Source organism: Muntiacus reevesi, chromosome X (genome assembly GCF_963930625.1).
Source record: "Muntiacus reevesi chromosome X, mMunRee1.1, whole genome shotgun sequence".
Classification (NCBI taxonomy): domain Eukaryota; kingdom Metazoa; phylum Chordata; class Mammalia; order Artiodactyla; family Cervidae; genus Muntiacus; species Muntiacus reevesi.
The window spans coordinates 37,337,425-37,625,782 of NC_089271.1; the positions used below are offsets into that span (position 1 = coordinate 37,337,425).

Sequence of the window (288,358 nt, forward strand, 5' to 3'; positions counted from 1 at the left end):
TCTTATACTGTTGGTGGAAATGTAGATTGGTGCAGCACTCTGAAAAACAGTATGGAGATTCCTCAAAAAACTAAAACTAGAGTTGCCATATGATCCAGCAACCCCACTCCTGGGCATATACCCAGAAAAAACCCTAATTCAAAAAGATAAATGCACCCCTATGTTCACTGCAGCACTATTTACAATAGCCAAGACATGGAAACAATCTAAATGTCCATTGACAGATGAATAGATAAAGAAGATGTGGTATAAGCACAATGGAATATTACTCAGTCATCAAAAGAATGAAATAATGCCATTTGCAGTAATATAGATGGACCTAGAGATTATTATACTAAGTGAAGTGAGTCAGAAAGAGAAAGACAAATACCATATGATTTCACTTATATGTGGAATCTGAAATGTATACAAATCAATATGTCTATGAAACAAAAAACAGACTCATAGATTTAGAGGGCAGACTTGTGGTTGCCAAGGGGAAGGAGGGATGAGGGAGGGAAGGACTGGGAGTTTGGGATTAGCAGAGGCAAACTATTATATACAGGATGTATAAACAACAAGGTCATACTGTATAGCACAGGGAACTATATTCAATATTCTGTGACAAAACATAATGGAAAAGAATATGAAAAAGAACATAAACATGTATAACAACATTGTAAATCAACTATACTTCAATAAAAATTTTTTTTAATATTATTTTATTAGTTGGAGGCCAATCACTTCACAACATTTCAGTGGGTTTTGTCATACATTGACATGAATCAGCCATATAGTTACATGTATTCCCCATCCCGATCCCCCCTCCCACCTCCCTCTCCACCCGACTCCTCAGGGTCCTCCCAGTGCACCAGGCCTGAGCACTTGACTCATGCATCCCACCTGGGCTGGTGGTCTGTTTCACCATAGATAAAAAAATTAAAAAAATAAAATTACTTCCAAACACTCAGGAATTAAAGACATGTTTCTGTTTTCAAAGGAAAAAAGAAAATTTGTTCCCCCTCTTTCAAGTAGGTTATGTGCTCTTGGTCCACAAAGCAATGAACAGGACTCACTGTTTGTCTCCTGAAGCCAGAGCTGGCTTGATGAATGGCACCCTCCAGCCTTGTAAGTATCAAGCTATTGTACTTTGCATTTGAGAAATTAAAATTCAAGAAAAATGAAAAATGAAGGGTGTCTCTTTTCATGTCACCTCTCCTTCTCCCTTGGGACTTCACTGGTAGTCCTTTTACCCCTTATTAGCCACCAGTAACCTGTGGTTCAGTCTAGGGACTGAGAAGAAAAGAGAATCCCCTCTGGGACTGAGGTGACTTGTAGGGCAGGGTTGCTGCCTTATGCTTCTTCCTTATTTCCTGTTGGGCCTGGCACTGTGATGGACACAAAGAGTCACAAATTCTCAAGGGTGATGAAGACTCAAAGGTCACTTGATCCCAGTCTTTATCCCCATTGTCAATGCTTAGCCATTACCTCATGAACAGATTAAATGTGACTACTGGTCATGTTGGCTGCTCAAGAAGTTTGAGCCACAGTCAGATGTCCCAGTTCATCTAGACACCATCCCCGGCCAGTCCCTTTAGCCAATGTCCAGGTATTCAAAGACATGATTCAGCATTTTATGTCTCTATAACTGGGGGGCAGAAGAAGAGGCCACCAACCCACAGTGGGACCAGCACCAACAACAGGTCCCATTTACAGCTTCGGGGGCTGAGCATGATTACCTGTCTGGCATCGGTACAAAGCTCTCCTCCCACGTTCCCCCTGCCTCCCTCCTCGGGGTGCCTGGACATGGCTTCAGGCCAAGACACAGCACTATTCCCCAGTTCAAGATAAGGAAATATCTATCTGGGCTTGATACTCTATATAAGCACCAGATGGCAATGATTAAAATTAAATTAAATTAATGTTTGACAGTCCGTGAAGGGCATAAATTGCATGGTGTGCTGCTTGTCCAATCTGTCATCTTGTTTCCCTTGGCTCAGGTCAACAAACAACAGCCGAAAGCTCCCTGTCTGGGTCAAACAGTAGCTTATTTCTCTGCTATGGAAATGGCTGCTCAGTTTACCAGGTTGAAGGCTCCTATGCTGCCCAAATCATTATTAAGATGCCTTAAAAGGGAGAGAATTGAATTCTATCTTCTTGCCACAATCTCCAGCAGCCATCACCCCAACACAGTATAACAGCAATTACTGGTTAGAATTCAGAAACTGGGAAATCGGAACCTGGCCTAGGAGCAAACCACTGCTAAAACTCACAAAGCAATTTCCAGCTCTAATGACAGCCTTCTTCGTTCACATGGTTTCTAGAGCATGTGGGCAGTGCTGATCAAGTTGCAAAAGGATCCATGGTACCGCATTTTTAAATCATCCATCTGCCAAGTACTCCCTTCCAGAGAACTGGCAGATTTAGGCTTTTGCTCTTTCCCTCTGTGTTATTCGGGAATCAGCATTTCAATATTTACATTGTCTTTGGAGCTACTTATGTCTGAAGTAACATTTCAACCTTGGTGCTTTTGCATAGCAACTTCGATGAAATGTGCAAAATGTTTAGCATATATTCTTTGGTGATATCCATTTTTTCCAGGAGTTAAGCCAAATGGTAGAACAAGGAACTGAAGCACAAACAGGGTGATGGAAGCTGAGATGTGCCACCCAGATGGCCATTATGTGTGTGTGTGTGTGTGTGTGCTAGACATGTCCGACTCTTTGCAATCCCATGGCCTGGGATCTGTAGCCCTGCCAGGTTCCTCCATCCATGGGATTCTCCAGGCAAGAATATTGGAGTGGGTTGCCATTTCCTGACCCAGGAATTGAACCCACGTCTCCTGCATCTCCTGCATTGCAGATGGATTCTCTACCACTGCGCCATCTGGGAAGCCCTTAAGGAATGAAACACTTATTCCCTGGGCTGCTAGGAACATAGCCGGGGGGCAGCCTTCAGCTGTCAGCCCACTTTGGGGATTGCCTCTGCTGAAGACCACTGCCCTGCCCCAGATCTCCTCTCCTTCTGAAGATAGCCCACATCTCCCAACTCAGCACAGCTCCAAGGGGCGGGCTTTCCTCACGATTTTCTCTGACTGGGTTTGTCTTTCAGATTATTACCTGACTCCTTCCCTGACGCATCCATACCTCTGCTCAAATGTCACCTCATCAGAAAGGCTTTTCCTGAGTTCTTTTTCTAAAGTAGCACACACTTGCCCTTTCCCCACAGCCTACCTCCACAGTGCCCTGATCCTGCCTTCATTATTTTCATAATATTTACCACTACCTGACATGATTTAGATATTTGTCTATCACTTAGTTGATTGAGTATTTCCCCACAGGAATATGAGCTCTGGGATAGCTGGAACATTAGCTATCTTGTTCATAGGTTTATCTCCACTACCTAGAAAAATGCCTGGCACACATATATAGAGGTACTCAGTAAATATCTGTGAATAAGTGAATGAATGAATGATTAGTTGCCTAATATCTTAGCTACTTCCTAGTACTTAGGCTGGTTAGGTCTCTCTCTCCATGTCCTGAGAAGCCACATCCTGCCAGGGTAGCATAATAGTCAAGAACATGGGCTTTGGAATTAGGCTGACTTATTCATTTAGTTCTCACACAACCACATAGCTCTTAAGCAATGCAATTGCTTGGTATTTTATTGATATTAATGCATTTAATGCTTACAACAGCTGTAAGAGATAAGTATTATTATTATTATTGTTCCCCTTTTCAAAGATGATACTAAGCAACAGAAGGGTTAAGCAACTTGCCCCAGGTCACATGTCTAGTAGGAGCCAGAATTCGAACCCAGGCAGTCTGTCTCCAGAATTTCTCCCACTTACCAGCCATGTGATTTTCATTAAGTTCCTCTCTGAATTTGTTTCTTTGCCTATAAAAATGGAAATGGAGATAATAATGCCTGCCATACAGAGTTGCAAGCAGGAAATGAGATGATGTGTATGTATTAAGGTCTTAGCAGGGTCCTTGATCCACACAGTTCAGCTCAATTCAGTTACTCAGTTGTGTCCGACTCTTTGCGACTCCATGGACTGCAGCACACCAGGTCTCCCTGTCTATCATCAACTCCCAGAGTTTACTCAAACTCATGTGCACTGAGTCGGTGATGCCATCCAGCCATCTCATCCTCTGCCGTCCCCTTCTCCTCCTGCCTTCAATTTTCCCCAGCATCAGGGTCTTTTCAAGTGAGTCAGTTCTTCACATCAGGTGACCAAAGTATGGGAGTTTCAGCTTCAGCATCAGTCCTTCCAATGAATATTCAGGACTGATTTCCTTTAGGATGGATTGATTGGATCTCCTTGCAGTCCAAGGGACTCGCAAGAGTCTTCTCAGTTCAAAAGCATCAATTCTTCGGCTTTATAAAGCCATTGTTAACTTTTTTGTCCCAGTGCATGACCTTCCAAGTGTTACCCCCATCCAATTTTTGTTTCTTTTCTTCTTTCCTTCTTTTTTATTTAAAAAAATCTTTTGGCTGCACCACGTGGCACGTGGGATCTTAGTTCCCTGACCAGGGATTGAACCCAAGTCCCCTGCATTGGAAGTACAGAGTTTTAACCACTGGACCACCGGGGAAGTCCCTGTTTCATTTTGGATGTCCTATATTGATGGCTTGACTCCATTCTAAGCTGTGACAGAACTTGGGCCGGATCCACAACTAATCACTTCTGCTCTTCCCAGTAAAATCTCAAAAGAAAACCATTCTTACAGGCAGAAGGAACCAAATTCAGGCCGCATGACTTGTCTTTGACAACTAGCCTTGCAGTCCTTCTGGGTTGCCATTAACTCGGTAAATCACTCAGATAAGTCACAAGCCCAAATATGACCAACCAGGTGTGGTGGCCACTTTCATGCACTGCTCAGTTCTTCCCTCAATGAAGTCCTTGTTGTCCCAGCTGCTAGGAGTCCTGGGGGTGACAACCCTGAGCGCTCCGCCTCTTTGGGGACTGCCTCAGATGCAGAGAGCCACAAGACCCAAAGGCAGTGTCCCTGATGACTTTCTGAGGTGGTTCATATCCAGTGCTCGGTGCAGAAATATCCTATTCCAGCCATTTGAGCCTATCTGAGGACAACTCTGAAGGGCCATTCTAGCTCTCAAGTTGCTTGTGGGTCAGCTGAAGCTGTTGCTGGGCCCACGTCACAGCTCGGCTGCTTCTTCTGCCCGTTCTTTCCTCCTTCCCCTCCCTTCCCCAGGAGTTGATCTCAAGAGCACAGCGCAAGAAGTATCCTGCCTCCATGCTCTCAGAGTCAGCTTTCCCGAAAGCCCAGCCTACAGTACACCAGGTCTAGCCAGATTCACTCACACTCTGTGTCATGATCTCCGGAGTCCTCCAGAAACTATTAAACTCAAGACACAGAATGGCCTCCCAGAATTACAGCTCCCTGGATAGCTTCCCAACTCATCCCCCATCATGTTTTACTTTTGCTCAGAGGCATGGCTAGAGAAGCTTGCCTGCTTACACAAGCATATAAATGAAGTCAGAAAAATGATCTTTCTTCCTGATGCCTACTAATCAATGTTCTGTACATTGCCTCAGCTCAGAGCTTTTCGTTCCTCAAGGAAGTGAGATAGATGATCACAGGATGCATACAACACTGGTCCTTTCCTTTGACCTATTGAGTCCTAGGAGGATTTGTCAGCACACAACAAGCTTGTGTGACTGTACATCAGAAGCAGAGAGTCAGTCATTAGGGGAATATAAACAACGAGGCGCTTCATCCATTTTGTAAAGCTGATATATTTATAAGCATGCCCTAGGGCAAGGGTCAGCCTCATTGATACCTCCTTTGGGAATAACAGATCCCAAAATACATATTTGTCATGACCATAAATGACATTTTGATCTGAGTTATCATTAAAATAGTTATACCTTTAATGGTCCGTAAAATCATAACATGCTTCCTTACATGTCAGATTTCCTAAACTACAATTGGATAAACCTTCCATCTGGTCTTGAAGAAGAGAAAAAAATAACTTCCCTATTTAAGTGTGCAGTACTGTGTGTCTGATAAGATAATGAAATCATAAAGGGTGAAAATGCAGTAGAGTATAACCGCTTATTTTCTTAAGATTTTCTGTGGAAAGATACTTTATCTTATTAAGCAGATCTTCCTAATAAATCCTTTCCTCTCCCAGCATGCAGCCTAGTTCTTACAAAGAAATTAAAGGAACACTTGATAGTCTATTGGTTTCTCATATTCGTTTTTGTTGCATTATGGCCCTTTGGAAATATCATTTCATTTTTGATTTAAGAGTCTGTCAAGATATCCAAAATGAAGCTGGTACTGTTAGGCAGGATTAGGTACTGATCAGTATTCTGTCCTTTCTGTGAAAAATGCTGTAATTGATGCTGACCTGAATCTGTATGGACAATTACAACTGTAAAAACAGATGCTTCTCTCCCAGGCCCACCCCAGCCATATGTTTTGATTCCTGGTGCTGGGCACTTGGCAGAGATGGGCATTTTGTATCAGTCAGCCTCCGAGACTCCTGGACTGCCTGAAGATTATTTTTAAAACTATGATTCACTGCCGATGACGTCAGCCGCCTCTATTGCCTTCTAGGATTCTGTGACTCCTATGGTTCATGCTCTGAGATTGTTTTTGCACCCTAGATAGATATAACCACTTCATTTCAGGCTCTCATAAAGCAGTTACTGGGATCACTGGAACAGTGAATTGAAAGGGCTTTTAAAAAACATCTAAAAATATACATATATAGTTGTGAACATCGCTATAGGAAAAACTACTGAAGTTTAACATCTGCCCTTAGAAGCTTCAGATGTATTGAGGGAGACAAAATTAAGACAGAGTGATGTTTGCCATCACTGAAACAGGTTGGGTTGTATGACCACTCAGAATCTCAGAGTGCATCACGGAGTTCCTTGTTAAGATGCAGTTCTCGCAGATCTACTGAATACAAATATAGGCACTGGTGCTGGAATCTGCATCTTTAACAAGCTCTCTAAGTGATTCTCATGCACACTAAATGTTGATAACCATGGCCCTAGAGGCTGATTATTTTAGCCTGGGCATGGTTCCTGCAACGCCACTGCTAGTTAGTGGTCCTCCATGTTTTGGAAAGAAATCGGGCATTCAGCGATGATCACCACTGAAATGTATTAATCATTATAATAATGATGCTGATGCCCCACCCAGAGCTCCTTTACCACTGTATCCTATCCCCCAGCTCCTGACTCCATCTTCCCCAGAACCAAGATCAGCTCTATTTATTTTATATTTAGCATCTGTGAGTGTTGGCTGCTAATGGCTTACAGCTGCATTCTTCTCTAGAGACGTGTTCTCTGCTGACAGAACCCACCACACTCAGAGGTGCCTTGTTGTTGTTTAGTCATTCAGTCACGTCTGACTCTTTGTGACCCTGTGGACCGTAGCTTGCCAGGCTCTCTGTCCATGGTATTCTCCAAGCAAGAATACTGGAGTGGCTTGCCATGCCCTCCTCCAGGGGATCTTTCCAACCCAGGGATCAAACCAGAATCTCTTGAGTCTCCTGCATTGGGAGGTGGATTCTTTACCACTGAGTCATCAGTGAGGCCTGAGAGATGCCTAAGAGGTCATATACCCACCAACACAGCCAATGAGTGACTGGTATTAAGGAGCACAAGGCCAGCCCCTTTGCCTCAAGGGAGACAACTCTGGTGCCATCTTTGCTCTAGAGCTCTCTATGGAATCAAGGCTGATGCTAGACCTCTGCTGAAACCACTTCTTTGCTTAGCTTCTTCTCCAGCTTTTCCTGCTTCTTCCCCTTCCTTCCTTAAAGGTTTCTCCTCAGAACACTCCTTCAGTAAGAATCCTAGTTTCCTTACCTGCTTCTCCATTACCTAAGGCAATATTGCTATTCAGGAATTGAGAGGATTTTCCAAAAAGAAAAAATTGTTAAAATTACAAGAGAGATTCTATGAATAAATAGAGAGACATATTTGTGGCAAGATATGAAAGAAATAGGAGGTTCTGGTTTCAAGTAAAATGGGGTAACTTTGTCCCATCTATCTCACTCGATGCAGCTGTAAAACCTGGACAGAATGCATAGGGCAGCTATTTAAGGACTCTGAAAAGTAAACTACTTGAAGATCGGGAAAGAAGACATATCCGAATCTAAAGCACTACCAAACTGGTCCTGAGTTTATCATTTCTTTTTTCTCTGCTATCCCTGGCCTAAAATCAAGGCAAGCCCAAAGCTAGGAATGGATACTAGGCAGGGACAGAGAAAAGCCCTCTAGTTCTTTCTGGAAGGCCAGGAAAGAGATCTCCTGAGGCTCAGAGAGAAACAGAGGAAATCTCCTGGAGGAAACTGTAATTCAAAAAGATACATGCACCTCAATGTTCATTGCAGCACTATTTACAATAGCCAGGACTTGGAAACAATCTAGATGTCCACTGACAGAGGAATGGATAATGAATGTGGTACATGTATACAATGGAATATTACTCAGTCATAAGAAAAAGAACAAAACAATGCCATTTGCAGCAACATGGATGGACTTATAGTTGATTAAACTAAGTCAGAGAAAGACAAATATCATATGATATCACTTATATGTGGAATCTAAAATATGGCAGAGATGAACTTATTTACAAAACAGAAACAGACTCACATTTTGAAAACAAACTATGCTTACCAAATGTGAAAGGGAGGGATAAATTAGGAGTTTGGGACTAACATGTACACACTACTATATATAAAATAGATAATCAATAAGGACCTACTGTATAGCACCGGGAACTCTAAATACTCTGTAATAACCTATATGAAAAAAGAAGCTGAGAAAGAATAGATGTATGTATATGTATAACTGACTCACTTTGCTGTTACACCTGAAACTAACATAACACTGGAGTCAACTATACTCCAGTATAGAATAAAAAGTAAGAACAGTTCTTTAGAAGAAGAATTTTCTACCTTTTATCTATCACAGCACACATAGAAAGTGATAATATTTGTAAGACATTTTGGGACAAGAACAGGAGAGTGCTCCTTGGCCAGAGGGGTTTTAGTTCTTCTATGTTGCACTGAGCTAACCTGAAGGCTTGCGGAACCAATATATTTCCACACCTGTAACTCACTTGGGGAAAGCTGCAATCAGAAGGATGGGAACGATTTTACACAAAATGTAAGTTCTTGTTATAGCAGTCACTGTGAGTTTTCCTTTGAGTTTCTATAATTCTCTGCTTAATTGTACTTAATCCCTTTCACTTTTTAAAACTTCAAAAATGTAAAATAAAAGCAAATATTATATATAGGGATTTACTCACAAATAAATATCAGTATAGAGCTATGTATTTTAACTTCTCATAGGAATGATAGACAGAGAAATGATATGGATTTGGGACCCAGTTTCCAAAATTTTGGAAAGTTACAGACCCTGTATGACTTCAGTTTTCCCTTATATAATGGAGATAATATCACCCATGTGATATGGTTGTTGTGAATATTAAGATACTTTATGAAATGCAAACTTGTACATATAGGATGGATAAACAACAAGGTCCTACTGTATAGCAGAGGGAACTATATTCAATATCCAGTGATAAACTATAATGGAAAAGAATATGAAAAAGAATATATATGTGTACAACTGAGTCACTTTGCTGTACAATAGAAATTAACACAGCATTGTAAAACAACTATACTTCAATTAAATTTTTTTAAAAAGATACCTTATGAGATGTGCTTAGCCTATGCCTGGCCCATAGTGAGTACTCAATGAACATAGGTTGCTTCCTCTTCATTTTCATTCCCTAGAGTTATTTTTGCTAAAGAAATTGAGAGTAAGGAGATACCATGTCAGCTTTGAAGTTCCAGGGAAGGCTTTATGGTGGGTATGTAATGATCTTGGCTTTGAGGGGAAGCTGAGATTTGACAGACAGTAAAAAAGAAGAAAGGCCTCCCAGGGCCTGGTAATAAGATGGGATGAAGATAATCTTTGAAGTCTCAGGCAACCAAAGGTAGGATTAATGAATAAAGAACACTGGATAAGGAGGAGAGATACTGATTTGAAACCTAGCCTTAAGGAAACACAATGAAAACATCTTACTTGTGTTGGTGTGAGAGCTGACTTCAGGTTAGCCACAATTACGTGGTGAAGCAGGCAGAATTTTCCTTTGGTGCTTTTCCAACATGGCATTTCTGCCTCTCCTTCCCTTTCAGCATCACACCTTCCAAAGACTCCATTATACTACTTATGCTCACCTATTTGGGAAGGAAGTGGGTTACAAAAGACCCAATTCATACTCAAGGGTTTTTGACCTAATGGGTTAATCCTCCTAGGTCATCATTAATAGAGAGTCTTGGATTGCCTTAGGATTAATCAAGAGAAAAGCTCTCCAGTGATTGAATTTCCAGCACTTTTACTGAGTAGGGAAGGTAGCTTTGATTACTGAGGCTACTCACTCAAATCATACCACAAATATAACGTCCCACTCCATCTATAAGTGATAAGGACCCTAATTAATAGACCTGGGCATGCACAGTCTAGACATAATCATGCTTTAATGTCAACATTCTAAATGAAGCTCTGGAAGAATTTCTCTGAATCACCCCCTATTTGAGTATCAGGGCTGAATAACAGGGAGAAGCACTGTAGGGATTCTGGGCCAAAGTAGCCCTTGGGTACAAAGAATTGAAGGCACAAGTAAGGGAAAAAAAGGCCAAGACTCAATGTAACAGTATTAAATCCAAGCTATGGCTCAAACGGTAAAGCGTCTGTCTGCAGTGTGGTAGACCGGGGTTCAATCCCTGGGTTGGAAAGATCCCCTGGAGAAGGAAATGGCAGGTTACTCCAGTACTCTTGCCTGGAAAATCCCATGGATGGAGGAGCCTGATAGTCTACAGTCCACAGGGTTGCAAAGAGTTGGACACAACTGAGTGACATCATTTCTATAAGGATGTGAGAGTCAGACCATCAAGAAAGCTGAGTGCCAAAGAATTGATGCTTTCGAACTGTGGTGCTGGAGAAGACTCTTGAGAGTCCCTTGGACTGCAGGGAGATCAAATCAGTCAATCCTAAAGGAAATCAACCCTGAATATTCATTAGAAGGACTGATGCTGAAGCTGAAGCTCCAATACTTTGGCCACCTAATGTGAAGAACTGACTCATTGGAAAAGACTCTGATGCTGGGAAAGATTGAGGGCAGGAGGAGAAGGGGGTGGCAGAGGATGAGATGGTTAGATAGCATCACCGACTCAGTGGACATGAGTTTGAGCAAGCTTCAGGAAATAGTGGAGGACAGAGGAGCCTGGCGTGCTGCAGTCCATGGGGTTGCAATAAGTCAAACTCGACTTAGCGACTGAGCAACAACAATTGAATCCAAAGGGCTGGATGCATGATTGCCAATTATCCTCCAAGTTTTGGGAGTTAGGGGAGGTGGGTTGCAAAAATGGGAACTGGTCAGGAACAAATGTTAAGTCCAAGGGGATTGTGGTGACCAGTCCGTCCATAACATCCATGGCTCATGTTTCTTATTCAGTAGCTGCTAGCTGTGATTGGCTACTGGATGAGCTTAAAAGGTTAAAAACATAATGAGTATAGAGGATGCAGCAATGGACTTGTGATGCTATGGGACAATTTTTAAATAAATATTAGAGAAGAATTAGTAGCTATTAAAATACAGAAGCTAGGAAGCTATTAGAATACAGAAGTTATGGCACATGCATCCAGAGAAGGTAGTAAAATCACTACTTAAAGACTCATTAGACGCCCATTTATTTTTAAGACAGGATTTAAGAAAAATAATGAGATCTATCTTCTGGTTGTGCTGAGATATGAGCTAAATGACCCACGAGAGGTTTCTTCAAACCCAAGAGATTCTGTTTAAACGTTAGAATCCATCTGCTGGAATGGAAATTAAATCCGATAAGCATTCTCCTCGGAAAAACATTGCTTTATATGAGCAGTGCTCTATTTGCTCTTCTCTTTCTTTCTTTTCATCCCTTCCAAATTAAAAACTGGCTCAAACCTATCTCAAAAGTAATTTTCTTGACATTAACCCCAAAGAACAGGATTCATAGCTTAATATACCAAGAATGGCAAATAGACTTCATCTTGATAGAGGTTTCCTGAACTTCATGTTGGGAAATATTCTGAAGCTGTATTCAGAGGGCTACATCTGATTAGCAATGCCTGCCCTGTGCAGGAAGCAGGGATTAGAGCATGCTTTCCAAGTGTTTGCTACTCCTGCTTTATAACGACCCAAGCAATCTTTATAATTAAAAGCAATAAAAAGGCAATCTAATATTTTAATATTCAAGGCATATACAATCTCACAGGTATCAGTGAGATTTAGTGCATGATATTAATATAATGGACCCCTTCCAAGAATATGGAAATAAGGGGCTAGTTATTGTTCAAAAAAAAAAAAGACCTGGCAGAAGAGGGAAAGACCTAATACTGGTACATTAAGAATAGGTAGTTTGTTTGCCTTTTTCAAATCCACTGGCCTAAGGTTAGAACCCTCAGGAAAATATTTAGGGTGATTTAAAGGAGAGAGGAAACAATTGATATTGTTATGACCATAATGAACACGTAGGTAATATTCTTCTAATGCTGATTACAAAGCCGATTTTATAAGCAAAGAGATGAACTGCAAGTATCATTCACTTCCAGAGCCATCTTGTTAACCAGAACTATACTGCCTAAATCGTTGCTGCAACTCTGATCCCTTCGCCATGCTTAATAACTTTTACTTCTTTTGATAGCCAAACCTACTCAGCTGCCTAATAGCCTTTAGGGTCCAGAAGGTAACTCTTTCTGGTGAAATCACTTTGGTTTCCTGGAAGAGTTCTTTCAAGGGATTCAACCCAGAATTTCACAACCCTGGAGTCCATCCCTACTGTACCATCTTAAGTTGTAGCAATCTGTCATGTGGTCTGGTAGCTGGGGTAACATGGAAGATCCCAGCACAGTACATACATTCCTCCAGCCTTCTATCAGCTTTACCTGAGGTGAGTCAAACGGATACGTGTGTGATAGTTGGGGGGACAGGGGGACTTGAGGGGATATTGCCTGATATATTGTTGGAACTCAAAGATTTATCAAATGAATAAACACATGAATGAATGAGTGGAATTTGGGGGGAAAGTGTCTTCTGGCTTTGGAAAAATAAATACAGCAAACCAGAAAAATAGATGCAGGCCACTGTATTTAAGACCAGTGTTTTCTTATCCTGCTATCATGAAACATTCTCTTCCTAATAAAGGAAAACTAGGATAGCTTTGCACTGAAGGCTTGTCTGTCAGTGGGAGAATCCCAAGACAGGAGGTTAACCTTCCAATGAGCAGGGGGAGGTTTATGCAGGCATGATGAAATCTGGCAGCACTTCATCTTCGAGTTCTCTAGAAATATAAGGGTCATGCACAGGATCATTAAAGTGTACAGTTTGTTCTAATTTCAAATCTGGGAATGGATAAATAGGCTTTTCCCTCTTTAACAATACACTGGTATGCTGGGAGATAAACATCTAAAATTCTGCACCCTTTAACTACTCTATTGAAGGAAACAATTGTGCTTAGTTTTAGTAAGCAGAGATGAACTTGAAATAGTTTCTCAATAAAAACTTGATTTTTGTTTTCAATTTCAATCTTTTCTGAATGGTTTGTTTTGGATTTTAAGCCATGCTGCTATTGTCACTTTTAAAGAGAGAGAGTTTGGTGATGTTTGACCATCTAAGAAAATTAGTGCATAAGGCTATATGGGATTGGCTATGAAAAGTTAGTGTATAAAGTCGTATGAAATTGGTATGTTTAGGCTTCATTTTATATATATACATATTTATATATTTATTAAGTAAGTAAGTGAAAGTTGCTCAGTCATGTCTGACTCTTTGTGATCCTATGAACTATACAGTCCATGGAAATCTCTAGGCTAGAATACTGGAGTGGGTAGCCTTTCCTTTCTCCAGGGGATATTTCCAACCCAGGAATCGAACCCAGGTCTCCCACATTGCAGGTGGATTCTTTACCAGCTGAGCCACAAGGGAAGCCCATAATATTTATTACATTATATATATCTATAGCACCTTTGCAGAGAATATACAGGACAGTCTTGGTAAAATTGGTGCCTAGAATCCAAGTTTTACCTTGACAAGAGCAAGTTTTGCTTTACGACTACTTGGACAATGCTTCTACCTTTTACGTTTCATCAGTTTCAGTTATTTATAAGCAAAATATTAATTATGGAGTTTTAAATATATAACTTAATCTCCATTTAGGTTTTCATACCATTCTAACTGAAATAACTAGCTACTTGGTGGGGGTGTATAGAAGAAAAATGCATTCTCAGCTCCAACTTACCTATTAGCATGAGTTGTTGTCAATTGAGAAAACCACTTCATGCCCCCAGCTCTGTTCCACAAAGACAATGTATTTTGAGCCTAATACTCTCCTATATAACTTAGATTATGTAGACTGCTAAATTCAATCCATTGGAACAGAGGTAGAAGCATTTCATTTATTCTGCGCTCTTGGGCTCAAAATGGAACTGAGTTTTCTCATGAATATAGAAAACTAGAATTGGTAAAATCAGGAAACTATGTACTTATGTCATTTGGAGTTGAGAATGAACTAGCACAGAATTCTGAACACTTGAATGTTCTGCAGGGCAGGCTATAGGTGCTGGGAAATGAAAGCCCTGCAGGATCAGCCCTCATGCATTGACAGTGGGACTTGGTGGATAAGGATGCCAGCTCTCAAGCCTCTGAGATACCTCAGAGGTGCTTTCTACATCATGGGTAGCAAACCACTTCTGTAAAGAGCCAGAGAGTAAACATTTTAGACTTTGCCACCACATGGTTTCTACTGCAACTATTTTTATTTTTAGACATTTTTGTTTATGTATTTATGTTTCTTTTTGGCTGTGCTGTGTCTTCATTACTGCGTGGGCTTTCCTCTAGTTGCAGAGAGTAGGGGGCTACTCTCTAGTGGCGGCGCGCAGGCTTCTTGATGCAGCAGCTTCTCTTGCTGTGGACCACGGGCTCCAGGGTGTGCGGGCTTCAGCAGTTGTGGCTCCTGGGCTCTAGAGCATGGTTGTGGTGCATGGGCTTAGTTGCTCCATGGCATGTGGGACCTTCCGGATCAGGGACCGAACCCGTGTCTCCTGCTTTGGCAGGCAGGTTCTTTACCCCTGAGCCAGCAGGGAGGCCCCCTCTATGGCAGCTTTTCAACTCTGCTCTTGTAGAGTGAAAGCAGTCATAAACAATTCGTAAATGAATGAACATGGCTGTGTTCCACTAAAACTTTATTTATGGACACAGAAATTTGAATTTCACAATATTTTATGTGTCTTCTTTTGATGCTTGTGACCATTAAAACATGTAAAAAACCATTTGGAGCTCATGGGCTGTATAAAATCAGGCTGGATTTGGCTCATGGGTTATAGAGTGCTAATCCCTGGTGCTATAGTTGTTGCAGTTTCCCTTGGGGATTCCATAGTGACATCTTGCTGGGAAATTCACCCTATATTGCTTTCCTTATCTTCCCTGTCTCACTCCCGCATTCACTTAACCGTCTTCCCAGGAATCGTCTCCAAATGAGCTATTTGCATTTGGATACTTGTCTTCAGGTTTGCTTCTGGGGGAAGCAAAACTGAGACAACCAGCTTGGCTGATTAATCACTGACTTGAACACTCGTTGCTTTGACATCATGAAGATCCTGCAGAAAGACTCCTGGGATCCTAAGAGTAGAGTCAATAAAAGGCTCATTTCATTATATTCTCAGACTGACAGTGCAGTGGGTTCAATGTGTAAACTTTACCATTCCAGTCTTCTGACTTGCACCCGAGGTAAAACCAAGAGTGGTAACACCTGCAGTGAGCCCAAGGCAGCCATTCTGTCTCAGATCCATCACTCTCAAACCCTCATGTATCTACAACGAGGACATCAAGATGCTTTACGGCAGTGTGTGCTGGGGAATCAGAGTCAACTGAACCATATAACAGTGCACAGGGCTGATTCATGTCAATGTATGACAAAAACCACTACAATATTGTAAAGTAATTAGCCTCCAACTAATTAAAAAAAACAACAACAGTGCACAGGAACCCAGAGGCATGGGGAGGGGGTGGTGGGTGGTGATGATAACCACTGAGCAATCTCTGTAGCCATGTGGATTTGTGAAATGGGTTTTCTTCCCAATGCTCCTTGACAATAACCAAGGGACTGCGTGATTTCTAGATCAAGAACAGTAGGTGGGTAGATGGGGCGTTCGTTTTTGGTCCCATCTTGCTCATTTTATGTAGTCATTTCTTTCTTGGCAAATTGAAAAAGCTTTCCTCACTCTGTTCCAAGCTGTCCCGGGTGGCTGTACCCTCTCAACCTGGCAGGTGCCTATACATTGGCAGTGAGGCTGTGAACTAAGTTCAGCAATTTCTGATCTTCAGACACAAATGATGCAAAGTAGATTCTTTATTAATGACAAGCTTTTCTAATAGAAGGCTAGGCCCTGACATGTGGGCTACAAAGAAATTGTGTTTCCCTGTCTGGCTCTGATGTGCTAGAGTCTTATGCACTGTCTCAAAATTGATTAATAGACAGAGGGTTCTCCTAGCCCTACTTGGTATGCAACATGCAATAAAAACATAATTGTAAACTTAAAAGGGAAAAAAAAAGCTGACATTCTAGAACTTGCTCTGGGATGTTTATAAGTTCTAACAAAATCCTTCAAAAATGTGTTTTAATTGGGTTCCTATTAGCAAGTCTGATCCATTGGGACTCCCTAATTACTAAGGTAAGTCTTAACTTGTTTTTATCATTATTTTCTCTCTTTCAGTCCAAAACAGAAAGGAAGACGTTTTCTTTTTTAACATGTGAATTTTAAATTGAACTTGAGTCCAGCAAAGTAAGCTATCACTGTTTTTTTCTGACCTAACCCTCTGGAGGGCTTCATTTTAAATTTCAAATACAGGGAGATTATTTATCACTGTGGTTTTTGCACTAACATAATTGCCCCTTGAAGAACACAAATTGGCAGACTTGCAAAAGAGGAAGTGATTTTTATTTATTTATTTATTTTGTACAGGAATTAAGTTCTGCAAACAAATACCTCTGGCTACTGGGGCTTAAAACATGCTGTATGGTGTTCAAATAAAAAAGCAACATGAAGCCAGTAAATGCCTATGGTCACAGGGTGTGGGAGGTGTTACCATACTAATAATAACCAGGTGTCAGGGAGCAGCAAACCAATGCCTGATCTATAAGCCAGCTGAAATTTCTACCCCAGGTGCCACATTCCTGCTTGAAAAAAATCTTCATTTAAAAAAAAATTGTATCTCATATTTTATTTGTATATTGAGAAATACTAAAATTAAATTAAAAGGACTAAAGTAATTATTCAGATATTTGAATATATCCAGACTTAGAACTATCCAAAGAGAATTAGCAGCATTTTTATGATATTCCTTACCTTGTAAACATGTCCCTAGAGGCTGCCTTTACATTAAATTAATGAAACAAATTAAAGCAGCACAGATATTCAAGGCATTATAATTTTAAATGGTTGTAGTGGCTGGATTTTAATAATTAAAGATTTCCCATCAGAAACCTTTCCTAAAAGATTTCAACAAAAATGAATCAACATTGAGCATCACACGTTCCTGAAGGGACACAGGAAGGCCCGTGTTTCTGTGATGTAAGATGCAGCTAGGGTAGAAGAGAGAGAGAACTGGCTTCTTTCTGTCCATCATAGCCTCTCCATCCATATGCTGCAGGCTAAGCGGGAGGAGAGAGAGGAGCTATTTCTTACCATCCACCAGCTTCCCAGCTCTGGCCTTTTTTCATCAATTTGCATAACTGGAAACAGCAGGTATATTTCAGAAGCATATGAACCACTGCCCCACTTCCCCATTGCACACATACCTTTACCTAGGTCTCCCTCCAGGCACATTCTATCATGTACAATCTTATCTGCTTTTTAATGCTGAAAAGTTCACAACTAGGGATCTATTCCTTGGATGTAAGGCCGTGTTTCTTAGCAATATGCATATAATCCTGGGATGTATCACACATTAACCCCTTAGTTTTGGAATTTAAACAAACCCATGATGTTCCTTGAAATTACTTTAAAATAATCACAAAATTAAAATGAGTAAGGTCTATTAATTGCTTACATGTTACTGAATACACACACGGGGAGGATTAGGCAAAGAAAGATACAGAAAGGGGAGATTGTGTGACCTCCATCATGATCAGGTAAATGGAAATGAAAATTGCCGTTATTCCATTCAATGCAACCTCTCACTGACATAAGGAAAGAAGATTCTACATAGGTGTTCACTTTTTATATTTTCTAAGGTGTACTCTCCTCTGTGGATGAAATACATAGTAAATATACATTAAAAATAAAATTCTGCTCAAATCCCCTGTTTGGAAGCTAGAAATGAAATTCATTGGAAAAACTCTTCATGATTTGATTTTATCCATTTGACCAACAGAGATATTGTTATATGGCATTTCTCCAACTCCCCAAGCTTATTTATATCACTGTGCTATCCTCATAACATCTGTGCTCTTAGGAGAGTAGGCATATACTTCCCTGAATATGTTTCTGTGTAGCTGGGAGAAGCAGCAGTAAAAATGTGGAAACCTCATAAACAGTTGGTGAGAGCATAAGTTGGAGGAGAAATCTGACCATTTCATAACCATCATGTGATATAATTTAATGTAGTGGTATTTTTTTTCCAGAAAGTTATTGTATAGAAACACCCTAACAAACAAGTGAACCAAGGTATAAAATATATGTGAGAATAAGAAATATTCATTGTAACATTGTAAATGGGGCAAAGACTGGAAACATCCTAACTGTTTGCTAGTAGGTTAAATAAACTATGGTTTATTCACACAATGGAATATTATGCAGCCAATAAAAAGTTAAGTTTATATGTACTAATATAGAAAGATATTTTAAAAGTAAACTGTATACACACACACAGTTTGGCTACATGATGTGAAGAGCTGACTCATTGGAAAAGACCCTGATCCTGGGAAAACTTGAAGGCAAAGGAAGAAGGGAGTGGCAAAGGATAAGATGGTTAGATAGCATCACTGACTCAATGGACATGAATTTGAGCAAACTCTGGGAGATAGTGGAGGACAGAGTAGCCTGGTGTGCTGCAGTCCATGGGGTCACAAAAAGTCAGACAGGACTCAGCAACTGAACAACATATACACACACACACACACACACTATCACTATATATATATGTATATGTACATATATATTTTTTAACAAGGGGAAATGGACTGACAGCTATTCATGTGATTACTTGTAAGGAGAAGGATGTTGGCAGGAGAATTCTTACTTTACTTTTCATAGTCTTCTGAACTGTTTGAATTTCCTTTTTGAAAGTGCTCATTCATTACTTCTCTAAAACAATTACAACAAAATAGTGAAAATTAAAAAAGGGAAAAAAGATGAAGTGAATTGTCCTTCTGGAAACCTATCGGTGTCATTTGAGCCTACATTCTCTGTGTGACAGTGGCCATACTGGGTTAGAAGAGGTCAGACTTTACTTGCTGTATGTAGCCTGAGTATCAGTGTTCTACATAGGTTATAGATTTGTTACCATGAAAGAATACCTATCCTGTTTGAATCAATATAAATTGCTCATAGCACTGCTTGGGAGTGACACGTTTCATAAACTCATCACTCCCACTTTACATTCCTATCATGGGTACAGAGGGGAGAGGCCTCTAAATTTAGTCCTTTGAATCTTCAAGAGCAGCTTAGAATAGGTTTGATGAATAAGCTGGTGTTCATCACTCCATGTCTCAGAAATGTATAGTTTTTGACTCTATCTCCCACTCCAGGTTGTCTTTCCAGGCAGAAGAGTAAGAAATCTTTTCATTTGCCTTCAAATAGACCTTCTGTTTTGCTGGTCATTTTAGCTGCTGTTTTCCGGGCACTTTCTAGCTCCAGTATGAATTTTTTTGAGAAGTTTCAGAATGAGAATTGCAAATGGTTTACTCAGCAGGGTTGTTCAGGGATCTTTTCCAGTGTTCACTGTGTCATTCCCACTGCTAGGCCAGCCTCCTGGAACAAGCTATCCAACTCCTTTTAGCCATTCTTCTCCCCCTGCAAGACCCCAGACCTCTAAGATGAAAATCGAAAACATTCAGATGTTTCTAAATCATAGAATCCCAGAATAGAACTCAAAGGGTCATTAGCTATAGTCTTGGCCACACCGCCCATTTCATAAATGGGGGAAACCGAGGCTCAGAGAAGTTAAGCAAGGACCCTGCCTGAAATCTCCCAATGTCAATGTCAGCCCCCCTCTCCATTCCATCTGTGTGCATGAGAGATATTAGAGAGATTTCACAGCTGAACATACTTCAGGCACTAGACTGAAAGTCCACCCAAGTGTTTGCGTTGAGTCCTGAAGATACCCGACTGTGGTGAGTGATAATCCTTTATTTGCTGCATCAATGAATGGTGTTTGGGGTTCTGGAGGGTTCTGGACCTCCAGAGTGGGGTGGCAGGTAGGGGGAGCTTGTGGAGCTCAGAACAGCATCTCTTCACTGACCAATATGGAAGTTTTTAAATATGTTAACAACTGGGACAGTCATTCAAGTATGTCCCACTTGTGTAGCGCTTGCATTTATACAGTTCTTTGGTCTAATTTAGATAAAAAGAAGGTATAGTTCTTTTCTTTATTGGAATCCTCTGATGTGTGAAGACTCATGAGTCTCTGGCAAAGTGATGTGCTTTAAATCTTGTAAAATTGAGGCATCACGAAATTACTTCCAGGTATACTCATAATTAACCAAATTCTAGGGGTCTCACACCTCCAGTGGCATTACAGTACTTTTAATATCAGTCATACAAATGAAATATTTAAATTGCAAAATAGAAATATCATCATAGAAATGTGAGCTCTCTAAAAATGCACGTATCGACACAGAAATGTGAGCTCTGTAAAAATGCATGAGCTGATGCTTATCCGTCTTCAAGGAAAAATGAGTCACTGTAATGTTTCCCTCTGTGCAACAGATTTTAAATTGTGATTTATGCAGTTGAAAAGCAGCTAAGTATACCTTGTCAGGAAGACTCTCACGAGGTTGTTTGATGGAGACCACTTTGTACAAATTACCTAATCAACTCAATTCCCCTTCCTCAGAGCAGAAGAGTAAAGAATATCCAACCCCAGGAATGGGTGAGGGGGTCTGTGTGTATGAAGAGGCTCTTTGTTCTCTTACTCTGATTTTCTCCCTCAAGCTCCTCAGGAGGTAGTGCCTGAGACACAGCATACGTGAAAGCTAAACAATACAATGTACAGAAGTGTTCCTCCCCTGATCCCTAAGACCAAAACATCTCTCCTACAGCTTGAAATCCCAGCATTCCTTTTTGTCTGTAAGAGTCTCCAAATAAACGACATTATTGCTGATGAGCCATAAATACTTCTTTCTCTGGTAACTTTTCCTCTACAAAAAAAAAAAGGAGATCTGGGTTCTCACAAGAATTTATTTTCTCATCTGTTTATTTAACAGGTCTTTCCAGAACGTCAAAAGTTTAATTATACTTAGTCATACTTTTAAAGAAATAGTTTTTGTTGAAAATAAAAAGATTAGATGAATAGAGGTATAGAAGAGGCTCAACAGAATATCTGTTGAATGCTGGATGAGTGAAAAACTAATATGTTTGTCAATTACACCTCAATATACCATTTAAAGCTTCCCTGGTGACCCAGACGGTAAAGAATCCACCTGCAATGCAGGAGACCTGGGTTTAATCCCTGGGTTGGGAAAATCCCCTGCAGGAAGGCATGGCAAGCCATTCCAGTATTCTTGTCTGGAGAATTCCATGGAGGAGCCTGGTGGGCTACAGTCCATGGGGTCGCAGAGAGTCAGACATGACCGAGTGACTAAGCACACACATATTGTTTAAAAGATCAATTCATAGGAACTTGCATGTTTGAACTGGAAACTTCTGATTTCAAATTCTGTATCATATAGGGTTCAATCAGAGAAGCAAAACCACTACACACACAAAAGGGATTTGTTAGAGGGACCTGACCGTACACAATTGTGGAAGCTAGTTAAGCAGTCTCTGTAAGGATGTTGTCTTTGCTTCTGATGCTGGAACTTAAAGCCCACAGAGCAGGCAGTGGGGGTAGGGAAAGGGAAGATGGATATGAACTGAGGAAAAGCAAGAATGAGCTGGAACCCACAAGCACCAGCTGAAGACCACAAGGATGGGTTGAAACCCGTTGCCTCTGACCTTGTAGAGTGGTTGTCTTGTAGAAGCTTGAGACCCTTCATCACAGAGCTAAACCCCACACACCTAGCCAAGGAGTGGAAGCAGCTGGAGGAGGAGCTGGAGGAAGGTAGAGCAGAAAAACCCAGCTGCTTTCTAACTCCCAGGAGGTAAGAGAACAAATGAGTGACAATATGTGTGAGCTACAAAATGACTGCTATTTTCTTCTCCCTCCAAGTCTCATATCAAAATCTCTCTTGTGTTCCACCATAATCAGAGACATAAAGGAAAGGAATATGGAGCTCAGCCTAGGCAGGTCGACACATTGCAAAGCCATCATTGTTGTTTAGTTGCTCAGTCATGTCCAACTCTTTGTGACTCTATGGACTGTAGCCTGCCAGATTCCTCTGTCCATGAAGTTCTCCAGTCAAGAATACCGGAGTGGATAGTTTGCTAAGAAGCTACAGGAAACTAATGACCTCAGTATGTTCAACACTTGCAATCTCCATTCCTTCCATCGTTTTTATCCTAGTGATTAGAAAAATAGACTAACTTCAGCTTTATCGCCATTAGTTTTACTTACCTATTTTTTTGGCAAGCAGCTAACGAAAGTGTTTTTTTTTAATAAGTCAGCAAATTGCTTCAATCCCCAAAGGAGCCTCTCAAACCCAGGAAAGAGAATTAAGTGTACTCTTCATAGCAAAAACAGGTTAGAAAATATTTGAGAACCTAAGAATTTGTATTTACTTGCTTATAAAGCTAATTATTATTATTAGCATTACTTTAAAGATGCCAGAATACAATTTAATAAAATAGTTGTCTTTGGCAAATTCTGTTTTTATTTGACTATTGTTCCTGAGTCTGTTGTTTTTGTTTAGTCACTAATTCATATCCAACTCTTTGCAACTCCATGGAGTGTAGCCCTCCAGGCTCCCCTGTCCATGGCATTTCCCAGGCAAGAATACTGGAACAGGTTGCTATTTCCTACTCCAGAGAGCAAACCTACATCTCCTGCATTGCAGGTGGATTCTTTTTTTTTTTTTTTTTACTGTTTATTATTTTTATTTTTTAAAATTTTATTTTATTTTTTTCATTTATTTTTATTAGTTGGAGGCTAATTACTTTACAATATTGTAGTGGGAGAAGGCGAGGGCGGGATGTTTTGAGAGAACAGCATCGAAACATGTATATTATCTAGGGTGAAACAGATCACCAGCCCAGGCTGGATGCATGAGACAAGTGCTCGGGCCTGGTGCACTGGGAAGACCCAGAGGGATCGGGTAGAGAGGGAGGTGGGAGGGGGGATCAGGATGGGGGATACATGTAACTCCATGGCTGATTCATGTCAATGTATGCAGGTGGATTCTTTACCATTGAGCCACCTGGGAAGCCCTTAGTCTTCAAGTATCATCCCCCAAATTGATGCCAAAATGGAGCAGAGTGATGAATCTCACTCAAATTGCAGATTTGAGGCAAAATAAATGTCATTATTTCAAGCCACCCATGATTGGGGGTAATTTGTTATACAGCCTTAGTAAACGAAACAGGCTCTGTGCCAGACCGATAGGGGATAATGATTACATTATTATATCCTAAATCCTTTTGCTATAATATCAGATCCATCAGCTTGAAGCTAAGTTTTGAATCAGTGAAAAGTGAAAGTGTTAGTAGCTCAGTCGTGTCCGACTGTTTGCAACGCCATGGACTGTAGCCCACCAGGCTTCTCTGTCAATGGAATTCTCCAGGCAAGAATACTGGAGTGGGTAGCCATTCCCTTTCTCCAGGGGATCTTCGTGACCCAGGGATCAAACCCAGGTTTCCTGCATTGCAGGCAGACTCTTTACCATCTGAGCCACCAGAAAAGCCCCTTTTAATCAGTTCAGTTCAGTCCAGTCCAGTCACTCAGAGTGTCCGACTCTTTGCGACCCCATGAATCGCAGCACGCCAGGCCTCCCTGTCCATCACAAACTCCCAGAGTTTACTCAAACTTATGTCCATCGAGTCGGTGAATAAATAAAGGTATGTTTTGAACTTTTTATCCTGAAGTAATTGTATATTTGCCTGCAATTTTAAGAAATAATACAGAGGGATCACAGATACTCTTCATCTAGTTTACCCCAATGGTGGTAACATTTTCCCTAACTAGAGTACAATATCACAACCAGGAAATTGAGATTGATGCAACTCACTGATTTTCTTCAGGTTTCACCAGTTTTATACCAGTTTTCTTCAGGTTTCACCAGTTTCACAGTGTGTGTGTGTATTTAGTTCCATGCAATTTTATCACACGTTTAGTTCCATGTGACACTCATTAGAGTCAAGATACAGAACAATTCCATCACAGGAATCTCTTCTCCACCCTTCATAGCAACAACCTCTCTCCTACCCTAGCACCCCACTCAATCCCTGGCAACCATTAATCTGTTCTCCATTTCTACGATTTTTGTCATTTCAAGAATGTTATATAAATGAAATCATATAGTATGTAAACTTTTGAGATTATCTTTTTTTCACTCAGCATAATTCCCTAGAAATCCATCCAGCTTGTTATGCATATCATTAGCTTATTCCTTTTTGTAGTCAAGTTGTGTTTCATGGTATGGATGTCATTTTAAGTTCTTTAAACATTCACTCATTAAAGAACAATTGGGGAGATTATGTTTGGGGAGATTATAGTTCTTGAACATCCACGTACACTTTTTTTTATGTGAACATACATTTTCATTGCTCTGGGATGAACGTACAAGAATGAAACTGGTGGGTTGTATGGTAAGCATATGTTTAGTTTTGTAATTGTAAGAGACTGTCAGACTCTTTTCTAGAGTGGCTCTATCATACATTTCCATCAGCAGTCTGAGTGATCCAGTTCCTTTGCATCCTCACTAGAATTGGGTGTTATCACTATTTTGAATTTTAGTTATTCGATAGGTGTGATATAGTGATATAATAACATATTTTATAATATGATTTGGCCAGATGTACATGAACTCTTGTCCCCTCCTATTTACACCCATGTTAAATGGTGGGAGAAGACTCTTTTTTTTCACTACCACTTCTTCCCTCTTGATCATCCTCTCTGAAATGGACAGAACAATGAGTTACTTGGGGTCTGTAATTAATGGCTGGTTTTATTTTCTTAGAAGTCATCCCTAATACCAATGCAGAGGCAGAATTAATCACTTAAAAAAAAGATTTAAATAAACTTCCTACAACAAGATATTTTAAGTTGCTGAGGAAAGTGAAAGTGAAGTCACTAAGTCGTGTCCAACTCTTTGTGACCCCATGGACTGTAGCCTACCAGGCTCCTCTGTTCAGGGATTATCCAGGCAAAAATACTGGAGTGGGTTGCTGTTTCCTTCTCCAGGAGATCTTCCCGATCCAGGGATTGAACCCGGGTCTCCCACATTGTAGGCAGACGCTTTCCCATCTGAACCACCAGGGAAGTTAAAGAAAGATAAGCTTGGGAAAAGATTAAATCTGGAATAAGGTTAAATATACAAAGTGCATAAGGTCTCTTGAAACTGAGTCACAGGTTCGCCTGTGCATTTACAGAGGGAGATGCATTTAGAGGGAGATGCAGGAAGTGATCTAGTTTACAACAATCCCAAGGAATTAATAAACTGGTAGCTCAGAAGAGGCAAGCCTGGTTCTGAGGCCAGGATGAAAATTCACCCATGCTTACAGAGGCCACATAGGTGCTATAAGTGAGTGAAACAACTTGGGACTAAGATAACAAGGGAGGCTGTGCTAAACTGGAAAGCATGTGCTTCGTCTAAGAGGGTAGCTACATCAGTTTTAGCTGATGTTTGCCAAAAGGGTAAAATACCAATGTACTCAGATTTTCCAATTTCTTAAGAGAGGCAATAAAGTCAGATTTTCTGGAGTTATCGCCTCATAAAAAATTAGCAACCGTGTCAGTTAAAATACTGGCTTAGCAAGCAGTTCTGCTTGTTAAAATTGGCCTACCACTGTCAGTTGAAAACCTGTGGCCTTGATACATAGGCAGGAACATGTAATGCAAGATAATCTTTAAAAATATGACTTTTCCCTATATCAAAGCTCAGCTTTGTCACTTTTGGGTAAACAGTGAATGTCACTGAGTTGGTGGTTATGTTCTCTGACATGGGTATAGAATCACAGATTTTCTGTGTAGTCAGTCAAGTATGGTGTCACAGATTTTCATAGTCAGCCAACAACAATAAAGTGAACAAAAGACTTGAATAGGCACTCACAAAAGGTATCCAAATTGCCAACAAGCATTTGAAAAGGTTCTCAACATTATTAATCATTGGGGAAAGAGATAAAACTATATACCCACTAGAATGGAAAAGATCAAAAATACCAAGTGTTGGTGAATATGTGGAACTGAAACTCTCAAACATTACTGATAGAATGTAAAATTGTACATCCTAGTTTCTAATAAAATTTAGTATATTCCTTCCTCATGACCCAGCCATTCCACTTCTAAATATACATTTACTGTAAGAAAGGAATGCATACATCTATAGAAAGACCTGTACAAGAATGTTCAGAACACCTTTATTCAGACTAGCCATTAACAAAATATCTTGACAGGAAAATGAATCAGTAAAAAACTTCGTGGTATATTCATATAGGTAACGAGCAATAAAAGAATGAATTAGGATGGATCCAATAAAATGGATTAATCTCAAAAGCATTAGGCTGAGTAAAAGGAGACTTAAACAAATAGCATAGATTCAAATTCTGGCTCCTCCAAATATTACCTGGTGGTGGTGGTTTAGTCGCTAAGCCATGTCCGACTCTCGCGACCTCATGAACTGTAGCCCTCCAGGCCCCTCTGTCCTTGGGATTTTCTAGGCAAGAATACTGGAGTGAGTTGCCATTTCCTTCTCCAGGGGATCTTCCTGACCCAAGGATTGAACCCAGGTCTCCTGCACTGCAGGCAGATTCTTTACTGACCGAGCTACCAGGGAAGTGCAAATATTACCTGGTGACCTTAGATGCATTTACTGTTCTAAGCCTTTCATTTCACATCTATAAAATAGGCATAATAATACCTTCTTGGAGGTGTTGTCATGGGGATTCTTTATAAGGTGCTTACCTAGCACAATGATACGTACATGGCAAAGTATTCAATAAACAGTAGCATTTCATTCTATACTGCTACTGCTGCTAAGTCACTTCAGTCATGTCCGACTCTGTGCGACCCCATCCCTGGGATTCTCCAGGCTAGAACACTGGAGTGGGTTGCCATTTCCTTCTCCAATGCATGAGAGTGAAAAGTGAAAGTGAAGTCGCTCAGTCACGTCTGACTCTTCGCGACCCCATGGACTGCAGCCTACCAGGCTCCTCTGTCCATGGGATTTTCCAGGCAAGTGTACTGGAGTGGGGTGCCATTGCCTTCTGCAACAGGCTTACGGAAATCAAATGTCAGAACATCTATCCTTCAAGGCTTGTCTACTGCCTTCTCCATAAAGATCCTTTCACCATTCTGAGACTCTTAGGAAGAGTAACACACTAAGTCCTTAACACCTTCATGCAAATTACCTTTAGGAAGAAATGTCTTCCTTACAGACAAGCAGGGTGGGCAGGTTATAGAGTAATTCACTTGCAGTGGATATAAGAAAAAGCATTGCTAAAGAAGGATGTGTCAGTTAGAGTTCTCTGCTGACCAGTAACACACAAACTCTGCTTAACTGAAGATAGAGGTTGGAAAGTCAGGTCTGGGAGTCTGTAGAAACCAGGGTCACTATAGACATAGGCCTTGCATTGTATAGCCACTGACACAAAACAGGAAGTGGCTAATTAGTGGATGATCTCAAATTGTTTTTGTGCATCATTTGTTCAAGATTCAAGTTTAGGAGACAACATCATGTTAGCCAAGCTCAGATCAACTTCTCCATCCTGGTTGTTAAAGTAGGCAAGACAAGGAAGGATCAAATGCCTTTGGTTTCCAAATAGTGAGGCAGAAACCTGGAATTATATTACACCAAGACCACCTTGGGCTTCTATGGTGGCTCAGTGCTAAATAATCCACCTGCCAATGCAGGAGATAAGGATTCAATCCCTGGCTTGGGCAGATCCCCTGGAGAAGGAAATGGCAACCTATTCTGGTATTCTTGCCTGGGAATCTCATGGACAGAGGAGCCTGGTGGACTAGAATCCATGGAGTCACCAAGAGTCAGGCAGTTTAGCGACTAAACAACAACAAAGACCAAACAAAACAAAAAAACAAAGGGAGAGATATTCCCCAAAAGAAAACTGGGGAACTCTTGGGAATTGGCAGTGGATATTGGGCATTGAGAACAACAAATGTCTACCAGAGAGAACACAGGACAGAGTAGTGAAGGGCCATGAGAGGGCGCATTTCCCTTCTTGACAGGTTCTTAATTGACTGTATTTGGAGCTTAATGACCTTTTCAGTGATCCCATTGTTAAATTCATCTCAACAACAGCTCTGAGCAGTAGAGAGAGACCACTAATTTCTCTTATTACTGACCTGTTCAGTATCTCACTGTATTTCTTAAGAGTCTAAGTGCTTTCTGTGGAGATTAGCAAGACACCTAGAACAATGTTGAAGAGTGTTATATTGTGGTACATATTTTACATATACAAATGTTAAAAAATAGGGCAACTTCTTGCCCAAATTACAGGAAAGCAACTGTACTAGTAAGATACACATTTTATTCATCAGTAGAAAGAAATACAGAGAAATTTAATTTTCAGTTCACGTACATGTCATGAATAAATGTTTTACTTCCATAGAAATATTACTTTGGTGTTGCCCACTACTTGAATGGTCTAGTGGTTTTCCATACTTTCTTCAATTTAAGTCTGAATTTGGCAATAAGGAGTTCATGATCTGAGCCACAGTCAGCTCCCAGTCTTGTTTTTGCTGACTGTATAGAACTTCTCCATCTTTGGCTGCAAAGAATATAATCAACCTGATTTCGGTGTTGGCCATCTGATGATGTCCATGTGTAGAGTATTCTCTCGTGTTGTTGGAAGAGGGTGTTTGCTATGACCAGTGCATTCTCTTGGCAGAACTCTGTTAGCCTTTGCCCTGTTTCATTCTGTTCTCCAAGGCCAAATTTGCCTTTTACTCCAGGTGTCTCTTGACTTCCTACTTTTCCATTCCAGATCCCTATAATGAAAAGGACATCTTTTTGGGGTGTTAGTTCTAGAAGGTCTTGTAGGTCTTCATAGAACCATTCAACTTCAGCTTCTTCAGCATTAGTGGTCGGGGCATGGACTTGGATTACCGTGATATTGAATGGTTTACCTTGGAAATGAAAAGAGATCATTCTGTCGTTTTTGAGATTGCATCCAAGTACTCCATTTCAGACACTTTTGTTGACTATGTTGGTTATTCCATTTCTTCTAAGGGATTCTTGCCCTCAGTAGTAGATATAATGGTCATCTGAGTTAAATTCACCCATTCCAGTCCATTTTAGTTCACTGATTTCTAAAATGTCAATGTTCACTCTTGCCATCACCTGTTTGACCACCTCCAGTTTGCCTTGATTCATGAACCTAACATTCCAGGTTCCTATGCAATATTGCTCTTCACAGTATCGGACTTTACCTCCATCACCAGTCACATCCACAAATGGGTGTTGTCGTTGCTTTGGCTCAATCTCTTCATTCTTTTGGAGTTATTTCTCCACTGATCTCCTGTAGCATATTGGGCACCTACCGACCTGAGGAGTTCATCTTTCTGTGTCCCATCTTTTTGCCTTTTCATACTGTTCATGGGATTCTCAAGGCAAGAATACTGAAGTGGTCTGCCATTCCCTTCTCTGGTGGACCAGGTTTTGTCAACTTGCCACCATGATCCATCCATCTTGGGTGGCCCTACACGGCATGGCTCATAGTTTCAGTGAGTTAGACAAGGCTGTGGTCCATGTGATCAGATTGTTCAGTTTTCTGTGACTGTGGTTTTCTGTCTGTCTGCCCTCTGATGGAGAAGGATAGGAGGCTTATGGAAGCTTCCTGATTGGAGAGAATGACTGAGGGGGAAACTGGGTCTTGTTCTGATGGGCAGGGCCATGCTCAGTAAATCTTTAATCCAATTTTCTGTTGATGGGCGGGGCTGTGTTCCCTCCCTGTTATTTACCTGCAGTCAAATTATGGTGGAAGTAATGAACATAATGGTGACCTCCTTCAAAAGGTCCCATGCACACACTGCTACACACTCAATGCCCCCAACCCTGCAGCAGGCTACCACCAACCCACGCCTCCACTGGAGCAATGGAAACAGTGACAGACTTTATTTTTTTGGGCTCCAAAATCACTGCAGATGGTGACTGCAGCCATGAAATTAAAAGACGCTTGCTCCTTGGAAGGGAAGTTAAGACCAACCTAGACAGCATATTAAAAAGCAGAGACATTACTTTTTCAACAGAGTTCCACCTAGTCAAGGCTATGGTTTTTCCAGTAGTCATGTATGGACGTGAGTTCAGTTAAGTTCACTCGCTCAGTCGTGTCTGACCCTTTGCAACCCCATGAACAGCAGCACGCCAGGCCTCCCTGTCCATCACCAATTCCCAGAGTCCACCCAAACCCATGTCCATTGAATCGGTGATGCCATCCAACCATCTCATCCCCTGTCATCCCCTTCTCCTCCCACCTTCAATCTTTCCCAGCATCAGGTTTTTTTTCAAATGAGTCAGCTCTTTGCATCAGGTGGCCAAAATATTGGAGTTTCAGCTTCAGCATCAGTCCTTCCAATGAACACCCAGGACTGATCTCCTAGCAGTCTAAGGGATGCTCAAGAGTCTTCTCCAACACCACAGTTCAAAAGCATCAATTCTTCTGCGCTCAGCTTTCTTTATAGTCCAACTCTGACATCCATACACGACCACTGGAAAAACCATAGCCTTGACTAGATGGACCTTTGTTGGCAAAGTAATGTCTCTGCTTTTTAATATGCTGTCTAGGTTGGTCATAACTTTCCTTCCAAGGAGCAAGCGTCTTTTAATTTCATGGCTGCAATAATCATATGCAGTAATTTTGGAGCCCAGAAAAATAAAAGTCAGCCACTGTTTCCACTGTTTCCTTATCTATTTGCCATGGATGTGAGAGTTGGACTATAAAGAAAGCTGAGCGCAGAAGAATTGATGCTTTTGAACTGTGGCGTTAGAGAAGACTCTTGAGAGTCCCTTGGACTGCAAGGAGATCCAACCAGTCCATCCTAAAGGAAATCAGTCCTGAATATTCATTGGAAGGACTGATGCTGAAGCTGAAACTCCAATACTTTGGCCACCTCATGTGAAGAACTGACTCATTTGAAAAGACCCTGATGCTGGGAAAGATTGAAGGTGGGAGGAGAAGGGGATGACAGAGGATGAGATGGTTGGATGGCATCACCGACTCAATGGACATGAGTTTGAGCAATCTCCGGGAGTTGGTGATGGATAGGGAGGCCTGGTGTGCTGTAGTCCATGGGGTCGCAAAGAGTCAGACACGACTGAGCGACTGAACTGAACTGAACTGTTGCCCACTACAGCCTTCTAAGGAAAGAGACCAAAATATCAGTTTGAAAATTGCAATATATCCAAAGTTTATTTTAATTTAAAAAAATTTACCAGTCTTTCCTATATGAATTTTCCTCAGCTTGAGAAAAATCATGTACAGCCATGCTAAAATATTTTTATATTCAGTATGAACTTAATTGCAATAGTTTTTTTAGTTCAGTTAATGTGTGCATGTATAAAGTCTTTGTGAATTTTGACAACTGCCTTTTAAATTTTGAAGATTATAATATCATAGCTTTTTAGACTCAGTTTTGTGTCATTTGTGCATGTCAACCAATTCCAAGTACACTTCTGCTCCATCTTCACTTTGTAAAAATCTTTTTGCCATGACACTGAGCTTCACAAAGTGTTGTTTTCATTCTGTATCATAAAAGAGAACCGTGTAGTCAATGCTGAACTTTTAAACTGAATTTTCAATTAAATTAATAATAATGCCATATTTGCCCCTTTGACAGAATGAATTTCTAAAAACTTCACTTTTATTCCATGAACTGAGTAAAAATAAAATTAAACCATCATTGAGATTACCAGATTTTCCATTTGAAATTTCCAATATTACTGATATAAAACTGACCTCATTTAATTCTTTTTTGCAGTTCTTCTTTCTGCTAATGGTGTTAACACAGTAGCATCTATCATTTCACTTTTAATATGTGCACATGAAAACTTGGAGTAGAAATGAATGGCATTAATTTAGTAAATGACTGATCAAAATTAAAAGTCATGCTTCACAGTGTGTATAGAAATACACCTTCTGACATGATGTACATGTTAAACTGCTGACCTCAGGCTCAGGCTTCTTAAATAAATTGCTAAGTTTCAAAACAGATATGCATTCCTCACAGATTCATGTCTCAGGATTTTACATAATTGATTATATTATTTTGGCTCCCAGGGTGGATGGTAAATGTCTCCAAAAATTTCGTGCAGTTTATATGTCCATGATCAACTTTCTTGAGAAGTGGAAATTCAATAGTTCATCTGCCATTAATAATCACACTTTATTTTTTAAAGCTTATTATAACTGAAAGGATTTATTACAAAATAAAAAGCATCACTAGACAAAAGAGCTGTTGATCAGCATCATAAAATAAAGGACAAAACAACTGTAGCTGTAATGTTTAGGCTATTCCTCTGTATCTGTGGATCAAATCCAACTTACAACCTGTTTGTGCAATAAAGCTGTATTGGAACATAGACTTTCCCTTTCATTTCTGAGTATTGTCTACGGTTGAAACAGAGACTATGTGATCCACAAAGCCTAAAATATTTACTACCTGGCCCGCTAAAGAAAATGTTTACCAATCTCTATATGCAACACAGCAGAGTTGGTCAGTTTCTATTTCCTGTACATATTTTAAGTATTTGTTGTTGTTCAGTCACTCAGTGGTGTCCAACTCTTTGTGACCCCCATGGACTGCAGCATGCCAGGCTTCCTTGCCCTTTACCATCTCCTGGAGCTTGCTCAAACTCATGTCAGTGACGCCATCCAACCATCTTGTCCTCTGTCCCCTTCTCCTCCTGCCTTCAATCTTTCCCAGCATCAGGGTCTTTTCCAATGAATCAGCTCTCGCATCAGGTGGCCAAAGTATTGATGCTTCAGCTTCAGCATCAATCCTTCCAACGAATATTTAGGATTGATTTCCTTTAGGACTGATTGGTTTGATCTCTTTGCAGTCCAAGGGACTCTCAAGAGTCTTCTCCAACACCATAGTTTGAAAGCATTGGCGCTTTGGCACACAGCCTTCTTTATGGTTCAACTCTCACATCCATACATGACTACTGGAAAAACCAAAGCTTTGACTTTATGGACTTTTTGTTGGCAAAGTAATGTCTCTGCTTTATATATATTCTAAGTGTACCTAACCCCAAGTTTCTCAACCTTGAGACTATTGCTATTTGTGGCTGGATAATACTTTGTTGAGGAAGTGGGGATTGTCTTGTATGCTATGGGATGTTTAGCTGCATCCTTGGTCTCCCTGGATGCCAGTAGCACCCTCCCATTTGCAGCAACCCAAAATATCTATAGACATTGCCAAATACCCTCTAGTGGGCAAAAATCACCGACCTAACCTATAATTTCCCACCGATTAGGACCTGCCAGCTTCCTGCACCTTGCAAGGTATGGCTTAACACATACCTCAACTGACTGGTACTCCTAGTGGCCACCAGGGGCAAAGCAGTGTCAAATACTTTTCCCACCACCACCCAAGACCAATGGGCATTAACTGTCTACTCACTGATGAAGCACACTTCTTCAGTGTGTGAATTCTGTTCTTGGAAAAGATGTGTTAGTTACTTTGGGTATGAAAAGGGTCAGAAAAATGAGTCCTGGGTTATTGCTAATCATTTTTCAAATTTAACATTGAATGTTAAACCGAGAATATGGTGCACTTCCTATGTTTGTATGGTTCAGTTCACTTCGCACACTACTGGAAGAAAATATGGCAGAAGTTCTAAGTGTAAAGTACCAAGAATGAGTGAATAGGTAATGTATAACCAATCCACTACAAAATTTCTACCTTCCTATCTTTGGATTCCTTCATCTGTATCAAACTAAGAAACTTTTAGCATCTCAGCTTCCTTTACTTGTGCGTGTGTGCTAAGTCACTTCAGTCATGTCTAACTCTTTGCGACCCTATGGACTACAGCCTGCTTGACTCCTCTGTTCATGGGATTCTCCAGGCAAGTACTCCAGGCACCTTAATTGAGTCCAGCTGAACAAACCATTGAATTCCCTTCCAGCATCCTAAGCTGGCACAATGAAATCAGAATCTCCTCATAAATGCTTCTTAAGTAATGAATTCAGCCTGATCTAGTGTTTTGTTCTGCTTTCCTTAGTATAGCACTCAGTGAACCTATTCCGATTTTTGCCAATATACATTAGTAAATTCGCAGTTTGCCAACTGGAGCCTGTCATGACTTGATTATAGTTTAGGTGTGGCAATAGTCAGAAGGAGTGGGCTAAGAGTCAGAAGAATTTTCTCTCCTTTTCAAACACTCTCCCAAGGCTGTTACATTCTCTTCAAGGGATGAACAGCCTCATCAACCAGGAGAGGAAAGAAAACTCTATGGGGTTTCAAGTACTGAGTTATCTGAGTCCCACCTGTTTCCATTCCAATTATTTTTTAGAGTTTTTTTTAATGTGGACCATTTTTAAAGTCTTTGTTAAGTTTGTTACAATATTACTTCTGTTTTATATTCTGGTTTTTTGGCTGTGAGGCATATAGGATCTTAGCTCCCCGACCAGGTATTGAACCCTCACCCTGTCCATTGGAAGGCAAAGTCCTAACCACTGGACTGCCAGGGAAGTCCTTCCATTCTCATTCTTGGGATCCCAATCTCTCTCAATGAAATCTACCTTTTATGTAAGATATCTGGTAAATCAATGTTTTTATACAACAGCCTGAGAATCAAAATTTGAGTTTTGTTTTAGCTATGTCAGCCCAGTGGCTACAAGTGATAGGAGATTCTTTGAGTAAAATCATAGAAATTCCACAGAGCTCTCATCTTGTTTTAAACTGTGACATTCAGGTAGAAGCAACTACCTTCCACCACAAATTTTGCATTTCTTAAGCTTTGCATATTATTCTATGACAACTGCCTCTGCATACCTTAGAACCTTACCCCAAATGAGCATGTTATCCCTAGTGAGAACAGGTAATAATTTAATTAGCTATTTGATTGACGCATGCCTTGGACTGACTCAGTACCAGTCAGGTTTTCAGAGACATCAGCAACAACAAAAAGAGATAATCAACCTGAGGATCCTCTACTTTCCTGAGGATCCTTTGCTGGGACCATTTCTTGTACCATTTTCTTGATCAAGTTGATTATTAAGCAGAAAAGTCACACATTCACAGTTCTCCCAGTTGTTTGGAGGGCTGCAGAATTGTCCAGGAAAAGAACTTGCAACTATACCTCAAAGCAGACTTGGTAAACTACTGCCACTGATCCCTAGAGGAAGCTCTCATTGCTGCTACCCTGATGCCAGTTCTGTGGCAGGAACTCGATTTTGCAACCACCAAGAAACTACTGTCGTTGCCACCGCTAGAGGCTAGACATGTCTCCAGAAGAAATGGAAGCATCAGATTGTTCACTTCTAAACAGATGGCTCACATGGGTGCCTCTGATTGAAGGGGTCTAGGTCCCATCTCTATATCCTAGATGCAAATAGGGCTGTAAATTTGAGTATTTACTCCTATGTTGGAAAAGTTGGACTCAGATATGGTAATTTCCTCATTCTGGTTATGCTTGGGTACGTGTAAACCATCCAAAAATTTAGTGGTTTAAAGCAACAACATTTATTTTGCTCACAAATCTGCAATGTGGGTAAGGTCTGTTTGACTCAGTGTAACTGCAGGCTAGGATCATCTGATGGCTCACTCACAAGTCTCTTGACTGATGATGGCTTTCAGGCTGTGACTTTACCTGGGGCACTGGCCAGACAGCTACACATCTCCTCTCCATAAAGAACCAAACTATTTACCCCTACACAGCTTACTTTCTACATTCAACTGATCTTGCTATTCCATTGTAATTGTTAGCCTAACTTCCTGTTACCAAGGAAGATAAAAGTTGCAGATAAAATCACTCTTCTTTATAGGAACTTCCTGAAAGACTTACCACTCTCTTCAGTGGAAGAGTTTACATGCCAAGAGTCTTTGAGCCTCTAACCTCAAAATACTCAGCTTGTGGCCACCAATCCTAAGATCCTTACCCAAACAGAATCAAGCCCCTATATGGAAAGATCCAGTTTAACGCCAACCTGCCAACTCTCAAGATAGCACCAGATGTATTGTGTTCATTCTCTGAGACTCTCTCAGACTCCATGAGGTAGTGTTTTAAGCAAATACTCAGCTTTCTCTTATCAATGTGATACCTAGAAAGCTAGTATTTGATATGATGGAGCTTGGGCTTGGTTATAACATGATGATTAGGTTTCAGGTGTGAGCATCCCCAAAGAGAGAGTTATGTAGAAGTGATATAGCCTTTTATAATATAGGTCCAAAATCACACAGCATCATTTCTGCCACAGTCTAGTCATTGAGATAACTACAAATGCTCACCCAGGTTCAAGAATCAGGGGGAGAGACTCCATCTTTTGATGGGAGAGAGGAATCAAAACTTTCCGGTAGGTTTTAAAATCATCATATTCTCCAACTATAGAAAGACTATCCAGCCTGCATCCCTGTGTTCATAGCAGCACTATTTGCAGTAGCCAAGACATGGCAACAACCTAAATGTCCATCGACAGATGAGTGAATAAAGAAGCTGTGGTACATACAATATATACAATAGAATACTACTCGGCCATGAAAAAGAATGAAATAATGCCATTTGCAGCAACATGGTTGGATCTAGAGATGATCATACTCAGTGAAATAAGTTGACCAAGAAAGACAAATATCATTTGGGAGTTGTACTTTGGTATAGCTCGTTTTCTAAGGTTTGAAATTGAAAAGGCAGTTGTTCAATGGCTGGCAATAATTTAGTTACTTTAGAAACCTTGTAAATTACATCCTGACCACCAACTTGGATCAGGAGAAAAAGAAACAACATACAAGGGGACTAAATATATGCTGGGAAAAAAAACAAATCAATACATTTAATACATGTCTTTACCACTGGTTTAAATTCCAGTAGCATTGAATACTGTTTTGCCTCAATTACCTAGGGATTGGGAATCAAAGTACAAGAGCATATTCTCCAAAATGATAGACAAAGGGTTTTTATGAGATAAGCAATTTGTATTTCAAAAGGAAGGTCATGGTTTTGGATTTTAATTTCACAACCAAAATGCAAGTCATTTTAACATTTTCCCTGCATGTGGGTGATTTTATCAATGTAAAATAAAACAGGTGGCTTAATTCAGCAAACATTTACTGAGCATCTGTTAAATGAGGCCCTGTGCTAGGTGAGGCAGGGAATATCAGGACAAGAATAATTGTTCAATTGTGGTTTATTAAATAAGGTAACAGATAGCACAAGTGTTGAGACATGCAGGAAAATTTTAGGAGTTACTACTGATAAGCTCAATTCTGTATTCTGCTAGTGAAGAGTAAAATTGTATAAGAAGATATAAAAATGAAACTCTTTCTGCCTCAGTTTCGGCTGAGTCCCCAGAGGAGGAGAAAAACAATATTCCAAATACATTCCTGTGCCCGAGGACTTGCAAAGAGGATGGAACAAAAACAACATTTTTCGATCCTTAGCACATCATCTGTTTTGAAGACATATAAATGCTTTGAGGGGCCCACTTGGCTTCACACTTGCCTCTGGGTTTCGGAGACTGATGTCTGACCCTCTCAGAGACAAGTTCAAATGCTGAGAAACCATTTTTTCAATTATTGGTACATTTCCTTATGCAAAGGGGAGGACTGAACATATTCATTTTCTCTCTACTTTTGAGAAAGTGGGTATTCTGTTTGCTTGTTTATCCTACCAGTGTTTGAACATAAATATTAATATTTCTCCCATTTTTACATAAAAGTTAGCATATGTACTGCATTGCATCTTGACATTTTTACTTAATGATATATTTTAGAATTTGTACTACATCAGTACATAAAAAGCAACCTCAGTCTTTTCATAATGGCATAGCATTTTACCATGTGGGTGTATCATAATTTCTTAAACCAATCCTAAATTGACAGACATTGGATGGCTTCCAAACTTTCATCTATTACCAAAGTTAAAAAAATAAACACTATAATGAACAACATCGCATATAAATTTTCTTATATATGTGTGTGCACACAAACGGTAAGTAAATGTTCATTTTGATGCCTGTAAGAAATTTCTAAGTCTCCCTATGTCTGCTTAGAGATCCTGTATTATCTATATAATCTATTCAACTACAAAAGAAACACTTGACAGAATAAGTGACACATATGTGCACACATGTACATGCCCAGAAGAATTTCCGGGTCCAAACTGCATATGGAATTTTGATGAATACTGCCAAATTGCCTTTCATAAAACATATACTATTTTCCACAAGAAAGTACACGAGTGCTTATTTCTTTACAGAGAAGGCCACAGTTTTCAATGAACTCAGTTGTTTTTTCTTTAACTAAAAAAATTTAAAATAAAAACTAGGTTTACAGTCCCTTGGCCAGAATCAGGCTTTATTTTTTCCCTATGTAGGCAAATTCATTCTTCTAATCTACAGAGAGGCTAACCCAAGTGAAAATAGGTTATTTTCTAAATATAGGCTTCAAGTTATTATATTTTAAAACACCCTTTCTTCTGGTTTCTGCTAAAATTTCTGTTTACATGATCCATTTAACTGTTTCTCCTTAAAATTTTGAAATATTTGATTCATCAAGACAGAGTGGTAGCAGCTCCAAATGGAGATACAGACTCATATTAATACAGACTATAAAGTCACTACACTTCTCTCCTCAAAGAAGAAATGTCCCTGGAGGCTAAACATCATCAAATTCTCCCTTACTGTCAGAAATATTACCAGATTGTGACATACAAAGAACTAAAACTCCTCACTTATTTATAATTTATCTTTTAATGTTTTTCCATATACCTAAAAATTACTTGAAATATTAAATCACTCATTTAGAAAAAGATCTTTCGACAATTTTCCCACAAGGAAAAATTGATTTTTTTCAGAGGGAAAAAAAATAAAAACAAGCTTGGTGATACTATTAATTTTAAAATAATGACATGAGGTTGATCAAAAACTCCTAATGCTTTGATATATAACCCTATATGAATAAGCAGGTCCTAATAATAATAAGGTCCTATTAATGTGTACTGCTAAAACAATAATCACAATGGCTCACATTTTTATGGTTTACAAAGCACTTCCATGTACATGACAGTGATTCCAGCTGCTGTTGATTATATGTGCGCTCAGTTGCTCAGTCATGTCCGACCCTTTGTGACCCCATGGACTATAGCCCGCCAGGCTCCTCTGTCCATGGGATTCTCCAGGCAAGAATACTGGAGTGGGTTACCATAGCCTCCCCTCCAGGGGATCTTCCCAACCCAGGGATTGAAACCAGGTCTCCCAAATTGCAAGTGGATTCTTTCCCATCTGAGCCACCAGGGAAGCCCACTGCTGATTATATAAACCAGGTATTTTGATAAACTGTACCCTAGAATGGGACCTCCCAGGTGGTGCTAGGGGTAAAGAACCTGCCTGTCAATGCAGGATATGTAAGAGATGTGAGTTCGATGCCTGGGTTGGGCAGATTCCCTGGAGGAGGGCATGGCAACCTATTCTAGTATTCTTGCCTGGAGAATCCCATGGACAGAGGAGCCTGGCTGGCTACAGTCCATAGGATCACAAAGAATCAGACATGACTAAAGCGACTTAACACACATATACACTAGAAAGTATTAGTTTCTTTTCATTCAAGATGAGGGAAATGAAAATGCATTGTTTGCTCAAGGTCAAAAAGCCAATGAGTGGTAAATCTTAGAGATGGGAAGTTGAATGGTGATTCTGAGGGACTAGGTAGGGAGGGAGATGGGGAACTATTGTTTAATGGGCACAGACTTTTGTTTTTGCAAAGCTGTAGAGTTCTTTAGATGGATGGTGGTGATGGTTGCACAACGTTATGAATGTGCCTAATACCACGGAGGGCTTCCCATGTGGCTCAGCAGTAAAGAATCCACCTGCCAATGCAAGAGATGTGAGTTCGATCCCTGGGTTTGGAAGATCTCCTGGGAAAGGAAACAGCAACCCACTCTAGTATTCTTGCCTGGAAAATCCCATAGGGAGAGGAGCCTGGTGGCCTACAGTCCACGGGGTTGTAAAGAGTTGAGCATGCCCACATGCTCATGAACTATACTTAAAATGGTTAAGGTGGTACATTGTTATTTGTATGTCATCACACGCACACACACACAAAAAAAAAACTGCAGGGAAAAAGCCAGTGAATTGTGAAGCCTGAATTTGATTTCATTTTGATCCAACCTTTTTTTACGACTCAGAGTCATTATTACTCTCATGTTGCAGATCAGGGGACTAAAGCCCAGAAGGACTAAACTGTCTTATGTCACACAATTATCAAGTAGCAGAGTTGAAGTTCAATCCAATAGAAGTGATTTTATAGCCAGAGGGCTAAGCATAGGAATAAATAAAACTAAGGGCTCATCTAACTGCTAAGGGTTGGGTAATACTGAGTTAATGACTTTACCTGCTTGGGCTACAGTTTACTCAGTTGTAAAATGAAGGAATGGATATAGATCAAACTTAAAAAATTTCAACATTTTTGACCATGACTTACAGTAAGAAATGCTTTATATTGACCCATTCTGCAAGCACACATACACACACACATACACCATGATTTCCCAGAATCACACCTTGAGATAAGGATTTGAGTGTGAGTGATTAATCAAAGATGCTTTCGAGAGAAAGTGATATGGGAATAGAAGAGGCAGAGCAAGAAAGGTGCAGAAATCAACCAAGGGTCAGATTTCAGGTGAAGTCTCAGCCCCAGTCTAATCTCATGGGGAGTTCTGAAGCATAAAATACACCTAAGACTGACTCGCCCTGAGGCAAGAGAGCTGGTTACAGGCCACCCCAGCAGGTGTAACCTCCCAGGAACTGAAGCTCATGGTACCTACGGTAGCCAGTCCTCAAAGATGGCCTCCAATGATCCCTGCTTTGTACAATTCACACCTTTGTGTAGTTTCCACCTATGCTGTTCCATGGCTGGTCACTGCAACCAATGAAATACAGCAGAAGTAATGGTATGTCACTTCTCAGATTAAAATATGAAAGACTGTGGCCTCCATCTCGGACTCTCTCTTCTCTGTCTCTGGAGGAAGCAAGGTCTCATTTTATGAGCAATCCTATAAAGAGGCCCATGACATGGACTCTTTTTTTTAATTTTTAAGTTACTTAATTAATTAATTTTTTTGACATGGACTCTTAATAACAAGGACCTGAGGCCTTCAGCTGACAGCCAGCAAGGACCTGAGGCCTGCCAACAAGCACGGGAGAGAATCTGAAGGCAGATCCCACAGCCCTAGCTATCAACTTTACTTAAATCTTACAAAACTCCGTAAGCCAGAATCACTCAGATAAGTTACTTCTGGATTCCTGACCCTCAGAAATCGTGTAACATAACAAGTGCTGTCATTTTAAGTCACTAGGTTTTTGAAAAATTTGCTATGCGGCAACAGATAGACAATACAAATACATTAGGCTACGGTGTTTCCAGTAGCTGAAGGGAAGTTTGATGAAAAACTACAGGGAAGATTCTTTAGGAGAGAAGTACAAAAACACTGGAGGATGGGCAGAACCAGCAAGAGACCTGAGGTGATGTGGGCAGGGGATCAATCATGTCTGCTCTCTCTCCAAAACAAATGTTTCATGAAACAATACTTACTCTTACTACAGGCAATGCACTTTGATAATTTCTATTTGATTACACTCTTATTTGGTTTATGAAGTGCTGGAAGTGAGCCCTTAAATTGATTTCACAATTCACTAACAAGTTGTGACCTGCCGTTGAAAAATAGTGAACTTAATCATCTTTGAGGTCCCTTTGATCTAGATCAAACTTTGTAACTAGGAGACTGCACAGTGTTATTACAATGATAACTAACATTTACTGAACACCCACTATGCCATAACTATTCCAAATAAATTAGTAACTATTGACAGTCCCATTTTACAGATGTGAAGACTGGTAAGTAGCAGAGCCCAGGAGGAAACCCAGGCAGACTGACTTCAAAACTAGTTGTCAAGAGTGCAGGCTCCTAAGTGAGACTGGCTTCAAATCCTGATGCCAGTGGTTGATCAATAAATACTTGTAATGATTATCATGATATACTACAATCATTGGCAGCCATCAGCTCACTGATGGGGACAGTTCTAACAAAAGGAAGTTTAGGATCAAGGTCATGTATATTGACTGAATTTAGAAGTTAGTCATTGATAATCAGCTCAATATTCTGCTCTGTTTCAGCCACGCTGGCCTAGTCTTTATCTTAAATTTAGCCACTTATACCAGATGGGGCTCTGGCCTGGGTTATATAACATCTGCATGCTTGAATGTCTAGAGTTTATCTCCCTGTAACTAGATAGAAGGAATTTCAACATGCTCATTTTTATGTATTATTAAAGTACTCCTCTAATAAATGAATCTAACTAAAACACATTAGTCACCATTATGTATAGGATATTCCTACTGAAGTCAGTGAACAGTAATCAATCTCTGGATTTTAAAAATAGGGTCAATAAACATTATGATATAAATGATTAAAACGGTAAAAAAACAAAAAAGAAAGAAAAAATACTGCACAGAATCTGGATACCTGGAACTATTATCTTTTTGGCTGAATTCCTCTGAGCCATTTTACATGGCTCTCCATCAATCATATCTTTCATGTCACAGGATAAATACAGCATTTATCACAGGTAGCAAAGTCAGTATAGAAGCATAGCATCCTTTTAATAAAAGATTATCAGTGATCAAAGATTTATACACCTGCTGAGTGAATTATCTAGAACTGGACACATGTAGAGGATACATGTCAGGAAGATATTTCAGCAGCTGCTTTGTTGTCAGGTGACTTAAAGGATTTAAAAAGAAAGAAGCAAGAAAAATTGGTTTATGCTCCAATTCATACGCTACTGTGTGATGAGAAATTACAGGGCAATATCAGTGACTGCAACCTAGCTTGGGATACTGTTAGCAGATATTAAACACTGTTCTCCTGCCACCTATTTTTTAAAAGTCATTTTGTATATATTGCTAAAGAGAGAGTTACATAAAACACCATGACTCCCCCAAACCAAATATCAATCTGGATGTCCTTAAAAATTAACAATTTAAGATTATTTCTGGTCAGAAGGCTTAGGTAGATGTTTCTTCAAAGAAAACATACAGATAGCCAACAGGCACATGAAAGGATGCTCAACATTGCTAATTATTAAAGAAATGCAAATCAAGGGCCATGAGGTACGACCTCACACCAGTTAGAATGGTCATCATTTAAAAATCTACAAATAACAAATGATGGAGAGGGTGTGGAGAAAAAAGAACCCTCCTACATTGTTGGTGGGGTTGTAAATTGGTACAGCCACTGTGGAAAACAGTATGGAGGTATCTCAAAAAACTAAAAATACAGTTGCCATATGACCCAGCAATCCCAATCATGGGAATCTACCCAGACAAAACTACCATTTGAAAAGGTAAATGCACCCCTATGTTCATAGCATCACTATTTACAATAATAGCCAAGACAAGGGAACAACCTAAGTGTCGACTAACAGAGGAATGGATAAAGAAGATATAGTACATATATATATAATGAAATACTACTGAACCATCAAAAGAATGAAATAATGCCATTTGCAGCAACGTGGATGCAACTAGAGATTATCATACTAAGTGAAGTAAGTCAGAAAGAGGAAGATGAATATCATATGATATTATTTCTATGTGGAATCTAAAATATGGCACAAATGAACCTGTCTACAAAAACAGAAGGCGACCCACAGACATAGAGCAGACACTTGTGGTTGCTGGTGCAGGGGGAGTGGGAGAGGGATAGACTGAGAGTTTGGGATTGGTAGATGCAAACTATTACATTTAGAATGGATAAACAACAAGGTCCTAATCCATAGCATAGGGAACTATATGGAGTATCCTGTGATAAATCATAATGGAAAAGATATTAAAAAGAATGTATATATGTGTATAACTGAGTTACTTTGCTATACAGCAAATTAAGACAACACTGTATATCAAGTATACTTCAATTAAAATTTTTTAAAAAGGTCTACAAATAACCAACACTGGAGAGACTATGGAGAAAAGGAAACCCTCACACTCTTGGTAGGAATGTAAATTGGTGCAGCCACTGTGAAAAACAGTATGGAGGTTCCTCAGAAAACTAAAAATAGAGTTGCTTTTTATACTAAGCAAAGAAAGTCAGAAAGAGAAAGACAAATACCATATGATGTCACTTATATGTGGACTCTAAAATAGGACACAAGTGAATCTATTTATGAAACAGAAACAGTCTCACACACATAGAGAACAGACTTGTGGTTGTCAAGGGGTGGGGGATGCAGTGGAAGTTTGGGATTAGCAGATGCAAACTAGTAGATTTAGATGGATAAACAGCAAGGTCCTATTGTATAGCACAGGGAACTATATTCAATATCCTGTGATAAACCATAATGGAAAAGAATAGGAAAAAGAATATATCTATATACATATATATATGTGTATATATATATATATAACTGAATCACTTTGCTATACAGCAGAAATTAACACTGTAAATCAACTATATTTCAATAATGGAAATTAAAATGAAAAATTTTTCTAATTATAAAGGAAACAGATGCTTTTATAAAACATGTAGTAAATGCAGAAAATGTAAGAGTAAAGGGAAAGAAATCACAAAGTGATCAGATATCAGATCACATGAGGTAATAATGATCACTATTAATATGTGATACATTATCTTTAAATTAGCATCATACTATATGTACTTTTTATAATTTCATATTTTTACTTAAAAATATACTACAGGAATTTTCCTGTGTCAACATATTCTACTTGAACATTACTCTGATGACTGCACAGAATTCCAGTCTATGGACATAGCATTTTAACAGTCACTATCCAGCAGGCAAACAGAAACCACTCTATACATTTAATACAGAAACAGACTTAATGCTAGTATTTTGCTATAAAGTTATAAAAAGTGCTGAAGAAGAAAAAAGGAGAAAGGTGTGTCTTAGTGAGCTATCACTGTGTGACAAACCACTTCAAACTTACTTATGTAAAACCAGAATTTAAGAAAAATTCTGTGGCTAACAATTTAGGCTGGGTTCATCTCAGCACTTCTGTAGTCTCAGTTGAGGGCTCTCATGCATCTATGGTTGGCTGTGGGCTGGCTTTGCTGATCTTGGCTGGGCTCCTTTTACATGTTTGGGGATTTCAGCTGGCATAAAGTGACTGGCTAGACTCAGACCCACATGGTTTGTCATTCTCTGGCAGGCCAGCGTGGGCTTATTCCATGGCAGTCAAGGGGTTCCAAGAGAAAGAGCAGAAGCCAGAGGGTCCTTCTGGGGCCTAGGCTTGGGACTACCACAGTGCCTTTTTCTCTGCCTTCTACTATTCCAAGTAAGGAACAAGGCCAACCCAGATTCGAAGAGTAGAGAAATAGATTCTGTTTTTATGTGGAAAGTTGCAAAGTCGCATTGCACAAGGGCATGAAAACAGGGAGAGAAAGAGTTCTGGCCAGTTTTGCAAATGACTAATGACAGTGTGTCTTACCTAGGAAACCTGAAAGCTGCCACCATCCCTGGGGCTGGAGCCCAAAAGTGGGTGATGGCACTTGTGGCACTTAATATGATCTGTGAGAGGTACTGCTGCTGCCTCATTTGGAGGTACTGCTATCACTGAGTACAAAGTTAAAAGTGCCACAGATGTTTTGGGGACAAATAGTTGCCTGTAGTCATTGTTGCTGCCTCTAGAGGACTCCTTCAGACAGACTAAAAGGCTATTCTCTTTTCCACCTTACAGTCTCCCCACCAGTGCCTCCCAGTAGCAAGCCTAATGGGATGCAAGCTGAAAGGGACCCAGCAAAATGGAGTTTACTGGTTTCTAACCACCTGTGATACAGAGAAGAACATCAAAAGTATAGCTGAGACTCAAGTGAAAAGTGGCTGTACAATAATATCATTCATTTAATGAATCCCCCATTGCTGGATATTTAGATTATTTCTTTGGAAATACAACATAAATGTGGAGAGCAAAGCCATCAATGGGATAGTTTCTGAACCCAATGGACAATGATATTTAATTTCTAAGAAAGGCATTCAAGAAGGGATGTATCCTCCTTGAGATCAGCAATAAACAAATGATACATAAAAAGAATGGCTCAGAGTAGCTCTGCTCTGTCCTTCCAAGGGTAGATTTATGTCTTCCAGACAGGATGAACACCAGAGTTCTGTCCATGTGGAGCTATCATCACACAGTTTACCTCCAAAATTATTTCCTTCACATTGCATTCCCATTTGGTTGATGTGTAAAGGAAATATTCTGAAGTTATGATTATAATTTTTGTATCCAAAAAACACCATTGTATGCAAAAGCTTTAGCTGCATTTCCCTATGTCCAATAGTCACAGGATAAACATAAAATCCCAATGACAATGTTGCAAACAGCATTTCTAAGGTTTAGCCTCTGTACATAGTGTTTCATTTTACTAACTTTTTAAATTATAAATGTAATACTGCTTGTAAAAAATCAAAGTGTTTTCAGGGGTGAAGTTCCATCCTAATAGCATTCAAAGATTTATCATGTACATTTCATCTTGAGTTTTTCCTATCAACACTCTAATACATTTCATTATTATAGTCACAGGTTACAATTCTCTTCTATAAATTGCCTTTGCAAGTAAAAGATTATATATTATGTATTATATTTTGATGAACCTTTTGTTTTAATACAGTTAAATATACATAATATATAAAAACCATATCACAGCATTCTATAGGATGGATATGCTAAAATTCATGTTATTGTTCATTTTCCTCAGTAGACTACAAGCTCCCCGAGGACAGGAACCTGGTTTGGTTTGGTCGCCGAATCTCTAATGCTTAGACAAGCACCTGGCAAATAGCAGATGTTTCAAAATTGTGTAGAACCAATGACTAAATGGCAAAACACTACAGATGAATATTTGTATTGTTCTCCATCTTTCACTATTCCAATAATGAATTTGGCAATTAGCAATCTTATAAATATATGTTGAATGCATTGCCAAGACCAAAACAAACAAACAAAAAAACTGAAGCACTTCAACCCCTCTCAAATTCATCCCAATATTTTCAGGAAGTCCCCAGTGAGAAGGGAGATGGCACTTGTATTTACAAGTCTGGTCTTCCTAGCTATTACTTAGACCTGCCTTTCACAAATGTTAGTCCTGTTACAAAGTAGCATGGGCCTTTTCCTTCTTTTTAGCTTGTGTTGCTTGGGGAAGTCATCTGAGTCTCATATTTCTACCCCATGTTCTGAGACATCCAGCTGTCATTCTGTGGAAATAAGAACAGTACCCTTTGTCCCTGCAATTTTTTGTTAAGCAGGCTATACTGGCTGTAAAACTTTGTGCTCTTGATATCTCTATGAAATTTTTTTCTTATCTAGTTTTTATTTTTTTATTGTTGGAACATCTGCTTTCCCCCAAGGCTCAGGGGTAAATTCCCGATGAAGACATACAAGGGCCTGCCTCATTCATTCTGTGTATAATATATATTGAGCTGTCTTCAGAACAACCCTCTGATGCTCACATTAAAGCTCCTTAGACTAAATTTGCGAACCTTAGTTCTCTTCTCTCTTTGGTTGAGTGCTTTCCTGAGTGACTTTCACAGACATACCTTCAGCAGGTCCAGTCTCTGTCCTGTAGACGTTTCTGAATCCCAGGGTAAAAGTTATTTGTGGTGTTCAGGTGGGAACTCCTTGGAAACACACAGATATATTAATAAATACAGAAATTTAGATGAATGGACAAATGCTCAAAATTCACTTGAGCAAATTCTCAAAATAGTTAAGGTTTCCCCCCCTCTAAGCCCTAAAAATTTTAATACTTTAACATTTCATGTAGAGGGCTTCCTTTATAAAAAATATCCTTTTTATGATAATTGTTATATATGATCATTTAGAAATTTGGGGAAAGGAAGTAAATACAAAACATAAGAAATAAAATCACCTATAACCCCCACTCCCAGAGTTACCGGTGTGAAAATTTTATACATATTTTCTTCCAATTTCTTTTCTATATGTTCTTACCTGGTTCAGATCATAGTACATATATATTTTTCTACTTTTATATTTTTCCTTAATATTATAACAAAAATGTCCCTTTTCGACTAAAAAAGTTCTTCATCTACATACCTGCTAACAACCGTAAACAAGTCCCTTGTTTGGATGTACCATTTACTGAGATCATATGGTATTTTAAAAGCCGTCCTCCAAGTTTACTCACACCAGAAGTCAGTCATATTCAATTCCTCCTTTTCCTTCATTACCCAAAGCCACTTAGTTTTGAGGGCTGTCTATTCTATTTCTGAACAATTTCTTTTACCTGTCCAAGTGGTTTCAATCCCAGCTAGAACATATAGGGAGCTTTAAAAAATAATGATTGCTGGGGCCCCACCAAAGACTGAGCTAATCAGAATCTCTGGGGGATGGAGACCAGGTATCCACAAGTCTAAAAGCTTCCCAGTGAATTTTTAGAGGAGGACAACACATTTAGTTTTATTTCAATCAAATCACACTTTCTTTTCCAACTATTGCAAAGTGTATCTACAATTTTCTATTACAGATCCACTTTTAAAAGGTTTTCTGTGACATTACAGCAAGCTTGTAACAGAGGAATATTCCCAAATTTTTCCTCAAGTAAAAATAAAAACTCCATTCTAGTAAATGGCAATACATGAAATTACAGTAAACCAGACACTTGAAAGGATAGCCAAGAAGTCTTCCAACAGTTTATTAGAAAGAATGTAGACATTTTTAAAAAATTCCCCACTGCCAGAACATATATTGAGGTTTTCAGCCCAGGTATAAGCTAAATCGAAAATAAAAAAAAAAAAAAAAGAAAGAAAGCAATGAAAAAAATTCACTAGTGCATTAACATTTTTTCCCACTCATTTGTCATAATGGCAGTGCAAATACAAATTTGGTATAAATGTACAGACTGTCAAGCAACAATGTACAGCCTTTCTTCATCCTCTGTGCTAAGAAATGTAGAAGTTTAAGGATCAAGCAATACCAAACATATAGGCTTCAAAACCATCTAAGTTACAGCATTAGCTAGTTTTAGTCAAGATACATTTGTAACACTGACAAATGGTCACTTATGTACAATAATGTGAAGGAAAATTTTTGAAAAATAAAACTTTAGTGAAATAATTCTGAAAGATATACCAGAGGAACAACATATTACTAGTTTAAAGTATCAACCAATTCTTTCAGCCACTTTGAGTCCATGTTCTAAAATCTAAAATTTAGTTCCTTTCCCTAAGCTAAGTGCTTCCTATCATGTCAATATCTAGGTTGTGAAGTAAAGGAGACTTTGGTGAAATATTTTTATCACAACTGCTTTATCAATTGCCTAGGACTGCAACAGCATCATAGAAAAAATGGTGGTGGCGGTTTAGTTACTCAGTTGTCTCCGACTCTTGCGACCTCACGGACTGCTGCCAGGATCATCTGTCAATGGGATTCTCCAGGCAAGAATACTGGAGTGGGTTCCCACGCCCTCCTCCAGGGGATCTTCCTGATCCAGGGATCGAACCCAAGTCTCCTGCATTGCAGGCAGATGCTTTACCAACTGAGTCACCAGGAATGCCCCCAAATTGCCCAGTATAATGTTACGTATCAACCCTTAGTGAAGCCTTTAAAAAAGCAAACAGGTTGAAAAATGGGTTATAGGAGGCAAATATAGTACCTGCCTTTAGAGCTGTCAACTCAGGAATTCTCTCAATTACAGAATCTTGCAGAGAAGTGATTTTTTCTTTCTCAAAATCCAGTGATGACAACATTCCTTACTCCAGATCTGGTATTTTTTCTTCATCACTGTCTGTGAATCAACACCTGCTCCATCTACTTCTGGTAAATCTACATTCTCATCACCACCCATATTGTTCATCATCTCAGAGAAACGATCAAAATTAGACATGTCTGCAACTGAATCATCTTCACAGTCTTTCCAATTATTGAAGTTCACACTAAGCCAATTAAGCTCTGCCCTCTCTTTTGTTAACCTTGGCCATGACTGGCCAGATTCTCCTTTTCATAAAAATATAAAATTGATCTGTTCGTTCTTTTATGCTTGGAATCATTTGGATCAATACAGTGAAGATCAATGTCATTTAAATGTTTAAAATGATCAATTCCTCCAAGACAACTGAATGTAATTTTGGAGTTCTCAAAATTTACATTAACATCTTGACTATCTTCAACACAAAATTCAGTGAAGACATAGTCCCTTTGATCGTACCGCTTTGCAGAAGCAGGCTGTATCGTGAACAGGGCAGGGGGACTGGCTAAAGGATGGGCGGGCCTCTCCAGTGGCCTGGATGTGGAGGTTTTCCCCTCAGTGAATTTTAATACAGCCAGAGTTAAGATATACTGCCCCAGCCGCTCCTCCAGCCCCATGCCACTTCCCAAGGCCCAGCCCTGATCAACTCCCAATCAGGTTATTGCAGTTACCTCCTAACTCTTTTCTTGTTTCTATTTTGTACATTATTTTCTTTATTTATCTAGGCTGTGCTGGGTCTTCATCGCTGTGCAGGCTTTTTTTTTTTTGCTAATGGCAAAATGGTATATTCTTAGCCTCCTCTAGTTGTAGTGAGTGAGCCTCTCATTGCAGTGGCTTCTCGTGTTGAGGATCACAGGCCCTAGGGTGTGTGAACTCAGTAGCTGCAGCACATGGGGTCGATAGTTGAGGTTCCTGGGCTCTATAGCATGGGCTCAGTAGTTGTGGCGCATGGGCCTAGTTGTTCCATGGCATGTGAGAGATTCTTCCTGGACCAGGGATCGAACCCTTATCTCCTACATTGGCAGACAGATTCTTTACCATCGAGCCACCTGGCAAGCCCCTCTCTTCCTGTTTCTAGTCTCTCTCTTCTGCAGCCTCCACTCCTGCATACTGCTTCCCAAATTTCTTTGGGAAGTAACTGCTAAAACATGAGTCAGATCACGTCCCTCCCCAACTCCCTAAACAAGAGAGTCAAACTTGGCCTGAGCAAGATCCTCCTCCGACCAACATTTCTGCATCCTTTCCTTCTCTGGGTCTTCCACTGCCCAAAGACCACAACTATCCTCTTCTTACTTCAACGTTTATTTCACATACCACATCCTTCTTCTATCAGTCAACAATTGTCTATTGAGTGGCTACTATATACCTGTCTACTCAGTATGTTTTTTGAATTGCTGCTATATCTAGGTATTGGGGATATGGCAATGAATAAGACAGACAAAATTACCTGCTTGGTGGAGCTTAGTGGGAGAGGCGGACAACAAAACAAGTGCACAAATAAGAAAATGTTAGGTAAGTGTGTTGCAGAGAATTGGAACATATAGCGACTAGGTGGCTATTTTTGACTGGGTGGCTATTTCCATCTGAAATGGCCTTTCCGAGGAGGTGACATCTATACTGAGATCTAAATGACAGGAAGGGAGGGACCAGCTATTCAGAGTTTAAGGGGCAAAGCATTCTAAAGATAGGACCAGCCACTGTGAAGGCTTTCAGGCGAAATGAAGTCTGATTGAAGGGCCAGAAGGCAGAGCAGCTAAACCACAGGGGTGAAGGGGGAGCCGTGGGAGATGAAGTTGGAGTCAGCTCACATATGCTTTCTAAGTCAGGGTGTAGAGTTGGAGTTTGATTCTTTGGGTGATGGATGGGAAGCCACTGGAGGGCTTTAAGTGAGAGAGTGACATGATGTACTTTGTGTTTGAACAAGATCACTCTGGTTGCTGTGGGAACAACACATTGGGGGTGACAGTTGGAGCAGGGACCAGGTAGGTGCTTTGGTGGAAGTCTGGTTTTCCTTGAAGTACTTGCTCCATTTAAGACAAATAACAAATCAAAAGCTCCCCTTGTTTTCAAGCAAAATATTAAAATTCTTATTATCATCTAACAGGACCTGGATGGGCTGACCTCTCTCCAGCCTCCTGTACACCATCTTTGCCCCTGCTATCGAGCCTTGCTGACCTTCTGTCAGTTCTTCAAATGTAGCAGGCCACAGGACCTTTGGACTTGCTGTGGTTATATGTTATTTGCATGTGTGACAAAATATATATACCATAAAATTTACCATGTTAACCATTTAAAAGTATACAACTCAGTGGCAGTAAGGATATTCACAATGTTGTCATCATCGCTCTCTAGCTCCAGAACTTTTTCATCATCTCAGGAGGAAACACTGGACTATTAAGGAGTCACTTCCCATTCCCTCCTGCCTCAGCCCCTGGGAGACCATAAATCTGCTGTCTCTATGGATTTTCCTGTTCTGAACAGCTCACAAAAATGAGTACAATATGTGGTATTTGTGTGGCTTCTTTCACTCATTATAAAGTTTCCAAGATTCATTCATATGGTAGCATGTGTCAGTACCTCATTCCTTTTCATGACTGAATAATATTCCATTGCATGGATTTATCACATTTTGTTTATCCATTCCTTAGTTGATGGACATTTGTTTAGGTTGTCTCCACCCTTCAATTAATGTGACTAGTGCTGCTATGAACACTCATGTACACGTTTTTGTTAGAATCCCTGCTTTCAATTCTTGGGGGTGTATACCTAGCAGTGAACTGCTATGTGATATGGTAGCTGTGGTCATATTTTGAGGAACGAGATCAGTAAATCTTCGACATGGATTAGTTTCCTGTGGCTGTGGTAACAAAGTACATTTAAAATAATTGCAGAAAATTTCTTTTCTCCCAGTTCTGAAGGCCAGAAGTCTGAAATCAAAGTGTCAGGAGGGCCAGGCTTCCTCTGAGGCCAGGTAGAATCCTTGTTTGCCTCTTCCTAGCTTCTAGTGGTGACAATCAATCCTTGGCACTTTTGGTTTGCAGCTACATCATTTCAATCAGTCTTATGGCCTTTCCCCTGTGTGTGTCTGTGTCTTCACGTGGCCCTCTTTCTGGGTCTTATCTTCTTTTAAGGACACCAGTCATATTGGACTAAGGGCCACCTTACTCCAGTATGACTTCCTCTTAAATAATTACATCTGCAACAACACTATTTCCAAATAAAGTCACATTCTGAGGTAAAGGGGGTGAGGACTTCAACATATCGTTTTGGGGGACACAATTCAATCCATGACAAACTGACAGGCATTTCTGGGCTTCTGAATCCCCTGGGGATCTTGTAAACACGGGCTTGGTGTGAGACCTGAGATTATGCATTTTCAATCAGCTCTCCCAGTTGCTAGCAGTGCTCCTGGTTCACTGATATGGTGGCCAACTAGTCTGGGTTTTACCAATAAAAATCCAGAGTTAAAGGAAACCCTTCAGTCCTGGGAAAACTGGAAAGTTTGTCACCCTATTATATCACAGACCATATTTTAAGTAGCTCTAGTTATGAACTATGGTGATTTACCCATTAATTACATTACTGAATACTCTTATCTTTACATTTAAATAAATTATTTTTTGCTAGAATAGCCCAAGATTTCAAGAATCTTGACCCCAGAAAGCTTCAGACAAACTGTGAAATGGTGACTTAGTTGAGTTCATGGGCGCCATATGTGAAATGGTGACTTAGTTGAGTTCATATTAACTCATGAAATTATCTATGATTCTCAGCCTTGGCCCAGCTGGGTTGAAAACTGAGATTTTTGACCCCTTTACATAGTAATTATGCACGGGAAAGATCTTTTTGGATAAGAATACTCACTGGGTTTGAAGTCTTCAGTATCCTTTTCTTGTGGCGCCCAGGGACTGTGAAAGCGGAGGTGAAGGCGCCTTTCTGAGGGTGGGTTTGAGCATGTTGTGGTTTGAGCTCTTGATTCCCATTAGGACCACCTGAAAAACTTTGAAAACTGCCACACCCTCACTCCAAATTAAATGATTCAGGCTACCTGGGATTGGGCACAGGCAGTCAAGGCTTTGTTGTTAGTGATTAAGCTCTCCAGGTGATGCAAATAAGCAACCAGAGTAGAAAATCACTCTGCAAGATCTTCCTTTATAAGAGAAACATTGCCAAGCTGTCCCTAATCTTTTTTTCCACCTGTACCCATATTCCTCTCCACTCCCCTCTATGCCCGCTTACCTTTCTGTCATGGTTGGTCATTACCTTAAGCAAGTTCTCTTCCTCATGTTTGTGTCCTTTTTATACAATGACCTCACTCACCTGGGACCAAGTAGAACCCACTGGCGGTAATAATTACTCTTGTAACTGACCTTGGCAGGCTTTCTTCAAGCTTTATTGACTTTGTTTTTCATTCTTTCACAAAAGGCATCCTTAGCATCATCCACAATTAAGTTAGCCTGTGATAGTGTCGCTGTTTTGACTGCAGAGTCTCTTAGGAATCCAGTGAAATCTCCCACAGAATCTGTACTGTGTGTTCCTCTGTAAACTAGCCACAGGAAATCTGGGTGGGGTGTACATTGCTTTTTTATTGGGATATAATTCATGTGCTATAAAATTCACCCTTTTAAAGTGTCAGTGGTTTTTAGTATATTCACAAAATTATGCAGCCATCACCACAATCTAATTCCAGAGCATTTTTGTCACTCCCCAAAGAAACCCCCTACTCATCAACAGTCCCTCCTCATTCCTGTTGCCCCCCTGCAACTACTAATCTATTTCTGTCTCTATGGATCTGTCTATTCTGGACATTGCCTATAAATGGAACATTCAGAATGTGGTCTTTTGTGTCTGGCTTCTTTCACTTAGCATATTTTCAAGGCTCAAACATATTACAGCAAATATCAGTGTGTGTGTGACCAAATAATTTTCCATCGTGTGGATGTGCTACATTATGTTCATCTATTCACAAGTGATGGACATTGGGGTGCTGTGAACATTCATGGGCAGGCTTTTGTGTAGACATGTTTTCATTTCTCTTGGGAGCAGAACCACTGGGTCATATGGTAACTCTGTGTTTAACGTTTTGAGGAACTTCTGAATTGTTTTCCAACCTTGTTTTTTGACCTTAAAACAGTTCTTTCCTGAGTGTAAGCTGGTCTATACTTGTTAGGGTGGGGAATATGAGTCTCAGGGGCTTTAAACATTTTTTTTTCCTGCTATACATTTTATGTGAAGAATGAATGGTACTTTCATATAGAACCGTGTCATTCGGCTTCATCATTTGAAAATGTCAAGAAAGCATGGACTGCCTGTGGTGGCAAGGATTGGGGGTGTCTGTCTGAGCTCCCGTGTTCCTAACCATCCCTCCAGCTGTATCTCCGGCCACCTGTCACAGTCTGTTACTGGCAGAGACAAGGCCAGCTTGTTCCAAGGACACGACTACTGGGCCACTTCCATCTCAGATGGCCTGGTGGGCCGTCCAAATGTAGGAATCCGATTGCTTTCCGGGGATGGCAATAAACCAGGTGCAGACGATCCTGCCAATGGAAAGCCCTACTGCGTACAAAGCAGAAACTCTCCTACTCACTCCCGGAGGCCCTGCCCCACTCCTCGGCTGGCTGGCTGAGCCTGTGCGGACTCGCGCGGGCGAACGGCCTCCTCCGCATGCGCAGTTTCCGCCGCTCGGTTCCTTAAGTGGGCGCTCTGCCGGGTGCGCGCTCAAGCACGCGCGCAGTCTCGCGTGCACGCGCGCACGGGGCCTCTAGCCGCACGCGCCCCTGCCCCGCCCCGCCCCGCCCCCGCCCCCTCCCCCCTCCCGCGCGCCCGCCCGCCTCCAGCCGCCGCCGCCGCCGCCGCCGCCGGAGCTCCGTAGTATGGCATCGAGGAGAATGGAGACCAAACCTGTGATAACCTGTCTCAAAACCCTCCTCATCATCTACTCCTTCGTCTTCTGGGTGAGTGGCCACGCCGGACCGGCGGCTGCGCTGCCGTCCATCGGTCAGTGTAGTGATGCTCCGGGAAGAGAAGGGGGAGGAAAAAAGCCAAAGCAAAAATCACATCTTGTGAACCCTCCTTACGGAGACAGGCGCAGGGCTGGGGCTGCGATGGCAGGGTGCAGCCTTGGGGCTGCTCGGACCCTGCACCCCGCCCGGTGTGGGTTGCAAGGGGCTGCGTGGTGGCGAAGACTGCGGGTTGTCGACCTTTCCAAAATATTTTAATGTATTGACTTGTTCTTTTAAGCTCGCGGGTTAGGGTCAGCCTCTGGGGAAAGTTGCGGTTTTATTCGGCTGTTTTCCTCTTTGGATCCCCCTCCCCATCCTCCCTTAAAAGCCGGTTCGCGGCGCCTCTTGGCGCTAACCTGTGGCCGGCTGGGAGCAGGCGCGAGAGCGCAGGGTTTGATCCCAGATTCCCGGTTATTCCCGACCCCGCGGGGCTGCGAGAGGCAGGCGCCGGGAGCCGTGAGCTGCTTGGCTGGGCAAGGGAGATCAAAGGCCCCCTCAAGCGCACTGGTAGTGGGTGGGCGCCGCCGCCGCGCCGAAACGCATGAAGGGAAGAGGGTCTTACATAAACCAGGGGGCATCTTTGCGTTTTCTCGGAGACCCAGGTCTTAGGACCTTTTGCCCACTCGCCTGCACCCTTACACTCATCTTTCTGTCGTTGCGTGAACCCATTCCGCAGAGCCCCAGGGAAGGACCCCCACCACTTGGCGACAGCAATAGCGCCCCAACTCTACTCCCCATCTAACTGGTGCTGCTATCGGTCCTTGAACCTCAATGCAGAAGGGTGACGTCAGCCCCTCAGCAGAAGCCTCTGCGCGCTGGAGGAGTGGGGGGGCGGACTCCAGGCTTGTGCCTTACCTCATCCTGTTTGGCAATTCGTGGAATCAGTGCCGGGCTGACACTGCAGTGATTCATTTGAAGTAGGTGGTACCTAAAGACCATTCCCCGTTATTTCTCTATCCGTGTAGATGACTCCCTTCTCCCCAAGTTTTCCTTTCCTGAACCAAGCCACAGCCACCCTACAGGAGAGTGAATGTCACTACCCCCCCCCCCCCCAATATCTGGGTCACTTCAGCTTTCAAGGCAGTCGTTTTGAAACCTGAGGCTTTGCAGAAAAAGCCAATCCCCGTCTTTGGTGGTTTTTCTCTTTGCCTTTCCCCTTGCCCCCCCATTAGCCCTAATTTTGGTTTGAAAGTGGGGCACAGTGCTTTATGAGGTACTCAGACTCGGCCTGATGGTGAAACAGGCTGTTTGTAATGACCAAGGCAGGAACTGAGATTTATTAAGGTTAAAAAAAATTCCTATGCGCCCCCGCCCCCCAAGGACATTCCTTGTCATTGGCGATTCTTCAGGTCGGGAAACTGGACTCTGGGGATCAGGCATACCAAGAACTCTGCAATGAGATAAGATAGATTAACTGGTATATCACACAGGCAGCCACAGAAATGGACTTTACTTGGGCTGAAATTTCAGTAGTGGAATTGTGAGCTCTGCCCAGATCCTATATTATGTTCTTCTTGGAAAAAGCAAGAATGCATGCTGGTTGCTGAAACTTCCCAGTAAGCTTTCCTGGGAACTGGTTTAGCTTTTTTGTTTGTTTGTTTCATTATATCTCTTTGGTGTTTGGCTCTTCCTATTTACTTGACTTCCTATTTGTTCATGGAGTAAATCATATGGGTAATTATTTTTAGCTTCCTGAAAAATCTTCCAGCATCTCTGCTTGCTGGTAAAGAAGGGAGCCTTCTAGAGGAAGACTTTTCATGGGAGCTTTTTGACTCTTGTTTACTCCCTCCCCTCCCCAGCCTCCTGAATCCAATTCCTTAATGCACCCTAATACATCTTAAGCACAACATTTTATGCCCTCTGAAGTTCCTTGATGCCTGCATTTTCATTTTTTTCCTACTTTCAAGATTTCTGTAGTCTCTTAAATGTTTACCTGATGAATTTAATAGTTTAAATAGCATTCAATAATCACTTCATACTTCACAACCAACGAATGAGATCTCTCCAGATGCAAGGGTATTTTTAAATGAGACATTTTCGTGAGTAAACCATGGTACAAATGCTGTGTTTTCCATTATACCTTAAATGGCAAGGGAAAAAAACAGCTTTATTGAGATTTCATTCACATACTTCACCCCTTTTAAAGTGTACACATTAGTGGTTTTTAGTGTATTCACATACGTGTAACCATAATCCCAGTCAATTTTAGAACATTTTCATTACCTGAAAAAGAAACCCCATACCTTTTAGCTATCATTCTCTTTTCTGCTCTCAATAACCCTCACCACCCTAAGCAGTCACTAATCTACTTTTTGTATAGATTTCCCTTTTCTGGACATTTCATCTAAATGAAACCATATAGTATGTGGTCTTTGTGAATGGCTTCTTTTGCTTAGCATAATGTTCTTATTCATGTTTATTCCTTTTAATGGCCAAATAATACTCCACTGCATGCTTATACACTATCGCATTTTGTTCATTCAATTGTCCACTGATAGACATTTGGGTTATTTCTATCTTGTGGCTATTATGAATCAGTGCTATAAACATTTATGTGCAAGTTTTTGTGTGAACGTATGTCTTCGTTTCTCTTGGGTATATACCTAGGAGTGGATTTGCTGGGTCATATGGTAACTCTGATTAATCATTTGAAGACCTGCCAGACTGTTTACCAAAGTGACTGCACCATTTTACATTCCTTCCAGCAGTGTATGAGTACTGTGATTTAACGTATTTCTCCACGTTCTTGCCAACATTTGCTATTATCTGACTTTTAAAATTCTAGCCATGCTAGTAGATATCTCATTGTGATTTTGATTTGAATTTCCTTGATGAGCAGTGATACTCAGCATCTTTTTATGTACTTATTGGTCATTTGTATATCTTCCTTTAAGAAATGTCTGTTTATGTCTTTTACCCAATTTTTATTTCAGTTATTTTTTAAACATTGTTGTATGTGTTGTATGTTGTATGTGTCCTTTATATATTCTTGATTCAAGTCTCTTATCAGATACATCATTTGCAAATATTTTCTCCTGTTGTTCAGTTGCCCAGTCACGTCCGATTCTTTGTGACCCCATGGACTGTAGCACGCCAGGTCTCCCTGATTCTATGGATTGTTTATTCACTTTTCTTGGTGGTGTCCCTTGACGTACAAAGGGTTTTTTTATTTTGATAAAGTCCAATCTACCTATTTTTTGTTGCTTGTGCTTTTAGTATCATATTTAAGAATTTTTCACCAAATGAAGAGTTTATGAAGAAAATACTGTCTGTAAGAGTGATTTGCCTGTTCAGTAAACGCAGTTGGTAAATGTATCTTTCTCTGGCATGTAGTAGGTACTCAAATATTTGTCAAAACTTCTGGGATTATGTTAAGTAATTTACAAGCAGGATGATCTTGGTGGTCTTTTAAGTGGAAGATGGACAAAAGATTAGGCAGAATTTTTTCCTTCCTGTTTTCTTTGAATCATTTTAATGCGACTACTTCTCTTCCCATACCTCGGATTTAGGACTAGAAGACATTTGAGCTTAAAACGGTGATAGACCAGTAGCATCAAGAGATGGATGTACCTACAGATATGAGAGATCTCATATATGCATTGAGATACTGTACTGGTATTTTTCTTTCTGACTTACTTTAGAAAGGTGGTAATGATGAGCCTATATGCGAGACAGTAAAAGAGACACAGATAAAGAATAGACTTTTGGACTCTGTGGGAGAAGACAAGGGTGGGATGATTTGAGAGAGTAGCATTGAAACATGTATATTATCATATATGAAACAGATCGCATATTATCATATATGAAACAGATCGCCAGTCCAGGTTGGATGCATGAGACAGGGTGCTCAGGGCTGGTGCACTGGGATGATCCAGAGGGATGGGATGGGGAGGGAGATGGAAGGGGGGTTCAGGATGGGGAACACATGTACACCCATGGCTGATTCATGTGAATGTATGGCAAAACCCACCACAATATTGTAAAGTAATTGGCCTTCAATTAAAATAAATAAAGACAAGATCTTGTTTTATCTGGCCTCCTCTTCTATCTATAGTTACTCTCCTTCTCTGAGATGTTCCTCTAAAGCAGTGGTTCTCAGCAGCAAACAGTTTTGCCTCTCCCCCGCCCAGTATCGGGCCATGTCTGCAGACATATTTTGGTCACAGCTGGGAGTGGGGTGCTACTGGTATCTCGTTGGTAGAGGCCACAGGTGCTGCTAAGCATAGTATAAGGCACAGGACAACCCTTCACAAGAAAGAATTATCTGGCTCACAATGTCAACAGTACCCACAACCTCTGCACTAGTGGACTTTACATAGTAATAAGTTAATATGTAGAAAAAGAGAATCTTATGCAGAACTCCCTATATTTACTATTGTTTGGAACCACTATACCCAAGCACTCACAACATAATCGCAAGTAAGAAGAGAAGCATTCTCCTTTTTATTTGGAGATAAAGGTAGGTGGTCCTTTATGTAATAGTATTGAAATAGATGGGATGATCCTCCAGTTAAATAGTATCACCTGAATATTAGGTAAGTGGCTCCATTATGGTCCTTGAATTGTATGTTTCATTTTCAGAGGAGGAAAACACACACCTAGTAGTAAGTTATCCTGAGCTTTATTTAAGACTAGCAAACAGTGCCTGACACATAGAAGGTTTACTCTGGAAGTATTTAACAAATGAATGAATAAATGAAATTTTATTAACTACTCTTGGGCTCATGTATTTATTTCAACTCACCTCAATTGGGAGGGTTTTTAAAAGCGATATTTTCTGTCTACCTGTGGTGGTTTAAACGTGTTCCTGACAGTGATGTGTGAAAAGGTGGAACAGAGAACGTTACAAGATTTGATCTTCTAATGATAGTTCGGTTATTATATTTTTATGATCAGCTAGTTTGCCAGCCACTGTACTTACCTAAAATTTTAATTGTAATTTGTTAAGCTTGAATAAAAAAGATATCTATCTTACTCATATACAAAAAAAAAACACTCCATGACAAATACAGTTTTTTCAACAACAAACAGGAAAACTATAAATGTGATGCTTACAAGGTAAATTATTTTGATTTAGAAAATTTTTTAATGTATTTTAAACACTCTTCTGAGTTCTAAGCTAAGATTGAAATACACTATAGTTACATCCACTAAATAATATGATAAAGAGAAACATCCTTGCTTCATTCCAGTGTATATTGGATTTGGTTTCTTCTTTGATGATCCAAAGAGGAAATTAGCTTGATCAATTCTGATACCAAATTCTCCTATGGTGAAATATCAGTGTTTTTTTTTTTTTTAATTTTGGAAGCTTCTCTAATCTTTTTAGGGAGAAGATTAAAAGAAATAATGGTCAGAATATTTCTTTTCTTTTGTCATCCAGAAAGTTTAGGTACTTGGATTAAATAGAGGGGGAAAAGTCTTAAAGAACAGCCCCTAACGTTTTACAAAAGTGTTTGAATTTGGGTGCACACTTACGGCTACACTATCCTTTTGCGTATCTTTGGAATTCAACAAACATTCATTGAATGTCTTGTATGCTAGGTATTTCAATAGAATGTTTACCAATGTTTACTAGCTGCTGCTTTTACCGTGTTACCTTCGTTTCTAAACAAAGCAGTTAATCTATTACTTTTCAGTATTAGGTGTTATATATTGTCTTCCTACTATGGAAGATCATGATCTAGTTCTCTTACCCCTTTCTCCCTCCCTCACATCTTTCCTAAATTGGGTAGACCCCAATATATCTTTTATCAGTATCATATCAACTTGGTTAGAGCAGTAGTCAGCGATCATATTAATTAGGTAAGCTGATTCACAGCTGAACCTTGTAGTGTCTATTATGATTGCTTGCACAGCTTTTCCTCTTCAGTTAAAAGTTGCCTTGTTTTATCCTTTACTTGTTAATTTTCTTCTTTCACCACTAAATTATCCCCGTATTCTTCCCGAAGAACTGCAAATCTTCACTTAGTGTATTGAAACACGTCGTGTATCCTGTCAGTTTCCTATTCCTAAAAAACAATCATTAATATTGTTAGAGATGTTTCTCCCAGAGTAGGCTAGTGTTTGCTGGGCCTTTGAAACAGCTGACATCATTATAATCTCCCTTTACCATTATCCTGGGGAATCTCGTCTCCTTTTATATTGTGTCTTCAGTTTCCTAGATGTCCTGTCTTCCTCTTTTTTGTTCATCCATTTTGGTGGAGCAAACCTTCTAGTAACTTTCTGGAAAAGAGTTCATGAGAGGTTAATTTGTTGAGGCTTTGCAGGTATGAACATTTTATTATGCTCTTGCACATAATTTGATAGTTTGGCTGAGTATAGAATTCTAGTTCATACATCATTTACCCTCAGAATTTTTCTGTCACTTTCTCTTCTCCCCCAGGTCTCTTGCTCTTGTTGCTGTTGAGAAATCCAAATGAGTTTTTTTTTTTAATATTCTTCTTCTTAAATTCTGCTTTTCTTTGAAAGTATCTGGAATCTTTCTAGTTCCTAGTGCTCTGAACTTTCACAATACTACCTCTTGCCATATGTTTATTTCTATCTTTCCTCTGTACCCTTTCAATGTGCAAACTCAGGTCCTTCCATTTGGGGAAGTTTTCTTGTTTTGTTTTGCTTTAAGTTTCCTTTCATTTTCTCTGTTGTGTCTATTTCAGTGTTGGACCTCTTAGATCCTCTAATTTTCCTCTGTTTTCTAATTCTTTGTCGTTTTAATTCTTTGTCTTTTTGTTCTGCCTTCTGGAAGATCTCTCCCAGTTTACCTTGCCTGCTATTGCATTTTTCATGTGTTTCATATGTTGATTTTTAGGAGCTCCCTGTTGAGGTCTGAGCATTTCTTTTTCTAGCATCCCACTCTTGTTTCATAAATGTAATATTTTAAGATCCTTCTGACAATATTAATGATGGTTTTTTAAAAAAAAGTTTGCTTCTTTCTGCAGTTTCCTCCCAGCTTCTGTGTTATCTGGCATACTACAGACTGACCTCAAATTTCTGGTAACCATTTGCTCTCTGTTCTATATATGTTTAAGAGTGGAGCTCTAGAAATGCTGACTGGAGCCTCTTAGCATTAAATGAGAATTTGTAAGTTGGGTGATTTAGCTGGGCCGTTGAGTTTTGGAACTGAGTCTTTTCCTTTGGTCTAATCAGATTTCCTATAGAAGAATCTTCCTATCTTCTCTTCGGATGAACAAGGTTAGGTTTATAGATGTTTCCACATGAGTATAAATACACCTTTGTTTAAGCTCCTGTCTCAAGTGTAGAATCCAGTGTCCACTGTGCTTGTTCTCTAGTTCATTCTTCCTAGATAGTAAATCTCTGAACCCATGATAGAATGGGGGAGAAGGCAGAGACTGGAAGTTGGAGGGGATCTAATTGCTCTTCCAAAAGCTTTTCCCAGATTCTCCATATTTTAGCTCCCTTTTGTGCCTGGTCCCAAGAGTGCATGGAGTTGCCTTCTGGGAGTGCTTGTGTGCAAATATTTTATTCTTGGATTTGCTCACAGCTGCCATAAGATTTGGCTTTTTCTCAGCTTCCAAAATGTCATTGTGGTTGTCTCCTCTTCCATTCTCTTTGTTATTGTGGGTTTAAAAAAAAATCCAGTCATTTCAGTGGACTTTTGGGAGCTAGCCAAGGTAAATGAATGTGTTCAATCCATCATCTTTAACTGGACGTCCTTTATATCTGTATCTCTACCTTGCATGTAACTAATTAAATACGGAGTTGATTGTGAGTGATTGAATAGAGCATCTGAGATGGCAACAGTTGGGATCTTCTAATAGATATTGGTACCTACTTTTCAACTTTTAAAGAGCTTTTGTGTTAAGGGGGGTGTTCTAGGTTGGAATAGGCTTACTAAACCACATCCTCTTCAAGGTTATCTGGTCATCAGGGAATGGAGTTGGATAAATGGGAACGAAGTTCTGAAGGTTGCTGCTGTTTTTTTTCTGCTCATCGAATTTCTTCCCATCAAGTGGAGGCCCATGTGTCTTCTGATCTAATTCAGACCTTGCTGGATTAATTTAATGTGGAAGCAACAGAGTTTCAAAGTATGGTGGGGAACTTGATGTTACATGGGTCAGGGCTCTTCTATTTTTCTGTTACCACAATGATAACCCTCCATGTTTGTTATACAACTTGTGCATTATAATCTGAAGGTTTTTTTTTTTCTTATTTAATTCACTTTACTTCCTATATGGAGGTGCAGTTAGGCCACTTGCACTACCTTTTATAGTATTTGTGGAACATTAAGTTTTTCCCACTATGTAGTTGCTTAGAAACAAGCTGACTTTTTATCCAGATAGATTGAAACACTCTGCTTAATTTTAATTACAGCTGGAGTTCTTGATTTGACCCTACCGTGGACTCCATTCCTGATGATTCATTGACTGTTCAGCATTATGTACTGTTTTAAGGAAGCACTTAAAAAGGTGCTTTGAATGGAAAGTCATCTGTGACTGTGTTTCTCTGTTTAAACATGTTAAACCTTTGACATAGGTGACTAATGCACCACTAAAGCAATTTGAAGTGCACTGTAAAAAATATATTCTTATGTCTTTTTCCCCTTTGAACCCATTACAGCAGCTTCCAATTTGGCTTATCTCCACATGACAGGCAGATCGTTGGATTACTGCTCTTAAATTTCCTTTTTTGGCTGTTATCCTACTTGCCTTGACAGAATGCTTTTCATTCTTGGCTGAACATTTTTGTACCTTTTGATGTGCTGAACATTTTTGTACCTTTTGATGTAGAGTCTCAATATTCATCAAGAAAATGACATAAAGAGGGGAAGATAGGAAAGAGCTTTTCTTTGTCTTGATTTCCCTTTGGTTATTTGATCACTTGAACTTGTAAGCCTGTGAAAGAGTTTGGTGATAGAATTAAGGATCCCAGTTCTACTGTGGAACATTTTCTTTATGCTTTTTGTAAGGTGTGATAGGCTTTTTCATCATCATTTGTTGTAGGGGAAATTGCAGTTGCCTTGTACTGAAATAAAAGATGGGCTGGGTCAGATGAGCAATCTGCATTTATGGTGGTCAATCCTATTTGCCCATCAGGGTTGCTTAAGGAGCCCTAAAATACTATATGCTTAGACTTCACGGTAAGAGGTTCTGATTCAGTTGGCCTGGAGGAGGGTGCCAGCTTTCATAGTTTTAAAATAATCTTCCAGGTGATTCAGCTGTGCAAATAGGATTGAGAGCCACTGATTCAGGGAGAACTGTGTAATAGCAGACCTGGTTCATCTTGGATCTGGAGATAACTAGGGAATATCTAGCCATTGAGTAGCTTGTTATTGTTTAGTTGCTAAGCTGTGTCCAACTCTTTTGCAACCCCATGGACTGTAGTCTGCCAGGCTCCTTCTGCCCATGGGATTTCCCAGGCAAGAATACTGGAGTGAGTTGCCATTTCCTTCTCCAGGGGATCTTCCCGACTCAGGAATTGAACTGTCTCCTGCTTGGCAAGCAGATTCTTTACCATTGAACCACCAGGGAAACCCTATTGAGTATCTAGTATGGGCCTGTTGATTTGGCCTGCTTTGCTCAAAAGTCTGAGGCTAGGTGTCCAGTATCTCTTAGTAAACCAAAATGGCCTTGTCACTCTTAGGAGACCTTGCTAATCATTCCTAACTAGAGGAGTGCTCATCAGAATCACTAAGGGGCTTTGAAAACAGTTGTTTGGTCCTATCTCATAAAGTTTCTGTTTTAATTGATCTGAAGAGGGACCTGGGTATGTATTTTTTTAAACCATTCCTAAAGTGATTCTGATTTCTGGGATATGACTCTGGCCTGTGATAGTTTGTTATAAATAAATTCTTAACATATGCTTTCGTGTGATCTGTAGTACCATGAGGCTAGTTTGAGGAGAAGGTTCCATAAGCAAGATGCAGCCAATCTAGTATTTTTCTCACCCACTGAATTGATGTCTTCCATGTGTCTGCAATTGGATGCTTGGAGTTTGGAATAGTTTCCATTCCTTAGGGGGGATGTATTTGTTTATAGTTGCACTTAGAAGTTAGGAAGTCTTAGTTTTCCCTCTATCAAGATTAGACTATTATTCATTTTGTAAAGAGAAGGCAATGGCAACCCACTCCAGTATTCTTGCCTGGAAAATCCCATGGATGGAGGAGCCTGGTAGGCTGCAGTTCATGGGGTCTTGAAGAGTGACTTCACTTCACGACTGAGTGACTTCACTTTCACTTTTCACTTTCATGCATTGGAGGAGGGAATGGCAACCCACTCCAGTGTTCTTGCCTGGAGAATCCCAGGGACAGTTGGAGCCTGGTGGGCTGCCATCTATGGGGTCGCACAGACTTGGACACAACTGTAGCAACTTAGCAGCAGCAGCAGCAATATGTAAAACAAAACCCTGAATTTATTACTTAACAAAGTAAGAGAGCAGTACTAGTCAAGCAGAGTTTATGAGTGAAACAGATTGCTGATCTTTTGGAGAAGCGTGGTGGTGTTTGATGGTTGCTTTGGTTACAGAAGAAGGAGTGGTTGCCCTTGGCCTTAGAATCGTGGCTATTTGGGTGAGACTGTTGTTGATTGCCTCTGGGAAGCATAGTCACTGCTGTGCTGTTGATTGGTTGACCTTGAGTTGTGTGAGGCTGTCGCTGTAATTAGCTTCTAGAGGTATGTTCCCTGAAACAAGGTGAGTTGTCATTGATGATTAGACTAAGCTGAGTTGCCACTGATCGAATCAGTTTAGAAGTGGGTGCTGGTAGTTACCATGCCTACTGAATAATCAATCTTCTTCCCTCCAGGAGTATAGAGACTTTTATTCTTGCCTCAGATTACCAATGCTTATTTCTCAGTGAGATGGGTTTATCTCTTCACAGATGCAATTGTTGTATCAGAAGAAACCTAATAGAGTCTAAAGATAAACTAATATGAGAATTTGGTAAAGTGTTGCATCTTTGCATCTTTGCATCTTGTTAGATGCAAGATAAAAATACAAAAATTAATTGCTTTTCATTATTTTGCATAAGCCTTAGTTAGAAAAGGGAGAAAAAATTTCAGTCTCAGTAGCAATAGAAATCATGACTTCTTCAGAATAGTTTAAAAAAAAGTAAGGCTCTTATATGAAGAAAACTAAAATCTTATTGAAGATTATAAGATCTGAACAGATTAAAGAACATTGTGTTCTTCAGTGGGGAGATTTAGTACTATAAAATTATCAGTTTAAAATGTGTTTACTGTAATTCCAAATAGAGTCCCCGATGGAATTTTTTTTGGGTGAGGGAGTGGCACTTGTTAAAAGCAATGTTTATGTGGAAGAATAAATGCCGGAGAAGGCAAGAGACATATGGGCGAGGGGGAAGGAAGTCTATGCCTTACCAGTGTTACCAGAATATACTATTGTATATAAGATGGCCACTGTCATCATCCTCGTTTCTGGTATTTATGTTCTTGTGTAATCTCCTTCATTTGGGTTTGGGCAGGACCTGTGAATAGTTTCTAACTAAGAGAATACAACAAAGGTGGTTCTTTTTTTTTTTTTTAAACAAAGGTGTTTCAATGTGTGTGAATACATGTACATGATTATATTAGATAAGATTGTAATGTCTTCCTGAGAGACTTTGTCCCTGGCTGGCTTTGAAGAAACAAGTTTCTTTTGTTGTGATCTACCCTATGGAGAAGACCACGTGGCAAGAACTGAAGGCAGTCTTCTGCTGACAGAAAGAAACGAGGCCCTCAGTTTGACAGTGCACAAGCAACAAAATGATTCCATCAGTCAAGTGATCTTGGAAGCACATCCTTCCCCATTTTGGCTTCAAATGAGACTGTAACCACCCAACAACTTGATTGAAGCTTAATGAGATCTTGAAACAGAAGACAGTGTAAAGTTGTGCCCAGACTCCTGACCCCACCGAAATTCTGACGTAGTAACTGTGTGCTGTTTTAAGTCTCTATGTTTATTGTAATATTGTTACATAGCAATGCATAGTTAATAAAACTATAAGTGAAGTCTCTCAGTCGTATCCGACTCTTTGCGACCCCATGAACTGCAGCCTCCCAGGCTCCTCCGTCCATGGGATTTTCCAGGCAAGAGTACTGGAGTGGGTTGCCATTAATAAAACTATAAAGTCCCTGGTTAATTCAGTATGATGTTGACTTATAAAGAGACAAATGGGTCCGTGGAATAATAGAGAATCCAGTTATAAATTCTAGTGTATATAATTTATTTATTTATTTATTTTAGTGTATATAATTTAATATATGAAAAGGGACATTCATTTTAGAGAAGGCTAGGTTTAAATGATTCTAATACTACTGTATATTTGGAAAAAATAAAATTGGAGCCCTTGAATTTTATTAAAAAGTCTAGTTGACTTAAAAGCTTAGATATGAACACAAAACAAAATTCTGTAAGAAAGTATAGAGATCATATATAAATACAGGAATCAGAGAAACTTCTTTATCCAAGTTAGAGCCTCAGAAGCAATGAAGTTAAAAAATTGGTCTTCCCCGGTAGTCCAGTGACTAAGAATCTGCCTGCCACTGCAGGCGACACAGGTTCGATCCCTAGTCTGGGAAGATCCCACATGCCATGGAGCAACTAAGCTTGTGTGCCACAACTACCTTGCCAGTGCTCTGGATCCCGTGAGCTGCAACTACTGATGTCTTTGCACCCTAGAGCCTGTGCACCACAACTAGAGGGTTATTCCCTGCTCACTGCAACTAGAGAAAAACCCAGGCACAGCAATGAAGACCCAGTGCAGCCATAAATAAATAAATGTATTATTTACCAAAAAAATCATTGTATTTGCCTATCCAGTTTTTTAAATTATATGACATAAGTACAATCAAATCAATTAAACAATTATGGTGAGATGCAGACCGAGTGCCAGACTATTAGCTAATGTACTGCTTTCTTCATTAAGAAGATCTTCTTATAGAAAAAAAAAAACTACATTCTGATGGAACCTCCTTCTCATTTGAGACTGATAATGGCTTGCTGACCAGCTCTGGCCTACTGACCACACTTGTGAATTACTGCTCTGTGGAAGGAATCAGCAAACTGTTTCTGTAAAGGGCCAGATAGTGAATATTTTAGGCTTTGTGGATGGTCTCTGTTGCATCTACTCAACTCTGTCATTGTCCTGTGAAAGCAGCATAGACTAACATAAATGAATAAGCAAAGATATTAAAGCTTTTATTTACAATAAGAGGTAGCCAGCTAGATTTGACTCTTAGGCCTTAGTTTGCTGACTTCTGCTCTAGAGGATACCAATATAAGGAAGGTATAATAGCCTGAAAAACTAAAGTTTAGAAGACATCCAGATGGCCAACAGGCACATGAAAAGATGCTCAACATTGCTAATTATTAGAGAAATGCAAATCAAAACTACATTGAGGTAGCACCTCACACCAGTCAGAATGGTCATCATCCGAAACTCTACAAATGACAAATACTGGAGAGGGTGTAGAGAAAAGGGAACCCTCCTGCACTGTTGATGGGAATGTGAATTGGTGTAGCCACTATGGAGAACAGCATGGGGGTTCCTTAAAAGACTACAAATAGAGCTACCATATGATCCAACAATCCCACTCCTGGGCATATACCCAGAAAAGATGAAAACTTTAATTTGAAAAGGTCCATGTGCCCCAGCATTCATAACCACACTGCTTACAGTAGCAAAGATATGGAAGCAACCTAAATATCTATCAACAGATGAATAGGTAAAGATGTGGTGTGTGTATATTGATATACACACATATATATACACACACACATATATATACACACACATACACACTCAATGTGATATTACTCAGCCATAAAAAGAATGAAATAATGCCATTTGCAGCAACACAGATGAACCTAGAGAGTATCATACTAAGTGAAGTAAGTTAAAGACAAATATCATATGATACCACATATGTGGAATCTAAAAAAAAATGATACAAATGAACTTATTTACAAAACAGAAACAGACTCACAGACCTAGACAACAAATTTATGGTTACCAAAGGGGAAAAAGGAGGAGTGATAAATTAGAAGCTTGGGACTAAAAAAGAGTTTAAAGTCTTAACATGGGCTTATGGAGTGAGAATCAAGGAAGCAGCAGCATCTTTAACTTGCAAGAGCTGGTCATGCCTTATCCAAAAAGACAGCCACTTGAGCACTTCCAATATGGCTAGTTCACAATGGAGATAGGCTCTAAGTGTAAAATACATATCAAATTTTGAAGATGTAATATGGAAACATATAAAGTATCTCACTTTTTATATTGATTACATGTTGACATGGTAGTATTTTTGACATTGTGTTCAATATTATTAAATTTCATCTTTTCAATTTGAATCTAGCTACTAGAACATTCAGACACATATCTACTGGATAGCACTGGACTAGAAGTAATAGAAGTTTCAATTAAGTGCTATAAGACCAAGGGAGAGAGCTCATTTTGCTGGGGAGTTTGGAAAGGCCATGTGTTCAGAATTGACCTTGGAGACTGACAGGATTTTGGCAAGTGGTGCCCTAGGAGGGTAATAAATGCTATCAGATGGAGGAAGTGTTATCCAGAGAGGTCTGGAGACCACAGAATGGTTTGTGTGTTGGGACAGAAGTGAGTTTAGCTGTAAAAAGGGACAAAGCATGTGATGAGTCTGGGAAGTAGGCATAAGCCTTATTGTGGGTCGTCTGCACGGGTTAGCGTTTGGACCTATTTCGGCTGCCAGTAGGGGAGGGAACGGGGATGAGATGACTAGACCATAGCTTTGAGCAGGGAGTGGTAACTTTGAAAGTTGTTTATAGATCTAATCTAGGAAAAAATAAACAGATTGGGTTGGAATAAGAAAGGCAATAAACAGTGAAACCAGGTTAACTAAGAAAGACCAAAGGTCTAATACAGGGTGAAATGGGAATGGAGAATAGAGGATAATGAAAAGCCAGTTTATATTGTGACAAGGATATCTGTGAATGAATGAGAACCCCAGTTATCGTGCTTGACAAAACTGGATATTGGTAATGCCTTCATGGAAATGCAGGCCTTAGAAGAAGTTGGTTTGAGACTAATATATGTTCAGCATGAGATACCAGTAGCTTTAAAAGACCAACCAGCTCTCAGAAGCTTGCTCACTTTAGTCTTCTGCTGGCAAAAATGGCCCAGGCAGTTCTTTAGATTTGGCTGTCTCTGTACTTCTGACCCTTCCCACCATCCACCACGGTTGCAGTTAATTGATCGAGGAAAAGGATCTGAACTTGGCTATTTGCTTGTTGGCTGGTCAGTGGAACTTGAGATGGTTAGACTTGTAAGATCCAAATGGTGCAGTTCTTTTTTAGGCATTTGAACTTGAGATACAAGAGAGACAGCTGGTGTAGGGACAAGAGAAAGAAACAGGGAGAAGTCACAGGGAAAAAGTTTAGAGTACGTCAGTGGGAGTGATGGAGGGATGAGTGGGATCAGTGAACTCCTGGCCACTCGACTACATAGATTCCTGGGCATATCTGCTGCATCTCATACTTTTCCTTTCCAGCCTGTAAGAGTGCCTTTTCTAGGTTCTGGTGAGGCATGGCCAAGTGGGTATGATTCCTTTCCTCTTTATTCCCCCCCCCCCCTTTTTCTTTTTCCTAACAGTAATGTTCCATGGCCAAGCAAGAAGGGTGATTAGGTGGATGTTTGGATTGGAGTTGTTAGAAAGGCAGGTTTGGGATGAAAAGAGGAGGTTTTTGTCAAGATGCAAAGTTGAGAAAAGCTCAATTTGTTCATGTAAGAGGCATGAGATTATAAACAATATTCTTTCCAGTTTCCCAGGAGGCTCCAGTGCAGTTGATGCTAAATTACTTGCTGATAAGAAGTGTAGTAGATATAGCACAGCATTCAGCCAGCAGCCATTAACTCTGGCTTAATGGAACCCTGAGTTTCCAGTAAATCTTGTTCAAGGGATGAAGGTTCTACTATAGGGTAGGAGCAAGTTATTCGAGCAAGTTACTTATTAATCTCCTAACAGCAGCTGCTCTTGTTTGCAAAGTCAGGTTGGCAGTTGTTTTCGTTTTTATCCTTCAGAGATGTTTTCACAATCAACAAGCAATAGTTTTGTAGGTTGTTTTTTTCATTAGATAGTCCTGGTCTACAGCAGTGGTAGCTAACCTGACATTTTTTATAAACAGCTTAGAATAAGCAGCTCTGAGTGGTGACTCAGTGAGGGCTTTGAGGAAGCTTCCATTTGGTCTAGATGGCAAATGGAGGTGAAATGCACTTCTCCACTTGGCTGACAAGTCCGATCAAAGTCTTTTAAGCTGTCAGGACTGAAGTCTGTGTATATAGCATGTGTACTATTTTGAGATAAAAATCCAGGAAAAGAGAGGTGCATCCATGAATATTCTAATAAAAAAACTGTTCAAATAAACTGTCTACAAAACAGAATGTATATACGGTATACCATTTTTGTAAGTAAAACAATGCACATAACAAATCCTAGACAGCTACTCCCATCAGAATGTTAATAGTTATGGTTGGGTGATAGGGTAATTCATGGGTGACATTTTTCTTTGTTTTTTTTTTCCCCAGAGTTTTTCTTCTCCTCTTACACATAGCACGAATTCTTTTATAATTAAGAAAACAGTGAATGCTGTTTTAAAAACAACTTTTTTCTAGGTGTTTTATAGTACATAGTTTTCTTTCTCAGAGTGCTTGTTTTTACACCTGGTCTCCTTTATAATGTAGCAGTTCTTTACTCCTCTGTTTAGTGATTGGATTAGATTAATGCAGAGCAAAAACACATTTAACTTGATTCTTAAGCCTTGTCTCCTCAAAATAAAGGGAAATGCCTGTTCTTTTTTTTTTTTTTAACATTTAAATTCTTTTTTTTTTCCATTTTTTTTAAAATTTTTTATTTTTCAGTGGGTTTTGTCATACATTGATATGAATCAGCCATAGAGTTACACGAATTCCCCATCCCGGTCTCCCATCCCACCTCCCTCTCCACCCGATTCCTCTGGATCTAAATGCCTGTTCTTACTAAACATTTAAAAATAAATTTTTGATATGTATTTCAAGTATAATCCTAAAACAGAGACTAATGTGATAATTAGCTATGTCTCCCACCCAGCTTTATCAGGTCTTGGCATTATGCCTTATTTGCTTTGGAGTTGGATATGTGGATTTTAAAGAAATATAAAAAAAAAATTGCAGTTGATTCTCCTACATCTCTGTGTCATGAACTCAAGAGTTTATCAGTTGAGCCTGTTTTTATACATTTACTAATATGCACATACACACAAATATTAGGAAGTAGTGCCTTCAGATATTTAAACTTTGTGTTAATGAATCACGCCATGCATATTGTCTTGAAACTTGCATATTTGGCTCTACATTGCTTGACGTGTGTCTGTTTTGATGGATGTGGTTCAAGTTCAGGGGTTAACAAACTGTGGCCTCTGGGCCAAACCTCTTTTTGTAAATAAACTTCATGTATTATTTACAACTGTTTTCACACCAAGCAGCAGAGTTTGTGACAGAGGCTGTACTGCCTGGAAAGTCTAAAATATTTACTATCTGGCCCTTTGCAGAAAAAGTTTGCTGACCCATTATCTAATCCATTCTTTGTATGGATATATCATTATTTATCCATTTTCCTGCCTGTGGACACTTATTTCCTGTTTACTTATAAGAAATGGTGTTTTGGTGAACAGTAGTATATATAGTTATCTTCTTACCATGTGACTTGAGAGGGTTTCTAGTGTGGCATATGGATCATGGAACAACTTAGCTTTTACTATATTTTGGTGTGTTTTTCATACTTAGCAAAACAAACAAGCAATAATCCAAGGCAGATTGGATTACCAGCCCTGTAGCTGATAAGTATGTTATGTAGTGGTTTAAGATGGAAAAGATATTTTAATTCTTGATTTAAATGGTTTTTCTAAAAGTGAATTTTTACTGCTGGAAGAGAGAAAAGTGCTGAGTGGTCCAGATGGAGCAAAGCAAGATTTACAAAATGGTCCTGGTAGCAACACGAGACTACCAACTGTATGCACTTAAGTGTATTCAGGTTGTGGTGATGTTGTTATCATTGTTGGTACTAGTTAATATTTGCTACATGATTATTGAGCATTTCTTAAAGGATAAGGATAAACACTTCACGTGCATTATTTTATTTAATCCTCTTAACAGCCTGTTGAGGTAGTAATTGCCATGCCTCATTTTGAGAAGAGGCAGCTGAGATTCAGAGTTTAGCACAAGGTCATGTTCACATGAGGCTTTGGTTTGGACCTCACCACCTGCCCTGGCCTGATGCTCAGTGTCCAGGGGCACAGTTCTCCGAGGTTGACCTTGGTAGATGGGTTAGAGGGTATTTTTTGAGAACCCACACTGCTGTGAAGTAAACGCCTCATTGGTTTCAGCCTTGGCTCCCACAGGCTGGTCAAGGCTTCATACACAAAGGAGGAGTCTAGGTTTTCCAGAAAGGTCAACGTTTACAACTTCAGTGGGAGTAGTTATCCCACATGATTCCTTTGTAGAAAATGGAAGCCAGGGCCATCTTGTCACATTTTTTCCTGTCCTACCACCTCAAAACTTCAGTTTTCCAAGTAGACTTATACTGTTTTACAGATAGTGGATGCTCAAGACTGTCTAAGGGATCCTAATGTCAGGCTCAGGGTTCCTCCTAGACATCTGGGCAACTGCCCATTCACTTCCAAAGGTTTGAACCTGTAAATGTCTTTCCCCTTTATAGTTGGTGGCTTGTGTGGTCAAGACATAAGAAATCCTGAGAGTCCACTCTCATTTGAAAAAAAAATCATATACCTGAAAGGCTCCAAATTACTGGCCCAAACTGCAGGGATATAATTTCTCCTGCTGCTGATAAGAATGGCAAGGGTGTGAACTTGTCTTTTATGCTCCCAACCACTTTGAACAAGATGGAAGCCAAGGCGTTAAAAACTGATTGAGATGCAGTTTCTCTTTGCTTTAAGGAAACAAAGCTGAAAGTAGTGGGCAATATCAGGCATTTTCCTGTGGCACTGACACCAGCTTAAATACAGTTATCTAATCCACAAATAGACACACAGATAAAGCTCACAGGCACCTACCAAGTAAAAGTTTGTTAGCTACAGTGATCTTGCTTCCTCCCTTGAACTTGCTTTCAGGCAGCAATCTGACCGGTCATTTTTACTCCCTATGGGTGGCAAAAGGAATTCTTGTCTATATGAGGGTAATTAGCTATCTACTCCAGTGAAAAGAATTTAAGACATTGGAGTGCACTGCAGAAGATCTAGTTTTTAAAAGGAAGTCCCTTCCAGGCTGCTAAAACCACATCCAGTAGATGGGCCTAGTTTTCTGCTTGTAAGATCAACCATGCACAGACACCAGTGATAATAACCTGTCATACATTACAAAGATAATGAACAGAAATTAGCCTTTGAACTCTGTTAGTTAATGTGCATGTGTTCTACTACCATCATCAAAACTGGGATACTGTTCTCCCATCCCAGATCACCGTCCCAGATCAATCAGGTGGCAGAAGAAGAGATTTGAACCTTGGGGCCTGGGGCCTGTTGACTTGGGGCCCAGCTTCAAAGGACCCGTCTTCAGTCTAGTGTTCCTGTGTAACCATGGAAACATTTTCTGACCCTGCTCTGGGGCCCTCTCACTTCCCTCTGCATCAGGTCCCTACAGTTGTAAAGTTTAATGAAGATTCTGGAGGACTTTTTTTTTTTTAATTTCTTATTTTTTAATTTTTTTTATTTTTATTAGTTGGAGGCTAATTACTTCACAACATTTCAGTGGGTTTTGTCATACATTGATATGAATCAGCCATAGAGTTACACATATTCCCCATCCCGATCCCCCTCCCACCTCCCTCTCCACCCGACTCCTCTGGGTCCTCCCAGTGCACCAGGCCCGAGCACTTGACTCATGCATCCCACCTGGGCTGGTGATCTGTTTCACCATAGATAATATACATGCTGTTCTTTCGAAACATCCCACCCTCACTTTCTCCCACAGAGTTCAAAAGTCTGTTCTGTACTTCTGGAGGACTTTTTAAAAAAAATCTGTTTGTAGATGGGGCCATTGATCAGAGAGACAGAAAAAGCTGCATTCAGGTTAAGTCCAGGTTGAGCAGCTTATTCCAAGTTATGTTGTCTTTTGTATATGAGCCTCCCAACAACCCCCTCCAGCAATTAGTGAATGGAGTTAGTCTTGTTTTTCCCCCTTTCATTCCTACCTCTCCCAAATCTTCTTTGCTTATATATGTATTTGTTATTTCCAGTTGGCTAAGTTATAAATGCTGGATTTTTGCTTGGCCTCACCTTCACTCTTATCCTGTGGATCACTATGCTCCGATTCTCCAATAGCTCGCGTGTCACTTTCCTTTTCTCCATCTTACTACCGCTGTCTTTTCTCTTCTGTCACCTCTACAGCATTTTCCTGTTTTCCCTATTTCCTCGTTACATCCCATCTCTTCTGTTGAGGCAGTTGTTCTGAAACAAAACAATCTGCTGAAAACTCGTAGTTCTTTCATGTTACCTGCCTAAGTTAGATTTATCTGTCTGTCTGTGTGTGTTTGCTGATAGTACTGATATGATAATCATTTACCTGCTTACCTGCCAGCCTTCCCTATTTATTCATTGCATTTGCTCAAGGAATTTTCTAGGAATATTGGGTGCCTGTTCTATGTCAGTTTCTGGGATTTAACAGAATGAACAAGATACTCTGTTAGGAAGGGAGGAAAATGGACAATAAAAAGAAAGCAGAGATGACATTTTCAGTGATATGTTCTCTGAAGGACAGAATTCACGGGACAGTGGCGTGGGGGCTTACTTGATACAGTGATCGCAGAAAGCCTCCCTAAGCAGGTGACGTTTGAACTGAGTCCCAAAGAAAAAGGAGGACCCAGAATTTTGCATTTGGGTGATGCAAAATTCAGTGTGTTATTTGCTGTTTGCTGACCATTGTTAATCTGATCAGTCCAGTTATCTGCGCTGAAGTAGATAACTTAGCAAATTTCTTCTTTTGAGTGACTGACACTGCCCTCCAGCAGTACCAGATTTGTATTCCTAATTATTCTTTTAGCATGGAAAAACACAAACCTGATTTTTAACTTTATTTTTAAGAGAGGTATATAAACCATGGAGTAGAAATGGAAAAGGACTGTCTTGGTTAATTTACACCTGGGAATTTAAGAGATGGTAATCCCATGGACAGAGGAGCCTGGAGCCTACCGTCCATGGGGTCACAAAAGAGTCAGACACCACTTAGCAACTAAACAACAACAAGCAACATGATATAAAGCACTCTGGTGTTAAATATAATTGTGATTGAAATGAGCGAATAAAATTAGGGTGAGCCTGCCTGCCATTTCCTGAAACTTCCTGTTTGGTTTTCATTCAATGTGTAGTGTGAAGAAAAATAAACAAATACACCAAACCAAACAAAATAAACTCTTTTAAAAAGTGGTTGTAAGTTGGTGGGACTTCTAATTATTTTGCATCTTCTCCAGCACTTAATCTTGTTAAACTCTTCAACATTTTTCCAATCTGCTGGATGTTTAATAGCATCACTGTGCTTTTAATTTGTGTTCCCCTGGTTAATAATGAGCAAGTCTATATTCTCATGTTTCTTGCTGATTCTTATATCGATTCTGGGGCCATATTTCATTTCCCTATAAAAAGGCATCTCATTTTTTCCCTAACTCTGTAATCTGAAAGATTTTTTTTGACTAACAAATTGTACTTTGTTTTTATAGATCTAATTGTTCATGTTTATATACAGTATATTATATAGTATTTGCATACAAGTAATAATTTGTATGCAGTACAAAAATATGTCATGGCTAACCAGGTCGTTTATCCATCTGACTGTGCTTGTTTCTTTGTTTTTCTGAATCTTGCAGCTTAGCACCACTACCTGGATGGTACTGGTGGTACTACTTTAAAAAAAAAAAGTTCTGGAAATGGCCAGTAAGCCCTCTTTTGTGCCTTCAGGTCTCCTCAGTGGTTTGGAGACCAGGCATTGGACTAGAAACTCAGGTTTCTTTCAACCGTCATCTGTGTGTCTGATGAAGTATTATGTCTGTTGCTTTGCCTTAGTTTGCAGCACTGGGAGTTGTGCAATAATTGCTATCAGCAATGCTTTGAATGTTTGTGACCTAACTTCTTTTGGGGATTATTTCCTTGGAACATATTTCCAAACATGGAATTATGAAGCAGTTTCTTTCTTTTAACCTTGTTCTCTCTTGTGTTAGGAGGTGAACAGTTCAAACTAGTTATTTACTTAGTGTGTCTCACACATGGCCTTATTTAATAGGGATTTTGTTAGTTTCCTTTGTGGGCAGAGGTGGTGTCAATTTTTTTTTTCTTTTTTAAAATGTATTTATTTTTAATTGGAGGATAGTTGCTTTACAATAGTGTGTTGGTTTCTGCCATAGAGCAACATGAATCAGCCATAGGTATGCATGTGTCCCCTCTCTCTTGAACCTCCCTCCCACCCCATCCCACCCCTCTAGGCTGTCACAGATCACTGGTTTGAGCTTCCTGCATCATACAACAAATTTCTACTGGCTATCTAATTTTACATATGGTAATGTATATGCTTAAATGCTACTCTCTTAGTTTGTTCCACCTTCTCTTTCCCCCACTGTGTCCACAAGTCTGTTCTCTATATATGCATTTCCTTTGCTGCCCTATAGATAGGTTCATCAGTACCATCTTTCTAGATTGAATATATATGCGTTAATATACCTTGTCTTTCTTTTTCTGACTTACTTCACTTTATACAACAAGCTCTGGGTTCATCCACTTCATTAGAACTGAGTCAAGTGTGTTCAATGTTTCTGGCTGAGTAATATTCCATTGTGTGTATGCACAACTTCTTTGTCCGTTCATCTGTCGATGGACATCTCGGGCTTTGAATGTCACCAAATGTTGAACTTAAGGACTTGAGTTTTAAAATGTCATTTTCTTTTTCTTTTTTTTTTTTCATTTATTTTTGTTAGTTGGAGGCTAATTACTTCACAGCATTGCAGTGGATTTTGTCATACATTGACATGAATCAGCCATGGAGTTACATGTGTTCCCCATCCCGATCCCCCCTCCCACCTCCCTCTCCACCCGATTCCTCTGGGTCTTCCCAGTGCACCAGGCCCGAGCACTTGTCTCATGCATCCCACCTGGGCTGGTGATCTGTTTCATTATAGATAATATACATGCTGTTCTCTCGAAACATCCCACCCTCGCCTTCTCCCACAGAGTCCAAAAGTCTGTTCTATACATCTGTGTCTCTTTTTCTGTTTTGCATATAGGGTTATCGTTACCATCTTTCTAAATTCCATATATATGTGTTAGTATGCTGTAATGTTCTTTATCTTTCTGGCTTACTTCACTCTGTATAATGGGCTCCAGTTTCATCCATCTCATTAGAACTGATTCAAATGAATTCTTTTTAATGGCTGAGTAATATTCCATGGTGTGTATGTACCACAGCTTCCTTATCCATTCGTCTGCTGACGGGCATCTAGGTTGCTTCCATGTCCTAGCTATTTTCATTGGAAGTCTGCGGCTTATTTGCATTCTGTCCTCAGAGTGTGTAATCAGTTCTTCAATTCCTTTATGTTCCATTAGAACAAATGACCACTTTACAAAGTTATTGAGAGAGTTGGTCCATGGTGATGATGTATAGCTATGAAACCTTAACGACAACTCCTGGAAAAATGGACTTGAAGTGTTTTCAGATTTACCTGTCTTCTTTAGCTATGGAGGAGGGCATTGGTTGTATTCATTTCCTATATTTGAAAGTGTCCTGTATAACTCCTAAGTCGTCATCATTCACCATTTTTTTTTTCTTTTTCTGTGATTGTTACCTTTCACCTCTAGCTTTAGCTGAATTTACATAATAGATCTTGTAAAAAGGAGCTATGCAGAGTTCTCAAACAGGCGGTGGTTTTCCTCCCAGGAGACATTTGGCCATGTCTGGAAACATTTTCAGTTGTCACAATCAAAGGGGGAAAGATGCAACTGGTATCCAGTGGGTGGAGGCCCCTGATGCTGTTAAACATCCTACAAGATTACTCCCCCACAACAAAGGAGCATCTGGCCCCAAATGTCAGTAATACTGGGGCTGAGAAGTCCTGCTGTAGTGTAAATTAGTTTTTCTCTTTCCCTCTCAGTCACTGTTATATCCATATTTTATGAGTGAGTTATCAGTTCACATTCACGTTCCATGGAACTCTAACATGATTCATATTGTTGGAGAGATTTTATACACACACACACACACACACACACACACACTTATACAATAAAATTTGCCAATTGAAGTGTAAGATTTGAGGAATTTTGACAAATGTATACAGTTGTGCAACCACCACTGCAATCATGGTTAATGTGTTTAAATTTTAATTCTGTAGCTTCAAATATACATTTATTAAATGATACTATATTCCAGGGCAGAAGGAAACTTAAAGTAATTCAAGTACTAATGAGTAGCTCATGGCTAATGGGTGGAATGTACACGGTAGTTTGTGAAGGATAATGCCCTTGAGCTGAGTTCTGAATTTCACTCTATTTTAATATGAATCTAGTAGGTGCTTTATTTTTACTGGGGGAGGAGTCACTTTCAGACCTCTGAAAGACTGGCTTAGATAATAGTTGCTTCAGTGTAAAACAGAAAACCTATATTCGCTTCTATCTTTAGTACTGAGTTTTATGGTCTACAACTTTCTGGATTCCCTTTGCACTTTGTAGTGTTTTTTTGGTTATGCAGGTTAAAAATAAAACTGGTGTTTGAAAGCAAACACAGAATATGCATTTTTCTCCTAGAGGCTAATTTCCAGGATGTTGGTTCTTTTGGTGGTTTACTTTAACCTTGGTAAGTAGTAGCAGTTGTCTGCGGTAAAGCGAATGGAAACCCTTGCTTATTTTGCTGAACCACATTCTTAGAGGGGGAGTTTTGCCTTGACCACTAATTGCTGTAATTGGAGTTTGGGAGATGGTTTGAGATGCGACTTGGAGTGATAAGTGAGTCTGAGTGCTTGGTTAGTGTTTTCACTTTTCCCATTTAGTTCGCTTTCTAGTAAAGGTGGTATTCATATTTCAGGTTTCATGGGGAGTTTTCCCACGTGTCTCAAAGAGAAAAACGGAAAAGTTAGGTGGAAAGGTGGTGTAAGCAGTTACTCTTGATTTATGGTCATATTGTGCTCTAATGAGAATATAACAATTGTTGTATAATAAAAAATGAGGTAAGGATTGGAGCATTGCAACATTTAGTAGGTATTTAACTTTATTTTAACGCTATAGGCTGTGGCTTGGAACGACCATAGGAATCTTGCTGGTTTTATTTGTGGGTTTGTTTTAGGCAAACTATCAACAGCACTGAAATGATACTCTGTGAAAAGGAAAGAAATGTACACCCAAGTTGAAAATGCTGTGTTTGCTAATTTCCCTTTCTCTTATGTGGCCATCAAGAATTGTTGGATAAAAAAAAAAAAAACAATTGTTGGATAAAGTCATATTGAATAATTCTGCCAATTCCACCATGTAATCTTGGGATCATTTCTGTCATCCCTTATGGTAATCTTAATATTTCAGAATACTCAGGATGAAAAGGCTTCTGACTTGAGAAAATCAGGACTCTTTGAAGCAACATTTATAATGCTAAGAAAAGATTTTTCTGTGGGAATGTTTGTCCTCAGTCCTTTATTCCTTAGCCTCTCAGCCCAAGGTGGTGCCATCTTGGCAACTGAGTTCCAAGAGTGAGTTTTTTATCACTCTTGGAAATGTGTGATATTCACTTGGAAGAAGTGATATTATATTTTAGAATGACCTTACCTTTGTTTGAAATAGGGTATTAATATTACGGAATGATCCCAGATTATTCTTGATAATGAACTAGAGTCTGGGCAAAAATCTCAGGCATTTGAATTTCCCATTTGCCCCTATTTTTCTTCACTGCTTATTTCCTGTCCCTCTTGACACGGAGGGTGTTTTGTTAATGGATCTGTGGTTGTTTAACCCCTAGACTGACGCCAGGTTAGCATTAGAAGGATGGATTGGATTTTCTGAGTTCAGAAATTTTGTTTGATGATGCTCAGGCCTTTAGTTGGTTAGTCATATGGTTGGCAGTAAGCCACTAAAAGATCATAATTTGATGAAAGTACTTAAAGAACAGGGCAAAACTTTCAAAATCTGGAGGAGTGAGAGATTTGGAATCATGCTGTTCTAAACAGATTTGTGTCCAGATATTTCTCATTCAATCAGAATTTTCCCATGTTTTAAAAAAAAATTCGTTAAAAATAGCTTTAAATGGTCATGTATTTTTCCATCCTGAAGTTCATTTATTTAGAAGTTTCCCTGCTGTTGCATTTATAGGTTGTTTCTAGTTTTTTGCTAATAGAAGATGATGATTAGTAACTTTCCATTTAAATCTTTTGGTTTACATTTCATTACTTGCTTAAGCTAATTTATTTATGGTAGAAGTAAATATAAATGCTTTTAAATATTAAAAACTTAGTCTTGAAGAGCTTTCAGGAAAGATGTTTGCCAATATCCCTCTGCTAAATGTGTAAGAAAATGTCAATTATAAGTACTCTTTTGCCATTGATAAATATTTCTAAAAATTTAGAAAAATCCATTTTGTTATTGTTGTTGCAGATTACCTAATTTGTCATTCCTTTCAAATTTATGAGGTAGTAGCCATATAAGTTATGAATTTGATAAAATAAAAAGTAAACTCACATATAGCTATAATGCTGTATTGTATATTGGCATAAATGTCCTAAGTCGTTATAGCTGAGCACTTCTGGTCTGGTCTGGATTCTCCTTTTCTCAAGCAACTTTATGCCCCTCTCACCCATTTTTTCCTAATTGTCTCATACCTCATGAGCTGGATTAAAATTTTATTCTATTGTATTAAAGTCATTACTTTTAATTGCATAAAGTTATTAATCTTTGCTACTTGAGTCATTGATTGAAGTTACCTAATAAATGCTGTCTTTTAATTTCAAGGAAAATTTCCCTTTAGTTTTTACAGTGTCATGGGCTTTGGAAATGGTTCATGTCTTTTAGCCTGGACATGAATGTCTAACATACTCATTGCTCTTAAAGGAGTTTCTATTCCAGTGGTGGGTGGCATGAAATAAACATGGAAATAAAACATAGGATTTTGTTTGTTTGTCAATTATATCATTAAAAACATACAGTTAGCTAAACATATTTAAAGAGTACAATTTAAATTTTGGTGTATATGTGTGTGTGTGTGTCAGACACACATACATACATACATACATACATACATACATACATACATACCTGGGAATCACCACAGTTAAGAAAGTGAGCATATTTATCGTGCCACTCCCCATTCCCAGGCAACTACTGATCTGTTTTCCATTACTATAATATACGTTTTTCCAGAATTTTATATACTTGGAACATGCAGTATGTAGTTTTTAATCTGGCTATTTTCACTCAGCAAAATTATATTGAGATTCATCTTGAGGCAATGTGTATTTATTTCATTTCTTTTTAAATTTCAAGTTTATTCATTTTTATTCCTGAGTAGTTTTTCATTAAAAGGTTGTATCTCAGTTTGTTTACTCGTTCATTTGTTGATGGACAGACATTTGTGTCTTTTCCAATTTTTGGCAGTCAGCAATAAAGCTGCTATGTATATTTATGTACAAGTGTTTCTCTGGACATATGCTTTCGTTTCTCTTGTGTAAATACCAGGAGTGGAATCACTGGATCATATGGTAGGTATCTGTTTAACTTTTCTAAAAACTGCCAAACTGATCTCCAAAATGATTATAATGTTTTATATTCACACCTAAAGTTCCAGTTTCTCCATGTCCTCACCAACGCTTGGCATGGTAAGTTTTAAAATTTTTATATATTTTAAAGATGTGTAGTGATATCTCATTGTAGTTTTCCTTTGTATTTCCCTAATGGTTAATGATATTGAGCATTTTTCCGTGTGCTTATTTGCATCTACATATATTCTTTGGTGAGATGTCTATTCAAATATTTTTCCCATTAGTTTTTGAAGGGTTATTTTCTTTAAGTTGAGTGTTGAGAGTTCTTTATATTTTTTCCATACAAGACCTTTATTAGATATGTGAATAACAAATATTTTCCCCCAGTCTGTGGCTTATTTTTCATTCTCTTAACAGTGTCTTTGAAAGAGGTTATGTTTTTGATCTTTATCAGTTTCTACCTCTAAGGATCATGTATTTGGTTTCATATGTAAGAAATCTTTGCCTAACCCAGGGTCACTAAAGTTTTCTCCTGTGTTCTCTTCTAGCTGTTCCATACTTTTATGGTCTGTATTCAGTCAGGTCTATAATCAACCTTTGGTTTGATTTTTTTGTATAGTACAAAAGTGTGGATCCAAGTACATTTATATAGTTTTTGCATATGTGTATCTAGCTGTTTGAACATCGTTTGTTGAAAAGACTGTTTTTTTCTACTAAACGGACTATGTACCCTTGTTGATAATCAGTTCTCTATTTGTATAGGTCCATATCTATACTCTCTATTGTGCACTTTTCTATACTTAGTCTACCCCTATACTGCCTTGATTACGGAAGCTTTATAATAATGCTTAATATCAAGCGGTGTTATAATCAACCTCCTGATTGCTCTTCCTTTTTATTCCATTTTCTGAAAGTGATCATACAAAATTGGTATTAATTCCTCCTTAAATATTTGATAGAATTCACCAGCGAAGCCATCTGGGCCTAGAGTTTTCTTTACAGGAAGGTATTAAACTATAAATTCAATTTCTTTAAAAGACATAAATCTATTTGGTTTATCTAATTTTTTTTTTGAGTGAGCTGTGATGGTGTGTATCTTTCAAGGAATTAGTCCATTTCATGTAGGTTGTCAAATTTATCAGCATAAAGCTTTTTAATACTCTTCCATGATTATGCTTTCAATATTTGTAGAATCTATAGTGATGTTTCCTTTTCTTATCTTCATGTTGTGATTTGTATCTTCTCTTTTTCTAGATCAGTCTGCTAGAGGTTTATCAACTTTATTGCTCTTCTGAAAGAGCAAGTTTTTGTTTTATTGATTTTTCTCTATTGTTTTTTAACTTTTTCAAATTCTATTGATTTGACTCTGATCTTATTTCTTGCCTTCTACTGACTTTGGGTTCAATGTTTTTTTCCCAAGTTTCTTAAGGTAGAAGATGAAATCATGGATTTGAGATCTGAGATCTTTTCCTTTCTAATATAGTCATTGAATGCTGTAGCTTTCCCCCTAAATACTGTTTTAGCTGCATTCCCAAATTTGTAATATCTTGTATTTTCATTTAGTTCAAAATTTCTTCTAAAACATCTCTGATTTTCTTCTTTAACTCATGGATGATTTAGAATTGTGTTACTTTGTTTCCAAATAGCTGGAATGTGTTTTATTGATTTCTAAATTAATTTCTTTGTGGGAAAAGACATACTTGATATGACTTGAAACCATTTAAAATTTATTGAAAGTCATTAAAATGCCCAGAATAAGGTCTTGGCAAATGTTTCATGTGTGCTAGAAAATAATATGTATTTTTCTCTTGTGTGGAATGTTCTATGTATGTCAACATTGATAATTGTCAAATTTATCCTTAACTAGTTTTCTTAGTACTTGTTTTATCAATTGAAATATTCTTTTGAAATCTCCAACTATCATTCTGGACTTGTCTAATTCTCCTTGAAGTTCTATCAGTTTTGCTTCATGTATTTTGAAGCTCTGTTCTTAAGTGTCCTTGTGATAAATCGAGCACTTTTTCCGTTATGAAATGAACATTTTTTATCCCTAGTAATATTCTTTACCTTGAAATGTACTTTGTCTGATAATAATATAGCTATTCCAGTTCTCTTTTGACTGTGTTTGTATGATATATATTTTCTATTCTTTTACTTTTAACCTATTTGTGACTTTATTCGTAAAGTATGTATCTTGTATTCAGCATATAGTTGAATACAAGATACACACTTTGCTTTTTTATCCAAATTGACAATCTCTCCCTTTTTATTGGGGGTGTTTAAACTACTTACATTTAATATGATTATTCATACGATTAGGTTGAAATCTATATATTACATTGCAGTGTTTCCTGTTTGTCCCACCTTTTCTTTATTCCTTGATTCTGCCTTACTTTTGATTATTTCTTAATGATTCTGTTTTATCTCATCTGTTGGCTTATTAGCCAATATTTCTAGAAATCTTTTTTCTGTCCCCACCCTTTCTTTTTTTTTTTTTTTGTCCCCACCCTTTCTTAATGATTCTGTTTTATCTCATCTGTTGGCTTATTAGCCAATATTTCTAGAAATCTTTTTTCTGTCCCCACCCTTTCTTGTTTCCTTTTATTGCAAAATGGTATTTAGAAGTTAGGGCCAGGGTCCTAGTGTCCATGTGTGGTACTGGAATGTTACTGCTTCTAGGCCCTCCCAAGGGTTAAGACATAACTAACCATGCAAACACATGTGTCTATATCCATCTTCTTTCATTCTTTTGTGTGTCTGTTCTGTCTATCTATTATCCAGTCACGAGCTCATTGTGATACCTCTGATTCTAATCCATGGCTTATTCTAGCCTTCTTTCTCTGATGTGAGAACTAACACTCTTCATTATCTATAATATATGTAAATATATTTGCTAACTTCCTTAATCCTAGTGTACAAACATAGTTTGAGAATATCTAACCCAAACTCTTGTGGGAAACACATTTACTAGTTAGAGTACAATTCTAGGCACAGTTTCTTTTTTGGTCTTAACGGTTTCAAGTTAAGATACTATTTCCAGTTACTAAGACTAATTCTTTTTTTTCCCTTATCCTCTTCAGTGTGGTTACATTATTCACTTGTGATACAGTTGAATTCTTAGTGCTTGCATTCCATTTTGCTCTCTCCCCCCTAAAGCACACACATGCTGGTTGATTTTAATTATCTATATTTTTGGTATGTCAACATCACCATGGTTCTCAAAGTCAGAGCTACACATAAGGGTGAACTCACAAGTGTCAGTCCCTCCTCATCCCTACTGTTTCTTCCCATTGCTCCCCTTTCCATCCCTTCCTGTCCATCTCATTAGATAACCAATTTCTTTAGTTTCTGGGTTAGCCTTACTGTATTTTTTTGCACAAATGAGCAGCTACATGAGTGTTTTCTTATAGCCTCTTTTTTCTTATATGAAGTGTAGTGTAACCACAGATACATTTTTTTTTTGCATTTTGCCTTTTCAGTTAATAGTCTTATCCTGCAAACCATTCCATGTCAATTTATGGAGATCTTCCTTATTCTTTTTTATGGCAGCAAAACACTCTGCTGTGTGGCTGTTTCATAGTTTATTTAACCACTTAACTGTGTATTGATGTTTAGGTTGCTTCTGATATTTTGTAACTACAATGATTTTACAATGAGTAATCTTTGCCTAAGTATTTTTGTATTGGAGATGTCTCCTTAGTATAGATTCCTAGAAGTGGGATTCATGGAACACAATATCCCTTTTTGTCCTTCTGTCTGCTTGAAGAATTTCTCATTAATATCAGAAAATAGTAGCCTGACTTTGCATTTCCTTCCTCTCATGGTTTTGAGTGAACCAAAAATAAATTTGTATAGGAGTGTAGATGAGGACTTTCTCTAATATGTCTGGTATTTCAAATAGGGCTTCCCTGGTGGCTCAGTAAATAGTCTGCCTGCAATGCGGGAGAGCCAGGTTGGATCCCTGGGTCAGGAAGATCCCCTGGAGAAGGAAATGGCAACCCACTTCAGTATTCTTGCCTGGAGAATCCCAGGGGCGGAGGAGCCTGGTGGGCTACACAGAGTCAATGGAGTCACAAAGAGTCGGTATTTCAGATACACCCCTTGTAATATCTAATCTTCATCCCTTGAGCATTAGATTCCTGTAGTCATTCCTCCCTCTTTGTTTAAATATCTGTTTTCCTAGAACTCTCTTATGTATGTTCTGAAATGTCCTTAATTCGTAGCCAAAGCTGGGATTGACTCCTAGAAGTATAATTATCTGCATTTTGTCAAGTTTAAAAATACAACAAAACTGGGGTTACCATCATGATAGTCAATTGAAGATAGTAATTTTTTCTTCTTAGTTGCATATGATGCCATGTGTGCTGAAAGAAACTTGGTTTAAAGGGAAAAGACTGCTATGGATAGTTTTCAAGTGGCATGGAAAATCAGACTTGCTTACCTGATGGAGAACCCTAAGCTTGGTCTCAAATGGAACTTGGAATTTTTAAGTTTTTAAACACGAAGTATCAAGTTACAATCAGTAGTCTGGAAGGATCAGTCTTGAATAGCCCCAAAGGCAGTTCTTACTCTCTGCCTTCCATTAATGTCTGCCCATCTGAAGCAGGCTTCCCTGATAGCTCAGTTGTTAAAGAATCTGCCTGCAATGCAGGAGACCCTGGTTCGATTCCTGGGTTGGGAAGATCCCCTGAAGGAGGGAAAGGCTACCCACTCCAGCATTCTAGCCTGGAAAATTCCATGGACTCTCTAGTCCTTGGGATCACAGAGTCGGACATGATGGAGCAATTTTCACTCATTGAAGCACCAGTGAACCCACTCTTCTTTTTATCTGCTGTGCTGTTATTTTTGCAGCTTTGCAAATCTTTGTGGGAGACTAATGTTCCTCTGAACTCTATCTTGGGAGCCAAATTTCCACTGGGGCTTTTGCATCACACTGTTCTCCTTACAGGCTCCTTGGTGCCAGATTTCCTTCCACAATGACAGGTCACCAGATATACACTCTGCTGTCCTTTATTTCACAGTCATCTTTGATTGGTAGTGTGTATCTGGGGGTAAGAGCTCAAAGGCAAGGAGAAGCAAATGCCTTTATCTGCAGATAACAGCTTCCTAATAATCCTAGCCCTTAGCTGCATGTTAAAATGGTCAAGTGGTATTTTGTCCACTTAAGTCAGCTGCTAGGAGATGAAGCATTCTGTATCTTTCAGATGACTGTTCCTTTACTTCCTTAATGCTGCTAATGGTCCGTTGGAAGAAGAGAAAAATACCCCCAAATCCGAGGTCTTATTTGGAAAGCAATACTGAGATTCTAATATGTGTGCTCAGTTGCTCAGTTGTGTCTGACTCTGCGACGCTGTGGACTGTAGCCTGCCAGGCTCCTCTCTCCATGGGATTCTCCAGGCAAGAATACTGGAGTGGGTTGCCATTTCCTTCTCCAGGAGAGTTTCCTGAGCCAGGGATCAAACCCGTGTCTGTTAGGTTTCCCAAATTAGCAGGTGGGTTCTTTACCACTAGCGCCACCTGAGAAGCCCTTCAGAGATTCTAATACTCTTTTAATTTCCCTACAACACTGATAGACTTGGGTAGGAAATTGAATGCCATTGTTTCGACCATTTAACATATAGCATTGTTGATATACTGAAAGCTTAGTTACGTTTTACTATGTAATCATAATCTTAAACTGAAGTGCTTTTTTTTTAATTTTTAATTTTTCAGTGGGTTTTGTCATACATTGATATGAATCAGCCATAGAGCTACACGTATTCCCCATTCCGGTCCCCCATCCCACCTCCCTCTCCACCCGATTCCTCTGGGTCTTCCCAGCCCACCAGGCCTGAGCACTCAACTCATGCATCCCACCTGGGCTGGTGGTCTGTTTCACCACAGATAATATACATGACGTGCACCCCAATGTTCATCGCAGCACTGTTTATAATAGCCAGGACATGGAAGCAACCTAGATGCCCATCAGCAGATGAATGGACAAGTAAGCTGTGGTACATATACACCATGGAATATTACTCAGCCGTTAAAAAGAATTCATTTGAATCAGTTCTAATGAGATGGATGAAACTGGAGCCCATTATACAGAGTGAAGTAAGCCAGAAAGATAAAGAATATTACAGTATACTAACACATATATACGGAATTTAGAAAGATGAAGTGCTTTTTTTAAAAAAATCTAAATTATGATTGTTGAATGTAGGTCCGTGGTGGGGCTGATGAATTTCTTGAGTAGAAAGAAATTTTGCTGCTCAAAGTATGTGCAACCTTGGCATCATCTGGGAGTTGTTAGAAATAAAGAATTCAGACCTCCTGAATCAAAATTTACATTATTTACAAGATTCCCAGGGAATTCATGAGTGCAGAAAAGTTCAAGAAGCACTAACTTAGAAGATGAACAATTTGTTGCGGCATCAGGGCATCAAGAATTTCTTCTTAGTTCTTTTCATTTTTCTTTTTCTGAAACAAGAACATCTTTCTTAATTCTCCAAAGTTTTGCTTTTTCTGACATTTAAAAAGTGATTTATAGGGACTTCCCTGGTGGTCCAGTGGTTATAACTCTTCACTTCCAATGCCAAGGGCATGGATTCTATCCCGGGTTGGGGAAATAAGATCCCACATGCCATGCAATGTGGCCAAAAATATTAAAAAAAACTGATTTACAACTGGGTTTTTCCTGGCTCACAGGAGATGAACAAAAAGATCATTTTTGATATAATGTCTAAAGAGACACATTTGAACTCATTGGGGGAAAGTACACAGCTAAAGATTTGGCATTGTGAAGGAAATCCAAAAAAAAACAAAAACAAAAAATCTAAAAAACAAGGGATTATATATATATATATATATATATATAGTTGACTCACTTTGCTGTACATCAGAAACAAACACAACATTGTAAAGCAACTATATATACTTCAATAAAAATTAAAAGAAATAAAATAAAATTACTTGGGAAATGGTGAAAAAAATAAAGATTTCACATTGTTCCTGAGTCCCTGTTGATACCTTAAGGTTGAGAATGATCCCTTGGAGATGTAGTCAGCCCTCATTTTTCATGGATTCTGTATTTTCGAATTTTTCCTAAAATCCATTTGTAATCCCCAAATCAATACTCACGGCACTTCTACAGTCATTCATGGACACGCAGAGTTGCAAAAAGTTTGAGTCACTTGACACACATACTCCCATTGGAGGCTGAAGGATGCAGTGCTTGGCCTTGTTTCAGCTCTCATATTTTAAGTAAGTGTCCTCTTTGCAGCCTACTAAGTACCACTTTGTTCCCATTTTTGTGCTTTTTGTTGGCGATTTTACTTCTTAAACATGGCCCCCAAGTATAGTGCTGAAGTGCTGACTAGTGTTCCCTCAGCATAAGAAGGCTGTGATGTGCCTTCCAGAGAAAATGTGTGTGTTAGATAAGCTTCCTTCAGGCATGGGGCCTAGTGATTTTGGCAATGAGTTAATGTTAGTGAACCAACAGTATATTTTAAAATACGTGTCTTTAAGCAGAAACACGAGTTTGGGATGGACATGTACACAGTGCTATATTTAAAATGGATAACCAACAAGCTCTTACAGTATAGCACAGGGAACTCTGCTCAATGTTATGTGGCAGCCTGGATGGGAGGGGAGTTTGGGGGAGGATGATTACATGTATGTGTATGGCTGAGTCCCTTTTCTGTTCACCTAAAACTGTCATAACATTGTTAATTGGCTATACTCCAATACAAAATAAGACGTTAAAAACCAGGAACACACATAAATCAAGATTATATGTTGATTGGTTTTTCAAATTGTTGTGACCCAAAGTTCTTAGGAAGCAAACTCTGTATTTCCATTAGAAGTGACAGGTCAGTATTTGTTAAATTCAGTGTTTATGGTGACTTAATAGAACATAACTGCTGCAAATAATGGACATCGAGTGTATGTTGAAAAATCAATTAGGCTAGGCTTCCAGCTGAGCATCATTTTCTCTTTTATGGATGGTGTCAAGACTAACTTGTTATAATAAGAAATTTTTAATTGTGTTCTGGGAGTGTAATTTCAAGTAAAGACACCTGGTAGTTTACAGAAACCCACTTCATCAGTATTTGGAGGGTTTCTTGGGACAGAGGCAATGTGATAAGGAGGCTTCTCTTCCTGTGAGTATGGGTGCCTTCTTTGAGGCGTGGCATGTGAAGTCAATTGTACTACAGCTACTTTCAGACCACCAATTTGTGTGTTAAGCTCATTTTGTTTTGGGTCTGTGTTGTCTTTTTCAAAATCCGTATCTTCCTTCCTGCATCCATGATCTATGTGGCTGCCTCAGTCCAGATCCACATCTTTTATTGCCTGGACCCTAGGCTAATTTCCAAATGTGCTTACTTACAGTCCAGTTTCCAGTGCAGCCCACTTGCTACTACAATCGAATCCTTTCCCTTCTCCCTGTGAAATCTCTCAGTGACTCCCAGTTACCTTGGGATAATGCTCAAGATTCTCTGAGAGATGACCTCTGTCTCTCTGCTTCCCTTTCTTCTTCATCTACCAGGAAGTCACCTTTGAGTCTAAGATGCTGAAAAGTACCTCTCATGTTGGGATTGTAGAAATTAAAAAAAAATTTACTTCTCTGTTAGAGCCTTGATGGAAAGGAATGTTCAGCTGGGTGTCACTTTCCCTTTCATAAGAGTATCTGGTCATAAGGTCTCTCTCAGTATTGAGTAAATGAGAATTTGGGAGTCTGATCTGATTAGTATCATAACAAACTAGTTTTGTATCAGCAGCCCATTTCTCCTATCACTTATCTTCAAGGAAACCCAGCACAGAATAAATCCACAATGAGCATTCACTCCTGGAAAATAAAGAAAAAAGAGGGTGGAGAGATTAGCTATAAAGTAAAATTAAAACAATAGCAACTTGTTTTATGTGGTCAGTTGTTTTAAAACATGTGATGGATGTTTAGTGTAGCAGCTGTTCAAGAAGAACATAGAGTGAGTTAATGTAACAGAGCATTGATACACTCTAGATTTTCATTCCTCCTTTCCCTGATTCATGCAATGAGTAATATATGGCAGTCAAAATGAACAAACTATTGCTATATAGAACACCATGGATGAATCTTATTGATGTAATAAATGAAAATAAGTCCCTCAAGATTACATGATATGTGTGTGTGTGTGTAGCAGTGTTCAATATAAGATTGCAGATAGTGGTTACCTTGGGAGGAGGGAGGCGTGGGGGGGAGAGGAATGACTGTAGAAAGAGATAAGTTAATGTCTATGTTCTAGTTTCTGTGTTTAGTGGATTTGTGTATGTGGGTGTGTGTGGGTGTGTGTGAATATAATAAACACTAATAAACAAGGAGGCCATGGTGAGTGGTCAGGAAGTAAAGACTTTGATTAATATGACTTATCCAGTTCTCTTTACCTGAGTTCTACAGTGAAAAAAATCCCTGTTTGGAAATGTTAGGGAAGCTTCCACCTTTTTACCCTATCTAGAAGGTGAATCAAGCACATACGTAAGAATTTTAAGTATTGCATATGGGGAAGAAGGTGAATAAAATGATGATTGTAAAATGCAATATTAACAAGACAATAAGCATTATGAAAATGAGTAAATAAAGGGAACAGGGCACAAAGACCCTGTCTTATTTGAGTCAATCAAGTCCTGCAGATGTGGAGATGAATTGCAATCAGCTTTAATGCCGTCCCTCATTTTGTGGCGTTCGTATTAGCTTGTCCTACATTTTCTTGGCAGCAGGAAGCAGGCAAAGGGCACTATTCAAAGAAAAGCAACTGTGTGAGGCTTGTAACAAAAACACGCATCCTATCTTTTGCCCATTGCAGACCACAGAAAAAGAGCCTTGTCTTCCAGTTTTCTGAGAAATGTCCTTCCTTTGAAAATGATTTGGTTTTACATTTCTCCCACCAGTACTTGCTCTCGTGTGCAATTTCTCGTCACTCTTACATTCCCTTTTCTGCTACAATCCTTGAAATCTCTTTCTAGTAGCAGTTGGTACAAGACAATGCACATTTATTTTGGTGGCAGCCTTTTCGAGTTTTCCTGCCAGAATGTCTGCCTTCACAATGAGCTCATTTTAAGGCCCTTTAGATTTCAGCTGATTCCCAGGATCTGATGCGAACAGACAAAACTCTATCTGAATTCTCTCTCTCTCTTTCAGCAGGAGCTTTCGTTAGTGCTCTTGGCGGAATCCAGAGGGAGGAACTGAGTGTTGCTTGGATTCCAAAGTCATTTGTAAAACTATATCATGAGGGTCTTCCTGTCTCCTTGGTGACTTGTGACCATTTTCCTCCTGGAATAGCTTGTCCATGTATTTTTAGTAACAGCAGGAGAGGATAGATATTTGGGTGAGTTGTGTACCCAGCTGGGAAGCCTAAGCAGACAAAGGGTCTTAAGTTTCCCTTGATCTTGTTTTTCTCCCCAACCCCCTACCTTCTTCTTCTTTTTTTTGTAAAGCACAGAAATGGAAGGCCCTCTTGTGAAAAGCACCTCAGCTTACTGGCTGCCGATCTCTTCTTTCGTCCTTTGTTCTGTTTCTTCCCTCTTGTAAGGGAAGCTCTTAAGCTCTGCCAGCTGTTTGTCACCTCCAGAGATATTATGCTGTTTCTGTCGTGTCTGTCCAGCCCAGCTAAAAGGGGAATCTTAACTGTTTGCCTCTCTATAAATAGGAGGCCCGAGAGAGCATAATTTAGCAATGGTTTTGTGTTTTCCAAGCCTCATTACTCTTGTCTGGGCAGCCAGCAAGTGTCATAGACTTGTTGCCTGATTGAATTTGGGTAATTTCTAACTTAAAGGGATTTCCGCCTCCCCCCTAATTAGCAGGAAAGCTGCTCTATGTTCTTTCTAATAACAATAGGCATTATCTCCTCATTCTCTCCTGTCCTCCAGGGGACCAGCTTGAGCTTTTTCACATCTTAGCAGGAGAGTTTCTGGCAGTAACACACCAGCACTCTTCACGCCTGGATCTACCTTATGTTTCCCAGAGTCCCACTCACCCTAGCAAATCCCATCACCACACTCAGAGGCCTTGTGGGAGGGTACCTTATGCAGGGGCTTGGATAGGGGAGGTGTGACTTGTTGGGGGTGTGAATGTCATTCTCTCCCACAGTGGACTTTGGGAAGGATTTTGAGCCAAAAGCTTTCGGTGAAATGGAAGCAGATCTTCTCATTGCTGTGATGAAGGATATGAGAGCTGAGGAGAGAGGAAGATGAAGTTTCTTGGGTGATGTGACACTCTGGCAAATGGATTTATTTGGAAAGTCTCTGAAATATAAAACCAAATCCTTTGGCTTATTCTTGAAAATAAGGCCCCCAAAGCAATGAATAAATGTAAAGACGCATAGATTCTCTACATAAAAATGAAGAACTCTTATGTGGCAAGCGCTGTGAATGAATAAGGAAAATACAGCTGGGAAAATTATAGACAATAGACAAAGGGATAATAATTCTAAAAATTAACAAGAAAGACAAATCTGTCCATAGAAAAAATCAGCAAAAGTCATGAAGAGGATGTTTACAAAAGAAGAAATATAAATATACACATGGCTGGCAGTATACAGATAAGAAAACATTCATGTCAACCAGTGATCAAAGAAAGGCAAACAAATTTAAGGTTCTGACAAACAAATATCAATTCCTGAAGTCTTTTCAGAGCACTTGTATAAAGGAGGGGTTCAATGCCTCGGTCGAGTAGATCCCCTGGAGAAGGAATTGGCAACCCATTCCAGTATTCTTGCCTGGGAAATCCCATGGACAGAGGAACCTGGCAGACTACGGTCTATAGGGTCACAAAAAATCAGACATGACTGAGCAGCTAACAACAACATGTAAGGGAGGTGAAGGGAATGGAGAGGTTGGGGTGGGGAGTTGCAATTCTAGGGCAGGCCTCTCTGAGCTGGTGCCATTGGAGCAGAGGCCTGAATGAGCTGAGGGCACAGCCCATGTGTTCAGAAGCATGTCAAGCTGAGGTCAGAGCCCGATAAGGTCCTGAGCTAACACCAAGCAATGGGAAAGCCGGCTGTATGACTTGAGCTGGAAAGCAGTAGAAAATATTTTGATATTGGCTTGGCCATAAAGTTCATTCAGTTTTAAATAAAAAGACATTTTCACCAAGAACTTTATTGATTTAAATAATAGCAGCTTTATTGTAAATCTATTGTGATTAGATAGCTAAGTCCATGCATAACATTGCATGAGGAAACGTGTCCAGGTTTCAAATAACTGGTTTAGAAACGATCTTTTGGGAACCCGACTTTTTTGTGAGACAGAACCTCCTACCGCACCAGCTCCTCTCTGAGGCTTGGTATGGATCCAGAGGAGGCCAGCCTGAGAAAATAAGATAAGGAGCTGCCGTTCTTTTGGTAGATTCGTGCATCATCAAATTCCTGTTCTAGTGTTTGCTGGTTCGATGTTCTGGGAGCTAATGTAGAAGTCGGCTCTTTAGCTTGTTAAATGTGATTTCCTTGCAGTCACCATCCACCAGCGATTTGTAAAAAGAGTTTGAATTAAATGCTTCTTCATGCCCCAGAGACGGCATTGGGCTGCTCTGTCATGGTTACCTCAGTTTCTCTTAAGTGTAGTGATGGAAAAGGGAAAAGATCGCTAGGATGCAAAGATAATCTAGAGACCTGTAGGTACAATATTTGTGGATCTTGAAATGGGATTATAGCTTTATTTGGATGTCTCACTTAGAACAACTGCTTTTTCTCTCTTAGTTTTGGGAAGACAAACAATTATACCCTCACTGTGCTTCTGTTTCTTACTCTGTAATGGTACTTTTCCCTTGTGCATGCTCAGTCATATCTGATTCTTTGTGACTCCATGGAATGTAGCCCACCAGGCTCCTCTGTCCATGGGATTTCCCAGGCAAGAATATTGGAGTGGGTTGCCATGGCCTCCTCCAGGGGATCTTCCTGACCCAAAGGTTGAACCTGCATCTCCTGTACTGCAGATTCTTTACCTACTGAGCCAAGTAGAAAGCCCCTTGCCCTTCATTTCCCCCTAGATGATCCTTAAGCACATGGAGAGCTCATAAACTTGCAGACACCTGGACCCCCCACCCCAAAGTTTTGGGTTCAAAAGGCCCGTAGTGAAGCCCGTGAATTAATACCCAAGCAATGCTGCTGAACTCCCACGCTTTCGGTCACATTCACCTGTAAAATTGAGAAGGCCCAGTTCAACTCTACAGTTCTATAAGTTAATGTTTCAACACAGGAGGCGTGAGAACTGCCTGATCATTGAATTGCTCAACCATCTTTAGGACTCACTTGCTGACCCTGCGGAAACCAAGTCTTGGCCATCCTTAGGGTCTACAGACAGACTGGTTTCCGGTCTTATTTTAGTCTTGAGAGAAAAAGAGGGGACAAGCCAATCTGACTTGGAATGAAGATTACCATGTGAGTCTTGAATGGCTTCCGTGTTCTATCTTTTTGCCTCCCAGTCATCCCCAAATTCTGGCATTACCTGAATCTTCCCTGACTTAAGTTCCTGGTCCTTGGTAAGAAAGGATCCCGCCTATGGGAAAATATGGGAGAATTGGAGAAATAAAAGGGAAGATGAAGAGGGCAAAGAGTTTAATAAGTCAAAGTAAGTTGAGGACACTAAGCTTTTAGTTTCTTTAAATATTTGTTTCTTATAGACAGTTCACACCCCCGGGAGAGTTCTTGAGATGCCATTTAAAGAAAAGAAAGCAAGGGTAGCTGAACTGTTAGCATTTGTCATAGCTAGGGTCTTGAGAACTTGACATTCCAGAAAAACTTGGCTGCTAACCACCCCAGCAGCAAAATCCAGTGTGGAAAGCCCTCACTTTAGAAGATGGTATTTGGTTTGAAATGTTCATTCCAACTGTCTGTCTTTTCTGGCCTTCTCTTGTGAATAAGAGTCATGTGATATTTTCCTTTCCTAGGTGTTATTCCTGAGGCTTATCATATAAGAGCACTTGTGAAATGGGAGAAAAGTTAAAAAGTGGTCTACTCTCTTCTTTATTTTATTTTATTTATTTTATTCACTGTCTATTGTTTAAAATGTTTCATATTCTATTCATTTATTTAATTGAAAAGCCATACATAATAAAATAGTCAGAAATTACTCCTCAAAAGAAAAATTCCCACAATCCTATTTATCAGAGAGAACTTACTGTAACATTTTGGTGTAAAGCCTTTCATACTTTTTTGAAATTTCTTTTTTTTAAGGTTTTATTCAAATATGGTTGATTTACAGTGTTGTGTTAATTTCTGCTGTAAAGCAAAGTGACTTTTCACATTCTTTTCCATTATGGTTTATCACAGGATATTGAATATAGTTCTTTGTGCTATACTGTAGGACCTTGTTATTCATTCATTCTATATACAGTAGTTTGTATCTGCTAACCCCAAACTCCCAATCCTTCTCTCCCTTATTTCCCTTCCCCTTGGCGACCACAAGTCGGTTCCCTGTTTCATATACAGGTTCATTGGTGTTCTATTTTATATTCCACATTTAAGTGATATATGATATTTGTTTTCCTCTTTCTGACTCTCTTCACTTAGTATGATAATATCTATGTCCACCATGTTTTTTTCTATGACTTGTTGCCATATTTTCTAGAAAATGAAGTTGCCATATTTTCTACGGAAATGGAGTTTGACTACTCAAATACTTTAACCACCTCTTTTTGCTAAGTTTATTGCAGATATTTTTTTGTCTCGCTCAATACATGTCTATGCCTCATGACTCCATTGTGAATATATCATTCTCTAGGTAACCAGTGCTCTATGATACTTTTGCACCCTTTTTGCTATTAAGCAATGTGATAACCTTCCTGGCATGTACATTTTTACATGTGTGTCCAGTTAGTTCCCAAGGATAAATCCTTAGAAGCTGAATCCTGGATCACAGGATGTACAGTCTTTCCATGTTTTTGATTCCCAGTGCCTAATTGCACAGTAGAGATGTTGGCTCCCTTTACACATACTCTCAGCAGTGTCTGGTTAGTAATCTGCATGTTTCAAAATGAGTTTTTAAATTATTTTTAAGAAGCTACTTCATGGCATTAGAGAATTTAAGTGATGGTTCTTGAATGAAAGCTTTAGCAAGCTGAACGCGTTTGAAGTATTGCTGGTGAATAACATTTGGAGCTTTCTGTTCACACAGTCTTTCTGCAGCATTTTTGCACTGCCTTGATGAAGCAGTCTTGATTAATTAGTAGGAGCCAGTGGGCAAGACTCTGAGATGTTTACTCATCAGGCTTCCTCTGTATTTAGGAGCTGCATGTATGAAAATATCTTTCCTCAAATACTATTTTATATTTATTTGTGAAGTTAAAAAGCTTGTGCAGCCCAATATCTGTTCACACATACATTTTAAGACTATATTCAGTCTTGATCTCCTGTTTTAAATATATTTTTAGAATGAATGGTTTCCTGTGCATGGTGCTTGGCATACAGCTTAAAAAAATTGAAGATAGAAAAAATTCAGGAACCTGTTTTCCTACAGCAGTGCAGAGAACCCTTTGGAAAAAATACTGCTTTATCTTTTGAGTGAGGCAGGGATGTATTCCTTTTGAAAAAACAAACTTGGAATTCTAAAGCCCCTCTTGCCAAGTCCTGCAAATACAGAGCTCAGATTTCACACCAGCTTATTAACAAAGACATGGATGTCTGAAACGATGAAGAGAAGGGTGGACATGGCAAGAGAGAATCTTGCCGTGTTATGTTAAAGTTCCTGCTTGACCTCAGAAATGCCTCTTTCACCAGAGCTGAATAAAGTTCTTTATAAAAGTAAGAGGAGACAACTTTAGGAATTTTTGTCCCCTGAATGTGCAGTTGGCATCCCAAAGAAAATTTTATCTGATTCTGAATTATTTCAGTTAACACAATTGCCAGTTTCTTTTTTAGTTTCTCTTGAGGAGGCCTTGACAGAAACCTGGCTTGATATTTTATTAAACAAACATTTCTTTGGTATAGAAGGATCACTTTACTTTTTTATTAGAGTATAATTGGCTTGCAATGCTGTGTTAGTTTCTGCTGTTACAGCAAAGTGAATCAGATATATGTATACATACATACCCTCCCCTCTTGAGTCTCCCTCACACACCTCATCCCACCCTTCTAGGCCACCGAACTGAGCTCTCTGTGCTCTACCCCAGCCTTTTCTGTGTCATAACTAGCATTGTAAATATTCTGTAAAAAAAAAAAAAAAATCAACTAATTTATTGGGCTGGCCAAAAAGTTCAGTCGGATTCGTCCGTAAGATGGTATGGAAGATACAAACGAACTTTTTTGGCCAAACCAATACTACACATCCTCCTATGAGATCTGGGTACTAACATTAGTTCATTTCACAAGTGAGGAAACTGAAGCACAGAGCAGCCTAATAGATTGCCCAAGAATACTGAGTGATACAGCCAGGAGGCAAAGCCAGGCAGCCTGACTCCTGGTCCCTTAGCTTTGCTGCCTGACAGGTAAACAACAGTGATGGGTTTTAGGAAATGTTAGCCTCTATTATTGACGGGAAGAAACTGGTCACCATTATTCTCTAATAGACTAGCAGTTCTCACCTTTGGCTGCACACTTCAGTCACCTGGGGAGCTTTTCAAATTCAAGGAGCACCCGGCCACACCTCTGACCCAGGAAATCAGTGGGACCCAGGCATGGGAGTTTTTAAAGCTCTTCAGGTGATTCCAATGTGCAGCCAAAGTTGAGAAGCCCGGGTCTAGCAGAAGATACATTACTGATGGCCATGACTTTCGCGAAACATCTCATGAAAGAAGCACTGCGGCCACGTCTTGATTTGCTCCAGAGGTGAGCTTATTCACAAAAGAGCAGTCTTGTTTCAAGCAGAGGCAGTTTGAGCATGGGAAAGAATGATTCCTTCTGAAGATTCTGGTTCTGACACTATTTGAGACAAGTCTGGGGAGGGGGCTGTGAATCCATCTGTGGTCGTATAATTCAGCCAGCTGTTTCACTTTATTACCTGGGTGAGAGGGATCGATGCCCTTACTTGAATCCGAGCCCAGTTGGTTTTGATCTCCTCCAGCTGAATCTCACAAGAAGGAACAAAATCAGTGGCAGTCGGGAAGGAAGGCCAGGTCTCAGGCAGATGGCAGAACAGCAAGAGGCTCAGGCTGTGGCTTCTTCTACTCTCTGTGAAAAGCTGGAGTACTCTTTCTTTAACTGGCCAGAAAAGGGAAGGTGAGAAATCGGAAAGAGGTTTTCTGTTGGAGTGACATTGTGAAATTGAATAGCCTTTCAAGAATAATGCCTTTCAGCCATGGCGGAGTGAGCAGAGCATCCATAGCATTTAAGGAAATCTACCAATGCTAGGTCAATAGTTAATGGTCAGCATGGCTGCCATTCCATCTGAATCATGCTGGGAAAGTGAACCTGTGGGTCAGGGCATTTATTTTAGAATTGGCAGCCTGTTCAAACAAGACTGAAATCTGTCGAGGAAATGGTGAGCACAGTCATTTCGCCTGGACATTCGAGTTTGTCTCAGAAGTCCATCAGGCACGCTGGGAATCCCACTGGTAGAGGCGAGCTAGGGCATTTCTCGTCATGGCTGTACACAAAAACTAATTACACGGGGGCCTTTTTCTCTTTGTTCCTTTTGTCCAAGTGTCTTCGAGAATTGCATTTGGGTGACAGCTGTCTCAGGGCATATAAAAAGGATGCTGGTGATGGGAATAGACGCTGTCTACCACTGTTTAGCAGAGACAAACAATATACAGATTCTCTGGGATTTGTCATATAATCTGTGACCTGAATCATTTCCCAAATGGCAAAGATTGGTGCATGTGAGCTCAGTTGTGTCTGACTCGTTGCGACCCCATGAACTGTAGCCCACCAGGCTCCTCTGTCCATGGGATTTCCCAGACAAGAATACTGGAGTGGGTTGCCATTTCCTCCTGCAGGGGATCTTCCCAACCTAGGGGTCAAACCCGCATCTCCTGCATTAAAGGCAGATTCTTTACCCCTGAGTCATTGGGGAGTTCCCTAAATGGCAAGATATATGCTAAATACAGAAGACGATTTCATAGCTGGACCTGGAGTATATTCTGCCACGTGCCCACCCCCCAGTTTAAGAAATGGGACCCTAGCAGTTACCTAGAGACCTCTCCCCTCTGCCCTGCTGCAGCTGCATGGTACTCGCTTCCTTCCAGAGATAACCATTGTCCTGCCTTTTCTTATTTTTTAGTATCTGTGTGGGTACCCCCTTCCTTCCACAGATAACCAGGGGGTACCAGCTGCATGGTACCCGCTTCCTTCCAGAGATAACCATTGTCCTGCCATTTTCTTATTTTTTAGTATCTGCGTGTGTGTGTGTCTCCCTATACACTGTATTGCTTTGAAAACCAAGTAGTGTGCACACACCTAGCTGTGGAAGGAAAGGGAGACCACCCTTCTCGTCACTGAAGGTCCCAAGGCAGGGGTGAGGGTGGGGGTCAGTTGATCTAGGCCTCCGTGAGAAGTTGGACTTTAGGTTCCATGAAGTTATACTGGGGAAGTTGATGGGCAAGGCCACGAATGAATCTGAGGAATAATGGGGGCCTCTCCACATCAGGACCGCTGACGGTGCTGTTGTATAGGGCCAGGTACTAGGTGCTCAGTAGGAAGTTGGGGGGAGATGGGCACCTCAGCATTTTCTTCTTTTTAGCTCACTGGGGCCTGATCCCAATGCACAGTAATAGGTCAAAGCAGAACACTACTGGGGAGTGCCCGATGGGTAGAGTGGGGCTGACATCAGCCAGTGGTCAGGAAGAGCAACACAGGATCTGAGGATTTGAGCCCTGCTGGGTCACTCCGTCCTCAGGTTTAACGGCAGCAAGGGTCTAGTGAGGACAGCCCTCAGTGTGCCAATCTCTGGGGTCTCCTTGCTCCTGTCTGGACTTCTTTCGATGCCTGGTTATCATCCTGGGTGCCTCCTTCTCTCTCATCTTGGGTTCCCTTGACCTTTCCTGGGTTAGAGTTGCTTTCTTAAAAAAATCTGTTTATTTTTGTATTTTGGTCATGCTGCACAGCATGCGGGATGATTCAGTCCTATGAGGGATTGAACCCGGGCCTCCATACTAAAAGCGCCAAATCCTAACCACGAGGTCACTGGGAAGTCCCCTAGAGTTGCTTTTCCTTCGATCTTGTCTTCCTCTTATTCTGGTAATGCACATCCTCCAGTAACTTTGTGAGGAAAGGTTCATGGGAAGTAAATGTTTTGAAGCCCAGCTGGCCTAAAAATGTCTGTCCTACCATCACACTTGATTGGCAGTTTGGAAATAGAATTGCAAGTTTGAAATCCAAGTCCTGAAGGGAAATCAACACATTGCTGTTTGTTCTCTGGTTCCATTGTTTCTGTTGCAAAGTATGAAGTTCTTCTGATTTCTGATAGGCTACTTGTGACCTGATTTTTTTTTTCTCTCTGGAAGCTTGTAATGTCTTTTTTGTCCCCAAGGATCTGAAATGTCACACTCATGGGCCAAGACATGGGTTTCTTTTCATTCACTATGCTAGATGGTCTCTGACATACTATGTGCCATTTCCCTCTGACACCTCAATTCCTTCCGTTTTGTGAATCTTTCTTGAATCCAAAAGTCTACAAGCAATAAATGCTGGAAAGGGTGTGGAGAAAAGGGAACCCTCTTACACTGTTGGTGGGAATGTTCTTTTTGTTCTCCATGTTCTCTTTTCATCCTGCAGGTAGCATTCAGGAGCTGGACTCTCCATAACAGTTATTTGATTTTTCATTTTCTCCTCTTTTCAATCTCTTTATACTTGAATTTTTAGAAGATACCTTCTAACACTTCTTTTTTAAATTTCTCATAATCTATAAATTCTGAAAATTTTTTGGTTTTTAATTTTCTGGATTTTGTTATTTTTCACTTTTTTATTTTCTCTTTTATCTTCTCTAAGAATAGCATTAATACACATTTGCTGACATTTGCTTGAAACTCAGGCTTTCTCCACCTTGCTCCCTTCTTTTTTGCTTGTTTTGATCTTTACCATCTTTGTAGAGGGTTTTGCCTGCAATGCGGGAGACCTGGGTTTGATCCCTGGGTTGGGAAGATCCCCTGGAGAAGGGAAAGGCTACCCACTCCAGTATTCTAGCCTGGAGAATTCCATGGACTGTGTAGTCCATGGAGTTGCAAAGAGTCTGACACGACTGACTGACTTTCACTTTCAGAAGGTTTTCACAAGTGTTTGATAATCCTTGGTTGCTTGGGGACTAGAACGCTGTTGTGAAGTTCTGAGCAGGTGGGTGGACCTTGTCAAATTTATTTCCCCATAGAATGATCCAGGTTGGGTATTTGGTGGAAAACCCCATTGTTGGTCTCTTTAGGCCTTCCCCCTTGGTCTACTTTGATGTCCTAGAGAACCTTCCAGTCTCCTCCCGGGAGTGGTGGATCTGGAGTTCAGCCTGGCAGCTTCTGGGGGGAAGAGATCTGGGGTGAGTGCTATCTTTGTTCAGGGTTCAGTGTGCATGTCTGCTCATGTGACACCCCTATTTTCACCAGACTACGCATGGCCTCATGATGCCTCCCAGGCCAGATGGCCCTATATTTTACCCTCTTCAGGAAATAAATCTCTCTGAATGTTTGCCTTGGTGGGGAAGGGGCAGTCGCTCCGTGGAATGGGATGAGAAGCTAGAAGTTAACAGCTTCTAAAACAGCTTTCTTTCCGGCCTTTTGCACTTTTGCTGTCCTCTGTTTCCCCAGCTCTGGAGGAGCGGGGTGCCCATTTTCAGCTTTCCTCCCTAATGGCTTGAGATCATTTTCTTTTCCTCGCCTCCTCAATCGCTTAGCCCTCCTCTCTCTGCTTTGTAGATTCTGAAACTTTGTTGCTCCTTCCTCCTCTTTTCTCCTAAACTTATATTTTTAAAACAGCAGCTCCTTTATGTGGTCTTGATGGGGTTATAGGAGAGTGAAATGAGATGCATGTGTTTACCAATTTATCAACTTAAGCTGGAGCTTCTTGTCATTTTTTTTTTACATCATTGGATCCAGTACACATCTTGCCTAAGGCCAAGTCCACTAACAAGGTTTCTGACCATTCAGCTGACACCTTTGTACCAGGTGCCATCCAGCTCTTGGCATGTGTAGACATCCAAGTAGGAATGGATGTCATCCTTAGTTTACAAAAGACGAAACTGACCTCAGCTTCAGCCCGTGCACCCAAGGTCCCTGCTAAAAGAGTGGCAGTGCTGGGATCTGAATGCAGTCCAAGATTTGCTTTTTGAAACCCTGTGAAAGTTTTTAACAAGCCCAGTAATTTCCTTCTCCTAGGAGCTGATAAGAAGGAATGCCTGTGAATTCTATGAGGAGCTCTGAGTTCATTGGACTTTGAAGGAGCAAAAGATTTTGACATGTATGGGGCTGAGTAACCTAGCCTGGGCTTTTGAAAAGTGAAGGGTGGCACCCACAAAGCCTGAGAAGCATCTGCTTTCCCCAGCTGTAGCACCTCATGCCTCCTGGATAGCTGGGTGTGCGGCTGAAGGTCTTTCATGGGCACTGTTGTACCATCTGTCTGTAGAACAAAGTATACATGATTTTCTGGCCCACCCAGGAGAAGGTGTGTCCTCTGGTGAGACTCTGTGGTGACCAAGGGCTTCTTTTCTGTCTAACCCCAAGTCTGGGTAACTCTATTGTCCATTCAGCATCCTGAGCACCAGCATCTCATTTTCCTATTGACAGTTTTGCTACTGCTCTGCAGCATTATGAAGGCATTGATTTGGAAAAGACATGCAGCCAGAAATAGAAGCTTTAAAGTCTGTACAGATTTAATTATTTATTGTGTTTTTTTGCAACCCCTATTCCAACCAGAATTTTCAGACCAAATTATGTGTCCCAAAGAAGTGTACTTCAGAGCTGAAGTGTTGCCTAAAGCTTTCAGGTGGGACTTGATAGGTTTGCATATTAGAGTATTAGAAATATTGGTAAGCAATGAGACTTTTTTCCCAAATGTGGAGAGTGTTGTCATTCTTGTAGCTGGTTTCAGCTTCAGTGAGCTTTCTAAACATGGCTGCTTGCTTGTTAAGAATACGATTCTGTTTGTATTCTTTCCATAACTAAAGGTAGTCCTTTGTCTGGAAGAATGTAATATAAAACACAAATGGTCGGAAATAGGTTTTTTAAAAAATACAAAGCACTATTAACCTGCCTCTGCCTATGAACCCTTGAAATTAGCTGGGGTTACATTTTAATACAGCATTTTGAGCCAAATTATTTTTAGTCTCTGTGGAGAGAACCCTTTTCATTTAAAGGGATTAAAAGAATGCTGGACCAATTTCAGTTGCTTTAAAATGCACATTTGGGGCCTTTTTTGTGTTCTCTCAAGTTCTAAAGAAAAGAACATTTTAAGGGCACTCTGTAAACTGCTTTACAGTATTGGCTTTCAAATGTAAGTACAACTTTACCTAGGAGAGAAAATGATGGATAACATACGCCTTGAATATTTTCTTTGGGAGTAATAAAGTTTTACCTTTATATTTTAATTTCTTCTTTTAAACATTTTTCATCATGGGAGTATCATCTCCTCTGTTCTTATTACCCAAAGGAAAATATTTAGATGTCTCATATCAGAAACATCTGCTATACCATAGCCAAACTTTGAATCAGAAGAGAAATTTAGAACATCTTGTCAGCATAGACCTGCAATCCTGAGGTCACCATCTCTTTAGACCTTGCAGGAGGGAGCTTCTACTGAAAAAAGCCTAGACTTCGGAATTGTAGGGTTCAATTCTGCCCATACCTTGCATTCTGGGAAATGTCATTTGACCTCTCTGGGCTTGTTTCTGCAGCAGTAAAATGGAAATAAATCTCAACTTGCATGGTTACTGTACAGTTTAGAGAGAATGCACATGGGGAGTCTCCTGTAACAACTGGTGTATAACTGGGAGCCCTAGTCTTAATATAGCGTTTGTAATTAGTAATTACAGCGTTTACTGTCTACTAGCCTCTGTTCTAAGGGTTTTATGTGTAACTCATTAAAGCCTCATGAAAACCTCCTAAGATAGATATTATGTTAATATCCCCATTTTATGAGAAAACTGAGGCACACACATTAACATCCGCCTTTTACAGATGAGAAAACTGAGGCCCGGAGAGTTTTGTGTGCTCTGAGTTATAGAGCTAGTAAATGCGTGTTGTATGCAACAACAGTAGGTGCCCCATAAGTGCTTGTTGAATGAGTGTATGAAGGAATTTCCATAACTTACTAAGATGGGAACTTTTTCTGGAGGTCCACGCTTCCTCCACAAAATGTGTTTTCTTCAGAGCCTCGCACTCAATTTTCCTGTGTACCTCCTTTCACCTTAGAGAGCTGGTGCCAAACCCTGCATCAGCATTTCTACTGAGTTTTCTGCAGCACAGATGGTCCCCATAGCCAACCTGAATCTAATCGCTTTGAAGGGACTATGAAAGATTCACTTGGTAAATACAGATCTTTGAAAGCAGCACCCCTCGAGCAAGAGCTGGCCCCGTGTTTCTATAAAGGACCAGACAGTAAAGATTTTCAATTCTGCAGACCATAGCGTCTCTGTCACAACTTCCCTGTTGTAGGTTGAAAGCAGCCACAGACAATAAATAAATGGATGGGCGCAGCCGTGTTCCAAGAAGGCTTTATTTACAGAAAGAAGCTGGCTGGCCACATTTGACAGGAGAGCTGTCTTTTGTCAACCCTGCTACATAGCAGCGCTTTCCCCTGCTTTGCAGTGCCTAGGCATACCTTTTTAGATAGAGCTGCCTGGGTGCTACCCCAATAAAAGGCTGATATTCAGAAAAAGTAAAATGATTTCTCTCACGCAGTTGTGAAAAGGAACACAGGTTAATGATTCTGTTTTACTTGGGTTAAGGAATTCGGCAGACACTGTAAGCAATTCAAAGGAAATAAATCAAAAAGCATACGCGTATATTGAGTGAAGGGATTGAATTGCATAATGGCGGTAAATCTGATTTTTTCCTGCAGGGTGGGGAGGGAAGTCAGTCAAAACTGGACAATGACCATTGTAATGTCTACCAGTCACCTATCATTTAAAGAGTTGCATGTGTGGCTTAGTGATAAACAATGTGCGTGCAATGCAGGAGACGCAGGAGATTTGAGTTTGATTCCTGGGTCAGAAAGATCCACTGCAGGAGGAAATGGCAACCCACTCCAGTATTTTTGCCTGGGAAATCCCATGGACAGAGGAGCCTGGTGGGCTACAGTCCATGGGGTTGCAAAAGAGTCAGACACAACTGAGTGACAGAGTGACTGAGCACCCACACACCCCTAAAAGCTCAAGGGCAGTGAGAGCTTGGAACATGATGATCTGAAGGGGTGTGCCATGTGTAGACAATGCAGAGCTCTCCTTTGAAACACGTATTTCATATACCTCTAGGAGACTGGTCCTGTAGGTTCTGTGTTATGCTTAGAAATCTGCATACTCAAAGTGATGGTCCAGCAGGAAGACTTCCTACCACACTTTGAGTAACATCCTATGAAGGTTCGTTGTTCACCTGCTCTTTTTCCTTTATTCTGCTCCATGCTCCTCTCCTCTGATTTAGGGAAACCAACCCCATCTTGTGAGGTTCTCCCATACAGTTGACCAGACAGGTGACAAATAGTTTTTTTGTTGTTGTTGTCGGATGCAGTGGGGACAGGGGAAGTTTGGATATTGAGCAACATTCATTCTCATCTTCTATGTTTACTGTTTGCTCATGTCAGGGAGAGGGACTGAAAGGATGGAGGGGGAGACTTAACCTGAATTGATAATAAAAATAGTTTAGAGGAACTAAGGAAAGGATGCTTGCCACAGAGGATGAGTGAACCTTGAATGTGTTGGAGGAAGGTAGAGAGAGACTGGGAGAATTAGGCCAGTGCTGGAAGGGGCTGTAGGGTGGACACAGACTGGGAAAGCAGGAAGCATGAGTTTTAAACAATCAGGAGTACAGAGACTTCAATAACACATTAGGGAACTCAGAACTCATTAAGTTGGCCTTCGTTTATACATTTGCTTTCCCGCACATCTTTAACCGCCAGCCCTGTCTTGGTCCATCAGATGCTGTTCCTCTTTGGCCAGACCAGCGAACCTGTCTTGTGAGTTTCCGGAGGATGGGGAAGTCCAGAAAAATCTGACTGTCAGCAAGCTGACTTCCTTTTGGCTGTTTTCTCCCTGTCTGAAAAAGCAAAGGGGCGGATGGGTGGGTGTCCTTGATACAGAGTATCTGGAAATTATCGGCAAGTCAGGGTGGTTGAGATGGAATTTCCCTCTGACTTGCTTTCCAGTATATCAGAGTGAAGGTGGGAGAGAGAAGAGTTCAGTGCCCCCTGCCCCTTCAGTCTTTCATTCAAACAGTTCAAGCTTCTTAGACTGGAGCCCTAGTCCCAGAGCCACCTTGGAAATGATATCATTTCATGCTAGTGGGAGAACCTTCATGTGAATTCCTTAGCTTGGTGAGTTCAGCATTTAAAGGGCAGACATTTTCCCATCCCCTCTTTCTCCGAAAGATGGTGTGCAGGGGCTTTCAGGGAAAAGGGCTACAGGGACACCAGGGAACACAAGGGAAAAATGGCTGTGTGGAGTTGGGAGTTGGTGGTGGCAGGTGGGAGGCATTCCTGGTGGCAGACACTGTGGACAAGGGGTTGGTGATACTGCAAGCTGAATGGCTTTACTTCCTGGTGTCTAAATGCTGGCTTTGAACACAGTATGCTCCTTCAACACCTGCATCTTACTGAGAGTTTCATCCCTGTCTTGTCTTCTCGAGAGTAAATCTCAGAACTTGCCTCTGTTGCTGGCAATGTCGAATTATTATTCACTCTGAAGTCTAAGCCAAAGATATGAGTGTCAAGAGCTTAAGTGATAAGAATGCCCTGGCCATAGGCACTGCTGCCCCTGGGCTATCCCAGGTTTTCTGCTTGAGCAGGAGGCAGAGGTGGCAGCAGCCATGGCAGCTGTCTGGGCCCTACTTCCACCAGGAATGTCGCACTAGGGCCTGCCCTGCCTGGATCAGGGATGCCCGTGTGTGCCCCATAGGCTGCCACCCAGCATCTGCTATGTTCGCTCTGCTCACAGTATTTGGTGCCTCCTGAAAGAACCTGGCAAGTGTGCTGTTCCCTTTTTGCAGGGGTTATTCTGCCTGCCCTCACTTTGTTTCCACTCCAGGGCACCTGGGATGGGAAGGGTGATCAGTGTTATTCACCTCAGTAAGGCATGCCCTCTGCCTTGAGTCCCTCTCAGCAAGTGACTCAAAAGGTCTTTGAGTTGTTTCTGAAATGATCCTTGGCCACTTAATTTTAGAGTTAACCACAGAAGTTGAGAAGGAGCTGATAGCTGTGGGAAAGGCAGGAGCCTGTTTCCAAGCAGGACAGATTGTCCTTTGAGATTCGGAACCCTTACTTCCTAGTTTGGACTGGAAATCCAAGCAGCTCTGTGACTTCCACCTTCTGTGTTCTTATTCTCTGTTCTGTATTCATGGACTGCAGGCTCAGCATACTGACACTCAACTGCAAAATTGTATACAGTTGAAGAATGGAATTTTAGGATTGTTTGGGGCTGTCCTGCATTGTATACATCATCTTTTTATTGGGGGGTTGTAGATACCAATGGGCTTCCCTAGTGGCTCAGATGGTAAAGAATCTGCCTGCAGTGCAATACCTGGGTTCAATACCGGGGTTCAATCCCTGGGTCAGGAAGATCCCCTGGAGAAGGGAATGCCAACCCACTCCAGTACTCTTAGCTGGAGAGTCCCATGGATAGAGGAACCCGGTGGGCTACAGTCCATGGGGTTGCAAAAATTCAGACATGCTCAACTTAGTGACTAAACAACAAACAGATGTAGTACTCTGCTTCTAGATCTTTGAAGCAAGTCCTAAAATTTTCAGGCTGCAGGCCTTGGCCAGTATATCGGTTATCAGTCTTGAAATTAGTTTTTTAAAAGAATTTGAAGTTTTTCCTGCTTACTTCTAGGATCTAAACTTTCTTTAATTTGCCTGGGACTGAAAGGCTACAAATAACTGAATTTCCTTGATACTAAATAAAAAGCTGTAACTTTGGTTAAGACTCTGCTAGTACATGATACCTTGCTTTAGATCAGGATTGAGTCCTACTTGGAAAGGTCGAAGTGAAGTGTTTAGTTGCTCAGTCATGTCTGACTCTTTGCGACCCTATGAACTGAGGCTCACCAGGCTCCTCTGTCCATGGAATTCTCCAGGCCAGAATACTAGAGTGGGTAGCCATTCCCTTCTCCAGGAGATCTTTCTGACCCAGGGATCGACCCCACGTCTCCTGTATTGCAGGCAGAGTCTTAACCATGTGATCTACCAGGGAAGCTCTGGAAAAGTAGAGATGATAATCATGTTGGCAATTCACCTTCAGTAGAGTGTAATGTAAGATGATGGCGAGGCAAAGAAAAACAGCCATAATTCTTGCATCTGTTTAATTTTGCTTTCAACAACTCATTCAGTTGAGGCTTGGTTCTTTTCTTTCTTTCTTTGGTAATGAGCACTTGATAGCATGATCCATTAAGCAGTGTGCAAATATTAGTTGTGTACTTCTCTGTTTCCGGGAGAAACTTGCCTATTGAGGTTTAGAAGAAGTTGGTTTTTTCCTCATTTACACAGCAAGCAATATGATTTGGGGGGTGGAATCCAGAGATCTGAGGTCAGAGGAGTCAAATTCTCATCAAGATTTTCTAGTCTTAAATGGCTGACTTTGAACAAATTGCAATGGAATTAGTTTTTTTTTTTTTTTTAAATTTCAATCTGCACATTTGGGTTCAACCCCTTCTTATGTCACAGGAAGGTTGTAGGGTTCTATGGGGGGCCTGTGTGAGAGCACTTTGTAAACATTGAAGTGTGATCCTGGTCATTAAAATATTTTTTTAAATTTTATTTAATTCATTCATTTTTCAATTGAAGTATACTTGATGAAAGTGAAAGAGGAGAATGAAAAAGCTGGCTTAAAACTCAGCATTCAAAAAACTAAGATCATGGCATCTGGTCCCACCACTTCATGGCAAATAGATGGGGAGACAGTGGAAACAGTGGCAGATTTTATTTTCTCAGGCTCCAAAATCACTGCAGATGGTGACTGTAGCCATGAAATTAAAAGATGCTTTCTCATTGGAAGAAACGCAATGACAAACCTAGACAGCATATTAAAAAGCAGAGACATTACTGACAAAGGTCCATCTATTCAAAGCTATGGTTTTTCCAGTAGTCATGTATGGATGTGGGAGTTGGACCATAAAGAAAGCTGAGCAGTGAAGAATTGATGCTTTTGAACTGTGGTGTTGGAGAAGACTCTTGAGAGTCCCTTGGACAGCAAGGAGATCAAATCAATTAATCCTAAAGGAAATCATTCCTGAATATTCATTGGAAGGACAGATGCTGAAGCTGCAATACTTTGGCACCTGATGCAAAGAGCCAACTTGTTGGGAAAGACCCTGATGCTGGGAAAGACTGAAGGCAGTAGGAGAAGGGGATGACAGAGGATGAGATGGTTGGATGGCATCACTGACTCGATGGACATGAGTTTGAGTGAGCTCTGGGAGTTGTTGATGGACAGGGAGGCCTGGAGTGCTGCAGTCCATGGGGTTGCAAAGAGTCGGACACGACTGAGTGACTGAACTGAACTGATAGTTGATGTACAATACTCTATAAGTTTCAGATGTACAACATAGCAATTCACAGTTTTTAAAGGTTATATTCCACTTATGGTCATTATAGAATATTGGCTGAATTCCCTGTGTTGTACAAGATCACGGTTCATTTTATTTATTCCCCTTCGTAAGTGTGACTGGCAGACCCGATGATTTCTGAGAAGCTTGGCTTTCACTGGAATGACGAGATAAGTTACTGGAGCGAAGGGCATGTGGTGAGTAAGATCAAAGGCCTTCCTGGAGCTCAACTTCCTTTCCCCCAGTTAAGCAAGAATAGGACTGAACTTCAGTGGCTGAGAGTTTTAAAGCTTGCCATACATTTTAGGAATTTTTCTTAACTTGGCTTCCAAAGCACCCCATTCTCTGGCTTTCCCTTATAACTCACTGGTTTGCTCAGCCTCCTTTGTTAGGTCATCTTCTTCTCAATCTGTATGTAGCTGGGTCCCAGATCTCAGTGTGTGCCCCTTTTCTTGAAAGTAGTTCCCTCAGTGACCTTATTCTATGTCACGGCTTTTTAAATACTAAGTAAATCCCCCAAACTCCCAGACTTTCTCCTGAAATCCAAACCCCTGTCCCGCTGCCTTATCTATTTCAATGTCTCCAACTCAATGTGTCCCCAGTCTCACCTGATCCTCTTCTTTCAACAACAAAGACCCACCAAGAACCAGTTCTACTTGCAGTTGTACCCTTCCTTAAGCTCCCACTTCTTTCTTTCCCAAATTATTTTCTAGATATTTCTTCATGTTCTTCCCCTTCCTCACCAAGGGTGACATGAAGAGAAATAGGTATCCCAGTTTTAGAATTGAAACACGTTGTCACCCACTTATTTGAAGGTTGAGGCCATAAGTCCAGGGTCTCCCACCCAGGTATCATGGATTCTTGTTTTCTCAGCAAACAGCTGTGTGAACTTTGGGGTGGTACCTTTCCCAGCCATCTCAATGGAATTATTTATAGAGTCATAATAGCCCAGGCTGGCTCCAGGAAAGAGGTGCAACCAAATAATATATCAGCCATAATTTTCCATTCAGCATTTCCATTTTCTCTCCAGTCAACCACAATCCTCAGCCCTCAAGAGTACTGTTATTTAAAACTGTGAATCATAAAGCTGTATCAAGTCTACCAGCCAGAGGAAATGTTGCCAGATGGTTTCTGACCAGGTACATCTCTTGAGACCCTGAAAACCAGCTTCATGATGCAAGGTGCTTTGGAAGGGCAAATTATTATATTTATTTTCAGGTTATTAAATTATTTATGCATGTTAGCAGTGGAGACATTTCTCTGCTTTCCAACTAATAAATGTTGACTGCTGTTACTAGGGTCTCAATAGGACTGAGTAAGCTCACAGTGACCTGTGAGTTCTGAGTAACCTTAGAAGTAGGTTTCAGTATTAATGGCCTCTGAACTAAAAATTGTTGCCTAGAAATATTTCCTAGACCCTAAAAGATTAAGGTGAGAAGAAACAAATCAAGGCAGAATCTGGCTTGATTATAAGTACTGTATTTAATCTTTCTGTAGCTTGCTTACTCAAATTAAAAAGCAAAAAGTCATTGCAGGTGATGGTTCTCAACCTTGGGTGCACATTGGTGTCCCCAGGGTGTTTGGGGAACCCTGCTGCCTAGGTTCCACCCCCCAGAGAGTCTAATTGAATTGGTTTTGGGTGGTAACCAGGAATCAGGATTTTTGAAAACTCCCCATGTGCTCAGATGCTCAATCATGTCCCACTCTTTGTGACCACATAGATTGTAGCCTGTCAGGCTCGTCTATCCATGGAATTCTCCAGACAAGAATACTGGAGTGGGTTGCCATTTCCTCCTCCAGGGGATCTTCCAGACCCAGGGATTGAACCTGCGTCTCTTATATCACCTGCATTGGCAGGTGTATTCTTTACCATTAGCGCCACCTGGGGAGCCCTATGTGATGCTAATGTGCAACCAAGGGTTGAGAATTCTCCTAAGAGGGACTTAAAAATACTTTGTAGACATCTGTCCTAATTTTTTGTTTTTGGGAGGAGACAGAGCCTCCTTGGGATTTTCCAGATCTTTTACTTACTTGTGGGAGATATGAAAATGAAAAACAGTTCCTCGTCGCCTGTAAACATGATACTTTTGTAGACTTTGGAGCACTAGCCACATGTCCATCACCAGTTCCCATGGCATGGAGCAGATACATTTCATGCCCTGTTCAGTGTAAGAGGTTCTTATTAGCATCTCCCGTAATGTGTGTAAGTCCTGAGACCAGCTCACCATCACCTAGTTGGTAAGTGGCAGACTTGACATTTGAACCCTGATCCCATATCATCCTCTGTTGTTCCCCATCTGCTGGCTGCAAGAGAGGACATCTTTGCTAAATAGCCACCATATAATTCCACATGAACAAGAGAAATAATGTTAAAGGAGACGTTTGTGGGGCTTAACCGTATGAGCAGCTAGGTCTACATGAAGGTAGCTACTGTACATTGATGACTCAGTGAAAGACTGAAGATTAAGTGGATGGGAGAAAGAATGGTGTAGACAGCCTGGGACAGGGGACTCAGAGCACGGGTGCAAGTGTTAGTCTTGAACAGGTGGAAGGACACATCTTAGGGAGGAAGGAGCAGTGTGGTTACAAGAACTTTTAGAGGTCTGGCAGGAAGTTACGGTGAGCTTTATTTCTGATGACTTCCATTGTTCTTTGTGAAGTCCTCTACATAGGCACGAGTTATATTCTGAGAGCATGTTCGGAAGTCCAATTTGTAAGTCCAACAGAGTTAACGGAGGTACCCAAGTAACACAATCAGCCATATAGTACTGTACTGTAATAGGTTTATAATACTTGTCACACAAATAATACATAAAAAGCAAACAAAAAATACGTTTTTAATCTTACAGTGTGATGTCTTGAAAGGTACAGAAGTACCAGCTACATCACAGCTTTTACACTTGCTTCCAGATATCCTGGCCTTGAAATAAACTGTGCTACTGTAGGGATAACCACTAGATCATTCAGGTATGACCTAAATCAAATCCCTTATGAATATACAGTGGAAGTGAGAAATAGATTTAAGGGACTAGATCTGATAGACAGAGAACCTGATGAACTATGGACGGAGGTTCGTGACATTGTACAGGAGACAGGGATCAAGACCATCCCCATGGAAAAGAAATGCAAAAAGGCAAAATGGTTGTCTGAGGAGGTCTTACAAATAGCTGTGAAAAGAAGAGAAGCAAAAAGCAAAGGAGAAAAGGAAAGATATTCCCATTTGAATGCAGAGTTCCAAAGAATAGCCAGGAGAGATAAGAAAGCCTTCCTCAGCGATCAATGCAAAGAAATAGAGGAAAGCAACAGAATGGGAAAGACTAGAGATCTCTTCAAGAAAATTAGAGATACCAAGGGAACATTTCATGCAAAAATGGGCTCAATAAAGGACAGAAATGGTATGGACCTAACAGAAGCAGAAGATATTAAGAAGAGATGGCAAGAATACACAGAAGAACTGTACAAAAACGATCTTCATGACCCAGATAATCACAATGGTGTGATCACTCACCTAGAGCCAGACATCCTGGAATGTGAAGTCAAGTGGGCCTTAGGAAGCATCACTACGAACAAAGCTAGTGGAGGTGATGGAATTCCAGTTGAGCTATTTCAAATCCTAAAAGATGATGCTGTGAAAGTGCTGCACTCAATATGCCAGCAAATTTGTAAAACTCAGCAGTGGCCACAGGACTGGACAAGGTCCGTTTTCATTCCAATCCCTAAGAAAGGCAATGCCAAAGAACACTCAAACTAGCGCACAATTGTACTCATCTCACACACTAGTAAAGTAATGCTCAAATTTCTCCAGCAACACGTGAACTGAGAACTTCCAGATGTTCAAGCTGATTTTAGAAAAGGCAGAGGAACTAGAGATCAAATTATCAATATCTGCTGGATCATCGAAAAAGCAAGAGAGTTCCAGAAAAACATCTATTTCTGCTTTATTGACTATGCCAAAGCCTTCGACTGTGTGGATCACAATAAACTGTGGAAAATTCTGAAGGAGATGGGAATACCAGACCACCTGACCTGCCTCTTGCAAAACCTGTATGCAGGTCCGGAAGCAACAGTTAGAACTTGACATGGAACAACAGACTGGTTCCAAATAGGAAAAGGAGTACGTCAAGGTTGTATATTGTCACCCTGCTTATTTAACTTACATGCAGAGTACATCATGAGAAACACTGGGCTGGAGGAAGCACAAGCTGGAATCAAGATTGCAGGGAGAAATATCAATAACCTCAGATATGCAGAGGACACCACCCTTATGGCAGAAAGTGAAGAGGAACTAAAAAGCCTCTTGATGAAAGTGAAAGAGGAGAGTGAAAAAGTTGGCTTAAAGCTCAACATTCAGAAAACTAAGATCATGGCATCTGGTCCCATCACCTCATGGGAAATAGATGGGAGACAGTGGAAACAGTGTCAGACTTTATTTTTTGGGGCTCCAAAATCACTGCAGATGGTGACTGCAGCCATGACATTAAAAGACACTTACTTCTTGGAAGGAAAGTTATGACCAACCTAGATAGCATATTAAAAAGCAGAGACATTACTTTGCCAACAAAGGTCTGTCTAGTCAAGGCTATGGTTTTTCCAGTGGTCATGTATGGATGTGAGAGTTGGACTGTGAAGAAAGCTGAGCGCCAAAAAATTGATGCTTTTGAACTGTGGTGTTGGAGAAGACTCTTGAGAGTCCCTTGGACTGCAAGGAGATCCAACCAGTCCATCCTGAAGGAGATAAGTCCTGGGTGTTCATTGGAAGGACTGATGTTGAAGCTGCAACTCCAATACTTTGGCCACCTCATGTGAAGAGTTGACTCATTTGAAAAGACCCTGATCCTGGGAGGGATTGGGGGCAGGAGGAGAAGGGGGCGACAGAGGATGAGATGGCTGGATGGCATCACCGACTCGATGAGCATGAGTTTGAGTAAACTCTGGGAGTTTGTGATGGGCAGGGAGGCCTGGCGTGCTGCGATTCATGGGGTCACAAAGAGTCGGACACGACTGAGCAACTGAACTGAACTGTACTCCATGGAGTAATGTGCAGTAAAGTCCATAAAAGCACAACCACTTGTAGAGGATGCATGCACGTGACAATGTTCAACAGATATGTGACCTTATGTGATTGGACATGTGAACACACGTTTGCATCTTTGAATGTTTGCACCTTGAAGGTTCATATATAGGGGATTTGCTCTATTAAGAAATAAGTTATCTGTGGGAACTTCATGAGGTGGGTTGGTGGTTTGAGGGGATGTTTGAAAAAAAACCTTGTGGAGAGTGGGAAAGAGATACTAGGGAGATAATAGAGGTAGTGTCAGGAATTCATGAAGGATGGAAAGTATGTGAAAGTGTCATGGCACACTGTGTTTCTTGCTCACTACTAGTTTTTCTTTCAGTGCTCAGCATTGTGCCTGGCAGATTTTGAATAAATGGCTGACTTACCAATGAATAAATTAGTAACACTAAGGAAGTGAGAGATGGGAAAATGGGAGGGTATGGATATAGAGTGGGATATGAATTTAGTCTTCTGGATGGTGAGTGTTTCCAGGTGCTGACAAATTTTGGGCTGTGGCCACAGGAGTAGATGGCAGCAGTGATATGGAGGTAAAGACCATTTCCATTGGGGGATACCTCAGGCCTGAGATGCTAAAAGTAAGAAACCACCCTGGGTGATAGGGAATGGGTGGGTGGGTGTTAGTTCCTCAGTCGAGTCTGACTCTTTTTGTGACCCATGAACTATAGCCTGTGTCCATGGGATTTGCCAGGCAAGAATAATGGAGTATTCTTCTCTAGAGGATCTTCTCGACCCAGGGGTGGAATCTGGGTCTCCTACATTGCAGGTGGATTCTTTACCATCTGAGCCACCAAGGAAGCCCCGTTAGGGCATGGAGTGGAGAGTAAAACTGCCAACCACTTGTCAATCTTTAAAAACATACAGAGATTGGTACTCTATAGGAAGTGGTAGAGTGTGGTCTGAGCATCAGCTGTTCACAAGTGGAAGGACAATGGCCTGGAAGTGGCGCTGGGTCATAATAAAGATTGTAAGAAGCTTCATGGCCATGAGTGTGTTGGGTGTAGGAGCAGAGGCCACAGAAGACATGGGATCCTCAGAGGAGAGCTGGGTTCTACAGAGGGCAGGAGTTGAAAGGGACATTCCAGGGAGAGGAGCTTATTCCTTAACAAAGGAGCTGAGTTTCACTGAGAAGACTTTATCCCCTCCCCCCCAGGAGACCTGCAGTTGGAGTCACTAAAGCATTGGTATAAGTTTGAGACATCCAGACTTTACATGATAATCTGGCCCTGACATGCCTCAACATGTCTCTGAGAATCTTGGCTGTGTTTACTCATCTGCAGGTGGTTAGCCGGTGATCTATGCACACCTATCGCCACACCCTAAGTTCATCATTCACAAGATGTTTTCAACTGTATTACCTCATTGTGATTTTGACAATCTGAAAAATGTTAACATCTCCAAGATGCATAGATTGAGAACTCTGACCCAGTGTGCTTTCTTCTTCCTAAATTCTGTACATTGCTAAATTCTGTCCCCACTTGCTTTTCTAGACCACCTGCCAGAGTGGCTTTCTTGGGTGCATGCATGCTAAGTCGCTTCAGTCGTCTCTAACTCTTTGCAACCCCATGGATTGTAGCCCACCAGGCTTTTCTGTCCATGGGAGTTCTCCAGGCAAGAATACTGGATTGGGTTGCTGTGCTGGATTGGGTTGTTGTGTTGTTGTTGTTGTTGTCCTTCTCCAAGGGATCTTCCTGGACCAGAGATCAAACTCAACATCTCTTACATCTCCTGCATTGGCAGGTTCTTTACCACTAGCACCACCTGGGAAGCCTGGCTTTCTTGGGAGACAGAACTAGCAGCAGGGGAGGGGGGTTATGAGAGCCTTACTGAGAGAGACCCAGAGCACCTCTGCCTGTGGCCGAATACAAATGAGAACCTCTGACCTAAGGAGATTAGTGGAATGAGGGATGTTTTGCATTTTTATAGCTGTTTTTGATGGCCATTCACTTTTAGGTCTTAGATAATCTTTGGCTTGGGCCAAGAAGCCTAAATATAGACAAGAACTATGCTGTGTATTTCAAATTTTTCTCTTTTATATTCTTACTAAAGTTTGCAACCATTTTGTTCAATAGAAATAGAACGTGAAAATACTAATAAATAACCAACAAGGACCTACTGTATAGCACAGGGAACTATAGTCAATATTTTCTAATAACCTATAAGGGAAAGCAAACTGAAAAATAATATATATAATTGAATATATATATATTCAGTGATTCAGATATATGTGTGTGTATATATATATCTGTGCTGTATCACTGTGCTGTACACCCAAAACTAACACAACATTGTAAATCAACTGTACTTTGATTTTTAAAAATGTCAAAAAATGGAACTTCCAAAAAAAAAATGGAACTTCCTTGGTGGTCTAGTGGTTAAGATTCCATGCTTCCACTTGTAGGGGGCATGGATTCGATCCTTGGTCTGGGAACTGAAATCCTATATGCCACACAGCATGGCCAAAAATAAGCAAAATAAAATTTGTTCAAAAACATTTAAAAAGTAAAAAAAAAAAAAAAATATATATATATATATATATATATATATATATATATATATATATATATATATATAATGTGAGCCTCATTTTTCTGGTGCCCACATTGAAAGATAAAAAGAGGTAAAATGCATGAAATGTTTTTCATTCTTATTTTGCAGTCTGTCTCTGAAACCCGGTGTGTAGGTCGCACTTTTGGCCCATCTCTGTTTGCATTAACCATGTTTCAAGTGCATGGTGGCCACGGTGGCTGGTGTTTCTTCCTATAACGGGTAGCGCAGACCTGACAGTATTAAGAGGGTGGTGTGTCATGTGGAGAACCTTTTACCACAGTTCTCATATTTTGTTATTGTTAACTGAATCATTTTGATTAAATTTGGGGTGATAAATTTCAAGTGTCTCAATTACGTCCGTATTCATCACACCGTTCATTTGATTATCCTTTTGAGTAGGTTTGGAGGAGACCTTCTGGAGAACCACTGCTGTTTCTGAAAGAGCCTTGGAGTGGCAAAGCTAATCAGGAATAATTCAGCCCAACTGTGATGCAGGACTGCATTCATGTGGCCACATATGCATGATTACAGATTCAAGGCTATAGTTACTCCTCTTAGGAAATTGGGGAGGAGGTGTGATACTCAGCACAAAAATATCTAAGAGCACTAGAATTTGTTGTAGCTTAATGCTGCTCTGACCTAAGGGCCTGCAGTGCCCTGAAGCTAGTAGTACACGTGTAGGTAGGACTTTCAGAAATCTGGCCCTTCTCAAATGGCCACTTTTCCACCCAGACTTGTTTCATCTTTAGATCTCTGCTCAATTTAGTATTTGTTGTTGTACAATGGTGGTAGTGGAAACCAGGCCGTTCTCCTCTTAATGGCATTGGTGGGGGGAGGAATAGTTTGGGATTAACATATACTACACTATTGCATATAAAGTAAATAAACAATGAGGACCTACCATCTAGCACAAGGAACTAGAGGAAAAAATAAATGTCACTGGCTTTTTGTTTTTTTTTTTGGTAAAGGGAGAGGCCAGAGGAACTCAGGAATTGGTCTAACTATATAGTTATGGCCAAATGAGTCTGGCTTCTAGCTTCTGCAATATTGTACTATGGTAGGTTTAGGATTCTTGCGGTGGTGCTTGAGAAAAAGAATGAGGCATTTTCAAGCTTTGGATTGTTTGTTACAAAGGAGAAAAGAGCAAAAAGCGATCATTTTAGTTTAGCTAGTTAGTGTTCAGTTACAATCCACAAGGGCTTCCCACGTGGCACTAGTGGTAAAGAACCTGCCTGCTGATGCAGGAGACATAAGAGGCCCAGGTTTGATCCCTGGGTTGGAAAGATCCCCTGGAGGAGGGCATGGCAGCCCATTCCAGTATTCTTGCCTGGAGAATCCCATGCACAGAGGAGCCTGGCGGGCTACAGTCCATAGGGTCACAAATAGGGTCACAAAGTGTTGGACATGACTGAAGTGACTTAGCACGTCCACACACACAATCTACAATGTCCAAGTCAGTTTAGAAAATGGTTGTGTCCTTTCTCTAGTCTAAAATGTGTTACTTTTGTGATGCTCTGTTACGTTTGTGATTTTGATTTATGGCCGAACGTGTACTTGTTTCTAGGAGAAAATAGGTATCAGATATACCTCTCTGGTCTACATCTATTTTATATTCATGATTTTTAAAAATCAACAGACTGTGGGTTTAAAGGGTGGTAAATGCATGGGCTTGCCTAAGAAATATTATTATAAATGGGTTTGGTGTTTTTGTTTTGTTTTATTTTTAGTTTGTGTTTCCATTTCCCATGGTAGGACCACATTTACCCTAATTTAGACTCGAAGTTGGGCCCAATAGTGAGGATTATGCCACAGTGGTATGCTTGGGTAAAGACTGTTTCTGGCTGTAGCAATATCCTTAATATAATGTGATTTAAAACCAAAACATGTCTTCAAATGGGGACTTAATATATATAGGGCAGTTTTTGCACATAGTTCAACAGTTCTGATAAAATGGTTATCTTATGTTTATAATATACCTTTAGACCATTTAGGGGGCCAGCATTTCTGTCCTTCTAAATCCCCCTGATTTTTTCCTTCTGCTTTTTATAGTTTTCTTTTTGGTATAGTCTAGGATAGATTTGAAGCTGAAACTCCAATATTTTGATCACCTGATGCGAAGAGCTGACTCACTTGAAAAGACCCTGATGCTGGGAAAGATTGAGGGCAGGAGGAGAAGGGGATGACAGAGGATGAGATGATTGGATGGTATCACTGACTCGATGGACATGGCTTTGGGTAGACTCCGGGAGTTGGTGATGGGCAGGGAGGCCTGGCGTGCTGCGGTTCATGGGGTCACAAAGAGTCGGACACAACTGAACGACTGAACTGAACTGAGGATAGATTTGGGCTTCTGTGGTGGCTCAGATGGTAAAGAATCTGCCTGCAATGTTGGAGACCTGAGTTCAATCGCTAGGTCAGGAAGATCCCTTGGAGAAGGGAATGGCAACCCACTCCAGTATTCGTGCCTGGAGAATCCCATGGACAGAGGACCCTGGTAGGCCACAGTCCATGGGATCGCAAAGAGTCAGGTATGACTGAGCAACTAACACACACACACAGAGTAGATTGAAATGATCTATTATTATTCCTGAGTCACCTGGAGAAGACCACTATAACACTGCATCGCTATCATGCAGAAATGTCCCATCTGTGACAAGTGAGTAGTGTTCCTGTCCATAAGTACACAGTGCAAGAGCAGGAGAACCAAGAGCTGAATTCATCTTCATTTATACCTTTCTTCCCCTTTAAATCAAGTAAGTGACCAGTTTGCTAGATTCTTTATTAATCATAGGTGTAAGAACTTTTAAAAAAATTTTTTTATTAGTTGGAGGCTAATTACTTCACAACATTTCAGTGGGTTTTGTCATACATTGACATGAATCAGCCATAGGTGTAAGAACTTTTTAAACACAAACTGCTTTAAATTTTCTTATTTTTTTTAATCCACTGATCTTAGAAGTATCTTCCATCTGAGTCTTTAAACATCAGTTATGAGTTTATTTTTTATTCTAGCCTCCTAGTGGTGGTGGTCTCAAGGCATTTTGTGGCAGGAAGCTTGGGTGAACATATTAAAGGTGAACTGGTGAGGATCAGCCTTTGAATTGCCTTAGTCCTTTTGAAAATTTCACTTCCCCACCTATTTGCATAGAGATCATTCAGTGAGCATTGTTTCTTTGTTTGGAAGTTTCTCCAAAATGGGGAGGTTGCTATGGTTTTAAGGCATCACCTCTATTGCTCTCCTAACTTGGGAGATGCAGGTTGAAGAAAGAGCAGTTACTTCTTGGCTATGTGATCTATTTGTCGTTGTTGTTTAGTCGTTCAGTGTCTGACTCTGTAGCTCTCCAGGCTCCTCTGTCCATGGAATTTTCCAGGCAAGAATGCTGGAGTGGGTTGCCACTTCCTTCTCCAGAGGATTTTCCCGACTCGGAGATTAGACCAGCTTCTCCTGCATTGGCAGGTGAATTCTTTACCACTGAGCCACCAGGGAAGCCCATGTGATCTGTTATACCTTAGGATAAAGTTGAATGTTATTTGCCTAAACTCTCAGCTTTCATTGGTGTTACGACGTTACTTGTCCAGGACAATGGTTCCAATAGGTGTTAAACTTCCAAAGGCTTTTGCAGATCTAATAAATCTGTGCTGTATCTTAAGCAATGAAATCTGTAGTCTTAGGACTGTGTAGAAGATATATCAGTTAGAGAACATTCTCTAGTGAATTGGTTCTAAAATTACACCTACCTTAATTGGTGTAAACTGCTTGCCATCTAATTGAGCTAATACCATTAAGGTTTCATCAGTTTGGCATTCTGAAGTCACCCCAGACAATTGATCTTCATTTTGTACCTGTAGCAGTGATGATGCTCATTGGTAAAATTCCACAGCACGGAGTTGTAGGATTCCAGGATAGTGTTTCATTGGCTGGTTTGTATAAGACTCTCCTTTTACATCCAAATCAGTGACTATTAACCCTTTTTAGACCATTTTATTTCTGAGCAATGCTGCTACAAGATAATCTACAAAGTAGAATCATCAGAATATTAAGTTTGAGCTGGGGGCAAAGAAAATTGTGTTAACAAGCAGAGCCAGAGTTCATTTTAGCTGTTAATTCTGTTGAGTTACTGTACTTTCCAGAGTTCGCTTCCATTTGCCTGCTGGCAGCTAGAAAGGAAGGTTTGAAATGGTTGGCCTTCTGGCATTTAATTAATCTTGGAAAAGGTTGAAGTCCGGTTTGATTTCATGACTGAATGCCGTAATAGTCGTTGACTGTCATTTGTCAGTGTTACACTGTCAAGAAGCTATCTCTACCAAGTGTGGCACGAGTGAATGGCTCTTATCAGGGAGGGGACACTTTGAAGATTTGAATATTGAGTGATTTCATTATTGTCATCACTATTAATGAGAAAAAATTTTGCTCTTCTATTCAAGAATATAAACCAGATTGTTAACTGGTAAAGAGGAAGAAAAATCATCTGTAGAAGGGCAAACCTCAGGGGGGTATTCAGCCACATAGGGAGAGAAGACTAGAGTCATTTGGTTTAGATTTTCTTTTACTGAAGAAGTCTTTCCTACTGTTTCCTGGATCAAGGAAAATCCAACCTCCAGAGATGGGGCACATATAACCCCATGAAGTAGTCTAAGGCAGTGTACTATAGGTTTATTTACAAAGACATTTTATTGTTTTGTTCTTTTAAAAAGAATTTATTGATGTATAGTTGATTTATTATACAATGTTTTGGTAATTTCTGCTGTATAGCAAAATTTTTTTCTTTTTCATATTCTTTCCTATTATGATTTATCACAGAATATTGAATATAGTTCTCTGTGCTATATAGTGGGACCTTGTTGTTTATCCATCCTATATATAATAGTTTGCAGCTGCTAATCCCAAACTCCCAATCCTTCCCTCCCCTCCCCTCCCCCTTGGCAACCACAAGTCTGTCCTCTATATCTATGAGTCTGTGTTTCATAGATAGGTTCATTTGTGTTGTATTTTTAGATTCCACATATAAGTGATATCATATGATGTTTGTCTTTCTCTTTCTGACTTGCTTCACTTAGTGTAATAAGCTCTAGTTGCATCCATGTTGCTGCAAAGCATTATTTCATACTTTTTTATGGCTGAGCAATATTCCATTGTGTGTGTGTATATATATATATATATATGTATATGTGTGTGTGTGTACACACACATCTTTATCCATTCATCTGTCAGTGGACATTTAGATTGTTTCCATGTCTTAGCTTTTGTATTTAGTGCTACTATGAACATAGGGGTGCATGTATCTTTTTGAATTAGAATTTTGCAAAGACATTTTCTTGAATGTGCCTTCTTAAAACATTTATATTTTTGGTCTTGGTTTTGTTTGGGGGAGCAAAGCAGAATAAGTTCACTTGTATTTGCATGTGATAAACAAATTTTTAAAAGAGATCTTTAACGATTTCCTGATGCTAAAGCCAGCTCAGTTTAAACTGTTAAGGAGAAGATGTATTTTAGTTTTCTAAGAAGCGAGTCATCCTTATTCATTCAACCATCCGCTAGTTATTGAGTACATCCTTTGAATAAGACCTTACTACAAAGTTAGATAATACCTGAATTTGGCTTTAAGAGCCATAGTCCAACAATAGAAGCTATGTACACAAATGGTGGTTACAAAGTGGACCAGTACTCCTATGCTGTGGCTGCTGCTGCTAAGTCGCTTCAGTTGTGTCCGACTCTGTGCGACCCCATAGACAGCAGCCCACCAGGCTCCCCCGTCCCTGGGATTCTCCAGGCAAGAACACTGGAGTGGGTTGCCCTTTCCTTCTCCAATGCATGAAAGTGAAAAGTGAAAGTGAAGTCGCTCAGTCGTGTCCAACTCTTAGCGACCCCATGGACCGCAGCCCACCAGGCTCCTCCATCCATGGGATTTTCCAGGCAAGAGTACTGGAGTGGGTTGCCATTGCCTTCTCCTATAGATGGTAATAAATTTAAATTTTAAAAGTGCTTCTGATGTTTTTCAGTGAAGTAATTTTTACATCAGAAAACTTTTGTTAACTGGTTAGTATAGAATTTACAGTGTTAGCTGAGGTAGAGATTCAGCTACTTCTCCAAGTAAATCTAGATGGTGAATTTCATCATGAGAAATTTCTTCAACATACACATTCACAAAGAAAGTATGTTCTCTGACTTTTTTAAAAAAAAACTTTTTTCTTTTTATCCACTTGTTGTGGAATTTGAAATTTGGATATTTTGTTCATGTCATTGTGAACTAATTATTGGGTCATATAGCTAATGGAGCATTTCTTATTTATGAGTTAGTGTCATCCAGTCTCTTAGGTTTTGTTTTCCTTTTTTATTTCCAAATACTTTCTCAATTTGGATAAAGTAGTCTTCCCTGGGGGCTCAGACGATAAAGATAAAGAATCTGCTTACAATGCAGGAGACCTGTGTTCAATCCCTGGGTTGGGAAGACCCCCTGGAGAGGTGAATGGCAACCCACTCCAGTGTTCTTGCCTGGGATAATCCTCAGGACAGAGGAGCCTGGCGGGCTACAGTTTATGGGGTTGCCAAGAGTTGGACATGACTCAGAGACTAACACTTTCACTTTCATGCAGACCCTAGAAAACATATATTTAATACCTATAGTTTGTATTGCTGTTTTGTTTTTAAAATGCGTATCATTTTTAAGGATCTTTTATTCTGAGTTTTTAGATATCTACCTCTTTGCTAATATAATATATATATTTTTAAATTTTGTGACCTAACTCCTGCCTTCAAATTTTATTATATTTGAGATGACTTACAGATGCCTATGTCAGAACTCGTTCAGTCATATTAGGAAAAGATTGATGTCAGCACTATTATCCTAGTTCATGGTGGTTAATACTTGGAAAGTATGCTAGTCAAAATATTTAGAATGAGTCATTCTCACGTTTTTACTTTTATTTAAAATTATCTTTTGGCCACGGCTCGTGGCATGTGGGATCATAGTTCCCTGACCAGGGATTGAACCTGTGCCCCCTACATTGGAAGTACAGAGTCTTAACCACTGGGCCACCAGGGAAGTCCCTTGGCTGGCTTTTAGGAATGGGCAGGAGAGAGTCTCCATGATAGCAGCATTCCTAATTCCTCTGTCTGCTTGGGGACTTTATTCTCAGCATCCAGAGTTTTTGCCTTCTTGCCCTCTTTCCTTCATGAGGGGCCTCACATTTATTGACACAGCTCTTTACAGTATCCAGAGGGTCCTCATAAAACTTCTTTGCAGCCTCTTGGTGCCTTGTGAGAGAGGCCAGCGACATCACAAAAATGAGACTCAGAGGTGTAAAAACTAGCACTTGAGTGTCAGCTGTCTGATGCTGCTAACCCTCAGCTGCCTGTCATATAAGCTGATAAGAAGCTGTGGTCAGGAGGGTTCTGGGAAGTGAGCCCTTCTGCTCACTTGAACAAAGGTGAGGACACTTAACTCAGACAAAGGCCACAAGAGAAGCAGGGTGTGGTCCAGCAGGCATGGCCATAGCCCTGGTTCTGACTTCACCGTGAACATGCAGGCAGGGGTCACGGTCTGGTCCTGGAACTTTGATATCTGCTGACTGGATTCCATGCAGCTTCTATTACTGCCCTCTCTGATCCTCCTGGTTTGATAGCAACCTTCCACAGAGGGTCCTTCTATGATTTCTGGGGCTTCCTCGATGGCTTAAGCATTACAGAATCTGCCTTCAATGCAGGAGACTCAGGGTCGATCCCTGGGTCAGGAAGATCTCCTGAAGGAGGAAATGGCAACCTACTATGATTTATGATTTCCCACTACAAAAATAAAAGACATCTTTACCCTGAACCCCAAAGTTTGGAAAAGAGCTAATTAGTCAATGAAATAGATTTGAGGTTAATTTTATTTATTTTATTTTTACTTGGTAATGCCATGCAGCATGCAGGATCTTAGTTCCCTGACCAGGGATCGAACCTGTGCCCTCTTTATTGGATGTGCAGCATCTTAACCACTGGACCACTAAGGAGGTCCCAATTTTAGATTAATTTTAAAGGAAACATGCCCCAAGACCTACTTTGAATTTTGTACTCAAACTTGAGTGGAGGAAGGATTTTCCGGCAGAGGCACCTTTAAAGAAAGTAAACTGTTGTGGACCATCTCTTCTGTTAAATTTTGTTGAATTTTGGCATGACTTTTAGGGGCAGAGGCAATGTCAGAAAAAGATGTTGCTTCTGAATTATTTCCATTTCCCTGAGAAAGATGGTGTAGGTCTCTGGTTAAATCACTTGTGAAACTGACACCACTTCCCATCCTTTATTGATGAAAATTAATGATATTTCACTTTTAGAAATGTCCTTGCCAGAAAGAGAAGAAAAATAAAGCAGGCTTAGGAAACCTTGAGAAAAGTGATACTGATAATGTTTGTTGAAAACTTACTGTATGCTCCACACTGTGTCATCTCATTTAATCCTTTGTAGAACCTTGCATTATACTACCTTTTTAGATAGTAATTTAACAGAAAAGGAAACTGAGGTAGAGAGTGTGTGACTCCCCCATTGCAAACTCCAGAGAGGGGCTATACAGACCTTAGATGTTGACTAGTACCACCACAAATTTCACTGCCAAGCTTCCTATTTCTGGTCAAGGATTCAGTTAGTCTTTTCCAGGTAAAACTTTGAAAATTCCTTGCTGAAAGCTCCACTAATGTGTGTGTGTGCGTGCGTACCCATGTGTTTAGTCATTCAGTTGTGACCAACTCTTTGCAACTCCATGGAATGTAGCCTGCCAGCCTCCTCTGTCCGTGGGCTTTCCTAGCAAGAATACTGGAGTGGGTTGCCGTTTCCTTCAGGGGATCTTCCTGACCCAGGAATCAAACCCATGTCTTCTGCATTGGCAGGCAGATCCTTTACCACTGAGCCACCAGGGAAGCCCTACTATTGTGTACACATTTGCTAATTAGGAGGTTAGTTTTCACAACTTCTACAGATTGTACTCTAGCCTCAGACAGGCCACATTTGAGCCAAATAGTGCAAAACCCTCTTGCTGTTGATTAGGATAGCTAAGAATATCTGCCCTCTTCACACTTGAATAAGTCAAGCCACTTAACCATAAGACAGAAGCCGTTTCTTTTTTGTTTTCTTTTCCCCTTGCTCAAATTGTTTCATAACCAGTACTCTGAGTGAATAGCTATTATTCACCCTTTCCTGGTAGAGAAACATTTAACATTGCAGATTAAACTCTGTTCCAAAGAGTTGTCGCTGTTCCCAGTCAAATGTCTTAACACACTTAGGATCAGTGAGACCACTAGGCTAATCTCCAAGGTTGTGTTTGGATGAGAATTAACACAGAGACAGTAGAACAATGTGGAAAAAGATGAAACTCTAGCCCCAAGGCCATTGATGACACCAATATTGAAGTCAATGCTGAGGTACCTGCTGGAATGCGCCAGGCCAGGGATCTCCCAGGCCTTGTACCCGCTTGTGACCAACAGTCAGGATGAGGGCCAGGCAGGGATTTTTTTCCCCCATTCCTTCTCTCATCAGACTATTGTCCTATTGTAGAAACATACCAGGGCACATTGCCAAGCTGTCACAAAGCGTGTGCCTGTAAGAAATTACCCCTTCATAACTCAACATCATTGTTGCATCCTGACTTTCTGAGAGGATTTTCCTTAGCTGGCCACACTGGGAGTTCCTGTGTTCTGGCTGTGATTTCAGCTTACTGCTGCTTTATCCTGCCAACTGGCCTTTGGGTATCCTAATGGGCAGATTTCCTTCCTGTCAAATTCCAAAAGTGCTTGTAAGTCTCTTATACTTCAACTAAAACAAACAAGCAAACAAAAAAACCCCAAAGTGCAGTTTTTAATTCCTATGACCCATGAGTTCCCGTGAATCCACTTACTCTGATGTGGCTTTAAACCTCATACACTATGGCACATATTTGCTTCCACTAAGATTTCCCCTGGAGAAGGCAATGGCACCCCACTCCAGTACTCTTGCCTGGAAAATCCCATGGACGGAGGAGCCTGGTGGGCTGCAGTCCATGGGGTCACGAAGAGTCAGACATGACTGAGCAACTTCACTTTCACTTTTCGCTTTTATGCATTGGAGAAGGAAAGGGCAACCCACTCCAGTGTTCTTGCCTGGAGAATCCCAGGGGTGGGGTCGCACAGAGTTGGACACGACTGAAGTGACTTAGCAGTAGCAGTAGCAAGATTTCCCCAGTTGGCTTCCATTTTGCATGTTCAAGGCAGTGTCTGTATCTAAGAGATATGTAATCTTGCACCTTTGGTCCTGGACTTAGAAACATCATGACAGGCATTGCCTTGTTTCCATTCTGAGTCCCTAGGGTGGCCCAGTTCAGTAGAGCTTGTTTTCCTTCACGCACTGCTTTATGATTGTTATGGTTGAGGACACTGAGCTCAGATTTTCCTTCCTGGTTGCCTCTTGAAGCGCTGCCATCTTTCCCCACAGGAGAGCAAGGCCCTGCTGATAGGAAATCTCGCCATGAGCACGTGGCATTGTGCCAGCGTTGATGGCTGCCAATGATTTTGTCTAGTTGCGAGCAGCTGATTTTCCCTGGATGGTGGACTGGGCCACACAGGGGGCCCGCGGCACAGTAGGCTCTTCACTGAGAGATGCTTCTTTGTGGAGAAGATCCTCTGCTGTGTTTGGGGTTCCCACACACATTTGTGACAGTTGAGTGATGCAAAAAAAAAAAAAAAAGCTTTACATGTTGCTGTGGTTTGGGGCTTATTGTGAGGCAGAGGACATGTTAAGATTAGGGTATGCTGCAAGCCCCTCAAGAGGTAATGGATTGCCCCAGCCCCAAGTGGGCCAGCTGGCTGTTACATCGGTGCTGGACACCCCCCCCCCCCCCAGGAAACCACTCCCCCCACTCTCTAGAGCCTGTTGAAGAAAAGTATTGAGGATTCCGCACTGTGTCCCCACTTGGCTGGACATGGCGTAGGGCCCTGGCTAATAACTCTGTGAGGGCGAAAACAGGGCAGCTCTCTAGAACTGAGCACCCTTGGGAGCTGAATCTCTCTCCTCTCTCACTCCCCAGTTCTGGCAAAATGCTGCAGCCTCTGATCTTCTAGTTTTTGATTGAAATTGTATGGATTTTTGTCCTTAAGTCTATGTGGTGCACTCTCTAAAAACACAGAGGGCAGGATGCCCTCTGGGGTACAAGGGGTGCTACTTATAAAAAAGTTTTTCAGTAGAATAGAAAACACTAGGATACATGCTCAGAGCAAGGGTAAGCATTGTTTTGAGAAACCCTCATTTACATTGTATATACAGGGTTTCGATATAAATCTTATTTCTTACATAGATTGATCATGGTCAAGTCTGAAGCCCTTGACTGTGAGATGAATCTCAAATTGTCTCCCATTCCCATAAACAGAGTGCCTGGTGGCTCAGATGGTAAAGAATCTGCCTGAAATGCAGGAGACCCGGGTTCGATCTCTGGGTTGCGAAGATCCCCTGGAGAAGGAATTGACAACCCACTCCAGTATTCTTGTCTGGAGAATTCCATGGACAGAGAAGTCTTGGTGGGCTATAGTCCATACAGTTGCAAAGAATTGGACATAACTGGGCAACTAACACTTTGGCCTAGCTTCTATCCTGCAAAACCTCCACTGTGCAGAACCAGTCTTAGTTATATAACCTGGGGCACTGCTAGGTCTTAAATCATCAAAGACAGATTAAATCGTGGCCACACTATACTCTCTGAGGCGAAAGATATACTCATGAACTTAAGATATTTTTTATGAGTTACAACACATTGGTTTTTCTATTAATTCTCAGTTAATAAGAAAACTGGGCCCCAACACAACACTGTAAGCACTTTGGTTCATTGGCGCTTCTCCCTAGAACCCAGGAGGAGGGTAAAGTGGGCAGCAGGCCGGGACCTTCTCTGGGGAAAGGGCAGGTCTTGGAGCCTTTGGTGTTCACGGTGTGATAGGCGGGGCCTTCCTAGTGGGAGTGGTACAATGCCCTGGGCCTCTGACCCAGAACATAGGTAAGGAATTGTTCTAGCAAGCTCCTCTGAGCCACATCTAGAAAGTATCCTCAAAGACATATTTGTTTAGTCTTTAGAAGGAGAATAAAATGAGAACAGTGGCAGTTGCAGTTGCTTGGGTGTTGATTGTTAGGCATGGGCCTAAGTGACTTAGTTCATATTATCTCATCTGATCCGCTTAACAACCCTCCTTGGTGGCTGTCATCATCCCCCTTTGAGGAAAAAGAAAACTGGGTGTTAGAGAAATTGAGTAACATCCAAGGTTGCACGCCTGAGTGCCAGAGCAGGAAGCCCAGCACATTAAGCCAGCACTCACATGCCATGGGGAGCAGGGTGGCCTCTTTATACTGATTGTATAGTCCCTTCTGTCTGGAATGTTCTCTCCTGCTTATCCCTTGCTGTCAGAATCTATTCCATCTGGCAGGCACCAGCCTGAATGTTAACTGTTGTGAAGCAATTTCCTGATCTCTGTACCCACAGGGGCATGGGTTTGTCCTTCTCGTGGCATGGCACATTCTGCTGCATGTTTGACTTACTGTTGTCAGACGTAGTACCTGCTCTTACAATGCAGTTCTCAGTGGATGGTTCTCTGGCTGCTGCTTTGGTTTCAGTGAGGAAGTACCCACTTTCCTCCTCCTCCTCAGTGGGGCCTGCTTTGGCAATTTCAAGTTCAGGCTCCACCTTTCCTTCATCTCTGAGCAATGATCCTTGTGTTTCCTTTTTTTCCATTTATTTTTATTAGTTGGAGGCTAATTACTTTACAATATTGTAGTGGTTTTTGTCATACATTGACATGAATCAGCCATGGATTTACACGTATTCCCCATCCCGATCCCCCCTCCCTCCTCCCTCTCCACCCGATTCCTCTGGGTCTTCCCAGTGCCCCAGGCCTGAGCACTTGTCTCCTGTATCCAGCCTGGGCTGGTGATCTGTTTTTTTTTTTTTTAATTTTTATTGGAGCATAGTTGCTTTACAATGTTAGTTTCTGCTATACAGAAAAATGAATCAGCTATATGCATGCCTATATCGCCTATTTTTTGAATTCCCCTCCTATTTAGGTGACTACAGAATGCTGAGTAGAGGTCCTTGTGCTATATAGTAGGTTCTCATTGTGCTCACGCTCAGTCATGTCTGACCCTTTGTGACTCCATGTGAGCCTAGCCCACTAGGCTCCTCTGTCCAGGCAAGAATACTGTGGGTAGTCATTCTCTTCTCCGGGGGATCTTCCTGGCCCAGGGATTGAACCCAGGTCTCCTGCATTGCAGGCAGATTCTTTACCATCTGAGCCACCAGAGAAGCCCCTCATGTTCTCATTACTTATCTATTATATTCATGGTATCAATAGTATGTATATACTAATCCCAACCTCTCAATTCCTCTCACATGATTCTTGTTCTTGAGGGATGAGAATATTTCACCTCACAGGAATCACTATGAAGTGATTTTATATGACAATCATTGATTTTCTGATTGTATTTGTCAGACCAATTCTTTTAGAAACTTCAGCTGTACTGGAGTTTTTTAAAAAAAATATATACCTAGGCAAAAATGAACAGATCTGGTCCACTTTTTGCTGTTAACATACCTTCATGAGTTTTGAAAGGGAATGGGGAGGAAGGCAGGAAAAATAGAAGTAGGTTTAAATATGCCAGTATCAAAACTGGATTTTCTTTGCATTTTGAAAGTCTAAAAGGTAATTGAAACTCGGTTTACCAGGATTGGATGTCTAGAGAGCTTTCTTTGTAAGGTAAGGAAAGCTGTAATTTCTTGAGCCCCTGCTCTGTGCTGGCTCCACATTCAATGTGTTTCTGCTCCTTCTGGCTTCCCCCCACCCACCTTTGAAAACTCATAAGCAGCATTAAAAACAAAATATGGGAACAAATGGGCCATTCCCAAGATCACATCTTGTCACTGTTTTTAGAGTGATGGAAGCTGGCTCCGTGAGGTGGTGCGCAAGGGTACATCGGCCCCAATCTGATAAAGCTGGCTTGACTCCAGGCCCACCTTCCCCTGGGCTTCCCAGGTGGCCCAGAGGAAAAGTCTGCCTGCAATGCAGAAGACCTGGGTTCGATCCCTGGGTCAGGAAGATCCCCTGGAGAAGTGAATGGCTACCCACAACAGTATTCTTGCCTGGAGAATCCTGTGGACAGAGGAGCCTAGCAGACTTCTCGGGTCGCAAAGAGTCAGACATGACTGAGCACTGCACACACACGCATACCCCCCTATCCCCAAAGTTCTTTGTCCGCAGCATTTGTTGTTCAGGGAGAAGCCCTGGAATTTTCTGTGTGGGATAAGAGAGAGACTCTTTCAGCGAGTCTCTCCTGAACAAGCTCTCTCCACCCCCTTGCCAAGGCTGACTTGATCAAATCACTTGCACTTTGAGATGAATTGCTGTTTTATTGCCTGTTAAGGGTATTTTTTTCTCCCTTAATGCCAAAATTTAACTATGAAATATGCCTTTTAAAGTGACATTTCAGGGACTCTGACATTTATCTGGGAAGGAAAGATTAGAGCAGGATCCCACCTCATGCTTCTCAAATTACATTAAGCAGAAGATCTGCCTGAGAGTTGAGACAGACTCGGCTCTGGAGGTTAAGTCACAACAGTGAGCAGTACCTTTCTTGAGCACTTTCTAGCTTTTAGGTAGGGTCCCAAGCCTGTGAGCCTGTATTTCACGTCATCCTGACTATCCCTCCATGAGCTAAGTCTGTGATCCCCAACTGACACATGAGAGATGGCGGGCTTTGCCCAAGGTCACACATTAGGGCATCACGTGCATGCATGCTAAGTCGCTTCAGTCGTGTCCAACTCTTTGCAACCCCATGGACCGTAGCCCACCAGGCTCCTCTGCCCATGGGTTTCTCTAGACAAGAATACTGGAGTGGGTTGCTGTGCCCTCCTCCAGGGGATCTTCCCCACAGAGGGGTGGAACCCACCTCTCTTGCCTCTCCCGAATTGGCAGGCAGATTCTTTACCACTAGCACCACCTGGGAAGTGACATTGTGACAGTTGAGTGATGCAAAAAACCCCCCAAAACAACAACCCACCGCTTTTCATGTTGCCGTGGTTTGAGTCTTATCATGAGGCAGAGGACATGTCAGGATTGGGTATGCTGCAGGCCCCTCAAGAGGTAATGGATTGCCCCAGCCCCAAGTGGGTCAGCTGGCTGTTGTGTCAGTCCTGGGGGCCCCAGGAAACCACTCCCCCCACTCTCTAGGGCCTGTTGAAGAGAAGTATTAAGGATTCCCCACTGTGTGCCCTGACTTGGTTGGACATGGTATGCAGCCCTGGCTAATAACTCTGTGAGGGTGAAAACAGGGCAGCTCCCTAGAACTTAAATGTCAGATTTAAATGTAGGGGATTTAAACCCTAGGAGAAATTATGACCCAAGTTGGGCTTTAAAGGATGGCTAGAATATTGATAGGCAGGAAGGAGTGCTTTTCCGGTTGCAGAGAGTGTATGAGCCAAGGTATAGAGTTGAGGCTGTTGGCTCAAACAAATACAAAAGAATATACAAAAAAGATCGCAAGTGAGGGACATTTCCAGCCACGTGGTTGGTTGCTAAGTCTCAGGAGAAAGGACTTCATGCTAAAACGTGGAATTGGGATGTTCAGTTCAGTCGCTCAGTTGTGTCTGACTCTTTGTGACATCTTTGGAATTGAGATGTAGCCTAAAATAAACTTGAGTTTCCCCAATTTTACTAAGGAAAGGAAAATTGTTGGGAAGGAGGTTGGGTGTGAGAGGAAAGAACTTGGTGACAAGAAGACAAAGCACAGGTTAAGGAGGGAAAATTGGGAATTTAAGCCAGTTTTGCTTTCCTGGTAATGAATGAAAGATTAGAAGTAAGGGCAGAGGCTGCTTGGTATCTTTGCTATAAAAGACCAATGAGGTAACTTGCCAGAGTTCACAGTATCCCAGGAATGCTCCACACTTCTCTCACTCCAGTGGTATGAATTTTGCTCTTGGTGTAGGATGGATGCCTCCAGTGGGTGTGATAAAATGAGTGGAGCCCAGACTACCCCCTGCTCCTTCTCAGACTGTGCTGACCTCAGTAAACTATGCACAGGAGAGAGATTTGGATTCCATAGGGTGACGCATAGGTTAAAATTATTCTGAGTCACCTGTTTAGGGGATCATTTTGCTGAGAAACTCTGATGCTTCTGACCTTGAGATTAAGAAGCAGCAGCACTGTTGCTCTGGTGGTGCTCTGTGATACCCTGGGCTTTCTTGGTCGCTCAGATGGTAAAGAATCCACCTGCAATGCGGGAGACTTGGGTTCAATCTGTGGGTTGGGAAGATCCCCTAGAGAAGGGAACTCCAGTATCCTTGCCTGGCAATTTCCATGGACAGAGGAGCCTGGCAGGCTACAGTCCATGGGGTTGCAAAGAGTGGGACACGATATATAATGACTTGGATTCTGAGATATATAATCTCTTTTTACAACCTTCTGTGACTGCAGGACAGTGATTGGGAATGGGAAGAAATCACACTGACATCAAAAGAAATCTTTCTACAGTATGCCCATAGCTTGGTTTTCACTAATTCAATGTGTCTTTTTAAAAAATTTATTAATTTAATTGGAAGATAATTACTTTACAATATTGTGATGGCCTCTGCCATACATCAGCATGAATCAGCCATAGGTATACATGTGACCCCTCCCACCTGCCTCCCCACCCCATCCCTCCTGGTTATCACAGGGCACCGGTTTTGGGCTCCTTGTGTCATATATCAGACTCCCGCTGGCCACCTATTTACATATGGTAATCCTTTTCACATTTGTGATGTTTTCAATTTTTAATGAATTTTTAATTTCAGAGTAAATGAAATTGTATCACTGTACACAGTCCTGATATTTTAATTTGTGACATTTGCAATTTCTTGATGATTTTTTAATTTCAGAGTAAATGAAATATTATCACTATACACAGTCCTGATAAATCTACCCATGTTCTCCAGAAACTCTCTTACACCCACTTCTGTAAACGAAATTGTTTAGAGGCCTTTAAAGGGGACAGTTTGAAGGTGTCTGGATGGATTGATGAATGACTTGGATTCTAGTCTTGGCTCTGGGTTTTGTTTTTTGCTGTCAGTCTCTAACTGGCTGTGTGATCTTGGGCAAACATTTTGGTTCTCTGGGCCTCAGTCTTCTCATTTATCAAATTGTGGGAGTTAGAGTAGGTGATGATGTTGATGAAGTTAATGGCTCACATCGATTGAAAGCTTCTGATGCAGCAGGTAAGTACATCAAGTACTTTATACATCTTAACTCAATTCTCCCATCAGTGCAGTCAAGGAGGTACTATCACCCCTCACCTCACAGGTAACTTGCCACACTCTTGGGTAACTTGAAACAAATCTCTCAGATGGTAAGTGGTGTAGACATGATGATTATTCTAACCCAGGAAAGCTGCCCCTGAGCCTGTTCTCATGGCCACCACTACCCTCAGCCTCTCACTCCTTCCCTGCTGACATAGGTGACTTCTAATGTGGTATCCGGGGGGCAGAGGGCTAGGAAACATCCTGACCTCAAGTGTTTGTAGTGAAACCACCCCACTCATCTGCACTCATCCTCTGACAATCCCAGGTTGAATCCGCTCTGGCAGCTCATTGCTCCCCTGATGTGTGGCATCTCTTGAGATGCTGGTTCTTTTAGGAACTTTTAGTCCTGCTGCCCTAGAAGCCCATTGCTGCCTGGTCAAATCCAACCCCCCTTGACCAGGATCCCTGCAGAAGAATCCCAAGCAGACCTGCTGTGGAAGGAGCTTCCAGACCCTGTGCCTGTTCCAAGAGCTCAGGTTAAAACAACTTGTTAGCACAGATTTGAAATTGAATGAAAACAAGTCTGTTCTCGAGAAGGCAGAAATTTGGCCATGCAGAAAATGAGGAGATGGGTATTCTCTAGCTGCAAAAACCATATTTTTTTTCCCCTAAAAGCCAGAGCAGACTTCTGGATTCAAAGCTATCTAGATGCTTAACAGAATGAAAGACTCTTCCAAGAGGCAATTTGAAACATAAAAGGATTTTAGGCAGTCCAGGTTCTTGGTAGCATTCATGGCTGCGGAAATATTTGAAAGAGTTAAGAAGATCAATATTAATAGAATAACAATGGAATAGATGTGATTTTTGTTTAATATTTCCTACTTATCAGGCGTGAATGGCTGCTGAGTACATTAGCCATATTGTCTGTTTCAGCCACTCATCAACCTTATGAAATAATAGAGCCATTGTACATGTGAAGTGTAGGGTTGTGTTTTTTGGTGTCTGCCCAATTTTTGTTCAACTTAGAGTACTGTGTGTCTGTCACCTGGCAGCGAGTTACTGAACTGACAAGTTTCAGACTTTTTATTAGCCAAATGGACTTAAAACTATGGACTTTAAAATTATTTTTTAATTAAAATCTTTTTTGTAATGAAGTATAGTTGATTAACAATGTTGTGTTAGTTTCAGGTGTACGGTAAAGTGACTCAGTTATACATATACATCTATTCTTTTTCATATTCTTTTCCCATTTAGGTTGTTACATAACACTGAGCAGAGTCCCCTGTGCTATACAGTAGGTCCTTGTTGGTTATCCATTTTAAATATAGCAGTGTGTACGTGTCAGTCCCAAACTCCCTAACTATCCTTTTACCCTGCCTGCCCCCTCCCATAACCATAAGTTAGTTCTCTAAGCCTGTGAGTCTGTGTGTGTTTTATAAATAAATTCATTTGTATCATTTTCAATAAATTCTGCATACAGGTGATATATGATATTTCTCTTTGTTTGACTTACTTCACTCAGTATAACAGTCTCTAAGTCCATCCATGTTGCTTCCAGTGGCATCATTTCATTCATATAATGACTGAATAATATTCCATTGTGTTATGTGTACCACATCTCGGCAGAAAACTCTCTGACATAAATCACAACAATTATCTTTTTTGATCTATCTCCCAGAGTAATGGGAGTAAAAACAAACAAATGAGACCTAATTAAACCCAACACCTTTTGCACAGCAAAGGGTACCATAAACAAAATGAAAAGACAGCCCACAGAATGGGAGAAAATATCTGCAAACGATATGACCAATAAGGGATTGATTAGTCTCCAAAATTCACGAACAGCTCATGCAGCTTATAACTATTGGTCATTCATCTGGCCATCGGTGGTACGTTTTCAAATGAAGCCTGTAAAGCTTTGGGGAAAGTCTTCTGGCAAAAAATATAGATACAGGACCATAGAGCTTTTGCTCTAATAGCATTTGTATTGCATGTTCACTAATGAAAGGAAAAGCCCCACAATTTTGTGGAGAATGGAACGTGGCTATGGATCTTATTAGTAAATTTGATGTGACCAGCTGGCTCATAGAAATTAACATGTAGAGCTGTGTGGTTTTGTGAAGATGGCATTTGTTTTTGGGCTTCCCAAGTGGTACAGTTGGTAAGAACCCTCCTGCCAAAGCAGGAGATGCAAGAGACATGGGTTCAATGCCTGGGTTGGGAAGATTCCCCTGGAGAAGGAAATGGCAACCCATTTCAGTATTCTTGCCTGAGAAATTCCATGGACAGAGGAGCCTGGTGGGCTACAGTTCATGGAGTCACAAAGAATCAGACACGACTGAGCGACTGAGCATGCATTTGTTTTTACTCTTTCCCTAAGGAGGCAGTGGCTTTAAGTGGAAGGATTGGGAAGGGATGCATGTGTGTAAAATAGGAGTCCTCAACCAGAGATATCAGAAACCAGACGAGAATGATGAGTGTAGCTGGAGAAAAGGAGTTCACACTTACCATTGCTTGGAAGAGTTTTTGAAATTCCAGATTGTCTTAAAGGAGGGCGTGAGCTTTTTGGTGCTTGCCAAAAGGAGTATAATTTTAAAAGATCAGATGCTCCAGTGGCTTCACAGTTTAAGCACATAATGATGTGATTTATATGCTATAATTATTTGCATTCCTATGGACTGAAATGTCTGTAAATTTTAAATATTGCATTCGAGTGCAATTTGAATGGGGTGTTACTCGATTTTAAAAATTTCACCTTTCAGAGAGAGCAAGTGACCTGGCACCATTGCAACATCCTTGCTCTTTACTTCCAGAATATTCGTTGCCAGAGATTGGTACCCATGGGAAAGCAGGTTGTTGCAACTCAGGGTTCTTTACTAGGGTCACTTACATTCCCATGTGCTCCACTTAGAAAGAACAAAACTGATTTGTGTCTTAAATAAAACTCAACCCCAAAGCCATCTGCCCTTCAGAGAGAATTAAGATGCTCCGAGGAAAAGATAGGCATTGAAGTTTGGAAAGGGCTGTCCTGACTAGAGCTTTTCTTCTGATGATGCTCAGCTAGAAATGCAAACATTTGAAAAATTATCCTCACTGCTGTTCTAACACACAAATTTTGACAGGTTGATTTTACCAGCTAGAGTCCTTTGGTTATACTCTGTCAATTATTCTCCCACCTGGATTAAAAGGAGAGGACACACACAATTAACACACAAACCATCATAGTAAATTTGTCCTGAGTTTTACTGAAGTACATTTCTGTGATACAGAATTTTGTGTCACAAGATTCTGTTTTTAACACTGTTAATTTCGAAAAGATACCAAATCTATTGATAGAACAGGCATTTCTTCAGTGGGTGCTGTAAGTAGGGTGCCATAGTGGGGGCTACAGGAAATGTAAAACACAGTGGCTCAGTTCCTGACCACCACTGCTTGCATGCTATTAAGATGACAAAGTGTTGGGATTGACGTACACACACTACTATATATCAAATGGATAACCGACATGAACCTACCTTGAAGCACAGGAAAGTATACTCAATATTTTGTGATAACCTATAAAGGAAAAGAATCTGAAAAGAAGCATATATATATGTCTCTGTGTGTGTGTGTGTATGTGTGTGTGTGTATATATATATACACATACCTATGTAAAACTGGCTTCCCTGGTAGCACAGTAGGTAAAGAATTTGCAATGCAGGAGACCCAGGTTTGATCCCTGGGTTGAGAAGATCCCCTGAAGAAGGAAATGGCAATCCACTCCAGTATTCTTGCCTGGAAAATCCCATGGAGAGAGGAGCCTGCGGGCTACAGTCCATGGGTCACAAGAGTTGGACACGACTTAGCGACTTAAACCACCACCATATGTAAAACTGAATCACTTTACACCTGAAATTAACATGATATTGTAAATCAATTATACTTCGATATAAAAAAAGAAAAGAGAAAAGAATAAAATTATATGGCATGATAAAAAAATGACAAGATGGACACTTGGAAACTTTCAAGACAGATGGAAACTACAGTTTATGAACTGACATGGTTGTAGCAGTGTTCATCAAATAGGTTTTATTTTAGCTCTTTGCTTTGGAGTCTTTATTCTCAGGGTCTGACTACTCAAGAGCCCTAGATACTGGATTTCAGCACAGATGGAGTTCTGTAGATGGCAGCAGGTTGTCAATCCTGATTCCTGTACATTAGGGTGATGTTGTTAATAAACTCACTTCAGAGGAACTTCACGTTTGGAGAACCAACTCAGGCCCAAGTCAGATACACAAAATAAAATGAATTAAACTAAGTGTCAGGCAAGTTAGTTTATAAAAGTTACTAATATGGTATAATCAAAAGGACTTGGCCTCTGAACCAGGGCATTGGGTTTTAGTTCTGTCTTGGGGTCGCAAAGAGTTGGACATGACTGAGTGACGGAACTGGTCCCTTACAGAACATGGGACTTTGGTGAACAGTTAATTCTCTCTGCACCTGATCCTTCATCTTGCAAATGGCAGTGTGAATTGTGTGTGCCTCATGGGGTTATTACAAGTATTCAGTGGAATTTTCTGAATGAAAATACTTTCGAGATGGCAAAACACATTTCAGACATGAGGTGATATTTTAATGTTGCTACTTACATAAGATCCAAGAGCCATTTTCTTCCTCCTGCTGCCTCTAATGATTATATAACACCATTTCTTTCCCTACTCTTTTTCTCCTTGTGTTTTGCAGTCCTTCCTCAAAATACATCTCAATCAAGATAAAAATCACCTCTATCACCCCCTTGTGCCCCCTCCTGTTAGTCTCATCCCTTCTGTGGATAATCACTCTTATGATCACTATCAATGTAGGTTAGTTTAGGCTCTTGTGATTTAAATGACTGAAGAATCAACAGATGCCAATATTATGTTATCCCTGTGGTGTAATGGGGGTCCCTGGTGCAATCTCAGACTTGTTTGCCTTTTTTTTTTTTTTTTTTTACTGTATCATTTACTTAAATTTTAAAAAATTAATACCCTCTAGCACTTTGGAAGGTGCTTGTTTCGCATGTGCTTGATCCTTAGGCTCTTGCATCTTCCCAAATGGTTGTGTTAACAGATTGTGACATAGCGGGATGCCTTTTCCTATACAGTATTCTCCACAGTTACCCATTTCTCTCCCAGCAGCCAGGCTCTCATCCTCGTGTCAGTAGAGTCCCGGCTGCAGAAGTGGAAGCCACTGTCAGCTGAACTGGCAAGTCAGATGAGCGTTGGGTTTTAACCCGATGTGGTGATAGGGGCAGTGTAGGCGTGAGGGTGTCCAAAGGGTTCCGCCAGCCCCATTGCAAGATTTAATAGAGAATGGCTTCAGTCCATAGAGTGGAGTCTGTTCTGGAACCTACAGGTTACGTTAGGGTTGTGTCTTCATTTATTTGAGGTCCCTTGGCAGTGAGCCTCAGGTGTGGTAAAGGGCCCAAGCCACATTTTGAGGGAGGAGCTTAGGGCAGCATCTGACCTCCTGGGAGTTGCCAATGGTGTATTCTCCCCACCAGGCACCTCAGTTCGGGGGTCAGGACTTAACGCTCATGTAAGCTGGTTCTGGCTGCCCGACTGAGGTTACCCCAGGGCCTCTTTTGGGCAAAGGCTTGTGCTGGTGATGGCACCCTCTTAAGAGGCAGTGACTTGGTTTTTCTTCCCCCAGAATGTCCTGGTGCTTTATAGAGCATCTAAAGCGAGGCCAAGAAGGTAGACTGTGTTGCAGCCCCTCTCCTTTGTTCCCTGAGGAAGGGGAAGGCCAGGCCAATCAGTGGGTTGCCCAGCTCACAGAGGGTGCAGATTTGATTCCTGGTTGGGGAACTAAGATCCTGCATGCTGTGTGGTGTGGTCACAAAAAAAAAAAAAAAAAAAAGAGTAAGCACCATTCAAAGGAGATAAGTACAGTGGAGAAAAATAAAGCAGGGAAAGAAGGAAGCGAGGAATGCTGGAGGACCAGGGTTCTCACTTTAAAGAGTCACTAGGGAAGGGCCCACGGAGGAGCAGAGACTTGAATGAGTGATCTTGGAAGTCCAAGCAGAGGGAAAAGCAAGTTCAAAGTCTCGGATAAGATGAGGCATGGGGCCATGGTCTTGCCCCCATCACAGTCGGTTGTGTCAGAGGTCACCTGACCTGATTCTGGGCCCCTCACATGCTCTCCTCCACAGATTTGAAATCAGTGTCCTTTGATCTCTGTTGGATGTTCACATTAGGTGGTGTTCTCAAGGGAGGCTTTTGTCACTGTGTGGAGAGACCCAGTCTACACGCATGGGGAAGAATGTGGCAAATGTACAATGGAGGCACAAGTCAGAGTGCTTGCTTCTAGAGGAGGAAAAGGGTACCTCCCTGGTACCTGTCCCCAGAGCTGCCCCCCTAGGGTGCCCAGGATCCTCAAGGAACCCCCCCTTTTGTTCCAAGTGGCTGGTAACACTTTTCTCTGCAACTTCATAGTCCAGGGTTGTGATACTTTCTGGTTGAACAATGCAAGGTCAGATGAGTTGAAAGAAGAGTTTAGCAAAAATAACAATAGCCATTGGTCTCAGAGGTCACAATATACCCATGGTGCCTGCTGGCCCACACGGGCAGCAAGGCAGTCACTCACAGTGTGTGCCAAGCCTTCAATGGCTCTTGACGTTGGGTGCCAACATAGAAGGTGTGACAGCTTCCCCTGCGCCCAGGAAGGAGTGTCATTGGTCCTTAGCTCATGTGGAGTATGGGGGCCTCAACTGATCTCGTCCCTTACACATTCCTTGCAGTCATTTTCAGCCAGTACTCTGTCAGTGGGGAAGAATCTCTGCTTTTTGCTGGGAAGCCTTTAAAATTTTTTTTTTATTTTTAAATTTTTATTGGCGTGTGTACAGTGTTATTGTTCACTTCAGGTGTATAGCAAAGTGAATCAGTTATACATATATCTACTCTTTTTAAAGAGTCTTTTCCCATATATGGGAAGCCTGGTTTTCAAAAGAAGGTAGATGGTGACTGTCAGGGAAATAGGGGACTTAGATTAGTGGCCCCTGAGTTTGGGGTGCCTGGTGACTTTTTGGAACGGCTCATTTGCCAGAGCCCACGGCAGTCGTGTTTGTTTGCAAGCACAACATGGAGGCAAGCATTAACATTTGATGCGGGTTCCACATCCGACTGTCAGTGTGTGTTCAGTCCTTTTTATTTGTCCAGACCCCCACCCACCTCACCCATCCCAGGTCCTCTCAGCAACCTCAGGGCCTAAGGTCAGGTGCCTGTTGATCTGTCCTCCTTGAGGCTTGTGCTATGAAAACACTCTCTCTGATCACATTTAGTCATCGAAAGCAGGTGCTCAATGCCACAGTTACTAACACACGAGGGACACATCTGGGGTTGGGCTGGAAATGGGGCAGTTGACTTGGTCGCCAGCAGAATGTTCTGGTGCCGCAAGGTCCACAGAGTGTTTAAAGTAAGGCTGACCCAGGTAGTCTGCTCACAACCCCTCCTTCCAGTGGGAAGGGGTTCCCATCTCCAGTGGGAAGGTATTCACAGAAGCTTAGGGTGCAGGGTACTGGGTTGGCCAAAAAATTTGTTTTTTTTCTTACCATGGTATAGAAAACCCAAACGAACTTTTTGCCCAACCCAGTGAAATGGCAGTCATATGATATAGGTGGTGAATCCTAATCGTGTTAAGGAAATGATTACTATCTTGGAGCATCAGGGAAGGCCTCTGGGTGCAAAGGGCAATTTAGTTGTGTTTGAAGGGCATGGAGGGCCTGGCTGGGCAATGTTGGGGCAGGAGGGTCAAGCACACAGAAGCAGCCTGTGACAGGCAGGGGTGAGCTTCAGGTAAATAGTGGAGCTGTATTTGTCTGCACATAACTAAGTCCTAATCACACAGCTCTTCTGAGGAGCTATGTATTTATTTTAGAGAGAAAAGATTTCTGATGCAATACACCATTACTAGTAACATTTTATTGGACACCTTTTTTTTACTTTCAATGTCAGGTTTTTGAAAGAATCTTTGCCTCTATGTGAAAAGTATGAGGATTGCCTCCTCTGTAGTTTTTATACATTTATCTTTAAACCAGCTTCATTGATGCTGAAAACCAGCCAGGAAAGCCTGGCTGAGAAATTGTGGAGAGAGTGCCTGTTTGCCTGGGGAAGATGGTGCGATTAGAATAATTGAGCAAACCTTCCTTCAACTGCCATTTCCCCTTTTTATTTTTTATTTTTTTTTTTTTTAGTGGAGTGCAGTTTATTACACCGGCGGGCCCAAGGCAGAGTCTCCTCTTAGCCAAGGGCCCCAACCAGCATATTTCCCCTTTTTAAAGAACACAGCTCATGTTAGTTGTGATGTCATTTCACTGAGCAGGTATTGCTTTTGCTCTTCATGTGACAGAAGTATGTGGCCTAGCATTTATGCTGGCAGATCAAAGGAAATTTTGTGGGACTTCCCTGGTGGTCCAATGGTTAAGACTTCACTTTCCAATGCTGGGGGTGAGGGTTCAATCCCTGATTGGGGAACTGAGATCCCACATATCTTGCGGCCAAGAAACCAAAACATTAAACAGAAGCAATATTGTAACCAATTCAATAAAGATTTTAAAAATGGTTGGGATGATCTCAGTTCATTTCCAAGGCAAACCATTCAACATCACAATAAATCCAAGTCTCTGCCCCAACCACTAATGCTGAAGAAGCTGAAGTTGAATGGTTCTGTGAAGACCTACAGGATCTTCTAGAACTAACACCGAAAAAGAAAAGAAAAGAAAAAAAAAGGTCCACACACAAAAAAAGACTTCTTTAAAAAAAAAAAAAAAAAAAAGGAAGGAAGGAAAGGTTGCTTGGAGTCTGGTAAAGTGGTTGCCCTGGTTCCTGTGTTGCTCCAGGTACTGTTCATTCATGTATGAAAATCTAGGGAGGTAATCAGCCAGGAAAAGCACAAGGCTTCCAGGGCACTAGGCAGGCTCAGAATGACTCTTCAGGCAATTCTGCATTTGCTGCTGGCTTCCCATCCATAGGACTTCCTTGTGTGGAGACAACAGTCTGTTTCCCTCTAACTTTCCCCATTACTGTCTTAAATAGAGACCTTTGAGGACTGGCCTGCAAACACAGGCACCAGGTCTAACACAGTTTCCAACAGAAAATGCATTCTGAGTTGCACACAAGTAGTGTATCAATAATCTTCTGCAATGCAACCCCATTCATCCTTTGGAACATGCTCAGTAGGGAACTTAGGGGAGGGAGGCCCAGGCCCTAAGAAAGAAGAAAGGGGAAGACCATTGCTCCCAGGGGCAGTCTGTAAGATCCATCTCTTCCCATCCCTGCCTTTCCCCATATTTCCTGTATGTTGAACATTAGAAATTGCCTAAAAAGCTCATGGAAATTGGTTCAGAAAGCTAGTTTTCTCATCATGCCCTCTTAAGGTGCACTGGTTTGCCTTGGAAACAAACAGAGATCATTCTGTCGTTTTGAGATTGCATCCAAGTACTGCATTTCAGACTCTTTTGTTGACTATGATGGCTACTCCATTTCTTCTTAGGGATTCCTGCCCACAGTAGTAAATATAATGGTCATCTGAGTTGAATTCACCCATTCCAGTCCTTCTTAGTTTGCTGATTCCTAGAATGTTGATGTTCACTCTTGTCGTCTCCTGTTTGACCACTTCCAATTTGCCTTGATTCATGGACCTAACATTTCCAGGTTCCTATGCAATATTGCTCTTTACCGCATCGGACCTTGCTTCTATCACCAGTCACATCCACACCTGGGTGTTGTTTTTGCTTTGGCTCCATCCCTTCTTTCCTTCTGGAGTTATTTCTTCACTGATCTCCAGTAGCATATTGGGCAGCTGCCTACCTGGGGCAGTGTAAAGAAAACCAGGCTTCTCTTTCCATCACCCATTCACCTGGAGGGGAGGACCAAGGACTGGGTAATATTGGGCCAAGAGGACCCATGCTCTAGAAGGTGGTCCACTTTGTTCATACCACTACAGGAGGCAGAGATGGTGATGGTTGGGGAAACTGCCTTGAGGTAGGACAGAGATGATTTTAACTCATGCCTGTACCACTTAGCTTTGTGGCTTTGAGCACATTGCTGAACCTTTCAGAGCCTCAGTGTTCACAGCCTGCTGTTTATCTGCAAAACAGATGAGTAGTAAATGTGACAACCCTTTACAGTTGTCACAGTGCATGTGTGCTCAGTCGCTCAGTCCTTTCCGACTCTTTGTGACGTCATGGATGTAGCCCTCCAGGCTCCTCTGTCCATGGGATTTCCCAGGCAAGAAGATTTGAATGGGTTACCATCTCCTCCTCCAGGGGATCTTCCCCACCCAGGGATCAAACCCATGCCTCCTATGTTTCCTGCATTAGCAGGCAGATTTTCTACCACTGCACTACCTACTCAGCAAATGCCATTCATCACAGGCCTGTACACACAGTTAAGTGTGTTTCTGGACTGTGCCCTTAGTTCGTGAAGGACTGATCACATCCCCCTTCTGGGCTGTGGGGCAGTCAGATATGATACCGCTGCCTCAGTTGGTGACTCAGCCCATCGCTTTGGGTCACGCCTACTTTGAAAATCAGATGACTTCGCAGCTCCAGAGTGGTTCTCTTCATGTGTGTTTCAGCCATGGTCTCTCATTCCTCTTCTCTGGGGGGAAACCCAAACCCAAAAGTACCTTAACTTTCCCCAGAACATGGTATGGTTCTCTGTTTGCATGTCAAGCTTTACTGATTCTTCAGATTGTTCAGCATGTAGATTTGTATCTGATGTTTGTGAGTGTTAACCTTTCTGGCTCATTCCCATATACACATCTGGTTTTTTTTTTCCCCCTCCTGATTTTTAAAGTATCAAGCTGTAGCTGGAACAGAGCATGTTTCCATTTCTTTAGCTTTTCCTGATTGAAATGGGAGAAATAATGGACAGCATTTTTTAGATAAATAAATTGGAAACCAGCCTGTGGACTTGAGTTTTTAATTGTAGCAGCCAAATTCTCAGGGTTGAGAATCCAGCCTGGCCTCTGTGCCAGGATGCAGGATACTGGTTTGTGAGCTTTTCTTTGTTAAGTGTGGAGGGTTTGGGAGAAAGAAACTTAAGCAGGCCGCTTAAGAAGATGTGCAGGGAAGGCAATGGTTGAGGGCCAGGACTGTGAGTACCTATTCTGCCACTTGGTGGTGACCACCTCAGGCTAGTTTCATAGAGTTATTAGGAGGACTGAGCTAGATAAAGCATTAAAGCACTTAGCCTCGTGCTAGTAAGCGCTCGTCTGTCCCACCCCCTGCCGTAGTACATTTTTTTTTTAAAAGAGAGAGAAATCTTGCTGGTATAAGCATTGCTCATTCTTTCGACTCCCAACCATCAATTATAGACCTCATGGGGTTACAGGATGTTAAGGCTTTGATTTATGTTTCCATTAGTGGTGATGGATTTAGGTGGGACTATTCCATGCTTTCTCACTTAGGCCCCCTTGTGATCAAAAGCAGACATGGATGAAGCAATGTGCTGGATAAGAAGCCAATGGGCCAAAGACTTGAATTGTATCCCAGTGCAACTGCCCGGGCCTTGTAAGAGTTAAGTCCACCACACGGCTTCCTTAGTGCCAACCCATCTCATGGCCTCCGAAGCTCCCCCTTGCTCACCTGTCTCTCATCCTACATTCAATCACTTAACTATTTACTGAGCACCTACTATGAGCAGGCATTTGTTTTGGCTCTGGGGCTACATGAATAAAACAGGGCCCAATTCCCAGTGCTCACGGAGCTTGCATTCATTTTGGGGAGACAGACTAAGAAAGTAAATTAAGGGACTTCCCTGGAGGTCCAGTGGTTAAGACTCCACGCTTCCACTGCAGGGGGTGCGGGTTTGGTTCCTGGTTGGGGAACTAAGATCCCACATGCCATGCGGTGTGACCAAAAAAAAAAAAAGAGTAAATTAATCAGTGTTCAAAGGAAATAAGTACAGTGGAGAAAAATAAAGCCGGGAAAGGAGGAAGTGAGGAATGCTGGAAGGCCAGGGTTCTCGCTTTAAGAGTCATCAGGGAAGGGCCTACGAGGAGCAGAGACTTGAATGAGAGATCTTGGAAGTCCAGGCAGAGGGAAGAGCAAGTTCAAAGTCTCAGAGGCAGGAACCAGGTCAGGAGTGGTGGGGGCCGCAAAGAGGCCTGTGGAGCTGAAGTGTGGTAAGCATGGGGAAGCCAGTGGCGGTCCTGTCAGAGGAGTATCAAGGGGTGCAGGTCAAGTAGGGCCTTGCTGGCCAGGCTGAGAACATGGGCGTTGGTTCTGAAACCTGGAATGTCTGGAAGAATTTTGTTGTTGTTGAATTTTTTAAAAATTTATTTTTAATTGGAAGGGGAGGAGTTTTGAGTAAAGGACTTCTGTTTGAACAGATCACCCCGACTGGGTTGAAAAGGGAGCATGAAGGCAAAGCTGGAGGCAAGGAGAGATAGCAGAGATGGTGGCTTAGCCTAAGTCATACTGCTGGAGATGGCAAAGTGTCTTCTTTGTACTTTTCTGAGATGACTGAGGTTAATTCCCCTCCCCCACAATGCTCTGCTCCACTTCTGAAGTTTCCCTGTGTGTCTTTTTAAAAAAATATTTATTTATTTGGTTGCCTGTGTCTTCGTTGTGGCATGTGAACTCTTGGTTGCAGCATACAGCATTTAGTTACCTGGCCAGGGATTGAACCCCAGCCCCCTGTGTTGGGAGTGTGGAGTCTTAGTCACTGGACCACCAGGGGAAGTCCCCTCTCTGTGTGTCTTATTTGGTGTGTGCAGTGTAGATATTTGATGTTGAAAGTTACTTAAATCACTAATAGGAGTGGGTTTTTTCTTCCCCCATAAATCATCTCAGGAGGAAGTTAGGACCACTAAAAGACCACCACCATCCCGTCGTTGATGTAAGAATCTTGTTATTGAATACCACACACACATTTCTCCCACAGATGATGTTTCTAATACTAAGTCCTCTGGCATGATGTCTTATCCAATTTCACCTGCAAAGAGGCATGAGTTCCCTCTAACACCCCACCCCCTACACCCCCATCAACACATAGCCAGATAGAGCACAAGCTTTCGGGGATTCCTTCACCAACTGACTTCCAGCTTCTTCTGTTTCCTTTTTACCTGTATGTATAAGGCACATGCAGAGAAGGCAATGGCACCCCACTCCAGTACTCTTGCCTGGAGAATCCCATGGATGGAGGAGCCTTGTAGGCTGTAGTCCATGGGGTCGCTAAGAGTCAGACACGACTGAGCGACTTCACTTTCACTTTTCACTTTCATGCATTGGAGGAGGAAATGGCCACCCACTCCAGTGTTCTTGCCTGGAAAATCCCAGGGACGGGGAATCTTGATGGGCTGCCGTCATTGGGGTCGCACAGAGTCGGACATGACTGAAGCAACTTAGCAACAGCAGCAACAGCGTAAGGCACATGGATAGGTGTAGATGTTTGAAAGATGATGATTCCATATAGAAATTATGCAAAGAATGTTTTCACTTTTGAAAAAAAAACAAAAGGAACTCCCACAAAGCTAGATCTGCTCAACAACACAATCCTGAGAGAGACGTGTGCTCTTCGGTCACAGATTGGCATTCTGGGTTGTGTTTAAGGAATCATTGTTAGGACTAGTTTAGCCAGCTTCGTTCCCATGCAGTGACTCCCAAGGCCTTGGGACAGAATGTCTGATTGACCTGTTGTCTGGGAAAATCAGGCGCAGGATGTGGGTGAGGCTTTGGTGGAGACAAAGGAGGTAAAGGACCTTATTTCCTCCCATAAGACCCTTCGAATCTTGATGGACACACAGTTAACAATACAGGGCAACACAACAAGATACAAGGCAATAGAGGGCAATACAATACAACAAGATAAACGCGTGGTCAGCACCAACTGTCTGTCAACACGCATCAATAATAGACTTGTAGCTCTTGTTTATACGGTTAACCCTACGTGAACTTCTTTTAACATATCTTTTCTTATTAGCGTGGAATTTGATCCCTATTTTCAGAGCACTGATCCAGTCCTAGATCACCTGAGGAATGGAAGTAAGGGACGTGGTGTCTGCCCACAGCTTTTCCTTTGGTTGGTTGGCCCTTGCTAGGGAGGCTAAGGTTTGGGACTCCTGCCCCTCTCTCGCCTTTCTGTGTGTGAACTGGCCCAGCAGATTTTAAATATGAGTGAGATCAACTTGGGAGTTCCATGGAGGAGACGTGGCATAAAGGGAGTCCCCCCCAACATTGAGCTTCTGTCACTTTAGCCACTGCAGCTGGTCCTGATTTCTAAGCACATAAATCTCCTTGTAAGTACTGGCCCCCATTCTTAACAGGCATTCACCTATGTGCCATCTATTTAAATATGAGTCATTGGCGAAACCAGAGGTTCAAACTACGTCCAGACAGTCTTAACCTCTGGTTTGCTCACTTCTTTTTACATGTCAGAGTGAGATGCTTCCTATTAGTGTAAATAAAAAACTTGTTTGTTTTAAACATCTACAGGAATAGTATTACTTACCAATAAAAAGCCACGCCAAGAGGCTCAGAAAAAGCTGCCTGATATAATGGAATGTTTCTCAATGTGCTAATAAACATGGAGGGTTTTTTTTTATTATTATTATTCTGGGCTTCCTTAAGAGATTTGTTTAAGAGGGTGGAGACCTAAAGTCCAAAATCTTTTAGAATAATATCCAGGAAATGTGAAACCAATTCAGGGCTGCCCATTCTTTCTCATTTCCTAATGGGATATACAGAGTCCCTAATAACTTGTTTGCAAATTTCCCATGACCCTTTGTTGAATAATGGAAGTAAGTATCAGGTGGAACTGCTTGGGCTGAATTCGAAGGGGGTGAGTTTTTCAGCTAGTAAAAGGCTGTATTTTGATAAAGTGGTCTTTATTATGATTTGAGCAGTGGCAGAGCCTTGCTTTTCTGTAATAGGCCTATTTCAGGTGTCTCTAATGTGTTCAGACCCAGTTTTTAATTCAGAAATCACTGTGACCCTATTGATCCATTTCCATCACTTTCTGGGCCTCTAGGACATCAGAGAGATGGTTCAGTCTCCAGCCAGCCACCTGCATGAACCAGTCCCTGGCTAGACTCCCCTGGGCTGAGCACAAAGCCCAACCACACTGGCCCCTGGTAAAAGCTATTGACCAGTGTGGTCTGCTTCCACTTCCTGAGATATACCCCTCCCTCACTGTCACTTCTAGCCTCAGCCCTCACCTACATCTCAGACTCCCTCCCGAACTCCAGTCCCACATCCGCAACTGCCTTCTGAACCTGTTACCCGCATGGCTTTTGGTCATGAAACACCACAGAAAACAGGACCTGGACCATATGGTCTTTGGGTTTCCTGTTGATTCACAAACTCAGTCTTAACAAGTCAGCATTTAAGAGCATCTCAATTCTCTTATCTTCCCCTTCACAACTTCCCTAAATCTTTTTAATGATACCACTAACCTCCCTGCCATGGAATGTGTGTCCTCTTCTGTACACATACACATTCACCCATTCACATATAAACATAAAAGTGACAGATCAGAAGGGTTGAATTGGCTAACATACTTGCCTAGGAAGAAATTGTTGTTTAGTCACTAAGTCCATGTGACCCCATGGACTGTAGCCCACCAGGCTCCGAAATAGCACAATGCATGTGTCTTATTGCTCTTAAGATGACAGTGTCATCTTCGTATAAAAAGTAAAGCTTGTTGATACGCTGGTGGCCTTATGCATTCTTGGATGTCTGGGTATAACTACAGTGCATGACCCTCTTTCTCTTTCGCAGCAAGCACTTGTCACCTTGGAAAGCTGGCAGAACAGTCGACTGGCCTTGAATCCAGAAATGAGTTGACCTTCCTGTCCCCACAGCTCACAGTCACAGGGAGGAACTAATAAACTTCCTGGTGGTTATTTGCCCAGTGGCACATGTGAAAATGCATTTCAGAGAGAATAGGCTTGTCAAGTTTGAAATTCGGACTTGTTGTATCAGAGTGTAGTTGCTGGAGGAAGCCCCGGAAATCAGGTTTTCCACCTCCTGATCTTACTAAAGGGGGAACTGAGGCCCAGAAAGGTTAGGCAGTCTGCCCAAAGTCACAGAGCTTATTAGTGACAAAACTGCATCTGAAGTGCTAGTATTGTAACCCCAAGTCTAGAGCTCTTGCATTCACCTGCCTTTTAAATATGTTGAATCTCTTTCTGCTGCTCATCTGATGTGAGTCCTCAAGCCCACTGAAAAACCCCAATAAATCCTGGTCCTTAGGCTATTTGAACATATTAAACATTTACACAAATAACTCATAATAATAGCATAAGTTGTAAATATGACAGCTTCGCACTGTTACTTCTTCACACTTAAGAAGTAAACTTCCATCAGCTCATGGGTGTAAGCTGCTGGTTTCTCTCAAACTGCAAAGACTTGCTCTCCCCCGCCGTCCTCTCATCACACACACAGACGTAAGAATGAACTGAAAGCAGGGTTGGTTGGATACTTTTCCTTTTAAAGTCTAACTTCCAAGGACCTTGGTTTTCATTATTGACGATGTGTATGGAGTTTTCGTGTCAGTCATTTTTTCCTGAGTTACAGAATCATCTGGAATGGGGAAAGAACATGTCCCCATATCTGGGTGTCGTGTAGAGTGAATTAACCTATAAACCTCTGGGATAATTGAATTGTGGCTTTCACTTAAAATGGCTACCTAGCTGAGCTTTCTGCCCACAGTTTCTTCTGCCTGTTCATTTCCGTTTAGTTGTAGATTCTGTGTTTTCTATCCCATATAGCTTCTTAGGGAAGGGTGCATCTTCTAGATAGCTTATGCTTCTATAGTTCAGTTTTCGGTTATCTTTTCCCCCTTAATTTCATAATACATGGCTCATGAGCCCCACCTTCTACATGAGCGTCTTCACATTATCCTAATGATGCCACAAACTCCTATTTAGTATATTTTATAGTTAAAGAAAAAGAAAATATGTGGGCTTTGCTCTGTCAAACCCAAACCTGGCACAGCCTTTCATAGGCACAAGAGGAGTGGCTCCAGTTTAATCAGGAGGTCTGTGGTCTGCATGCAGAAAGGGAGTAGACTCAAGAAAATGCCTCTTGATGAAGAAGATGTGGTGTATATATACAATGGAATACTACTCAACCATAAAAAGAACAAAATAATGCCATTTGCAGCAACATGGATGGACCTAGAGATTGCCATACTGAGTGAAGTAAGTCAGACAGAGAAAGACTAATATATGATATCACTTACATGTGGAATCTAATAAAAGTACAAATGAACTTATCAAAAAAACAGAAATAGAGTTATGGATGCAGAAAATAAACTTACAGTTATTTGGGGGTAAGGGGTAGAGGAGAGATAAAATGGGAGATCATATACATGTGGGCATATAAATTGAGATTGACATATACACAATCCTATATATAAAATAGATAATAAGGACCTACCGTATAGCACAGAGAACTCTACTCAATACTCTGTAATGACCTATATAGGAAAAGAAGTTTAAAGAAAAGAGTAGATATATGTATAAGAGACTCACTTTGCTGTACACCTGAAATTAACACAATATTGTAAATCAACTATGCCCCAACACAAATCTTAAAAATAAAACAATTAAAAAAAAAAAAAAAAAAACGCCTCTGGGTGTGTGAAATGGATGGCACTGCTATGTCCCTGTCCGCTCTCTGAGGATGAGGATGCTGTGAGGAAACTTCCCAGTGTTTGCAGTGATGACCTGTCAGGAGCAAGGGGGCTCATTCCTCCCTGCTACCTGTTCTCCCTCTGTATCCACTTCAAGATGAACATAAACCTCAGGAAATCTCTTCCAGAGCTTTTCAGACACCCCTTGGTACAGTGGCAAACCCATCTATGGTTTTCTTTCAGTATAATTTTCAGGTATCGCACCAAACCTTTTCTAGCTCTGATCTACCTTCTCTGATGCTACCATTACAGTTTGCTCAGTCTCCTCACCAAGCCTAAATTAGTAGTAGCAGGAGGTGTTCTGCTCCCCGTACATTTTGAGCTGTGTTGCAGGCATGCAGAAAATATTGGGCCACCATGAGATGCTGGGAGTTAAAAAAAGACCAAGATTCAGCCTGGCTGCTGCTGGTAGGCACCAGGCCTGCCCTCGTTGTTTGTGGTCGATGTAGGAGCATGGAAGGTGGCGGGGCCTTCACCAGGCCATTCAGCATGGTTTTGGCTCTAGTCTGTCCCCTCCTTGGCCACACTACTGGCTGCTTGCAAATTGATTCTGAGAAGGAAGCTTAACTTCCATGAGAAAGCCAAGTCAGTGACATGCTGCTTGATTTCAGAATTTAAGGTCTCTTAAGAGCTGAGACTCAACATTGCATTGGTGAGCTTTGAAGCCACTTATTCACTGCAGCCCAGTGCATAAGAGAGAGGTCAAGAGAACCTGTTCTTTACTTTGCACTCTGTGGCTGCGCATCAAGGCACATGTAGGGGTGAGTGTTGCTGTGTGTGTTAGCAGAATCCAAGGAAAGAAAATCCTGGGACTTCCCTGGTGGTGCAGTGGTTAAGATGCCACACTTCCAATGCAGAGGGCGCAGGTTCGATCCTTGGTCGGGGAACTAAGATCCCACATGCCCTGTGGTGTGGTCAAAAAAAAGGAAAGGAAAGAAAGAAAATCCTATAGTATGTTTCTTTTTCTTGCTAAGAAGCATTATTATAGTAGGAAAGATGTGAGTAAGTGCTCGTTTGCTGTGTTTCATGGGGCTTCCCAGGTGGTACAGTGGTAAATAATCCACCTACCAATGCAGGAGACACAGGTTCGATCCCTGGATCAGGAAGATCCCATGAAGAAAGAAATGGCAGCCCATTCCAGTATTCTTGCCTGGGAAATCCCACGGACAGAGTCACCTAACAGGCTACAGTCCAAGGGGCCACAAAGAGTCAGACATGACTGAACACACACACACACACACACACACACTCACATGCACATTGCCTCTTTAACCCTTTGCTTGTGTTTTTTTTTTTCCCTTCACCTACCTGGCAATTTTCTTCCAAGGCTCATCCCAAGTCCACCACCACTATTTCTAGTAAATACAGTTTTACTCACTTCAGGGTCCATTTTGACCTAACCCCTTCCCCCCTTAACTGCTTATTCTTTTCTTCTTGTTTCTGCACAGTGGCAGTCTTTAAGAGGTACCCTTGGAGGTCTGCAAAAATAGTCCTTTTGCAAAAAAATTAAAAAGAGGAATATTTGTATAATTTACATTATATGAACATTCTAACAAGTTGATATTATATGAGGAGACATTTTATACTCAAAGCAATGGCTGCATTTGCATAAATTATTTTTTGAAAGAAAAGAAATAAAAATGTTATTACTGTTTGCCTTAAAATCGGGATTTGTGTTAACTTTGACATGCTGGATATAATCTTTGTTAGGTTATTAAGTGAACTTCATGAAATCACTGGCCACAGAAGTAAAAGATAATATAAAACTCTTATACTTGGTGAGTAGTATACAGTTGCATTAAAGCCATCATGTTCCAATAATAACTGGCAATAATAGTATATAGAATACAGCTACTCAGTGTACGTATGAAGGGTAACTTAATTTTTGGGGGCAATCATATGAAATCACAGGTGTCTAGATGAGACATATTCAGTCTAAACAGTGCCTAGTTTAATGGGATTTTTGGTTTTGTTCATTACACTTAGATTATAATATTAATATTTACATCTATAGGCAGTTAATGCCAAAGAGGAAAGTAGGGGGGAAAGATTCTCTAGTTTCATTTTAAGTTACCTCTCAGTATTTACTTGATGGAAAAGTTTTGTAACTGTTTGGCACGTGAAAGACTCTTATAAAATGAGGTGTAAGACCCAGAAAAATTAAATGTGTTTGTCAATATATATTAAGCATTTGTTCTGTGCCTGGCACTGTGCTAAGTGTTGAGTGATAAAAGATGGCACTGTCCTTACTACCTACTGTTCACTGAATTGTTACCCCTAAGGAGTAGGGTTGAATCTTCCATTTTGATTCTAGTGGATGAAAAGCATTCTGTTTCCCTTTGGATTAGAGTGGCAGAAAAGGTGTTCAAGGGAGGTACTTTCTTTAGCAACCACCAGGTGTCAGTAGAGGACTTGGAACTCTTGACAACAAATGTGTTCTTGGTTTTCCTAACTCACTAAGGCCATCCCTCTTTTGACTTTTCAAAGGCGGTAGACCTCCATTGGGCCGCTGTCTCCCAAATATTAGTGTCAAACACTTTCTCCTCAAAATTGCATCACATTCCTTCACCTTATAAAAGTAGCACAAATTTCTTGACCTTTTTCTACTTTAAAGATTTTATTTCTGTGTTTCACAGTGATGGCTCCAGAGTAGGGGTAGGGGAGATTCAACAAGCTCCTGTTGTTTCTGCTGATCCCATTCCCCAAACTGCTGGAGCCCACTGTCAACTGGTATGGGGAAAGGTGGAGGGTCTGTTTTTTTCCTTGCACAAGGAAACAATTTGATGGTGGAGCTTGATGGCTCCAAACTGTAGAAGGAAGTGTCAAGAGAGAAAGTCCCGGAGATCCACTGGTCCAGGCATTTGATTCCTTGTGTAGCCTGTGTTCACTTACAGACATGAAGGAACGGTATGTTAATTGACAGGGGAAACCTTGGAGAGGCTGGTATTGATTTATTTCATACAGATTTTCTTCAGTTTCTCATCTTGCCTCCTCACTCTATATTTATCTGTCTATCTACCTACCTATCTGTGCTTGCTTGCCTGCTAAGTCATTTCAGTCATGTCCGACTCTTTGCGACCCCATGGACGGTAGCCCACCAGATTCCTCTGTCCATGGGATTCTCTAGGCAAGAATACTGCAGTGGGTTGCCATTTCCTTCCCCAGGGAATCTTCCTGACCCAGGGATCGAACCCAGGTCTCCCGCATTGCAGGCAGATTTCTCTATCTGACTTACTTCACTCCCTATGATCATCTCTACTTCCATCCATTAGCTCATTGTTTTTATTATTTGCCTCCTCACTTGGCAAGTGGTAATAGATTTAGTAAAGTGAAGAATCTGTATGTTGCCTTCAGTCTCAACCCAGGACTCGAACCCGCATCTCCTAGGGAGCACTTGTGGGTCATCAGGGGCTAGGGTGGGAGAAGGTGCAGAAGGGCTACCTTGGACACTCAGGCCTCTTTTCAAGCCTTATAAGATGTCAGAAGTGGTGGCAGTTGGAGGGATGTCAGTTCAAATGAGCTGCTCAGCTGTTGGTAAACTGAGGGAGAGACAGACTGGGAAGCTGGAGACACAAAGTCAGCAGCTGGCTTCAGTAGCTAAGGCTGCCAGGGTGCGTGGCATGCAGGGGTTGGAGAGTCAGACATGATGCACAGCCCCAAGTCTATGCCCTGAAGTAAGTAAGAGCCTGACTGATGGACGGTTCTGTGGTTTAGTACACTGTGGGGATTTCCTTTGGGCCAATCAGAGCAATTTGACAAATCATATTATAGCTAACTCCAGGAACTATTCAGATTCTTCCGACGTTTTATAGTGAATGAAATATCACAAAGGAGGCAGCACATCAATAGGGATTCAAAAATACTTTCAGGATTTTGCTTCTGTAGAGATTTTTGTCATGATAGTCAATGAAGGTCACCTTGTTCTCGAAAACATCATACAGGATATCCTTAAAATATTCCATAAACACATGTGCCATTGAAGAGGTCAACTTCTTACTCCGGCCATGCCCAGCTATGTATTGGGCAGCAGCTCTCAGATCAGACCTGGGAAGGTGCTCAGACCTATATTAGGATGTACATTGAAACACATCATTGACCTGACCCAGAGATTTTTACAGAAGGTAATCCCTGTGGCATCAATAATGTGTTGTTGTTTTTCAGTCGCTCAGTTGTGTCCAACTCTTTGCAACCCTATGAACTGTAGTCCGCCAGGCTCCTCTGTTCATAGGATTTCCCAGGCAAGAATACTGGAGTGGGTTGCCATTTCCTCCTCCAGGGGATCTTCCCAACCCAGGGATCAAACCCACACCACCTGCATTGGCAAGAAGATTCTTTACCACTGAATTACCAGGGAAGTCCAATAATGTTAAGCAGCTTTTTTTTTTAAGTTCTTTAATGTTGGCTTGGAGATCCAACCAGTCCATCCTAAAGGAGATCAGTCCTGGGTATTCATTGGAAGGACTGATGCTGAAGCTGAAACTCCAGTACTTTGGCCACCTCATGCGAAGAGTTGACTCATTGGAAAAGACCCTGATGCTGGGAGGGATTGGGGGCAGGAGGAGAAGGGGACGACAGAAGATGAGATAGCTGAATGGCATCATCGACTTGGTGGACATGAGTTTGAGTAAACTCCGGGAGTTGGTAATGGACAGGGAAGCCTGGTGTGCTGCGATTCATGGGGTTGCAAAGAGTCGGACACGACTGAGTGAATGAACTGAACTGAACTGAAACTGAATGTTGGCTTGACTTCCAGTTAACGTGGTACCTGCCTATGGGATTGTGTAAGGGGCAGATCTAATTGTCCACAATCAGAGTGTCTTTCCTGTATGATGGCTTTGGCTCATGGCCTCTGGCCTTTCCCAGTGCTTCAGGGACTCCTACAACAAGTGTCTGCTTGTTCCCGGAAACTGGAGTCTGCAGATTCTGGCCACGTTGCTCGGTGTCGATTCTCATGTCTCTCAGCAGCAGTCTTACCGTCCCTTCTCCCTCCTGCCCTTTTCAGATCACTGGGGTGATCCTGCTGGCCGTTGGAGTCTGGGGCAAACTTACTCTGGGCACCTACATCTCCCTTATCGCCGAGAACTCCACAAATGCTCCCTATGTGCTCATCGGCACTGGCACCACCATCGTCGTGTTTGGCCTGTTTGGATGCTTTGCCACATGCCGTGGTAGCCCATGGATGCTGAAACTGGTGAGTAGGTCACAACGGAATAGTGCTTTCAGGTTCTGTTTTGTAAAAATGCAAATCACGTGAAAGCGAAGTGGCCCTTCTTGAAGCCACAGACAAGACCTTGATATTCATTGACTCTAATTTTAGTCCAGACTCTTACCTAACCTACCCTTTAGTCCCCTAGAGGGACAGACAAGCCCAGACACAGCCTGGCACAAAAAATCCAGTCCTGGTCCCTCGAGATAGATGATGACAAAGCAGTGGCCAGCAGTTCCAATAAGCCATTTATAGCCATTTATAGCAAGATGGCCTGTTCTAGTTTTGAGTTCAGTCTTAGAAATCTCCTGAAGCATATGATGTGCAGCCTTGGTGGGTGAGGCAGCACCTTGAACATAAGCAGCCCTTCATGCCCAAGTTCCCAGTGGAGAAATACTTTTCTTCCTCCTTGAGCTTGGCCGTGCTCGGATGCAAGAAGCTGATACCTGGCCACCACTGATCCTCCAGGTTGGTGGAAAAGCCACAGTGAGGCACTTCTGCTGCTGTCACCTCCACTAGCACCCCAAGTCAACCTTCACTTCTTACAGGCACTAGTGTTTCCTTTGGTCTAGGGTTGGTAGTCTTCAACTTTGATCCATATCTAAGTCACCTGGGCAGCTTTTTAAAAACACCTCTGCTAGGGACCCACCCCCAGTCAATGGAATCAGAATCTCTGGTGGTGAGGGTCTGGCCACATATTTTCTGAAAGCTCTCCAGGGGGCACTATTGCACAGCCAGGGCTGAGACCCTCTTCCTGGGTACAGTGATTAGCAAGGGGAGAATTAACTTCAGAGGCACAGAAAAGAGAGACCTCTGCAATTCCACCTGTCCAGACAAGAAGGGAAGAGACCTGGAGACCCTGACAGGCCCTGATACTAACTGGCTTAAGTCTTGACGGCAAGGATGTAACCTCTTTGGGCCTCTGTCCCCATTTATGAAAGAACACTATAGGACTAAATCACCAAGGTTTCTTCCAGCTTCAAGACTATGACTGAAGCAGAACAGGGCATGCAACAATGGAACAGTTGCACTCTGGCCTCTTCTGAAGGTGGTTTCACACCATGCTTCCATTTTCTCCTAACACTTGGGACCTTACTGACAAGCAAGCCTTCTGGGGAGTAGAGAAGTTTGGGGGTGGGGATTGGTCTTGATTCCAGTTCCCCGCTGTGTTGTCCTGTGGACTTACTACATTTTATTTATTCCTCACCACCACTGTGAAGTGCAGGTTGTATTTTCATATTGCGTGGTAAAGACTTGGAGGTGTGTGTGAACCTCGTCCAGCTTCACACAACCAATGTGCACAGACCTGGGCTCGGAACCCAGAAAAGCTTCTTTCCAAAGCCAGGACTGTTTCTACTGCAGTATTTTTCATTTGGAGAAAACTTGAACCCTACCACCTGAATGTAATGCAGGCTGCCCCAGTAGACCTTTTGAAGGAGCAACAGCTCTTTTCTGGAAGCTTCCAGAAGCAGAGAGGCTCCCAGGGATGCGAAACTGCTGATCTAGCTGAGCAGAGCAGAAGTCACTTGATTAACTGTCTCTCTAGAATGTTACAGCCCTCATTTAACCTCATTAATTGCAAAACAACTAAAAATAACTATTTTCACTTTATGGAGGCTCAGAGCAGTGGCCTGTTGCCTAACAGTTACTCCACAACATGGCCAGGACTCCAATCCAGGAGGATTTCTGACCACAGAGGCAAAAGTTCTTCTTCCCACCTGCCTCCTAACAATTACTCTCTCACAGTACTGTCTCGTGGAGTCTAGGCCTGGGGTGAGACTCTCCCTAGAGTAAAGTGTGTTTCTAATTGTGCACTGTATCAAGTTGAGAGAGGAGGTTGTATACATGGAGCCTTCATTTCATTACTGGGTGTTTGGTAGTGCCTGTGCTTTCAATGTGCAGAGAGACTAACTGGCATTTTAAAGCTGTATTTCCTCCTTTGAATATAGATGCTCCTAGCAGAGAAAAATAATTTATGATCCTATGCACAGATGTGTACTTTACAAGTAAGCAATATGGCCATGTGCAGGGTACCCAAATTCCAGGGCATCACCAAGGACCATTCCCAACATTTGGGACTGGTGTATTTCATTTCAGGATGAGAAGAAGCAGATTGTAAGACATATGCCTCGTAGGAAAGGAATCAATTCTCTTTCCTTTTATCTACTTTTCAAAGGCACAAAAATGGAAAGCTTTAATGTCTTGTAAGTACCGTGTAATATCCCTGAACTTGGGCACGCATGCTCACGTGCATGCACACACATACACACACACATACACACAATCGCCTTGGAAAGTACAAGAAGCATGAAATGTATAAGAAGCAGTGAGGGTTTTCGATGCTTGCAAACATTATTTGTCAGTAGCATAGCCGATTTGCTTTTCAAAAGGCTATGGAGTCCGCAGAACACAGAGGTAAGAGGCCCATCGCTGCAGGGGCTGCATTCAGGGCAGAGCGAGGAAGGATGTCATGTTGCCTGTGCATATTCCAGCCACTCTGACAAAGGAAGGGGGTTTGAAGCCACTTCGTAGGAGATGTGCTTAAGGAAATGGGAGGGGATGCCCCAAGGGAGTGAAGCAGCTGGGTCCCTCCATGACTGGGTTCTCACACAAAGGGCTGTAGCATAGAAGTTGGGCTGCTTCTGGTGTCTCCTGAAGGCAGATCTGACTCCAACCAGTGGAAGTTACAAGGAGGCCCACTGTGGCCAAGGGGAAGAAGGCTTTCTAGCAATTGAAACAGTTTAAAACCTGAATGCGCTGCCAGCAATGGGCAGGTGGTGGGAGTGTTCTCAACTTGCAGACTCCAAGTGACCTTGATGAAGAATGTGGTATAAAGGGCTCACGCCCCCCTCCCCCAGCACGCTCTACCTCGAGGAGCCTAACATGAAGAACAGAGGATGAGAAAAGTGAAAGTGTTCGTCGCTCAGTCATGTCTGACTCTTTATGACCCCACTGACTGTAGCCCACCAGGCTCCTCTGTCCATGGAATTCTCCAGGCAAGAATACTGGAATCGGTTGCCATTTCCTTCTCTGGGGGATCTTCCTTACCCAGGGATTGAACCCAAGTCTCCTGCATTGCAGGTGGATTCTTTGCCATCTGAGTCACAGTAATGGATACTTAGTTGTAAAAAGCCCTTCCAGATTTCTCCTGGTGGAGCCAACCTGAGAGGCCTGATGTTGGTCCCTGGATGCACTGCCCTTGGCCCATGTGCCCCCAAATGCTTATATGTATTGAATAGATGCAAGCTAACATGGAGGGTCATGTGGGTACATCTGGAGAAGGGGATTTTCCCACTTTTCCACCTAGGTCTAATTCCCTCTGACAAGAAGGAACTTAGTCCAAGGAGGCAGTCTCCTCCCTCCCACCATATCTGACGGTGTCCATGTCCACTTGCCTTGCAGTACGCCATGTTTCTGTCTCTGGTGTTTCTGGCTGAGCTCGTGGCTGGCATTTCAGGGTTCGTGTTTCGTCATGAGGTGAGTATACACCAAGTGGAGAACTCAGTTCTCTCTGGGGGGAGACTTTTGAAACCTCTTGGAATGTGTAAAGGGTACAGAGAGGCTAGCTGACATCTCCAGTGATATTTGCTAGTTTCCAAATGCCACCTACTGTGAGCCGAAACACCCAGAAAATTCTACATGCAGGAATTTCACCAAATCTAAAACCTTACTTGTTGACCCTCACTGTTTCTTTATTTAGCTGCGACATAAAAGGATTCTCTGGCTTGTTTTAAAACAGTGACCTTCCATTTAGGTTAAATACCTTAAAAGCCGCTGCAGTGAGGCATGAATGTGTGTCTGTATATTAGGATTTCTCAGAGGGCAAAGGCAAACCAGATGAGTTGGTTGCCAAAGACAAAGTGCTCCATTTCCCCAAAGCAGCCTGTGCTCTCCTGTCTGCTCCCCAGAATCCCTGCACGGCGCCCCCTGCCCACCGGGGTAAAATCTACACCCCAGTGGTGAGGAGCCCTGTGGCTTTGCTTGGTGGTATGGGGAAAAGGAGAGAAGACAGTCATGATTGAAAATCCCTACAGCTGCACTTTGTTTTCCATTACATGTACAATTTGAGATTTCTGCAGCTGGTGGAAAATCATTTTGAATCCTGTTTGGTGATCATAACTGCCTGTTTCAAGGATACTGCCAGCTGTCCTGTGTCACGTGTGGCCATCTTTCCATGTACCATCGCTGAGGCTGCTCTAGACAATGTAGAGATGCTAATGCAGAGACGGAATGCTCTCATACGATCTGTAGCCACTGCAGTATCACTTTTCAGGTGTATATACTGACGAGAGGTCAGAAAGTGTATATGCTACAAGAAATTCTGGTTCTCACCCCCCTCCCCAAATTCATTATTGTCCCTTCTAAACCAGCTGTCCCCAACATTTTTGGCACCAAGGACCGATTTTGTGGAAGACAGTTCTTCCGTGGACCAAGGGTAGGGGTGTGGTTTCAGGATGATTCAAGCACCTGACATTTATTGTGCACTTTATTTCTTATCTTATGCTGCCACTGATCTGACAGGAGGTACCAGTCCGCAGCCCAGAGGTTGGGGACCCCTGCTGTAGATAACAGTAAAGATAGAAGCAGCTATACCTGTGTTAGGATGGAAAGAAATAGCAAGAGGGAGGTGAGAAAGACAGTGAGGTGGCATGTTTCTGGGGCTCCTGAATTCTGACATCAGCTGCTCGCAGGCCCTGCCTTTGTGCTTGGCCGAGTCTGGTGAGCCTGCCTTAGGCACTGCCCATGCTTTTCCCCTACTGCCCTGCTTTCGCCTTTACAAGACATGACCTCTCAGATGCCAAGGCGGACTTCTAGAACTGTTTCATGTGGGTGCTGCATTCAAAGTTTGACCCCCCATTCTTATTCTCAGCTGAGGTAAAACCTGATGAATTCAGGTTTTACCTGAATTCAGCCTTGAATTCATTTCCCTGAATTCATTTACCTGAATTCCAGCCTTGACAGCCCAAGAGGTGCCCCCAATGCCTGTGTGAACCCCAGGCCCAGCTCCCTCCCGTGTGCTGTTGGGACTGGGTTCCATGTAGGGGTTTACCCCTCGTGGTTCCTAATATGTAAGACCTGAACCTGCTCAGCTGCCTAAACTCTTTTCAATGAAAAAAAAATACAGTGGGAAGGGGTGGCTGGGGGTTACAACACCACTCTTTGGTCACCAGTAGTGGTCTTCAGTTTGGCAAACACATATGATGAATGTGAAATATACATGATGAACACATAGGCAAACACATGATGAGAATAGGTCACAACCTGGCAATGTTGACTAAGAAGGGTATAGTAAAGGAAATACAATGTGCAGGCAGGGCAGCAGTGGGTTGTTTCTTCATCAGGAGTCCTCAAAATGGTCCAGGCTCAAGCCTGTGTAGACATGCCCATGCCTCAGAGACAATGCACATGCAGTAAAACAAGAGGACACAACTGAATGTAGCGACCACCTTGACTTAGGAACTCCCTGTGGAGTTTTTTTTTTTCTTTTTTTTTTTTTCTTTTTATCTCTTGTAACTGTCCCATGGGCATAGTGTCCAGTATTTCATCAAGGAACATGCCTTGTTAGAAGAGTCTCCATGTTTAGCCCTAAACTTCCTGCCAGGTAATAATTGTCATTTGCTCTCCTCCAGGCCTGAGTCATTTCACCAATCAGGGGGCAGTTTTTTTTTTTTTTTACCATAAGCAGGGTTGCTTGGTAACACAGTCTGATGCTCCGCCTTCCCTGTTTCCAGGGAAACAGAACATGAAAGTTAACCCAAGGTCAAATGTGTTCACAGAGGAGAAAGGGTTTGGTTAACTATTTATTAACAAGTAAAGTCCATGTCCTTTAGCCTTTATTTTTTATTTCAGTAAAGACAGGTAAGTGAAAGCTGGTTTTGCCTCATTCCTGTATGGTAGACCAGGGGTCTGATTTGAGTCAACATATCAGTCTTTCCGCCTCCCCTTAACCCCTTCCCTGCCAATGGCTTGTTCTTTGTCATTCTTCTGAGAAAGGGCAGAAAAAAATCATAGAAAGAAGGATAGTCATTAACCAATTCAAAGAAAATAACTAAAAAACCATCAGAGCCCTTTCTGAATCTGACTGACCACTTTCAGTGGCTCATTTAACTAGGCAGGATTCCTCTGAATTGGGGTAATGTAAACAATTTGTTTAAACTCCTGAGCTGATAAACCTCTTGGTGAATTTTCTGAGCTCTTCTATCTCAGAAAAAAGGCATCCCCTTCCTGGCCTACATTTATTCAGAAGAAGCTATTTTGAGGGTGTAAGTTGGTATAAATCTATGTCCACCTGGGCCGCAGTAGACTGGAACTCCATCCCTCATTGTCTTCCCTAGATCAAGGACACCTTCCTGAGGACTTACACGGATGCCATGCAGAATTACAATGGCAACGACGAGAGGAGCCGGGCGGTGGACCACGTGCAGCGCAGTGTAAGTTCCAGCAAGGAAGTGGGGCTTGCAACTGCCTGCGAGGTTGGGGGACTTGTGGGCTGCCGGTGACACTGGACCGGCAGTGTTTGCGGTTGATCCCCACTCCCCACCTCTTGGCTCACTTCCCTTTCCAAGAGTGGACATCCATACTTGTTCAGGGTCCAGTGATCCAGGTAATTAGTATCAAGGAGCACTCCTATCTGGTTTGCTTTGCAGCTGTAAGGATGTGAGCATCCCAAGGAGAGCAGAGCTAGTTTGCCCTTAAAATTGCCATATGTAAAATAGATAACCAATGGGAATTTGCTACATGACTCAGGGAACTCAAACAGGGGGTCTGAAATAACCTAGAGGGTGCAGTGAGATGGGAGGTGGGAGGGACGTTCAAGAGGGAGGGGACATATGTATACTTATGGCTGATTCAAGTTGATGTTTGGCAGAAACCAACACAATTCTGTAAAGCAGTTGTTGTTCAGTCACTCAGTTGTGTCCGACTCTTTGCAACCCCATGGACTGCAGCACGCCAGGCCTCCCTGTCCATCACCAACTCCCAGAACCTGCCCAAACTCATGTCCATTGAGTCGGTGATGCCATCCAACCATCTCATCCTCTCTTGTCCCCTTCTCCTCCTGCCTTCAATCTTTCCCAACATCAGGGTCTTTTCTAATCAGTCAGCTCTTCGCATCAGGTGGCCAAAGTATTGGAGCTTCAGCTTCAGCATCAGTAAAGCAATTATCCTTCAATTAAAAAATAAATTAAAAAAAAATCTTAAGCCTTGGAAAGGAGGTAGGCAGTGAGTGTAGGACAACCTTACTTTGAGTTGCCTCCCTAAGACCAGCCTTCTGGAAATGGTGTCTTGAGGCTGGGCAGAGAACTCAGTTGAGCTGCATTCGTGGGCTTGGGGGCTACAGTGGGCATGGGGTGGGGAGATCTCAGAGAAACTGGGGATCTGGCACGCATGTGAATGGCTTAGGCTGAGTGGTGATCTTTACAGAGGATATGAGGAAAGTGGGTATTTCTTGTCTGGAAACAAGCCTGGCTTGTTTCAAGCCTGACTCCCATCAGGATCACCTAGAGAAGTTCTTATTTTTTATGTTTCTGGTTATTTATTTTGGTAGGATTTCAAATCTACCCAGAAAAATTGCAAGGATAGTACAAGGAGCTGAACACCTTTTACCCAAATTCACCAACTGATGATATGTTTTGCCCCATGTGCTTCCCTATCTTCTGTGTCAGCAGTTGGCATATCTTTGCTGTAAAGGGTCAAGCAGGAATTATTTTAGGCTTTGAAGGCCATGCAGCCCATCACAGCCACTCACTTCTGCTTTTGGAGCACAAAAGCCTCCCCAGACAACATGTAACACATAGGCATGTCAGTGTCCCAATAAAACTTGATTTACAAGACCAGGTAGCTGGGGGGTTGTGGTTTACCCACACCAGCTCTCTTCCTCCATGTGCATCTTTTTCTGCTCAAAACCACTTATGTACCTGTTAGTGCAGATCCTGGGGGAGAGCTCTGTAAAAGATTTTTGTCTCAGCTCCCCATCGACCATCTCAATTCAGTTGATCTCTATATCAGTCTCTTTAGCAGCGCCCAGTCACACGCTAGCTCATTTTGGTGCTTAGGCAGGCCAGAGAGCAGCTCTTAGGCTTTGTGGAGGTCATAAGGAAACCAACATGACATATCATCTAGAACTCACTTCCTTCGCTAAGTTCACACGGGCTGGTCAGTAAGTAGAATTGTTAGCAGCGTTTCAGCACATCTTGGCTCATCAAAGCTGTGCCTGTCGCCTCAGAGTCTGGGCCCTTGTTTTTCTTTTAAAAGCTGCAAGGCGCTAAGTGCGGAGACCACAGTGCCTTTGATGTGCCACCCTTAATTCTTTTCCTTTCCCTGTTAACAGCTGAGCTGCTGTGGCGTGCAGAACTATACCAACTGGAGCACCAGCCCCTACTTCCTGGAGCACGGCATCCCCCCGAGCTGCTGCATGAATGACACCGATTGCAACCCCCAGGATCTGCACAACCTGACTGTCGCCGCCACTAAAGTGAACCAGAAGGTACTCGCTCCCTCTCAGCCCCAATGGGACTCAGTGGTGAACATCTGCAGAGGGCTTTTTTGTCTCTGTGACATGATGACAAATAGGTTAGAAATGGTCATCTTGGAGAGAGTCAAGAATCTTCCTCTGTAGTTCTTTCTGGGCAGGGAGAGGCCCTGGGTGCCCCACTTCTGAAGGAGGAAGCTGTGCCTCTGCTCGCCTCGCATTCTGTCCCTCAGCAAGACTCTCCGAGGCATAGTTAGGAAGGCTTTGCAAGTGGTTCCTGTTAACCCTGATGCTGATGTCAGGGAACACTGCCTTGCTTCTTTCTGGGTGTCTGTCTTCTGCTTAATATACCTTCAAAACATGAAATTGTTCCCAGCTGGGTGCCAGTCCTCAGCGGAAAGAGGGAGTCGAGTTGACAGACAGCATGTGGTTCTGCGAGGAGGGGGGGAGCTTGATTTTAGGGACGTCACTGCTATAGGAAAAGAAATCAACGACTTCAATTCAGCTCACTGTCAACATCCTGACTCCTAAAGAAATTAGAGAGAGGAACAAGCTGTCTAAGAGAAATCTGAAAGTTAGTACATAGTAGAAATGAGGGAAAGGAAATTTAGGTAGTCAGAGGAAAAGGAAAATAAATTCTGTATTCCATTCTGAGGACATGGTACAGCTGTGTGTGAGGGCCATCTCTGTTTTTAAAAATGTAGAGAAATGCCACATAGAAAATATGTTTTGGTGAAACAAAAGGGAGAAAAACCCTACTGTTGAGTTTATCCATGGTTATGCCACCATCAGGTAAATTTTTTCTTTTCTTACTAAGGTCAAGTGAAGATCTTCAAAATCCTATGGGATCTGGGCCAACTACTGAATAATTCACAGAAAATAGCCATCCTTTCAAGATTTGAATGTAGAAAGATAGTTTCTATAATTTACCCATGTAATGTCAATACTTGTAGCAGAAGTGCTACAAGGCATTGTTGCCATTCTAGAAGCTCAATTTGTCATTCTGGGCTTATTACTTTCTGTCAATGTGGTGAGGTAAGATGTTCAGTACAGACAGCTGCTTGTCTGAGCTAAGAGGACATCTGTTCTGACTGGAATTTTTGAGGCTTTCCTCACCTCTTGACAGTGAGGTGACTCCTGGTTTCTTCCCGGACGCCTCCACTCATCACCTATCTGTCATTATGCTGCCATTGTACGCAGTGCTGAGCCGACCCGGCCCTCAGTGGATGCTCCAATGTATAAAAGGCAAGATGTGCTTTATGGCCATGAGATATTGGTACAGCAGAGCCTCAGGAGATCCTTTGGAGATACAGCAGTCATCACTCTTGAGAAAAGCCTTTTTTTTAAAAAAAAAAATTTCACTCAAACTACTTCTTATGTGAAAGTTGAGGACTTCGAAGTCAGGACCACAGGGCTGGCATCAGACTGCAGTTAAGTTCTGTCTCAGCCACTTGCTGGTCGTGTGATCTTGATCAAGTTACTGCAGCCTTGCTTTTCTCATCTGTAAAATGGAGAGAATAATTCTTGCCCCTTAGGATTGATAGGGTTGAATGAGATAAAGTGTCTAAAGCACAGCTCATGGTAGAGAGTAAGGACAAGAACATTTTAACTGTCATGTTAAATGGTAGCTGTGGTGTCAATGTCATGATAATGACAGTGACATCTGTCTTGCACTCTACCACACTGTGCCTTTCATTAGAAATGATGTAGCAGGTCCTCGGAGCCAGGGTCTTTTGTTTGTATTCAAAAGCAAGTTTAGAGGCAGCTTCTATAGTGCATCTCTCTAATCCTGACAGTGATTTCCAGAAAGAAAGATTGGGGAGCATTTTTTTTCACTCTACTGACAACCTACAATCTGACCTCGCTCTCAGCGCCATCCCCCCAATCCTGCTTTACATTTTCCTGAACATCTCAAGATACCTCGAAGAGGTACTTTTCCCTCACTTCCTGTTTACTCTCCTATCTGGCTCCATCTCTGGAGAAAAAGTGAGTGACAACTGAAATTGGCCTAGTTTAAGTTTCATTAGGTATTCTCATTGAACGCCCAGCTGAACTTTGAACTTCTCAGACAAATTACTTCCCAGGTCTGAGTCTCTTGACACCTTATCTATAAAAGGTAGGCGAGGGACCTCCCTGGTGGTCCAGTGGTTAAGAATCTGCCTTCCAATGCAGGACACAGGCATTTGATCCCTGGTTGGGGAACTGAGAGGAACTAAGACCCCACATGCCATGGGGCATCTAAGCCTGCACATCACAGCTAAAGACCATGTGCCACAATGAAGCCAATGGTGCCAAATAAACATATAAATATTTTTTTAAAGGTGATGCATATGGGGTGGGATAGTCTTGTCCAAATCACTGGAAGAGAGCAAGCAAGAGGTGAGAACAGTTAAGCAGGATATTTACTGTTTTGAGGACAGTTTTGGTTTTGCTACACATGATGATGAAATGTCCACAGGTTCAGTTAGCTAATAGCACTGACCAAGCCCCTCCCACCTAGGAATTCCTTGCCAGTTTTTAAAGCCACCACTGCAAGAGGAAGACAGAAAGTTATTCTGAGATGCCTCCTCCCAGAGCCTACCTGGTAGCAGCTGTCTACTCTTGCTACCGAAATGCCTTTTACTTCCAGGTGTTTCCCATCAGAGACCCTGTTGATTTAGACTTGCTGAGAGGCTGAGCAAATTACCTGTGCTGTTTCTGGGTGTTTCTTAGGACACTTAGCAGGTCTCTGTGGCTGGATCTCACACTGGACAACCAGGCTTTCATTTTAGGACATGAAATGAGATTGTTGTGGGCAGATAAGATCATGGTTTCCCGGAGAATTTAAGGTGGAAGGCAAACATGCACTGGGGTTGTAGGATCAAAGCAGTTTGGGCAAAGCTAGGCCAAGTCCTGGGAACTGGGCTTGTGGGTCCACAGAGTGAATGACGAGAAAAAACTGGAGAAAGAAAGCATTTACTGCAACCTGGGTCTTGTATTGTTTAAACAACAAAGAAGCTAATTACTTTCATCTTCTCATCTTAACTAACGCTCTTACTGCTATAATTTAATTGGTTCTTTCTTTGGAGTGAAAAGTAGTGGGGGAACTTAGAGAAGAGTGCTGCTCCAACTTTAATGGGCATGTGAAACATCTAGAGGTATTGTTAACGTTCGTGAAAACTTATTAAAAATGAGTGACCCCAGGATCTGATTCTGATTCAGTAGGTCTGGAGTGAGGCCTCAGATTCTGCATTTCTAACAAATTCCCCAGGAATACTGCTGCTGCTCATAGAAAACCCCACTTTGAGGAGCCAGATTTAAAAGGAATGATTTTGCCACAGTTGTGCTAATGCAAAGCCCTTACTTCATTTGTCTGGTTTCTCTTACTGGTTGGAATGGGCTTATCAAAAATAATGTAACTGACTGAATGGAGAAGAAATCATACTTTCAGTTCACTTCAGTCGCTCAGTCGTGTCCGACTCTTTGCAACCCCATGAATCGCAGCACGCCAGGCCTCCCTGTCCACCACCAACTTCTGGAGTTTACTCAAACCCATGTCCATCGAGTTGGTGATGCCATCCAGCCATCTCATCCTCTGTCGTCCCCTTCTCCTCCTGCCCCCAATCCTTCCCAGCATTAGGGTCTTTTCCAATGAGTCAACTCTTCGCATGAAGTGGCCAAAGTATTGGAGTTTCAGCTTCAATATCAGTCCTTCCAGTGAACACCAGGACGGATCTCCTTTAGGATGGACTGGTTGGATCTTCTTGCAGTCCACGGGACTTTCAAGAGTCTTCTCCAACACCACAGTTCAAAAGCATCAATTCTTCAGTGCTCAGCTTTCTTCACTGTCCAACTCTCACATCCATACATGACTACTGCAAAAACCATAGCCTTGACTAGACGGACCTTTGTTGGCAAAGTAATGTCTCTGCTTTTTAATATGCTATCTAGGTTGGTTATAACTTTCCTTCCAAGGAAAACATATTCACCTTATGTGTAGAACTGAAGTTCACAGCAAAAAACAAAACAAAACTCTATTCTAAAAACAAACCTTTTCCAAACTATTTTGCAGGGTAAGAAAATAGACCACTTGACTTCTCTCTGGTTTCTATTATTGGGCTTGTGCTTCTATATTTTGGCCTCATGTAACACTGGTGATCTGAACTTCATCTCCCCACCTCCCCCACATCACTGTGGGGAGGAGATACAGCAGCGAATAATGACCAGCACAGAAAAACACTATCTTAGCTGTTGCCATTTGAGAAAGGGCTATTAGTGCTATTATGAATAGAATATCTACCTCTCTTCTTGCTTTGACTTCTTAACCCGAACCAACCTCCTTTCTGATACCTGTTGGGAAAGAGTGCTATGTATAATTTCATTAGTAGAAATGAAATTAGTGAGCAAGCTTCTCTTACAAAGAGAGAATCACAGTTCAAAACTTCCCATGAGCAACAATACACTTCCTTTGCCCCCCGCCCCTGCCCTGGCCTTCAAATTTGCACCAGGTAACTGAGGAGCATAGTTTATTCATTGCATTGAAAACATGTGTCAAAGCACTGCTGCTAAAGAAATGCATCTTTCTTTGCAAACAGAATATGAGTGCATAAAATATCACTTACCAGAAGATACAGCATTGGTGGGATTTTCCTAGGCTCCATGAGAAATGTTAAACCATTACATTTTGAATTAAAAAATGGGAGTTATGTTTTTCGTTGTTCTTGTTCTTCAGATGTTATTACAATTCAGTGGGCCTTTCTTGATAAACTACAATCCTCTTCACCCTGCTTTTGAAATGAATGTCTTGATTTTTCACAGGCTTCATGCATTCAAGTTTGAAGTCCTTTTCCAGAGAACTGGAAAAAGACCATATTTTCCAAAGCTGAATACATCACTTCAGATGTCTTGGTTGATTTGGCCCAGTTCCAGAGAAAATCAAAATCATATCATTTGTTTTAAAGAAATTGAATTTTATCCATTTTAAACTAAACAGTTGAAATTGGTAAAATTGGTGTTGGTTTTAATCACAACATGGGCTCTGCCTGCAATGCAGGAGACCCAGGTTCAATCCCTGGGTCAGGAAGAGCCCCTGGAGCAGGAAATGGCAAACCACTCTAGTACTCTTGCCTGGAGAATCCCATGGACAGAGGAGCCTGGCGGGCTACAGTCCATAGAGTTGCAAAAGAGTTGGACACAACTGAGCACAACACAGTTGGGGAATGCAGCAGCTTAATCACAACATGTAGAGATTTCACAGGATGGTAAAGGGACACTCATTTCATTTTACGAATGAGGTTATTGACAGAGAGAGAAAGTGACTTGTTCAAGGTCACATAGTAGATCTGTGAAAAAGTGACTCTAGAACATAGGTTTTTCCCTACTAAAAAAAAAAAAGTAGCGGTCTTTGTATGAAGAACTCTAAAGTGCCATAAAGTTGGAAGGCATTCAACCACCTCCTTCTAACCAGATTTCACTTTATCTGCAATTTTGTCATTTGTTGTGAAAATGCTAGTAACTGTTTATCATGCTGAGCTTTCCTGATCAAGGATGCGGGATAGTTTTTCATCTGTTCAAATCTGCCTCTGGATCCCTACAGCGTTGGTCTCATAGATCTTACAGCCTTCTTGTTCAATTTCATCCTATGATGTAAACATTAGTGATTGAAAGCGTATATCTTGGATTTGCTTTTAGATACTCCAGCCAGGGGATGAGTTTTGAAGCAATTGAAGTGAAACAAGACTGACCACATGTTCATTGTGATGTTAGAGGCAGGGTCACTTGGGAGTTTGTTGTACCACCCTCTGTTCCTCTTGTTTGTTTGAAATTTTTCATTGTATTTGTGAAATGAAGATTGGGGTGTATGTGTGAGTGTGGCAAGATAACCCAGGCCCATTTGGCCTGGATAAAACATGTCTCTGAGACTGTGTCTCTGTCTTTTCAGGGTTGTTATGATCTGGTGACCAGTTTCATGGAGACCAACATGGGAATCATCGCTGGAGTGGCTTTTGGGATTGCATTCTCCCAGGTAATCCTGTGGTCGGGTCTAGCCTTTCCTCTGTCTCCTGCTCACTTTTCCTGGTCTGCAGATTCTCTGGCGGCCTCCCTGTGCCTGGGGAAAGGCTGATGGATGGGGTCAGAACTCCTTGCTCATTAGTCCTCAGGTCATCTGTTTATTGATTTTCCTTTTTCAACTTAAATGAAGTTTTGCCATCGAGGGAATATCGGTTACAGTTCAACTAATGACTAGCTCCAGAAAAACAACTCGTTTCTTCTGTAGGTCAAATGGAGGTTAGCTGAACAAAGTGCTGCCTTAATTGGAGCATAAACAACTCCAAACATCAAATGGCTGATTTGGATTTGGGGGGAGAGGGGAGAGGCTCTTTTCCTGGTTGACCTGTCCCTTTTTGATTTCTTAGTTCCTGGGAATTGTGCATGAGATCTCGTCCTTAAAAAAAAAAAAAAATGTAGCCAACTTCATCTTGTGATCATTATTTTGATCTGAAGGTCTGATTGTTGTTTCTTAAGAGGAAACTGAATTTGTATATCGGAAATGTTATATCCCTTTATCTCCACTTGGCCTCCAGAAAAGAATGAGAGAAGCAATTATGCAAACTAAGGAAGCCACATATACTCAAGGATGGAACATGATTAAGTGAAATCTAAAATTTTGCCCACCTCCACCAGGCAGTGTGTTGTCCCATGGGCTTCTGATCTCTTGGTCAAATGATAGAGCATATATACCTAACAGCAACAACAAAAAAATATAATGCAGAATTTTTTCAGATGAACAGATCATTTTTTCCAGCAAAGCCCAATTAATGTCACCTCAGTCATGTTGCCATGGCTCTGGTTTTACCTGCCTGAATTCGACATCAGCCCTCCCAGACTATAATTACTATCCTCCTGCCCCCGCAGTCCCCAGACCTCTTTCCTTCTTGCCGAACCAATACAGATACACTTTAATCCTATTTAAATGTGTTCCTAAAACTTCGCTATTGAAATATGGCATGTACAGAAAAGTGCAGACATTGTAAGTATACAGCTTAATAAGTTATTACAAGATGAGCCTGTCTGTATACTTATCATCAAGGAATAGCACATTAGCCTGGCAGTTTTTGCATATGGAGGGCCTGGCCTGAGGTAAGTCGAAAAGTTTTTCTGTGCTGCCTAGGAGAAACCCTTGATGCGGGGCTCACTGAGTTGGCTATGTGGCCCTGTGGGCAGTGAGAGAGGAAAGCCCCAAGGAAGCCTGAAACAGACTCCACAGAGACTTTAGGTCTCATCAAGCTACTCCAGAGTCATTGGGATAAAAAAAGCAAACCCAAAGCCCAGGAGCATCACAGAGGCAGTAGCATTCACCCACGTGGCTGGTCAAGTGCAGAGATTTGAGATCTGCCGTGTTCACCTTGGGGCAGGGAGAGGAATGGCCATGGGTGGCTCTTGGTAGTCAGATGTGCTGGGAGCTGCAGCTTTGAATGGTGCCAGGAGCCTCAGGGAACCTGGAAGCTGAAGCAGGCTTCCAGATGCCAGCAGATCCAGGGCCTCTCTGGGACCATGGTGGCCACTTAGCAGATGCCTGTTCAAGAAGAACCAGCCCTGCTGATCCTGGTCACTGACCTGGCACCAAAGCTTCAGCCACACGTGTTCAGAAATTTTAGGACAAGTGTCATAGTGACACTTAGCAAATAAATGTTGGCTAAATCAATCATATTGGCCTATGTCTTGAGCTTCCAGTAATAAAACGAACTTTGCTGAGTAGAGGCCACAGGGAGATCAAAATAGGTAGGAAAGAATAGAGCCCCCGCCCCCTGACTGCTCACTTGCCCCCACCTTCTCCTTACCCATCAGCTGCTGTCATGACATCCATGCTGTCCTTGGTTGGAACAAACCAGTCTTGCATATCTTTTGTCTTAGAAATTAAACATAAGTGTGGTATAATGTACCTAAATGTGGTATAATGGACAAGCTGAAGTCTAGCCTTTTAATAGACTTGTGAGTGCTCGGTCCCCTGTTAAGTAACTTAGCTAACTTAAAGAAAGAACTTGAGTGCTGGTTTTGGACAGTAGGGGTTTGGCAGGCATTAACTACTTCTCTCCATAAATTCCCAGGTGCCTTTACCCTCTCAAGGCAAAGCCTATTTGTCCAGACTTGATGGGCAGGTCCTGCTGCCCTGTTAATTTATAGCAGGTAGTTGAGTGTGTTTTGATAGGGTACCTCCTCCCTTGCATCTTTGGCAGCTACTCTTTTATTCGAGGGGGCTTGGGGATGGAACACACACACACAGACACACACACACACACACACTTGAGGATGGAACACACACACACAGACACACACAGACACACACCATCGCCTCCCTCACCCCTAACATGAATTGGAAGCCAAGCATCCAAGTTTAGACACTGGTATTACTTTGTGATACTGTGTTGGAACTTGGTTATTAGCACTTCTGTCTCCGATGTAATCAGTTTCACTAGACTTGGAAGCTGTTAGACTGGATTAATCCCCCCAAAGCACAGAATGTTACAGTCCTGAGTAAGGATAGGAGAGCTGTTTTCCGGAAGGGAGAGTTGAGTGGCTTGCTTGAGGTTGGGTGACTAGTGTAGATCCACTACAATTCTGATGGTCTCATCTGGTCCGCAGCATTCAACATTTAGGCCAAATATAACCCTTGTTCTTGACTTACGTAGCACCTAAATGGAAGGCAGTTTGTGCCTTTGAGTCTGTGAAATTGCAAGGAGAAAGGTGCTCATCAAAAAATACCCATTCCTGTCCTGCCCAACCCTCTCCTCTGCAGGGCCTCCTCCAGGGCCCACAGGCTGCTGCCACGATTTGTTATGGACCAGGGGTTCTTTTCCAGGACTTGTTTATCTTTTCTGTATCTAGGACAGGACAAAGCTGTCAGTAGCCTCGATGAGACATGGCCAAATAAGGCTAACAGAATTTTTACCTATTCCCCTACTGTTTTCAGGCTCTGAAACTGTCCCTAAAAGTATTTATATGGTTTGGTTTTAAATCGGATTCCTTGGCATGTTCCTAAAGATGTGGAAGTTTTATTTACTTTCCCAGTTAGGCCATCAGCATAAAATCTCTGCAGGCATTATGAAAAGTGAAAGTGTTAGCTTGTTCAGTTATGTTCAACTCTTTGGGACCCGATGGACTATAGCCCACCAGACTCCTCTGTCCATGGAATTTCCCAGGCAAGCATACTGGAGTGGGTTCCCATTCCCTTCTCCAGGAGATCTTTCTGACCCAGGGATTGAACCCAGGTCTCCTGCATTGCAGGCAGATTCTTTACTATTTGAGCCACCAGGGGAAGCATTGACAAGGTTGAAATTTTAGACCTAGTGTTAAGCAAGTTGTCTTTTATAGCTTTGTTACCTGGCCTCTCTTTGCCCCTCAGGGATCAGGGACTGGCCCGTTTGATGGCCACAGTGATTGCAGGGGAAGATACCCCTGCCCCATTGCCTCTGACAGCCCTGGTCTTGGTTGAGCTAGACTCTACCCTCTCTCAGCCCCTCTCCCCTACCCCTTGGCCTCCACCCTGTTCCTGGGGATCTGCAGAACCCCATTGATGTGATCCCTGTTACTGGAGCTCTCTTTGTGGGAAAGCTTCGATAAGGCTAGAGTTGGCCTTCTGTAAGTCTAGGGCCTTTTTTCTCTCCTTCCCTCTGTAGCTTCTCAGTTCATGAAGGTCCTCCCAGAGGCTTTCGTGACTCAAAAGAAAGCAGAATATAGTACAGACAAGGCTGAGTGGTAGAAATAAAATGTTACTTCCAACAATTAGACGAAGGCTAATTACAAAGTCTTTTAGATGACCAAATACCAGTAATCTGATCTCAAACTCCCTAGGTTGTATGGAATTTGGCATTTCACCAGCCATGAGGAGAGGGAGAGGCGTCTCTGGGATCTCCGTCCTGAGGGATTTTTAGCAGAGGAGGCAAGCTCTCCTCTTCCTGTCTCTCTCTCTGGGGTTTAAAGCAGAAGTTTGTCCCTGTGTCCACATACTCCAGCCTTAACACATCAGCCTCAGAGCATACCTCTGGTCTTGAGGAATTTACATATATTTAACCTTAAAGAAATGTTTCATCTAAATAAGAATGGATTTTTCTATCTACAGAATAATTGGGTCTAGTGGCAAGCATTTGGTCCTGATTCAGACTGAGGAAGAGCCTGTGTGTTTACTTTTAATAAGCTTTCAGTTATGTACCTAGAAATAATCTGTTAATAAATGGTATTAAGTATAGCATGTTCCCCCCCTCCCCACTTTCCTTTAATTTGGTGATAAAGGGAAATGAGAGATCAAAGTTCTCTCTCAAATATGATGAAACACTATAGCAAATGTGAAATCAGTAACCCTGCAAATAATTCAGAACACCCACCATATCCCAGATTCTAGTTTTTCTTGCACCAGAATTAACTAGAATAAAAGCCAATATATGTAAACTGCTGTTCTCACAAAGCTTGTATATACCTCAGCTCAGGACTTTTTTAAGGAACAATTTCTTAGTAGATGTTAAAAAATAATTTTTAAAAATTATTTAAAAATCTTCTCCCACGGACAAACAGAAGAAGGTATGTTCTTGCCCTAGAAATACAAAATACAGTTTGAAAGCAAATAGCTTTTATTTTTACTTATATTTTTAAAGTTATTCTGTGAGAAAGTCTGTCCAGTGCTTTAAAAATGATACTGTTTCTGTTTGGAGGTAAAAAGGTGGAGGGACACACTATATTCTCCTGAAAACAGGCATTTTAGATACAAGAAATATTGATACATACCACAGAATGTTTTGGCTGTGTGGCTTATGAACTGCCATGGGAGCCGAGAGCACTGCAAACCACTGAATACAGGAGTGTTGCAAATTGTAAAGTGGCATGGTGACTACTGTAAGTGCTAAAACATACAGGAGGTCAATGAAAAACAAATCTGAAGTGCTAATAAGCTTTACAAAGAAAGGAGTGTCTAGGAACTTGAGATCAAATAAAGACATGCCAACTGAAAGCCCTCTCCCTGAAGTTTGCAATGTAAGGCAGGAAGGGAGCCCTGGTGGTGAGAGGCAGAGGAGCTATTCTGGAGAGGAAAGGGTCTAGGCTAGAAAGGGGGCTTTTCTTGGTTAGAAGAAGAGGGTGGAGCCATAAACTCTGTGTGGGCTTCCTGTATGGTTTGAGGGGGCTTCTTTAACCTCTCCTGAATCTGGGTGTTCATTGGAGGGACTGATGTTGAAGCTGAAACTCCAATACTTTGGCCACCTGATGTGGAGAGCTGACTCATTTGAAAAGACCCTGATGCTGGGAAAGATTGAGGACAGGAGGAGAAGGGGACGACAGAGGATGAGATGGTTGGATGGCATCACCGACACAATGGACATGGGTTTGAGTAAACTCCGGGAGTTGGTGATGGACAGGGAGGCCTGGCGTGCTGCGGTTCATGAGGTCTCAAAGAGTCAGACACCACTGAGTAACTGAACTGAACCCATTTACTTATCTGGAAAATTGGGATGGTAGTACTGCCCAGGTGTGTAGTAGGGATTAAATAACTCGGTATTCCCAAGTGTTCTGTGTGCCTCTGGTTGTTGGCTGGCATCTGATTTTTGAGAGTATCTAAAGTGTGATCTGGTGTATGTTGGTCCTGAAAAATAGCAGATGTAATGAAAAGAGAGAAACTATACGGCTCAAAATCCTTGTACTCATGGAGGAGATTTTATTTTCTCATTTGGCACAATATTCTGGTAGCTCAGAGAGTAAGGAATCTTTCTGTAATGCAGGAGACCTGGGTTTGATCCCTGGGTCAGGAAGATCCCCTGGAGAAGGAAATGGCAGCCCACTCCAGTATTCTTGCCTGGAGAATCCCCATGGACAGAGGAGCCTGGCTGGCTACAGTCCATGTGGTTGCAGAGTCAGACATGACTGACAACTAACACTTTTCTGGAGGTTACAGCCATGGTTACTTTGGCCACTTGGTTTAGGCACAGTACTGTGTATTTTGTGGCACAAAATTATGGCCAGAGCCTTGGTAGGAAATGAGTCCAATAAGATGGTGATTTTTCCTTACCTGACAGAGGTTATAATCCGCATGTTTCATAGCACAATTTCCACTTGATAAAGGAAGAGAAGAATCTGGGATTTGACCAAGAGAGGTAATCAGGTGGGCTGCAGCCTGCAGGGTTGAGCAGAGAGGAAGAAGAACAGAGTTCAGGTGTTGCCTTGATCAACAGTAGGACCCAATGTGTAATCTGTAAGATAAAGGTGACCAGATAGACTGAGTGAGTGGTTCTGTCAACTAGAAGCCTGGTTAAAACATCAGTGTCTGGGCCCCACTCCTAGATGATGCTGATTTGGCTGGTCCTGGGGCCACAGAAGTGTATGAAAGTCACTAAGTTGTGTCCGACTCTTTGCGACCCCATGGACTATACAGTCCATGGAATTCTGCAGGCCAGAATACTGGAGTGGGTAGCTGTTCCCTTCTCCAGGGGATCTTCCCAACCCAGGGATTGAATCCAAGTGTCCTGATTTGCAAGCAGATTCTTTACCAGCTGAGCCGCCAGGGAAGTTATACTAGACTTTATACTAGACATTATACTAGACTGTCTCTCAAGGTCATTGCCACCTCTGAACCAATAACACATGGCCAGTTGCTTAAGAAGAAGCGACCCTCACCTGGCCAAGAGAAGCTGTAGACATTCAGACTCAAGTACACAGTCAGAGTCCCGTCCAAAAAGTGCTTATCTTCCTGAGTCAGGAATGAGAACTGTGGTCTCCAGTGAGCAGAACAGATACAGTGAAGTAACAGCTTTTTATCAGATTCACTTGTGTTAGAAGTTAAGTCAAAGCACAAAGTAGGTAAGAGATTGGGAAGGTGGATATTGGTTGTGCTAAAAACCCAGGGGGTAGACATTGGGTGTAGATGGGCCCATTTAGGCCTAAAATATCTACATGATTTAGAGATAAAGAGAAGTTCAAACCCGCCCCCCACCCCACCTCACAAACCATGACTTACTCCATGACTTACTTACTTGGCAAACTCTCCAAGTCCAGAATAGCATCCCATTGTCTCAGGGAAAGAACTATTATCTTGTCAGCCAGGTATGACTGGAGTATCAGCCTATGCTGAGATAGCTTCCCAATGCATGTGGTTATGGTTCTAAATTCAATTCTGATATTCAATTCTACCATACTAATGCCAGGTAGTTACTACTATCTTGCTGTAGTAACTTAATTTTTTTCATTATGCTCAGAATATAGGAACACATTTTAATATTACTTACGTCAAAAGTCATTTTTCAATGGCCAGAGTGAGCTAGAACTATAACCTTATGGCCAGTTCAAGACTTTCTAGCTGTCTTCCACTGGCACTTAGACTTCCTGTCTTCGCTCCCACTACTGAAGTCAGGCTTGACTGTTTTTCCTAGTGCCCTTTCCCCACTCATGTACAAAAGCCCTCAGTCGATAAAAATTATATCTGGGTGGAGGGGGGCAGGTCAAAGAAATGTGTTCCCTCAGTGACTTGAGAGCCTGTTGTCTTTTTCCTTCTGCCAACAGCTGATTGGCATGCTGCTGGCCTGCTGTTTGTCCCGGTTCATCACGGCCAACCAGTATGAGATGGTGTAAGGAGGTGAGTGGCGGTGGGGAGGGCTCTCCCTTTGGGGCCTGGACTCCCCCCTTCAAAGGGATGAGGGTACTGCTTGGTCACGTCACTCCTTGTTCTGGGTGGCACTTGGCCATGTGCCAAAGCCTCATTTCTCTGGTGCTGGGCAAGAGATGTGATTATTGCTATCGTGGCAAACATCAAAATGCTCTCTTCCACTTGTTACCTTAAGTCCTTATTAATGGTGAGTCATTTACGTGTTTTAATTTCTCTCTCAGTCTTTCAAGAATGATGGAATAAGAGACCTGTTTGCAAAAGGAACTGCAGCAATCTTTGAAAGACTTCCAAAGAATGTTAGAGCACAGTACATCATACACCTGTCCTAACCCCCACCCAACCCCGCGAGCAACTGCAACTGACGCTCCCACACAGCCTCTGCTCCACCTTTCAGCCTGCATCATGCGTAGCGTTCCATTTTGTGAAGCCCTGTTGTGCCAGAGTGTAGCCAGGTTCCCTGCATCTAGTCCTAGGGGACCCCACCCAAGGCCCTGTGCGTGCCAGCTCCTCCATCTGTACTTGGTCCAACTGCAGCTCATTGTAGGTGACTGGTTCTCCACACCATCACTGGCCCTGCTGGGCCCTGCATGTAGTGTGGGAGGCTCCTGTTAGCCCTTGATCATGATTGATAAACGCTGCACACCCCCCTAGATATAGATAAGCAGATAGCTATCAGTTCTTTTGGCTTAATCTCCTTTGGTTGGGTTTTCCCTTTTACTAAGGCTCTTTCCCACCTTCTTCAGGCTGCCTAGGGCATGTAATACTTTGTAATTGTCCTTGAGGAGAAAAGGGCATGTGTAATGCACGGAGGAGATTATCGAGCTTTGGGTGGCCTCCTTGCTCCTTGCTGTTACATGCCTGGGAACGTATAGAGGGTTTAGTGCGCCTGTATAACCCTGTTACAAAGCTGTATTGTTGCTTCCTGTGAAGGAAATAATGACTTCTGTTTTTCCCCAGTTAATTGCTATTGTGTTATTTTACTTCTTTCTATATTTTTTCTTTGCATTGACATTACAGACATCGAGGACCTCATCAAAATCAATTTAAAAATGAGTGTGAAGGGGGAACAAAAGTCAAGATATTTTTAAAAGATCTTAAAAAAATGCCTCTGTCTCGCATGCCAACAAGAATGCATTGATATTGTGAACATTTGTGATACATGTATTAATAAATAGTCATTACAAATTACTGTGTTCTGGTCTTGTTCTTAAAGTTTTTAAACACATTTCTATTCCATATTGTTCCATAGGACAGGGGTCCTCAACCCTCGGGATCTAATGCCTGATGATCTGAGGTGGAGGCTGATGTAATGATAATAGAAATAAAGTATGCAATAAATGTAATGCGTTTGAATCATCCCCAAACCATCCCCTCCGCCTTCTCCCTGGTCTGTGGAAAAACTGTCTTCCATGAAATTGGTCCCTGGTACAAAAAAGATTGGGGACCACTACCATAGGGGATTGGAGGTGGACCACCTTACACATTGACACATCCTCCCTTACAAGCTCCAACTCCAGTAAATAGCACTGAACAGTATAAAAATTGAAGGGGTAGATTTTTTCTTAATGGACATTCCAGGAACTTGAATCATTTATCATAAACAGGATGTATCGTTGGCTGCAAAAATAGAATCTTCATATTTTAGGCTAGAAACAGAAAGATTTCAGAGTTTTTAAGTCTGAATGTCACTTTAAGGAAATGAATATCTACTTTCCCCCTTATTGTTCCTAATGATCATGTATTCTTCCCTTCCTTCATTCTTCTCTGGATTGAATAAACTCAATCTAGAGAAGAGATGACATCATACCATTCAGTTGTCCCAATGCCATGGCTTTTATTAATACTAAAGTATGAAATCCTTATACTTGATTTAAAGAGCATTTTAGCAATAGGTACAGTATATATTATCTGCAATCTATTTTTTTCCTTAATATGTGTGTGTGTGTGTTAGTCACTCAGTCATGTCTTTATGACCCCATGGACTGTATAACTCTCCAGGCTTCTCTGTCCATGGAATTCTCCAGGCAAGAATCCTGGAGTGCGTTGCCGTTCCCTTCTCCATTCCTTCTTAATGGATCATCCTTAAAAACTAGTAGAAACATTTATTGATCTTTTCCCAAATAAGTAGATCTAAAAAGCTCCATCTTCTCTGATGGAGATGGTGTTCTAACTATGTCCACATATTATTCTGAACTGTACAGGAAGTAAACCCTAAAAGGCTTACAATATCTGACCCATACCCTCAGATATTCCCTCTTCAAAAGGTCAGCATTTTTAGAGAATTAGAGATCTCTTCCCTATAGCCCAAATCTTTTCAAAGTTTCATTTACATTTCTCTTTTGTTATATAATAAAATGAGGCTTTTCTGTAAAATTCTAAATAAAGCCCCATCCATGGTTCACCTTTTTGCAAACTATGCATTCACTAGTATACTAATACTGTTATACTTTGGTAAACAAGAAATCTATACACTTTCTAAATTGAATTTGGATCTCACTATTATATAATTTCAGTGTGAAACTTTTAACTAAGATTTATTTGAACTTTAAAACTATAAAGTATTGATGTTTCAACCTTACTCAGAAATAAGATATATTTAGCTTTAAAAGGTATTGCCTCACATTATTCCAAAGTCATTATACTAATTCATACTCCTACCACAGAGTAGAAAAGTTCCAGTTTGTTCACATCAACACTTGTTATCCTCAGACTTAGTTTTTTTTGCCATTCTGAATGTATGGAGGTATCTCAGTTTGACTTCGCATTATTATTGATAATACTGAACATTCACTTTGTCATTGACTACTTTGATATCTGTATTTATTTATTTATTGGCCATGCTGTGTGGCATGTGGAATCTTAGTTCCCTGGCCAGGGATTGAATCTGTGCCCCCTGCAGTGGAAGCATGGAGTCTTAACCACTGGACTGCCAGGGAATTCCCGATATCTTCTTTTATGAGGTGTTCAAGTCGTGTGTATTTTGAAAACTCAGTTATCTTAATTGATTTGTAGGAATTCTTTATGTATTCTGGATGCAAATCCTCACTTGGATGTATCAATATTTATTGCAAATATTTTCTCTCAGCCTATCATTTGATTTTTCACATACAGTCAATTAGTTTTTTCCAGCTTTATGGACTTCCCAGTGGCTCAAGTGGTAAAGAATCTTCCTACAGTGTAGGAGACACGGGTTTAATTCCTGGGTTGGGGAGATGCCCTGAGGAGGAAATGCAACCCCTCCAGTATTCTTGTCTGGGAAGTCCCATGGACAGAGGAGCCTGGCAGGCTACAAATAGTCAGACATGACTGAGCATGCATACACTACTGAGATGTATTTGATATAATATTGTATAGGCTTGAAGTGTACAAGTTGACGACTTAATCCACTGATGTATTGTTAATTGCTACTAAACAACGAATGGGTCACTGGAGGAATCAAACAGTAGATCAAAAAATACCTAGAGACAAATGAAAATGAGGGCACAAGTATCCAAAACCTATGGGACACAGCAAAAGCTGTTTTAAGAGGGAAGTTTATAGTGATGCAATCTTACCTCAGCAAATAAGAAAAATCTCAAATAAACAACCCAACCTTATGCCTAAAGCAACTAGAGAAAGAAAATCAAATTCCAAAGTTAGTAGGAAATAACTCATAAACATCAGAGCAGAAATAAATGCAATAGACTAAAGAAATAGAAAAGATCAATGAAACTAAAAGATGGTCCTTTGAAAGGATAAAATTGATAAACCTTTTGCCAGACACATCAAGAAAAAAAGGGAGAAGGCCCAAATCATTAAAATCAAAAATGAAAAAGAAGTTACAACTGACACCACAGAAATAAAGGATCTTAGATTACTACTAACAACTATATACCAATAAAATGAAAACATATAAGAAATACACAAATTCTTAGAAAGGTACAATCTCCAAGACTGAACCAGGAGAAAATAGAAAATATGAATAGGCCAATTACCAGTACTGAAATTGAAACTGATTTAAAAACTCCAAACAAACAGAAGTCCAGAACCATATGGCTTCATAGGTGAATTCTATCAAACATTCAGAGAACAGTTAACATCTATCCTCCTGAAACTATTCCAAAATATTGCAGAGGAAGGGGCACTCACAAACTCATTTTATGAGGACATCATTACCCTGATGCCAAAACCAGACAAAGATACCACAAATTTTAAAAATTATAGGCCAATATCACTGACAAACATAGATGCAAAATTTCTTAACAAAAGACTAGCAAACTGGATCCAATAATATATTAAAAGGATCATTCACTGTGATCAAGTGGGATTTATCCCAGGGATGCAAGAATTTTTTTCAATATTCACAAATCAATTAGTGTGATACACCACATTAACAAAATGAAGAATTAATACCATATGATCATCTCAATAGATGCAGAAAATGCTTTTGGTAAAATTCAGCATCTATTTATGATTAAAAATACCTCTCCAGAAAGTGAGCCTAGAAAGAACATTGTCAATATAATAAAGGCCATATATGACGGACCCACAGCTAATATACTCAACAGTGAAAAGCTGAAAGCTTTTCCTCTAAGATGAGAAATGGGACAAGGATGTCCACTCTTGACACTTTTATTCAACATAGTTTTGGAAGTCCTAGCCATGGCAATCAGAGAATAAAAAACAAAAGGAATTCAAATTGGAAAAGAAGTAAAACTGTTACTTTGCTGATGACATGATACTATACATAGAAGATCCTAAACATGCTACCAGAAAACTACAAGAGCTCATCAATGAATGTGGTAAAGTTGAAGGATCCAAAAGTAAAACACAGAAATCTGTTGCATTTCTATACAGTAACAATGAAAGACCAGAAAGAGAAGAAAACAATCCCATTTACCATTACATCAAAAAGAAGAAAACACCTAGGAATAAAACTACCTAAAAAGGCAAAAGGTCTTAAGATGGTGATGAAAGAAATCAAAGATGACACAAACACATGGAAAGATACAGTATGTTTTTGGACTGGAAGTATCAATATTTTTGTCAAAATGACTCTACTACCCACGGCAATCTATAGAATCAATGCAATCCCTATCAAATTACTAATGGCATTTCACAGAACTAGAACAAAAAAAGTCTTACAATTTTTATGGAGACACAAAAGAACCTGAATTGCCAAAACAATATTAAGAAAGAAAAATGGAGCTGGAGGAATCGGGCTCCCTGACTTCAGACTATATTGCAAAGCTACAGTCATCAAAGCAATATGATACTGGCACAAAATCAGAAATATAGATCAGTGGAATAGGGTAGAAAGCCCAGAAATAAACCCACTCACATATGGTCAATTAATCTATGACAAAGGAGGCAAGACTATAAAATGGAGAAAAGACAATCTCCTAAATAAATGGTGCTTGGAAAACGGGACAACTACATGTAAAAAACATGAAATTAGAACATTCTTTAACACCATCCAGTCAGCTCAGTTCAGTTGCTCAGTTGTGTCTGACTGTGACCCCATGGACGGCAGCATGCCCGGCCTCCTTGTCCATCACCAATACCCAGAGTTTACTCAAATGCATGTCCATTGAATTGGTGATGCCATCCAACCATCTCATCCTCTGTCGTCCCCTTTCCCAGCATCAGGGTGGGACCTTCAATCATTCCCAGCATCAGGGTCTTTTCAAATGAGGCAGTTCTTCACATCAGGTGGCCAAAGTATTGGAGTTTCAGCTTCAGCATCAATCCTTCCAATGAATAGTCAGGACTGATTTCCTTTAGGATGGACTGGTTGGATCCCCTTGCAGTTCAAGTTATGCTCAAGAGTCTTCTCCAACACCACAGTTGAAAAGCATCAATTCTTTGGTGCTCAGCTTTCTTTATAGTCCATCTCTCACATCCATACATGACTCCTGGAAAAACCATAGCTTTGACTAGACGGACCTTTGTTGGCAAAGTAATGTCTCTGCTTTTTAATATGCGGTCTAGGTTGGTCATAGCCTTTCTTCCAAGGAGCAAGTGTCTTTTAATTTCATGGCTGCAGTCACCATCTGCAGTGATTTTGGAGGCCAGAAAAATAAAGTATGTCACTGTTTCCACTGTTTCTCGATCTATTTGCCATGAAGTGATGGGACCAGGCGCCATGATCTTAGTTTTCTGAATGTTGAGTTTTAAGCCAACTTTTTCACTCCTCTTTCATTTTCATCAAGAGGCTCTTTAGTTCTTCACTTTCTGCCATCAGTGTGGTGTCATCTGCATATCTGAGGTTAACACCATACCCAGACATAAACTCAAAATGGATTAAAGATCTAAATGTAAAACCACATACTATATAACTCTTAGAGGAAAACAGGCAGAACACTTTGACATATATTGCCACAAGATCCTTTTTGATACATCTCCTAGACTAATGGGAATAAAAACAAAAATAAACAAATGGTACCTAATTAAACTCAAAAGCTTTTGCATAGCAAAGGAAACCATAGGCAAAAGGACAACCCACAGAATAGGAGAAAATATTTACAAATAATGTGACTGACAAGGGATTAATCTCCAGAATTTACAAACGATTCATATGGTTCAATATCAAATAAACAAACAACCCAATCAAAAGTGGCAGAAGACCTAAATACATTTCTCCAAAGAAGACATACAGATTGCCAAGAGGCATATAAAAAGATGCTCCACATTGTTAATTTGAGAAATGCAAATCAAAACTACAACAGGACATCACCTTACACTAGTGTACAAACAAATGCTAGTGAGGGTGTGGGGAAAAGAGAACCCTCCTACATTGTTGGTGGGAATGGAAACTGACACAGCCACTATGGCGAACAATTCAGAGGTTCTTTAACTAAAAATAGAAATACCATGTGATCCAGCAATCACACTACTGGGTATATCCAGAGAAAACCATGGTTCAAATTGATACATGCACCCCAGTGTACATTGCAGTGCTATTTACAATAGCCAAGACATGGAAGCAACCTAAATGTCCATTAATAGGTGAATGGATAAAGATGATGTGGTACATATATATAATGGAATATTACTCAGCCATTAAAAAGAATGAAATAAATAGCCAAGACATGGAAGCAACCTAAATGTCCATTAATTGATGAATGGATAAAGATGATGTGGTACATGCATACAATGGAATATTACTCAGCCATTAAAAAGAATGAAATAATGCCATTTGCAACAACACAGATGTACCTGGAGTTTATAATACTAAGTCAGAGAAAGACAAATATCATATGATATCACTTACATGCAGAATCTAAAAACAATGATATAAATAAACTTATTTAAAAAACAGACAGACTCACAGACTTAGAGAGTTAACTTATGGTTACTAGTAGGGAGAGAGAAGATGGGAGGGGCAAAACAGGGGTAGGGAATTCAGAGGTACAAACCACTACGTATAAAATAAATAGACTACAAGGATATATTGCACAACACAGGGAATATAGTCAATATTTTATAATAACTATAAAGGAAGTACAACCTTTAAAACTGTGAATCACTATATTGTGTACTTGAACCTTATATAATATTTACAACTATACCTCAAAAAAAAAAAAAATTATGGCAATCAAAATAGTGTGGAACTGACAGACCAATAGAACAGAATAGAGAGTCAAGAAATAAACTCATACACTTACGGTCAACTAATATTGGACAAAGTTACCAAGTGTATAAAATGGGGATAGAATGCCTCAAAAAATGATGTTGAGCAAACTGTGTATCTACATGCACAGGTATGAAAACTGGACTGTTATACTTTACTCAAAAGTCAAATAAAAGTGGATTAAAGACTTACATATAAGACCTAAAACAGTAAAATTCCTAGAAGAAAACAGAAAAAAGCTTCTTGACATTGGCTTCAGCAATAATTTCTTGAATACGATACCAGTAGTACAAGCAACAAAAGCAAAAATAAACAAGTGGAAGTACATCGAAGCAACAAGAAAAGGCAATCTATGAAATGGGAGAAAATGCCTGCAACCCATAAATATGATGAAGGGTTAATATCCAAATATATAATATATAAGCACACCTACAACTCAATAACAAAAAACAAAATACTTGATTTAAAAATTGACAGAGGAGCTCAATAGAAATTTTCCCAATGAAGACATACCCATGACCAACAGGTATATGAAAAGGTGTTCAATATCACTAACCACCCAAGAAATGCAAATCAAACCATAATGAGATATCATCTCAGCTTTTAGGATGGCTATTATTTTTAAAGATGTAATTTTTGCCAGGGGTGTGGAGAAAAATGAACCCTTACCTATTATTGGTAGCAATGTAAACTGGTAGTCACTATGGGAAAAAGTACGAATGTTCCTAAAAAACTTACAAATAGAACTACCACGACACAGCAGTCCTACTTTTAGGTTTGTATTGAAAGGGATTGAAATCAGGATCTCAATGAGCTATCTGTACTCCCGTGTCCATAGCACCATTACTCCCAATAGCCAATTCGTGGAAACAACCCAAATGTCTATCATTGGATGCCTGGATTTTAAAATGTGATGTACACAAACAGTGTAATATTTTTTAGCCTTAAGAAAGAAAGAAATTCTGCCATTTGCAACAACATGGATGAACCTGGAGGACAATATACTAAGTGAAATAAGCCAGATACAGAAGGGCAAATACTCCATGATACCACCGCTATTGTGAATTTAAAGTAGTCAAACTCACAGAAGCAAAGTAGAATGGTGGTTGCCAGGGTCTAGGGGAAGGAGGAAACAAGGAGGGATTAGTCAAAAGATAAAAAGTTTCAGTTAGACGAGATGAATAACTCCTAGAATAACAGCATAGAGACTACAGTTAACGATACTGCATAGACTACTTAAAATTTTGCTAAGGGTAGATCTTATTTTAAATGTTCTTATCACAAAAGTTAAGTAAGTAAAGAAGTCAGTTAATACGTTAATAATAGAGTGCAGGAGGGAAAAAAGTATCTTCCCACAAAGAAAACTCCAGGTCCAGATGACTTCACTGGTGAATTTTGCAAAACTTTCAAGAAAGAGATAATACTAGTTCTACACAAAATACTCCATAAAGCTGGAAAAAAAATGTGGGGGGGGGCACATAATTCCCAAATCATTCTGCAAGGACAACATTACTCTTATACCAAAACCTAAACAAGATATTAAAGAAAACACAGACCAATATCCCAATGAACATGGAAAAAAATTCTAAACAAAACAGTAGCAAAGCGAATCCAACAATACGTAAAAACAATGTTTTAACTCATAGTGCTTTATCCCAGGAATTAGCACTTCTCTTCTACCTTGTTCAGAAAGTTCTAGCCAGAACAATCACACAAGAAATGTGTCTGCATCATGGCTGAATCTCAAAATCATTACACTAAGAAACCAGTCAGAAAAAATCATATGTTGTATGATTCTCTTTATATAAATGTAAATAACAGGCATATTGAGAGAGACAGAAATTAGATTAGTGGTTGCCTATGGGTGGATGGACGGGGGCGTGGATGTTGGGGAGAAACTGAGAGTGTTAAAAGATCCAGGGTTTCTTTTTGAGGTGATGAAAATGTTCTACAATTGATTGTGGCGATGGTCGCACAACTCTGAATATACTAAAATCACTGAATTGTGCACTTTAAATAGGCAAATTTTATCATAAGTGCTTGTTTGTTATTTTTAAAAAGGTATATTTTGTGTCACTGAGTTCTTCTGAGTCTTCCCCCAAGAATGGGTGACTGGAAAAGTGAATAAAATCCTTGTACAGATTAGCAAGAATTCTCTCTCCATTTCCTTGTGTCACATTTTCTTAAGTTTCTTCTGGCTGTAACATTATACAAAGATTTTTTTTTTTTTTTGATTCTTTGAATTCTGAGCTTACCCACTTTGCCAAACAGTCATTTCTATTTGACTGAATAGTCATTTCTGTATATGTTAGTATTTTAAAACTCTGTTCCCATAAGCAATTGTTTGCTTTGCCTGGCTATGAGATTGCAAGCTTAAGTCTCTGAAGGGAGTATCCTTGTTTTCAACTTTTCATAGAAGTGTAAGACACAAACAGGAAGTACTCCCATCATAAACATGTTTTTGATGATTTTTGACTAAGTAAACACACTCATATCACTGACACCAAGATCAAGACATAGAACTTTCCCAACTTCTTGGAAAATCACTCATGTTCAGAAGAGAGTTTCTTTTTAACTGTGGTAGAGAAACCACATAAAAATTATCATCTTAACTATTAAGTGTACATTTCATTAGTGTTAAGTACATTTGCCCTGTAGTGCAATCAATCTGCAGAAATTTTCATCTTGTAAATCTGAAATGCTATATGCATTAAATAAATCTTTCCATTTTTCTCTTCCCCCCACCATTCTACTTTCTGTTTCTATAAACTTGATTATTTTAGATATTTCATGTAAGTGGATTCATGCAGTATTTGTCTTTTTGTGACTGGCTTCCCTTAGCATGATGTCTTCAATGTTCATCCATCTTGTAGCATGAAACAGGATTTCCCTCCTTTATAAGGCTGAATAATATTCCATTGTATGGGTAGACCACATTTTTTTTATCCATTTGTCTCATGATGGACATCTGGATCACATCCACCTTTTGGCTATTGTGAATAGTGCTTCAGTGAACATGGACATGCAAAAGGAGAAAGTCTTTTAGTACTAAAATATCTAATGTTGATTGATGACTTTCATGTCAGGAACTGTTCTAAAGGCTTTATTCCATTTAATTTTCACAGCAAAAATATGAATTAGAAAACACTCTCATTATCTCCATTTTACAGATTAATAAACTAAGCAATGAAAAGGTTAAGCAACTTTCCCAAGGTCACCCAGTAGAGTTGGGTCTCTCACTCAATCAGTCTGGAACCAGTACCACACACTTAGCCACCATGCTATGCTACCTCTTGCTTATTTTCTATAATGATGCTATAAAGCAGCGGTCTCCAACCTTCTCAGCACCAGGGACCAGTTTCATGGAAGACAATTTTTCCATGGACTGGGGAGGGGATGGTGTCTTCAGGATGATTCAAGCACATTATGTTTGTTGTGCACTTTATTTCTATTTTCGTTATATCAGCTCTACCTCAGATCATCAGGCAGTAGATACCAGAGGCTGGGGTCCCCTGTGGTAAGTATCTCCTATGAAATTTTGCTCATTTATGTGCTCATAAAATGTTCAAGTCTCCTGATTACATGCCCCTTTAATTAAAAACATGAGCATTCCCCCTTGAAGCCCCAAATTTCTTTCAATTTGGACTCATTTACAAACTGCAGTATCATAAGGCATATGTATTAAGTACTCAACCTTCTAGAGCTTCTTTTCTTGTTCTGGCCAAGCATTTCAGATATGCTGCACATTGAAAAGAAGTAATCGAAATTAGCTTCATGTACTCCATTCTATTAAAAGTTATTAGCAATTAATACAGATTTAAGGGAGAGGGGAGTTATTAGCCCTCTTGCCCTGAAAATTAATGCGTCCTTTTCATTATACTCCTAAGGGGTATTTTACCCAATAACATTCCATTTCAGATTAATATAAAATGAAAACTACATTATTTGAGAATGCTGGCTACAAAACGATTACAAACCACAAATCTCACAAAGATTAACAGGGAAGGAAGATCAAGCAGAACAATGAACTATTAATAATTCTAGACAAGATGAAGGTAATAAAATCAATGTGTCAATCATTCTACGAGAATCAAGAAGCCACAATATTTTTTGAGGGCAAGGCCAGCCTTATGTAAAGTAAGGGTTGATAATGTTTGTTCTATAGGTTAAACTAGGCTTTCAGGAGTGGGTGATTTCTGGAAATGAAATATACTCTATAAATTATAATTTTAAAAATGCAAGGGTCTATATACAGAGATACTGTTTTCTTCATTTCTAGGCATAACTGTCTTTCTTCCCTTTGCTGCACAAGGGGCCCCAACTGCTCAAGGTTAAGCGTGCCAACAACTCCAAATGAACCACTAGGGGGCAGAAGCAGACAGAAGCTGACCAACAGGTTCCCCTGAGAACCCATTCACACTTGGAGTGACTTGAAAGATTGCTGATAATTGCGTCCTATATGTTAAGCTGAATCTGAAATTTTATCATATTTCCTTACTAAGAACCAGAAACCAAGATGAAATTGCCTAATTCTTTTTTTTCTATCCTGATGCTAGAGTTACCATTTGATAAGAAATACTGACCCAGGAACCCTGATAGCAGCCACATGAATACAAGGCACTACTGTTTTGCTTTCTTTTCCTCTCCACTGCCAGTTTTATAGTTTTATAGTCCTCTTTATCCTGACAGCCACTTTATTTATTCTGGCTTATGCTCGTGGTTACCCCCTCAACATTTGGCAACTTGCTCTTATCCCAGAAACAACGTCCAGACAAATTTGATTATATAAGCAACCTATTGCCACACGCATTTAACCTATACCACAGTCATTTCATAACAGGCAGAGTTCATGCCTCCCACTCTGTCATGATGTGTTGAAGTGTAGCCAGAAAAAGTTGCACAAGAACAAACATGTACCCAATATATGTAATAAAACATGGCATTGACACCAATTCTAAAATCTTTCTCCCACATAAACCCACAGACATATGTTCTGTAAGGCAATAGAAGGTGGATTATAAAGCACCATAAACAATTTCATCCATATATCACTCATGGCAATTGTTTATATCCTGAGGAGGAATGAGCACTGTTGTTTTTTCATTCAGCAGACTGGGTGCTTAATGTGTGTCAGACTAAAGATGCATAAAATACAAACCCTGTCCTCAGGAGCTCACAATCAAGTGGGAAGCCAGATACAGAAAAAGAAAGATTGCGTGAATAAACAGAAAGTTGCATTTCACGTGAAATCACAGTGATTTGGATGGAGTATTGCTTAGCTGGGAGTAGGGGGCTGAAACACAAGGGATCGGATATAAACAAATGCTGCACTTCCTGGAGAAGAGTGCCCAGAGACCAGTGCTAAAGAACAAATAAAGCTGGCCAGGTCAAGGGGAAGTGGAAGAAGGTTGGCGCCAAGGCAGGCATTTGAAGCAAGAGACGAGCTAAGAATAGCATGGGTGTGGTGTGGGTGAGCAGATAGCATCAGCTGTGTGTGCAGCGGGAGTCGTGAGGGACAGAGTTCTCTGGGCCTTATACAACCGGTTGAGAATTGAGGACTTCACCTTGTAGGCAACAGAGAGCTGGGGAACTGCTTTGAATGGGGGAAATTTGATCATTCTGGAAGAAATTGAGAAGCAGGAGATTGAGGTCAGACAGACTAGTTAAGAGGCTACAATTCTCCAGAGCTAAGGCACTGAGAGTGGGGGTGGGAAGAGGTGACACTGGTGGATTCAAATGGGCAGGGTTTGATATGTGAGGAAGAATCACAGATGACACTTAGATTTCCAGCTTGGATGACGAGGAGGGCAGTGGGGCCACCAGCAGAGATACGGAGCACAGGATCAGGGCTGGGAGACAGCAAGGAGCTTGGTTTTAGATAGGCTGAGTTGGAGGTCCCTCAGCATTGTCCACCTGCAGATGTCTGACAAACACGTGACTATAAGCCAGGTGAGCCTGCGTTGAACTCCAGAAGTTGGCTAGGCCTCTTGTCACTGCTGGCAGAAAATATGGAGTCAATGAGACTTTTCCTGAGGATGAGTAGAGCAGAAGAGCAAGGACTGAATGGTCAGAGAACCCCAAGATTGAAGGGATAGGTGGAGGACATGGGTCACCAGGCTGAGGCAGAGAAGAAATGTTCAGAAGAAACCATCTGTGGAAGGAAGCTCTGACAAGGACCTCAGATTACAGGCTAGAAGCACCCAAGTTCCTCCTTATATCCAGTCAATAGTTATTTGAAAGCTTAGCAGTGTGACAGGCTCCATGCAGGAGGGGGCCACTAAGAAATCGACCACAGGGCCCTTGACTTCAGGAACCTCATAATCTAGTTGGGAAGACAAAACGCACTTCCTAAAAGAGGTGAAGTGAAAGCCTAAGGAAGAGGCAAACAGCTGCGAAGGGCAAGATCTAGAGGGACCCTGCGGGACTGAGGGAACCAAGATTTCTAAAAGAAGCAAGACCTGGCTGACCTTGGGGGCCAGGGTGGAGATTCTCCTAAGAATGGAAAGTTGACCACAAAGGCCAAGAAGACAACAAGGTAATGTCTACTGTGGATGGAGCAGCCACTTCACATTCAAGAAGAGAGACAGATCCTGCTGGAAATGTGGCTCAAAGCCAGGGCTGAAAGATGCCTGAATGACCACCTGGGTCATGCAGATTGTGTACAGGGGAAATGAACGTTCAAAGCAGGAAACCATGGCCTTCATTAAGAAGCAGCTACCAAGTATGCATTCTCCAAAGAGGAGAAAGAAGAAATGTTTCCAACCCTCATAGAGAAAGAAAAGCAGTGTTTTTATGAAATTAATACAATACTGATGTATCTCTTCTTTTCTACTTTTGAATAGTCTGACAAATCAAATTCTTATTTTCAGAAGGTATCAGTTCAGTCGCTCAGTGTCTGACTCTTTGAGACCCCATGGCCTGCAGCATGCCAGGCCTCCCTGTCCATCACCAACTCCTGGAGTTTACTCAAACTCATGTCCATTGAGTCAGTGATGCCATCCAACCATCTCATTCTCTGTCGTCCCCTTCTCCTCCCACCTTCAATCTTTCCCAGCATTGGGGTCTTTTCAAATGAGTCAGTTGTTTGCTTCAGGTGGCCAAAGTATTGGAGTTTCAGCTTCAGCATCAGTCCTTCCAATGAATAGTCAGGACTGACTTCCTTTAGGATGGACTGGTTGGATCTCCTTGCAGTCCAAGGGACTCTCAAGAGTCTTCTTCAACACCACAGTTCAAAGGCATCAATTCTTTGGTGCTCAGCTTTCTTTATAGTCCAACTCTCACATCCATACATGACTCCTGGAAAAACCATAGCTTTGACTAGACAGACTTTTGTTGGCAAAGTAATGTCTCTGCTTTTTAATATGCTGTCTAGGTTGGTCATAGCTTTTCTTCCAAGGAGCAAGTGTCTTTTAATTTCATGACTGCAGTAACCATCTGCAGTGATTTTGGAGCCCCCAAAAATAAAGTCTCTCACTGTTTCTATTGTTTCCTCGTCTATTTGCCAGAAGATATAGTTCCTAATTCTTTTGGTTATCAAGTTTCCTGGATACTGTTATTTTCTGCCTAAACATCAGGCTTGAAGGAAAAAAAAGAATAGTATTTCAGTGAGCTTGAGCCTGTGAGATTTTATAAACGTCATGCTTTTAATAGTAGTTTTTCTCCATCAGACAGCCTCAGAGAAATCTATGCTCATAATCTTCAGAAATCACTAAATATGTGTACTTTATCATTCACCTGACTAAACTGTGATAATGGGGTGCTTTACAGCCGAAGAACTTTCTAAAATATGATTGTATTTTAATCCTTAAGCCTCACAATTCAAGAAAGGCTAACAAGTTAATGAAAAAGTGGGGGAAGGGCATGACAAGGCAATTTAAAGAAAACAATAGCAAATAGCCATAAGCACATGAAAGATGCTTCTCATTCATTCTTATACTTCACTAACATTTAAAGAAATGCATATAAAAACAGGTACTTTCATATCTGAAAGTATTTACTATCATCCTCTTGTCGATGTTAATGGCAGTTTAAGATTGTTGCATCTTCTGGGAAGGACAACTTGGCATTGGCTTTCACATTGTAAATGCAAACACTCTTTCACCCAGCAATTCTCCTCCCACATGTCTCCTAAGGATATTATTGCTCAAGGGTTTTAATACGTGTGTAAAAGTTTCTCTGTTGCAGCATTTTTTGTAGACTTTTTTTAAAAAATAAAATCTAGATCATCTAGTAAAGCGGGGGGTGGGGGGTTGGTTAGGGACTTCCCTGGCAGTCCAGTGGTTAAGACTTAACCTTCCAATGCAGGGGTTACAGGTTTGATCCCTGGTAGGGGAGCTAAGATCCCATCTGCCTTGTGGTCAAAAAACCAAAACATAAAACAGAAGCAATACTGTAACAAACTCAGTAGACTTTTTTTTTTTCTTAAAAACGTTTATATTAAAAAAAAAATCTTAAAAGAGGGGGCTGGTCCGAGTCACTATGCTCTCTGCAGACACTGTGCTGTGCTTAGTCAGTCAGTCATGTCCGACTGTTTGCAACCCCATGGACTGTAGTTCACCAGGCTCCTCTGTCCACGGGGATTCTCTAGGCAAGAATACTAGAGTGGGTTGCCATGCCCTCCTCCAGGGGATATCCCCAACGCAGGGATTGAACCCAGGTTTCCTACATTGCACATGGATTCTCTACCGTCTGTGGCACCAGGAAAGTCCAAGAATACTGGAGTGGGTAACCTATCCTTTTTCCAGGGGATCTTCCCAACCCAGGAATCGAACCAGGGTCTCCTGCATTGCAGGCCGATTATTCACCAGCTGAGCTACCAGGGACGCCCTGGAGAGTCATAAACCAAACTATACAGATCAGGACATGCTGTCGTGGCCTTGGATGTGATCTACAGTCTTGGAGACCCATCACATCCTCCCTCCTAGACTATGATTTTTTTCCTGAAAGCCTGGCCACTAAGTGAACAGCTGTTTCGTGAAAGAGTATCTAGGTTAATTGTACTGGGGTAAACTGTGTTGTACTCTAATCTAACTTTAAATACCCCCAAACATTTTGTGAATTAAAAGAAGAAATCAATGGAACTATGAAAACAAGTTTGTGAAAATAATACACATCCTTTTGGAAGTGTGCACATAATTAAGGTTTATAATTCTTACCCATAGTGGATGGTGGGTGGTGGAGGGGGCACAAGGAAGCTATTCCTATTAAAAATTCTACTTTCTGTGCCATTTTCTTCACTTTTCTGTGGCTCAGTTACCTTGCCCTGAGACTGTTCTTAAAAATAAAGTCATAACACAAAAAAACATAGTGGGAGTGAACTAAAGGCTAAAACATAGAGTGCGTGGATCACATGGAAATAGACCACCTGAACTCCAGACTGAAGATGTGCGGGAGGTACCACTGCTTCATCCCTTTCTCTGGGTCCCCATACACAAAACGAGATGCTTTTGGCTTCATCGAAATACAGTACACAGTTTAAAGTAGTTCATTTCCAACTAGAAACTGGTGTTATTCAAGTAGTTTGGTGAGTATGTCTTTGAAACCACAGTGTCAAAATTCTCATTATATTGCATTTATTTAGTATGTTTTGTGGAGGAAAATCATTATTTTATACCAATTGTAAAAAGGTAGTGTTCCCCCAAATGGTGTGGCTTTTCAAGGGCAGTTATAGAAAAGACTAGTAATTAAGTGAAGAAGAAAAAACAAATTGCAGTATAATATAATACAATCTCCTTTTAAAAAGGGCATATACCCATAATGCTTACATGTTTCTGGAAAGAAAACTCAGAAAATACATACAAGAAATTGCAGCACTGGTTTTTTTGGAAGGGAGGAGTGTGGCAAGAAAGAGTTATGGGCACTATTTTTAGTATGAAAGTAAGATTTTTTAATAGCTGCTGCTGCTAAGTCGCTTCAGTCGTGTCCGACTCTGTGCGAACTCATGGATAGCAGCCCACCAGGCTCCTCTGTCCATGGAATTCTCTAGGCAAGAATACTGGAGTGGGTTGCCATTTCCTTCTCCATTTTTAATTGCAAAACAGCAACATAACAAATCCTTCAGTGGTTTCCCACAGACTAAAGAAAGGAGTTAGATTTCGGGTCCAGGCATTGACATAGAGGACCCTGCAGGATCTATCTGGCCACATAGGCCTCACCCATGCCCACATGTATCTCCTTGCTGCTCCACCAAATTACTCGCCACTCTCAGAATGCACTAGGCAGCCCTGAACTTCTGGGTTTTCGTGCTAGGTGTATCCCCTGTCACCAGAATACCCTTTCCAATCTCACCTGTCAGAAAACTCCCTCTCATTCTTCATAATCAAGGTCAAGCACACTGTCCTATTGTTATGTCTTTCCTGATCACCCCGAACCCCGATCCCTCCCCAGTCAGGTATGCCCAGACGTATTTTCCTCGGGTTGAAAGCTTGTGATTCACGTGATATGCTATGAATGGGCTCCTCCTGGGCCTGCCCAGCTGCTTGGGTCACCATTTTCCAGTCGAAGGAAGCAATGGCTGAAGGTAGGGTATGGGATGCATGCGACACCCACCCCAGGCTGGGTGGAGCATTCACTCACAAATGTCAAGGCATCTCTCCCAGCTTTCATCAGAGCCAAAAAACTGCTTCCTGAACCCTTTCCCTTAAGACTGTTAGACCTGAAGCCAGGGGCTTATTGGCTTAATCCATTCTAGGACCGGGGAAGATGGTACTCTGACTGCCTATGCTATTTTTACTTGGTAAGACAAGTTAATTCTTCATAACAAGCTTCCTTGGGGATATGTTAGCCAATGCAAACTTAACCTTAGATTCAAAAGAAAACTCCCCATCAAAACATCCAGCCTCAGTTTTTTTTTGAAAAACAAGGAGAGAAAAATAATCTATATAAAGAAGTTTCTATGACATATGCAGAAGTTTGCTTCATCTTTTATGTCCTCACACCCAAGGTTAAATGATCACAAACAAAACTATAAGAAACACTCACTTAAAAATAAGCAAGAGCAGTCAGTGAAATTCTGAAAGAGAAAGACCATACAAGGACACTGACCCTATCAGAATTAAAACATACTGGGATGTCTCAGCAATTTAAAAACTGCTTGAGAACTTCCCTAGTGGTCCAGTGGCCAAGACCCCATGCTCCCAATGCAGAGGGCCTGGGTTCAATCCCTGGTCAGAGAACTAGATCCTTCATGCCTCAACTTAAAGATCCTGCACACAGCAACGAAGATCTCGCATGCCACAAGTAAGACGCAGCACAGCCAAATAAGAAAAAAAAAATGCTTGAATAAAGAATGAGACCAATGGAAGAGACTTAGGAAATCCAGAAATTAAACCATGTACATGATGTTAGTATTTGCTAAAGATGTCATCTCTAGTAGGTAGACTTATAAAGGACTTTATACTACTGGGTTGTGAACTGAAAAAAAAGTACAAAGTTGTATCTATATTTCAAACTGTACAACTAAATAAGTTTCAAATGAATGGAGCATTTAAATGTAAGCAAGAAACAAGAAAACCATAAAAGCATGTCAAGAAACATGGTAAATAGACAAAGAATATACACAGTTAACACATACCAAAAAAACCCCCCAATATAAATGGCCCTAAAACATGTAAAAATATACTGAACCTCAGTCATCATTTTAGAAATGCAAGTTAAAATTACACTGAGGTATTATTTCTCACCTGTCAGGTGGACAAAACTCGAAACGTTTGACAACACATTCTACGGGTAAAGTTGTGGGGCAGCAGATACGCCCACACAGTACATGTGGAAATATAAATGTTATAACCTGAATCGAGGGCAAATTGACAATATCACAATTACCAACACATTTACCTTTTGCACCTATTACACAGATACAATTGCCCATGTAAGAAATGATACATGTTCATGATTATTTATTGCAGCACTGTTTGTAATTGCAAAAGATTGAACACAGCCCAATTGTCCAATAATAGGGTATTGGTTAAATAAATGTTGCCACATCCACACAATGGAATACTATGCCGTTGCTCAAATTGAATGAAAGTATTATTTTCTATGTACCAATATGGAAAAAATTTCTAGTTTATATTGTGAAAAAAGAGAGGCAGAACAACATCTAGAGTATGCTTCCTTTTGTATAAGAAATGGAGACTATAGGAATAATTACTCATATTTGCTTGTGATTGCATAAAGAAGCACTGCAACACAATTAAGTAGGATGACTGATTGCCTAAAAAGGACTGGTGAGAAAGAAGTGGATGAAGACAGCAGAAGGGTTAGGCTTTAATATATGTCTTTCCATATTACTTTAACTTTTGGCTACTGTGAATGCATTTCCTTTTCAAAAATAGAAATAACATTTAAAAACATACTCCGCAGAAAATTTTTGCCAAAGTCAGAGCTAAATAACACAAAGGCAGAGTCTATTTCTTCTAAAGCATAAGCTCCAAGTAAAATGTGTTTCATTGTATTTATTAACTTTGCTACCTTTTTAAGATCTATTGTGATCCTTTGCTTGGTTTGATAGCTCTGACATATGTCAAACGACGATGTCAATATTGGCTGGATAAGTGTGAGGAATACTATAGTACATTATTAGGTTCAAGATTATAAAAAGTTACCTATAAAATGTATAACATAGATTTCCATCAATTATTCATTGAGAATTTATATGGCATAGGACAGCTGAGTACTTTGTGGGTAAATAAAAATGTGATTCTTGGCTTCAAGAAAGTGACATTTGATGATCAAAAAGCAATTAATCATTTCCAAGTGTGAACTTAAAACCAGGATTTCCTCTCTAAGATTAAGCCACTAAACATCATGATTGTTAGGGAAACATACTTTGAAATCTTTTTCAGGCTATGTGGCCCTGAGGCTGATTTTATCCTCCACTGTACCAACCCAGGTTTTACAATGGTGTTCTGGATCAGAGGGGTATCATAAGTCAAGCTTTCCTTTTCACATCTCTATTAACATCTTTTTCTTCATCTTCAGCAATGAGGCTTGCTTGGTCCTCACTGTTTTTTGCCAGCATGTCTCTGTCTCCCATTCTCTTTGACGTTGTTCAGTCACCTAGAAAGATGTGCAGTGGCATTCACATGCAATGATTGGCATCAGATTTTCCTCATTATTCTGCCATAGAGTCAGCACTGAAATCGATGGGAAACCAAGTGCAATCACATAAAATTGATTGCCATTTGGGTCCTATTGATTATCCTGCCAAATCTATGACAAGAAGAATAGCTGCGCTGGATGGCAAAAAGGTAGTGACTACACATGCTTCAGCTGCCATTTGAGGTTGGTTAACATAGCATCTGCCCATTGATCTAGATCAGAAAGTAAGAAAGAGATGCCTTTACAGAAAAGCAGGCTAGTGGAGGGAAAATGCTTATTCTTGTCCACTAATGATGACCTCTTAAACTTACCTTCAAGGACAATCATTCAACAATGCTCCTTTTTTCTAACCTCGAAATTTGTTTGAGAACTGAGGACCTCTGGGGACCATCTTGGACTGAGGTACTATAGATTACCCTCTCACTACAGACACACAGAGATGCTTGATAGAATAAATGAACAATAACTTGCAAATATGTAGCTTAGTTCAAATAAAGGAAAGCAAATCCTTACAATGCAAAACTAAGAGGAAATCGAAAACAAGGCTCCACGGGTTTGGGCTGGGGATGGGGTACAGCATTCGATCCAGCTAAAGTTCCTTGTGGCCAAGTACTAGGATTTAATGGTCATATAGGGACAGAAGATATGGCCTTGGGTCAATGAAAGATGAGATGGAATGTCTTTTGTTTTCTAAAACCAGATTTCCAAAAGAGTGGTCCCTTCACTGAGGGTAGAAGAACCCTGATCAGCTCAAGGATTTAACAAGGAGGTGGTCTCTACCCACAACTTTAAATGGATTTAAAGTTTCTAAGAAAATGAAGCCACAGGTTTCTGCTAGATATGTAGTATGAATTTTCACTACTTACATGGTATGAGAATCCCTGAGCTGAAAAATCAATATTTGTTTCAGACCAATAAAATCCAAGCCACCTTGCTGAAAGAAATGGAAACACATCCTGTAGGGATCCTTCTACAATCCAGGACACATGGGTCTTCAGAAATGTGATGGCTTGAAAAATATTGGTCAAAATATTCTTGATATTCCACTTAATTCTGGGCAGGCTCATGACTGCATTGACCAGAGTACAGCTGAAGTGATGCTACATTATTTTTTTTCATTCTTAAAAAAATTTAATTTTATACTGGAGTATAATTGATTTACAATGTTGTGTTATTTTCAGGTATACAGCTAAGTGATTCAGTTATACACATATAAGTGTCTATTCTTTTTCAAATTCTTTCCCCATTTAGGTTATTACAGAATATTGAGCAGAGTTCCCTGTGCTATATAGCAGGTCATCATTGCTTATCTATTTTAAATATAAGCAGTGTGAAATGTCAATCCCAAACTCCCAGTCTATCCTTCTCTCCCCCCATCCTTTCCCCCAGTAACCATAAATTCATTTTCTAAGTCTATGTTTTTGTTTTTATAAATAAGTTCATTTATATCATTTTTTATATTTTACCTATGAGATATTTGTCTTTCTCTGACTTACTTCACTCAGTATGACAATCTATAAACCCATTCATGTTGCTGCAAATGGCATTATTTCATTCTTTTTTATTGCTGAGTAATATTTTATTGTGTGTGTGTGTGTGTGTGTGTGTGTGTACAAGGCTTCCCTGGTGGCTCAGCAGTAAAGAATCTGCTTCCATCTGTTTGTGTCATCTTTGATTTCTTTCATTAGTGTTTTATAGTTTTCTGCATAAAGGTCTTTTGTCTCTTTAGGTAGATTTATTCCTAGGTATTTTTTTTCTTTTCATTGCAATGGTGAATGGGATTGTTTCCTTAATTTCTATAATTTTTCATTGGTAGTATATAGGAATGCTAGGGATTTCTGTGTATTAATTTTATATCCTGTGACTTTACTATATTGATTAGTTCTAGTAATTTTCTGGTGGTATCCTTAGGGTTTTCTACGTATAGCATCATGTCATCTACAAACAGTGAGAGTTTTACTTCTTTTCCAATCTGAATTCCTTTTATTTCTTTTCCTTCTCTGATTGCTATGGCTAGGTGGGATGGGGTGGGAGGTGGCAGGGAGGTTCAAGAAGGAGGGGACATATGTAAATCTGTGGCTGATTCATGAGGATGTATGGCAGAAACCAACACAATATTGTAAAGTAATTATTCTCCAATTAAAAATAAATAAATTAACAAAAAGAAGTCTTGAACCTACCACCTTGTTTGCTGAACCACTTATGATAGAGCCCTAAAGCTCCATATAAAGAAGTATCACCATTCTGAGACTGCCATGTTGGAGAGTTCACAGGTAGGTGCTCCCACACTACATGCCAGCTGAGCTGTTAACTGATAACCAGAATCCAGAACCAACTGCCAACCCTGAATGTGAGCTATCTTGGACGTCTAACTCAGAAAAGCCTTCAGATGACCCTAGGCTCAGTTGGCATCTAACTGCCAAACCATGAAAGAACTCAAGAGCTACTCAGTCAAGTCCTTCCTGAATTTCTGACCCACAAAAACATGAGCAACATAGTCATTTTAAATCACTATGCTCTGGAGTAATTTGTTTGTAGCAATAGATAATCAGAAAAGGTGGGGGGAGAAAATCTGAGGAAGAGATGCTCCCTAACACAAATTATGAACATGAGAAGAAAGGATCCTCAATGAGGGAGAAGTCCACAAACGATATTCAGGAAGATACTAAGAACTAGAGACATTGTAATAATCTAAAAGAGATAATGTGATGTATGTTAAAATGATTAAAGATGAGATCAGGCATTCAGGGTGGTAAAGAATATATATGTATAACTGAATCATTTTGCTATACAGCTGAAACTAACACAACATTATTAAAGCAACTATAATATAAAATGAAAAAAAATTAATCATTAAAGAAATTTGACACACACTCTGCTAGTGATATGGACTTACCTGGTGGCTCAGACAGTAAAGAATCTGCCTGCAATGTGGGAGACCTGGGTTTAACACTTGCATCAGGAATATCCCCTTGAGAAGGGAATGGGAACCCACTCCAGTATTCTAGCCTGGGGAATCCCATGGACAGAGGAGCTTGGTCAGCTACAGTACCTGGGATTGCAAAGAGTCGGACACGACTGAGAGTTAACACTTTCATTACTAGTGACACTGTGGAGAATCAGGAAGGCACTTTCATGATTGTTGGTGGGGCACAAGATGTTCTAACCATTATGAAGAACAATTAGTTATATCTATTAAAATTACAAATATAGTTACACTTTGACCCAGCAATCCCACTCTGTGACTCTATCCCATGTAGTTCAGAGCTCTTAAAATGACATTCACTACAATATTATCTTTAAGTGTAAAACAACAACAACAAAAACTAAAAACAATCCAAGTGTAGGGTATTGGTTAAATTAAATGGTTTTTCCACTGGTCATGTATGGATGTGAGAGTTGGACTATAAAGAAAGCTGAGTGCCGAAGAATTGATGTTTTTGAACTGTGGTGTTGGAGAAGACTCTTGAGAGTCCCTTGGACTGCAAGGAGATCCAACCAGTCCATCCTAAAGGAAGTCAGTCCTGACTATTCATTGGAAGGACTGATGCTGAAGCTGAAACTCCAATACTTTGGCCACCTGATGCGAAGAGCCGACTCATTGGAAAAGACCCTGATGCTGGGAAAGATTGAGGGCAGGAAGAGAAGGGGACGACAGAGGATGAGATGGTTGGATGGCATCACTGACTCGATGGACATGGGTTTGGGTGGACTCCGGGAGTTGGTGATGGACAGGGAGGCCTGGCATGTCGTAGTTCATGGGGTTGCAAAGAGTTGGACACGACTGAGTGACTGAACTGAACTGAACTGAATCATGATATATCCACACAATGGAATGCTATGTAAAGGCATAAAGGAGTGAGGTCATGTTTCTACATACAAAAAGCAAAACAGATCAATGTTAACATAGTATATAAAGTTGCTTTATGGTAAACAAGGGAGAAAAATCAATACACATTAAAAAATTCTTATATTTGTATAAAGAAACACTAGAAGGATACATAGCAAACTACTTAATGAAGTTATTATTTGAGGGAGTAATGCACTGACTTTTAAGCTATACATAAAAGGAGACTTTAAAGTGAGACATTTTAAAATAGGAGTTAAAACAATAATGAAAACATGAAAAAAATAGTATCTGAAGAGGGTTATTTGAAAAAGAGTAATCAAAATTGAAATTTAATGTCTATGTTAAAGACAGCTGAAAACAAACCTGTGAAAATTACATATAATCCAGCAAAGAGAAATGAAGAGTGGGAAAATATAGCCAAAAAAAAAAAAAAAAACACCTAAGAAACATGGAGGCAAGAATAAGAAGGTATGATACACATCTAATAAGATTTCAATAGGAGAGATTAGAGAGAATGGGGTATAGGTCAACACAGTGAAACTACGAAATATCAAAAATATGGTAAAACAGGAAAAAAGACCAAAGAACAAAAATTTGACTGAGACTTAACAATAATGTCAAAAGATAACTGAATACTATCTTCAACTGTTAACTTCAACTATATTGTCAGCAAGATTGAGTTCATTCAAGACTGAGTCAAAACAAAGATAATTTTAGAAAAACAAAGAACGAGAGAGTTGGCATGCATAGAATTTTGCTGAAAAAACTCTATAGGATATATTTCAATAAGAAGGAAACTGAACCCAAGATAAAGAACTGGGATGTAAGAGTAATATGAGTTGTCATTGCTCAACATGGAGTTCAAATCTACATAAATATTAACTATAAAAACAATAACAATAGAGGTTAAGAAACAAGGGGTAACTAAATACTAGACAACAAAAACATAGAAGATAGGAGGATTATGCTTAGAGTTTGTGTTCCCAGATCTTCTTTTTTTCAGGTGGAAGGTAAAGATACTTTTTAGGTCAAGTATGCATGTTAAGCATTTAGGGGTTTACATTAAAAGAAAGAAATGGAATGATAACTTACAAATGAGAAAAAAGAAAGACATTTTTAAAAATCAGTAAAAAATAGAAACCACGAGAAGGCATGATACACAGAAAATGAAAAAGACATTAGAAATAAAGATAGTAGTAGTCACAAATATATGCAGTTATTCAACTCTGCTATAGTTTCTCACCTCAGATTTTTTTCTATCAAAATACTTTTTATTACACAGGTTTCATATTTACAACAATTATTTAGGGAACACTGAGAGGCAAGGAGTTCAATTCTAAAACTCCTTGTTCACCCACACACACATCTTTGGGTTCAGCCCAACAGAAATGAGACAAAGTTATTGCTTTGTGAACTGAAAGCTTCAATTAAATAGGTCTTTCAGAGTCAAGAACAAAGCCCAGGATCCTCTTAACTCTTAATAGGAGTGTACACATGAATAAAACCTAAAGATGTACCTTAGATTACCCTGTCACCTTTAAAAATTTATGTTAAAGTCAAATCCCATTTCTCAAAACATCATGAGAAGTACACCCGTATTTACAGACCCCATTAAATTATACATAAATAAAATCTGTACATTCAATGCCGTTTCTTAAAACACAGAGCCTCCTCTGGGACTTGGGCATGACAGACAGCAAAAAACAATGCTTCATGCCTCCCTTTTCAAGTTTCTTCGAAACACCAAGCTGTGAAATAAATATGCAGAATAAAACTTCTGTACCTTAAAAAAAACATGTCATTTCAAAGAGTCTCCTATTTAAAGAGTTAACTTTCAAAGTTTTTTTTTTTGTGTGAAGGAAAACATAAAATCATCAGCAGGCTTTGTTTCTACAAGTTTCATAAAACCCAAAGGGCCCTTTTGAACAAGGGGTTTAAAGTGCATCAAATACCACCTATTAACCACTTGTTATGCCTTCTATGGTATGTAAGATGAGACTGAAGAAGCTATATACTTTTACCTTAACACTGAAAGTTATTGTTGATCTGAATCATATCAATTTGATATTTCAACAGCCAAGTGTGTGTGGGTTTTTGCTAGCCCGGGGAATTTATTTAAAAGGTTCTAAAACTTGTACCACCACTTTCAGAGAAAGGAAGAATGGAGTTCCACAAAAAATAAAACATAAGCTTAATGGGTAAAGAAGCAGCACTTATCACCTTCTGACATCTCGTCCAGAGTTATGGAGACACGCCAGCACTCCTTAATTACTAAGGAATTCAGGTGGGCATGTGAAGACCTGGAAATCAACTGAGGCTTTTTTCATAGGAAGGTGGATAACAACTCTGTCCCCCAGACAAGCGAGGTGCCAGTCTGCCCTGGTGGAGATGGCTTGGGAGTCCTTTTCCTTCTAGACTGTTTGACCCTTGGTTCACCACCATGTTACTTCTTGTGCTTCCCCATCTTCTCTAGGGTTGTGCTAGAATTGGCTGGACTGTGGTCTCCAGGATGGTGTCTGACTCTCAGGGCTTCTTTTTTTTTTTTTTTTTTTTTTTTTTTTTAATTATTTTATTAGTTGGAGGCCAATCACTTTACAACATTTCAGTGGGTTTTGACATACATTGACGTGAATCAGCCATATAGTTACACGTATTCCCCATCCCGATCCCCCCTCCCACCTCCCTCCCCACCCGACTCCTTAGGGTCCTCCCAGTGCACCAGGCCTGAGCACCTGACTCATGTATCCCACCTGGGCTGGTGGTCCGTTTCACCATAGATAATATACATGCTGTTCTTTCAAAACATCCCACCCTCCCCTTCTCCCACAGAGTTCAAAAGTCTGTTCTGTACTTCTGTGTCTCTTTTTCTGTTTTGCATATAGGGTTATCGCCACCATCTATCTAAATTCCGTATATATGTGTTAGTATACTGTAATGTTCTTTATCTTTCTGGCTTACTTCACTCTGTATAATGGGCTCCAGTTTCATCCATCTCATTAGAACTGATTCAAATGAATTCTTTTTAACGGCTGAGTAATATTCCATGGTGTATATGTACCACAGCTTCCTTATCCATTCATCTGCTGATGGGCATCTGGGTTGCTTCCATGTCCTGGCTATTATAAACAGTGCTGCGATGAACATTGGGGTGCACGTGTCTCTTTCAGATTTGGATTCTTCAGTGTGTATGCCCAGAAGTGGTATTGCTGGGTCATATGGCAGTTCTATTTCCAGTTTTTTAAGAAATCTCCACACTGTTTTCCATAGTGGCTGTACTAGTTTGCATTCCCACCAACAGTGTAAGAGGGTTCTCAGGGCTTCTTTTATGTAGTTCTGCAGGGTAGGCACAGCAGCACAGATGGCCTGGTTGCCAAATCCATGGGTAATCAAGCTGAAATGAGACAAGCAGTTCTGGATGTTGGTCTCTAGGAATGGGGTGGGCTGGTTGTTCCCACTGGGAGTTCAGTCTTGATTGAGAAGGTCTGTGAATCCTTTACACACGTGATGTGTAGCCAGCAGCATACCCTTCCTAGCTGCCATCACATGCTGTCCTCCGAGATGAGGTCTGGTTAAATACTACAGCCACGGATTTACTAGGAAATTCTGCTTTGCAGACACAGGCAAAGTCCTAGGCCAAACGAACAGCCTCACCTTCTACTAAAGATGTCAGGAGGGTGATGTGAGGGGTGATATGAGTAGTTTTCTGTCCCTTGGCTGAAAGATTCAACTCATTTTGTCCAACTTCTCCTGCAAGGACTGGCCAACATTTTTACACTTGGCTTTTCGAAGAATGCTTACTGGGGCTTCCCAGGTGGCGCTAGTGGTAAAGAACCTGCCCACTAAAGCACAAGACTTAAGAGATGCAGGTTAGATCCTTGTTTCTTGGGTGGAGAAGATCTCCTGGAGAAGGAAATGACAACCCACTCCAGCATTCTTGCTTGGAAAATCCCATGAACAGAGGAACTTGGAGAGCTACAGTCCATAGGATCACATAGAGTTGGACATGACAGAAGTGACTTCACACGCACATGCAAGAATACCTACTAGTAATGATGCATCTAAGTACTCAGGCAGGGACAGTCACTCAGGACTTCAGCAACTGTCACTTTGTATTTCCATGCAGAGCTGCAGATGGACAATCTTCCAGGGACCAAGCAGAAGACCTTACTGAGATATATCAGAGCCCCCACCCACCAGTTCCTCCTGACGAGGCAGAGTCAAGGGGTTCTTGGTCATTGAAACAGGACCTTTGCTGAGTAATTGTCTGATCATGCAGAAATAGATGCTGGTTGTGGACACACTGCACTTGTCAACATCCTGCATCTCCTCCACGTGGGGTCCTGGTTCTCAGCCAAGCTCATGGTGTCCAGGGTGTGCATCACCTTAAATTTTTTTTAATAAAAATTCTTTAAGTATGATGACAAAAGAGATGAAGAAAATAGGCCAACCCAGGAACAGAAAGAAATGAGATATCCACAATATGTATGTCAAATGAAATAATCCTCAAGTCAAAAAGGCATTATTTGGGATAAAGTAACTTGTTACATAGTATTAAAAAGGAAATATATGTACATATCTATAACAGTCATGAATTGGAACACATCTAGCAGATCTTCTAAATATATAAAGCAAAAAGAAGAAAAAGCCAATACTGCATAGAGAATTTTAAAACTATTTTTTAAATTTAAAAAATTATAAAACTATTCAATTAGTGGAGAATTTTAACACACCTCATTCAGAGAGCTATAGATTAAGAAGAGGAAAACTTAAGTGTATGGAAGAGTCAAACAACACAATTGACAAGCTTGAGCTAATGGATTATGTAGAACCAGACCCAACAGCTTGTGAATACATACTTTTCTCAAACACTGGAGACTGCTTACAAAAATTGACTATATACTTAACTATAAAAAAACTCTCTAAAGTATTTTTTAAAAGTCTCAGAAATGTCAAATAGGACTTTCCATGGTGGTCCAGTGGTTGAGAATCCGCCTGCCAGTGCAGGAGACAGGGGGTTTGATCCCTGGTCTAGGAAGATTCCACATGCTGCAGAGCAAATAAGTCCATGTGCCACAACTACTGAGCCCACGTGACAGAACTCCTGAAGCCTGAGCACCCTAGAGCCCATGTTTCACAACAAGATAAGCCACCGCAATGAAGGGTAGCCCCCATTCACCACAACTAGAGAAAGACCGCAAGCAGCAAGGAAGACCCAGTGTAACCAAAAAAGAAATATAATAATTTAAAATGTCAAATAGTATCTCACTACGAGGCAAAAATTGATATAGCAATCATTACACTATCTTACATCATCTACCATTTGACTTATTTAGTGTTTGTTCACACATGCATGTGTATATACACCAAATGCACATATCTTTGGAGAACAGATGGAAAGCTTTCTAAAAAGAAAGGTTATTTTTTCCTGTTTGCTCGAGATACTGTCTCGTATGATTCACCATCCATGTGTTGCTATTTTCATTGTGTTTTTCAGCTGTTCATCAGAAGGGTGGTGTTGGAAACATTTATTCTACATATCTATGAATGAAATTTGTGAGCTCTCAGTTTGACCTCAACCAAAAGTTTTGGTAGCAGGATGAAATGGAGGATAGAAGACAAAAATTAGAGTTCTTAAAAATATTTTTTCTTTCTTGTCAACATATTTAAACAGCCTCATTAGTTTTGTAGTCTAAGAAGAAAATAGCTGGAAAAGAGAAACTGATTTCTTTATTAAATACTCTCTTGATATTAGAACTGTTAACTTGATGGCCTAAGAGAACCCGTGTTAGCAGAATGATGGCAAACAAATAATGAATTGAATCTGACCTCTTTCTTTATCATAGGATGAGTTGCTGTATTGATATGGTAGGAAGACGCTTCTGCTCATTTTTACATCAAACTCAGGACAAAATTCTACCGTTCTGAAGCCTATAATTACTGCTTTGCATGTATGACAAGTTTAAAAATTAGGACCATGTTTTTAAAAAAGTTTCAGATGTTACAATTATCAAACAATATTCTAATGGTACGTGATGGGGGCTTGGGAGGAAAGACCTCGTCTATGTTACAGGAAGCTGAAGACATTCTCTAGATCTGTCCCATAACTATAGAAACTTCGGGGGCCCTAACACAATTTTAGAACATCAACGCAAAACTTGTATAATAGTATCAATTGATACACAATGTTGAGACTTGTAAACCTATTATATTGAGCTGAGTTGAGACCATAAAAAGAATGCAAACCTGTAATTGTACACAAAATACATATAAAGACATGAGGCAGATTGAGTGATGCTCATTAACTTCTCCAAGACCACTAGTTGGTGAATGACATCTCAGCATTTGATTCTAGGTGCCCCTTCTTCCAAGGCTTATATTCTTCCTACTTCATGATTTTGCTATATGCTCTACAAGCTGTATATTCTGAGGTAGGAATTTAACTCACTTGATACATTTTGCATCAGTACCAAAATCCTTATTTACCTTGCAGAAGAAAACCAATATGGGCCAATATGATTGTATCATTTAAATCTCAGAAGTAGTTCCACTCTCCCACGTTTGGAAATATGTGCGAACAATTTAATCAAATTTCAGGTAGCAAACCAAACTTAATTGAACATAAACTAACCTTACTTTTTAGTTTGCAGCAATTGAGCTCTCTCACTTCATTTACTCACTTATTTCTTCCCTTTTTAACAAGTACTTATTAGATGTCCATTGTGTGCCCAGTATCACATTCTATGTTAGAGAAGATAGAAGTTACATCTTCAACTGTCTTTTCTTGTGGAAATGCTTATAGTTCAGCTGGAGAAAAGCAATATACAAGTAAACACTCAAAACAACTGTAGACTGGTTCTACAACCATATAAAGATAAATGAAACTGTGTGTTGTGTGTGTGGACTTCAGAATTCAAAGAAAGCGCAATGTTGCTATAAAATGGTATTGAGGAGGTAAGGCTTAACTAGTAAGTAGAATCACTAAGACTTGATGAAGAGTATGATTTAATTCAGCTTTGGAGGGCAGCTTGAGTTTAGAAAATAGGAGAAACCAAAGTCAGAGTGTGGACCTGAGCCCTCTCTGACCTCCCAAACTAATACAGCTTTTCTTCTTTTGGTCCCTGATTGAGCAACAGACTGATTCCAAATTGGGAAAGGAGTACATCAAGGCTGTATATTGTCACCCTGCTTATTTAACTTACATGCAGAGTACATCATGCAAAATGTTGGGTTGGATGAAGCACAAGCTGGAATCAAGATTGCCAGGAGAAATATCAATAACCTCAGATATGCAGATGCCACCACCCTTATGGCAGAAAGCAAAGAACTAAAGAGCCATTTGATGAAACTGAAAGAAGAGAGTGAAACAGTTGGCTTAAAGCTCAACATTCAGAAAACTAAGATCCGGTCCCATCACTTTATGGCAAATAGATGGGGAAACGATGGAAACAGTGAGAGACTTTATTTTTGGGGGCTCCAAAATCACTGCAGATGGTGACTGTAGCCATGAAATTAAAAGACACTTGCTCCTTGGAAGAAAAGCTATGACCAACCTAGACAGCATATTAAAAAGCAGAGACATTCCTTTACCAGCAAAGGTCCATCTAGTCAAAGCTATGGTTTTTCCAGCAGTCATGTGTGGATGTGAGAGTTGGACTACAAAGAAAGTTGAGTGCCAAAGAATTGATGTTTTTGAACTGTGGTATTGGAGAAGACTCTTGAAAGTCCCTTGAACTGCAAGAAGATCCAACCAGTCCATCCCAAAGGAAATCTGCCCTGAATATTCATTGGAAGGACTGATGCTGAAGCTGAAACTCTAATACTTTGGCCACCTGATGCCAAGAACCAACTCATTGGAAAAGACCCTGATGCTGGGAAAGATTGAAGGTGGGAGGAGAAGGGGACAACAGTGGATAACATGGTTGGGTGGGATCACTGATATGATGGACATGACTTTGAGTAGGCTCTGAGAGTTGGTAATGGACAGGGAAGCCTGGCATGCTGCAGTTCCTGGGGTGGCAAAGAGTCGGACATGACTGAATGACTGAACTGAACTAAGCATCCATCACATTTTCTGAGCACTTACCAGACTACCTGCCTGGTTTCTAATAAGCAGAGTCTCTGTCTTCTTATCTAAGCATCTCTGGCACATGGTACATTTCACATTTATCAGTGAATGATTAAATGGCAGTTGAATTTTGGTTGAAGAAGGACTTTGTTGGGATATCATGTATTCTGATTTTAAATACTTTGTCAAGTACCTATTTTACAGTCCTACTCTGCCAAAATATCATTGTATATACTAAGTGAAAATTATATATTACTGCCTCATTTTGTTTCTGATATAATTTTTAAAAAACAATGTTGTGTCCTCCTGGGCACATTTCTGGAGAAAACCATAATTTGGAAAGATACATGTACCCCATGTTCATTACAGCACTGTTTACAATAGCCGAGATATGGAAACAACCAAAATGCCCATCGAAGAATGAATGGATAAATATGATATGGTACACACACACACTGGAATACTACTCAGCAATAAAAAAGAATGAAATAATGCCATTTGCAGCTATATGGATGGACCTAGAGATTATCACTAAGTGAAGATAGCCAGAGAAAGACAAACATCATATGATATTGCTTATATGTGGAATCTAAAAGAAAAAACACAAATGAATTTATTTCCAAAACACAAAGTGACTCACAGATACAGCAATCAAACTTGTGGTTACCAAAGGGGAAAGGAGGGTGGAGAGAGATATAAGTTAGTAGGCTGGGATTAACAGATACTACTATGATAACTAACAAGGTCCTACTGTATAGCACTGGAAATTATCCTCAATATTATATAATAACCTATAAGGGATAAGAATCTGAAAGTGTGTGTATATGTATATATGTGCTGTGCTTAGTCGCTCAGTCATGTCTGACTCTTTGTGATGCCATGGACTGTAGCCCGCCAGGCTCCTCTGTCCATGGGGATTCTCCAGGCAAGAATACTGGAGTGGGTTGCCATGCCCTCCTCCAGGGGATCTTCCTGACCTAGGGACTGAACCCAGGTCTCCCACATTGCAGAATTGCAGGCGGATTTTTTACCGACTGAGCCACCAGGGAAGCCTGTGTATGTTTATATGTATGTGTGTGTGTGTGTGTGTGTGTGTGTGTGTGTGTATTGACTTGCTGTGCTATACACCTGAAACTTACATGATATTATAAATCAACTATATGTCAATTAAAAAATTAAAACAATGGTGTGTCTTTTTCTAGGTGTTGATTGGGTGGCTTTTATCTGCTTTAGTTATCCCAGGGTTTACGACTTTGCCAGATTTGGAGACTGTAATGGACATATTTATGTTCTCAGCTAACAAGACCCATAAATGGAAACTTTAATGAAGGTTTTTATTTTTTAAACCAAATTTTAAAATTGTAATGTTCAGTATATAAATGAGAGCACATGTGCCCTGCCAGTTACAATAACACTACTTTTCCTATTGTTTACTTCAGCCTCTTAGATAATATATGCCTGGATAAAGACAGTTTGAGAAAGCAGTCCTTGGAAATTTAGTGTAATACTTACCTAATGGTTAATGATCCTGCAATAAATACATCAAACCTGAACATTCTTGTCAAAGCTTCTAGTTGGGGGCAAGATCATGATGCCAATATAGTTTTTTAATCTCTCCAAGTCACCTCATAGCAACTAAGATAGCAAAAGAAACAGTCCACAGGCAACATCTTCAAGCAAAGCAAGTGACTGGTATGCCCATGAATTCCAGAATATGGGGGAGTGAGTCCAAACTCTGACATCAGCAGGATCCCTATGGGTTTAATAGCTGTGTGAGTTTAATAGAGGGAGGATAAAGTGGCGTTCTGATCATCTTAGCAGACCCAGGACACAGAAATTGTCAACAAATCCTTCCAAAAGAAGTACTCCACTTTGAGTGGAATGTTCACTAGGCAAATCTGAGAACAACCTGAGAAACATCTTCATAGTTTCTATTTGCAAGTCCAGAAAGAACTACAAGAACCCACTAAAGGCTGTCATAGAGTACTAAGGTAAATTAAACCTATAAGAACTTCAAAAATACATAATAACATCTCCCATCCAGAAGAACTGAGACTCTCTCTGAAAAAGAAGCTTGTTGGGAGTGGAATCTGAATTGAGCAAGCTAGAAGCACTGGTGGGAGACAGAAAGTTTTCACACACTGGCCAGGAGAGGTTCTGAACTGGCTACAGAAAGACCATGGTTTTTAACAATCCCTGGCAGGATCAGTTATGTAATTTGCAGAGCACAGTGCAAAGTGAAAAGCCAGAGCTCGTTGTTCACAAGTGATTAAAAATTTCAAGATGGTAACGGGAGAACATGAAACCTGGAGCAGGACCCTGTGCGGCTACACAGGCCACATATCCATGAAACCAGCCCTGCTCTGGAGCCAAAGTAGAAAGGGAGCCCTCGAGCAGGGAAGCTAGAAAAGCAGCTCTGGTTTGCCTCTTCCCTATTTAGCACCCCTCTCCTAAACACACAGGAAAACCCATCTACTTTAAACATGACCAGTGATTATGATCAAACCTTTTACAATGATATAATAAGGAAAAGGAGGCGAATTTCCCTGGTGGTCCAGTGAATGAGAGTCTGTCTGTCAAGGCAGGGGACAGGGGTTCGATCCCTGGTCCGGGAAATTTTGCACATGCTGCAGGGACTGATCCTGCAACTCAACTACTGAGCCAGCATGCCCTTGAGCCCATGCTCCACAACAAAAGAAATCCATCATAATGAGAAGCCCGCCCAAGCAACTAGAGAGGAGCCCCACCCGACTCCACAACTAGAGAAAGCCCGTGTGCAGCAGCAAAGACTCAGCGCAGCCAAAAGAATAATAATACTTTTAAAAAAAGAAACAAAGGAAAAAAGAAAAATCAAATAACATGCCAACAGATAATGAAGGCACAGCAGAAAATTATGATACAAAACCTTTCAGGTAATAATATAAAATGAGGTTAAAAAAAAGTAGTAAAGCTATGGAAAAGTGTTATTCAATGGAAGTTCTTTTGCCCCTCGCCCCGTGAGACCAAACAAACCAAAACGTCAGAGTTTGGAGCAGGAGACTGAGTCGTTTGTGCTAAAAAAAAACAAAACAAAACAAAACTCCAACTTCCAGAAGGTTGCAGCTAAGCATTTTCAAAGGTCAGGTGACAGTGGGGTGTCCAGGGTAGTGATCAGTTGGAGCACAATTCTCTGATTGGTTGATGGCGATCACTTAGGTGCCAGAAGGCCTGGGGGCCAGCGGCTCAGGATCGTCAACTAGTCAATTAGTTCCACTTGGTGATGGTATTAGCATCTGAAAAACTCAGACAATATGCATCAGATACTATTACCCAGGTACTTCAGAGAGGAGCTACAGAAGAGGATGTGTGTGTGTGTGTGTGTTGGAGGGGGGGGGTCTGTCCTAGGAAGGGCCTGTAGGGTTCTGCTCAGTTATAATTCCTCCCTTTACTTTGTACCCCTCAATCTCGAGGAGAACAGGTGTTGGACAAGAAAGGGAGTAATGTGAGAATTCCCTGGTGGCCCAGTGATTAAGAGCCTGCCTTGCAATATAGGGGACACAGGTTCAATGCCGCGGGGGTAACTAAGCCTGTGCGCCACAACGAAAGATCCTGCATGATTCAGTGAAGATTCGCTGAAGTGCTGCAGCTAAGTCCTGATGTGGCCAAGTACATAAATAAATAAATATATATATAAAGAAAGGGAATAATACTTTGGATAGAGGTTCATCGTAAACTCGGCAGAGAAACTCGGTTTCAATCTCCAATCCTGTTTCATCCTTCCCCAAATCTTTCAGGGGATGGGGAGAGAACTCCTCTGGCTACTCCCTGCTCAAATGGGGTGTAGTCCTATCTCAACTTGGGGAACGGATGTAACCAAGCAGCACCCTATGGGGCCTTCCCCAACAGACCCCTCCCCTACATCCTCTGTTTTTAGTTCCTGTCTGAGGTACCTAGATAATAGTATCTGATACATATTTCCTAAGTTTTTCAGATGCTTAAACCATCACCAAATGGAAGAAATTAACTGCTTGATGATCTGAGCAGTAGCCCCCAGACCTTCTGGAACCTAAGGATAGATCACCATCAACCAATCAGAGAATTGTGCATGAGTTGATCACATACCATGGGACACCCCTCCTCACCTGACCTTTAAAAATGTTTTGCTGAAACACTTTGGGGAATTTGGGAGTTTAGAGGACCAGCTGCTTGTCCTCCTAATATTGGCACCTTTACTTTTTTCTTCACCACAACCTGGTATCATTAGATTGACTTCACTGCATGGTGGTGAGTGGACCAAGTTTGGTGCAGTAACATGGAGACAGAATTGGAAACATTTCCGAGTTTCAGGTCCTAGATCCACATCTTGTATAACTAAAATCTCAGTCCCTTGCTGCTGCTGCTGCTGCTGCTGCTGCTAAGTCGCTTCAGTCGTGTCCGACTCAGTGCGACCCCATAGACGGCAGCCCACCAGGCTCCCCCGTCCCTGGGATTCTCCAGGCAAGAACACTGGAGTGGGTTGCCAGTTCCTTCTCCAGTGCATGAAAGTGAAAAGTGAAAGTGAAGTCGCTCAGTCGTGTCCGACTCTTAGCGACCCCATGGACTGCAGCTTACCAGGCTCCTCCGTCCATGGGATTCTCCAGGCAAGAGTACTGGAGTGGGGTGCCATTGCCTTCTCCCCTTAGTCCCTTAGTCCACCCTCTTGGAGCCAACCAACCCAATTAGAAGTAGCTGGAAGAGTGACAACTGAAACTTAATAGACAAGTGTTGGGCTGCATCCCACAGGCTTACAAAGCCTGTACTTGCCCAGTTTTAAGACTGAAGAAAGGGCCTGGAGACAGCACCAGAGACATCAGTGGGTTAATGGGTGGGGGAGCTCACACTTCTGAGGCAAGATCCTGGAGCAACACCCCACCATGTGAAGCAGATGGTGCGCAGGGCATGGTGACAGTTTCTGCTCCCAGGGAGAAGGGTAAATGACCAGTTCTAGGGTAATTGACTTCAGTTGGGCTCATCAGTTACCAGGAAAACCAGTATAAGAACAGTCAGTAGTTGGGGTCTGGGACAGGTATGCAAGAACGTCAGTCATGTGGGTCTAATACAGGTGAAGCAGGCACTGGTTGGGCAGGGGGTGTACAGAGAGCAAGACAGCAGCCATTTTGAGTAACCTGACCTTACACCAAGATAGATGTCATTTCCTGAAGACTTCAAGAGAATAAGTCTGAAAACCAGGCTGGACCTGGCAGTTTGGGGGAGACTTGTAGCCGGGGAGCCAGTTGTCTACTTTTGTCTAAGCTGATTTTAACTTCTGATGTGGTATTAACATATACATAACAGGAGCTGATGGTCACTACACATGTCTCCTTTTTTCTGCTAACATCTGATCCGAAACAATTTTATTGTCTAAAAATTTAAGAGTTACAAGAGAAGACCTTGAGATTGTAAGCTTGCAGCTGCCATCTGCCATGAGACGCTGCTTTGAGAATGGCTGGTGGGGTCCTAAGTATGACACAACTCAGAAAATTCGAGTTCTCAACAATATAGGAACATGCCAGAAATCATGTCCGTAATAGCAACCTAGTTTTACCTTGAATGTCTGAACCACAGCTGCTCCATTTTGATTTTCAAATGCATTCCCCATCTCAAGACCCAAAAGCAGATGTACAGTGCATGTTCAAAAGACTATAAAACAGGCTACTTTGATCAGCAAAGTTTAAGTTAAACCAGGTATAAGCCAGAATTACTTCCCCACACCTCAAAATGTGTGGATTTTCCCATCATTTTCCCTTTTGATTGCAAGTTCCCGAAGGGTTTTAGAAAACATTTTTAAAGGCAAGATGCTCACAATCATTAAGTAGTTAATTTCTTCCATTTGGTGGTAGTTTTAGGAACTGAAAAATCAGGGAATAAGCGTCAGATACAGATGAATCAGGCTGCCAAGGTGACTCAGTGGTAAAGAATCTCCCTGTCAACGCAGAGCCATGGGTTGGATTCGATCCCTGGGTTGGGAAGATCCCCTGGGGGAGGAAATGGCAGCCCACTCCAGTATTCTTGCCTGAAAAATTCCATGGACAGAGGAGCCTGGTAAGATATAGTCCATGGGGTCGAAAAAGAGTTGGACATGACTTAGCGACTAAACAACACAACAATAACTAATGTATTATCTGGGTACTTCAGAGAGGAGCTAAAGCAGAGGATATAGGGGAGAGGTCTGTCCCAGGAAGACCCTCATAGGGTCTTGCTCAGTTACAAAAGCAGTGCAAATCAAAAATGACAAAGCTCTGAAATGCTCTGGCTAACCAAAAGGAGGGTCTGAAAACAGCTTTCAGGACTTAGGGGCGTATGAGCAGATAAAGAAAAAATAAATTTCAGAAACAAAGACTCAAAGTAACACAGGAGTAGACTCCATGTGAAGTACAGTAAGAGAAATAAGGGATAAGAAAAGAAAATGAAACAAACAGAAATAAAATCCTTCTGTGAAAAGCAAATTTCACACCCTCTAACCACTTGAATCCTACTTGACAAAATACATGAAGTTTGTTTTTTCTCCTTTATTTGTTGAAGTTTGATTAATCTTACCCAAAGAGGTTATAGTTAATTAATTTTTAAAAAATCCAGTTTCAAGGAGATATTCCAGCAACCAATTCTGCATCCATATTCTTTGCAATTCATTAGATAATTTGAAAACATTAACAAAAACATTTTTAATCTGCTTTTCAAAGGGAACATCTGTGTGTTATTGTTTGTGGCAGTAGCTTTGTTATAGCAAGTGAAACATCTGGAGAGACTTGATAACTTGTTGACAGAAACTCCAATGCAAAATGTAGGTAAACGGCAGTATATTCTCACTGGCTCAAATAAATAAGCCCAGCCAATGGGATTGTCCTAAAGTAATACATTTTGGAACATGGGAGTACTTGGGATCTTTATCTCTGAGCTGTTTCTTGTAGTGGGTCTAGATCTGGGGCCAACATTGGTTCGGACCCAATTTAAAAGAATTAGAATTAAGACCTTTTAGCTTCTGACTTTTACTCTGAATGTTAGGAGTGGCTTGTTCAGTCTCTTTAGCTTAACTCCCTGTTAGAAACAAAGAAAATCCAAGTCTTAACAATCTAGGTTGTTTGAATCCAGGTTAATGGAAATTTTTAGTCTTTCTTTTTAATACTGATTTTTAGCTCACTTGATTATTAGAATAGGTTGGATAGTATTCTCATTCACCAGTGAACAGCTTAGGGGTTCAGAGATAAACAGATGAACAAGTGGCCTCTAAGACCCCAACAGGTAATTTATTGACCATTCTAACTTGATTACAGCCTAACTAGGTAAGTAATGTAAGGTGCTTAGCAGTGTGTGAAGCCTGGGCTAAGACCTCAATAAAAGTTGAATCTAAGTGTAGAATAACACTGATTATCAGCACAAAGGCCATCTCCTCCTCCTTTCTTGATGGAAGAGAACCTCTCATCCCAGAGACTGAAAATGCCAGCTTCTCACTTTCCAGCCTCCCTTGCAACTAAGACAGGGACATGTGACTCAATTCTGGCCAATAATAACTGAGGAAGGGGGCTTCTGGGGAAGACTTCCTCCCTAATAAGAAATACTTCATGAGTAGAAACATCTCTTTTCTTTAGTTGGGCAATATTATGTTTGCACTCAATGCTTGGGACCATGACAGCCACTTTGCAACCATGAGGGGACATGCCTAGGTACCCTGAGGGGGACAGAGCAGAAAGATGAAGGGAGTCTGAGTTCTTGGTGCCATTGTAGAGCCACTGAACTGACTCTGATCCCGCCCACCTCTGGATTTTTTGTGTGTATTAAATAAGTCAAAGCTATAATTTTTCTAGTAGTCATGTATGGATGTGAGAGTTGGACTATAAAGAAAGCTGAGTGCCGAAGAATTGATGCTTTTGAACTGTGGTGTTGCAGAAGACTCTTGAGAGTCCCTTGGACTGCAAGAAGATCCAACCAGTCCATCCTAAAGGAAATAAGTCATGAATATTCATTGGAAGGACTGATGCTGAAACTGAAACTCCAATACTTTGGCTACCTGATGTGAAGAACTGACCCTGATGCTGGGAAAGATTGAAGGTGGAAGGAGAAGGGGACAACAGAGGATGAGATGGTTGAATGGTATCACCAAATCAATGGACATGAGTTTGAGTAAACTCCAGGAGTTGGTGATGGACAGGGAATCCTGGCGTGCTGCAGTCCATGGGGTCGCAAAGAGTCGGACACGACTGAGTGACTGAATTGAGCTGAACTGATTAAATAAGAAGTATCCTAGTGGTGAAGCAATTTTAGTTGGGTATATACTTATGTACAGCCAAAAGCTTTACTAATACATATTAAAGGAGCTCTCTCCTTTTCAAGTATCTCACTAGAACCTAAACCCAGTTTTACTTTAATATGCTGAACAAAATGTGCAGAAGTTGCCACTGAAGGGAACGGGCCCTTTCCAAACCCTCTCTCATTTCCACATTCACCACTGAGTGTCCTCAAGTCTTCTTCACCCACAAAATTGAGATGGTTCTTCTTTCTCAACTAATTAAGTGTTTATGATGACTAATTGATTTGTGCCCCCCCAATTAAGGCATTAGAAAATACTTTTTTAAATGGTATTTTTCCATATGAGCTCTGCACATGCTGTGTTGTAATTTATGGATGTGCTAACACGGGAAAGGACAGAGTGATCTGTAATTCACTGGCAGAGCCCTGAGAGGCTGTATAATGTCCGCCCCTCCCCATCATCACACGAGTAATAACCATCAAGCCCACTGGTGGGCACTGAGGGACTTCCTTGCTTGTGAGCTTGTATCCCATATTGGATCTAAGCCCCCTGCCCAACAGCCTTTGGTGATGACATCCTGAAGAAATCAGCACAGTGTCTCACTGAATCCAGCCCAGATTGAAAAGTAATGAACAATTACAGGATACCAAATTAATATTTAATGAAGATGTAAATTATTAGAGTCAATACTGAATTGCTCAGTGGAATCTATTCCAGCCAGAGAGAGCAGCAGTGGTCTGTAGAGGCAGGAACTGTCTTTCTTATGAGCCATTGTTCTCTAACTTCTCCCCAGCTCTAGCTGAGGCCTTGGCTCAGATTCCCCTAACAGCTGACAGTTGCAGCTCGATTGAAATCAATCTTAGAATCCTCCTAGCCATTTTATTCCTAATTTCCTTCTTTGTCCACTCTTTCTCTCTGTTCTCTCTGTGCATGCCGAAACAAACTCCGTGGAGGGTTTCTGACATTAGACTTGCCAACTGCCAACACTCTGTCCCTGTGTTACCTGGGTGTCTGCCCCGTTGAGAGGGACATGATGACTCCAGGGCAATTCCACACCTTTGCAGAGTGGGAAGAGTGGCTGAGCCCGCTGTGTCAAAAGAACCTGCAAATTCCTCAGTCAGAGCTGGGGGTGGGTGTGAAGGTGCTGGTCCATGAAACTACATGGGACACAGGGGGAAGAGGCAGGGGGGAGAGAATCTCAGGCTGCAGGGTGTATGGAGAATGACAGCTGGTTGTGCAGGACATCGAGCCCCTGAAGGGCCAAAAGATGCCCAGGGCTGTGTCTGTTGCTCAGTATACTCTCAAGCCCCATTCAGAAGACGTGATAACAGCACTAGGGGCTGGAAGCAAAAATGGTCTCCCAGGAAAACAGTTTGCCAGCCAAGAGCCCCTGCACTCGCCCAAGCTAGGGACTGAGAGATGAGGAAGTTAGCTCAAAGGCTTCTCTGCTGTTTTCCCGGTTGGTCTGGCCAAGAGCCGCTTCTTGGTCCAGTAGGGATAAAGAAGACAGCACCTTTGCCAGGGCACAAGTCCTCCAGCAGTCGGGAGAAACGGTTTCAACACGTTGCAGGCTGAACTCCATCCCCAGGGCAGCTGGGCCACGTGTAAGCAGTATGGAGCCCACAAGTGAAGCCATCTAAGTCCCAGAGGAGGTGGGCTCTGCTTCCTAGGATCATGATTGATTGTGTCCACAGCTGTGAGACCTCCTCTCGCCCTACTGGAGCCTCAGGGAGCCTCGGCGCAGGGGAATCCCCAGGATAGCTGCAGCCACTGGGGAATACATGCTCCGGCTCACATACCCTCTCTCCCCGGCCGAGAATGCTCACTGCAGACTGGAATGTGAGAAGGGCTGCTCCGTCACTCTGTCATCACCTTTCAGAGCTGTTACTGCGCTATGTGGTAGCTCAGCAGGTGGCTTTCTGTCTTAACCTATTTTACTCATGAAGACTGATTCTAGGACTTACAAGGCTCTCAGTCCCACACTAATTTCTTTCTCTCTCTAAACAGCCTTGTGAAGGCTCAAGTGAGCCCGTGTGTCACAGAAGATGAAATGTTTCCCCCTGCAATGCTAGAAACCACTCTAGGTATTTCAAACAGAGAGGGGTTAACACCAGTAGCTGATTATGTGGGTCACAGAAGAGTAAGAAGCCAGAGTGGTCTATCAAGCAACACAGAGATTGTTGTTGTTTAGTTGCCAGGTTGTTTCCAACTCTTTGCAACCCCATGGACTATAGCCTGCCAGGCTACTCTGTCCATGGGATTCCCCAGGCAAGAATACTGGAGTGGGTTGCCATTTCATTCTCCAGGGGATCTTCCCAACCCAGGGATCAAACCTGCCTCTCCTGCATTGGCAAAACTTTAGCCATATTCTGTTTGTAAGAAGGGGGTCATTAGGTATAGCCCACACTCAAGAAGAAGGGATCACCAAGGGCATGAATGGCAGGAGGCAAGATCTTAGAGGCTGCCCATCACAGGATTGTAGCCACAGAGGCACAGGCAGCTTTTGGTTTGGGGGTCCACAGCTTATGCAATCTGGGGAGCCCTTGAAATTTAAAGCATTAAAAATTACAAATATAAAATCACGGTCAGGTCCAGTAACTGGTGAAAGAATAAACAAAGTGGGGAAGAGCCATAAAATAGAATACTATTTGGCAATGAAAAGGAATGAAGTACTGATTCATACTACACCATGGATGAACCCCGAAAACATGCTGTTCAGCGAAGGAAATCAGTCACAAAAGACCACATACTATTTGGCCCCATTTATATGAAAATGTCCAGAACAGGCAAATCCAGAGAGATAGAAAGTAGATTAGTGGTTTCCAGGGCCTGGAAGCCAGAATTGACTGAAAAGTCACAAGGGAAATTGGGGGTGGACTGTGGTGACATTTGCGGAACTCACTAAATTTACTAAAAATCATTGAACTGTACACTGACAATGGGTGAATTTCATGGTTTATAAATGATATTTCAATAAAGCTGTTAAAAAATTATACACACAGGGCATTGGAAGAGGCCTGTGCAAGGGAGAGGCCCTGGAGCTTAGGCTTCAATAACTTTTTAGAAAATGTATCTCTGTGGAGGAGATAGAGCTACTGCAGAGACACCGCCTCAGGTGGAAAGGGGAGGAGGCGATCACTGGGCTTCTTCCTTCCTTTCTCCCTGCAGTCTCCCGCCTGGGTCTCCTATTGCCCCGACCTGCCCAGAAGCCAGGGAAGTGGAGTGCTGTGGAGATACCGAAGGCTGGGAGGAGATCTGAGAGCAAAGAGGCAAATGACAGACTCGTGGGCCCCATCCTGAAAGGCTGCCTCCACACCCCAATGCCAAGGTAACTTGAACCAACTCTATCTTTTGACGTTGAGACATGTCTCAAGAGGAAACCCATAGAAGGCCCATGTTTCCAAATGAAGACCTAAGCTGTTGATTATTTATCAACAAACAGTATAGACCACTGGGTTGGTTGGTTCGCTTGACCTAAAGGCTCTAAATCATTTTTTCATGCACATATATATGGAAGGATGGAGAGCAGGCTTTGGGTGGGTAGGAGGAAGGGAACAAGGAGATAACTCGTGGAAGGAGAATATTGGATGTGTTAAATACTCAGTATTGGATGTATTGTCCTGGCTGCTTTTCTCATTTAGTGGTTGTAGGCAATAGGTAACAAGAGCAGGGCTGTGGGAGCAGTCAGCCCCAGATGCAGGCCAGAAGAGAATTCATTGTTTGTAGAGAACTTAAAAAAATTAATAAAACCTACTAAAAGTTGGCGTCTTTTATTATCAACATGTCCAAGTAATTCTAAACAATGTAAGTCATAATATTCCTCCCCTCATATCCCAAACACTTTATTAAAGTTCTAAAATTGCTGAAGTTACTGTTGAACTTTAAATAATAATATATAAGCTTCAGATGAGCACATTTTCATTACTTATCCTGTAAGAAACATTGTTTTCTGCATGGGAGGTGATGCAGAGAGCCCCAATTATATAGTAGGTGATGGACACAGTGATATCAGCTACACACACATTTGATTCTAGAGTAAGATTGTGTTGGTTTGAAATTGTGTGGGCTTACCTGGGCTGAAGTTTGTGTCTCTAGTCCTGGCGGTACTACAGATTCCTTCATTCAAATGGGGGATTCAGAAACACGATAGCACAGTGACTGTGAACATGAAGAAACAGAAGTTGAGTTGCTTCAATCTGTCATTCTAGGGGCAGTGACTCTGAACCATGAGGGACTTACTCTATTGGACATGCTTTTTCATGTGGTTTCCCCCACCTTCAAAAAGACATTAACGTATGACAACCTATATGAGAAAGGAATCTGAAAAAGAATGAATATATGTGCATGTCTAACTGAATCACTTTGCTGTACCCCTGAAACTAACACATAGTTGTAGGTCAACTATATTCCAATAAAATTTTTAAAAATACATTAACATAAATAAAACGTGAATCCAATTAATTGTTTCTTTTTCCTTTTGGCACTATTTATTTTTATTTTACTTGTATCTTTATTCATTTAATAATTTATTTTTTATTTTTATTCAATTTGCTATTTCTATCAGAAGGAAAGTTCAACAAAAGCTAGATTTTCACTCTCTGTGTTTCTTTGTTGGCCATTATAATAATTTGTTTTATTTCATAATTATTGCTGTAAAAGATTTTATCATATAGAGGAAGTGTGTGCTCAGTTGCTTCAGCTGTGTTCGACTCTTTGCAACCCTATGGGCTATAGGGCACCAGGCCCCTCTGTCTATGGGATTTCCAAGGCAAGAATACTGGAGTGGGTTGCCATGCCCTCCTCCAGGGGATCTTCCTGACCCAGGGATCAAACCCACGTCTCTTATGTCTCCTGCATTGGCAAGCAGGTTCTTTACCACTAGCACCAGCTGGGAAACCCGTAGAGGAAGGGAGATTTAAAAATAATGTGCTCTGGGTATTCAAGTATTGATAGGTACGTGATGCATAGAACCGAAAGGTATCCTCCCCATAAACAAGGAAACTGAGGCTCAAAGAGGTGGAGAAATTTGCTGAAATCCACAAAAGTAGCAAGTAAGAGACCAAAGATTCAAACAAGATTATATAGTCAGCGGGAAACATGTATTCTTTACATGTATGAACTCATTTGGTACTAACCACAACCAGTATCATTGTTCCCAATTGACAGAGGAGGGACAAATGACTTGTTCAAAGGCAGAACAAGAATTTGAACCCTGGTAACACTGCTGACTCAATGGACATGAATCTGAGCAAACTCCAGGAGATAGTGGAAGACAGAGGGACTTGATTTGCCATCACAAAGTGTTGGACACGACTTAGCGACTGAACAACAACAACAAAGCATTGCCTGGAAGCAACCTGTGTAAACTCTTACTCCGGTCTTCCTCATCAACCGAGGTTCCCTTCCAAAGTCATGCTCAGTTCCCATGGCTGCCGCGCTGTCCTCTCCACCATCAAGTCCCATCAAGAAGGAAATCTAGCAGACGCATGTGGGTGATTTCTAAGGACACAACTGCCATCTGGTCTGAAGTTAGCTCAGCCTGGCTGTTCACTTGGTTTACTTTGAGAAGGGAAGGATGAGATAGAAGACTGACTTTTTAGACATCGATACTTGGGGTTCTAAGATATATTTACCTCCTACAGACTCAGATGTTTTGGCAAGCTTTCATAAAGGTTGAAGCAAAGTACATGGTGCTTCCATCACAGGTAATACTGACCTGCAACACTAGATGGCAAAATGGTGCTATGTTACTGTGCTGTGATCTGAAAAAGCTTGGTATAAAAGTGTTCCCCCAAATCCAAATCCATTGAACTGTCCTTTGAAAAAATGTTTATTTTTGGAAAATAAAGTTCTATGTGGAGTTAATATCTTATTTTTAAAAAATCATTGTTTAGAAATGCCCTATTTTGGACAGTCTCAGTCGCCTAGGCTCTATCAAGTAGGTAAATATATGTCTCTTTGCCTAATGGCCAGCTGGTCAAAAGCTACCTCCTAATTGATCAGATAAAAACGGGAGGATAACAGAAGATAATGGAGATAGTACAAAATGTACTTTCAAAAGCTGCATGTTAACATAAATGTGACATAAATGTGACAAATGTATATGGCACAGATGTCATCTGTCATGGCCTCTTTTGTGGAAATAAACATAGAAGCCAGTAACAAATTGGACACACTGCTCTTTCTCATTTCATTCATTCAAGAATAAGCACTTCTTATGTACAAGGCAGTTGTAGGCAGTGCAGAATACAAAGAGAATTTTCTTCTGGCATTTAAGAAATCTGTGTTCTAGAGGGAGACAAAAGACAAATGTGCCACTACTGTCAACCATCAGACCCTGAATCATTCATTCTCTGGAGCCTTACAGTTAGGGCTGCTAGTCCCTTCTTCCTCCCTCACCCCCTGCAAGCCGTGGGGACCACCCAGGGTCCTGTGGGCAGGCAGCACATCAGCATATCAAGACTGGCTCCATCCAGGGGCTCTGCGCTGAGTTGGTATTGCTCTGTGATTTGCCTGGGCAGATCAAATCTAGCAAAGTCCCTGCTTGTCAGAAATGCAGAATAACTATCAGTAGGAGGGAGGGGGGAATCAAGGTGTTCAGCTGTTGAGGAGAATTTGTCCAGGAAGTTTTCTAGAACATTGCAATGGGGAATGAAGAGAAGATGAAACTGTGGTTTGGTTGGTAAGCTGTGTCTGACTCTTTGTGACCCTATGGACTGTAGCTTGCCAGGCTCCTCTGCCCATGGGATTCTCCAGGCAAGAATACTAGGGTGGGTTGCCATTTCCTCCTCCAGCGGATCTGCCCGACCCAGGGATTGAATCCGTGTCTCCTGCATTGCAGGCAGATTCTTTACCACTGAGCCACTTAGGAAGCCCCTGAAGGTGGAATTATAGGCCCAGAATATTATCCACACAGAGGCAGAGAGCTCTGTCTCGGCCAGGGGAACCTACAGGGATTAAAGCAATGGTCCTTAAAAGTATGGTCCAGTCACCAGCCTTAGCATCTCTAGGAAATCGTTAGAAATGTATATTCTCAGGCTCCACCCTAGAGCTACTGACTGAGAAACTTCGGGGGTAGGGCTGAGTTGTCCCTGTGTTAACAAGCCATTCCTGCCATGTGATTCTGATGCATGTTTAAGGTCCAGATCCACTGGGTTAGATGATGGCCCCTGCCAGGGAGGGGTGATAGACAAGAGAAGCTAAGCAGGGATTAGACCTTGAAGCGCTTTGTGCTAGGGAGATATTTTTTTCTGTTTGTTTTATCTTTTAGGCCACATGGGAGCCACTGAGGGTTTCTAAGGAAGGAAATGGTCAAAACAAATCTGTGCTTCCAATCCATCATTCTCAGGATGGCGTGGAGGAGGATGTGGAGAGAGAGGAGATACCTCCCCACCACCACCACCTTCAGAGCATCACTAGCTTGTCTTCTGCCTTCCCCACAAAGCCCCACCCCTGGCTCTCTTTGCTTCTTCTGTAGCCCTGTCTCCCAATGATCTCACCAGCTCTCCTGGTGTCAGCCATCCCCTCAGCAGGTGACATCCAAACCTACTTCTTTAGTCTGTATCTTGCACCAGGCGGACTGATTCGACTTCCTGAATGTCCAGCTGCCATCTCACACCCAGTACAGCTGAACCTGAACTCACCATCCACACACTACAGCTTTTTCTCCTGCCTTCCCACTTCTGTTAGTGCCATGGCTGTCTATACTGCCATTTGCTCAACAGCTGCCCTGGGGGGGTCATCCCCCAAACTTCTTCAAACCCAGGCTGACAATCACAGCCTATTCAGCATTCTAGGCATCCTCGGCACATACTTTTATTTCAACACATTGACACGAGTGCTGGGGTCTGAGGGCGAGCACCTTAAGGTTAAAAGAGGCTCATTTGCATATGCATCAAGCTGGCACGCAGCAGAAAAGCTGGACAGGGTAGAATTAGGATTTTTAGTGAACAAAGGAGTGAATTCCACCCCTTAAAGCTGAGGGTAGAGACAGACCAGAGAACAGTAGGGAGATGCATGTGACGCCAATTCGTACGGTGATAGCAAACCCATAGAGGGTCCCTGGTAAGCCCTGAAAGAATGCACAGCTCAGGGGCATGGGGAAAGATTGGTTATGAGGAAGTGGGAGGAAGTTACAAGAAATGACAGAGGGAGTGGGTATGGAAGCAGAAGCAGCAGGTATAGATGAAACTTTCTAGAAGACTGGGGAGGAAAGAAAGGGAGATGGGCTAGCATTTCATAGGAGAAGGAAGAGAAAGGGAATGGTGTTTGGGCAGGGTCTTGTTTCAAAAGGTAGGGGAAACTTTGAATATGCAATTCAACAAAAAGCAAAAACAAAAAATCAGTGGAGTAGGAAAGACTTAAGATGACAGACAGGATTGAGGGAGTGCTCAAAAATCACAACGGCCAGGCTCAAAAATCACAAAAATATTCTCTGCTTCTTGAGGTGAACCAGAGTCGATTCTAAACATGACATCATGGACACAGAGGAAGGGGCTGGTCTTGGAGCAGAGGATACCTCTCCACGGTGGAGAGCAGGCGGGCTGAGTCAAGGCTTTCTGAACATGTCATCGCTGAGGTTGGTGAGGAGAGGTGGAAAAAGATCCGGAGATGTTGAAGTGGTGAGAAAGACAAGTCAGCAAGTTCACAGAGCTGTCTTGTGATGCTGGGGAGGGAAAAATGGAAGCAGGAAGAAGTGGGTGGTCTTTGAGAGAATGGAAAATGTTTAGAACTTGCAGAATTTGATTGGCAGTCAGTAAGAGGCCCCAGATACAAGCTTCCCAGCAGCATCCACACTGGGCCCACACCCTGAACTGCCTCCGTTTCTCCCCTGCCTGTTGGAAGCCTTCTCCTCTTCAAGCCCCGGCAACAAAGTCACTGTGGTTCTGAAATCTTCTTTGGGAGCCCATCCCCAGGCACAGCTGTTCTCAATAATAATAACGTTTATGTAGTGTTTTACAGCTTAAAAGCAATTACGCATACCTTTTCTTACATACATTATCTTAATTAACTACTCTCTCTTCTGTAGTTATATAGCACTGTGTTCCTTACAGGAATGTTAACACTTTATCAGTTCATATGCCCCCAAAAACTAGATGTTCATTTTGTCTACTAGATTGTGAGTTTATTAAAAGCTGCACCTGACTTACCTTTGGAACCCTGTGTCTAACATAGCACCTGGTCCTGATTAGCAACACAAAGGCATGGGTTGAACTAAATGAATGAATCTCTACTGAAAATATATGTTTACAACAATCCTATGGATCCTTCAAGACCTAGTTTGATGACAATTTACTCTTCTATCCCATTAGCAGTATCTTCTTCAGAGTAAGTAAACATGCATGTATGCATGCTCAGTTGCTAAGTCCTGTCTGACTCTTTCTGGCCCCATGGATCATAGTCCGCCAGGCCCCTCTGTCCATGGGATTTCCCAGGCAGGAGTATTGAGGTGGGTTACCATGCCCTCCTCCAGGAGATCTTCCCAATCCAGGGATCAAACCTGTGTCTCCTGCATTATAGGCAGATTCTTTGCTGCTGAGCCACCTGGGAAGCCCTAAATAAACATAATTCCTTCTATTTTTTTCTCAGAAACTATATTTTCATTCTTTAGGTTACACAGTGATTTTGCTCAGACTTCTTGAAATTACTTTAAAACCTTTAGTGTTAAGGAGTCAGGAAAGACCTCAGCGAGTTCTGAACCATCAGTGCTTCATTACTCCTGAATGAAGTTTGGCACAGGCTTGGGGTCAGCTTTGGGTAACTTTTCCTACTGGTTACTAAAAGATATTAACAGGCACAATGAGGTTCTTGCCCCTAAATTCCGTTAGCATTACTCTTCACTGTTAAGTAGTAAGGACTTTTACCTTGAAAGACAGAGTAGAAAACCATCCTGCTTCTTGAGGTGAACCAGAGTCGATTCTAAACATGCGGTTCAGCTTTAAGACATCCCGGTGATTTTGGTATGTAGGCAACTCAGAACCTTCTACTTAACCTATGGCATCCAAGTGGAAATAAAAGTCTTAAAAAATACAAGGGCAGGTTTCCCCAATCCAAATTTCACCTATAGTTCCCGAGAGTTTGTGGGATTCCTAGCAGGAAGAAGGTGGTGGAAGCCATATTTTACCACTGTGAGTACAACTCCATTGATGACTGCTATGTTCTGGAAGCCGTTCCTAGCTTCCCTTCTCACTGTTGAGATCTGCTGGGAGACAGGGATTGTGGTGAATGGATGTAGTGTTTCCCAAACTGGGTTACACATGAGGATCACTTATATGTGTTAAAAATAAGGATTTATTGCAACCGACTTCCCTGAGATACAGATGCAGTTGATTTGAGGTTAAACCAGATTTTATATATATGTGTGTGTATATATATACATATGTGTATATATATATACATATTTTTAGTTGTCTAAGTTTGGATTCTCTTAGAATCAGACCTTGAGATAAATGGGAGAGCAAGGAGTTTTTCTGAGCAAGAATTCCAGGGGGTAAAAATAGGGAAGTGGGGGAGGGGAGATGTCCAATAAGACATGTGTGATTGAGCAGTCATCTTTGTTGATGGTTGTTGTCAAAGGATGGAGTGTGGTCAGCAAGATCATGGAAAACAAGTGGTTAATAAAAACTATTGAGTATTCACATAAAATCCTAGTGAGGTTTCCCACATCTGGTCTCGTGAGCCTTGGCTGTATCCAAAACACCAGGACACTTGTTGTAGCTGACACTTTTAGGGCCCACCTGTATCCCTTGGGCATTCAACATTCCTGTGCAAGCCAATTAGATGGCCTTCAACTGATCACATCTGCAACTCTTTGCCTTTGGGCAAGGGAGCCAGAGCCTGCTTGGTTCACCTGTCAGTCAGACTGCCAGTGCCAGGAAGTCAACAATGGAAACTAATATCCCAGCTGATACCTACATTGGGTGGAATATTTCTAAGATGTGATCCATGATTTTTCACAAAGATGACTCCAACCTTTTACACTGAAATGGATTTCAATCCACCTGAAATTTTAACAAGAATACTTATTACCAAACAATTCAGGTAAACAACACACAGCTGACAAGAAATGGATTAGACAAAGGGAGAGATGAAAGCACAGTGTCTCATCTATTCCTGAAGAGGAGGGAAAAGGGTCCCAGTCCACATCAAGGTGTCTCAATTGTCTCAGCAGCTATGAAGCCAAGGACGTTGACATTTTCTATGCATCAAGACTGCCTGGGATGCCTTCCAGCTGCAGCATTGGGACCTTAATAAACGAGCCATATTATGTTTATACTTTACTGTTTAAGTAATGCTATTTCACTCTGTGTAAAGCCACTTAAAACACCAGTGGAAACACATGCATGGACCATGAAACAACTTTAAATGGATAATCAATTTTTATCACATATTGAGGGTTAGACTGCTATATCTGAGTGAATTATGAAAGTATGTGCTCTGGCTAGGCATGTTTGCATACCAAATCTTCTTCTTTGTCACAGAACCAATCTATTGTAAGCACACCGGGAGTTTTGAAACTCTAACTGAAAAACTTCCATTCTAAAAGAATTTTTCAGAACTCTGAAGCCATGGATATATTTTATTTGAGCTTAGCTGTGAAACACTGTCTTAGAAATCTTAATTCCCTTGTACAATTCTCCACTAAAACGGAATAGGATCAACATGTAAGACATCAAGAAAGTATGGCCAGCATGAAGATGAGCTTACGATGGAAATATAGACTGTACAATGTACCCTAAAACTTATGGGATATGGTTTCGGAACAAACATGGAGAATTTGTTTAGGCAGTGACAAGTAAACACATGGAATTCATTATATCTGCAAAGCAGGGCAGGATGAGAAGGTAAATGTGGTCAAGGAGAATTTGGACCAATTCATGGATAACAGACCTTTAACAGTTCACTAAGGGGAAATTAGGGAAGTTCAAGTTACATCCTTAGCCCCTGAGGTTGATGTCATGGATGCAAATTGCCGTTTTCTTACAAAGGAGTGGTATCACCTTCAGATAGAGAACACAAGATTGGTAGACCACTGATCTGACATGTTGTGACATTTCTTATATGAACTAGAGGATGTTGAAAATGTCATAAAATCTGAGAGCTCTGAACCACCAAGAAGCTGTCAGCTCTTCAATCTCTCAAGTTTCTTGAAGCACTTGCTGTTCCTTTTCTGGTCCCCAAAGTGAATGGAATGGTCATGATTACTCTTCCCACACACATGATACAATACACACCAACTGTCAACTTCATAAAGCACTCTCAAAATTGATGATCTCCTCTATTTATAAATAAGGATGCAGAATTGTGAAGGGTAATAGGCCAATCTTAATTTTTTTTAAAATGACCCACACCTCAGACAAACATTAGTTCATTTATTTTGCACATTTGACCATATTCTAAGTACTAAAATAGAATCAGAATCAATACTCCAGCCAAGATAGCCTAATCACCAGTTGACTTCACTTTTTTTTTAATCTTTTGGCCACATTGTGAAGCATGTGGGATCTTAGTTCCCTAACCAGGGATCAAACCTATGCCCCCTGCATTGGCAGTGTGGAATCTTAACCACTAGACTGCCAGGGAAGCCCCCCAGTTTCAGTTTTTAAAAAAATTTTTATTGAAGTACAGTTGATTTACAATGTCATGTTAATTTCTGCTGTAGAGCAGTGACTCAGTTATAAATATATTCTTTTTCGTATTCTTTTCCATTATAGTTTATCACAGGATATTGAATATAGTTCTCAATGCTACACATAGGACCTTGATGTTTATCCATCCTATATATACTAGTTTGCATCTGCTAATCCCAAACTCCCCATCTATCCCTTCCCCAAACCCCTCCCCCTTAGCTGACTTCACGTTTAAACCCAGTGTTACATTAAGTTGACTATGTGACAAATCAAGTGAGACTATTTATTTCAATCAAGTCCCCATTTGATATGTGACCATGTGACATGTTCACACACTTAGGGACAACCACAGAGGCTACACATGTTCCTCAGATCTGAACTGTCACATTATGATAGGTTTACATCAAAAACTCTCAAGTTAGAAGATATAATTTTGTGCATGTGATCATTTTCACTTGTATTAATTGATTGTATTAAATCATGGAATATTTTTTTAACCACAGTCTGACCTGTGTGCTGAGATGAATAAACATGTGTCTTAATGTAAAACATTCTTACACAAAAAAGAACATTCTGGTTTTGTTTTAGGTCATTGTTCATACAGGTTTTTTCTAACTCATATTATTTTTCAAAATGTTCATAACCCTCTGAGAATTTATTTCTATTACCTCTGCCCCCTTTATGATTTGCAGGTCAAGAAGCAGGAGGAGAAGGAGGAAGAGGAGGGGGAGAAGGAGAAAGAGGGTGAAATTTAAAGAGATGGAATTTATTACCAAAGAAGAAATGATTTGTGAATAACAAATGTGTATTCAATCAACACATGACATAGGTCAAACCTCTGTTTTAAGTGATAAATACATTAAGTTCATTAAAAAAAGTAAATGATGGTAGTATTCATTTAATCAACATTAAGTTCATCAAAATAATTTATAGATTTGGGTTTAAGAGAAAAACCACTAAAAAATTTCCATTTTAAAAAAGTCGTTATCAGAGGCTGGATTTTCTGTTACATGACAATGATTCTCACTAAATCAAGGAGTATTTTGAGTATGAAAATGGTGCATGAAAAGCATTTTAAAAATTAAAATGGAAATGACTCTTCCTGGTTAGTAAATGTCATAAAAAAGGAGCAAAATTATATTTTCACTTACTTTCAGTAAAGTCTGAAACATCTAGCTTTCTTGCAATATTGGCATAAAAATGTAACAAAAACACAAACAATTGAAGAAAATATGAAAATGATTGCTGTAACTAAAGCCAGGAAACTATAGTGTTCTAAAGTTTTCTTTTTAATATTCCTGCACCAATTCCTCGAACTCTGGGTATAATCTACTAAGATAATTCAATGGTAAATAACAGCAAAAAAATAAGTCATTCCTTTGTTTAAAAGCAGATTTAAGTGCCTACATGCCTTGTGTATTTAGTATTTTATGGGAGTAGCAGATGGGGGGGGTTACAAAAGAAGCTTCAAATCATTTCTAAGTTGAAACTAAATTGGGAATTAATATACATAAAACAACCAGGAAATTATAAAATAATACATTAGTATGGAAATATAAAATAATATAGCATAATCTGTCTATACAAATGTAGAAAAAACATAGATGGAAATGTCTGATCTCAGGTTAGAGAAAGAATTCACAAACCCTAGTAATTAACCAAATTTAAAAAAGATGTATACATATACACTCTAAACATACACACATACACAAGCACATACATATAATTAGACATTCCTATTGCTTCCAGATTACACTGATAATCAAGTATTTTTCTAGCTAAAACTGTATCCACTGCAGTTTCTATTTTTGAATTCTCTAGTTGGTGTTTGATAGTAATTCGGCAGTATTCAACAAATTGTAAATTAAGAGGAAATAACAGATAATCTTCCTAATGGGGAAATCCCTGTATACCCCTGAAATGAACTTCAGCTCTGCCAAATTCATGTAAAATTCCCCACATATTTATTCCACATTAGGCAAAAATATGCAACATGACTGTGTTCTGCCCTAATATTCTTCTTTACGTCTCTAAATCCTAACACATCTCTAACATTCATTTGGTGAATAATAACATTTTGGTGCACTAGGTAATACATATGTTTTTTATTTGCCACAAAGAACTGTATTTCCTCAACTGATTTATGTACCACCTGGACAAAATTATTTTTATTACAGTTTATTTCATTTTCTCCAGCATCCACAACCGAAAAATACTTGTAAATAGTCAATGACAATGGCAAGAAAGAAAGAAGGAAAAGAAAGAGAAGACAAACATGAAATTCAAATTCGAAACTCCACATTTCTTCAGAGAACCCCAATGAAAATTGCAGCTGGAATACTTTTAAATGAACAAATTCAAGGTAAAATCAAACAGTCATCTACATTTTTTTTCTGTGATTCCTTATGAACAACTAGATAAAATTCACTGGCAGTTCCAAATTTTTCCAAAACAGAAATAATTATTTGGTTTATAGTTTGCAGAAGGGACTTATAAAGAAACCATACAAGCCACAAAAAGTTATCATGACATAATACAAAGAAAGTGAATGATATTTTTTTAATTGCATGACTTCATTTCCTGAATTATATTTCATCGAGGACCTGAGAAAAAGTGCAGGGAGTATTCTACGACTTCTAAGTTAAAAGTACTCCATGGATTATTGTGTCATGTATCATTTTGATGACTCCTATTGAATTTTCTTGATAATTTTTTAACCAACAAAATTGCAACATGTTAAAGTCAGCAATTCACAGAATGTTTGGAAAACATATCCTCTTTTGAGGCCTTTTGCTTAATGAATATAACATGGACTCATTTCATTCCTCCTTTCCTGGAATAGCTTTGAATTTCAAACATTTGTTAGCCATTAACTACACTTTGCATCTAATACTTCGTATGTGTATAATGCAATTTGGAGTCCACATGTAAAACTAACTTATTTGTGATCCTATAACTCTAGCAATGGCCCTGCCCAGTAACCACTCAGGTCAACCTTCCCTTCCTCCCAAATCTGAACAATTGATTCTGACTGGAGCTAAACAGATTAACAGGATTTATCATCCAAAGATACTTTATGAGCCTTTCAAAGTTACCCAAGCCCAGTCCTCTAGAATCTTCTCTAAATGATTCATTGCTTTTTTTTTTTTTTTCTGTTTAGCTTTAAGTTCTACTCAAGCCAACATTTGTATCACTACAAGCCTGCCTTCAAAATCTGGTGACATGAGTTATTTTTGCATGATTCTCTGAAGCAATGAAAATAGAGACGCTGGTTTACTAGTGAACAGGTTCCCAAGTACCAGCCATAACATGTACACATAAACATAAACATACATACTCATAATGTAGGTATTTCTTGACTCAGAAATGCCTAACTTATGAATCTTGTATACATGCAAACAGCCAACCAGGGATGGCATCAACTGCTTTTGTTAGCAGCCTTAAGAGTCTTCTCTGTTGCCCAGTTTCACCCTCTTCTCACACTGATCCACAGACTTTGGGGAGAGGGGCAAGGTGGAGGTCATAAACATTTGGAAGCTGTGGATTTACCAAGTGATTGCACACATGCACCCCCCCACCCCCAACACACAAAGTGGTGGCTCTTTGTGTGATCTCTAAATGTTTACTTACATGCAGATAAAGTGTCTTAATATATGCATTAGGAATTACCCATTGGCTTCTAGAGCCTTTCAGATATGTTCCACAAAACTGATTTGGGTCACTTAGCCCAGGACAGGGCTTCCCAGCTGGCGCTAGTGGTAAAGAACGCACCTGCCAATGCTGGAGATGTAAGAGACGTGGGTTAGATCCCTGGGTCGGGAAGATTCCCTGGAGGAGGGCATGGAAGCCCACTCTAGTATTCTTGCCTGGAGAATCCCATGGACAGAGGAGCCTGGAGAGCTACAGTCCATGGGGTCACCCGCAAAGAGTCAAACAAGACTGAAGTGACTTAACACACACACACACACCCCAGAATGAGCGGCACAGAATGACCTGTGTAACCTAGATGTCGGCTGAAGGCCAGTTCCCACAATGGTGCAACCCAGCTCACATAATAACCAGTAAAGTCTCCTGTAGGGGTTGAGTTATTCTTCAGTGTGCCCATAACAAACAATGACTTTTTTTTTCCCCCGTTGACAAGCTTCTGTTTTAAGTCCCAAATAGCCAAATGGATAATCATTCATCTATTGAAGGATGAATTTATTCTACATTTATTGAACCCCTACTGTGCTCAAACTCAAAATCATTTCGCTTGTGAACAAAGAGGGCGTACACACACACACCACCAGAACAACAAAAATATAGTAGTTTTTGTAACAGAGGCTCAAATGGAAATGAGAACTCAAAAGAAGACACTACTTTGGCCAAGGAATTCAGGGACGCTTTCCTTAAGGAAGTCTTGGTTTGACTATGCCTTGAAAGATGGGTGTGAATTCAGTTGGTGGGAATGGGGTTGGGAAAAGGAGTCCACTTAGGCACAGAAGTGGAAAAAGTACAAAGTCACTGAAGAGCATAATATGATCAGAACATGAATTACATGATGAGGAGAAGAGGGGACCCGACAAGGCCAGGAACTGGGAGCAGATGAGGAGCTCTGATGAATAAGACAAGGCAATGTGTGGGCAGTGGAGACACATAGCAGGGTTTTCCTTTATTTGTCTTTACACTCTTTTTGTAATTGTGAAATATAAAAATTCAGAGAAGTGTATAAATCATAAGTTTAGCTAAGGGAATTATTATAATGGAAACATCTCTCAAGGGCTTCCCAGGTGGCTCAGTGGCAAAGACTCCACTTGCCAATGCAAGAGACTCAGGTTTGATCCCTGGGTCAGGAAGATCCCCTGGAGGAGATGGCAACCCACTCTAGTATTCCTGCCTGGAGAATCCTGTGGACAGAGGAGCCTGGCGGGCTACAGTCCATGGGATGGCAAAGAGTCGGACATGACTTAGCGACTAAACAACAACAACAACAAACACCTCTCAAATCACCACCCAGGAAACAGAATGTTCCCAGTGCCTCAGAGTCCTCTCTTCATGAGTCCTTCCAGTCATTCTCTCACCCCCTTTAGAGTAACCACTAATCTGACTTTTATGAAAATGACACCTTTGGTTTTTAAAATAATTTTACTACCTAGGCATGCACTCCTTAAACATAGTTTAATTTTGCTTGTTTTGTGAACTGTATATAAATGCTATAAGTTAGTATATATTCTTTCCTGTGTCTGGCTTCTTACATGGTGGTGTATTTTTGAGCTTAATCTGCGTTGCTGTGATAGCTGTAATTCATTGATTTTCATTGCTCTGGAGTATGCCTGTGTGTAAATATATCACATTTATCCACCCTACTGTTGATGGCTATCTGGATTATTTCTAGTTTGGGGCCATCACGAATGGTGCTTCTAGGAACCTTCTTGTGCCTGTCTCTTGATGCACATACCATCTCCTAATGTTGGCAGCATCACAGCAACACCTGAATGAGGAGTAGCCTATGTAGACACTAGTGACAAAGAAACTCCTTGGAAGATCAAGAAACTAGTTGGGCTACTCCTAACTAGTTTTGAGTATCTGACTCAGGGTGTTGCCTCACTTGTCAAAATCTAACTAGGCAGAAAGTCTTCAGTTTCTAATATTCAAACCAATGTAGGAATATTTTCTTTTATTTTCACAATGGATTATGGGAGCAAGAAACTGGATTTATCATAATCCTTGGCCCACAATGGACTCTATTATTTGTCCATTCCTGGTCTACTTCAATTAGTTTTTTTAAAAATTGTTTACTTGGTTAGTTTGAAAAATAATCACCTACGCATCCACAGTTCCAAACAAAAGCCAGGACCCTGGTAATAACTACAGCTCGCTCTATGTTTTCCCCATCATTCCATCCTCCAGCCTCTCCCTACCTGGAGTAGAGGTATTTTTCAACATTACGTAAAACTCTCAAAAAGGACTATTGACCCCAAGTAAGTATCCATTTGTGCTAGGCAAGTAGAAAAGAATATTGATTTCATTCTCTTTATGTCCTGCTATTTCCAGGGAGGTAGATAAATGATAAAACAATAAGTTGTGTGAATCATGTGAACACATTCTCCCCAGACAAAGCAATTGCAAGGACTCCACAATTTTTTTCATAGGTAACTACTCACTCCTTTTAGAAAGGTAGCAGAAATATAGCTTATGACACAACAGACTGAAAGACAAGCAAGATGTGAGAAATGTATTCCTTGATGATAGAACTGCACAGTGCCATGAAGTCTAAATTCCTTTTTATAAAAATATGGTTACACACCATTGACATTCCTTGATAATAAAATGCAACTGGATTATTAAAACTCATTTTAATGGCAAAAATTCCTTTTTATATGTTTTGCCAGTCAATTGCTTGCTATTCAGTTTAACCATGAATACACACCTTTGGTGGACTGAGGGTTGCCAGGACAGAGTAAAGGAATCTGAATATCATGGTTTTGAGAAAAGAACGATAAATCCAGTATTACAAAGTTACAGTAGATGGTGCTAGACGGGTGCGAAAGATGCAACAACCCATTTGTGCCACCTTCAAGATTTCTCCTGAGCTTAGCAGTTTAGAAAATGTGCAATTTAGATTATATCAATTCAAGAGAGGCACTCAGATAAAACAGTTGAATTAGTGAGATCAATGAATGCAGAACCCTATAATTAGACAAATGTTAAGGTTTTTATGGAAATTAACAATGAAGACAACTTTAAAGTTAAGGTCAGATAGTCTATCTTTCTGGGGTATTGGTGCCAATGTTAAACTACTAAAAGAATGATTTTCTATTCATTTAAAATAATGTCAGCTATAAAGTTAATTTTTAAGCTACTTTGCTCTGGTATTAGTTATTTTCACTTATAAGGTATTGGTACACTACGTAGGTTGGCTTGGAGATTTAAATGTCCCATATAATGCATACAAAGTGACTTACAAAGCATGACCTAGTATAAATTCTTCTATAGACGTAAATTATTATTTTTATTACCATTTACTTGAAAGTTTTTTAAAATATTTGTTCATTACTTTTTAATAATTTTATTTATTTTTGGCTGTGCTGGGTCTTCATTGCTGCACATAGACTTTCTCTAGTTGTGGTGAGTGAAGGCTACTCTCTAGCAGTGGTGAGCAAGCTTCTCATTATGGGAGCTTCTCTTGTTGCAGAGCACAGGCTCTGGGTCAGGGCACAGGGTCAGTAGTTGTGGCGCATGGGCTAAGCTGCTCCATGGCGTGTGGGATCTTCCTGGACCAGGGATCAAACCCGTGTCTCCTGCATTGGTAGGCGGACTCTTTCCCATTGAGGCACCAGGGGAGCCGTCATTACTTTTTAATAGCCACTTTGGGCTGGGTATTCTTCCTCTGATTTTTCTTCTTCTTTTTTTTTTTTTTTTTTAGCTTTTCAGGTGAAATGGCTGAGTCATAGGATAATGAAGTGAATAACTTGGAACATGTCTCTTTTCTCCTTGTGGCCACAGTACAAAATGACTTTTAAATCAATGAGCCGGAGATCAGGCAAGCACCAGCCCTTAATGAGAGAGTGATCTAGGGTTAAGAAGAGAGGTTCCAAACCATCTCATTGGCACATCTCTGTAACAGATGCTTCCTTCCCATGATTGGCTGAATGCTCAGTGGATGCTGGCCCTTGGCTTCCCTGAAGAAAGGAGCAACATGCCAGCGCTAGCCACACTCTGGCTGTGACTTATCTTAGAATCTGTCAGTGACTGCGGGAAAATGTCACATGGAGCGTAAGTCACCCCTTGTCTCTTGCCAGAGCCATGTTCAGTCTAGGTTCATTTGTCGGACAGGGCATGGAGGAAATTCCTTTTCTGAAAGGTAACCCACATTCTCTAACATTCAATCATACATCCAGCTCCAAATACTCTCTTAAATGTATACTTCTGTTGCATATTCTTGGAACTCAGAAGGCTTTTTCAAAGACTGGGAGGTCCTATTTCTCAGTAAACTTTCTATTTATGAATCAGCATGGCCTATTGATTGAATGTGTGGGTTGTAGTTCTAACACATCTGTCTGCTTTATCTAAACAGAACAGAAAATGTCCTATGGGCAGGGATACTGTGTAAAGTGATAGGGTTTTGCTAGAGTTTTGCTTTTTATAGAATTTAGAACCTAAATGGTTAAAGAAATATTAGTAATAGTACTAAATAATGATAGTAATATGAATATTTCTTTCATTTTTTCCCCCAATATATGTTTATTGTCCCTAGAAGAACGTGTCCCATCCCAGCTGCAATCAATAATGACAGAAGTCACAGTGGCCATGGCTTCTTCAGACGCATTGATGGTATATCCAGAAACTAATATGCGATAAGCCTATCCAGTAGGAAGGAGGAGAAAAATCCATATTTTTAAATGTCATACGAGCGATTCGTGCAGTTGCCCAGCAGCTGACTTTCAGATGTTAATAATTAGGCTGCGGGCCAGGCCCACGGCTCAGTGGCTAACGTTCTGTGTGTGCTGCACACGGGAGACCTCAATCTGATGCTCCCTGGATGCTCTATCTGCCCCCTGGGAGGAGGAGCCCCGCGGAGGTGATACCGGGCGCCTTCAGAGGAGTGATTGGCGTGATGTATCACCACTCACCGGAGACCTGTTTAGAGCGAGATTACAGTCTCCGCAGAGCTTCTCATTTCTCCTGGTCACGGGGTGACGGAGCACTTCACAACTTGCACTCCAGGAAGGCAGGGAGGGATTTAAACGCGAGGCTAGAAGGGCCCCTCCATAAACCTCAGCCAGATCAGCTCTGATTCATAAGAGGTTTCTGCTTCCTCTGCCTTCTAGCCAGCCAGATCAACGTTTATGGAAAAATGTAAACTTGAAACGTGGAATGGAATATGAGTCACCCATATTTCATCTGATAACAAATTTAACAGACAACTGGAGAAGCCTCTGAAGTTCTGGAAGGAAAATGGCTCTTTCTCAGAATTGAGGTATCTTTACTACCCATCTCTATGGAGCCCCTACTACCACTAATGGGAGAACAGCCCCTATAAGGTCAACAAAAATGTTCTTGTAATAGTGTTCATTAACAGAGCTGCTCAGTGACTGTTTAAAATCGTTCCTGCTACGATCCTTCCCAGGGATGAAATCATTTGTTTCATTTTTAACCATTGCTGGTAATTCTGGGATTTCCAAATCTTCCCCTATGCTCCTTATCTTGAAGACATGATCAAACATTATTATTTTTATTATTTGAGGCTTACTATTTCTGGGGATGGTCTCTCAGTGGTTGTTTGAAAGTTAATCCATCACAATGATTAATGAGATAATATTCTTTTCTTGAGATTGCTATCAAAGGGCCCATCAGCTTCCCAAATTCAGAACTTCATCCCTTTTGTTTCCGTCTTACCCTTTGCTTCCCACATATAATTTACTACAAAGCCCAGCTGTTTAATTTTTTCCTCTACAATATCTCTAATATCTATTTGTTAAGTCACTAAATATATATTAGGTGACAGGAACAATTCTACAAATGGGGGTTTTGTGCTTGAGCTAGGCCTGGGATCTGCTTATTTTCATAGTCATTATCCTGGACCAAGTCTGTGGTGGATTAAAGATGGCCACACATTCTTTGACAGTTCTCACACTGAGAGGTTTTATATATCTAATGAGATTATAAGCTTTTTAAGGTATAGACTTCATGTTCCATACATGGACTAAATTGGTGACACACAAGTGACATTTAACAAACCAGAAATATTCATGTCAATTAGAACCTGACAGAATCCCATCAGTGTTGATGTAATCTTTGAGGTCTTCCAGAAAGTCTGAAAAGACTAGAATCAGAAACTCTGTACAGCATTGTCTTAATTTTTATAAAATTCCCTTGAAAGAGCTCATTATAATGCTTTCTTATTATGCTTAATAAAATTTGAGGATTATTTTCTTACAACAGAAAGAAGTTAATCAAATATTTCCAAGGATTTTCTAGTGGGTTTTCAGAGATTAGATCTGTATACCTTTTAAAGAGATCCCATAAATGATCTGACTCATTGGAAAAGACCCCGATGCTGGGAAAGATTGAGGGCAGGAGGAGAAGGGTGCGACAGAAGATGAGAAGGTTGGATGACGTCACCGACTCAGTGGACATGAATTTGAGCAAATTCCAGGAGATGGTGAAGAACAGGGAAGCCTGGTGTGCTGCAGTTCATGTGGTCACAAAGAGTTGAACACAACTTAGCAATGCAACTGAACAACAACAATAAATGGTTTGAATCTGCCATATCAATTTCATTGGGAAATAGTAATTCATGTCCTTAAATTTAAGTGCTGATTTTCAGTTATCAGTAAACCACTTGAACTCTACATGTGCTTGGCAGTCATTCTGGATAGAACCTAACTAACTTAATTTGAAATTTAGTGTAGCTGGCAAAAAGCTATTAAGAGGAAGGTTGATGTGTCAAAGCATGGTAATTTTAAAACTACATTAATATGCTGTACAAACAAAAATAACAAACTTCAGTTGTTCCGAGAATCCTTATTTCTTCAGGAACTGCTTTGGGTCCTCACCTGACCACCCAGTGGAGTAAAACAAAGAAAGTAAAAGGATGAGTGAGATTCATTTGTTTTTCAAAGCCATAAGCTATGTTGGCTCTAGTTATTATGTGTGCTTTATTTTTACACACATTTAATAAAAACAAACAATTCAATGAGTATGTATTGAGTACCTAACTATGTAAAAGCTCTATGTAGGAATGGCTTTTTCCATAATCTACTGGTAAGGGGGTGAGCGTGGGGGGAGAACTGTACATAAATAACCAGAAAACCCTGCATGATGTACATGATAAAAAGTGAAATATAAAAATACATGCACAATGCTTTGGAAAGATCATGGTGAAGAGATTAATTTCATTTGGGGGAAGGTGTGGGTGGGGACAGGAATCAGTGAAGAAGTCCCAGAGAGATGTTTTCCTTCTAGGGATTGAGAAAAAATTCCAACCAATGTGCAGGGGAGAGGTGGAGAGGGAGGGGCAGTAGGGAAGGGTAGTTTCAGTTGAGGGCACTGCATGAACAATGCTCAGTGCAGTACATTTGGAGAAGAGTGGGCAGGTTCCACTGTGGCTGCCACACAGAATTACAAGGTAGATGGGGGAGAAACAAGTTAGGGAAGGTAGATTGTGATAGACTTTAGAAAGCCTCCTAGGTCATTTGACTTTTGCAAGCAATGGAAAGCCATAGAGGTTTCTGAGCAGGGAGTGACGTGACTACCAATTGTATTTTTATTAAATTTGTTGTCAGTAAAAGGATTTGAAATAACCCAAATGTTCAATACAGAGACTGGTTGGAAAAAGAACAGTTCATCCCCACAATGGAATATTAAGCCGCCATAAAAATGAATGAAGACAATTTCTATACATAATACATCTCCAGAATTTTTCATTAAGGAATAAAGATACAAAGTAGTGTATTTACCATGTTATCTTATATTTTAAAAAGGGAGAAAATATGACTAAACATATGTCCAGATACACATTTTTGCTGTATTTGCCAAAAAAAGAAATCACTGGAAAGACAAATGAGAAACTAAGAAAAATATTTACCTATAGAAGAGAGGAAGGAAGCAGGGTGGAGGAAATAGTAACTGAAGTGAAACTTTCTGAACACAGCTTGTTAAATTACTTTGACTTTGAAAATAGAAATATATTTTAGATCATTAAAATCAGTTTAATGAAGGAACCAAATTGGTGGCAAATATAGCCAAGAGACTGGAAACAAGGATGCTGCTTAACAGGTTATTGAAAGAATTCAGCCCAGATATAAATGGGCTTTCCAGGTGGCTCAGTGATAAAGAAGCCATCTGCCAATGCAGGAGACTTGGGTTTGATCCCTGGGTGGGGAAGATCCCTGGAGAAGGAAATGACAACCCACTCCAGTATTCTTGTCTGGGAAATCCAATGGACAGAGAAGCCTGGTGGGCTACAGTCCGTGGGATTGCAAAAGAGTCAGATGTAACTTAGCGACTACACAAGAACAATCTATTCAATATTTAATCAATGTTCAAAAGACTATTCTACTGACACCTCAGGAGAATTTTGAGATTTTCTTTACCTGGATTCAGATCCCAGCTCCAACACTTACGAGCTATGTGAGTCTGAGCAAGTTATGTAACCTCTCTCAGCCCTTATTTCCTTCTCTGTGAAATGGGAACATCCTAGTACCTCACAGATGGTTCCAAGGATTAAATGAGAAAATTCATGTCAAGCACTTAGCCAAGCAGTACTGGGTACAGAGTAAATGCTTATTAATATTCACTAGAACTTAAAATATAGTGATGATGGCAAATGATAGCACAGGAACATGCTTATAACAAAGTGTAGAGTGAAATAAGAAGTCTAAAGACTCTAATTGCCTTAAAATTTTATACTATATATGTATATATAATATAACATAAAAATAATGTCTGGATGTTATGCATAGGAATAACACTGAAATAAAATAAGACAAAATGTTATCAGTGATATCTTTTAGGAAGCATGATTAAAGGTGATTTTCTTTTCTGTTTTATACTTCTCTGTATTTCCAATTCACTACCACAGGATGCAGTTCCACAGTAAAAGTTATCTTAAAAGGAAAAAAGGATGACTGGGGTATCCTAGATGTGGGGGACTAGCAGCGAGATGACACTGGAGAGCTAAGTAGAAGGCAGGCCACGTCAAGCCTTGTAAGCTATCTCAGGGCTTTGAGACTCTACCTTTGGCACTGGGAGGCCAGTCAAAGGCTTTTGCCATGGGAGGGGCAGTGCCAAATCTGGATTTCTAAAAGCTAACACCAGATTCAGAGTTTCCAACAAAAGATGGTGAAGTAAATGTATATTTGTTACACCCTTTTGCTCCAAGCCCGCAGATTTGAATGAAGGAAAACAAAAGAAAATTCCACCCATGCTGAAAGTAAGACATGATTACTATGCCCCCATACAGCACAGTGAAGGATATTTGCCAAGTAAAGGGAACTTTGGGCAAAATTATGGGCCAATGCCAGGGGAGTGAGGGGAGCTAAGAAATAACTCTCCAGATCTCAAGCAGGGTTCTGCACATAAGTGAGAGGGTTTTTGAGGCATCTACAGGCAATGGGTTGGTTGAGAATGAGCTGAGGGGGTGAGTGGGCCATGATGGACTAGAGACCATCATTGAGTAGACTTATTTCCATGCCGAAGAATTACAGGGAAGGCAGCAATAAAGAAAAGACAGCGTGGACTTCCCTGGTGGTCAATGATTAAAATTCTGTGCTCCCACTGCAGGGGGCACAGATTCTATCCCTGGATCCCTGGTCAGGAAAGATCCAGCATGCCAGGCAACATGGCCAAAAACAAAAAACACCATGGATATGCCATTTTTGTTTCCTCCAAACCAGATAAATTTTCACTAGATGAGGCAGGAGTCATAACAGCTTGCCATAAGGCAGCTGGTAAGCCAGAGTTGTATAGCAAAGAAAAGTCAAACCAAACCAAACCAAATCAAACAAGACAAAAAACATAAATTGATGAAAGAAAAAATTCCAATGAGCTGAAAAGTTAAACCAACCAATCTCTCTAGTAAACAGTATATACCCCTTATCCTATAGAAGAAAGAGAGATTTGGTCAGTTTTTTCGAAGCCATCATACCCGATTTAAAGCTGCAGGCTACCACAGCATACTTCCTTTTATTGTTCTCACAATATTCCTTTTGTTTGTTTGAAGTAAAATTTACCTACAATAAAAGGCACAAATCTTAAATTTACAATTCAGTGAGTTCTGGCAAATGTATACACCTCTGTAATTCCCATCCTGATCAAGAATACAATAGTACATTTCCATCATGCAAGAAAGCACTCTTCTGCCCCCTTGCAGTCAACTTCTACTCCTCTTTACCCTCCCTCCAATACAATCAATCACTGTTCTGATTTCTATCACTATCAATTAGTTTTGCCTATTCTTCTACTTCATATCAACATAATCATTGAGTATGTACTTGCTTGTGTTTGACTTCCCTTGCTCAACATAATGTCTTTAAGATTCATTCATGTTGTTCCATGTATAAGCAATTCATTCATTTTTATTGCTGACTGGTATTCCATCATGTGAATATACCACATTTATTTATCCAATCTTCTGTCAACAAACATTTGTATGGTTTTCAATTTTCGGTCATTATGAATAAAAAGGGCTGTAAATGATCTTAAACAAATCTTTTTGTGGACATAAGTTATTTCTTTGAATGAACTAGAGTAGAATCAATGGTCATAGCACAGGTGTGTATTTCACATTACAAGAAACAGTTTTTCAAAGTGGTTGTACTATTTTGTACTCCAGCTGTAATGCTGGATTTCAATTATTCCACATCTTCACCAAAATTTAGTGTTTTCAGACTTTTAGATTTGAGCCATTTTAGTGGGTATGAAGAAGTATCATATTGTGATTTAATTTCCATTTCTCTGATGACTGATGATGTTGAATATCTTTTCATATGCTTATTGGTCTTCATATATTTTCTTTTGCAAAGTGTCTTTTCAAGTATTTTATGCATTTTAAAATTGGGCTGCTTCTTATTTTAATATTGAAGGCATTCTTTATGAATTCTGGATATAAATCCCTTGTGAGACATATACATTATGAATACTTTCTTCTAGACCATAGCTTGCCTTTTCATTTTCTTAACTTACTTTGGATGAGAAGTTTTTACTTTCAATGAAACTAAATTTACAATTTTTAATGATTAGTTTCTTTTGTGTCCTGATTTGGAAATCCCTGCTTCTTTAAATTCATAAAGATAGTTTCCTACATTTAATTCCAAAGGTTTATAGTTTTAGCTTGTTTACTTAGGTCTATGTTTCATCTAGAGGCAAAAAAAAAAAAAAATTAGTGGGATGAATAGTTGTTCTGCAAAACTTTTTGAAAAGACTTTCCTTCTTTCCATTGAATTGTCTTGGCCTCTTTATCATAGGGTTTATCATAGGGCTTCCCCATGGTTCAGCGGTAAAAAATCTGCCTGCAATGCAGGATCCTCAGGAGACGTGTGTTCAATCCCTGGGTCGGGAAGATCTCTTTGGAGGGGGAAATGGCAACCCACTCCAGTATTCTTGCCTGGAAAATCCCATGGACAGAGGAGCTTGGTGGGCTACAGTCCACAGGGTCTCAAAGAGTCAGACAAGACTGAAGCAACTTAGCAAGCAGCACACTTTATCATAAGTGATTTGGCTGGGTATCTATATATATTTATGTATTATACTTTGTTTTATTAATCTATTTATTAATAGATTTATTAATCTATTTATTAATTTATTATTGTCTTTATGCCTTGATTTCTGTCTTGATTTAGTAGCTTTATATTAATCCTTGAACTTGAATAGTTTGAGTACTACAACTCTTTTTTTTTTTCCATTTATTTTTATTAGTTGGAGGCTAATTACTTTACAATATTGTAGTGGTTTTTGCCATACATTGACATGAATCAGCCATGGATTTACACGTATTCCCCATCCTGATGCCCCTCCCACCTCCCTCTCCACCCAATCCCTCTGGGTCTTCCCAGTGCACCAGCCCCGAGCACTTGTCTCATGCATCCAACCTGGGCTGGTGATCTGTTTCACCCTTGATAATATACATGTTTCCATGCTATTCTCTCAGAACATCCCACCCTCGCCTTCTCCCACAGAGTCCAAAAGTCTGTTCTGTACATCTGTGTCTCTTTTTCTGTTTTGCATATAGGGTTATCATTAGCATCTTTCTAAATTCCATATATATGCGTTAGTATACTGTATTGGTGTTTATCTTTCTCGCTTACTTCACTCTGTATAAAGGGCTCCAGTTTCATCCATCTCATTAGAACTGATTCAAATGAATTCTTTTTAACGGCTGAGTAATATTCCATGGTGTATATGTACCACAGCTTCCTCATCCATTCATCTGCTGATGGGCATCTAGGTTGCTTCCATGTCCTGGCTATTATAAACAGTGCTGCGATGAACATTGGGGTGCACGTGTCTCTTTCAGATCTGGATTCCTCAGTGTGTATGCCCAGAAGTGGGATTGCTGGGTCATATGGCAGTTCTATTTCCAGTTTTTTAAGAAATCTCCACACTGTTCCCCATAGTGGCTGTACTAGTTTGCATTCCCACCAACAGTGTAAGAGGGTTCCCTTTTCTCCACACCCTCTCCAGCGTTTATTGCTTGTAGACTTTTGGATAGCAGCCATCCTGACTGGCATGTAATCGTACCTCATTGTGGTTTTCATTTGCATTTCTCTGATAATGAGTGATGTTGAGCTTCTTTTCATGTGTTTGTTAGCCATCTGTATGTCTTCTTTGGAGAAATGTCTGTTTAGTTCTTTGGCCCATTTTTTGATTGGGTCATTTATTTTTCTGGAATTGAGCTGCAGGAGTTACTTATATACTTTTGAGATTAATCCTTTGTCTGTTTGAATTTGAACTTGAATAGTTTGAGTACTACAACTCTTTTTTTTTTTTAATCCCAAGACTATATCGGCTATTCTAGGTCCTGTTCTGCTCTGATCTCTCTTTCGTTCTCTGTCAGAAAATTCCATATGCTCCAGTTGCCCCAAACTCTGACCTCCTCAACTCAGTAACATGGGCATCTTCTGCTTGGTCTGCACCATGATCCAAAAAGTACTCTTAAGTCAGAAAGGAGACGTGAATTTGAGGCTCCCTTCCTGTGTTTCCATCCTCTCAAGGATCATCCATCTCTACCACCCGTGGTCTTAAGTCAGCAAACTCTTGTCTCCTATATATTGTCCAGTTTTTTAGTGTTTTATGATGGATGTTAAGTTCATTTCCAGTTAGTCTGGCATGGATGAAAGCCTAAAGCTCTGTCACGCTTTTATTAAGTAGTGGTCTTTTTCAGAACTGCCACCATGTAAAGATAAGCAAAAGGAAGGAAGGACCCTGCACGGCCTATATCAATATTAGTACCAACTCTACTCTCCCACCTGAAAAACTAGAAAAAAAAGAAGAAAATAAACATAAAACACAAGTTGGAAGAAGAATTTACATCAGAAGAAACAGCCTCAAAAACAAAAAAAGTCACATACTCTAGAGCAGCACTGTCCAATAGGACTTTCTGCAATGATGGAAATGCCCTATTTCTGAGCTGCTCAGTATGATAACCACCAGCCACATGTGGCTGTGGAGGACTTGAAATGTGACAGTGCAACTGAGGGACTAAATTTTTAATGATATGTAATTAATTTAAGTTTCTGCTGCTGCTAAGTTGCTTCAGTCATGTCTGACTCTGTGCAACCCCATGGACAGCAGCCCACCAGGCTCCTCTGTCCACAGGATTCTCTAGGCAAGAATACTGGGGTGGGTTGCCATTTCCTTCTCCAGAATTTAAGTTTCAGTTAATTTTAATTAGTTTTATATTAATTAATTTAATTTTGGCTAGTGGTTACCCAAATGTTTGGTGTCACTAAACTACTGGGGAAGTCCCAAGATTTTGAACTTTTTGAATTGATAGTATTTGTATGATATTTTGGATTTAGAGTCAATGCTGAAATGTGACAAGACTTTTGGGTGTGTATTTGCACATAAGACTGATACGATATTTTTAGAAGAGGGTGCAGCCAGAGGATAGATTTTTCTGGGATGAGTGGTGGCCCTGAAAAATTCATGTCTACCCAGAACTTCAGAATGGGACTTTATTGAGAAATATGGTCTTTGCAGATATAACTGGTTAGGTTAACATGTGATCATAATGCACTGTCACTTCAGTTCAGTTCAGTCGCTCAGTCGTGTCCGACTCTTTGCAACCCCATGAATTGCAGCATGCCAGGCCTCCCTGTCCATCACAAACTCCCGGAGTTTACTCAAACTCCTGCCCATCGAGTCGGTGATGCCATCCAGCCATCTCATCCTCTGTCATCCCCTTCTCCTCCTGCCACCAATCCCTCCCAGCATCAGGGTCTTTTCCAATGAGTCAACTCTTCACATCAGGTGGCCAAAGTATTGGAGTTTCAGCTTCAGCATCAGTCCTTCCAATGAACACCCAGGACTGATCTCCTTTAGGATGGACTGGTTGGATCACCTTGCAGTCCAAGGGACTCTCAAGAGTCTTCTCCAACACCACAGTTCAAAAGCATCAATTTTTTGGTGCTCAGCTTTCTTCACAGTCCAACTCTCACATCCATACATGACCACTGGAAAAACCATAGCCTTAGCCAGACGGACTTTGTTGGCAAAGTAATGTCTCTGCTTTTTAATATGCTATCTAGGTTGGTCATCACTTTCCTTCCAAGGAGTAAGCGTCTTTTAATTTCATGGCTGCAACCACCATCTGCAGTGATTTTAGAGCCCCCCAAAATAAAGGCCGACACTGCTTCCACTGTCTCATCATCTATTTCCCATGAGGTGATGGGACCAGATGCCATGATCTTAGTTTTCTCAATGTTAAGCTTTAAGCCAACTTTTTCACTCTCCTCTTTCACTTTCATCAAGAAGCTCTTTAGTTCCTCTTCACTTTTTGGCATAAGGGTGGTGTCATCTGCATATCTGAGGTTATTGATATTTCTCCCTGCAATCTTGATTCCAGCTTGTGCTTCTTCCAGCCCAGCGTTTCTCATTATGTACTCTGCATACAAGTTAAATAAGTGGGGTGACAATATACAGCCTTGATGTACTCCTTTTCCTATTTGGAACCAATCTGTTGTTCCATGTCCAGTTCTAACTGTTGCTTCCTGACCTGCATACAGGTTTCTTAAGAGGTGGGTCAGGTGGTCTGGTATTCCCATCTCTTTCAGAATTTTCTACAGTTTATTGTGATCCACACAGTGGAAGGCTTTGGCGTAGTCAATAAAGCAGAAATAGATATTTTCCTGGAACTCTTGCTTTTTCGATGATCCAGCGGATATTGGCATTATAGTGGGCCCTAAATCCAATGACTGGTGTTTTTATAAGAAGGCCATGTGAAGACACACAGGGAGGAAAGCCAGGCGATAATGGAGGCAGAGACTGAAGTCATGTTTTTACATGCTAAGGAAAGCCAAGGATTGCCAGCTACCACTAGAAGCTAGGAGAGAGGCAAGTGATCCTCCCACTCAGAGCCTCCAGAAAAAAACAGCCTTGCTAACACCTTGATTTCAGATGTTTAGAATTGTGAGACAATAAATTCCTGTTGCTTGAAAACATCCCGTTTGTGGTACTTTGCTATAGCAGCCCCAGGAAATGAATACAGTGCTCTAGCTGAGCCCCTCCTTCAGGTCTAGTTAACCCAAGTGGGCTTTCTTCCATTAAATAACACTTGTTGGGGCTTCAGTCACATGTCCTTTGCCTGTGACTTCTCATTTATCTCTCTCCTTTTTCAATTTTGTAGAGGTATAATTGAAATGCCCTATTTCACTTCTCTTTTGCACGCACTGAGAATTTGGGGGAAGCTCTGCACAGTGTCAAGAGATGATCCACCTCCCCCACTCAGCCTTCTAATGATTACACTGGCTTAGTGAGCACGGCGGTGTTTCTAGAACCGTTTAGTTCAATAAGTATTTAAACAGTAAAAGCAGCCTCAGACAAAACTTTTGCATGACAAAGGATACCAAAAACTAAGTGAATAAACAAAGAGCCAGAAAAATACTATATGGCATAAGACAATCAAAGGTATAGTTTCTATAATATACAAAGCATTCTTATAAATTGATAAGAAAATGAAAAACAACTCAATAGAAAGTTGAGGAAAGGATATAAACAGACTAGTAACAGAAGTGCAAATTCAAATGGTGAAATCATATGAAAAGATGCTCAAATTCATAACCAGTTAGAGAACAGAAAAATGAAGCAGTAGTCATTTTATATACAACAAAGTGGTAAAGATTAATAAAGAGCAATGCCCCCACTTCTTAGGGGTAATGTAGGGAAGAATGACATAAATTGTTGATTAAACTGAAGCACTGCAGCTTTATTTAAAAAGTAACCTGGAAATTTCTGTTAAAATTAGCAATAGAAATAACCTTTTACCCAGAAGAGACTTTTTTTCTGTATCATTCAAAATGAATAACCAGAAAAAAGGAAACAAATTGAATATCCATCGGGAGAGAAATGGTTAAATAATTATAGTACATCTACAAAGTGGAATAATATGCAGCATTTAAAAATTGAATCAGAGAGACTTCTCTGGTAGTCCAGTAGTTAGGACTCCACACTTCCACTTCAGGGGACATGGGTTTGATCCCTGGTTGGGGAACAAAAATCCCACAAACTGCTCATGGGATGCAGCCAAAAAAATTGAATCAGAGAAAGGAAAATGACTTGGAGGTATTTCCATGAGCATCATTGAGAAAAGAAAGATGCAAACAAGTTAGTGTAAACCTATGTTTGTAAGGGCCTTCCTGGTAGCTCAGCGGTAAAAAATCCACCTGCCAATGCAGGAGACATGGTTTTGACCTTTGGGGCGGGGAAATGGCACCCCATTCCAGTATTCTTGCCTGGAGAATTCAATGGACAGAGGAGCCTGGCGGACCACAGTCCATGCGGTTGCAAAGAGTCAGACAAGATTTAGCAAGTAAACAACAACATCATTTGTAAAGCAAACACTCACCAGATGAAGGCATGTATGTTTGTTTACCATATCTGTGTGTAAGATAGATAGCATCATGGTTCCAATTTTGTGCTCCTTCCTGTACGCATGCCCTTGCCATATAACTTCACCATTTCTTCCATCAAGAGATGAAATACATATGTATACCTGTGGCTGATTCATGCTTATGTTTGGCAGAAAACAACAAAATTCTGTAAGGTCATTATCCTTCAATTAAAAAATAAATAAGTTAAAAAAAATTTTTAAACCCCAAAACCTAAAAAAAAAAAAAAGAGATGAAACAGATTTCCCTGTCCACTGATTATGACATAAGCCAAAGGGATGTTTGCTGATGTGACACAAGCAGATGCTTGAAAAAGTGCCTGGGTGACTGAACTTGCCTGCCTATATTTCTCCTATCTCTATGGGAAGGATATTCCTGGGTGAGCTCACTGATTCTAGGAGGATGATGAGGGATCCTTGAATCAGAGCAACTCTAGCAAAGATAAAAGCCAGGCAAACCGAACCTAGAGTCCCTAGCTGATTCTGAGATGTATGAGCGAACCTACCCAGGAGGAACCAAATCCCAATCTCATGAGCTATGAACTACAATATTTTGTAGCTGCCATATTGAATTACTGAGTTTTGGGGTAGTTCATTATGCAGATTAGTTGACCAATACTGTGTGTGTGTGCATTTATCTGTGTATACACATTGTGTTTGCATAGGATTAGATCTCTGTGAATAAAATAAAAGTATTTACAATAGGCTAACCTGATTTATGGATTATCAGTATGATGAAGTTTAATGTCAGAAGAGAAAAAGGGAGAATTAAGCAAAAAGTAAAATATAAAGAAATAAATTCATAAATGAAAGGACTGCTCTAAAACAAAAAATACATGTATATTATCCCATCTACACATACACACACACACACACACACACACACACATGTAGTGAGTTAGATAGTACCCCTCATCAATATATATCCACTCTGTATCTCAGGATATGGCCTTATTTGGAATAAAGGTCTTTATAATTAAGATAAGGATCTGTAAGATAATGTCATCCTGGATTAGGATGGACTTTAAATCTAAAGACTGGTGTGTGTATTAGAGACAGCAAAGGACAATACAGAGAAACAGAGGAAGGCCACATGAAGAAGCAGAGATCAAAGTAATGCACATACGAGCCAAGAATTCCTGGCAGCTGGTAGACACCACAAAAAAATCCTGGAACAGATTCTCCATCAGAATGTCCAGAAGAAAACAACCTTGCTGACACCTTGATTTTGGACTTCTGATCACTAAGACGGTGAAAGAATAGATTTCTGTTTTAAACCACCAAGCCTGTGCTACTTTGTGATGGCAGCCACAGGAAACTAACATATACTCCATCCATGGTGTTCATCATTCAAGATGGTGCTCACCTGCACATATCATAACACTGACCACACACCTTTCTTACAGAGTCATGCTTTATTATAGGCATATATGGTTATCTTCCTTACGGTGACAAATGGATGCTGCATCTGAGGCAGGAAGCTGCTATTCCAATGGTAAGAAGGGAGGAAGGGCAAATAGAAAAAGGTGAAAGGCAGATGTCAGTATGGTCTGTTTTCTTTTAAAAAGTTTTATCTGAGAGCCACTGAGAAATTTCATCTTTTGTGTCATTGGCCAGACCTCACCTTGCCTAGCTGCAAGGGGGCATAAAATCATATCCTGGAGATATGTTGAACTTTCAGCCAGAGTGATTTATTGATGAGTTCAATGGGAAGTTAGGAGAGAGGTAAAGAAGTAAAAAACACGCAACTGGAAAAATGCAACTGTTTTCAATTAAGAAGAAATGTATAATTATAAATAATTTACATGTTTAGTTACAAGGAGGTATTACCTCACATTGGTCGGAATGGTCATCATCAAAAAAATTTACAAACAATAAATGCTGGAGAGGGTGCGGAGAAAAGGAAACCCTCCTATACTGTTGGTGGCAATGTAAATTGGTACAGCCACTATGGAGAACAGTATGGTGGCTCCTTAAAAAACTAAAAATAGAACTACCATATGACCCAGCAATTCACTCCTAGGTACATGCCCAAAGAAAACCATAATTCAAAAAGATGCATGCACCCAAATTTTCACTGAAGCACTATTTACAATAGCCAAGATATGGAAGCAGCTTAAATGTTCATTGACAGAGGAATAAATAAAGAATATGTGGTACACATATACAATGGAACATTGCTGCTGCGGCTGCTGCCAAGTCGCTTCAGTCGTGTCCGACTCTGTGCGACCCCATAGATGGCAGCCCACCAGGCTCCCCCGTCCCTGGGATTCTCCAGGCAAGAACACTGGAGTGGGTTGCCCTTTCCTTCTCCAATGCATGAAAGTGAAAAGTGAAAGTGAAGTCGCTCAGTTGTGTCTGACTCTCCGCCACCCCATGGACTGCAGCCTACCAGGCTCCTCCATCCATGGGATTTTCCAGGCAAGAGTACTGGAGTGGGGTGCCATTGCCTTCTCCCAATGGAACATTACTCAGCCATAAAAAAGAACAAATAGTGTCATTTGCAGCAACATGGATGGACCTAGAGACTGTCATAATGAATGAAACAAGTCAGATAGAGAAAGAAAAATATATGATATTGCTTATATGTGGAATCTAAAAAAAGAGTAAAAATGAACTTATTAACAAAACAGAAGTAGAGTCACAGATACTAAAAACAAACTTACGGTGACCATGGGGTATGGCAGGGAGGGACAAATTGGGAGACGGGTTGACATCTCCACAATACTATATATAAAACAGGTAACAAATAAGGACCTACCTTATAGTACAGTGTGTAATTGCCTATATGGGAAAAGAATCTAAAAGGAGAGTGGACATGTGTATATGTATAACTGATTGACTTTGCTGTACACTGTTTCAGGTGGTACAACACTGTAAATAAAATATATTCCAAAAAAATGTCTTTTAAAAAGTTACATGTCTTTAAAGAGGAAAAGGAAAGGGGCTCAAGGAAGAGATAGTAAGGGATGATAAGGTCCTGAGTAAGAAATATAATATACTGGCAGGACTCAGGAAATATGAATAATAACAAAAACAATTATAGAAATAACAACTATATTTGTAATGTAAACTATGAACTTTGGTCAATGTATTGTCATTGATTGTAACAAATGTACCACTCTGGTGAAGGATGCTGAGAGTGGAGGAGACAATGGGTGTCTAGAGGCAGGGAAAATATGAGAAATCTCTACACTTTCCTTTCAATTTTGCTGTGAACCTAAAACTGCTCTTAAAAAGTCTGTTTTCTAGAATTAATTAATTAATTTTAATTGGAGGCTAATTACAATATTGTTGTGGTTTTTGCCATACATCGACATGAATCAGCCACAGGTGTATATGTGGACACATATATAGCCCGAACCCCCCTCCCACCTCCCTCCCCATCCCATCCCTCTGGGTTGTCCCAGAGCACCGGCTTTGAGTGCCCTATTTCATGCATCGAACTTGGACTGGTCCTCTATTTCACATATGGTAATATACATGTTTCAATGCTATTCTCTCAAATCATCCCACCCTCGCCTCCCCCCACAGAGTCCAAAAGTCTATTCTTTACATCTTTGTCTCTTTTGCTGTCTTGCATACAGGGTCATCATTACCATCTTTCTAAATTCCATACGTATGTGTTAATATACTGTATTGGTGTTTTTTTCTGACGGACTTCACCCTGTATAATAGGCTCCAGTTTCATCACCTCATTAGAACTGACTCAAATGTGTTCTTTTTAATTGCTGAGTAATATTCCATTGTGTATATGTATTACAGCTTTCTTATCCATTCATCTGTCAATGGCATCTAGGTTACTTCCATGTCCTAGTTATTGTAAGCAGTGCTGCAATGAACATTGGGGTACACATGTCTCTTTCAGTTCTGGTTTCATCGGTGTGTATGCCCAGCAGTGGGATTGCTGGATTGTATGGCAGTTCTATTTCCAATTTTTTAAGGAATCTCCACACTGTTCTCCATAGCTGTACTAGTTTGCATTCCCACCAACAGTGTAAGAGGATTCCCTTTTTTCCACACCATCTCTGGTTTGTGGACATTTTGATGGCAGCCATTCTGACCAGCATGAGATGGTACCTCGCTGTGGTTTTGATTTGGATTTCTCATGTACCTCCAACCCAATTTTATCAAATATTGACATATTCACCATGATTTAAAAAAATTTTTCTTTTAATGAAGTATTTCAGATTGCAATCACATTTGAAAGACACAATGTAGAATAGATGTTACTGATATCAGAAGAAAGCAATATGGAGATGCCTGAAAACAAACTGTCCAATTTGAATTGAAAAAGGGGAAATAAATGAAACTAAATAGGGAAAAAAAGTGACAGCTATGAAATGGAGACAAAAGAATACTGATAAGCACCAGAAGAAAAGGATAGAAAACCTAGAGGAGAAAAAATATTCAGTGATAAAATTAAAGGAAATTCATTTGAAATTAAAGAAGACATGAATCTGTGGATTGAGTGTATACTAAATTCAAGGGAAAAGGTGATATAGAATAGCAAACAGTGAGACATATACAAGTAAAGTTACTGAACCTCAGTGAATACATAGAATCTTACATGTGTGTTAATCACTCTGTCGTGTCTGACTCTTGCGACCCCATGGACTGTAGCCCACCAGGCTCCTCTGTCCATGGGATTTCCCAGGCAAGGATACTGGAACAGGTTGCCATTTCCTTCTCCGGGGGATCTTCCCGATGCCAGGATCAAACCAGGGTCTCCTACATTGCCAGCGGATTCTTTACCATTTGAGCCACCAGGGAAGCCCTCGAATCTAATGGGCATCCATGAAAAAAGCTAGAATATAATCAGAGAGACTTCAAACTTCTCCACAGCAATGCTCAGAGTTCTGGGGCAGGGAGTGAGACCCCATAATGTTATAATCAGTCTGTTGTCCAGATATAAAAAAAGAAAGGTATTTTAAAACATACAAAAACTCAGAGAATATTGCACCCACAAGCTCTTATTGGGAAAAAAAATCACCTGATGACAAAATCAAGTCAACCAAGAGATGAATTGAAATTAAAAAACCAAGGACTGGGGAAGCTGGTAAAATTCAATTACTACAAAAACATTCAATATACAGAGATTTAAATGAAAACAATGGGCAAAAACATCAGGCAAATGGAACCAAAATGAAAAATTGGTCACCAAAATTAATATCCTGTAAGGTTGAATTTTTAAAAACACATTAAAATGACAAAGAGAATCAATTTTTAATGATAAAAGGTACGATTCAAATAATGAACTAACATTTATTTGTGCAACAAATAATGTATATTCAACATGCATACATTTAAATCCTGAAGGAACTACAATGAGAAATAAACAAGTCCAAAAATTGGAAACTTTGACTTACTCTGCAGTACAACAGATTGAGTATACCAACTCCTCATGTACCACTATCATCAAAATCTAAGTAAGATTTTCCTAAGGATTTAATAACATAATTAAGATAATTGATTAAATAGATATATATTGAACTTTATACCCTGAAAAGAGGTAGTACTTTCTTTTTTTTTTTCATGTATCCATAGAACTATAAGACTTTGTCTTTCATTGTAAGATTTCATCAACAATAAGATACACCAATGATTCAGTAATAGCTGTAGGGAAAAAACCTAATAGCTGTCAAATTTCTTTTCATAGAGATTTTGAGGCATGTTACAATTTTAGAGTGATTTAAACAAAATATATTCATTAAATTTAAGATGTCATCAGTCTGTAAAATCTAATACTATTTTATGTTTCACTAAGAAAGTAAAAACATTACCAATAGGTAACTGCAAGATACCATTCATTGTTGGTAAGATGTCACATTTCATAAATATTAAAATGTCTTAGAATCAATAAAAAGAGCAGTAAAATTAAAGTTTATATTAGAATTGAAGGAATAAGGCATAAGCAAAGAAAACTTCAATAAGTCCACCCAAGTACATTAATGGAGATTATATTTGTTGACCCCAAATAATGAAACTTAAGTTAATAACAAGTATAGAAACTAAAATAACTTAATTATATAGAATTTAGGGCTTCCCCTGTGGGTCAGCTGGTAAAGAATCTGCCTGCAATGCTGGAGACCTGGGTTCGATCCCTGGGTTGAGAAGATCCCCTGGAGAAGGGAAAGGCTACCCACTCCAGTATTCTGGCCTGGAGAAATCCGTGAACTGTGTAGTCCACGGGGTTGCAAAGAGTCGGACATGACTGAACAAATTTCACTTTAAAAAAAATCTCAAGTAACTTTTGGGCCAAAGAAGATATCAAAGCCACAAACAGAGTCTATCTAAAGAAGGGCTTCCCTGGTGGCTCAGATGGTAAAGGGTCTGCCTACAATGCGGGAGACCTGGGTTCGATCCCTGGGTCAGGAAGATCCCCTGGAGAAGGAAACGGCAACCCAATCCAGTATTCTTGCCTGGAGAATCCCATGGACTGAGGATCCTGGTAGGCTACAGTCCATGGGGTCGCACAGAGTCAGACACGACTGAGCAACTTCACTATACTATACTCACTATAAAGTAGGAATCAAAGAAAAATCCATACACTTAAACAGTTTCATTACTAGATAGGAAAGATGAAAACAAATGAATTAAATAGCCAACTTAATGTTTTTAAAAACAGGAAAACAGCTGATAAAAGCAGGAAAATACATTCATAAGATAAAAAATATAGTGAATTATAAAAAATGACAGAATTCACAAATCAATCAAATGCAGTTGTTTCTTCAGAAAGGGGACAAAAACCTAAAATGCCCTAAATGAGAAAATAAGGAAGAATATGAGAATGAATAAAAAAAAAATCTATGAATGAGATTAGGTTTATTATCATAAAAGCAGAGGATTTTGAAAGAACTAGAAGAAAATGTTTGACACAACTCTGCTGATAACATGGATAATTCTCTAGGGAGATAAAAAGTATTGAAAATGACTTAAGAAAAGATGAAAAAACCCCAAATAGACTCATAACCAAAGTTGTTGTATCAGTAAGGGCCCATTTGAGAAAACAGAAACTGCCCTAAGTATTTCAATAGAGAGGTTTTAATATTGGGATTTAATTATATAGGTGGTGGAGGGCTGAAAGGACAAAAAGGCAAAACTGAGGTAAGGCACAGAGAAGAACTGTAAGAAGCCGCTACCACTCATAGGGTGTTACATATGAGCTGCCACTCACACTCACATGTGTTACAGTATTGCTTCTGTTTTATGCTTCATTTTTTTTTTGGCCCCAAGGCATATAGGATCTTAGATCCCTGACCAGGAATCAAACTTGCACCCCCTCCATTGGAAGGCAAAGTCTTAACCAGTGGACCGCTCCGGAAATTCCTAGAGACACATATTTTTGTTTTGTTTTGTTTTGTTTTGAGACACATATTTTGGTGTCAAACACATATGGATGATATTTGACACCATGAATGGATGACACTGCCCAGGGCTAAAGAACAAGGGGAAAAGAGGGTCTAAGAGGGAATCTTTATGAATTCCAACATTTAAAGACTGGGAAGAGAAGGATAAACTAGCAATGGAGGCTAAGCAAGAGAGAAAGGAGAAAAACTTGGAAAGTAAGGAAAGAGCACATCCTAACGAGGATGTCATTGGTCGGCAGTGTCAAGTATTGACAACATCAAGTAGCAGGAGAACTGAAAACTTGATCTGCACTATGGACAGTGACTAGATGGGTCAGAGAAAACAATATCTATAGAGTGACAGCACTAGAAGCCAGAGTGGAGTGGGTTGAGGAGTGAAGACGGGGTGACAGAGATGCTTAGACAACTCTGGGGAAGGCAGCTTGTGCAGGGGACAAAAGAGATGGTGTGGCTGGTGAAGGGGTCAGGGATATTTGCTGTTGGTGGTGGATGTCTTTTTTATCATCAAAACCTTTTGGATCCACTGCACTCTTACGAAAATAAAAATCTGGGACAGCACTTGCTATGATTCAACACTGATATGTGACCACCTATGCAGAGTCCCTGTTTGATGTATAATAGGTATCTTGAAATTAACATGTTTAAAATTGGATTCTTGATCTTCTCACTCAAACATGCTCTGCCAGCAGCCTTTCCCATTTCAGTGTTAGCTCTTTTTGGTTGCCTAGATCAAAAACCTGTCTTCCTTGATTATCTTCTTTTTCTCTGACACCTAAATGCAATCCATCAGCAGATTTTACTGGCTCAACTTTTTAAATGTACCTAGAACACAACCACTTATCACCACTGCCATCTTTGTCTAAGCCACTTTCATCTCTCTCCTGGATGATTTCAATGGTCTTCTGATTGCTCATCTAGCTTCCACTCTTGCTCCTCTGGAGATTATTCTCAACCCGGAGAATAACAGAAGGTTCTTTTTATATGTAAATCAAATCATGTCATGCTTTTGCTCAAAACATTCCAGTGACACTTCTTCCTCCAGTAAGAGTGAGTCTTTAAAATAGCTTACAAATCCCTCTGTGATCTGACCCCATCGCCTTTTGAATTTCATCACCCAATACTCTCCCCTTTACTCTATCTGCTACTGCCACACCAGCTTCTTTGTCATTCCTTGACTGTTTCAAGCACATCTTTGCCTCAAGACCTTTGCACTGGCTGTTTCCCCTGTCTGACCTGCTTTCCCCCCAGCTATTCACATGGCTAACTTCCTCTCCTTCTTTCATTTATGACTTCTCTCTAAATTCCTGCTTCTTCAAATGTTTCCTTTCTTGGCTAAATAAGTTTGAGAGATTTAAATCACGAGTGTTGTCAATATTCACATTATGTACAATTAGGAATTTGTGAATTGTTTTAAGAATGTGTGCTGAGAGAGCATAGTGAGAGAGCTGAAAAGAGAGAGAGGGGAGAGAAGGAAAGAGGGAGGAGAAAAGAAAAAAAGGCATCATGTAATCCCCAAATTTGCAAGTGGAAGAGGTCTAAGACTTCCCAAAATGCTTCACATTACAAAAGATAGATGAGCTACAAGAAAGTACAGGTATTTACTGTCATTCACAGTCCTCATATACAGCCTCATGATATAGACTAATACAATATACTGTAAAATATATATATATATATATATATATATCATAGCCAGGTGACATATTTATTACCTACCATATGCTTCTATAAGGTGCATACTTCACCTTTAATCTTTTCATTAACTCTTGGTGAGGAAACTGAGACTTATGGAGGGTATGTGTCTTCTCTGAGCCCACAAGCTAGGACGTGGCAGAGAAGTGATTTACACCTGGGGGTTGTGGGGTGGGAGACAGGGACAGGTCTGACTCCAGAAGCTTTCCTCTTTTCATTACACTATGTGATCTGACACCCCCCACCCTCTCAAGTAAATACAATGTTTGTTAGAAAAACTTGTTTCTACCTAATTTTGGTATTATATCACAAATTTACATGGACATTTCTATGGCCTTAATAAGAATGCAGTCATAATTTTGGAAATAATCACTTTGCATTGTGTGGTGGGTTTAATTTTTTGTTTGGTTAATTTATTATACCATTTTATATAGTATCTTGTGGGTGAACTTGACCTCCATGCACATCTTGTTTTGTTGAATGGATTACAAGATTCCAAAATAGTGCAAGACTTGGGAGTATATCATACTCTTATTAAGCATTCCTCCCATTTTAATTTCTGTCCGTTTGCTGGGGAGAGAGAGAAGAAGAGGGAGGAGGATGAGCAGGAGTGGGGGGAGGAGGGGAAACAAGGTGAGCAGACTCTGGAAGACAGGTCAAGGGTTTTGTTCTAGAAGAAGGGCAAATTAATATCTTATGCTTGAATCAATAAAAAGTAGAATTTTGAGTAAATATAACATTAGGTGGTAATAACCCAAGCACTCTATTTTCTAGCCTTGGAGGAATTACACAAATGGCACAAAGAAATGCGAAGTATTTGAATCAACTGGTTGAATATACAGAAGGTCTAGTCCCTAGAGTAGGTGAAGAATGACATTTATAGAAGCAGCTGAACTGGCCATTCTTAGGGACATCAGTTTGCTTCAATCTGAATCTAACAAAACTGAATGTGGAGTCAAATTAAATGAAAAAAAAAAATAGGAGGGAATGAACAAACCTTAAACTCACACTAGAATTTCTTAATTTAATATTTCATAGATTCTGAAGAATCTTCAATTTGGAATATTCTGGATTCTGAATCCAAAGCACAATGATTCCAATGATTCAGTTAATCTGCTAGTGAAGGAGACTAAATGAGAGAGATAAGTTTTCATACATAACAACTCTGTTCAATTTTTTCTCTTACAGACATTTTGTTAAGTAAATGAAAGTTGTTCTTTCTAAAACCCAAAATCTAATTACTATGTGAATTACCTCAGCATTTCCACTTATAGTTTAAATCAGGATTGGAATGATGTTTGAGCCCCTCCAACAGAAACCAAAGAAGTCATTTCTAAAGACACCATGTAGCCAAAAATAAACATTTTTGGTTAATATTGCTGACTGAACTCTATGCCACAAACAAACACTTTCTACTTTCAGCCAAGGTAATCACCCACTTGGCACAAAATGAAATTACACAAGACATTCTATGTCTTAAAGACAGAGATCATTTCCCTGTCTAATATTCTTCCAGAAACAAAATGACAATTATAACAATGATAATTATGACAAAGTCTCTTATTAATGGTGTGTACACATGAATTAATTTCCAAATTTCTACTAATTGTGAAACCATTTAGAAAAAAAGGAAATTGATTATGTGTCCCAGTTGAATTTTGGATTACCCAGGACCAATGTTGATCTAGAGCCCAATCTCTGCAGGCCAAAGTGGCCAGCATAATCTTTACACAGTAGCATGGTAAACAGTATACAGTTGACCCTTTAACAATGTGTGTTTGAACTGCCAGGGTCCACTTATATGTGGATTGTTTTCAATAGTAAATACTATAGCACCACATAATGTGCTGTTGGTTGAATCTGAAGATACAAAACCTCAGATACTAAGGGTCCACTATGGGACTCAAGCATCCAAGGATTTTGGTATCTGCAGGGGCTCTTGGAAGCAGACCCACAGATAATGAGTGATGACTGTATATACTATAGATAAATAACATATTCTTCTGGCCAGGTTCAGGATGTAGATGAGTGGGTAGGAGACTCTTAGAACTCCACTAACACGAACTTTTCTATTTTTAGGGATAAAAAAGTGCAGACTTCACAAACAGAATAGTAGATAGCAGATTTCCAGATATTTCAAATTATCTTAACAGGTGAACAATAGAATAGTGTAACAGAGGCAGATACCTATTCATAAATGTGCTGTACAAATGTAGTTTTAGAAACAGTATTTAGGGGGTTTATAGAAAAATACTGTTTTAATGGAATTGCCTCAGAGAATATCATCTCTCTAAGACCAAGGCTTGGAAGCTCCCAACACTGGATTTCTTAAATTGCAAGTTGACAGGAGCAGACAGCAGGAACAGTAGTTTTTACCCAAAGTTCAGAGGGCTTACTGCTTTTTTATTTCCACTTAATATTTAGGTTCACAAATGTTTTTACCAAAACAATACTGAGAGCATTTAATTCCAAACCAGATCCCTATATCAGACTGTTGTCTCTCTCACACACACTCTCACTCTTAGAGATTTTTATATTAATAGAATTTCAAAAAATATATTCAAGTATAACATATATGAAGAAAAAAGTTTGAATGTGTCAGTTTAATAAATTTCTGCAAATTGAACACACCTCTATTACTAGCAGCCAGCACTCAGATGAAGCAATAGAATGTTATTGTGCATGCTACTTTAAATGAAATGTGAAAATTAATTTTACTTGAATTTTGAGTAGTGAGATGACACTGAAATATTGAACTTTAGAAGAGATTCTTGCTACAGAATATATTGGTTCCTAAAAGATTCCTATAGGCTTCCCAGGTGGCTCAGTGGTAAAGAATCTGTCTGCCAATGCAAGAGATGTGGGTTTGATGCCTGGGTGGGGAGGATCCCCTGGAGAAGGAAATGGCAACCCACACCAGTATTTTTGCAAGGGAAAAATCTCATGGACAGAGGAACCTGGCGGGGCTACAGTCCATGGAGTCACAAAAGAGTCAGACGCAACTTAGCGATTAAGCAACAGCAAAAAGATTCCTATAAATCAAGAAAAAATATCTTGAAAATTACTAAGATGTTGGTGTCTTCATCTTTTAAATGGCACAATTTGGTTTTAGATTCATTGATAGACCTGTTTTTATGATGAAAGCTCTGCCACCCTTTATTCCCTCATCTACCAATTTTGTTGCTAGCATTAGTTTTACGCTGTCAGTATTTAAAATATTTATTCTGTTCTGAAATCATAGTACCCTCACTGGTTAATCTTATTTCTATATTTCAGTGGGTTCAAGTTCACCATGAATCTCTTCATCAGAGTTTTCTATTCCTGAGTTATTTATTTTGATTGCTTTTTTTTTGTTGGCAGAATTTTATCACTGAGTATTCTTTTTCAAGAAAAGCTTTGAGTTCACATTTGAGAATGTCTGAGTATTGTTTTCACTTGAGTAATATCATATTCTTGAGTTACATTTCTTACTGTCTCCTGTCATTGAATGTTTCTGTAAAGCTGGTTTGATTCTATCCTCTCCTGTAACCACCATCTTTTTGACGACTTCTATTCCTGCTTGGATACTTGAAGACTTTTTTCTTCTTCCTTGAAGTTGAAAAATATAATTAGCTTGTTTTTCAATGTCAGCTTTTCTGAATAATTTAACCTGGTATACAGTGTGCTTATTAAATCTGCAGAGGAACATGTTTGTAAAGTTTCCTATATCATGTCTGTATTATTTTTTCTAATTTTGATTGTTGAAATCTCTACCTCAGTGATGTCAATTAGGTTTATATCATGTTGTTTTTGTTTCTATATCCAACATTTCCTCTCTATTTTCTTTATTAATTCTCTGTGATTATCTAAACCCTCTCTCTATGCCAGTAATTTAACTTTTTGTCATGACTACTTTGTTTATAGTATATTTATTAACTTTCTACTAGTTTGTTTGCCTTTGAGGGGAGGTGTATAAATTTTGTTCCTTTGCTCTGCCATTTCCTTTTTAAAATTTTCCTAATGGTTTACTGTTTTTCATATTCTTACTAAGGTCTTCTAGAGCTGGAAGGGTCTATGTGTTGTACTTACTTCCAGACTTATATCTTCCACATACTATCTTTTTTTGTTTGTTTGTTTGTTTTAGTTTGCCATACTACTCTTCTTCCAGCTCATAATTATGAGACTAGCCTAAATACTCTACCTGGACCTAATATGATGTAGATGGATTCCCCTCATCTCTAGTGCATCTTGTCTTGGTCCAATTTCCTTTATTGTTAGAGTTAAAAGAGGAAATTATGGCATAGAACTATCAAAGTTTTGTATCAGATAGTATTGCATTAATGACATTGTAGCTTCAATTAAATGGGTTGTATATATAAGCCTGTATAAAAATGTTATATAAAAACAATTAAGTATAACATATATATACACATATATATGACTCAGGTTAGGACTTGAACATACGAAATATTGATAATTATATCTTCTCTCTCAATGTTACTTTAGTGCTATAAATTGTAAACTTTGAATTTAAGAATTCAAACTAAGCAAATTGACACAAACAGAAGAGAGGAAAGGAAGACCACTTCCATTGTCCCTTCTATGTTGATGGTGTAAGAAAGTCTTAGGTTTCTAAGAGATCTAGGGATAATCAGATGGAGAAAAGCCTATATGGTAGGTAAGCAAACCTATAAATTGATAAAAAAAAATATATGGTGAATTATAAAAAATTATAGAATTCACACATCAATTTTCTTATTTACCACATGCAAATTAAGTGCCTCATTTTCCACATGGTTTAAAATTCCCAAAGATGCAGAAATACTAAGAACAATAAAAGGTAGTCTTTAGTAGTCTCAGTTTTTCCTTTGCTCTACTCCTCCTGGATTCAAGTCTTAAAAGGTTTCTTAAGAATAAGATTGGGACAAAGTGCTAACCACAATATATTCGGACATGCCAGAATCTGCAAGATCAAGGTTGGAGGCCAGCAGACTCACTACTGCCATGTCCCCAGATTTTAGCATCTTCTTATCTTTTCCCAACTAAATCTTCATGAGGGTGTTTCCTATGATGAAAATTACACTGAGATTAATACCACCCACTTACAAATTTAACTCAGAATATTATGATGCCATTTCTGCATTTTCGTATCATGTGACAGTGGTTCCTCCATGGCAGATGACAAAAATACCCAACTTCCCAATTCCATAAAAGAAAAACTGGCCATTAATTTGGAACTCTAGCAAGGCACTTAGCAGGGCCTCTCATAATATTCTGTGGTCAAGAAGAAAAATAGAGGATAGATGATTGTACAATTAACATGATTCATAGCTGGCTGAACAACATATGCCAAAACGTGCTAATTAATTAATTATTTAAAGATGCTAATTAATGGGTTGATATCAAGCTGAAGAAACTTTCCAAGTGTTCCAAAGTACTTTGCGCTTTGTCCAGCAAGTGTTCCCTGTAAATTATCAATAACTTGGATCAATATAAAGTATAGTTATCAAGCATATGGGTAAGATCCAAACACATTATAACATTCTCTAACACCGTATACAAAAATAAACTCAAAACGGATTAAAGACCTAATGTAAGACCACATATTACAAAACTCTTAGATGAAAACATAGGCAGAACACTCTTTGACACAGATCGCAGCAAGATCTTTTTGGATCTGTATCCTAGAGTAATGGAAATAAAAACAATGGGACCTAATTAAACTTAAAAGCTTTTGCACAGCAAAGGAAATCATTAAATGAAAAGACAACCTATAGAATGACAAATAACATTTGTAAATGATGAAACCAACAGGGGATTAATTTCCAAACTACATAAATAGCTCATATAGCTCAACATCAAAAAATGGGTAGAAGATCTAAATAGACATTTCTCCAAAGGAGACATATAGATGGCTAATAGGCACATGAAAAGATGCTCAATATCACTAACTATTAGAGAAATCAAAACTACAATGAAGTATCACCTCACACTTATCAGAATGGCCATCATCAAAAAGTCTACAAAGAATAAATTCTGGAGAGTGTGGGGAGAAAGGAACCCTCCTACACTGTTAGTGGGAATGTAAACTGGTACAGCCACTATTAAGTATAGTATGGAGGTTTCTCAAAAAACTAAAAATAGAGCTGCCATATGATCTAGCAATACCCTTCCTGGGCATATATCTGGAGAAAACCATAATTTGAAAAGATACATGCACCCCAATATTCATTGCAGCACTACTTACAATAGCCAAGGCATGGAAAAAACCTAAACATCCATCAACAGATGGATAAAGAAGATGCAGTATGTGTGTGTGTGTGTGTGTGTGTGTGTGTGTAAAAGCCATAAAAAAGAATGAAATAATGCCATTTGCAGCAACATGGATGGATCCAGAGATTATTATACTAAAGGCCACCTCATGCGAAGAGTTGACTCATTGGAAAAGACCCTAATGCTGGGAAGGATTGGGGGCAGGAGGAGAAGGGGACGACAGAGGATGAGATGGCTGGATGGCATCACCGACTTGATGGACATGGATTTGGGTACACTCCGGGAGTTGGTGGTGGACAGGGAGGCCTGGTGTGCTGCGATTCATGGGGTCACAAAGAGTCGGACACGACTGAGCGACTGAATGAACTGAAAGTTAGCCAGAGAAAGACAAATATCTTATGATATCACTTACATGTGGAATCTAAAAAACAAATGATACAAATGAACTTATTAACAAAACAGAAATAGACCCACAGACATAGAAAACAATGTTATCAAAAGGGAAAGGACGGAGGAGGGATAAATTAGGAAGTTGGGATTAACAGATACACAATACTGTATATAAAACAGATAATCAATGAGGGCCTACTGTAGAAAACAGGGAACTATACTCAGTATTTTGTAATAACCTAGAAGGGAAAAGAATCTGAAAAAGAACTGAATCACTTTGCTGTCCACCTGAAACTAGCACGTTTTAAATCAACTATACTTCAATTAAAAAAAAACAAAACGGGATACACAGAATTTTGTTAATCAGCTACATATGGATGTAGCAGCTAAAAGAAGTCCATTTAAATGGTAGGTGGCATTGTAAAGAAATAGATGTTTGTTGGGTAGTGGAAGAAACATTGGTTCTGGCACCAGCAAACTAGGTCAAATCCCAGTTCTGCTACTTTGGCCACTCAAATTCTGTGATCCTTACTTTTTTTCTCAGAGTTGTTGTGATGTTTAAATGTGTTAACATGTCTAAGTTCCAAGTACTTGTGGGCAATAAATATGATCTAGAAAAGCTACCATTTAAAGTTAAATGGGTGGCCATGCCATTCCATTTTTCCCTAAAAAAGATGGTGCTTGAATTAATTCCAGGTGCCACACTTACAAGCAAAGTGGAGCTACTTCCAAAGACGGTGGCCAGGATGGATGAGCAACTCCAGAGAGACCATGAAGAACTGCTGCAGGAACTTGGAATAGCTGGCTTGAAGAATAGTGAATTGGAGACCCTATCTACCTTCAAATACCTGACAGTCCTCCATGGCTTCCTGGAGGGCTGCTCCAAGACAGGAGAACTAACCTAGAAGATGGAAATTACAAGAATGTGGGCCAGGGTGACCACTTGGTGGAGATGTTGTGAGCAATTTCAGCACAAGTGAATGGTTGGACTACATGGCCTTAAACAAGACAGTCTTATTATCATCTTTCTAGGACACTTAGCATAAAGTGGTTCCTTCTACATTCTGCCTCATAGTAACCTAGAGTCTCCACTTTCTTGAGCTGAGCTGGTTTCTAGCTTTACAAGGATACCACCTTCATATCAACTCTAGGCCAAATCTCTTCTTTCTCCAATCTGTCTTCTTTGACCAGTTTACTGTTGTTGACCAGTTTATTGCATTTGTTTATAAATTTCTGTTTACTTGAAATGCCATCTTTCCCCAAACTATCCAAAGGACACAGAAAGGGGCATTTGTGAACATTTATTGGGAGATAGACCAGCAAAATGTGACTTTCTGGTTGCTGAAGAAGGTAAACGTGGGAATTAAGAACCTGAATTAAGCTTCAGAGTTGGAGCTGTGGATCAAGAAGTCGGGTGGGCGCCAGATTCCAGACGAAGCTTTTACAGAAAATTTAGCGTATTTGGGAGGAAGCAGAGACCAGAGGCCTTGAGCCTGCCAGCCTGCAAAAAGTACTCAAAAGTTGTCTGCTCACTAGATGACTTCTGTTTTCCAGAGGCAAAATAAGGCCTGGGCAGGTTGTTCAGTATCTCCAGCCTGTTCCAGATTGCAACTGGTAAAGTGCCTGAGGCAACGGAGAGGCTGTTCGCCTCTGGCCTGGCCAGGCCCATCCGCTCCCCTCCCAGGTGACCACAAGGAACCATTTTAATGTGTTTTTTTTGGCCTCTGTGCAGGGGAAAATTGGCGGCGCTCCGGTTGCCAGGGACGCCGCCGCCAGTTCGGCGCGGCTGGGGTGAAAGAGGATGCTGGAGGGAGGGGGCCGTCTCTCCTGACTGGCTAGGGCACGAAGGGTTATTTGCATAATACTTCCTGACAGCACCTGATTGGCTGAAGCCGGAGGGGCGGTGGTGGGGTGATTCCAAGGGCCGGGAGCTCTGGATCCCGACCTTTCCGTTCCGGAGTTACCCCTGTGGGCGTGAGTTCTTGTTCTGTCCCCGGGGGGACCGAGAAGGCCCGGTTTGGGAAGTTTTGCAGGCAGGTGCAAGAGCCATCTTTCTCTTACAGTGTTTAAGAAATGTGAAAGAAAAGGAGTCAAGAAACTGGGGGGATGGAGTGTGACCTCAACCCCAGAAGGAAGGAAACAGCTCAGAGTGGGGAGTGGAGACCGAAAAGAAGGCTTTAGGGGCTTTCTCTCAAGCTGGGAGGGGTTTTGCTGGGATTCCTTTGCTAGATCACTTGAATTTCCGTTTTCTGAGAGTTATTATCACACTTTGCTGAAACCGGGAAGAAAAGAGCCAGGATTCCAGCATTTAGTAACTCAAATCTGAATACTAAATTTTCATCCAGAGGCATATGTACTTAAAATATCAAGCCGGTCTGTCATAGGGGACAAAATGCGTTTTAATTTGTAGATAATCAGTTATTGAAAACTGGATGTGTGTCTTTTTGTTTTTTGAGATTTCTTGTTGCAATGTTTTTGTCTGTCATTGTGCATAACGGCTTAAATTCAAGCTGGAGTATTTCGTACTCGCCAGTTGCCTAAGCATTGGGGGCAGTGTGGAAGGGTCTGTGAATCATCATGAACCATTTTCACATGTTTAAGGTTTCTGACCCTTCATGTAAAAACCTTTAGACTATGAAAAGATCCTATACTAAGTACAATTTCACCTTTATACTTAACAGTTTACATAATAATTTTTATATCTATTATCTTATTCACCATTAACCAAAATTTGGCACAGTCCATGGGAGAAGCTCCATTTTATTGAGGAGGAAATTGGGGCTGGAAGAGTTTGTAAGTTTCCACATGTGTAAACAGAGGATGAGATTATTTTAATGCTTGAAATTTACATAATGCTTCTTTGGTCTACCTTTTTCTTTCACTGATTCTCCCAAAGACCCTGATAGGTTGAGCTGGTAACATGATTCCAGTTTTACAGATTAAAAACTAGGGCTATGGTCTGGCAGAACTAATAAGCCCTGGGAGGGGGGCTCCCAGGGCTGGGTTCTGTCTCCTCTGTCCCACCCTTGTAGCACCAAGTCAGATTTTCATTCAAAAGACAATTAGCAAGATGGTTTGCTGTGGGAAAAAATTAAATATAGATTATTAAAGTGAAAGGGGAAAAAATAAACTTATTTTGTGCTTCTCCCTTTTGGCACTTTTGTCTTGTGAAAAAGCAGTACTAAAAGCACCCTTAAAAGGTTTTAGAGAAAAGAGATTAAAAATTAGAAACTTGAGTCTTCTTGGATTATCTGTAGGACTGTTGGAGAACACTGTTGGATGAAGGACATGGCATGGCAATTGAAATGGGAAAAACAAAACTGAAAACGGGCTGTGGTTTGGAGTCTCAAACTGAAATTTAAGGTGCAAGACTGAAAAGTTAAATCCAGCAATTTGGTACATAGTTCTAGGCCCTATTGAATGACCTTGCGTTTTAAGAACTATTTTTGGAAAGGAACATTTCAAACTCCCTTCCTAAAAAAAAAATACTGGACACCTCCCCCACTTTTCTGTTAAATGATGAAAGACACCCGGCACAACCCTACCTACTGTCACTCTCTCCTGGCCTTTTGGCAGTCAAAAGGCCACGGATCTCTGAGTAGCGGGATTTGGGCAAAAGTCAGGAATTTGGCTACTTCCCATCGCCACATCTGATCTCCTGGAAGGCTGTGCAGATACAAGGATGGGTCGCTCTTCATCCCTTGGCAACGGATGTTACTGGAAATATTGTGAAAGACCCAGCCAGGAGGTAGGCAAAAGCCTCTGAGGCTCATCTCCCCGCCCCCGAAGTAGGCCAAGGCCAGGGCCATGGCGGGAGCACCAAGCGTCCACGTGCTGTCGGCATGCCCCGTCACCCTTCTTTCACCCTTCTTACGTAAGAGTCTCGGGATGGAGTTGCTGCTACTGCGGGTCCCTTTTCCCCTACGGCTATTAATAAACCGGATTGGTAGTTTCCGGGCCACTGCCAGCATAGATGCGGGGTTGGGGGGGCCTCACTTTACGACCAGCAATTCGGTCTTCCCACCCCCGGAACATGAGCAAGACCCACCCATCCCCCGCACTCTTGCCCGCCCACTGGCCGGAGGGGACGCCGGCCCCTCCTTTACCCACACAGCGCCTGACCTCCCCTCCCCCCCCCACACTGGCCTGCTCTGCACTCAGCGCTGGCGGGTGCGGCTGGCTGCTCCATCTCTCCTCTGCCCTGCCCTGCCACGGCGCCCGCCCTCCGCCCGGGTATCAGGCGAGAGGCGGGGCTGGCCCAGCACGCTCCGCCCCCGCTGTAGAAAGGGCCCAGAGAGTGTTACTCCCGGTCATCCTCAGCTTGGGCCTTTTATCTCGGCGCTGCCGGGGAGGCGGGAGGAGGAGACACAAGGGGTGGCCCTGAGCGTCGGCAACACCTTTCCAGGGCTCTATAAATTGAGCACCTGGGATGGGTAGGGGGCCCACGCCACCACCACCGCCCGCAGACACAGTTCGGCCACTGACCGCCGCAGCAGCCGCAGGCAGCAGCTGCCGGGAGCGGGAACACTGAGCTACCCAGCAGCAGGGGATCTCGAGGCGCCGGAGGAAGTGCGTGCCCCCTCCTCATTTCTGCCCGGTCTTCGGGGGTGCTTGGACTCCGGCTTTGCGGAGGGAGACGGGAGTGGGGAGTCCACCTTCTTTCTCTCGGGGGCACAGGGCGCGCTAGGAGGTGGGACCGCCTGATTGCTGCGAGCCACCCGGGCGCCGTCCCAGAGAAGCAGTAACCGGGGGGATGGGGGGAGGGGCGGTGCGCGCAGGCGGGGGTACCGGGCACCCTAGCTGGGCGAATAATCTTCTCTTTCGTCCCCGTCTTCCAAGCAGGCAAGGGTTCGACCCAGGGACCACGAGCTGATATCGCGAGCTTCCGGACGCCAAAGCCAGAAGTCGCGCATCCCGCAGGGCCGGGCTGCGATCGAGACGAGTTGGAGAAGGCGGAGGAGGAGCCGGGAATCCCGCCGCACCGGCAGTAGCCAGGCTCCCGGCGCGGGCCTCACAGAGCGCGTGAAGGCGGGCAGCCCCTCGCCCAAGCCGGCCATCCCGTACCCCTGCGTCCCTGTGCTTCGGCGCCCACGCGGCCACCATGATGCAAATTTGCGACACCTACAACCAGAAGCACTCGCTCTTTAACGCCATGAATCGCTTCATCGGCGCGGTGAACAACATGGACCAGACGGTGATGGTGCCCAGTCTGCTGCGCGACGTGCCGCTGGCCGAGCCCGAGCTGGACAACGACGTCGGCGTGGAGGTAGGCGGCAGCGGCGGCTGCCTGGAGGAGCGCACGCCCCCGGCCCCCAGCCCGGGCAGCGCCAATGGCAGCTTTTTCGCGCCCTCCCGGGACATGTACAGCCACTACGTGCTGCTCAAGTCCATCCGCAACGACATCGAGTGGGGGGTCCTACACCAGCCGCCGGCGGCGGGGAGCGAGGAGGGGAGCGCCTGGAAGTCCAAGGACATCCTGGTGGACCTGAGCAACCTGGAGGGCGCGGACGCCGGCGAGGAGGACCTGGAGCAGCAGTTCCACTACCACCTGCGAGGGCTTCACACCGTGCTCTCCAAACTCACGCGCAAAGCCAACATCCTCACTAACAGATACAAGCAGGAGATCGGCTTCAGCAATTGGGGGCACTGAGGCGGGGCGCCCGCGGCTGTCCCGCACCCTTCCTGGTCCCATCTCTCACCCTCTCTCTTTCCTTAAAGCTATTTTCTTTCTGGCTCTAGGGCGCGATGGGCGGACTGCAAAGTTGGGGGCTGCGTACATGCTGGGGGCGCAGCAGGGCAGCATGGAGGAAGGGGCTTCTTTGGCGAGAGCAGAGAGGAAAGTGGTGGCCAAAGAGGTGGGATAGTGCTCAAGGACTTCCTTCTCTCCCCCGGCGGGGTCGGGCGGAGGTGGGGGAATGAGGGGGCTGTGTTCTACTTTGGTGGGAATGGGCCTGAGTTGACGCCCTGCATTCAGTCTGTGCCTTTCCTGGAGTTTCTTTTCTTTCCGGAGGAGAAGGGCCGAGAATAGGCCATTCCGGGGCGCGGCGCTGGGTTGCCACACTTGGGAGCGCTGCCCGGAGCTGGGCGCTGGGGAAGGCGGGGCGGTTGCGCAGCCTCCCGCCGCCCTGCCGTTGGGCTGGTGGAGGCAGCAGTGTTGCTAAGGTTGCATCAGTTTTCCTGTAACAGTGGCCCCGTCCTAAGTATTTCGAATCTCCTCCTTGCTCTGAAACTTCGGCGATTCCATTGTGATAGGCGCACAAACAGCACTGTGTCGGTAACCGGTACTAGTTTATTAATGATTTTCTGTTACACTGTATAGTTGTCCTGTGGCACCTCTATCCCATCCCTTTTCACACCACCCCCACCCCAGTATGTGTAAGCTGGCACGGTGCCAGCTTGTAGGAAGCTTGCCACTTGGTGAAAATAATAACATTGTTATGAGAAAGTGGACTTACCCAAGATGGAACCAACTGACATTCTATCCATGTTGTACATAGAATGATGAAGGGTTCCACTGTTGTTATATGTCTTAAATTTATTTAAAACTTTTTTAATCCAGATGTAGACTATATTCTAAAAAATAAAAAAAAGCAAATGTGTTAACGAAACTTGACAAAAGTTTGTTGCTTTCTAATCTAATGGCTTAGTCATTAAATAAAAATAAACTTTTTTTTTTTTAGCAAAAGCTAATTTTATTTATTTATTTTTTTATTTTTCTCTGGTATTTCAAAGTGGTAGATAATCACCTTTGTAAGTATTCAGCTTTGTTTGGGAGGAAGCTACCAACAAGATTTACTTCCAAGCTTTTTCTTTCTAATTCAATACCAAGGTAAGTCTCAACAAAAAGTTCATAAATACTCAGAGTATTTATGGGAAGGTACATATATTAGAGTTTTCAACCAACTTGACTAGCTTATCAGAGTGCTTAGGTAACATTTTGAATTTTTCTAGAGGCTCAAGCACACATTATGCATTACCTAGTCACTTATCTTAAAGGCAGAAATTTCACTTGGCTACTGAGAGGTAAAAATTGGAAGAAAAACACTAGCTAATACTAGTGCACACACCTTTCAGGTCTTGCATTTACCAGTCTTCTATGTTAATCTTAGAAGAGACTTAAATGTTTTATAACACTCGCTGTGGCCTCTTGGACTATTCCCAGTGAAGTGCTAAGCTTTGTGAAGCCGTGTCCAGCAATGCTTCCAGTTTTCCAGGGAGTCAGTCTGTGGCTGTGGACAGCAGATCTCAGCAAGACTGCAGCAGGGCCCTTCCGAACACTTACATGCCATTATGCTGCTCTTCTGGGATGGTGGAATAGGTGAAACAATGCTCTGTGTTTTATATTTCATGATTTTTTAGGCGGGCATAAGTATTAGATCAACTTCAGTTTTCGATCTTGGGAGTCATGAGACATTCTCTAAGCTCACAGAGCTTGAATTTAAAATACATGTAACTTTGAAGTTAAAAAAAAAGCAAGTTTTTTCGTGCTGTGGGTAGCTCAAGCCTATTATCAGTTTTTAGCAGCCGTGAAAAAATGGGGAAGTGTCAAGGCTGGTTCCTGTGTTGCCAGAGAAAGTTAATGGTTAATACATAAAGATAAGCTAGGCAGCACCAGAAGGAAGGTATATGGCCTCTTAACCTTGTATCCCCTTGAAAATATCAAAGTGCAAGCAAAAAATACAAAAAAAGGAAACTACGAGAGCCAAGTGGTAGAAATACCAAGACTTGGAGCCAGGAATTTGTGTGTTCAAGTACTCTTGTTATCGTATTTAACTCTCCAAGCTTGTTGCCACATTTGAAATTAGACATAATAATAATGCAAGATTTATTTCATGGAGTTGTAGCGAGAATGAAAGGAGATTGTATATGGAATGTGTGCTGCTTGGAAGTTTCTTTAGGCACTACAGAAGGGCACTACAGTTTCTTTCCAGCTCTCTGAATGTTGCTTCACATCTTTATCTCCCTCCTTGCCCTTCTCAAGGAATATATGAACCTTAGAACAATATGTTCACTTTAAGGAAAAGCATAATTTCCATTACATACATGAAACCACAGGTAAACTCTTTCTCTTCTCAAAGTCTCAGGGAAGAGACTGAATTAAAATCAAATCGTCATGGTTTAGGCAAGGGATAGCAAGAACTTTATGAGCTGTTAAAATGTTTTCAGAACATTCTTGTATTCAGAATACAGAAAGGCAGATGTTGATAGGAAAACTAAACTATAAATAAAGCTCTTAACTTTATTTTTGAAAATATTCATGGAGAGTATTTTTTATATATAAATAGTGGTTCTGACCTAGGAGTAGTGGTGATCACTGTTAAAAGAGGATTTTATTTTTTTCATGGACCAGTACGGTTTCCCAGGCCCAGTAAGTGTTATTCCATTGATATAACTATTCAAGTTTGGTTTATGCAACAATGCAAGATAAAATCCCTTTGACCAGATTTACCTGTTAAATTTTCTCAAGCCATTTAAATTTGTGTTTAACTTCTAGGGTCAAGTGATAAGTGAATATATTTTTAGGTCTTTCCTGAGGAAGCTCAAAGTACTTTATAGATTTTAAAAGTTGCAAACACTGCATGGCCCCTCCTTCAAAGAGCTCTCAGAGATCAAGGTTGTCTACTAGTGCCCATTTCGGTAGCAATTTGGGACTAAAGGGAAGGCAGGGGGTAGATGACTGGGCAAAAAGGAACAGCTTAGGTGGGAATTGATTACCCTCCAGATATTTACATTTGATAAGCATTTTCTACATCAAAACCTCACACCAAAGCCTTTGAGAAGGCCTGTTTTTGCCTCTCAAAACATCTTTCTGCTTTGCTCACACGGGGCTTTGGGGGTTTTACATTTACACAGTGTTCCTTAGTGGTCTGGTCTGATTTAATCTTTCTCTGAACCTGAACCCACTGTTAGCATGTCACAGCTACAGGGATTATCCTTCTTTGGACCAACTTGAAAACTAGTCTACTGTTAACAATTGTTTTAAAAAATGAAAGTCATTTGCATATGCCTCCTCATTTTTAGCTGCTGAACAAAAATCTTTTGGGAGATGGCAGTTCCTCTTCTTCCCCCCCTCACCCCACTCCTTCTCTTATTCTGTGAGTCTCAGATGTTTGCAAATTTTACACAGTCCTAATGGACTGAGAGCTCAAATTTTATATACCTCCCCCCCAGAGGTAATTATCTTTCTATGGGACATCAAGTACATTTATACCAATCCTTGTGAGATATATTTTGAAGAATTCTGAACAAACTGACAGAAAGCATGTTTTGTTTAAAATTCTAAAGGTAATTTTCACCCCAACAAATGAAAAAATTCTGGATCAGAAACATATGAAAATTATAAACATATGAACGATTGGTCTCTTAAAATGAGTATTAATCTTTTTAAAATTTCAAACTTTCTGTAGTTTCTGATCAAGGCTAAGTTGCTTTAATTAGCAAGATAATTTCAACTTAAAATTATTAAATTTTTTTTTGTTTCAAGGCCATGTTCAATTTTTTTAATCATTAAAGGAATTTTAGAGGTGTTCTTGAGTTACTCTAAACATTAGGCCTCCAGTTAGTTCATCTAAAACTTTGTAGAACTTTCTGATAAATGGTGGAAATAATGATAGTGTATGACCAATAAGGGCTTCCCTGGTGGCTCAGTGGTAAAGAATCCACCTGCCAATGCAGGAGACGTGGGTTCGATCCCTGGGTCTGATCCCTGGGTTGGAAAGATTCCCTGGAGAAGGAAATGGCAACCCACTCCAGCGTTCTTGCCTGGAAAATCCCATGGATTTTCCTCTTGGGCTACAGTCCATGGGGTCACAAAAGAGTTGGACATGACTTAGTGACTAAACAACAACATGACCAATGTAACTATTTCTGTATCGAAGCCAGTACTGTTTGGCCTTTGCCTCATGCAACCAGGGCTCCTTCCTTGGGACCCTCCACTTTAGAGGGCCCCCATGCTAATTCTTTGTAAGGTCTTTCGATTCCCCTTGGGTAAGGAATCTTCAGGACCAACAGAGTGCCCAGAGCTTGGCCCTTCATCTATAACACACTTGGCCCTGGCCAGCTGGCCCTGAGCCCATTGCAGGGATTTCATTTGCATTTGGCCTAAGTTTATCCTCCCGATAGTGGACATGCTTAGTTGGTGGACAGGGCTTGGCCATGTCAGCTGGGCTATCCAAGGATGGTGCTTAGGTGGAAAGATAAGAAGGTGGAATGGAGGCTGGAAGTTCCCTGGGTTTCAGGGTGAACAAGTGTTTTGAAAGCCAGCAGAAAGGAAATAAGAAGTGAAAGCAGCTCAAGCTTTTAGGCCTCTTCCAGTATTGACAAATGGAGATTCCATGGTTCTTCTATTTTCCACATCCCTCAGGAGTCTCCTTGCTCCATTGAGAGAATGTTATTTAATTAATGAAATGCTGGTTAAGGAAAAGGAAAACTACATTGATATACAGGCCTTTTCCAGCTGCTTGCTATTCTGTGCTTGAACTGTAGTGATTATGGTAAAGACCCAGATGGATACATCTTCCATAAAACCATGAAGACTTCACCTCCTTAAATATTCTTTTTTGTTTGTTTTATTATTTTTATTATTGAGTTAGCTGTTTTCTTTTTAGCATCAAAAGTCTTGGTCAAGTTAAAGCAGAAACCTAATGGTTGTGCATCTGTCTAAACAAAGCCTGCCAAAACCAGAACTATGTCATCAGCCCTTCCTGTTTTGGTATTCTCTATTTTTAAGAGGAAAAATGTTTGTATCTTCCCATTCTTTTTATTTTATTACTTCTTTGTCTATTGTTTCAGAATGCTTTGCCTAGCGGTTTTAAAAATAAATCTGCTGGTGTGCCCAACTTTAATAATCCCAAATTGGTAAGAATTTTGATTGGAGAAAGTTCTTATCATTTAGTTAAGAACAGAGTTATAGAAGGTCACTGTCTGACTATGAAGTGTCTAGATAAAGTGCTTTCAAATCCAGTAGACAGGAAGACTGGGAAAATATTAACAAAACTAGAGCCCAGCTCTTTTATTTTTGTGAGGAAATAAACAATGTTGGGGGTGGAGTGTTTTCTCAAATCTATTTTACTTTTCAATTCCAATCTTACTAGTGTTGATATGTGCACTTTTATCAACAAGCACATTCAGTTAACAGGATGAAACTGAACATTATTCATTTGATGTTTTCAAAGGTAGAAACTAACTTTGTAGTTTTTTTTCCCTTTTGAATACCACACTGCTGAGGTAAAGAATGTTGTAGCTTGTGGGTGAGCTCAGTAGGACCAATTAAAACCTGACTACTCTTCCGCCATGTTGAAATACCTGACAAGACTTGTTGTGTCCTTGGACAATGGCATTTTTTTTTTCTACTTAGCATACATCTAATTGAGGAGATTTCCTGTTTGGTAGTCAAGGAAGGATGAAAATGAAAGTGCCACACTGTTAGTTCTGATAAAGGTATTTAAATTGTACACAATGTGGTATTAATTTGAAGTCCTGTTTTTTTTTTTTTTTAATGAAAGATATATATCATGGAAAAAACGTGGATATGTTCCCTAGCAGTCAAACTATGTGTAGAATGTAAGGAGTGTAGTTAGTGTACATTTGGTCATTCAAAACAAGGTGTAGTATCTCATGACATCTAATTAACATTGCAGCTTGTATGGATGCTTTGGGGTATAATTTAGTTTCTGTTGTGGTAAATACTTGTTGACAGTGCTTTAATAGTTTAAATGTTTGAGGCGTAAATGCCAGAAACTTAGATGTTTATCTCAGAAACCAGTAGCCCTTTCCATTTAGTGGGTTAGGGAATAGAGGAAAAGGCCAACATCTCTGCAGCCAGTTTGGCCCCAAGCGAGAAAGTCAAACTGAGCCTGTCTTTGCAAATTTATGAGATGTCACTCCACCATCTCTGCCTGGGTTGATGTGATAGGTTAAGTGATGAAGAAGGGCAAAGTATCTCTCAGGATCCTCCCACCCACTGGACACCTGAAGAGTGGGGAGGTAATCATTGTCTTCTCATAGTAGGTTGTGGTACCTTTTTCTCTGCCTAGACAGGCAGTCAATATTAGGTTGAAGCATATGAAATTGCCATCTCTGTCAGTCTCAAATGGTTGAATAATCTCTGATTCCAGCAATTAGATGTCCCTCTGTGGACATGCTATAGTCTTCTTGTATCACCTTATGAAATTGCCATTTGCCAACTTGGGGTTGACCTGATTTTGAGATAGGAGTGACGGACAAAAAAAGGGCAAGGTGGGCAATTATATAAAGGGAGATAAATAGAATGGAAGGAAGAGAAGAAATAGAAAAGTGGCAGAGAAGTTGTGGCAAACTGTATTTTCTCAAAGAGATGGCAAAGTTATTTGTGGCCCTAAATGCTCTTCCTCAACCTTGCCACCTTCCATCCAGAGGTAGAATCTCTGTTTCCTCACCTTGAATTTAGGTGGGGCTTTGGTGCTGCCTTGAAAAATCCACGTGGCCATCACTTCCAAGGCCGAATCATAAAGGGTCAGGCATTTTCCTCTTGTATGAGATACATGGCTGTCTCTTAAGAGAGCCTCATCCTTGGAACACAGCTGCAGCACTGCAAGAAAGCCCAAGCCACATGGAGAGGCCACATGTAAGTGTTCCTGCTGACAGCCTCACTGAGGTCCCAGCCAACTGCAGACACGTGAGCGAGCCTTCAACTGATTCTAGCCCCCAGCCTTGGAGCTACTCTAGCCAATGCCAAGTGGAGCAGAGACAAGCTGTCCCCATCCATCACTGCCCAAATTTTAGACTTGTGTGCAAAATATTTTCTTTCTTTTAAGCCACTAAGTGGTTTGTTACACAGCAGTAGATAATAGGAACAGAGACTTTTTATTTCCAAATATCAGGAGATGGTAGAACTAAGAGAAAACAATTGAAAGTAGAATGTAATCTATGAAACAGGGTCTGTGTTGATCACATTTACCTGAGTAACAGCTTGAGATAAACCCAGAACCTTTGGAAACAGTCATCTGATGGCTGATGTAGAGAATAGAAGGCTTAGAAGTGATGGATGATGAGAGAGGTAAGTAGCATTTTACAGTTCTGTTAAAGCTTGACATGGTAGGCAAAATAATGGTCCTCCAAAGATGTCTGCGTCCTAATCCTTGGAATCTGTGAATATGTCACCTACATGGCAAGGGGTGATTAAGGTTGGCTGCTGCTGGAATTAAGATTGCTAATCACCTGACCTTCAGATGCTGAAATCCTGGATTATCAGGATGGGTTGAATCTAATCACAAATCTTTCGAAATGGAAGTAGAAGGCATAAGAGCCAGAGTTAGAGTGATGCAGCATAACAAGGACTCAATTTGCCCTCAATGGCTTTGAAGACGGAAAAAGGGGCCATGAGCCAAAAACTGCAGGCTGACTCTAGAAGCTGGAAAAGGTGAGGAAACAGAGTCTCTCTAAAGCCTCCAGAAGAAATGTAGCCATTCCAGCACCTTGATTTTAGCCTCGTGAGACCCATCATAGACTTCTGACTGTCAGAACTGTAAGAGAGTAATTTTACATTGTTTTAAGTCACCAAGTTTGTGGGAATTTGTTGTGGAAGCAATAGGTCACTGAAACACTTGGCCTCTAGCCTGTGCCCAGAAAATGAAAGGTTATATACTCTTCGCACTTAATCCATTCATTGCTTTTGGGGCTAGCTAAAATATAGAATTTCAAACACAGTAAATTGGTGAAAACAAGTCTGAAAGGTACTTTTAGTCTTCTTTTGTGAAAGAGACTTTATTTTTCTTTTAGGCTCTAGTCCTGGTGACAGTGGCCCTGCCTAAACAGACACGACTTATGGGGCTGCCCCTGTCTTACTAAAAGGGTTTGCTTCAAATATAGTGGCATTATTACATATTTTATGGTTAAGATCTTAGATCCACTCTCAATATTTTAAATTCTTACTTCTCCCCCTTTAGAAATTATCTTTGGATCTTTATGTGGAGCATTTATTTCTGCTGCTCCCCCATCTCACTATTATTTTTTTATTGACATTTTACATGCAACAAAATATATAGATCTTAAGTGTATAGTTTGTTAAGTTCTAACAAATGCATACACCCATGTAACTGACACCTCAATAAAGGTACACAATATTCTCATCACCCTAAGAAGTTTCCTTGTGTGCTTTTCTGATCATCCCCTTCCCCTCCCCAGGCAACCACTATTCTGATTTCTATCCTTCTGTATTAGTTTGGCTTGTTATTGATCTTCATATAAATTGAGTCATACAGTATGTATTCCAGGGTCTGGCTTTTTTCACTCAATGTATTTCTGAGATTCACCCATGCTTTTGCATAAGTCAGTAGTTCATTCCTTTTTACTCCTGAGCAGTATTCCATTTCATAAATTTTCACAATTTATCTAGTTTCCTGTTGATGGACATTTAGGTTGTTTCTATTTCTTTTAGCTTGCAGGAATAAATATATAAATAACATTCTAGTTCAAGTCCTTCGGGGGGGCGATAAAGAGATAGGCTTGGAATTGCTAGTTCATAAGAGGGGTATATATATTTAACTTTATAAGAAACTGTGAAAGAGTTTTCCACAGTGGTTATACCATTTATGCTCTTACCTGTAATAGATGAGAGAGAGAGTTATACATCTCATTAGTACTAGCTCTCAATGAATGGGGAGCGGTTAGTACTGGGATGGAGCGTAAAAGCTTTTCAATGGAGAAACATATCAGATGTTGTCTTGGTGAACCTGAGAGCCATAATGAGAGGTGGTTGTGGTGAGGGGAGATAGAAGGAAAGGTGGTGCCCAGTAGCGAAAGAAAACCAGAATTTAGAGCCAAAGAATCTAGTCAGCCCCAGTTCTGTCACTTCATTCTGTGTATCCTGGTGAGACAGGCTGGGACCAGGGATCCTTTGCTGCAGTGCCTGCACCTGGACATACCTCTCCTCAAACAACAAAATACATCGAAACTACATGGGACTAAAAACAACTGTGTGCATGTGCCCTTGAGGCAAATTCTGGACCAAAAGATACAAAGATAGAAGAATAACCAACTGCCATTTCTGAAGAGCTGGGAGCAAAAAAAAAACAAACCTCAAAACAGGGTGTCAGGAGCAAAAGCGGGTTACTGAGCATGCCCCCTGCACACAACGCCACCTAAGGGTTGGGCAAACCACCTAAGCCACCCATCCAGCTTGACCCCTGGACATGCCCCTACTCTCATCCCATATAAAGAACAAGCTTGCCCCCACCTCGGGGAGTGAGCAAGGGAACCTGTTACTTGTTTTCACTTCCCCCTTGCTACAGCAGGAGCCATGATAAAGCCTCACCCTGAATTTCTTGTCTGGCCTGTAGTCAATTTCTGTTGATGGGGATGGCCAAGAACCCTGGTTGGTGTCATTAGGGAAGTTGACTTTTTGGATGTTCATTTTTCAAAATGAGGATACTCCCCACAGGTTTCATAGTAATAGCAATGAACTACCATTCAGTACACACTTATTATATATACTTTCTTCTTTTTATGAAGTCATTATTACCATGAGTGATGCACACCTTCTGCATTTTCTCACTTTCTACCCACAAAGACTCCATTAAGTACGTATCGGTGTTATCCTCATTTTACAGAGAGCAAATTGTGTCAAAGACTGCTTGATGTTTTCCAACATCTGTTCTCTCCTTATCCCTCTAATTTCAGCTGGGAACTGGTTCACCACAAACAAAAGCTCTAATTCTCAGCTTCCCTTACAGCTAGGAGTGACCACTTGACAAGGTTGTAGCCAATGAGCTGAAAGCTCACATCTGACTTTCAAAAGGTATCTTTAAAGCATAGGAGAGTACCTTTGTTCCTTTCTCCTTCTTGTTGAATGGAATGACATGAGATGGCTGGAGCTCCAGCAGCCATTTTAGCTAATAAGGTAGCAGCAACATGTTCAGAACAAAACAACAGGGGAGAAGGAACCTGGGTTTCTGATTGTCATGGATGACCTACCTCTGAACTTCATTTTCAAAAGCCAGAAGGAAACTTATCTTGTTTAAGCCACTTGCATGTCTGTTGCTCATGGCCCAATCTAATCCTAATACTGAAATAAGGGTTTAAAGAAGCTGTTACAAGGAAAACCAAATGTTCAAGATATTACAAAGATTAAATTATAACTTATAAAACCTTAAAGTAAGTGTTTGC

The 288,358-nt window shown here is 40.9% G+C and overlaps 2 protein-coding genes, 1 non-coding gene and 2 pseudogenes across 4 annotated transcripts; 2 read left to right on the plus strand and 3 right to left on the minus strand.

Annotated features, from left to right (window-relative positions):
• Positions 1-50,272: 50,272 nt before the first annotated feature.
• Positions 50,273-50,885, minus strand: LOC136154431 (prostaglandin E synthase 3-like; annotated as a pseudogene).
• Positions 50,886-56,081: 5,196 nt separating this feature from the next.
• TSPAN7 (tetraspanin 7) lies at positions 56,082-183,598 on the plus strand. Its single transcript, XM_065915866.1, has 8 exons — positions 56,082-56,222; positions 160,110-160,298; positions 163,716-163,790; positions 166,649-166,744; positions 168,643-168,798; positions 174,704-174,787; positions 182,302-182,374; positions 182,626-183,598. The coding sequence occupies exons 1-7, from the start codon at positions 56,142-56,144 to the stop codon at positions 182,368-182,370; spliced, it is 750 nt and encodes a 249-aa protein (XP_065771938.1). The 5' UTR covers positions 56,082-56,141; the 3' UTR covers positions 182,371-182,374; positions 182,626-183,598.
• Positions 127,172-127,244, minus strand: TRNAG-UCC (transfer RNA glycine (anticodon UCC)). Its single transcript has one exon. It is a non-coding gene; the product is annotated as a tRNA-Gly (tRNA).
• Positions 183,599-209,410: 25,812 nt separating the features above from the next.
• Positions 209,411-231,866, minus strand: LOC136154432 (transcription factor AP-2 gamma pseudogene; annotated as a pseudogene).
• A 44,619-nt stretch (positions 231,867-276,485) lies between these two features.
• MID1IP1 (MID1 interacting protein 1) lies at positions 276,486-278,823 on the plus strand. 2 transcript variants are annotated; one of them, XM_065916336.1, is made up of 2 exons: positions 276,486-276,784; positions 277,055-278,823. In XM_065916336.1, exon 2 carries the CDS (start codon positions 277,317-277,319, stop codon positions 277,863-277,865), a length of 549 nt encoding a protein of 182 aa, XP_065772408.1. In that variant the 5' UTR covers positions 276,486-276,784; positions 277,055-277,316; the 3' UTR covers positions 277,866-278,823. The 2 variants fall into 2 exon arrangements, with proteins under 2 accessions (XP_065772408.1, XP_065772407.1); XM_065916335.1 differs by having other exon boundaries at positions 276,487-276,784; positions 277,058-278,823.
• Positions 278,824-288,358: the final 9,535 nt, after the last annotated feature.

Excerpts from the sequence above, each read along its gene's own strand:
- TSPAN7 (XM_065915866.1), top strand. The coding sequence starts at position 56,142 with ATGGCATCGAGGAGAATGGAGACCAAACCTGTGATAACCTGTCTCAAA. Across the intron at positions 56,223-160,109 it reads TCTACTCCTTCGTCTTCTGG|ATCACTGGGGTGATCCTGCT; the intron begins GTGAGTGGCCAC and ends TGCCCTTTTCAG. Across the intron at positions 168,799-174,703 it reads CCACTAAAGTGAACCAGAAG|GGTTGTTATGATCTGGTGAC; the intron begins GTACTCGCTCCC and ends CTGTCTTTTCAG.
- MID1IP1 (XM_065916336.1), top strand. The coding sequence starts at position 277,317 with ATGATGCAAATTTGCGACACCTACAACCAGAAGCACTCGCTCTTTAAC.